The 285,365-nt window shown below is 52.2% G+C and overlaps 3 protein-coding genes, 3 long non-coding RNA genes and 1 pseudogene across 8 annotated transcripts in view; all 7 read left to right on the top strand.

Annotated features, from left to right (window-relative positions):
* The window catches only part of LOC123345028, a 12,962-nt gene extending 2,745 nt beyond the window's left edge, over window positions 1–10,217 (top strand). The window contains exons 2-4 of the long non-coding RNA XR_006572694.1: window positions 7,718–7,834; window positions 10,062–10,094; window positions 10,185–10,217. This is a non-coding gene — a long non-coding RNA (uncharacterized LOC123345028). The remainder of the gene's footprint in view (window positions 1–7,717; window positions 7,835–10,061; window positions 10,095–10,184) is intronic.
* Window positions 10,218–64,975: 54,758 nt separating this feature from the next.
* Window positions 64,976–210,028, top strand: LOC123346494 (E3 ubiquitin-protein ligase TRIM39-like). 3 transcript variants are annotated; one of them, XM_044983928.1, is made up of 6 exons: window positions 64,976–65,432; window positions 67,108–67,203; window positions 67,975–68,205; window positions 68,730–68,752; window positions 68,852–68,955; window positions 209,262–210,028. In XM_044983928.1, the coding sequence occupies exons 1-6, from the start codon at window positions 65,016–65,018 to the stop codon at window positions 209,816–209,818; spliced, it is 1,428 nt and encodes a 475-aa protein (XP_044839863.1). In that variant the 5' UTR covers window positions 64,976–65,015; the 3' UTR covers window positions 209,819–210,028. The 3 variants fall into 3 exon arrangements, with proteins under 3 accessions (XP_044839863.1, XP_044839862.1, XP_044839864.1); XM_044983927.1 differs by lacking the exon at window positions 209,262–210,028 and adding an exon at window positions 75,216–75,843; XM_044983929.1 differs by lacking the exons at window positions 64,976–65,432; window positions 67,108–67,203; window positions 67,975–68,205; window positions 68,730–68,752; window positions 68,852–68,955 and adding exons at window positions 180,417–180,744; window positions 190,980–191,261; window positions 193,190–193,306; window positions 198,512–198,532; window positions 198,634–198,660.
* Window positions 93,322–94,537, top strand: LOC123346506. The gene is made up of 3 exons (XR_006573007.1): window positions 93,322–93,337; window positions 94,078–94,213; window positions 94,441–94,537. It is a non-coding gene; the product is annotated as an uncharacterized LOC123346506 (long non-coding RNA).
* On the top strand, window positions 121,076–132,224 carry LOC123346495 (E3 ubiquitin-protein ligase TRIM39-like). The gene is made up of 6 exons (XM_044983930.1): window positions 121,076–121,547; window positions 123,189–123,284; window positions 124,070–124,300; window positions 124,827–124,849; window positions 124,949–125,052; window positions 131,531–132,224. Exons 1-6 carry the CDS (start codon window positions 121,131–121,133, stop codon window positions 132,088–132,090), a joined length of 1,431 nt encoding a protein of 476 aa, XP_044839865.1. The 5' UTR covers window positions 121,076–121,130; the 3' UTR covers window positions 132,091–132,224.
* Window positions 137,975–138,257, top strand: LOC123346505. The gene is made up of 2 exons (XR_006573006.1): window positions 137,975–138,083; window positions 138,117–138,257. It is a non-coding gene; the product is annotated as an uncharacterized LOC123346505 (long non-coding RNA).
* Window positions 210,029–230,116: 20,088 nt separating the features above from the next.
* LOC123346686 lies at window positions 230,117–246,464 on the top strand (annotated as a pseudogene).
* A 17,520-nt stretch (window positions 246,465–263,984) lies between these two features.
* On the top strand, window positions 263,985–271,167 carry LOC123346497 (E3 ubiquitin-protein ligase TRIM39-like). Its single transcript, XM_044983933.1, has 6 exons — window positions 263,985–264,491; window positions 266,323–266,418; window positions 267,203–267,433; window positions 267,958–267,980; window positions 268,080–268,183; window positions 270,608–271,167. The coding sequence occupies exons 1-6, from the start codon at window positions 264,075–264,077 to the stop codon at window positions 271,165–271,167; spliced, it is 1,431 nt and encodes a 476-aa protein (XP_044839868.1). The 5' UTR covers window positions 263,985–264,074.
* Window positions 271,168–285,365: the final 14,198 nt, after the last annotated feature.

Raw genomic sequence — 285,365 nt, 5'->3', positions numbered from 1 at the left:
AAGATATTGAACAGAACCGGACCCAGAACTGATCTCTGTGGGACCCCACTTGATATGCCCTTCCAGCTTGACCGTGAACCACTAACCATTCTTTGGAAAGGGTTTTCCAACCAGTTATGCACCCCCCTTATAGTAGCTCCATCTAGGTTGTGTTTCCCTAGTTTGTTAATGAGAAGGTCATGCGAGACAGTATCAAAAACCTTACTAAAGTCAAGATATACCACAGCTACCACTTCCCCCCCATCCACAAGGCTTGTTCCCCTGTCAAAAAAGTTATTAGGTTGATTTGACACAATTTGTTCTTGATAAATCCATGCTGACTTTTGCTTATCACCTTATTATTGTCTAGGTGTTTGCAAATTGATTGCTTAATTATTTGCTCCATTATCTTTCTGGGTACTGAAGTTAAGCTGATTGATCTGTAATTCCCCGGGTTGTCCTTATTTCCCTATTTATAGACTGGCACTATATTTGCCCTTTTCCAGTCCCCTAGAATCATTCCCATCTCCCATGACTTTTTGGAGATAATTACTAATGTCTCGGATATCTCCTCAGTCAGCTTCTTGAGTATTCTCGGATGTATTTCATCAGGCCCTGGTGACTTGAAGATATCTAATTTGTCTAAGTAATTTTAACTTTTTCTTTCCCCAGCCTCTGATCCTATCTCATTTTCATTGCCATTCACTATGTTAGATGTCCAATCACTACTAGCCTTTTTGGTGAAAATCCTAAACAAAAAAGTCATTAAACTAAACTAGGTTTGATGGGGACAGGTGAGCAAAGTCCACAGGTAAGTGGAGAACATGGAGACCTGGGAGATGGTTCAGAAATAGGAGAGAGCGTGGGATATAATGGCACAGAGAAAGGAGGGTCAAGGCAAAACTGGGAGGCATGATCAAATCAGTATCTTAGATGCCTATATACAAATGCGAGAAGTATGGGTAACAAGCAGGAAGAACTGGAAGTGCTAATAAATAAATACAACTATGACATTGTTGGCATCACCGAAACTTGGTGGGATAATACACATGATTGGAATGTTGGTGTGGATGGGTACAGCTTGCTCAGGAAGGATAGACAGGGGAAAAAGGGAGGAGGTGTTGCCTTGTATATTAAAAATGTGCACACTTGGACTGAGGTAGAGATGGACATAGGAGACGGAAGTGTTGAGAGTCTCTGGGTAGGCTAAAAGGGGTAAAAAACAAGGGTGATGTCATGCTAGGAGTCTACTACAGGCCACCTAACCAGGTGGAAGAGGTGGATGTGGCTTTTTTTAAACAAGTAACAAAATCATCCAAAGCCCAAGATCTGGTGGTGATGTGGGACTTCAACTATCTAGATATATGTTGGGAAAATAACACAGCGGGGCACAGACTGTCCAGTAAGTTCTTGGACTGCATTGCAGACAACTTTTTATTTCAGAAGGTTGAAAAAGCTACTGGGGGGAAGCTGTTCTAGATTTGATTTTAACAAATAGGGAAGAACTCGTTGAGAATTTGAAAGTGGAAGGTAGCTTGGGTGAAAGTGATCATGAAACCACAGAGTTCACAATCCTAAGGAAGGGTAGAAGGGAGTACAGCAAAATAGAGACAATGGATTTCAGGAAGGCGGATTTTGGTAAGCTCAGAGAGCTGATGGGTAAGGTCCCATGGGAATCAAGACTGAGGGGAAAAACAACTGAGGAGAGTTGGCAGTTTTTCAAAGGGACACTATTAAGGGCCCAAAAGCAAGCTATTCCCCTGGATAGGAAAGCTAGAAAATGTGGCAAAAAACCACCTTGGCTTAACCACGAGAACTTGCATGATCTAAAAAATAAAGGAATCATATAAACAATGGAAGCTAGGACAAATTACAAAGGACGAATATAGGCAAACAACACAGGAATGTAGGGGCAAGATTAGAAAGGCAAAAGCACAAAATGAGCTCAAACTAGCTACGGGAATAAAGGGAAACAAGAAGACTTTTTCAATACATTAGAAGCAAGAGGAAGACCAAGGACAGGGTCGGCCTACTGCTCAGTGAGGAGGGAGAAACAGTAACAGGAAACTTGGAAATGGCAGAGATGCTTAATGACTTCTTTGTTTCAGTCTTCACCGAGAAGTCTGAAGGAATGCCTCACATAGTGAATGCTAATGGGAAGGGGGTAGGTTTAGAAGATAAAATAAAAAAAGAACAAGTTAAAAATCACTTAGAAAAGTTAGATGTCTGCAAGTCACCAGGGCCTGATGAAATGCATCCTAGGGTACGTCTACACTACGGGACTATTCTGAATTTGCATAAACCGGTTTTGTAAAACAGATTTTATAAAATCGAGTGCGCGCGGCCACACTAAACACATTAAATCGGTGGTGTGCGTCCATGGTCCGAGGATAGCATCGATTTCTGGAGCGTTGCACTGTGGGTAGCTATCCCGTAGCTATCCCATAGTTCCCGCAGCCTCCCCCGCCCCTTGGCATTTCCGGGTTGAGATCCCAGTGCCTGATGGGGCAATAATCATTGTCGCGGGTGGTTCTGGGTAAATGTCGTCAGTCACTCCTTCCTCTGGGAAAGCAACGGCAGACAAGCATTTCGCGGCTTTTTTCCCTGGATTGCCCTGGCAGATGCCATAGCATGGCAATCATGGAGCCTGTTTTGCCTTTTGTGACTGTCACCGTATGTGTACTAGATGCCGCTGACAGAGGCGATTCAGCAGCGCTACACAGCAGCATGCTTTTGCTTTTGCATGATAGCAGAGATGGTTATCAGCCATACTGTACCATCTACCATACCATAAATTGGTAATAAGATGGGCATGGCTACCAGTCCTTTTGCACTGTTCCATTTGCTGCTGTCATAAGTGCCCCTGGCTGCTCTTAGCCAGGGGCGCAAAAGCCAAAATTGGGAATGACTCCCTGAGTCAATCCCTCCTTTTTGGTATCTAAAAATAGAATCATTCCTGCCTAGAATATGGGCAAGTGTACTAGAGAACCACTGTATCAGAGAACCAGAGAGCACAGCTGCTCTGTGTCAGATCCTGCAGAAATTATGAGCTGTATGCTATTCACAGGGGGTGCTCCTGCAACAACCCCACCTGTTGATTCCGTTCTTCCCTCAGCCTTCCTGGGCTACCGTAGCATTGTTCCCCCTCTTGTGTGATGAAGTAATAAAGAATGCAGGAATAGACACAGTGACTTGTTAGTGAGATATGAGTGGAAGGCAGCCTCCAGCTGCTATGATAGTCCAGACAGGACAGTAAGGAGTGTGTAGGAGAGGAGCCCAGCATCTCTCTGCTAGTTCAGGGGCACTTGAATCTTTTCTTTACACATGAAGGGTGGGGGCTGATGGAGCTCAGCCCCCTGTTGCTATGACGATGATGGTTATCAGCCATACTGTACCATCTACCAGGAAAAATTAGGGCCAGGCGACCTTGATCGACCGGTCCCAAGCAAGTTGGTATGGTTACCAGTCCTTTTGCACTGCCCCATGTGCTAATAGGCTGATAATGAGGACTGGTACCAGTCGTATTGTACCATCAGCCAGCCATAGCATGGGGGGAGCAAGGATGTTGGTGTTGAGTGCTGCACTATCGCGTCTATCTGCAGCATTCAGTAAAGATAGGGTGACATGTAAAAGAGTCAGAGGATTGTTTTCCCTTTCGCTTCTGGGGGTGTGTGGGGGGGGGTGAGTAGATTGCCAAGCTATGCCCTGACCCACCGCGGACACTGTGTTTGACCCTAGAAGCATTTGGAGCTCAGCCAAGAATGCAAATAATTTTCGGAGGCTGCAGGAACTGTGGGATAGCTTCAGTCCTCCAGTCCATGAGCATCCATTTGATTCTTTGGCTTTCCGTTACGCTTGTCACGCTGCAGTGCGCTGAGTCCCTGCTATGGCGTCTGTCTGGAGATTTTTTAAAAAGGATTCTGAATTTCATCTTCTGTAACGGAGCGCTGATAGAACGGATTTGCCTGCCCTTACAGTGATCACATCCGCATGGTCCATGCGGGAGCTCTTTTTTTATTTTGATTTCGGACTGCATCGCCACCCGTGCTGATCGGAGCTCCACGCTGGGCAAACAGGAAATATTCAAAAGTTCGCGGGGCTTTTCCTGTTTACCTGACCACTGCATCCGAGTTCAGATTGCGGTCCAGAGCGGTCACTGGTGCACTGTGGGATAGCTCCCGGAGGCCAATACCGTCGATCAGCGTCCACACTAACCCTAATCCGATATGTTAATACCGATACTAGCGTTACTCCTCTCGTTAGGGAGGAGTACAGAAACCGGTTTAAAGGGCCCTTTATACCGATATAAAGGGCCTCTTAGTGTGGACAGGTGTGGCGTTAAATCGGTTTTACGGTCCTAAAACCGATTTAAACGCCTAGTGTAGACCAGGCCCTAGAATACTTAAGGAGCGAATAGAGGAGGTATCTGAGACTCTAGCTATTATCTTTGGAAAATCATGGGAGACAGGAGAGAGTCCAGAAGACTGGAAAAGGGCAAATATAGTGCCCATCTACAAAAAAGGAAATAAAAATAACCCAGGAAACAACAGACCAGTTAGTTTAACTTGTGTGCCAGGGCAGATAATGGAGCAAGTAATTAAGGAAATCAAATGCAAACACTTGGAAGATGGTAAGGTGATAGGGAATAGCCAGCATGGATTTGTAAAGAACAAATCATTTCAAACCAATCTGGTAGCTTTCTTTGATAGGATAACGAGTGTTTGTGGATAAGGGAGAAGCAGTGGATGTGGTATACCTAGACTTTAGTAAGGCATTTGATATGGTCTCGCATGATATTCTTATCAATAAACTAGGCAAATATAACTTAGATGGGGCTACTATAAGGTGAGTGCATAACTGGCTGGATAACCGTACTCAGAGTAGTTATTAATGGTTCCCAATCCTGCTGGAAAGGTATAACAAGTAGGGTTCCGCAGGGGTCTGTTTTGGGACCAGTTCTGTTCAATATTTTCATCAACGACTTAGATATTGGCATAGAAAGTACACTTATTAAGTTTGCAGATGATACCAAACTGGGAGGGATTGCAACTGCTTTGGAGGATAGGGTCAAAATTCAAAATGATCTGGACAAATTGGAGAAATGGTCTGAGGTAAACAGGATGATGTGTAATAAAGACAAATGCAAAGTGCTTCACTTAGGAAGGAACAATCAGTTTCACACATACAGAATGGGAAGAGACTGTCTAGGAAGGAGTACGGCAGAAAGGGATCTAGGGGTTATAGTGGACCACAAGCTAAATACGAGTCAACAGTGTGATGCTGTTGCAAAAAAGCAAACATGATTCTGGGATGCATTAACAGGTGTGTTGTGAGCAAGACACGAGAAGTCATTCTTCCACTCTACTCTGTGCTGGTTAGGCCTGAACTGGAGTATTGTGTCCAGTTCTGGGCACCGCATTTCAAGAAAGATGTGGAGAAATTGGAGAGGGTCCAGAGAAGAGCAACAAGAATGATTAAAGGTCTTGAGAACATGACCTATGAAGGAAGGCTGAAAAAACTGGGTTTATTTAGTTTGGAAAAGAGAAAACGGAGAGGGGACATGATACCAGTTTTCAGGTATCTAAAAGGGTGTCATGAACAAGTTTTCTCCCACTTCTTTATTTTAGCCTCTAAGGATAGAACAAGAAGCAATGGGCTTAAACTGCAGCAAGGGAGGTTTAGGTTGGACATTAGGAAAATGTTCCTAACTGTCAGGGTGGTTAAACACTGGAATAAATTGCCTAGGGAGGTTGTGGAATCTCCCTCTCTGGAGATATTTAAGGGTAGGTTAGATAAATGTCTATCCGGGATGGTCTAGACAGTATTTGGTCCTGCCATGAGGGCAGGGGACTAGACTCGATGACCTCTTGAGGTCCCTTCCAGTCCTAGAGTCTAAGAATCTATGAATCTATTTAGCTCTTCTGCCATTTCCACATTTTCTGTTATTGTTTTTCCCCCCTCATTGAGTAACAGGCCTACCCTGTCCTTGGTCTTCCTCTTGCTTCTAATGTATTTGTAGAATGTTTTCTTGTTACCCTTTATGTCTCTAGCTAATTTAATCTCTTTGTGCCTTGGCCTTTCTAATTTTGTCCCTACATACTTGTGTTATTTGTTTATATTCATCCTTTGTCATTTGTAATTACAATTTTTTTTTAATTCAGAGCATACACACCGAGAGTTGAAAACAAAACATAAATACTCTTCTTGAAAGGTTGCAATGTAACGCTGCTTTATTTCTAACACTGTAGAACTCTAACACACCACTGCCAAATACAGAGACAAAGCAGGCTGCTTCCTAAGGCACAGAGGCGGAACTCAACCCACCTATGTGTAGGCTGATTCTTTGCAGATTAACTGCAGAGGCTCCAGATTGTACACTCCTTGAAGGGCCCCTTAGCCTGCAAGCAACACCAGGAATCACCTCAGGATTTAAAGTGACACTTGTAATTTATACACAGTTTTCAATACACCATTAATCATGTAGCAATGACCCTCTATTCAGCCATTGCTCTAGAGCCCAGGCAACAGGAATCTGGAGAAATGTTTACTCTGAATTTCCAGGCTTACATTTTGTTTTTATTAAAGTTCTTCATTAACATATTTTGAGCCAGGTTCTCTCGTGTGGGTGAGCCCCACTGAGCATAGGTGAGTCGGGGGTGTCAGGAAGCTGGCCACAGCTCTCTGGTTCTGATGGTCAGTCATCACTGGCTGCAGCCTGGGGATCAGTTAGAGCAGCCTAGGGACTGCTTGAAGTTATGTCAGTGGGGTTTAGCCTTATCTATAGTTATGGGTTAGTTTAACCAACAACCCACCCCAAGGTGACGGTTTAATCTAATTTAATCTGAGAGAGTTCAGCCTCCAACATCAACTACAGTAGAGAGATTATCAATAGCAGGGGGACCGCATGGTGCACAACAGAGACTACATAGTGCTCTCTCTATACTAATTACTTTGACTAGCTAGCCAAACAATACACACGCTGCAGACTGGCAAAGTAGAGAGAGCCCAATATAGAGTGCACAGTATTTGCACTACTCACACCAGGCCTTGCTGAAAAACCCAAAGTGTTACTCCTCATCTTCACCATCATCCTTCATCACCACCCCCCACCAGTGCCCATCACCCTGGCATCTCCCCCCACCAAGGCGCACAGGCTGGGGTACAGCTTTTGTAATGTGTTATGCTGATGCCCACTGGGGGTCAAACATACTTATGAAGTTTTTGACCCTTATTTCAACTTCCAGACCTCACGCCTGTTGGGATGCTCCATTTCTCATAGGTGAACTCATTAGTTCCCCTTATACTCATTAACATTTACATCACCGTATCAACAATGATATTCTATTGTTTAGCAGTGCTATTAAAATTGCGATAAATTATTTTTAGTTAATTGCATGAGTTAACTGTGATTAATCAACATCCCTAATATTTATATCTCACCTCTATATCCTTAATATATCTGATACATTTCAGCATTGGCTACAGGCGGATAGTTGTAGCATAGCGGAACTCCACCCTATTCCTTCCCTACCCCCGACATGCCGCCTCTCATTAATTAACCTTGTTCCATAACCAGGCTAAAGCTTGGACTTTCATTGGCTTAATAATAAAGCACAGAGGAGCCACATGTGTATTTCCCTGTGAGTCTTTTAACTAGTCACAGTGTCACCACTGTCATGGTGTTCTGCCTTCATTCTGCGCGTGTTTGCTCCCAAGTCAATGGCACTTTCTCTTGCAGAGCTGTTTTTCCCGAAAGTCAGTCCCTGGATGGTGGCTCTGGGTGTGATCCTGTGTCTCCTGGCTGTTCTCATTGGCCTGGCTAGTTACTGCTTCTGGAGGCAACACAGAGCGAAAGGTGAAGTAACAAGAGGGGAATTTGGTGAGAGAGAGAGAGAGAAAAATTGATTGATTGACTGATTGAAAACCAAAACCAAAAGGAGAGATACTAGGGCTGCCAACTCTAACTGAAGCTATTCTGGTAGGGTTTTTTCCCAATATGACGTAATGTCATTTTCTTAAAATAGCCTATTAAACTATCCAGGATTGCTTTCAACAGTCACTGGGAGATGGATGCTGATTCCGGGAGACTCCAGGCCTGGAGGGTCGGAAACCCTAAGGTCTGGTCTACTCTGGAGGGGTGTCTTCAGTGCAGTAAGTCAATGGCTGATGTTTCCCTGTCGACTCCACCTGTGCCTCTCGCCCTGGTGGAGTACCAGAGTCAACGGGAGAGTGCTCAGTGGTCAATTTGACGTGATAAATCGACACCTGCTGGATCGATCACTGCCTGTTAATCCAGCCGGTACTGTAGACAAGCCCTCTTAGATATACAGGGATTCAGTATTTGGAGGAGGTGTCAGGCAGTGGGAACCGGGCTGAGCATGAAGGGGGAGCTGAACAAATTATAACTTTGTCTAAACTGAGAAGTGTCAAGTGGTTTCACTCCTTCAGATCCCACTCAAGGATCTCAATCCAATGTGATTCTGAACTGTTCCATGAAGATCAGCATGGCTCAGACAGAAACACCATGTGGGGCTCAGTGAGCTGGGCTTGGAGCACTGACAAATGTAACTTGGCTGCTTGCAGGAAAAACAGAAAGCAAAGGAGGAAAAAAGGGTGTTTCTTAGGGCCAATTCTGCTCCCCAGTAGGTGCTTGCACCCCCCACCCCAATCCAGGTGAGTAGGAGCTGCAGAAGGGCAAAGCAGTGGCTGTCAAAATGGACAGATTAGCAGTTATCTTAGCTACACTTAGGGCTGGTCTACGCTGGGGGCGGGGAGGTATCGATCTAAGATACGCAACTTCAACTACGTGAATAGCGTAGCTGAAGTTGAAGTATCTTAGATCGATTTACCTCAGGTCCTCACGGCACGGGATCGACATCCGCGGCTCCCCGTGTCGACTCCGCTACCGCCGCTTGCTCCAGTGGAGTTCCGGAGTTGACGGGAGCGCATTCGGGGATTGATATATCGCGTCTAGATGAGACGCGATATATCGATAGATCACTACCCGCCGATACGGCAGGTAGTCTGGACGTACGCTAAGACTTGTTCAGCCTGAGATCCTGCTGACCTGAACATCCAGCTAAACAAAGGCACCTCCACCCCATTCTCCCTCCCTCCGCAATCTACCGAGACCCTAGGAGGAGCTGTTACCACTTATCATTAGGACCAGGGGCAAGTACCACCTACAAGGTCAGGAATTGGCCTAGGATTGAGCCAACCAAATCCTGTCCATTATCCAGGTCAGTGCCCCATTCCCGTCGCTCACTTCCCTCTCCCATCCCCACAGGCAGGAGCTGGGGAGAGCTGCGGCTGTTCAGGGGATGGGCACAGAGGGGAGCAGCCAGATCAGACAGGAGTGTGACAGGGCCCAGGCAGCAGGGATGGCTCCTGGGGGAGACACTTAGAGCAGCCCCTAGAGGTGATGGTCAGTGGGGCCCAGGCAGCAGGGATGGGCAGCCCCTAGAGGTGATGGTCAGTGGGCCCAGGCAGCAGGGATGCTGAGTGCAGGGATGTAGAGACAGATCTGTCTGTGTGTCCTGTCAGTCTGTTTGCCTCACTTTCATAATTACAGCACAATTACATGAATAGCGGGAAATGCGCCATAAACACGATCGGGTGAAATCTCACCTCTCGCCCTTTTCTCTCCCTAGATACCCTACGACCTGATATGGAGAGCAAGAAAGGTCAATGTCTGGGCCCATTACATTATCTGACAGTAGAGTTATCCCATAAGCACGACAGGGTGAAATCTCACCATTATTAATTAACTGTTGCAACAGTTTCCCAAGGGTCATGGTAGATTCTCCAGCACTGGCAGTTTTGAAATCAAGATTGGATGTTTTTCTAAAAGATCCTCTCTAGGAATTGTTGTGGGGAAGCCCATGGGCATGTGTTACACAGGGGTCAGACTAGGTGATCACAATGGTCCCTTCTGGTCTTGGACTCTATGAATTGACGACCTCTCACCCTGTTCTCTCTCTAGAGACCCTGCTGTCTGGGCCAGTTACATTAACTGATATTTAACATTATCCCCACAAACACGACAGGGTGAAATCTCATGTCTCTCTCTTTTCTCCCTCTAGAGCTCCTGCGATCTGAGATGGAGAGACAGAAAGGTCAGTGTGTGGAACAGTTGTATTTATAATGGTAACCCCACAGCTCATGCAACAGGGGGAATCTCATGTCTCTCTCTTTTCTCCCTCTAGAGGCTCTGCGATCTGACATGAAGAGACAGAAAGGTCAGTGTCTGGGACCAATGGGCTGGGTTGAAGATTTCACGTCATGTCAGTCGAGTTAGCTCTCTCAAGCCAACTTAAGTCAATTGAAAGCCACATTTAATGCAGTGGAGTTTCAGTTTAACAATTTTAGATCAATTTTAGCAGGTGGAGTTACAGCCTGTTTTAATAAGTAATGAAGAACATCTCCATATCGGCACCAGAGCCCAAGCAGTGAGTTCAGGGCTGCTTGTGCTGACACAGACGGGCTCTGAAGGGGAAGGGACCACTTTTCCTAATAAACCCCATGGGACTTACAGAAATGGCACCCCAGAGCCATAGCCGTGGCTGGAGCGCACACCCCTCCTGCATCCCAAACTCCTGCTGAATCCCCTCCTGCACCCCAAACCCCTCATCCCTGGTCCCACCCCTGAACCTGCACCCTCAGCTGGAGCCCTCACCCCCCCATCCCCTGCACGTCAACCCCCAGCCCTAGTCCTGAGTCCTCTCCCACACCCTGGATCCCTCATTTCTGGCCCCACCCGGAGCCCACTCCCGAATCCATGCCCCAGCCCAGAGCTCTCTCCCACATCCCAGACAATTTATCCCTAGTCCTAGCCGGAGTCCAACTCCCTGCCCTAGCCAGGTGAAACTGAGTGAGGATGGGGGACAACGAGCGATGGAGTGAGGGAGGATGGAGCGAGCCGGGGACGGGGCCTTGTGGAAGGGGCTGGGCCTGAGGAAAGGGATGTTTTGTTTTGTGCAATTAGAAAGTTGCCAACCCTAGACAGGTTGGGTCCCTGCCTCCATAAGAAGCCAGCTCCTGTGCTGTGCACTGCTTAGCATCTGATGGACAAATCTTGCAAAACGTTCGTATCACCAGTGAGGAAGATGTCGCTGTTAGCTTGACTATTGTGCATTAAGTTTTGAGACTCAACGTTAACTCACAATGTCTTTTACTTTCCAGAGGAGTATGAGGCAGTGAAAGGTATGTGTGTTTTGACTAGTTTTGATTATGCTTTACATTAGAAAACGAACACTCAGAACTATGTGGGCAAAGAAATGTTAGTGTAAAAAAGTAATGTGTTACTGTTATAGGTAATGTACACGACAAGGGGAAATCCAGATAGTATCCAGAAATAATAGGTGGAAAAATTGTGGTATTGAAATATGAACATTAACAGTTTTATTTTTCACAACATTAATCCTTGGAAATACTCTTAAACAAACAAACTTCACTCCCTGACACCACAGACACCCTGTAACAAGAACAATGATTATTTATACCAATAGGGCCCAGCCATGTGAGTTCTCCACAGACATGCTCCCACGCCAGGGCCGGCTCCAGGCACCAGCCTATCAAGCACGTGCTTGGGGCGGCACCTCGGGAGGGGGCGGCGATCGGGGTTTGTTTTTGTTGTTTTTGGTTTGGCCAGGAGGCGCTGGGGGGGGTGGGGACTTGGGCAGCGCGGCGTGACGTTCAGGGGGGCGGGGACTTGGGTGGTGTGACGCGACGATCGGGGGGGCGGGGACTTGTGCGGTGCAATGTGACGCAGCGCTGGGGGGGCGGGGACTTGGGCGGTGCGACGCGGCGCCGGGGGGGGCGGGGACTTGGCGACACGACGCTCAGGGAGGGGTTGGGCGGCGCTCTTTTTTTTTTTTTTTGCTTGGGGCGGCAAAAATGTTAGAGCCAGTCCTGTCCCAAGCCCATTGGTTTGCTTGGAGCAGGATTGGGCCCCCGAGTGGGTCTGATCCCACTGAAGCCAGCAGCAGTTGCAGGCGCTCAGCACCTCTTGGGGTCACCTGCATTATCCACATTATGGAAACACTTATAAAGGAAGAGTTCTTTGAGCTGGAAACCCAGATTTTCTGCTGTGCCAGGATCTGCTCGGGGTGCAGGGTACGGGCAGTGAGGGAGCTGGTTGTGGCTCCCTGATTCTCAGGCTGCCCCAGGGGCTGCTCTAATTTGCTGCAGCTGACTGTGGTCCCTGAGATTGGTGATTGTGCTCTGCTCTGCCCCAGCACACCTCCCCCCAACCCCTCCCACCCTGACAAGCCTCCTACACCAGGTTGGAGGTGGTGGGAGTTAGCACAGGAGCCAGATACGCTGTTTTACCCCAGCTGAGCTCTCACTACACCAGGGGAATTCTCTGATATCCAGGGCCTGGTTCCAGAGGTGTAGCGAGCGCCCTCCGTACCCTCCGACTGGAGGGGGTCCCGCAAGGAAGGGGGCCCCTAAAAGTGGCAAAAAAATGTAAGGTATAACTACATAAGTGACATTTATTGATGCTATTGCACAATCCATGTCGGTTTTACTGACAAAACCGTGAAGTCATTATGATAAATCATAATGCTATTGGCTACATCAGTTGTCTGTCGGTCAGTTTCGAATTTTAGTTGGACCCATTCAAAGAATGTGTATTTGCGTTCATAATGGCGGTCGGCGGATAAATGTTATTAATTTAGTTGTTTAGTTTTTTATCGTTTCCAATGCAGAAGCGTGCTTTGTGATGTCTAAGAGAACGTATAAGAGCGGAGCTAGTAAACGAAAGGCAGCAAAAGATGCAGAGAAGGAACTTGATAAAATTCCAAAGTTGTCAACGTATTTTGCGCTGCAATCCAACGTACAGGTACAGGCACATGAAACGGACAGTGCTAGCAGCGACGAATCGTATCCAGAAGTATCTAGAAGTGCTTCAAGTGAGGTCGAAGGTGAAGCCAGTTGTTCTACCAAACAAACTGTGACAGATATTCCAGCTGCTGCCGGGAAAGAAGTATCTGAATCTGAACCACTGACTGATCCAGGAGATTGGCCGTCTATAATATTGGACAGGCAAATGTGTGACATTGTTGCACGTGGCCCACCGCAGCAGAATGAAAGTTACGAATTTCCATTTAACGAGGAAAGATGGAGGTTCACAAGTACTCATTTCTATTGAACCATGGCAAATGGCGAGAAAATAAGACGTTCATGGTTAATGTACTCAGTTCAGAAAGATGCCATTTTTTGTTTTTGTTGTAAATTATTTGGCACTGGCGACATACCGCTACGTCGTGGAACATCTGCTTGGAAAGCACTGTCAAAAAGACTTCAGCAGCATGAAACAGGCAAAGGTCATCAAGACTATGGTGAAATGGTTTGACCTTCGGTCAGGCATAGTAAACCGTACATCTATTGACCAACTCGAACTGCAGGCTTTTCTGAAAGAAAGATTTCTGGAGAAATGTTGTCAAACGCATGGTTGATGTAGTTATTTTCTTGTCCAAAAGAAACTTGGCATTTCGAGGAAGTAATGAAAAGCTCGGCGATCCTTCGAATGGCAACTTTTTGGGACTGTTTGAATTGCTTGCAAAGTATGATACTGTCCTCAGCGAACTTTTACAGAGGATTAAGAAGGCAGAGACACATGTTCAGTACCTCAGTCCACAGATCCAAAACGAGCTGATTCAACTTGTTGCCAGTAACATTCAAGAGGCCAACATAGCGCAGCTTAACAAAGCAAAATATTATTCAGTTATTTTGGACTGTACTCCCGACGTGTCACATGAAGAACAGATGTCTGTGGTGTTACGCTTTGTTGAATGCAACGGTGAAGATGGTGTCAATATTAGTGAAGCGTTTGTTGGTTTTCTTAATGTTCATGATACACCTGGCGAGGGCTTATTGGAAGCGTTTCTTGAAAAGGCAAAAAACTTAGGAATAGACATTGCTGACATGAGAGGCCAAGCTTATGATAACAGTGCAAATATGAGAGGGAAGAATAAAGGAGTTCAAGCCCGCATGCTAGAAATAAATGACCGTGCCTTGTATGTACCATGTGGAGCTCACACTTGGAATCTTGTGATCTCAGACGCGGCAAAGTCATCGAAATATGCCGTTGACTTTTTCGGTCTGATTAACAGAATATACGTTATCTTTTCTTCGTCACCTTCATGTTGGGATATACTTCAAGAACATATGCCAATATCTGTTAAAGGGTTATCGGACACTCGGGAGTCGAGAATTGATGCTGTGAAGCCATTGCATTATCACCTTGAAGAATTGTGCAATGCTTTGTCATCTTTGCGAGAATATGCGCTCGAAAAGAAAGATGGCAATACAGCAACAGAAGCCGGTGCGCTTTTAGACCATGTTACTACGTGGCCTTTTGTTCTGACTGTGTACACGTGGTACGATATACTATTTCACGTAAATAAAACCAGCAAATTAATTCAGTCACCAGATGTGTCAATTGACGTACTGCAGGCAGAAGTCGGTGCTACAATGAAGTTTTTGGAAGACTATCGAAATACAGGATATAACTCTGTGGTCACAAATGCACGTGAAATAGCAGAGCATATGGGTATTGAGCAGGTGTTTCCAGAAACCAGGGTGCGACGTAAGAAGAGAATGTTTGATTACGAATGTGCTGATGATTCGAGTCGTCTTTCTGCCGAAGAAAAATTCAAATCGCAGTTCTTTCTTGTTCTCACTGATCAGGCCATATCTTCTGTTTCGTCGCGATTTGACCAACTCGTGGAGTGGTATAAGTTGTTTGGATTTCTGTACAACGCTAACAGCCTGAAGCAGTGTCACAGAGAAAATGAACTGGAGAATCACAGCAAAAATTTTGAAAGAAAAATGGGAGACATTGATGCCAACGAACTCATAATGGAATTGAATCGTTTTATTTATGTCATCGAGAAAGAGAGAGGACTTGTCACGACAAACAATTTTTTAACGTACATATACAAGAACAGCCTTCAGGAGATATATCCGAATCTTTGCATTTGCATCAGAATTCTTCTGACCACACCAGTTACTGTCGCCGGTGCTGAAAGGAGCTTCAGCAGAATGAAACTGATCAAGAATATCCTGCGCTCAACCATGACAGATGACAGGCTTTTTGCGCTTGCAGTTATCTCAACGAAAACAAGATTGCCAGATCTCTGGACTATGACGCATTGATTAACCAATTTGCGGAGAGCAAGGCTCGAAAGAAGCGCTTTGCCTAAATACGGAATACATGTACACTGTAGGCCTATGTATACATAATATGAACCCTGTATATTGTATAAAATAAATACCGCATTCCAGTTTCTGCATTGTAAGGGTCCCCGGACATATGTTCGGAGGGGGCCACGTTCTTTGTTGCTACGGCCCTGCCTGGTTCCTGCCTGTCTGCGCCATCCTTGCACACAGTGACAGGAGCAGGGGAGAGAAGTGAACCCTTTATCACTATGGGCCCCATTCTGCCCCCCCGACTCACATAAGTGATCCTCACAGGTGCAGTCCCAGTGATTTCTGCGGGGAGGGTTTGCAGGATCAGGTGCGATAAAGCAGAAGCTCTAACTCCGGGATGGCCAACCTGGGGCTCTTAAGCCGCATGCGGCTTTTCAGAAGGTGTATATGTAAGGAGCCACATATTAACAACTCTGGGGCTGCAGCTACAGGCGCCAACTTCCCAATGTGCTGGGGGTGCTCACTGCTCAACCCCTGGCTCTGCCCCCACTCCACCCCTCCCCCAAGGCCCCCGCTCCTTCCTGCCCCCTTCCCTGAGCCTGCCATGCCTTCACTTCTCCCCCTCCCCCCAGAGTCTCTTGCATGCCGCAGGAGGCATGGGGGAGGAGGGGAAGGTGCTGATCAGCTGGGCTGCTGGCAGGCGGGGGGAGCTGCTGATATATTACTGTGGCTCTTTGGCAATGTACATAGGTAAATTCTGGCTCCTTCTCAGGTGCAGGTTGGCCACCCCTGCCCTAACTACTGATTAGGAGCCTAATGCTGGTGTCCTTACTCAGGCAAAATTCCCTCTGAAGCCAATGTAATTTGGGTTTAGAACTGGGCACTTATGTAATTGAGAATCTCTCCTATTGATTCATTTATGTTCTTTTTTCCCTTTTCTCCCCTCTTGTTCCCACGGACCCTCTGGAAGAATTGGGTAAGCTCCGTTTCTGGTTTGTGGAGTTTGTTTTTCACAGTGTGTGACTTGTCGAATCTGTATTTCGAGTCTAAATTCTCATGTCTGATTATTTCAGGACTCACCAGAGCCCGAAGCTACGCAGGTAACTAACGCTGATACTGCTTCAGTCACTCTCAGTTCCATTCCCCTGGGGTGTTCAGTCCCTCCTCAGTCCTCTTACAGCTCTCACAATAACTAAGGGGTCGGGCAAAATGTCATTGTCCGTGTGAAAGTCTGAGGGTTTGGTTATTCACACTCCCGCTAAGGTACCTGCTGTTGAGGGAGAGCTGGGGCAAACAGACAATTGTTTTCCTGCTCTCCAACCCTGGGTATAGCAGGCCAATGGGTGATGGGTCAGGAACGGGGCTGCAATTGGGGCCAGAAGTTGGGGGCTTCAGCAGGGGGCGAACCATGTTTGGGGCTGGGGCTGCATCTGGGTTCTCAGCCGGGAGAACCAGCCACCGACTCAGCAGGGCCGGGAGTCGGTGGCTGAGGTTGGGGCAGGAGATGCAGCTGGGGCTGAGGGTGGGGCCGGAGTGGAGCTGGGGGCAGAGCAGGGCTGGGTGACATTCCCTTCCTGCCACCCATGGGGGCTGGTCCAGGCCCTGTCAGGCCCCCCCAAATGTTCCTCCACACCCTTGAGGGGGGCACGACCCACAGTTTGGGGAGCACTGCTCTAGGAGCCCCTTCCAGGCTCCTTGCTCTGTGAGCTCTCCTGGGAGCTCCTCTCCTCAGCAGCTTCCTGTCCCTGGGATCCCTTCAGCTGAGCCCTGGTTACCCTTTATCAGCCTCATTAGCTGTTTCGCTGCCGACTAGCCACCTAGGGATTTAATTACTTCCAGGTTGGTCTGGGTTGTCTCATTCTCCCTTACAGGAGCCTGTCACAGGTAGTCTGGTCCCTGACTCCACTAAAAGGGCCAGCCCTCGTGATACATTTCCCCCCACCCCCAGAGCCAACCTGTATTCAAAGGGAGGCTTGACCATGGCTGACACTTGGTTATGTTCTGCTAGAAAAGTTTCAAACTCCAGGGAAGTAAATTGGTAGCCACTTCCAGGAGCTGCACGGACCTAGGGAGGCAGGGAGCCTGCCTTAGCTCCTGGCCCCCCAATGGAAAAACAGATGCCTGGCAACCCTATGGACAGGTGCTAACCCTAGGTCCTGTCCACATGGCCCAGTAACACCCTGCTGAGCTGGGTACAGGCAGCCACATGCCAGCCCAGGCCCCTGGCAGGGACGCCAAGCTGCCAGCTGTGATGGTCACTAACTGTGTTAACTCTGTCACATGCCACTCACCAGGCTTAGAGCCCCCTGGGCCCAGCCCCAAGAACTGCTGTAACCTAGAACCAGAGCAATGCAGGGCTGGAAGGGCCCTCGAGAGGTCACCTAGTCGAGCCCCCCACGCTAGGTCAGGGACTAGACTATCCCTGGCAGGGATTTGTCCAACCTGTTCTTACAAACCTCCAGTGATGGGGATCCCACAACCTCCCTTGGAGCCAGGTCCAGAGCTTCGCTGCCCTGAGAGTTAGAAAGTGTTTCCTCATCTCCAGCCTCAACCTCCCTTGCTGCAGATTGTGCCCATTGATCCTTGGGCAGACCGTCGCCCTGCCCGCTGGGGGCACTGGCTGTCTCCAAGCCTGAGCATCGCTGGTATCGCGCTGGGGGTGCTGGGCTGGCTCAGAGGGGAAGTGAGGGCAGCTGGGGCCTTTCACTCCCCAGTCACCGATCCCAGCCCAGGCTCAGAGTCCAGTTCCCAGCAGACAGGAGCTCACATCGTAACTCACTTTAACGGCCGCCTCACTGGCCACTTCCGCAGGGAGGCCAAGGCCTGAATGGGCCGCAGGGACAATTCCTCCCCAGGGAGAGGCTCCGGCAGATGTCAGGGCTGAGCCATGTTGGCAGGACAGTGGGGGGCTCACACGGCCTCTGTCTCCTTATACCCTCAATACACAGAGCTTCAGCAGCCGGGGTGTAAAACCCAATTCGTACCCCCAGCACTGAACTCACTGACACTGCCCCAAGGGTCCTCTCCTACTGGGGTTGGGGAGTGAGCAAGGGGCACTGGAAGAGGTGGGGCGTGGGGCCATGGCCCCATCACATTTACCAATGGGAGGGCTGTTCCCTCCCACTCTTTACCAGCTGTAAGGGTGAGCGATGGAGGAGGGGGCAGAGAGGAGAGACCAGGGGGTCAGGGTGTGGGGAAGAGGTGGGGTTGAAGGCAGGGGCTCAGGAAGGAGGGGCAGTGTGAGAGCGAGGGTTCAGGGGTATGGGGACAGGAGCTCAGGGAGAAGGGCTGGCACAAGTGTGAGACCCCTCTACTTTTAGGGAGCTTCCATCACTCCTGGGGAGAGCACCATCCCGGATCCTGATCCACGGGCACATCTGTGTATTTGCCGGGTGTACAGAGCTCTCTGTATGGAGACACTTTCACGCTCACCCAGGAACCTGTGCTGGGAGGCCCCACTGCCCAGGAGGCTGAGGGCTCTCACTCCCCTGCCCTGGGGGTGAAGGGAGGGGCCCTGGGGCTGCTGTTCCCCATCCCAGGAAGGGGGTGAAAGGGATGTGGACACAGACATTGTCCCCTCTTGCACTGTGAGGGGCAGACCTGGCTCCACCCTGGGCTTCAGAGCCTGAGCTCCAGCCAGAACCTGAAAATCTATGCGGCTATTTTTAATTCCAAAGAGGGAGCCCCGCCAGCCTGAATCTGTCCACCCCGTTCCAAGACTCTCTGCTGCAGGCTGTGTAGAAGGACCCAAAGTGTCTCCAGAGTCTGGGTGTGAAAGTTCCCAGCGTGTCTGACCGAGGGCTGGTTAATGGGAGCGAGGGGGGTGGCTGGCCCAGTTATTAGATGGAGACACCTGAGCTCCTGGGGCTCTGAGATGGTCTCTGTGATTGTTATTCGCTCTGGGAGATGCCCAGGTGCAGCTGCAGAGGGTCTGTCCCGCTAGCATCGTCCATGGGACAAATGGCTCTGGGCAGAGAGTTCAGGCTGGAGCCGAGTCTCCATTTTCAGCCTGATTTGTGGGGGTGAGATCAGGGGCCCAGGGGGCATTTGTCTGTAAAGGGCAAATTAAACAGCAGCTCTGGAGTGTTTCATAGCTGATGTCCTGAGCCTGGCCTGCCTGTAACTGCGTTTCTGGGGATGTTGACAGTCTCTCATGGCAAGTGACTGGGATTGGGGCTCTTAAGTTGCTCAGACAGGTTTACAGTTGTTGTGGAAAATTTACCACACCGTTGATTTTGGGTCAGACAGCCTGAGGCTCCTTTATTGAAGTACAAGTATGCACACAGGGAGGGTCAGCATGGGCCCACGCAAGGCGTTAACTGCCCTCTTTTGGAAATATTTCACCAAGCTTATAAAGGCTAAAACCGCAAAACGTAGCTTCAAACGTAGCACGCATATCACACTTTATTACCTTATTTGGATTATAAGTTGTATCATAAACAAGCTAATTAATGCCTTTCCCTTTTAGGGTTTTTCCTGTTATTGTTCTAGTTGGTAGTTTGACTGTTCTTTGCACCCCTACTTGCGGTTACAATTTACAAATGCTCTTGCCAAAGCATTACCGTTACCTAGGTTGGCACACAGTGGGGTCTCCTTTGCAATACTCCCCACCTAGTTCCCTTTTCCCCCTCCTTCTTTCCCCAGTGGTCAGCCTGGTTTGATAAACATGCCCATATAAGTATATGGCTTTGTTTCTGATCTTGCTGACCTAGGCCTAAGCCTACACACCTAAACCGCCTAAGCAATAGTTAGGTAAAATCAGCCTGCACAGCCTGAGCAATGGTTAGCTAAAATCCAGACAGCCGAGCATAGTGTGCCTAAGCATAGTGTGCGACCCTAAAATTCCCTATCACAGTGGAGCTGGGTGAAATGTTTTGGACAAATAGTTTTTGCTGCAAAATTATTTTTCTGGTCAACAGAAACTATTTGTGAATCCATGTCGAGTTTGCTGACTAGTTTCAATTAAGAGAAAAAGGTGCCGCCTCTTCCCTTTTAGCCTTTAGCCCAGTGGCTGGGCCCTCAGCTGGGAGCCCCAGGTTCAGTCCCCCCGTGTGATGCCATGAGAGCTCGACCCGCTGGGCTCCAGGTGTCTGATGACGTCCCCCTGTGTGTAAACACTGCCATGGGCCTGGGCCAGAGTGTGGGAGAGAGAATGACTCTGCAGCCCAGTGGGTCGGGCCCCCACCTGGGAGCCCAGAGTCCAGCTCCCCTGCTCCAGTGACCCTGTAATTATTGATCCATAACCCCAGTGAGGGGAGGGGTTATGGCCGCTGGCACAGCAGTGTCTCAGTCATGTCTGCCGGGGTTTCCTTGCACTGACGTAGCTGCACCGGTGCAAACCCCTAGTGCAGACGCGCTGTGCAGGTGTGAACTGGGACTGGTCCCCGGTGCAGCTTCTCCCAGATGGAGGGGGCAGTAAAGGGGAAATGCCCCCTCCCCTCCCCTCCCCACTGCCCTGGCCTCATTAGCAACAGCCCATTAGTCTGCATTTATACCCCTCCCCCCGAATCTTCCACTTTAATGCCCCCCAAGTGAATCCAATCCAGACAACTGCCCCCGTGGGGGTGGGGCATGGCCTGGTGAGGGGAGGGCCTGGCTGTGGGACTTCCCTGGCTGGAAGGTGGGGCCTGTGGGGCCTGCCAGCATGGAGAGTCCCAGCTGCTCCCCCAGTGTGTGTGACGACAGAACCAACCTGCTCTGAGCGAAAAACCACACATGGCCCGAAAGCAACAGAGATTTCCTGGGGCCTGCCTCTCCCTCCCCCCTCTCTGGCTCCTGCCCCTCTCTTACCCTTCCCCCACCCCTGTGAGGGACCCTGGACCCTGCGTCTATTCTGACCCCTCACCAACATCCCTCCCTTTTGTCTCACTCCCTTTCTGCTCCCCTGGGCCCCTGCCCCTCTACTCCCACTTTGTCTCCCTGGCACATGCCCCTGCCCTCCACCCATCTCTGCCCCACTGGAACAGCCCCTCCCTTCTCCCCCTGCCCTCCTGGCATCTGCCCCTCTCCCCCAAACATCCTCTGCACCCTGGAGCCCACCCATCACTTCACACCCCCGCTGTGTCCTGGCATCCACCTCTCCCCTTCCCCTCCTCTGTGCCATGTCTCCCACCCCACCCCTCACCCTCCTCTGCTGTCCTGACTTTCACCCTTCTTATTCCCCTCAGCCCTCCTGACGCCTGCCCCTCTCCCCACCCTCTGTGACCCCTGGCACCCGCCCCATCCCTCGTCCCCCTGTGCCCACCCCTCCTCTAGCCCCACTCTGACCCCCGTCACCTGCCTCTCCCCAATCCCCTCTCCAACACCTCCCTCTGCCCACCTGCCCTGCCTCTCACCCCCCTCTGCCCCCTGGTGCTTCTCCCTCCCCTCCTCTGCCCTCCCTGTGCCTGCCCTTCTGCTCAACCCCCTCAATCCCCTGGCACCTGCCCTTTCCCTTCCCCCTGCACCCTCCTGCTGCCTGCCCCTTCCCTCCTCCTGCCCCCCAACACCTGACCCTCCCCTTGGCCCCTTCCTTCTTGGTGCCCAGCCCCTCACCACCCTCTGCCCCACTGACCCTGCTCTCCTCTCGCCCCTCTGCCACCATCACTCATGCCACCTTCTTATTTCTCACCCCTGCTCCTCCCCTCCCCCTCTGGCTCCGTGACACCTGCACCCCTCACCACCCCTCCAGTCCCCTGGTGCCAGCTCCTCCTCCTGCCCCAAGTCCCAGCTCTACCCTGGCCCCATCTGCCTCCCTGGTGCCTGCTGTTTCCTTTGCCCCCTCTGCCTGCCTGGTGCAAGTCCCTTCCCTCACCCCCTTTTGGGACCCCTGGTCTCAGCCCTTCCCCTCACCTCAGCACTGCCCCACCCCTCCCCTCCCCCTCTCCTAACCTCTGGGCCCCACCCTCCCTTCATCCTCCCTCTGCCCCCCTGGTGCCAATATCTCCGTGCACACCCCTCTGCCCCCCTAGGGCCAGCCTTTCTCCACACCCATCTCTCTGCCCCCCTTCTGCTCACCTGCTCCCTCACCCTCCATTCTGTCCCTCTGTCACCAGTTGCTGCCCATTCGCTCCCCTCACCCCCCATTCTGCCCCTTTTGCACCAGTGCCTCTTCATTCGCTCTCCCCCCCCCATGGTTCCACCTCCCCCACTCCTCATCATCTCACCCCCTGACAGCTCACCTTGCCCTGGATTTCCCCTGCCCCATTGGAGCTCCCCCATTCCCTCACCCCCCTCTGCCCCCCTAGGGCCTGCCCTTCTCCACACCCCTCTCTGCCCCCCTTCTGCTCACCTGCTCCCTCAACCTCCATTCTGTCCCTCTGTCACCAGTTGCTGCCCATTCGCTCCCCCCCATTGGAGCTCCCCCATTCCTTCACACCCCTCTGCCCCCTGGTGCCTGCCCCTTTCCTTGCCCCCCGCAGCCTCCTGGAGTCTGTTCCCTTCTTCTCCCATGGAGCCCCACTCCTCCCCTCACCCCATGCAGCCCCCTGGAACCTGCCCTTCCCTTCACACCCCTGTCCTCCTGGTTCCCCTCCCTTCCCTTATCACCCTGTAGCCCTCGTGCCTGCCCCATCCATGTCCCTCCCTCCTCCCCCTCTGCTCCTGTCATCTCCCCTCCCCTGCCTCCTTTGACACCTTCCCACCCCTCCCCCGCTCCTCCTGCCCTTCCCCCTCATTGTCTCCTCACAGGCCGAGGGCCCCTAACTCCCCTCAGCCAACAACCCCCACCCCGCCCCAGTGATTAACAGGATTGCAGGTTAATTTCCCTTTGATCCCAGTGACCAGCCCCTGCCCCCGGCCCTGACTCTGTGACTCTCTCCCCAGTGGATGTGACTCTGGATCCAGACACGGCAAATCACTGGCTCATCCTGTCTGAGGATCTGAAACGTGTGAGAGACGGAGACAAATGCCAGGATCTGCCCAACAACCCTAAGAGATTTGATCATTGTTACTGTGTCCTGGGTGCTGAGGGGTTTGCGGGCGGGAGGCGTTACTGGGAGGTGGAGGTGGGAGACAAGACAGGCTGGTACCTGGGGGTTTGTAGGGAGTCTGTGAGCAGGAAGGAGTTGGTCACACTCTCACCTGGGAATGGATACTGGGTCGTGTGGCTGAGGGATGGGGGATACAAGGCCCTCACCTCCCCCAGGACCCCCCTCCCTGTGAGAGTCAGGCCCAGCCGGGTGGGGATTTTCCTGGACTATGAGGCGGGCGAGGTCTCGTTTTACAATGTGACTGACAGGTCCCATCTCTTCACTTTCACTGACACCTTCTCTGGGAAGCTCCGCCCTATATAAAATCATGAGTGATGTTGAGAAAGTGGATAAGGAAAAGTTATTTACTTATTCCCATAATACAAGAACTAGGGGTCACCAAATGAAATTAATAGGCAGCAGGTTTAAAACAAATAAAAGGAAGTTCTTCTTCACGCAGCGCACAGTCAACTTGTGGAACTCCTTACCTGAGGAGGTTGTGAAGGCTAGGACTATAACAATGTTTAAAAGGGGACTGGATAAATTCATGGTGGCTAAGTCCATAAATGGCTATTAGCCAGGATGGGTAAGAATGGTGTCCCTAGCCTCTGTTCGTCAGAGGATGGAGATGGATGGCAGGAGAGAGATCACTTGATCATTGCCTGTTAGGTTCACTCCCTCAGGGGCACCTGGCATTGGCCACTGTCGGTAGACAGATACTGGGCTAGATGGACCTTTGGTCTGACCCGGTACGGCCTTTCTTATGTTCTTATGTTATGTTCTTATGTTCTTATTTCCATCCCTATCTCAATGCTGGGGGTACAAACGCGGCTCCCCTGATAATCTGCCCGGTCCCAGCTCAGGCCGGAGGGAATCTCTGTCCCTGACAGTGACCCCGCGGCACAGACTGGCCCCTCCCAGCCCTGCTGCTCTTCCCGCCCCCGTGGTGGGGGCAGTTACTGCAGCAACTGGACTTTCTGTGCTGACCGGACGCTGCCAGTTTCCCTTTTCAACTGGAGGTTCCAGTCGAAAACCAGACACCTGGGAACCCCCACCCCCCACCTTTCCCCATCCCCTGCCCCAGGGGTAGCAGATGGTGGGGGATGGGGTCATTCACTCCGGTCAGAATTTCTACACCTGTGAAATCTCAATGTAAATATGAAAGAAAAAAGATTATTCTAATTTAGAAAATATTATTGTAACAAGGTGTAAATACAAGAATATTTTAATTTACATTTCAACAGTATTTCAAAATCAAGCATCTAAACACATTTTTAGAACTGGAATTATTTACATTTATTTTTTGATTCTTCCTTCAAGTCTATAGTGAAGTTTAACTTCTCTAAATAACGTCATTTGTATTTCAACTGTGGAATTTCAAGAAATCCAAAATATTTATCTTAACAAAATAAACTATTAAATTGTCAGACTGGGTTGTTCAGTTACAATGTACATGTGTCATAAACATCAAAACTACACACGTGCAGCTGCTCTCTCTCTCTGCCCCATCTCTTTATTGTCTTGATTGGTTCTCTCTGGAAGGCAGGGCACATACACCCACCTCCTGCACTACACCTTTGACAATTAATAGTTGAAAAAATGATAGAATTAATTAAGCAATATATTTAAGTTAACTCACACAAGATTATATAATGTTCTTTGAACTTCTGTCACCATTAATGCATGTGTTTTTTAACTTGCTAGCTACATATCATTGGTAATCAAGATATGACCCTTCCTTTCTTTTTCTCAAATCATTTATCAAAGCACGGTCCCCAACCTCAACTGCTCTCTTCCTATAGATAGAAATCTCTTCTACAATCTCCATTTTTTAGTTTATTTCTTTTAGAAATATTATTTGCAGGCAATGTATTGTCAGTGTCCACTGTTGATTGCAATGTACTGCCAGGCTCTTCATGTTCTTGGTTATAAGGACACAACAAAGGTAGTTTGATAAAGAAATAGAGAAGGGGTTGTGTTCCTTTACTGAATCTTCACAAATTAACTTAACTGTACTAAAGACACTGGCACTTAATGATGCATAACATTAAATTTGGTGAAGCTTTCTTGGGAAACCTTTCTTCTCGGCCATAAATCAGTTGAAAGGGTGATATTTTTGTTCTCATGTGAGGTTTAGAGTACAAAGAATAGAAAGTTGCTCCAGGAAATTCATCACAATTCCTCTGAGTTCTGTCCACCACCTTCTCTAATGCTCTGTAAAAATAGTGGCTGATTGAAATTCCTTGAAATTAGTGATTGAACCTAATTTCTTGAAGATCTAGCTGAGCAGAGTCTGAGGGGAGGCACATTACTTGGCATTGCTAGGACTCCTTTTTGTTTTAAACATGATGTGTTATGAACATTTTCAATGTAATAATTCAGTTTTGAAGATTTATTCACAATATGCCATTCATGGCAGTGTGCCCTAAACGTACCTTGATTATTTGAAAATAAATACCCTAAACTTATCTTGTGATGGATTCATTTGTGGCTTTTATCCCATCTGCTGGTGTCTCGGTGGCATGGGCTGCTGAAGCTATGTGTTTTTCCTAGATTTTAACACAGGAAAATATTAATAAAAAATTAGATAATTTTTCCCTAAAGTTTCCTTCAGAAATATCTGCATTCCTTTCCCTATTTCTCACTGACTTATGTGTAATTACTGTGATTTCTTATCCAATCTTATTGTGTTATTACATAGGAAAATATGTTGGCAAATAGGTTAATATACAACATGTTTTTTAGTATCTGACAAGACAAAAAAATGTGTTGTCACTAACAATTTACACCATGAAGTGTCATGAAGTGATTGCAGGCAATGTTCATTTTTAAATTTCTAACTATGAATAGGCTCCCCCATCAGTTCCTGCAACCCCTGGCTGGCAGACCTCTGTGTGAATGAAGCAGCAGGCAGTCTGCCAGGGTACTTCCACCAAGTGTCTTTATGATTTTTTATGGTGCATCACAACATAGCAGCAGTTACGAGGAGTTATTGTGCAGCAACAATAAATACAGATAATGATAAACAATCAGCTTGGCTAATGTTTAAAAACACTTCAGATGCATTTAACATGGGGAAAGATGAAAGATGTTTGATTTAATGGGGAGCTATCCGCTCAGGTCCACTTCATTGCAGGCAGGGCCGGCTCCAGGCACCAGCCTACCAAGCATGTGCTTGGGGCGGCACCTTGGGAGGGGGCGGTGATCAGGGTTTGTTTTTGTTGTTTTTGGTTTGGCCAGGCAGCACTGGGGGGGCGGGGACTTGGCAGCGCGACGCGGCACTGGCAGGGCGGGGACTTGGGCGGCACGACGGGGCGCTGGGGGGCGGAGACTTGGGCGGCGCTCTTTTTTTTTTTTGCTTGGGGTGGCAAAAATGTTAGAGCCAGCCCTGATTACAGGAGTTGTAAAGTTAAGTCCAATTCAAGCAGGACATTTGCCTGGCATGAGATCCTATATGAACTCCTGCAAAGCATATGACAGAGACAGCAGGGTGACCAGAACCTTCTGTAACTCCCTGGGTTCTTTGCTGTCTTTCCAATGAAACCAGAGAACATTACCCAGAGCACTCAAAGGTCTCCTTGGAGATCTAAGAGGGACCCAAACCAAGCAGGGGAAACACAAACTGCCTGATGGAACCAGCACAGGATAATTGAAAGGGCCTCAAATGCCACAGCTCTGGACAGTTTCTTGTCCCTGAAGAAGTCAACCCTATTTTAATCTACAGTCTGTGCACTAAGAATTTCTGACTTCCCCAGCAAGGCAGAAATAGACCCCAGGTCTCCTGATTCTTAGTCCAGTGCCATAATCATTAGACCATTCTGACTCCCGATGGAAGAGGGTTGATAACAGAGATTGGTCGCCCCAGGGTAGAAAGGGCAGGCAGCAGGGCGGCACTGGGCAGGAAGGGAGGGATGGAGGTCAGGACTAACTGGACGCTCAGGTCTTGCAATGGCTCCAGGGGGCCGAACACACTCCCACCGCCAGGCCCTTCTCCACCGCCTCCAGAGTGGCAGCCTCCGATGCTAGGAAGAAGACGACCTTTCTGTACATTTTGGAGGCCACCTCGATGGCAGTGGGCCCCATTACCCTCACCAATGCCTGCACGTAGGTCTCCACTTGGGGCGAGGTGGGCACCAGGAGGCAACGGATGCCATGCGTCCTAGTCAAGGTGGGGCCCCGGCCGCTATAGATGGTAGGAGAGGCGGTGGTCAAAGAAGATGATGTAGTGGCAGGTGGGGGGGGGGGGTCACTGCCACCTGGGTGTATGCCCTGGGGGTTGGGGGAGGGGCATCTACCTAGCTGGTAGAAGGAGCAGCAGGGAGGGACGGCACGGCCCTAGAACACGTGTATAACGCAGGCCCTTGAATGTCACCGAGTGCTTCCTCCAGAAAACCTATGACGTGACTGTTTTTTCTCTCTCCTACTTTGCAAGGTGGGAAACTTAGATACATTTGGGGCCTGTCTACGCTACCGGTCTAGAGTGTCTTTGTAAGCTGATGACCCCCACATGTTGTTCAGAACCTATGGATAACACAAGCTCCTAAGTGTGTTCTGTGCTTAGCCCCTGTGGAACAGCTGGGCTGGGCGGCCTTTTCTCGCTGGGCTGTGCGGAGCAGGTTCTGGGCACTCGGGATATGAAGAGGCTCTCAAGGACTAAGCCTTGAAAATAAATATCAATGAACTGCAACACAATATAAAATCACTGCCGCTAACATTGGTGGGTGATAAAATACTAGCAGAGTGGTAATTAATGCTGAGGACAGGGCAGTGACACAGAGCAATCGGATGCCTTGATAAGCTGGACCCATTCAAAGAAAACAAGTTAGAAAAGAACCAAGTGAAAGGTCCTATACCTAGCAGCAAAGCATGCAGACCGCACCTACAGAATGGGAACGTGTATCCAGGAAAGCACTAACTGTGAAGAGGATTTAGGGGCCATGCTGGGCAAGCCATTCAACATGAGCAACCAGTGTGATGCTGTGGTGACCAGGGCTAATGCCATCTTTAGATGTAGGAAAAGAGCAGTGAGTAGCATAGGGAGGTGACTCACCATCAGTGAGACTGATCCTGGAATACTGCATCCAGTTTTGGCGTCCACCTTCGAAAAAGATTTTGAAATATTGGAGATGGGGCAGCAAAAAGCAATGAAACGTTTTGAGGGCTGGAGAAAAATGCCTGCTAGTGAGCTATTGAAAGAGCTCAGCCTGTTTAGATTATCAAAAAGATCGGGTGATGACGTCCCTGAAGTCTTGAAGTGAATTCATGGAGAGAAAATATCGGGTATTAAAGGGCTCATTAATCTAGCAGAGAAACGCATAACAAGACCCAGTGGCTGGAAACTCAAAAGAGACCAATTCATATTAGAAATAGGGCACAAATATTCAACAGTGAGGATGAATCACCAAAGGAACAAACTAGAAAGGGAAGTGGTGGGAATTGCCCATTTCTTGATGTCGTCTAGTGAAGACAAGATGCCTTTCTGGAACATGTTTAGTTAAAAACTAGCTACTATTCTATACAGAAAGCATGTGATATGCAGGGTGTCAGAGTACATGCTCTAATTGTCTCTTCTGTCCATAAAGTCTGATAATTTATGAACAACTGAGCGTAGCATGGAGAAGAGTGTCTCGTGTTCTACTGTATAGTCGGTGTCTTCCCACAATGAAGAGTCATTGAGTGGGATGATCCAGGGGAAGCAGCTCAAACATCCAGTGTGGCTGAACAGGGGCAGGACATCAGCACTGCAGGGGAGGGGTGGGTGTGGCAGTGACATCACAAGGGCCTTTGGCAGGACCTCAGCCTATTGGAAAAAGGTGGTGGGGAGGCGATGATCCCACAGAGGGATCTTGACATCAGTCAGGCAGTACAGGGGTGCAGGACTGAGGCAACCTTGGAGATCCCTGTGGCTTTGCTTCAGCACGTCTCCTTCTCGAGGTCTCTCCTTGAGGACTGAGAGAGAATTCACTTTCACATATGTGAGCGCAAGGAGGACCCTCTTTGGAGTTTTCTCCTTTTCTTTTCTTCATTTTGCTAGAAAACAGACGTCCCTGTACAGAAGGTAAGAGCCTCCGAGAGGTTTGGAACCTGTTCAGTCTGATCCATCAGGTGCCAGCTGAATTCTAGGAATGGAAAACACTAGATTGTGGGGGCAGCATTTTATTTCCGACCTAGGACTTTGTCCCTTAGAATCACTGGGGACATTGGAGTTTCTCCTTTATGTTTCCCTTTTCCTGTCTCTTCCTCCTTTCTCTTCTTCTCTTGCATCTTTGTCCATTCCCCCTGCTCTCCTTTCACCACCAGGACCTGTCTGTGCATGTGGAGTGGAGGGCAGTGGGGGGCGGGGGGATTTACACTCCAACTCTCATTGCGGGAGGCCCTCCCAAAGACATGTGGCTGGAATAGTGCTCTAACAGTGACTCCCTCTGGTGGTGACCTGGGACATCTGGTGAGAACTCTCAGCTTTCTGATTCTCAGAGTCTCAGTGTTGATTGTGTGAGCATGGGGCTATTGTGAGGGAGGAAACTCAGGTCCTTGTTACTCGCTTTTAAGACCAAGGAAATAAGCCATAACCAAACATGTGTTTGATTGCTCTTGCTGCTTTTCTCCATTCATTGTCTTTGAGTAACTCAACATTCTCTCTCTAATGGGCTAGTTCTTCTAAAATACTTACTAAATAATTGGGTTTAAATAAAGCCATATGCAAACCCATGCTTCCAGTCACAAAGGAGTCAGGTGGCACCCTACAGAATGGGGGACAGTCCGCTGGAAAGCAGTGACCCTGAAAAGGATTTCGGGGCCATAGTGGACGAGCTGCTCAACATAACCTGGCCATGTGAAACTGTGGTAAAAAAGGTTAAAGCCATTCTTGGATGGATAGAGTGGTGAGTATGGAAAGGGAAGTGATCCAGCATTGGTGAGACTGATATTGGAATGTTGAATCCAGTTCTTGTGTCCACATTTTGAATATTATGTTAAAAAAATTGGAGAGGGTACAGAAAAGATTCATAATTGAGTGATGGGGATGATGCCTTGTAATGAGACATTGAAAAAGCTCAATCTGTTTAGTATGTCCAAAAGAAGAATGAGAGGTGAGTTGCTTGACTTCATGGAGAGAAAGTGTTGAGTATAAAAGGGCTTTTATCTAGCAGAGACAGGCATGACAAGACCCCATGGATGGAAGCAGAAATCAGAAAAAGTATAATGACAATAAGACCCAGATTTGTAAGAGGGTGATTCATCACTGGAACAAACTACCAAGAGAAATGATGGCTTCTCCATCTCTTGATATCTTCTGATCAAGACTGGATGCCTTTCTGGAAACTGTTTGAGTAAAAGAAAAACCCAGCTCTTCTGACATACAGGAGGCCTTAGGATACGCAGGGGATCAGATTAAATGCTCTAATGGTTCCTTCTGGTCTACTAACTTATGAAAATCTGATTGCGGCCTGGGGAAGAGCCTCTTGTGTTCTACTGTATAGTCGGTGTCATCCCCACAATGCAGAGTCATTGAGTGGGGTGATCCAGGGGAAGCAGCTCAACCATCCAATGTGGCTGGACAGGGTCAGGACATCAGCACTGCAGGGGAGGGGTGGGTGTGGCAGTACATCACAAGGGCCTTTGGCAGGACCTCAGCCTATTGGACAAAAGTGGTGGGGAGGCGATGATCTCACAGAGGGATCTTGATATCAGTCACGCAGGACGGGGTGCAGGACAGGGGCAACCGTGGAGATCCCTGTGGCTTTGCTTCAGCACATCTCCTTCTCGAGATCTCTCCTTGAGGACTGAGAGAGAATTCACTTTCACTTACGTGAGCGCAAGGAGGACCCTCTTCGGAGTTTTCTCCTTTTCTTTTCTTGATTTTGCAAGACAACAGACATCCCTGTATAGAAGGTAAGAGCCTCCGAGAGGTTTGGAACCTGATCAGTCTGATCCATCAGGTGCCGGCTGAATTCTAGGAATGGAAAACACTAAATTGAGGTGGCAGCATTGTATTCCCAATGTAGGACTTGTCCCTTAGAATCACTGGGGACATTGGGTTTCTCCTTTTTGTTTTCCCTTTTCCTCTGTCTCTCCTACCTTTCTCTTGTTGCTTCCTTTGTCCTTTTCTTCTGCTCTCCTCCCACCACCAGGAGCTCTGTGTGTGCAGCGGGGGCCGGGGTGGGGGGGTTGTGGGAGGCCCTCAGAGAGAGGTGAGACTGGAATAGTGCTCTGAGAGTGATCCCCTCGGTGGTGACCTGCACCATTCTTTGGGCTATTTGATGAGAACCCTTAGCCTCCCACTCCTCAAAGTCTCAACCTTGATTGGCTGAGAAGGGGGCTATTCTGGAAGGAAACTCTGGTCTTTGTGGTTCTTCTTCGAGTGATTGCTCATATGCATTCCAGTTAGGTGTGTGCGTGCCACGTGCACGTTCGTCGGAAGATTTTTACCCTAGCAACACTCGGTGGGTTGGCTGGGTGCCCCCTGGAGTGGCGCTGCTATAGTACCAGATATATACCCCTGCCGACCCAACTGCCCCTCAGTTCCTTCTTACCGCCCGTGTCGGTCATTGGAACAGTGGAGCGTGGCTTAGCTGACCTCCACTTCCCTAGCTACTCATAGTTTCTCTCGTTAATTCTTGTATATATGGTTCAGATTTATATAGTTGTAGTTAACTTTATTCGTTTGTGGTATAGTTAGTGTATATAGTTCACAGGGGTTCAGGGATTATCCCCTTCCCTGCACCGCTGCTGGGTACTATGCCTGGTTCACAGGGTTTCACACCATGCTCGGCCAGCCTCAAGCCGATGCCAACAAGAGATCCTCTCCTAAGTGCCTCGAGGAATCTCACCTAACAGATAAGTGCCGCATTTGTAAGGCCTTTAAGCCGAGAACAAAAGGGGAGCGGGACTTTCATCTCAAGCAGCTCCTGAGGGAGGCAGCTCTTACTCCTCCACTCTCGGCACCGAGCGCTGGTCAGTCTTCAAGAAGCACTCCCTCGGCACCGGATCGCCGGTACCACCAAGGCCTCTCAGCACCGGCCATCGCCGGCACCGACGTCCGCTCGACACGGATCCCTCTCCTGGAGGATGAAGAGGCACAAGACTCCTGCTGCGTCCAAGCCGCCTGCTCCGCAGCCTGAGCACTATACTAAGTCGGACTGCCCGGCACCGACAATATCGGCACCGTCGACTCCGGCCATGCAAGAGCCGTCGAGTCCGGTGCCGGAAAGCTCCCCGGTATGAGCCGTGGTTGAGCTCACTATTAAGCTGCGTCAGAGCCACCTGCTCCGCAGCCCGAGCACTATACTAAGTCGGACCGCCCGGTTCTGATACCTGCCGCGGCACCGACAATATCGGCACTGTCGACTCCGGCCACGCAAGAGCCGTTGAGTCCAATGCCTGAACGCTCCCCGGTGCGAGCCATGGTTGAGCTCACTATTCCCTCCACGCCGGAGACATTTCCATGGCAAGGGAGTTGATTGCAATGACAGCGCCTGCGCTGCCTCAACTCCCGGCACCGTCGGTGCGGGTTATATCGTCGATCGGCAAGCCTGCCTTGATCAGACCACCCTGCGGCGGCACCGTTCACAATCGCGGTCCCACAGATGTTCTCGGTCCCGTCGCCAAGCCAGGTGCCGACGCCGCTCGCAGTCCTGGCACCGTTCTCCATTCGGTACCAGTCGTACCTGCGGCACCGATCAGCATCCCGTTCGCCGACCCGGTACACTCGGTGCCGATCCAGCTCCCGGCACCGCTCCAGGCACTGGACTCCCGTAGCCACTCCCGACATCGAGCCTCGAGCTCTCGGTCAACCTCCCGGCACCGCTCCAGTCGCAAGTCCCGTTCTCGCCCCCGGTACCGGTATGCCTCCCGGTACCGATCCCCGGTGCCGCGTCGAGCGACGTCAGCTAGAGAGGGAGACTCTGCCCAGGGCTTTTTACCTCCTCCATGGCCATCCATTCGGATGTGCACACCAGAGTCTTCCAGGTGCCCCAGGCCCAGGACCCTGACCCCCATCAGTGGTCACCCTGTACATCTTGGGCGTGCCATCAGGCCAAAGGCCTACCTGTGATCCCATCTCGCTGTGTTCCATCAAAGCACTGGGTGCCAGAGGCGACAGTTAGCCGCCCCCCTCCGACCGATACGGAGGAAGCCCCGGTTCAGCCACCGGATTCCCACATCCCACCGGATCAGGAGGTCGTCCAGGAGAGTGAGCCCACACAGGACCCGCTTGTTCCCTGCCTTTCTTCTCCCTCCTCCCCAGATGAGGCGGTGGCAGGAGCATACTCCTCGGGCCCTCCTCTAATCGACTTGGGGCCCATCAGGACCTCCTGAGATGGGTGGCACTCAATATGAATCTCCAAGTGGAGGAAGTCTCGGAGATACGGTATCCGGTCGTAGACATTCTATCGGCTGACGCCCCCACTAGAATGGCCCTACCGTTCATTCCGACGATCAAGGCCAATGCGGATACCATCTGGCAGCCTCAAGCCACTATCCCACCTGTGGGCACGGGAGTCAAATGCATGTACATGGTATCCTCCAGGGGCTGCGGCCACCTATATGTACATCTTCCCCCCTGCCCCCTTGTCGTCCAGTCCGTCAATGAGACAGAACGCCATGGCCAGCAGGCACCAGCCCCTAAATCCAAGGAGGCTAGGCGAATGGACTTACTGGGCCATAAGATGTACTCGGCAGGCGCCCTGCAACTTCGCGTAGCAAACCAGCAAGCCCTGCTTAGCCGCTACTATGGGCGGCGGTGGGCAAATTTATGGAGTCGGTTTCTCAGAACTCCCGTCAAGAGTTTGATGCCCTCCTGGAAAAAGGGACGAAGGTGGTGAGATCTTCCCTCCAGGCCTCGTTGGATGTAGCTGACTCCGCAGCCACTACTCTTACCTCGGGTGTTGCCACGAGGCGCATTTCATGGCTCCAGTTATCGAGCCTTCCCTCACAGCTGTTGCACACTATACAGCAGGGGTCCCCAACCTTTTTAGGTCCAGGGACCGGTTTCGTTTGCCGGACCCTCCGCAGGCGTGCCTGCGGGAGGTCCAGCTGAGCCACGGGACGAGCGCTCCCTCCGCAGTCGTGCCTGCGGGAGGTCCGCTGCTCCCGGGGCTCAGCTGGACCTCCCGCAGGCACGCCTGCGGAGGGTCCGGCAAACGAAACCGGGAGGTCCACCGGCTCCAGTGGAGCTGCGGAAGCTCCAGCTGAGCCCTGGGAGCAGCGGACCTCCCGCAGGCACGACTGCGGAGGGAGCGCTCGTCCCGCGGCTCAACTGGACCTCCCGCAGGCATGCCTGCGGAAGCTCCACTGGGTCGGTTCGCGGCCCGGTTTCTAAGAGGCCGCGGACCGGTACCCGGCCGCGGACCAGGGGTTGGGGACCCCTGCTATACAGGACTTGCCCTTCAATGGCAAAGGCCTGTTCTCCAAAAAAAAATAAAAAAATAACCTGAACCTAGGCTGCAAGGCCTAAAGGACAGCAAGGTCATTATGCGCTCCCTCTCGGCATGCACACGCCAGTGACTCAGTGCCGACCTTTCCACCCCAGCCTCACCACCCTTACCCTGTGTGATGGAGTAGGGACTGTCTGTGTGGTTGATAGGTGAGAGCCAGGTATGCAGCTGTAACATGAGCCTGGCCTGGGGGAGGGGAGGTCGTCACCTCTGGCTGGGGCTAGACAAAGGGAAGGGTGGAGTGAAGTCAGTCTTCGGTTTGGGAGCTGGGTGGTGGGTTTTCAGGGGATCCTAGGCTGGGATCCAAGCACCCTGAACCCCCCAGAAAGGCCAGATTGAGGGGTCCTGGCTCTGAACACAAGCTGGGCTGTATCCTGTGTTCCTGTTGTTCAATAAACCTTCTGTTTTACTGGCTGGCTGAGAGTCACCGTGAGTTCAGGAAGAGGGGTGCAGGGCCAGACTCCCCCACACTCCGTGACAACTGGTGGCAGGGGTGGGATGGACTGCACCCCGTGGACGGCGCTTCCTGCAGTAAGTGACTGGGGAGCAGTAAAACGAAGGGGCGATTAACCCCTGGGAGAGTGTGACCAGCGAGAAGGACTTTGCAGTAACAGGGTCCCCCGGGGGATCACAGCGAGCGATTCCAGGGGCGGAGGAGTCTGCAGCTCGACCCTGGCAAAGAGGTGGTGACCTCAAGGACTGGCACACTAGGGGTCCCCCTGGAACCCGTGGGGAGCGGCGAGCACCCCGGCCTGTGAGCGGCCAGCAGGAAGATGTATGCCAAGCAGCGCAAGTGCGACCTGGTGGAGCAGTGCAAGCAGAGGGGGCTGCACTGTGGGAAGCTCACCAAGGCCCAGCTGATTGCCTGGCTGGAGGAGAGAGATCGCAGGAATGAACCGATCCCTGTCTCTGAGGGAAGCAGCAGGGCAGATGCAGCGCAGGCACCAGTGTCTGTCCCCACTGGGAGTGGTCAGCCGGCCGCTGAGGGCTCCCCGAGACCTCCCACCCCTAGGCCTAGGGGGAGGAGGAGCCCAGCTACCGAGGGCACCGTGAACCCCCCGGCCAGCAGGGGATCGGCCCGGCGAAGCTCCCCCCCCAGCCGGGGTTCGTCCCGGCGACGCTCGGCCTCCGTGGAGCGCAGGCGGCTGGACTTGGAGAGAGAGATACAACTGAAAGGGCTGGAGGAGCGTAAGGAACAGAGGGAATATGAGGAGAGACAGAGGGAACGTGAGGCGAGACAGAGGGAACGTGAGGAGAGACAAAGCCAGCGTGAGCTGGAGGAGAAGCAGAAGCAATGCAAACACGAGGAGAGGGAGAAGGAGAAGCAACGCGAATACGAGGAGAGGGAGAAGGAGAAGCAATGCGAATACGAGGAGAGGGAGAAGGAGCAGCAGCGCAGACATGAGCTGGCCCTGGCCCAGCTGAGCAACAGTAAGGCCCCAGCTGCGGTGAGTGAGGGGGGGCCCAAGCCTACAAAGAGCTTCGATAAGAATTTCCTGGCCCGGCGCAAGGAGGGGGAGGACATAGACACCTTCCTGACGGCCTTTGAGAATGCCTGCAAGCTGCACAAGGTTGACCCTGCAGACAGGATCCAGTTCCTTACCCCCTTACTGGACTCCACCGCCGTGGAGGTGTACAGCCGAATGAAAGGGGCGGAGGCGGGGGACTACAACCTGTTCAAAGAGGCCCTGCTCTGCGAGTTTGGGCTGACCCCGGAGATGTACCGGAAGAGGTTCCGGAGTCAACATAAGACCCGGGAGGTCACATACCTACAACTGGTCAACCGGGCGCAGGGGTATGCCCGCAAGTGGACAGCTGGGGCCCAAACTAGAGAGGACCTGCTTGACCTATTCGTACTGGAGCACCTGTATGAGCAGTGCCCATCTGACCTGAGACGGTGGGTGATGGACCAGAAGCTGGAGAACCTGCAACACGCAGGCCGGCTGGCCGACCAATATGTGGACAGTCGGGCAGGGGATGGCAGGGAGGAGTCTCGAGGGAACAGGCCTGCCAACGCAGAGAGAGAGTCACCATGGGACCTCCCAGCAGGGCCCTATGGAGAACCCCCACAAAAGGGGAACGTCCAGTGTCAGGTCCACCCGACCCACTCGAGGGGACCCACGAGACATGGGCTGCTTTCACTGTGGCCAACAAGGCCACATACGGGCCCAGTGCCCCAAGTTCAGAGACAGACCGAGCAGACCCAACCCGCAGAGGGTTGACTGGGTAAAGACCCAATCGGGGGAGGGGCAACATGCCCAAGAGAGGGGGGCTGGCAGCGTCCCACCTGGGAAGGAGGGAGGAGAGCCCCAGGTCAGCGCCTCTGGGGGGCTGGATGCTCCGGACACAAGGTTCTGCTACAGGGTGGCCACGGGGCTGCCCCTCCGGGAACAGTGCCTGGTTTCCCTGGAGGTGGATGGGAGGAAGGTCACTGGGTACTGGGACACAGGCGCAGAGGTGACGCTGGCCCGGCCCGAGGTGGTGGGCCCAAATCAGATGGTGCCTGATACCTACCTGACCCTGATGGGCGTGAGCGGGACCCCATTCAAGGTGCCCGTGGCGAGGGTGCACCTGAAGTGGGGGGTCAAGGAGGGCCCCAAGGATGTGGGGGTACACCCCCATTTGCCCATAGAGGTGCTAATGGGGGGGGGACCTCGAGGCCTGGCCAGGCAATGCCCGGGGTACCCTGATCGTGACCCGTAGTCAGAGTCGGCGCAGGGCACTGCACCCTGACAACGGGGAATGTACTCTGCCCGAGGCGCAAGACCCTAACCTGGTGGGGAGGGAACGCCCAGAGACACGACCCAGAGAGGCTGCGGCCTCAGACCCAGCCGGTGAGAGAGAGCAGGTCCCCATCCCTGTCCCAGCTGCTGAGTTCCAGGCCGAGGTGCAGAAGGATCCCTCCTTGCAGAAGCCCAGGGACCGGGCTGACCTCAATGCAGCACAGACCATGAGGAGAGGTTGCAAGGAGAGGTTCCTGTGGGAGAAGTGGTTCCTGTACCGAGAATGGGCTCCCCCCGGGGAAGTGGAGTCATGGGGGATTAGGAGGCAGCTGGTGGTGCCCCAGAAGTTTCGCCACAAGCTCCTGTACCTGGCCCATGACATCCCCTTCGCCGGATGTCATGGGCCAGGGGAATCCGGCGAACCAGGCAGAGGCTGCTTCAGAACTTTTACTGGCCTGGGGTCTTTACCCATGTCTGACAGTACTGCCAATCCTGTGACCCCTGCCAGCGGGTGGGGAAGGCCCGGGACAAGGGAAAAGCAGCTCTGAGGCCTTTACCCATCATAGAAGAGCCTTTCCAGAAGGTGGCCATGGACATAGTGGGACCTCTCAGCAAGGCGACCCGGTCAGGAAGAAATACATCTTGGTGGTGGTAGATTTCGCCACTCGATACCCCGAGGCGGTGGCCTTTTCCTCTACCGAAGCAGACACCGTGGCGGATGCGCTGCTGACCATTTTCAGCCGGGTGGGGTTCCCCCAGGAAGTCTTAACGGACCAGGGGTCCAACTTCATGTCGAAGCTGCTCCAGTCCCTGTGGGAGAAATGTGGGGTCCGACCCAGCTGGGCCTCAGCGTACCACCCCCAGACCAACGGGCTGGTGGAGAGGTTCAACGGGACGCTAAAGATGATGCTAAAAACATTCATGCACCAGCACCCACAGGACTGGGACAATTATTTACCTCACCTGCTGTTTGCATACAGGGAGGTACCCCAGGAGTCTACTGGGTTTTCGCCTTTCGAACTGTTATATGGAAGGCGGGTAAGGGGGCCCCTGGACCTGAGGAGAGACAAATGGGAGGGGAAGGCCGCTCCCGATGGAGAGTCGGTGGTGGAGTATGTCCTGACCTTCCGGGAAAGACTTACCGAGCTCATGGGCCTGGCCAGGGAGAATCTGGCCCGAGCCCAGAGGAAGCAGAAGGTCTGGTACGACCGCACGGCGCGGGCCCGCGCCTTCGCCACCGGGGACCAAGTGATGGTTCTCATCCCCGTGAGGAAAAACAAACTCCAGGCTGCCTGGGAAGGGCCCTTCAAGGTTGTCAAGTAACTAAATGAGGTAAACTATGTGGTGGAGCTGTCAAACCGGGCTCATCACTGCCGGGTGTACCATGTGAATATGATGAAGCCATATTATGACCGGGGGAATATGGTGTTGGCCGTGTGTGGGCACTGGGAGGAGCCGGGGGATGACCCTCTAGTGGATCTATTCCCAGGGACAAAGGCTGGTTCCCCCCTGGAGGCGATTCCCCTCTCTGATCAGCTGACCCCGGCCCAGCATGCTGAGATCAGAGGGGTGCTGCAACTGTACCGACAGTTGTTTTCCAACCAGCCTGGGCGCACTAATTTGACTGTCCACCGGGTGGAGACTGGGGCACACACCCCGATACGATGCTCCCCTTTTCGGGTTACCGGGAAGACTGCCCAGGACCTGGAAAGGGAGGTCAGGGACATGCTGGCTTTAGGGGTGATCCAGCCGTCCGCCAGCCCCTGGGCCTCCCCAGTGGTGCTGGTCCCCAAGAAGGACAGGTCGATCCGGTTCTGCGTGGACTATCGAAAGCTCAATGCCATCACCGTATCTGATGCCTACCCCATGCCAAGGCCTGATGAGCTCCTAGACAAGCTGGGAGGCGCTCGGTACCTCACCACCATGGATCTTACAAAGGGCTACTGGCAAGTGCCGCTGGGCACAGATGCCAGGCTGAAATCGGCCTTCATCACCCCCCTGGGGCTCTATGAGTTTCTGACCCTGCCCTTCGGCCTCAAGGGAGCGCCGGCCACCTTCCAGCGCCTGGTGGATCAGCTACTGAGGGGGATGGAGAGTTTTGCTGTGGCGTATATTGACGACATCTGCGTCTTCAGTCAGACCTGGGAGGACCACGTGTTCCAGGTTAGACAAGTGCTGGACCGACTCCGGGAGGCGGGGTTAACCGTAAAGGCTGAGAAGTGCAAGGTGGGGATGGCTGAAGTATCTTACCTGGGCCATCGGGTGGGGAGTGGCTGCCTAAAGCCGGAACCGGCCAAGGTGGAGGTGATCAGAGACTGGCCCGCTCCCCAGACCAAAAAGCAGGTCCAGGCCTTTATTGGGATGGCGGGGTACTATCAGAGGTTCGTGCCCCACTTTAGTGCCATAGCCGCCTCCATCACTGAGCTGTGCAAGAAGGGGAAGCCAGACAAGGTGGTCTGGACCGAGCAGTGCCAGGAGGCTCTCCAGGCACTGAAGGAGGCTCTGCTCAAAGGCCCAGTTCTGGCAAGCCCAAACTTTGACAAGCTCTTTATGGTGTTTACCGACACCTCAGACACGGGCCTGGGGGCGGTGTTGATGCAGGAGGATGAAAAGGGGGAGAGACACCCCATCGTGTACCTGAGCAAGAAGTTGCTACCCCGGGAGCAGAACTACGCGGCCATCGAGAAGGAATGCCTGGCCACGGTGTGGGCCCTGAAGAAACTGGAGCCATATCTCTTTGGGCGCCACTTCACCATGTACACCGACCACTCTCCCCTCACCTGGCTGCACCAGATGAAAGGAGCCAACGCCAAGCTCCTGAGGTGGAGCCTGCTCCTGCAGGACTATGACATGGACGTGGTCCACGTGAAGGGAAGTGCCAACCTGATAGCGGATGCGCTGTCCCGGAGAGGAGGCCCTGAACTTCCCCAGGTCACTGGGCAAAGTGACCCCGCTCAGTTCAGTCTCGGAGGGGGGAGAGGTGTGATGGAATAGGGACTGTCTGTGGGTTGATAGGTGAGAGCCAGGTATGCAGCTGTAACATGAGCCTGGCCCGGGGGAGGAGAGGTCGTCACCTCTGGCTGGGGCTAGACAAAGGGAAGGGTGGAGTGAAGTCAGTCTTCGGTTTGGGAGCGGGGTGGTGGGTTTTCAGGGGGTCCTAGGCTGGGATCCAAGCACCCTGAACCCCGCAGAAAGGCCAGATTGAGGGGTCCTGGCTCTGAACACAAGCTGAGCTGTATCCTGTGTTCCTGTTGTTCAATAAACCTTCTGTTTTACTGGCTGGCTGAGAGTCACCGTGAGTTCAGGAAGAGGGGTGCAGGGCCGGACTCCCCCACACTCCGTGACACCCTGCGCCTAGACAAAGACAGGACTTTGCCAGCAGGTGTCGCTGAGGCAGTCGTAGGCATCGGTCAGGACTCCAAAGGGGCCAAAATCAGGGTCCTCCTAACCACCAATGGGGCAAAAGCCTATCCCTCCTCATCGCTCTTAGGGACCCCTCTCACGAGCTATTCCTCTTGCAAGAGGTGCGGACGCTCCTCACCATCGGAGCTATAGAGGAGGTTCCAAAGGACAAAAGGGGCAAAGGGTTCTACTCCCACTAATTCCTAATCCCCAAGGCGAAGGGAGGTCTCAGACCTATCCTAGACCTGCCGGAGCTCAACAAGTTCATGATACACCTGAAGTTCCGCATGGTATCCATGGGGACCGTCATCCCATCCTTGGATCCCGGAGACTGGTATGCCGCCCTCGATATGAAGGGCGCGTATTTCACGTCGCCATTTATCCTCCACACAGAAGGTTCTTCCGGTTTGTGGCCAACCGTCATCATTTCCAGTTACGGTCCTCCCGGTTGGCCTCTATACAGCCCCAAGTGTATTCATAGAGTATGGCTGCAGTCGCCGCCTTTCTCCGCCACCGTTGGATACACGTTCTCCGTATCTAGACGATTGGCTCATTCGAGGGACCACCGGGGCCCAAGTTACCAGTCATGTGGGCGTCGACAGGGACCTATTCCTGCGTTTAGGCCTGATGATCCATATAGAGAAATCCACCCTGACTCCCACACAGGGAATAGACTTAATTGGGGCCATCCTGGACTCCAGTCTCGCCACAGCCTGCTTACCTCAGCCTCGGTTTCACGCGATGGTAACTATTGTACAAGGTCTACAGACCTTCCCGACAACTTTGGCTCACACTTTCCTAGATTTCCTGGGTCACATGGCTGCCTGCACGTTCGTAACCAAACATGCCAGGCTTCGCCTCCGTACACTTCAATCGTGGCTCACCTCGGTGTACCACCTGGGCAGAGACAGCATGGTCATGGTCACCTCGATCCCCCTGAGTGTCCTAGGCTCCATCGACTGGGGGTCGTCGCCCTCCCGGGTGTGTGCAGGGATGCTGTTCCATCCACCTCACCCCTTGGTGTCCCTCATGACATAAGCCCCATCTCTCAGCTGGGGTGCTCACCTGGGTCAGTTTCACACTCAAGGCCTTCGGTCGGCTCAAGAGCTGGCCTTGCACATCAATGTCCGGGAGCTGAGAGCAATCTGCCTTGTGTACCAGGCGTTTTCAGCAGCACCTGCAAGGCCGTTGTGTCTCCGTGTTCACAGACAACACACGGCCTTGTGTTACATAAACAAGCACAGAGGAGCACGGTCCTCCCCTCTTTGCAGGGAGCTATCCAGCTCCAGGACTTCTGCACAGCCCAATCGATGGACCTGGTAGCGTCCTTTCTCCCAGGGGTCTGGAACACTCTGGCGGATCGCCTCAACAGATCCTTCCTGTCTCTCAAGTGGTCGATTCCTCCAGACGTTATCCATTCCGTTTTCCGGAAGTGGGGCTTTCCCCGCATAGTCCTCTTCGCTCTCGCGAGAACAGACCGAGAGAGAAGTTCTGCTCATTCCAAGGCCTCTCCCCGGGCTCGATCTTGGATTCTTTTCTCATGCCGTGGATGAGCTGTCTGCCGTACGCTTTTCCGCCGTTCCCGCTGGTTCACAGGGTCCTGCTAAAACTCTGCAGGGACAGAGCGCACCTGATCATGATCACTCCAGCGTGACCCAGGCAGCACTGGTACACCATGTTGCTAGACCTGTCGGTAGCCAACCCAATTCCCCTGCCTCTTTGCCCAGACCTCATAACGCAGGATCATGGCAGACTTCACCACCCAGACCTGCAATCCCTGCACCTCACAGCATGCCTGCTGCGGGACTAAACCAATCCGAGTTACGTTGTTCTGCCTCGGCTCTACAGGATTCTCCTGGGTGGTAGGAAACCTTCCACTTGGTTAACGTATCTGGCCAAGTGGAAGCGTTTCTCCTGCTGCAACGTAACGCACAATGTTTCTCCCACCGAGGTTCCGATCCATTCCGTCTTGGACTACCTCTGATCTTTCAAACAGCAGCACCTGGCGCAGTCATCATTAAGGGTACACTTGGCAGCCATCTCTACCTTCCACCCAGGGGAGAGTGGCCGCTCCATATTCTCACACCTTGTGGTTTCTAGGTTCCTCAAGGGCTTGGAGCGTTTATACCCCCAGGTTCACCGCCCCGCCAAAACCTGGGTCTTCAACCTGGTTCTAACCAGACTTATGCCTGCCCCATTCGAGCCACTGACAACAAGCTCGCTCATATACCTGTCCTGAAAGACAGTTTTTTCCTTGTAGCCTTTGCATCGGCCAGACGAGTCTCCAAGCTTCAGGCTCTCACGGTGGACCCACGGTATACTGTGTTTCTCAAGGACAAGGTGCAGTTGTGACCACGTCCGGCCTTCCTCCCTAAGGTGCTGTCGATCTTTCATATCAACCAGGATATCTTCCTTCCGGTCTTCTTTCCGCAGCCACACTCATCGCGAAGGGAGCACATTTGCCCTCCCTAGACGTCCGTAGGGTGCTCGCTTTTTATATCGAGCGGACAAAGCCCCTTCGTACGCCCCAACTCTTCATCGTACTGGCAGACCGAACGAAGGGCCTACCTGTCTCCTCCCAGAGGTTTTCATCTTGGGTGACGTCATGCATTCACACGTCCTGTGACTTGGCCCATGTTCCATCGAGTCACCTTACTGCACATTTCACCAGGGCTCAGGCTTCTTCTGCTGCCTTCCTGGCTCACATACCCTTTCAGGGGATATGTCATGCAACTGCCTGGTCCTCGGTCCACACCTTTGCCTCATTGGTCCAACAGTCCAGAGATGATGTAGCCTTTGGCTCAGCAGTTTGCATTCTGCAACATCTCACTCCGACCCCACCGCCTACGTAAGGCTTGGGAATCACTTAACTGGAATGCATATGAGCAATCACTCGAAGAAGAAAAGACGGTTACTCACTGTTGTAACTGTTGTTCTTCGAGATGTGTTGCTCATATCCATTCCAGACCCGCCCTCCTTCCCCACTGTCGGAGTAGCCGGCAAGAAGGAACTGAGGGGCGGATGGGTCAGCAGGGGTATATATCTGGCGCTATAACGACGCCACTCCAGGGGGCGCCCAGCCGACCCACCGAGTGTTGCTAGGGTAAAAATCTTCCGACGAACGTGCACGCGGTGTGCACACACCTAACTGGAATGGATATGAGCAACACATCTCGAAGAACAACAGTTACAGCAGTGAGTAACCGTCTTTTCTCTTTTATGACCAAGCAAATAAGTCACAACCAGTGATATGTTTGACCAATGTTGATGCTGCTTTCCATTCATTGTCTCAGAGCAGTTCATGATCCTCTCTAACATTCCAATTCTTCTAAAATACTTGCTGAATAATTACTATGAACAGTTGGTCTGTAGTTCATTTGAGAGCAACTCTGCTACTGACTGGCTGCATCAGCTAAGACAAATCACTGCTCCTTTCTCAGCCTTAGTTTCTTCTTCTGTCATGTATGAATAACAATCCTCTCCCACCTACCTCGTGCTGGGTGGATGATGGGGATCCATTGAAGAGTGTCACTAGTAGCAGTGCAGAATAGGAGGTATCCTATCACATTGAGCCATATCCGATGACGACATAATATTCTATTTTATTGGTATTTTATTCTTTTGAAATTAAGAGCAGCAACTACTTAGCTCAGACTGAAGCATCTCATCTAACTTTCTAGATCACAATGTCACCTCTTTGTGTATGACGAGACAGTTTAATGCACATGACAAACAGGAGATCCTCTTGTTTTGCAAACAAATATTTGTTTGCAAAGAATTTTCATCCTACTTGTTATGATTTCAAGAAACAAAGTGGCTTAGTCTGAATGGATTTTCTGACAGAAAAGGGTTTCCAAGAAAATTTTCACCCCTTATTTCCTGGGCTCTATTCCTGCTTCCGTGAGGGTTGTTGTTGTCTGTTAGTTACAACAGGAGTCAGGACTGTCGGCTTCTCTTTCTGGCTCTGTCACCGCTTTGCTGTGTGACGCCTTGGGTAGGTCCAATGGGAATAGGGTCAATTCTCTAACTCCAGGCAGCAGAGAGCCTGGGTGAGAAGGGATGTTCAAAGCTGTCTGCGAAGGAGAAAGGGATGTTTCCAGGTGTTGAACGTCAAGGATTTTAAACTTTGCTAAAATGGCTGGCGTAGGGAAACAAGAAATAGTTGGGGCCAAACTTGAACCATTGTCTTTTTTAAAGCCCATTCAGGGAGTATGTGAGTCCCAGAGAGCCATAGAAAGGGGGAGCAACTTGTCCAGTCCCACAGATCAATAGGCAGCAATGGAAGCAGGAGTGACACTCCATCTCAAAGGCAGGGGGACCGGACATTAGGGCCTGGTTGCAAGTGCCAGCTGTGGGACGGAGTGTGCAGCAGTGGTTAGTGAAGGGGTCCATCCATGGCTCTGACACTCGGTGTGACCCTGAGCCGGTAGCTGAGGCCCGTTTGCCATCAGTAGGTTTGGGGTCCCATCGCTACAGCCCAGGGGGGTTGGGAGGCTCCAGGAAGGTGTGTAAAGTGCTGGGATGTCAGGATCCTGGAGCCGCTGTCACCTCCGCTCTAGGGCAATGTTCTGCACCCTGCTGCTGCTGGCTGACTTTCTCCGTCCCCTGGCAATAAGACAGACTCTTGTTTTCACAGCCAGTCGATCGCCCTAGTGTCATCACGCTGCCTGCTGGCTGGGCAGGGTAACTCCTCAGGTCACCACCCTCTCCAGCCTGCCTTGGGCTTGGGGAGTGAGGAGGAGGGCAAGGGACATCTGCTGACTCTGAACATCCGCCATCCATCATACCATCACCTAGAGCAAGTGAGTGGCATTAGGGTTCCTTGGTGGCTTCCCCTGTCCGTCTGGAGAGAGGCAGAAAGAGGGGGAGAGAACATCTCCAAAGGGGGATTTCATTTGCAAACAGCCTCCAAGAGCCCCTCACTCTCAGACTGAGCAGGGGCTTCTCCAGAGCCGTCTCCAGTGTGTTTGGAAACACACTCCCAGCCTTTCCCTTGTGGGACACTGTTCCCCAGGCTGGGAGTCTCTGAGCTGGGCCAGACCCTGTGAGCTGCTGAGCATGGAAATCAATGGGGAATGAGGAGGGCCCTGGTCTTCCTGTGCCTAGGGTCTTTGTGACTTTGACGTGGGGAATGGTTTCCCAGGAGAGGTGCGGACTCCTGGGTTCTGTTCCTTCTCTAGCCTGGGCGGGGGAGTGTGGCCTGGGATGGCAGGAGGGGGCTGCTTGTCCAGAGTAACCGATGGTCTTTGGGACTGACCCCTTTGCTCTAAAAGGATGAGACTTCCTGGCTATTGCAGCAGCAGCAGGGATTAGGAGGGGGAACATTGGGAGCAGATCATGCAATGAACTCCTGCCAGTGTGTGTAGCTTGCACTCCCTGCACTCCTGTGGGGGGAGAAGGGGCTGCTCTGGTTGGAGCAGGGCTAAGGAGGGACCGAAAAGGCCTATGAGTGAAAGGCTGCCTTGAGCCCAGCCTCACACCTGCTCCCCGCTCAGTTCCAGGATGGCCGGGCTCCTGAGGATGTTCGGGAAGAAGGCTCTGCAGGTGGCCCCAGAGCCTGAGGGAAGCAGCTGCCATCTTCCCAAGGGGCAGAGCCACCTCTCTGTCCCCGCTGGTGGGGAAGCAGCTCCCATCCAGGCCAGAAGGCGGAAGTGCCCAGCCTTCTGGCGAACAAAACCAGCTCCCGGCGCAGGCGCCGAGCTGGGAGAGGCCTTGACCAGGCCCAGATGGAGCTGGCTCAGGATGCGGTTTCGCAGACAGGACCCAGCCCAGGAGGGGCGCCAGGCAGGGAGGCTCTGGGGCTTGTTGTGTGGGCAGCAGAGGCCCCAGGAGCCCAGCCCTCATTCCCAGCAGGAGGCATCGCCCTGCCCAGTCACTGAGGTTCTTCCAGCCCCCGCAGGCCAGGAGGTGGAAGATCCCTGTCCCAGCACTAGCAGCTCAGCACGGGACAGCAGCAGCGCCTGGGACTCTGGCAGCAGCGACACCGATGGACGCTGCTGCTTTGTTCCAGGTGAGGAGCCAGGCTGGGCTCAGGGAGGGGTGAGGACGGGGATGTGAAAACCCTGGGCCCAGACACTCTCCCAGTGATATGGCGGGGGAGGGGTCCCCAGCCCAGGTGTCTGGCCTGAGCCACGTGAACCCCACTGACACCAGCAGCAGTCACACAGCTGCCCCTGCAGCAAGGGGAACTGGGGGTGGGGGCATCAAGAGCAGCTGACACTTTGGTCCTTGATGCTCTGGGGCTGGGGGAGTCGGCACCTCCCATGGAGTCCTGGACAGTGGAGGGGGGGCTCTCTGCTATGGGCTTCTGAAGCTGTTGGGGGCTGAAGGCATCCCTGAGAGGGAGGTGTGGGGCCCGATCTGCCCTGGGTGCCTGAGGTGGGAAGGGGGGTCTTTAATCCTGCTCTCCCCACCATGCCCCTGTCCTTCCCCCAAGTGGCAGCAGGCATCCCCCTGTTCCCTTCTCTCCCTGGTGCAGGGACCCCCAGGGATTCAGAGGAGGAGGAAGGGCTGGACATGTACACAGATGAAGCTGCTCTCAAGGTCATCAGAGAGCAGCTCCAGTGCAGAGAAAAGGTACAAATGTTCCCCACGTGGGCTGGAACCAAGATTGTCCTGTCCCTTCCCAGCATCCCCACCGCTCCCGAGGGGCTTGTCCCTGATGATCCACCACCCCTAATGGGGGCCTTTTACATCCATGATGTGACACCCCCCAGATGGGGGTGTTTGTCCCACAACAGCTGAGGTCTCCTCCCCCCACAGGCACTGTCCCAGTTCCTGATCCTGCTTGTGTAGGAGTCATGGGGGATTTGAACAATAGGCGGGTCCCCACGATGCGCCATTGAGACCCGAGCCCTGGAGCTGGTGTGGGTGGGGAGGAAGGTCCCTAGCTCACAGGTTCTCTCTCGCTATCCCCCACTCCTGGTGGGTACAGGATGAGGGGCAGCAGCTCATGTTCCTGCAGGCCATCTACCCCGCGTGTCTTGCTGCACAGGACAGAGGGCAGGACACGCTGGAGCCGCGCTGCTGCAAGACGGCTGTGGTGGAGAGGATTGTAGTGAGTGAGACATGTCCTACGGAAGCTGGAGGGAGGAGAGAGACATGGGATTGGCCAGGGCATCGCCGGGCTAATGGGTGGGGGCTGGGTGGTGTGGGAGGGGGCAGCAGAGGGCAGGGATTGCTGGGGCTGAACTCTGGGGGGAAGAGAATGGAGAATTGTGAGACTGGGCAGTGGGGGAATTGTGGGGCTGGAGGGCAGCTGAGACCGGGGGACGAGGAATCACATGGTCCCAGCTCGGTAGTCAGGATGGTGCTGAACGGGGGCAGTTTTGAAAAGGAGGAGGGAAGAAGGGGATTGGGACTGAGCTGGGCAGGAATCCTGGAAGAAGACAAGTTTGATGGGCAGGAAGAAATGGGAGGAGCAGGAGGTAGTGGGGGATCCTGCTGGCCATGTGGGGCACTGGCTGTGTAATCTCCTCTTTGGGAGGTGTCAGTAGGGCCCGAATCTCTCACGCTCCTTTGTCTCCTTCGCGTCTCACAGGAGCTTATTGAGGAGCTTCTTAAAGAGTCTCCACCCAGCGCCATCCTCACCAACTTGCTGATTGCAGTGGGCAACCTCAGGTACCGAGACAGCCCCCTCCCCTGGCTCCCCTAACCCCAGTGCTGCTCAGGCCCAAGGCTGGGAGTCACTGTCCCTCCCACTCCCAGGTCACCTCCCAGGAGTGGCTCCTCTGGCAGAGCTGGTGGGGCGGGAAGGTTCACTCTCTCCTGGCTGGGCTGTTCCTTTCACTCCACTAACATTCCAGGGGCCTTGGGGAGGGGCTCACTCCCAGCTCAGATACAGGAGGGGCAGCAGGCTCCAAGGAACAGGCGCTATTCCTGTCCTGCCACTGTCTGTCTGTGACGCCTCGGCCTTGTCATTCCCTAGCTCAGTGCCTCAGTTTCCATTCTCTCCAGCCTGTGCCTATATCCCTGTGGCTTCGTGTCCGTGTTGGTGACAGTCCCACCCCCGTACTGCACAGTCTAATACCAGCTCCTCTCTCTTGCCAGCACCATGAAACCTGCCCTTGAGCCTGTCCTAGAGACCCGCCTCTTGCAAGCTGCCCTTCTCTCCGTCTTCATCCTGGGCACGGAGAAGGACACCATCAACATCCAGGTACATCCTCCTCCTCCATCCTCCTCCTCTTCCAGAGTGGTCCTTGGTCCCTGCTCCCTTGATTTGCTGGAGCTCCAGATTTAGGGGTGGGGTAAGCAGAGATGGAACAAGCTGCAGGGTTGGATCCTTCTCTACAGAGGATTACCCCTCCCTGGGGGATTCTTTCTTTCTTTCTTTCTTTCTTTCTTTCTTTCTTTCTTTCTTTCTTTCTTTCTTTCTTTCATATGCCATGTTTTGCCCAGCAGCCCAGCTTCGATCCATAGCAACTTGGCTGTTTCATCGTCTTCTGCCTACAAGGACCTCTGCAGAGACCTGCTAAGCTCATGGATCAAAGATCCAGGTGTCATCAATCCTTGCTAATTGCCTGCAGTGGGATGTGAATGAGAGAGGCCAGGAGATGTGTTTGGGAGTCTCACCAGTGCTTCCCAGAGACCCCTCTTCCCATCCTGTGGCAGGCGTAGGCCCAGTTTCCCTAACTCTGACCCATGCTTTGCAGGATCTGCACAAAGTCATGCCAGAGCTCCTGGATGCCATGCTGGGGAACCTGCTGGCAGAGTCCCCAGACGCAGACAGGCTCCACTTCATCTTGGAGGTGAGCCCCATAAGGAGGGGTGGGAACCAATTTTACCTTAACTCTTTGGGGGACTGATAAGGAGAGAATGGAAGATCCATTTTCTACTCTGTCCTCCTAGCTGGGTCCCCAGTGGGGCGTCCTTGGTTGGGGAGGTCAGTGCAATGCAGTGTCAGGTCCTGCTTTCTTGAGGGACAGAGGAAGGAGCTGGGACTTCAAGCCAGAGCTCTGCCTGGTTCTGTTGAGCATTAACTACAGGGCCCCTGGCTGTCTTGGGGAATAAGAGTCTGAAACCCGCCCCCACCCTCCAAGACACAGAGCCCATGAGATTCCGGAGCTGGTTCTCAGAGAAGAGGCACATGCTCCTTCCTAGAGAAACAGGAGGTCCCCAGGGAATCAGCCCTTCTCTCTGGTATGCTCTGAAATTCCTGGGGGGATTGTGCTCTCAGTGACTCCCTACATCCCACCAAGGATTTTAGTAGCAGAGAAGGGTGAGGGTTTCAGTCTCCTTTCTGGTGAACTGTTCAGGAATCAGGAGTTCTGGGAGGATGGGACCAGCCCGGACACTGAACCTTGTCCCAATCTAGAGAGACCCTGACAAGTTGTGACCTGCAGGATACAAGCTGCGTCCTGGGGGGAAGAATCCCCTTCTAAAGCTCTGTGATCAATGACTCAGCTATTCCCCCTGCGCATAATGTCTCGGGCCCCTGGGGCTTGGGGTTGGGGGGGTTCATTTGCAAAGCACCACCTGCCCATTGATCCTGATCTGCCTCCTTTCCCCACAGCATGTCAACCTCTGGATCGTGTCCAGGGTGTCCCAGGAGAGAGCCAGGGCCATTAGGAGCAGCACGGCCCTGCTCAGATACGCAGTCACGCTTCCTGAGTTTGACGTAAGTGACCTCTGACCCCAGCTTCCTGACTCCAGGCGTAGGCGGGCTGGCTCCAATGGGCTGTAGGATCTGATGCTGTAGGGGCTGTGGGTTCGGAGTGTTCCTCAGGGGTAGGCAGAATCAGAGCAGGGAATGAGATAGGCTTGAGTCAAGTACTTCTTGTCCTGGTTAAGTGTTGTCCCTGGGCCTTTAAGGGGACCATGCTCCAGCCCCTGCTTGGCATCCCAAAGAAGCTCCTGGCCCCCTTGGCAACAGAGCAAATGAAGGGTCTATCTCAGGCTCCTCTCCCCCAGCATCTCCTGCAGAGGAGCTATGGGGAAGGAGCCTTCTGGCCTAGGGGGGACAGGGAGCTGACAGGAAAATGCTGATGGAGTCCCCTCTCCTCTCCCTTCCATTAGATCTCAGCAGAGTTCCCTAGGATGGGTCACCACGTGGCACAGCTGGCTCTGTTTGTCAGTGACCCAGACAAGGACGTCAGCCGGCAGGCCAGGGAGGGGACTTACCGGCTCTACCAGCTGCTGCTCCAACAGAGGGGTAAGGAACCCGCTGGCAGACGGAATCCAATAGGGCACTGAGAGTGACTCCAGGTTGATAATGGGACGCCAGACAATTTCTCTCAGCCTGACCCCAGCTGGAGGACAAGTCTCTCTCTGCCTCTGTTCTTCTCCACTCCACTGTGCAGCCACCAATGGGATTGGAAGGACACAGAAACTGCAACCAGAATGATCAAAGTGTCTCTCTCTCTCTCTCTTCCAGGGCTGACCATACACGAGGCAGAAGATCTGTGGTGCCACGACTGGCACCAGGACAGCAGGCTCCTGGGCTATAAGAACACAGCCAGGGAGGGGGAGGTAAGGACACTGTGGCAGGGTATGACACAACTCAGGGAGTGGGGCTGCCTGGGGTCCCTGCAGTGGATGCCTCCTGGAGACAGGACAAGATCCCACTCCTTATTTCCAGCTCAGAGTTCCTCATCCAGCACCCAGTGGGACAGGCTGGTGCTAAAGGTCTCACATTGGAACCTCGCTAGTTTCTGTGATTTGAGTGTCTTACATGGAGCCATTGCTACGTGGCATAAGGAGAATCCCCGGGTGGGTGAGTTAATATAGGATTATGGCTCTGGATGTCTCTCTGCTTCTTGTCCCCCTGGCTGATCCCCAAGTGTCTGAGAGGAGAGCACTGGGTCAGTCAGTCACTATTGCTTCATCAGACCCTTGTTCAATTCCCTGCACCCTGTAGAAGCAGAGAAAGGAGTTGGGGGTTTGCCCAATTCCATTGCCAGTCAGGAAGCAGAATGCCCCAACCTGGGAACTGGGTAGGGGACACAGTGAGCTCCAGAGCCAATATGGACCACATGCACCCCCCTCATGTCTCCAGACCCGGCCAAGGAATGGCAGAGTATCTGGACCTCAGCAACTGTTCCAAAGAAGCACATTGTCACGGCCCCAAGTTGCATCTACTTGCTGCACAAGTAGAAAATCAAAGACCCTCCCCACACCCGTCCCCCCATCTCACAACTGTGGTGAGAACATCCAAACCTTGGAACACACCATAACCCAGTGCCCCCAGATTGGAGTCAAAGGTGAAATGGGTGATTTCCACAACATCACAGAGGAGGCCTTGGAATGGCTCCTGGATCTACAAGTGCATCTACAGAATGCTGCTCTATAGCCACTACATGAGAGAGACTGTGTGAGCTTGTCCTGCTTCCCACAGCTGAACTGCTGCAGCAGAAGAAAAGTTTCCTACGAGTGTCTGTGATGGGGACGGGGACATGAGTCTCCTTATCCTGGTCAGGTTGCAGATTGGATTCCTTTTGGAAGAAACCAAGGAGCTGCAGAGGCCATACCCAGCTACTAGAGAAATCAATAATTTGGGGGGAATAGACCTTTGGTCTCTCAGCTCCAAACAACACCCCCCCACACACACACACACTCCTCTAGCCACTGAGGTGCAGGAGATCTCTCTGCTGGAAGCAGTACAGGGTCCCCTATCATCTCTGGGCGCTGCACAGCAGAGTGGGCCCTGCTCACCCACATTAGAGATCCATTTCCAGCCCATCATGGCCCCTGCGATAAATTGCCCTCCAGAAAGAGCCACTGGAGGCTTTGGTCCCTAAGCATCTGCCACCTTTTAAGAAAGGGGCTTCCCTGAGCCATGGGACCCTGAAAGCCTCCTGGGGAATGAACTGCCTTGGCTACAGCAGCTCTCTCACCTCCCTTTGGGGCACCAGACACTGAGGCCATTCTATCTCCAGGGCTTGGAGGCTGGCTCTGGGCAATCTGCTAAAGCCTCATGTCCTGCTGGTTTTAGGTCTTTGGAAAATTCTTCTCTGAGGGGCAGAGAAAATACTTCCTCCAGACAGCAATGCTGGCGATCCACGACCCCCTGCTGCGTGTCAGCCTGGCTGGGCTGCTGCTCACATCCTCCATCCTGGGGGGAGCCCAGCAGCTGCTGGGGGACAAGGTGAGCAGCTGCATTAGACTCAGGAGGTTGGGGCAGGGCCCAGGCCTCATTCCCATCCTATCACCATTGGCTGGACTGGGAGCAAGGAGCCTAGTGGGGACTCCTGGACTTCATGGACTTGCGTTCTTTGGATGTGATGCTCTGCTCTCACTCCTGGGAAGGGCAGGAGAGTTCCCTAAGTGCCCTCTATGAACCTCTCCTGCCCCACAGAGCTGCACCCATTTCCCTATGGCCTAGTGTCCATGTCACCCGAGCCACCACCCAGAGTTGCTCCCATCACTGGCCGCCTGGGAAGCCCAGGACTGATGGGTGATGGCGACTGGCCAGGCAGTTCTGAGGCACATGGGTGGGGGAAGCTTGTCCTGCTGCTGGCAGGGCTGGACCCGCTCCAGAGAGAATGGGAGGATTCAGTCAGCAGGGGCTGCTGACCTGCCCCGTTCACCAGGGCTGCCATCCTCTGGCTTCAGCATTTGTCACTGGGGTGACTTGGGGAAAGGTCTCAGCCTCCCCCCATCCCACTTCACTGCTGCCAGAATCCCTCCTGCCCCCCTCCCTGCCCTACCTGGGTGGGGATGGAGGCAGGGGTAGAGGAGAGGGTTCTATGAACTTGAGCGGTGTCCCCAGGTGGGTTGGAGGTGGAACAGCTGTCAGGGGCACTGAGGGAGAGGTGGCAGGAACTAACCCTACAAGGAGGGTGGTTGGCACTGGAGGTCACTAGAGAGGACAACAAGCCTCCATCCTGGGGATCAGGAGGGTGAATCCACCACTCAGACATGAGCAACTGCTGGGTGGAAATGGTGCTGGTTCCAGGTGCCCTTAATCCTCCCTCATTCCTGGGCAATGTCTCAGTCTCTGACATGTTCTCGTTCCCCTGCAGCTGGAGGATGTCACAGCCAAGGTGATGTGCCAGCTGCGCATCATCCAGCACTTGCACCAGGTGCCTGAGGCGCTGCAAGGGCTGCGCCTCATCTGATGCCCTGAAAGGTTCCCCTCCCATGTTCAGCAACTCCCGCTTCCTGCTGCAGGTACTGCTCTGTCTCACTGTAAATGGGTGGCTAGTGGAAGGGGAAATGGAGGCCCCTGTCACTGACAGAAACTCTCTCCCCTCTCTGTGGACCAGGCTCCTTCCCTCTGACCCCAAACTTCCTTCATCTGGGGCATGAGCTCTTCCCCTCACTCCCATACCCCTCCCCTCTTTCCTTGCTCTGACCCCTATCCCATTCCCCGTGCTCCCAGGCAGAGATCTCCCTGCCCCATATGGCGCAGAAGGACCTTTGTGTCAGGGCTGCAGACTGTCTGCCCAACTGAAGCTCAGGAAGCTCCACATTTGAGGAGGTGAGGATGGGACAGAGGCTCAGGGCCTGCTTCACCTCCTGCCCTTTATTCTTCCTTTGGCCTTTCTATGGGCTCTCAGAGGGTGACATGAATAGGAACCTCCTCCCCACCCATCTTCTAGGCCCTGGGGGGTTTGACAGCCTCCCAGATGGGTGCAGTCAGAAGCTGAGCCACCTCAGGAAGCAGTGGGGACAGGTCACCTTGTCCTATGAAACCAGGCAGGGCTAGTTCCCAAAGAGGCTGAGAGGGAAAACCTCGCTCCCTCATGGAGGTAAGAGCCATTTACTTCTTTGGGGATATGAGTCTCCTGGAGGAGAAATGGGATCCCTGCTGCACAGCCTGGCTGGGAGCTTCCCCCATCCCTGGGACAGAGACATCTCCATCAATGTGCCACTCTTGTTTTTTTCCTAGCAAGAGGGTCCCCGGAGATGTCCTCAAACCTGTTCTCCTGGGAGAGTTTCTGAGAGGAGGCTCCCATCCCTCAGTCTCCAACTCCATCATGCAGTCTCATTCACAAAACATCTCCGCTCTCCAGCTCCACTCCCCGCAGCAGGACAAACGAACCTTAAGCTCCTAGAGACCTGACTCTGACCTTCTGATCAGCAATGGGGTTTCACCGTCCCCTCAACAAACCTGTCAGCCTCTGAACGATGAATGTCAGAGTCACCAGAACCAGCAAAACTCCAACTGCAGCCACTCGAGCCTTTGTGAACTTAGCCCCTCTGGAAACCAGGTCTGAACTCATGGACTCCTAGACTTTAAGGTCAGAAGGGACCATTATGATCCTCTAGTCTGACTTCCTGCACAATACAGGCCACAGAATCTCACCTACCCACTCTTGTAATAAACCCCTAACCTATGTCTGAACTATTGAAGTCCTCAAATAATGCTTTAAAGACTTTAAGGTGCAGAGAAACCTCCAGCAAGTGAACCACACATGCCCTGTACTCCAGAGGAAGGTGAAAACCCCCCCAAGGACTCTACCAATCTGCCCTGGAAGAAAATTTCTTCCTGATCCCAGATATGGCAATCAGCTAAACCCTGAGCATGGGGGCAAGACTCACCTCAACCCCATAAGAGCAGGACTGGGCAGTGCAGGTCTGTAACAGGGTAAGGAGAGTGCTTTCCCCTGGGCTGCAGAGTCTGGGGCTTAGCCAGACTGATTACAGAATGAGTCCTACCTCAGAGGAACCATGTATTGGCCATGAAAGAAGCAGACTTCAGTGGTGATAAAGCCCAGCTGGGCTATGAAGTGGAATGAGAACTAGGTAGGAAGTTGAAAGCAGCAAGGAAAGCCTAGAAGGGAACTTGAGAAAAGAGGTAGGTTGTGCCCAGGGAAACCTACAGCAAAGAGAAAAGAGCAGCCCTAGCTGTTGAGTACAGAGCCCTGGGCTGCTACCAGTGTCAGGGTGGGACCGGGTTCCTCCACTGGCCCCAAAGAAGGGGGCATACACACACCCAGAGAGGGTTACCAAGCCCAGCAAGGGAGCTGCAGGCTGAGCCAGAGCCCCAGCAAGAGCAGAAGAACTTTTTTCTCTGGGAAGACCTCTTTGGACTTTCAGTGTGTGACAAGCTGAGCCCCAAAAGCATGGACTAAAGGTGGTGAGCCGGCTAGAGGGCCGAATTATCAGGCAGAGAGACTGCCATGGTGCTGGAGTGACCATCGATGGAGGACCAGAAGGCACCTAACAATGAGTAGATTCACTGATTATTGGCATAGTCAGCAGGATTGAATTCACCCCGTCATCCATGAGGGCTCATGGAAGTCTTGGTTACTGAGGGAAGGTCCATCCCCCCAAGTGGGATTTCCCATTTGAGTTCCAGGGACTGGTTAAGCAGCCAAAGCAGGGCTCGGGTTTCTCCAGCAGCTCCTAGAAACCCAACAGGAGCAGAAGGAAGTGCAGGCAGAGCTGCAGATGCAGCTCGTAATCTTGAGGGAGCAGCAGCAATACCTGTGAGAGATCCCGCAAAGGGAAATCAACCTGCTACGTCCACGGACAGAAAGAGCAGACTCAGAGAGCATGCTGGGGCTGTGCTGAGAAGGTTGGCCCAGGAGAGCAGGGCATGAGAAAGTGTACAAGCATAGCCTAATGCCAAAATGGGAACAAAAGTTCTTCGGTTTGGGTGCAGAGAAGCAGGCCATATCGAAAGACCCGGCCTGCCTAGGAAATTCCTGAGTGGCAAAAGGAGGTGCCAGGGCCCCAAGAAGATAGAAAGAAAGGAGAAGGTGTCCTCTTGGACAAACACACGAGGCAGGCAAAACTCCTGTTGACCATAATGGAGTCAGGATTACACCCTAAATGTCTGAAAGTTAACAGTAGTGGTATGTTATTGTGACTGATACAGGATTGAACAAGCACCGTATTCAGCTTGGAGCAGCTTTCTGGGGGTGTCTGGTTTCAGTAGCCTCTCTGCTCTCAGTATTTACATCTAATCTCACATTCAAGTACAACTCATGCAGGTAGATGTGAGGTGGCAGGGGTGGCTATGGACCTTGCAGACCCTCCTCCAACACACCTGTTGGGTGCTGCAGGGAGGTGAAAGATGAAATGGTTGGCACAGAGCTGAATCAGGCACAAGAGTTGAGCAGTGGTGTGTGCTCAGACCCTGATGGAAAAGGTTTTGGGGGATGCAGCAGCAGTAAAAAAAAAAGGCTACAGAAGAAGCTAGTGGCTTCCGAACAAGGCTCTGCAAGCAGTTGTAAATGAGAATGAGTGGCTGCAGGAAGAGAAGGATGGCCTCTGAGTTCTGGTGAGTACGAGGCTGTACGAGTGCACAGCCGGTGACAGCGATGAGATGGTGAGGGATGAATACTGGACAAGAGTAGAACTTGCCCCGGGTTGGTCTGGATTTTAAGGAGGAGGGGGTATATAACAGGGTGGCTTGGCCTGCAGCTGCAAAGCCTGGAGATGACTAAGTGAGCCCTACCTGAGAGGAAACAAGGGAAAACAGCAGCAAAAGTACAGAAGCAGCCCTAGCTGTTCAGTATACGGCCTTGGGCCAAAACCTGGAGTCCAGGGTAGGACTGAGTTCTCCCACCGTCCCTAAGGAAGGGGACATAGAAGACCATAGAAACCCAAGAAGGGCAGATCAAGACGAAATCAGGCTGAGGAAGAGCTTTCCACAAGGGTGGAAGGCCTTGTTTCCGTTCAAGACATTTTGGGACTTTGTTTGGAAGGAGCGTGACCCAGGAAGGAGTGGACCAAAGGACAGACACCTGGTTGGAGGGCTGAGTTCCCAAGAGTGACTATCAACAGGGTTGCTAGCCCAGCTAGAAAGCTGTGAGACGAGGCCTGGCCAGGATCTAGCGGTGAGTGAACTCTGGTACAAAGCTGCTTCCATTATGGAAACAGCCTGGTATTGGAGCATGGGTGGGGAGACCAGGGAGATGGGAGGGGTTACTGAGGCTGGGGTGGGGAAGAAGCTGTGGGGCTGGGAGGGGAAGGACATGGCCCAGCTTGTGGGAGGGATCCTGCTGGTTGTGTCTGGAGCACTGTGTAGCCTTTTCTATGGGAAGTTCCCATAGGTCAGTGGGGCCTGAATTTCTCCTGCTCCTTTGTTCTCTTTGGGCTTCACAGGAGATGTCTGGTGAACTGCCCGTGGACTCTGTGCCCAGCACCACTCTGAAATTATTTGCTACCTTTGAAGAAACAGGGCACAGCTCAGCCTGTTAGGTAGGCTGGAGACTCACACTTCACTCAAACACACAACAGTGAGGTGCTTAGGGAAGCATAGTAACAAAGAAGAGATTTAAGTGATACTAAGCAAGAGAAAGAGACAAATGTCAAACAGACAAACAAAGCAAAACACACTTTGTAGTGACTAAAACTGAATCTTAAGAGTCACAATCTTGGCCTTAGCCATTTCCAGACCGACATCTCAGCTTTCCTAACAGACCTTATTTGATGTCCCTGTACTGTACAAAAATTCTCTGTCGAATCTGACGATTTGATTGCTTTGCCTTTCGGTTTCAGACCCTCTGTTCTCCTTCTGGGGTGCCTGGACCCTGATTGTAACATCTCTCTTCCAGTCTCTGTCCCAGCCTTTGACACAGATGAATGCTGCAGCCAGCCCAGCTCAGAGAGCAGTGGGGACAGATGATCTCATCCTGTCAAACCAAGCAACGTGGGTCCCATTGAGGCTTAGATGGAAGATTCCATGCATCTCCTGGAGGTAAGAACCGTTCACTCTTCTGTGCACTTGGGGCTGTTGCAACAAAGAGGGGGCTCCTGTTACATAGCCTAGTTGCAATTGCAACTTTGTTTTTTTATTCTCAGAGGATGTGTCCGGGATCCTGGAGACAGTTTCCTGCAGGAGGTTTGAGCGAGGAGAGATCACTCACTGTCATGACCCCTTGGTCATTAACCCAGGTCTGCAGGGTTCATGGGAGCAGCCACACTCCAGCAGGCCACCTGGAAGCCTCCTAAAAACTACTTACATAGGACTTACGAAGTCCAGAACCAGTTTGAGGCTCCATCCCTAAGGCCTTATTGGCAGAGTCCCAGAGCAGCTAATCGGCCCCCGGGACCTCCTTAAACCAACATCAGGAACAAGAAGCTGTGTGAACACCTGAGCTCCCCCGTCTTCTGGACCATGTGTTAGCTGTTCCTGTTCCCACTGCCCAGGCTTGATTTCCTGACATCCTGACTCGCTGTGACTCATCTGATTTGAGGGTCTGAACACAATTTGGTCTTTTGCTTCTGCTCTTCCAGTATCCTGACCCAGCTAACTCTCAACTCCTGTCTTCTGAGTGTGGACTCTGCCTCTGACCACTAGGTCTGGCTGCCCATGTCCTGGCTATGACACTGACTTTTCTACCATTCCTCCAATGCCCTTTTCTGCTCTCCAGCTCTGCTCTCCCAGCAAGACACACCAATCCCCTGGCTCCCAGAGTCCTGGTTGCTGCTATTCAAGGGCTCGGGTAGTGCTTGTATTGCCCCCTCCCCCACCACAGCTGCTTTTCCTATGGGAATCTCCCCAGCGCAGAGGAGAAATCTGCTCTTCTCTTAGAATCAGTCCTGGCAGCAATTCGGAAAGTCATAGAAGGGACGGTTTGCTAAGCTCCCTCTGCAATGCCACTGTCAGAGACCATTACTGGTGGGTGTCAAGTGACTGCGCAGGCAGCTCCTTGAGAGACTCCTAGGGGCAGGGTAGTCGTGTTTCATGGGGACCTCTGAAAGCCATGCAAAGAGTGCAGCATTGAAGAGACTCTCCTGCTGTAACAAAGGGTTTCTGTTCTCCTACACAGTCAGCCAGTGAGGCCAGTGTGCAGAACGTGGAAGAGCTGTTTGGTGATGAGTTGGATGATTCACCATATAGGTGGCAGCAGCTGCAGATCCTGGAGTCCCTATGGTAGGGTTACCATGCGTCCGGATTTTCCTGGACATGTCTGGCTTTTTGGTTTTTAAATAGCCGTCCGGGAGGAATTTGTAAAAATCTAAAAAGGTCCAGGATTTCCCTCCCAGTGCAGAGTGTGACGCAGCTAACATGGCAGCTGGGCTGGATTGAGCTGCTCGCATCCAGGCCTCCAGCAGTCAGAGCCCCTCCCCTGTTCCCCTCTCCCCTGCAGGATCAGCGCACGGTGCCGGCAGCGCTCGGGGGCGGGGGGGCTGGGCTGCGCGCTCCATGGGGTAGCGCAGACTGTGTCTGGCTCCGCACACCAGACACGCTGCTCTGAGTAGCATGGTGAGGGGGGCTGGGGGGTTGGAGAAGGGGCAGGAGGGCCCAAGGGACAGTCAGGGGACAGGGAGCAGGGGGGGTTGTATGGGTCAGGGCTTCTGGGGGGAGCCTGTCAGGGGCGGGGCTGTGGAGAGGGGTCGGGGCAGTCAAGGGACAGGGAGCAGGTGGGGTTAGATGGGTTGGAGGTTCGGGGGGGGCAGTCAGGGGACAGGGAGTGGTTGGATAGGTGTGGGAGTCCCGGGGGGTCTGTCAGGGGTGGGGGTGTGGATAGGGGTCATTGCAGTCAGGGGATAGGTAGGGGGTGGAGTTCTAGGGGTCAGTTAGGGTGGGGGGGTCTAAGGAGGGGGTAGTCAGGGACAAGGAGAAGGGAGGCTTAGATAGGGGGTGGGGTCCCAAGGGGCGGTTAGGAGCAGGGGTCCCGGAAGAGGGCAATCAGGGGACAAGGAGCTGGGGGTTTGGATGGGTTGGGAGTTCTGTGGGGGGCAGTCAGGGAGCAGGAAGTGGGAGCGTGTGGATAGGGGGCAGAGCTACCACTCCCCCCCATGGAGTGTCCTCTTTTTTGAAAGCTCAAATATGGTAACCCTGCCCTATGGGCCAAGCGTCCACTCCTGACAGCTCAGGCTAACCTCCCCCGTTCTCAGGGAGTCTTTGGCTTTAGCTGCTTGGCCTGCTTGCCGAGACAGAGGACTCGGGTATTTCCATCAGGCTGCTCAGTTGCAAATGCAGCCACCCAAAGAAGTGAAGAATGGAAGTGAAAGAGGAAAGCTGGACCATCCGCTGAGCTGCTGCAATCAAGTGAGCAGAGCCTGGGAGAGAAGAGGGAAAGCTCGAGGTGGCTGGTGGCTGTAGGGAGCCCGGGGAAGAGAAATAAATAGTTAATGATTAATCCTAGGGGCATTGTCTTGTGTGGTGAAGGGGTTTAAATGGGTTTATTTACTATCACATTAAACTTTAAAATAGCTGGTGTGACAGAGCCAGGCCAGTGGGGTACAGGAGTCTGCTGGAGGGCAAATATACTGGTCACTGGATGAGTAGTTTTCTGTTCCCTGAGTGACCAGAGCAGGGGCTGCACTAGAGTAATCAGGAACCTGCTAGACCCAATTAAGGCAGACAGGCTGATTAGAACACCTGCAGCCAATCAAGGCAGGCTAATCAGGGCACCTGGGTTTAAAAAGGAGCTCACTCCAGTCAGGTGGGGAGGAGCCAGAGGAGAGGGAACGTGTGTGAGGAGCTGGGAGCAAGAGGTGCAAGGAGCTGAGAGGGAGAGGGTGTGCTGCTGGAGGACTAAGGAGTACAAGTGTTATCAGACACCAGGAGGAAGGTCCAGTGGTGAGGATAAAGAAGGTGTTTGGAGGAGGCCATGGGGAAGTAGCCCAGGGAGGTGTAGCTGTCATGCAGCTGTTACAGGAGGCACTATAGACAGCTGCAATCCACAGGGCCCTGGGCTGGAACCCGGAGTAGCGGATGGGCCTGGGTTCCCCCCCAAACCTCCCAACTCCTGATCAGACACAGGAGGAGCTGACCCAGACTGTGGGGAAGATCACTGAGGTGAGCAAATCTGCCAATAAGTGCAGGACCCACCAAGGTAGAGGAGGAACTTTGTCACAGCGGGTATGACTGAAGGGCAGCAGGAGCGCTGCCAGCTTTTTTGGTGCCCTAAGTAATGGAAGGTTCCACCCTATAAATGGTGCCCCTGAGAGAGGTGGTGAAAGGTCCCACCCTCAAAATACTGCTGACCACCGGGGCAGCCAAAGATCCAGCTGCTGTGGTCGCCATGCCCCCCAAATGCTAGTGCCCTCGGCTCCGTGTCTGCCCCCACAGTGGAAGAACAAGATCTCGCTGCAGAACCTGTCCATGGTTCTGTGGCAGCTGAGAGTGCAGAGCAGCATGCCCAGAATGTCATGGACAGCCTCCAGCAGGCCAAGCTGGCTGTCCAGATGGACATGTGGGACAGCTACTTGTGGTGTGAGTGACAGCCCCTTTCCCTTCCCTAGGCAACACTCCCGCCCACTTCCTGCCCCAAAGGACTCTGGGACCCCACGTGGTGCCACCTGGGAGGGGCTCAGGCTTCCCAGCATGCTCTGCAACTTCTGGCCCTTCACCTGGGTCTGGGGGGAGGCAGACACGGAGCCAGGGTCAGCACCTCAGCTTGACCTTCTGCCTCCCCACCCAGACCTCTTCTGCCCTCAGTTCAGGCACAGGGTTCCCCGGAAAGGCAGACGTGGAGTTCTGAGTAAGGAAACTGCCGGCTGCTGTTTGTTTGTACCGTGTTCAGGGCACAGGAATGTCTGGACATTGTTTGTAACTAATACACATTGCACCAGAGAAATACCTGACTCCTATAATCAATTTCTCCTGCCAATGGAAGAACCTAGCAAGGCCAGAAACCCTGGCTAACTGCTGAGGTCAAAGGAGCAATGGTACAACCCGAGTCAGAATCTAGACCTGTGGAGGCAAATGCGTTGGTGGGAAACATTTGCGGGGAGCTCCAGCAGCAAAGAGCCTGTGCAGAGGAGCAATTGCTGCTAACTGTGGACTTGAGCACGTCCAGCTTTGTGTGCCGAGCAGTCCCCATTGTCCCTTCTCTCAGGCCTGACACTCCTCTGCTCAGAGTCAGACAAAGCCCAAACTGGCTCGTATTTCCCCCCAGCAGAACTGGTCCACACAGTGATTACAGGGTCAGTATTGGGCCAAGGAGAAAGACCACATCAAAGACTGGTGTCATCACCATTATCACCCAACACTGCACAGACTGGCCTAGTGACTGTGGGGAGGGTCAGTGAGATGATTATCAGACAAGCTCTGTGTCTGGGCATGTCCATCTGTCTCCTTATCCTCTTCTCCCAGGCTCTGGCTGCAGAGGGAAAGGTTTGCCCCATAGTTAAGGTGCTAAGTTAGCCTGCACAGATCCAGGTTTTGCTCCAGGTTTTGCTCCATGTGAAGTCAGGTAAGTCACTTATTCTGTCTGGGCCTGAATTTCCCCTCTTCTAAAATGCGGGAAACAGTCCTTCCCCATCTCACAGCAGAAGCAGCACTGTGGGGGGGGGGGGAGGCACATGGAGTCATGTGTCCCCCAGATTTAATGTTTGGCTTGTAGTGACCATGTTCACACAGACTGAACATGTTTAGTAACATCAGCTGAAGGTGCAGCCCTCACTCTGTGCCCCCCCCCCCCACACCATCGGCAGGTCTGGGTCGTCTCTGCACAGCAGTATGACGAGGCTAAGCCCATTGGCGTTTGTGACATGCTCAGACAGTGCAGGGACGGGGGCCAGATAAGGACCTGCAGTCGCTAGAAGTGCAGCTGTTTCCTGTCACATCAACTCCCAAAAACATCACATTGGGGTTGTCACAAACTTTCCTGATTTCACACTGACCCTTTCACTAGCTGGTGTTTCTCTTAACACCCCAGCTCCTGGAATCCTGTGATTAACTGACAATCTCAGCTCTCACTTTAACAAAGGTCAGTTTCTTGCTCTCATGGCTGAGAAGAAAAAGCTGAGAACATGGCAGCTCAGAAACAAACAAACACTCCAGAATGTAATTTTTTAGAAGAAAACCCTCGTGTTTCCTTCAGCCAAACTCAAGATTTTGGATGACGTGGTGCTGACTGTACTGCTTTGCAATGATCAGTTTGTTTCCAGGCCTCTTGTCTCCAGCAAAGGCTCTAAGGACCTAAACATAAAAATGAACCTTCTAATTTATCTCTTCACTTCGCCCCCAATATAGGGGGCCTGTGCTCATTTGCTGCTTGGGCCCACAGCCCGGCTCCATGTGCATTCCCACACTTTGCCCTCTCTGTCTACTTCCCTTTCTATTAACTCTTCTGTTTTAGATAAATGATGGCACTAAATTAGGGGGGTCTCCAGTGGTAGCAGATAGAGATTTACGGCCTGAGTTCTCAGTGGCACAGGACTACCAACCCCAAACTTTTGAAAATCATGAGTCGAGACCCCCAAAATGATGGAACTGCCTTTTACGAGACATAAAAATGATAAATGTTGAGTTCTTTCGATTTGCCTTCTGGCTTCTCAGCCCTTTCGGCTGCACTGAGATCACCTTTTTATAGTTTTTCTCTGAAACCAAGAAACTTCCTTTGTTTAGGAAACAAAAGCCAAAAGTCTCACCTTGTCACATGCTTCCAGGACCTGGGGCTTTGACAAACACACCAAATATCAGGTAAAACCATGCTCTGAAGTGTCCCTAGCCTCTGTTTGCCAGAAGCTGGGAATGGGCGGCAGGGCATGGATCACTTGATGATTCCCTGTTCCGTTCATTCCCTCTGAAACGCCTGGCATTGGCCACTGTTAGAAGACAGGATACTGGACTATCGGTCTGACCCAGTATAGCCGTTCTTATGTTCATGAGACTCATTATAAAATCCTGAATGGTGGCAACGCTTTTGACATTGCATCTCCTTTACACTGAGACAGAGCTGCCATAGCGTATGTCACAATCAGGCCTTTGAAACACTGATTCCAGTTTAACCAAGTTTTTGGCCTGTGAATTGAATATCCCTAGACTCAGAAGGATTAGATTTTATTGGTAGATGTCAGTAAATGTTGATTTCACTGTATACACACAAACCATGGGAAAATATTTCCATTGATAAGTGAAATTTTCAAACAGGCACAGTAAGAAAAATGCTGCTTGAAAACTTAGTAGAGTTTGATTTAAGGAGATTTACTTAGTATATTTTGACATGTGATGTTGACAATTTGTGTTTTAACAGTTACACTTTTTAACTTTTTGAATCTCCATGTCGACTGTCATAAACTAATTTATTGTCTGACTGAAATATTGTTTGAATGCCCCTACCTCAATTTCCCACAACTGTGAACAATAATATTGATAAAAACTGAAACTCTTAAAGTTTAAATAGATAAATACAAAAAAAGTCTTACAAATAAATATTATTCTTTATCTGTCAAAATTACGTATTAAATCAAATGAATTCTGCCAAGCCTAAATATCACTCCTTAGACATGCAGTTCTGTCAGCTCAGCAGGACAAGGGGAAGCTGATGTCCATGTGAAACCCCAGTGACTCCCCCCACACACACCAGCAGAGGGGGCTGATTGCAGGATCAGAGCCTTGTTGGGGCATTTCTCACCAAATCCCCCAGGGCTGGAATGTTACTGGTGATCTGGCTCCAGCTCAGCAAACAGCCTGAGTCAGTTCCAGGAAGGGAAACACCCAATTGCTGCTGCTGCAGGCGGGGTATATTTCTGAGCTCAGGAAAGGGAAACTAACCCTGTGACACTATCCAGAGGGAGCCATGGCCACAGACAACCCCGTGGAAAGTCTCCAGGAGGAAGCTACATGCCCCATCTGTCTGGAGTATTTTAAGGACCCGGTGATTATAGACTGTGGGCACAATTTCTGCCGAGCCTGCATCGCCCAGTGCTGGGAGGGATCGAATACAGACGTCTCCTGCCCTCAGTGCAGAGAAACTGTGCAGCAGGGAAACCTCAGGCCGAACAGGAAGCTGGCAAATGTTGTAGAAATAGCCAAACGGCTGAGTTTACAGGCAGCAAAGGGAGCAGGAGAGGAGAGGGTGTGTGGGGAACACCAGGAGACTCTGAAACTGTTCTGTGAAGAGGATCAAACTTCTGTCTGTGTGGTTTGCCATCTGTCCCGGGCTCACAGAGATCACAGGGTGATTCCCATAAAGGAGGCTGCCCAGGAGTACGAGGTAGGGAATTGCTGTCACGTTTAATGGGCAATAACTTTGTTTTTTAATTACAGGCAGATTTCACTGAAAGTTGCCTGTCATGGGTGTGATGCATCATTCAAGCTCTGTAAAGCCTTCATTGTACGGGAGATGCTATGACAAAATGAATGATCTGGCAGTGTGGCGACAGAATCAGAATATCAAGTCTTAAAAGATACCTGCTGTGGGGAACTTTTCTCTGAGTTTCTGAATGTTTTTCACACTCAGCTTCCACTGCTGAAATAAGGGGACTTTTTCCACCACAGCCGGTGTTAACAATCAGTGAGGTTTAAATCACAAGAGCTGCAGGCTAATCTAGGTGAGTGTGTTACCTTCAGACTGGAGAACTGATCATTTAAATATCAACACTGTTAATTATTTTATTCCCCTGTGAGAGCGGAGAGGGAGAATTACAGCTTGGAACCATTTATTGCCAGTGACGCCTCCTTCCAGTGCCACAAGCGGGTGATGTTTGGGAGATGCCACCTCTTATTTCCCCCCAGTAAAGGAGGACCAGGCCCAGAGAGCCCAGCGGAGCCCAGGGGTACATTCCAGCCCCATGAGTCGAATCCGGCCCCAGGAGCCCCTTGGAGCCAATCAGCAACTCCATCTCGTTTTGAACAATGCACCATTTGAACAGATCATGTGCCTCCTTTTAGCGACTCACGTGGGCGGAGCTTATTTTGTGGGTGGAGCTTCAAAGAATCCAGCCACCTTTGCCCCTCCCCTGTTCTGATCCCTGCTCATTTATGACGCTGTTTTGCTGGATGCAAAGGCTGCTTTTCCGCCTCCTGTCTCTCACTAGCCCCTGCTGGCTCCCTCCCTCCCTGCTTCCCTGCAGCAGCAGCGCAGGGGTGTCACCGAGCAGCTCCCCAGGAGCTCGCAGCAGCAGCTGCAGCAGCAGCCTGGGCCCTTGGGCAGAGGGCAGGCGAGAACTCGAGGGCTCAGAGAAAAGAGAAAAAGTGAAAAGGGGAGATCTCAGCAGGCGGCTCTGGGGGGCTGCCAGGGGTGTTGCACAGAGCGGGGCTGACAGGGCAGGAGCACGTTGCTGTGCCGGGTGAATGAATCACACGCTGTCAAAGGGGAAAAGAGCCCTGGGTTGTTACAGCTCTGGAGCAGTTATAATTATGGGTGCTGCACATTCCCTCAGACTGAGTGTTCCCTGTTCCTCACTGACCTCCTGCCACATCACAGCTTCACCCTGTGCAGTTAATGGGACTGCGCTGGCTCAGGTGCTCGGCCGCTGCCTGGGGGAGTCCACATGGGAGCCTAGACAGACGAGAGCACAGTGGGGTCTTGTTCCTGGCCTGGGTCTGGGTACAGGGCAGCGAGGTGCTGCCCCAACCTCTTCACTGGCACTGGCAGGAGGGATCGTTCAGTACCTTCCCAGCTGTTTCCCCTCTGGCCTGTGCTCAGTGATGTGAAGCTTTAGCTCAGACACAGGCTCTGAGAAGTCCTGAGTGTCTGCAGGGAGCAGAGCCCCTGCTCTGAGACTGGCGTCTCTGCTCCCATGAGGCCTTTGGGGCCGGCAGAGCCCAGTCTGCTGCTCGCTTCCAGGATATTTACTGCTCATGTGTGAAATGCCAATATGGAGAGTACTGTCCACCCATCGGACAGGCAGACTAATGGCTGTTTATCGCACATGATGTCCCTGCAGGAGAAACTCCAGGGAGCCCTGGGCCCTCTGAGGAAGGAGCTGGAAGAGGCCCTGGCTCTGATGTCTAGGGAGGAGAAGAAAACCACAGAGTGGCAGGTGGGTGTCCGGGTTTATTCCTCCCTGAGCCCTTCCCCCTGCAGCGTTCCCAGGAATGACGGGGCCGTAAAGCTCCAGGATGAGGTTATGAACCTGCTCTGGTTGTTTGCTCCATCGCACAGGCTTGGTACCAGCTGTGGGCCGGAACCTCCCCTGCGCCCGGATCATCGCCCTGCCCACTGCTCCACCCCCATTAGGCCTCCTCTCCCCGAGGCCCCACCCACGCTCCCCTCCTGCTCTGCCCCAGGCCCCACTCCCGCTCAGCCCCAGCCGCAGCCGGCATCCCTCACCCCTTCCACGGCACCGAGACCAAAGCCTCTGCCTCCTTCCTCCGGCGGGGGATTTGGGGAGGGATCCAATGGGGGAAGAAGGGGGTGGAGTCGGGGCAGGGGCGCGAGCCCCCTCCAGGCTCTGCCTGTGGGGGCTAAATAACTGCCTATTCGCATCCTGACCGAACATCGGTCGGGATGCAGCACAATGAAGTAAATATCGGGACAGTACCGATAAAATCGGGACGTCTGGTCACCCTAATCCCATGCCACCTGCAATAACAGACTGCGTCTTTACAAAGCACCCTAGACAACCCCGCTATGGAACTGGCCATATGGACTCTGAACTAAAACAAACCCATTATGGTACATTTCCCAAAGAAGTAAATCTTACAAACCTGATACTGATCTAATCCCCTGCTTCATGGACAGAGGCCCAGTCTGTGTAACTCAGCATCTGGCTCATGTCTTCTCTCTGCCTTTCCTATTCTTCTATTTCAAGGGGAAAGTGAAGAATAGGAGAGAGATGATTGCAGGTGAATTTAACAAACTGCACACACTGCTGAGAGAGGAGGAGCAGCTGCTTCTGCAGAGCCTGGAGGAGGAGGAGAGGGAGACTCTGCAGAGACTAAGGGAAAATGTAACCAAACTCTCCCAGCAAAGCTCCTCTCTGCAGCAGCTGATCGCAGAGCTAAAGGAGAAGTGTCAGCAACCAGTTGTCGAGCTGCTAAAGGTGAGACGGCATCAAAATTTATCTCCACAATCCAGAATTAGAACTCAGATCCCTGGGTCTGGATTCCAACAATTAGAGTAAATGTGTTCTGTGATTTACTGACAAACAGAACATCCAGCTAAGGGCTTCATCAGTTCCAAAATATCCCAGTTCATGTTAGAGGGGAATTCTCCTCATGGAGACCCAGTGAGGCCATGGGAGATTAAATGAATGATACAAGAATGATACTGAGCTGAACCCATCCCTGCTCTGACTCCAGAACATTGGACCCAACACTGTCGATAAACACAGATACTGATGGGTTGGGTCCCTAGAAGGGAGAATCCTTTAGCTAAATTCCTGTCTCACCTACATACATGAAACAAGTGTTAATGCACAATAGTGTACGAGATTTTACAACAAAACAGTGAAGCCTGGGAGGGTTGATCTATTTTCTAGATGAAAGTTTGATGCCCAGAGTGAAACTCACAGTTTTATGCACATTGTGTTAATACAGAACATTGATTCTCTTTTTTTCCTTTCAGGATGTGAAAAGCACATTGAGCAGGTGTGTTTCCTATGTTCATTGCTCTTATATTCTTGGTGGTGGTTCTGGGATGATGTGTGTACAGAGCAGCTGAGTGATGATGGGACGTTTTCTTCATAGGAGTGAGAATGTGAAACTCCAGGAACCAGAAGCTGTTTCTACTGACCTGAAGAACGTGTATAAAATTTCCCTTGACATGAGGGAAGCGCTGCAGAGATTCGGAGGTGAGTGGATTCTACTGGGACATTCAGCTGTGTTGTGCTGGGGAACTGGACTGAGCCTGGAACCCCCAGGACACGCATGGGCCCAGCTGACAGGCTTGGAGCTGTGATAGCTGGAGGCTGATGCAATCAGTGCTGGGGAGTTTGCCTGCTACTTACAGCCACCTGCTGGTACTTGCCCAGGTGTCTGACCAGGCCCCGTCACTCTGACATCCTGACCCCTCCATGGCTGAGTTACCACGTTCAGACATTTCAGGGTGTCTTGGCAAGGTTCCTGCCTCAGTTTATCCTCTTCAGCACTCCTTATATTATGCCTCACAGTCTAAAAGATCCCGTCCTGTGGTCCACTCTGAGTCCCAGTAAAGCCCAAAATAAAATCTTTTCCCTCACTCTGCTCCAGCCTCCAGCTCTCACTCCGGCTCTCACTGTCCTCAAGTCAGGAGCCCTCAGTCCTTCCCGGAGCTGGGCTTGGATTAGTTTCCATCATGGAATCGGACGACTCCAGCCCTCCCTCCTGGAGCTGGGTCATTTCAGACTGTGCCTTTATTCTCTGCATCCACTTTCTCCAGTCGGGGGCAGCTCTCCAGGGTTCTGTCCTGCTCCAGCTGCTGCTGTCATTGTCATCTCTGGCAGCTTCTCCTCCTTAGGGGAGCTCCTCTGTCTAGGACAGTGGTCTCCAAACTATTTTGGTCCTGCCCTTCCTTACCTGGTTTGCGCCCCCACCCTGGGAGCTGCTGTCAGGATCTGGGCCAGGAACGGGGCTCCAGTTGGGGCCAGAAGTTGGGGCCCATGGCTGGGAGTGGACCCGCAGTTGGGGCCAGGAGCTGGGGGCTTCGGCCCGGGGCGGAACCATGTTTGGGGCTGGGGCTGCAGCTGGGTTCTCAGCCTGGAGCAGGGCCAGGAGTGGGTGGCTGAAGTCGGGGCCGGAGATGCAGCTGAGGCTAAGGGTGGGGCCGGAGTGGTGCTGGGGGCAGAGCAGGGCTGGGTGACGTTCCCTTCCCGCCACCATGGGGGCTGGTCCAGGCCCCGTCAGGCCCCCCAAATGTTCCTCCACACCCCCTAGGGGGGCACGACCCACAGTTTGGGGAGCACTGCTCTAGGAGCCCCTTCCAGGCTCCTTGCTCTGGTGAGCTCTCCTGGGAGCTCCTCTCCTCAGCAGCTTCCTGTCCCTGGGATCCCTTCAGCTGGGCCCTGGTTACCCTTTATCAGCCTCATTAGCTGTTTCGCTGCCGACTAGCCACCTAGGGATTTAATTACTTCCAGGTTGGTCTGGGTTGTCTCATTCTCCCTTACAGGAGCCTGTCACAGGTAGTCTGGTCCCTGACTCCCCTAAAAGGACCAGTCCTCTTGATACATTTCCCCTCACCCCCAGAGCCAACCTGTATTCAAAGGGAGGCTTGACCATGCCTGACACTTGGTTATGTTCTGCTAGAAAAGTTTCAAACTCCAGGGAAGTAAATTGGTGGCCACTTCCAGGAGCTGCACAGACCTAGGGAGGCAGGGAGCCTGCCTTAGCCCCGGGCCCCCACTGTGCCACTGACCAGACTTTTAATGTCCCAGTCGGTGGTGCCAACCGGAGGCACCAGGGTCCCTTTTCGACCAGGCGTTCCAATAAAAAAAACAGACGCCTGGAAACCCTATGGACAGGTGCCAACCTAAGTCTGTCCATATGGCCCAGTAACACCCTGCTGAGCCAGGTACAGGCAGCCACATGCCAGCCCAGGCTCCTGGCAGGGACACTGAGCTGCCAGCTGCCATGGTCACTAACAGTGTTAACTCTGTCACGTGCCACTCACCAGGCTTAGAGCCCCCAGGGCCCTGGGCCCAGCCCCAGGAACTGCTGTAACCTAGAACCAGAGCAATGCAGGGCTGGAAGGGACCTCGAGAGGTCACCTAGTCCAGCCCCCCACGCTAGGTCAGGGACTAGACTATCCCTGGCAGGGATTTGTCCAACCTGTTCTTACAAACCTCCAGTGACGGGGATCCCACAACCTCCCCTGGAGCCGGGTCCAGAGCTTCACGGCCCTGAGAATTAGCAAGTGTTTCCTCATCTCCAGCCTCAACCTCCCTTGCTGCAGATTGTGCCATTTGCTCCAGGCCCTCGCCCTGCCCGCTGGGGCACTGGCTGTGTCACCAAGCCTGAGCATCTCTGTTATTGCACTTGAATGGCTGGCGGCGCTGGGCTGGCTCACATCGTAACTCACTTTAACGGCAGCCTCACCAGCCACCTCCGCAGGTGGGCCACAGGAACGATTCCTCCCCAGGGAGAGGCTCCGGCAGATGTCAAGGCTGAGCCACGTTGGCAGGACAGTCGGGGGCTGACACGGCCTCTATCTCATTATACCCTCGATACACAGAGCTCCAGCAGCCGGGGTGTAAAACCCATTCGTATCCCCAGCACCGAACTCACTGACACTGCCCCAAGGGTCCTCTCATACTGGGGTTGGGGGGTGATAAGGGGCACTGGAAGAGGGGAGCCAGGAGGCCATGGCCCCATCACTTTTACCAATGGGAGGGATATTTTCTCCCACTTTTTACCAGCTATAAGGGTGAGCGATGCTGGGGGAGGGGGCCGAGAGGAGCGATTACCGGGTCAAGGTGTTGGGGGGAAGAGGTGGTGTGAAGGCAGGGGCTCAGGAAGGAGGGGCAGTGTGAGAGTGAGGGTTCAGGGGTGCGGGGACAGGAGCTCAGGGAGAAGGGCTGGCACGAGTGGGTGACCCCTCGACTTTTAGGGAGCTTCCATCACTCCTGGGGAGGGCACCATCCCGGATCCTGATCCACGGGCACATCTGTGTATTTGCTGGGTGCACAGAGCTCTCTGTGTGGAGACACTTTCACGCTCACCCAGGAACCTGTGCTGGGAGACCCCACTGCCCAGGAGGCCGAGGGCTCTCACTCCCCTGCCCTGGGGGTGAAGGGAGGGGCCCTGGGGCTGCTGTTCCCCATCCCAGGAAGGGGGTGAAGGGGATGTGGACACAGATAATGTCCCCTCTTGCACTGTGAGGGGCAGACCTGGCTCCACCCTGGACTTCAGAGCCTCAGCTCCAGCCAGAACCTGAAAATCTATGCCGCTATTTTTAATTCCAAAGAGGGAGCCCCGTAAGCCTGAATCTGGCTACCCTGTTCCAAGACTCGCTGCTGCAGGCTGTGTAGAAGGCCCCAAAGTGTCTCCAGAGTCTGGGTGTGAAAGTTTCCAGCGTGTCTGTCCCAGGGCTGGTTAATGGGAGCGAGGAGGGTGGCTGGCACAGTCATTATATGGAGACACCTGAGCTCCCGGGGCTCTGAGATGGTCTCTATGACTGTTATCTACTCTGGGAGATGCCCAGCTGCAGCTGCAGAGGCTCTGTGCCGCTAGCATCATCCATGGTACAAATGGCTCTGGGCAGAGAGTTCAGGCTGTAGCCAAATCTCCATTTTCAGCCTGATTTGTGGGGGTGAGATCAGGGGCCCAGGGGGCATTTGTCTGCAAAGGGAGAATTAAACAGCAGCTCTGGAGTGTTTCATAGCTGATGTCCTGAGCCTGGCCTGCCTGTAACTGCATTTCTGGGGATGTTGACAGTCTCTCATTGCGAGTCACTGGGGTTGGGGCTCCTAAGTTGCTCAGACAGGTTTGCAGTGGAGCTGGGTGAAATGTTTTGGACAAATAGTTTATTTGCAGCAAAATTATATTTTGGGTCAACAGAAACTATTCGTGAATCCATGTCGGGTTTGCTGACTAGTTTCAATGAACAGAAAAAGGTGCCGCCGCTTCCTTTCTAGCCTGTAGCCCAGTGGCTGGGCCCTCAGCTGGGAGCCCCAGGTTCAATCCCCCCGTGTGATGCCATGAGAGCTCAAACCGCTGGGCTCCAGGTTTTTGATGACGTCCCCCTGTGTCCCAACACTGCCATGGGCACTGGGCCAGAGCGTGGGAGAGAGAATGACTCTGCAGCCCAGTGGGTCAGGCCCCCACCTGGGAGCCCAGAGTCCAGCTCCCCTGCTCCAGTGACCCTGTAACTATAGATCCATCACCCCAGTGAGGGGAAGGGTTACGGCCCCTGGCACAGCAGTGTCTCAGCCATGTCTGCCGGGGTTTCCTTGCACTGTTGTAGCTGCACCGGTGCAAACCCCTAGTGCAGACGCGCTGTGCAGGTGTGAACTGGGACTGGTCCCCGGTGCAGCTTCTCCCAGACGGAGGGGGCAGTAAATGAGGAAATGTCCCCTCCCCTCCCCACTGCCATGGCCTCATTAGCAACAGCCCATTAGTGCGCATTTATACCCCCTCCTCCAATCTTCCACTGTAATGCCCCCGAAGTGAGCCCAGTGCAGACAACTGCCCCCGTGGGGGTGGGGCTCGGCCTGGTGAGGGGAGGGCCTGGCTGTGAGGTTTCCCTGGCTGCAAGGTGGGGCCCGTGGGGCCTGCATGGAGAGTCCCAGCTGCTCCCCCTGGGGCAGGGCTGCACCCCCAGTGTGTGTGGGGACAGCACCGACCTGCTCTGAGCGAGAAACCAACCACACATGGCCCCAAAGCAACAGAGATTCCCTGGGGCCTGCCTCTCCCTCACCCCTCTCTGGCTCCTGCCCCTCCCTTCCCCTTCCTGCACCCCTGTGAGGGACCCTGGACCCTTCGTCTATTCTGACCCCTCTCCAACATCCCTCCCTCTCTTCTCACCCCTTTCTGCTCCCCTGGGCCCCTGCCCTTCTACTCCCACTTTGCCTCCCTGGCACATGCCCCTGCCCTCCACCCATCTCTGCCCCACTGGAACAGCCCATCCCTTCTCCCCCTGCCCTCCTGGCATCTGCCCCTCTCCCCCAAACATTCTCTGCACCCTGTAGCCCTCCCATCACTTCACACCCCCACTATGTCCTGGCATCCACCTCTCCCCTTTCCCTCCTCTGTGCCATGTCTCCCACCCCTCCCCTCACCCTCCTCTGCTGTCCTGACTTTCACCCTTCTTACTCCCCTCAGCCCTCCTGACACCTGCCCCTCTCCCCACCCTCTCTGACCCCTGGCACCCGCCCCTTCCCTCACCCCCTGTGCCCACCCCTCCTCTAACCCCACTCTGACCCCCTGGCACCTGCCTCTCCCCAATCCCCTCTCCTAACACCTCCCTCTGCCCACCTGCCCTGCCTCTCACCCCTCTCTGCCCCCTGGTGCTTCTCCCTCCTTCCTCTGGCCTCCCTCTGCCTGCCCTTCTGCTCAGCCCCCTCAATTCCCCTGGCACCTGCTCTTTCCCTCCCCCCCCACCCTTCTGCTGCCTGCCCCTTCCCTCCTCCTGCCCCCCAACACCTGACCCTCCCCTTGTCCCCTTCCTTCCTTGTGCCCATCCCCTCCCCACCCTCTGCCCCACTGACCCTGCTCTCCTCTCGCCCCTCTGCCACCATCGCCCATGCCACCTTCTCTTTATTTCTCACCCCTGCCCCTCCCCTCCCCCTCTGGCTCCGTGACACCTGCACCCCCACCACCTCTCCAGTCCCCTGGTGCCAGCTCCTCCTCTGCCCCAAATCCCAGCTCTACCCTGGCCCCATCTGCCTCCCTGGTGCCTGCTGTTTCCTTTGCCCCCTCTGCCTGCCTGGTGCAAGTCCCTTCCCTCACCCCCCTGGTCTCAGCCCTTCCCCTCACCTCTGCATTGCCCCTCCCCTCCCCTCCCCCTCTCCTAACCTCTGGGCCCCACCCCTCCCTTCATCCTCCCTCTGCCCCCCTGGTGCCCACATCTCCCTGCACACGCCTCTGCCCCATGGGGCCTGCCCTTCTCCACACCCCTCTCTGCCCCCCTTCTGCTCACCTGCTCCCTCACCTCCCATTCTGCCCCTCTGCCCCCTGGTGCCTGCCCCTTTCCTTGTCCCCCGCAGCCTTCTGGGGTCTGTTCCTTTCTTCTCCCAAGGAGCCCACCCCTCCCCTCACTCCGTGCAGCTCCCTGGAACCTGTTCTTCCCTTCACACCTCTGACCTCCTGGTGCCCTTCCCTTCCCTTATCACCCCATAGCCCTTGTGCCTTCCCCACCCCATGTTCCTCCCTCCCCCTCTGCTCCTGTCACCTCCCCCTCCCCTTTCCTCTCCCAGCATCAGTCTTTCACCTCCCCTCCCCCACCTCCCCTACACCCTCTCACCCCTCCCCCGCTCCTCCTGCCCTTTCCCCTCATTGTCTCCTCACAGGCAGAGGGGCCCTGACTCCCCTCAGCCAACAACACCCCCTCCCAGTGATTAACGGGGACTCAGGTTAATTTCCCTTTGATCCCAGTGACCAGCCCCTGCCCCCAGCCCTGACTCTGTGACTCTCTCCCCAGTGGACGTGACTCTGGATCCAGACACGGCAAATCCCTGGCTCGTCCTGTCTGAGGATCGGAAACGTGTGAGAGACGGAGACACACGCCAGGATCTGCCCGACAACCCTGAGAGATTTGATCCTTGTGTCTGTGTCCTGGGCACTGAGGGGTTCACAGGCGGGAGGCGTTACTGGGAGGTGGAGGTTGGAGACAAGACTGACTGGGACCTGGGGGTTTGTAGGGAATCTGTGAGCAGGAAGGGGGACGTCACACTCTCACCTGAGGATGGATACTGGGCCGTGTGGCTCAGGGATGGGGGATATGAGGCCTGCACCTCCCCCCCGACCCCCCTCCCCGTGAGCGTCAGGCCCAGCCGGGTGGGGATTTTCCTGGACTATGAGGCGGGCGAGGTCTCGTTTTACAATTTGACTGACAGGTCCCATCTCTTCACTTTCACTGGCACCTTCTCCGGGAAGCTCCGCCCTTTCTTCTGTCCCTGTAACAACGCTGGGGGTACAAACGCGGCTCCCCTGATAATCTGCCCGGTCCCAGCTCAGGCCGGAGGGAATCTCGGTCCCTGACAGTGACCCCGCGGCACAGACTGGCCCCTCCCAGCCCTGCTGCTCTTCCCACCCTTGTGGTGGGGGCCAGTTACTGCAGCAACTGGACTTTCTGTGCTGACCGGACGCTGCCAGTTTCCCTTTTCAACTGGAGGTTCCAGTCGAAAACCGGACACCTGGGAACCCCCAGACCCCACTTTCCCCATCCCCTGTCCCAGGGGTAGCAGATGGGGGTGGATGGGGTCATTCACTCATGTCAGAATTTTCTACAGTGAGATCTCAATGTAAAATATGAAAGAAAAAAGATTATTTAGAAAATATTATTGTAACAAGGTGTAAATACAAGAATATTTTAATTTACATTTAAACAGTACTTCAAAAACAAGTATGTAAACATTTTTAGAAATGGAATTATTTACGTTACATTTATTTTTTGATTCTTCCCTCTAATCTATATTGAAGTTTAACTTCTCTAAATAACGTCATTTGTATTTCAACTGTGGAATACAAGAAATGCAAAATATTTATCTTAAAATAAAGTATTAAATTGTCAGACTGGGTTGTTCAGTTACAATGTACATGTGTCATAAACATCACAACTCCACACATGTGCAGCTGCTCTCTCTGTTTCCCCCTCACCCCCTTTATTGTCTTGACTGGTTCTCCCTGGAAGGCAGGGCACATACACCCACCTCCTGCAGTACATCTTTGAAAATTAATAGGTTAAAAAATGATAGAATTAAGCAATATATTTAACTTAACTCACACATGATTATATAATAGTCTTTGAACTTCTGTCAGCATTAATTCATGTGACTTAACTTTCTAGCTACATATAATTGTTAATCAAGATGTGACCCTTCCTTTCTTTTTCCTCACATCAATTAACAAAACACAAATGCTCTCTTCCTATAGATAGAAATCTCTTCTACAATCCCCCATCAGTTCCTGCAACCCCTGGCTGGCAGACCTCTCTGTGAATTAAGCAGCAGGCAGTCTGCCAGGGCACCTCCACCAAGCGTCTTTATGATTTTTTATGGTGCATCACAACATAGCAGCAGTTATGAGGAGCCCCCTTCCAGCTCCCTGGTTCAGCCTTTTATACTGCAGCTTTCTTCTCAGCGCTGAGCTAGTGACCACATCAGGCTCCGTACAGGTGCAAGTGATCCCCTCTGCCCTTCCAAACCCAAACTACTCAGTCCCTTCTACTCTAACTGCACCCAGTGGCCAGGGCCGTCCTTGCACATATGCAAACTATTCAGCTGCGTAGGGCACCAAATTGCCCCAAATTTCCTGGTGCCCAACTGTCACGGACTTACAGATCGTGCCCACTCATGGCCCTGTGCGGTCCGTGTGTGTGAGGGGGGGGTGCCCCTTCCAATGAGACAGCCCTTTTCCCGGGGGTCCACTCTCTCTCAGGGATGGCCCCTCCACCTCCTGGAGCTGCACCTCTCTGAACCTTAGCACGTCTGTCTCTGCTGTGGGCCCCCTTGGGGAGTCCACTTGCTCTGTACCCCCAGGGCCTCCACCCCTCGAAGGGTATGCTGCAACCTTGTTCTCTAGACCGGAGTGACTCTCAGCCAGCATAAAACCAGAGGGTTTATTGAGCATTGAACACAGCACAGGAAACTCTCTGACCCTCAGGCCTGACCTCCCTCAGCACAGCACATCCCAGTCTCCCCTGCATCCAGGTGGACTCTGCTTGCTCCCCTTCTCCAGCCCGGAGCCCCTCTGCTTCCCAGCTGGGCATCTGATATCACCAGCCCCATGCCCTGCCTCTGTCCATTGTCTTCTTTCCAGGTAAACAGGGTCGTCTGGCCTCCTCTCCTCTCCGGCTGGTTAGGTCATGGAGTCCTCTCTTCGCAGCCCATTGTCCTCCCACTTGCCAGAACCAGCTGCGGGGCATCAGGTCACCAATCTCTGGGGTGTCCCTCCTCCAGGCCATTGGCTGGGGTCCCAAGTTCCCTCTCCGGTCCTCTGCCACAACAAACTCCCTCTCCCCTCACCTCGTTAAACCAGTAACACCCAGGGGCACTGAGTCCCACTCCCTCTGCATGCAAACCATTGGAAAACCATGAAAATATAAGAAAATCCCTCATTTTCTCACACCTACCTGCGTGCTGCTCCAGAAGCCAGTCTGATCCCCCGGCCGGCTGAGCCAACCAGGAAAGCTGCCCCTACCCCCACTCTGTCCCCACCCCTCCTCTTCCTCAAAGTCCCTGCCCCCACCCTGCCTCTTCCCACCCCTGCTCCACCCCAGCCCCACCTTCACTCCACCCCTTCCCCTGAGCTACATCCGGGGCACTGCAGCAGCGCTCAGGCCTGTTGTGACAATGCGGTTCTGGCGGGACCCAACTGAGTGTGCGAATTCAGGGCCAATTGCTTAAACAGGGCAGTTACAGCCCTAGGCTGGGGTTTTTCCACCTCTAAGGCAAACCAAACCAGCCAGACAAAAAGGACTTCGGTTTCACCCCACTGGCTAACCACAAGTCACACACGCAATTTCCTTAGACACTCCAGTCTCCCAGTATCACCACCAGTGCACTCGTCCTGGGGATGAATGGTTATGAAAACCAACACCCCAGTAAAATAAAACTGGTTCTCTCGATTCCAAAGAATCAAGCCCCAGGCCCAGGTAAATATACACATCAGATCTTACCCACAAACAGGGCCGGCTCCAGGAACCAGCCTACCAAGCACGTGCTTGGGGCGGCACCTTGGGAGGGGGCGGCTATCAGAGTTTTGTTTTGGTTTGGACAGGCAGCACGGGGAGGGCGGAGACGTGGGCGGTGCGACGCTCGGAGGGGCGGGGACTTGGGCGGTGCGACGCGACGCTCGGAGGGGCGGGGCGGTGCTCTTTTTTTTTTGCTTGGGGTGACAGAAATGTTAGAGTCGGCCCTGCCCACAAATCACACTGTTGCCAATCCTTTAGAATCTAACATCTAAAGGTTTATTCATAAAGGGAAAAAGGTAGAGATGAGAGCTAGATTTGGTTAAATGGAATCAATTACACACAGTAATGGCAAATTTCTTAGTTCAGGCTTGTAGAAGTGATGGAGTAAACTGCAGGTTCAAGTCAAGTCTCTGGAGAACATCCCCCACTGGGGGATCAGTCCTTTGTGCAGAGCTTCAGGCTATGACTACACTTAGCGCTGCACAGCGCTGCCGCGCGGGCTTTGAAGCGCGAGTGTGGTCAGAGAGCTCTCCCAGCGCTGTCCGTACTCCACCTCCCTATGGGGATTAACGTACAGTGCTGGGAACTGTGCTCCCAGCACTGGGGCTCTGATCACACTGGCGCTTTGCAGCGCCACAACTTGCAGCGCTGGATGGGGTGTTTTTTCACACCCTGCTGCAGCGCTGCAAATCTGCAAGTGTAGCCATGGCCTAAATTTGTAGCAAAGTTCCTCCAGAGGTAAGAAGCAGGATTGAAGATCAGATGGAGATGAGGCATCAGCCTTTTATAGGCTTTACAGCAAAATGGAGTCTGGAGTCACCAGGGCAAGTCCCTGCACACTTTGCTGAGTTACAAGACGTATCTGCCTTCTCTCCATGGGTCAATTGTGTAGCTGATGGTCCTTAATGGGCCATTAAGCAGGCTAGGCAGAGCTAACACCACCAGAAACACAGCACAGATTTGAAATACAGATAGTACAGAGCTAATACTTATAACTTCAACTACAAAATGATACAGACATATAGACACCATAATCATAACCAGCAACCCATAACCTGGTCTTAGACACCTTACATGACGCCCTGTACATAAGATTTGGTGCCACTACAGTACCTTGGTTGCAACCATGTTCTATATGGTCCCAGATTATATCAATAACATCACACCTGTCCTGCACTCAGGCGGCAGGAAGTGGAGTGACCCAGCCTCAGCCTGCTCTGCTCTGCCAGCTCCCAGCTGCACCGCCAGTGAGTGCTTGGGGGTGGTTCCCCCCAGCACCCCAAGTGCCAAGGCTGGGAATCAGGGGAGCAGAGAGGAGGGGGCGGGGGCCAGGTCAATCCACTTCCTGTCACCCCATGAGTACAGGGTTGGGCCTGTCCTGCAATCACCAGGCAGTGGGAAGTGGAGCGACCCAGCCCCAATCTGCCCCACTCCGCTGGCTCATGCCGGGGGGGCGGTTTCCCCTCTGCCCCCCAAGCTTGCTTCTGCCCCACAGACATTGGGCACCCCCCTGCAGAGGCCTGGGGTCCCCCTCCCAAGGGGGGGGCAGCTGCTTAGGGCATCACAATGTCTAGGGACAGCCCTGCAGGTAGCCTGGGTGTTCTCAGTGACCAGGGTGCCGGCTTCTGAAGGGCTCAGTTTGTAGCTGCTAACAGCCCCTGTCACACGGCCATGAGTGTGTAATTGACCATAGAGTGGAAATAACACCAGATGAAAACTGTTACCTCATTATTCAATTCAGAACCTAGATCTGCCAGTATCTGCTCTGCACAGCCATGTTGGTATATAATAGCAAAGAATCCTGTGGCACCTTATAGACTAACGGACATTTTCTATAAGGTGCCACAGGATTCTTTGCTGCTTTTACAGATCCAGACTAACACGGCTACCCCTCTGATACTTGGTATATAATGTTACATGTCTTCTTATCCCCTTCATGTGCTGTCATAGTTCTAAGTGGAAATTCTTCTACCTCTTTTGAAAAATCATCTGTAGCTGTCAGTACAAACTGGTATCGCTTCTGTGGTACTGGATAGAGCCCAATTAAATCTGCTCCCCGCAATCCCCAGGGTTAACAACCTGTGTGCAAGAACACAGGCTGGAGTTCTCATTTGCATCTTTCCTATGACATTTTTATTATATTCCCATCTATAGTAAGCAAAGTAAAAGTGATAATGTGGTTTCTATAATAGTTGATGTCTCCACACAGTCAGAATCTAACTTTTGGTGTTTTTCAGACATATATAAATACAGGCCAAATTTCTGCAACTCAAAACTTGCATAAATACACTGTCACTGTGCCAGCACAATGGGCAATAGAAGTTGTTGCTGCACTGTGTTAGAGCTGATTAGAGGCTTTATTGTGAAGCAATAATAAATACAGATAATGATAAACAATTAGCTTGGCTAATGTTTAAAAATACTTCAGATATATTTAACATGGGGAAAGATGCAAAGTGTTTGATTTAACGGGGAGCCATCCGCTCAGATCCACTTCATTGCAGGAGTCATAAAGTTAAGTCCAATCCAAGCAGGACATTTGCCTGGCATGATATTTTGTATGAACTCCTGCAAAGCATATGACAGAGGCACCAGGGTGACCAGAACCTTCTGTAACTCCCTGGGTTCTCTGCTGTCTTTCCAATGAAACCAGAGAACGTTACCCAGAGCAGTCAAAGGTCTCCTTGGAGATCTAAGAGAGACTCAAACCAAGCAGTGGAAACACAAACTGCCTGATGGAACCAGCACAGGATAATTGAAAGGGCCTCAAATGCCACAGCTCTGGACAGTTCCTTGTCCCTGAAGAAGTTAAACCTATTTTAATCTACAGTCTGCGCACTAAGAATTTGTGACTTACCCAGCAAGGCAGAAATAGAACCCAGGTCTCCTGATTCTTAGTCCAGAGCCATAATCATGAGACTATTCTGAGTCCCTTGGAACATGGTTTCTTTACACCCTCCGCACTGGGCCAAGGGACAGTCCCTCCGGACGTGTCCCATCTCCCAGCAGAGGTAGTACCGTGCCTCCCCTGTGGAATAATGCACTTGGTAGTGGGCTCCATTGTAGGGGATGAGGCAGAACCCCTCGAGCGCCTCTCCATCACACGCTGTTGGCGGCAGTTGAAGTTGCACCTGCCGGCGGAACGAGAGGACGTGACGGAGGGTGGGGTCTTTGCAGCCCAATGGAAGAGGGCTGATAACAGAGATTGGTCGCCCCAGGGTAGAAAGCACAGGCAGCAGGGCAGCATTGGGCAGGAAGGGAGGGACGGAGGTCAGGACTAACTGGACACCCAGGTCTTCCAACGGCTCCAGGGAGCCGAACACGCCCCCACCGCAAGGCCCTTCTCCACTGCCTCCTGAGCGGCGGCCTCCGATGCTAGGAAGAAGCCGACCTTTCCGTACATTTTGGAGGCTGCCTCGATGGCAGTGGGCCCCACTACCCTCACCAACGCCCGCACGTAGGTCTCCATGTGGGGCGAGGTGGGCACCAGGAGGCAACGGACGCTGTGCTTCCTGGTCAAGGTGGGGAAGGGGCCCCGGCCGCTATAGATAGTAGCGGAGGCGGTGGTCAGAGGAGATGATGTAGTGGCAGGTCTGGGGGTTGCCGCCACCTGGGCGTATGCCCTGGGGGTTGGGGGAGGGGCATCTGCAGAGCTGGTAGAAGGAGCAGCGGGGAGGGATGGCGCGGCCCTAGAACGTGTGTATAACACAGGTCCTAGAACGTCACCGAGTGCTTCCTCCAGAAAACCTATGACGTGACTGAAACAGAGCACATCTTCTGGAAAGACATCTCCATGCATTAGAGCCAGGCGGTAAGAAAAAAATCTTTCTTCTGCAGTGACGTGAAGTTAAAGAACATGGAGAAGAAGCAAACCTCTACTCGGGTTGTTACTGGAGCTGAAGCAGAGAGGCCAGGATAAACACGGCTAGGGCCCAGGACTGACTATCAGCAGATCTGCCATTTTCTATTCCTGGCTTTTTGACCATGAGCGAATCTCTTTGCTTCTGTGTGCCTCAGTTTCCACAACTATAACATGAAGCTAATCAAGGTTCTGGTTTTTCTCTCTCCTATTTTGCAAGGCGGGAAACTTAGATACATTTGGGACCTGTTTACGCTACCGGTCTAGAGTGTCTTTGTAAACTGATGACCCCCACATGTTGTTCAGAACCTATGGATAACACAAGCTCCTAAGTGTGTTCTGTGCTTAGCCCCTAGGGAACAGCTGGGCTGGGCGGCCTTTTCTCGCTGTGCTCTGCGGAGCAGGTTCCGGGCACTAGGGATATGAAGAGTCTATCAAGGACTAATTCTTGAAAATAAATATCAATTGTGGCAGAGCTCTGACCTTGTTCCCGTGGGTTCTGTGCTTCTAGGCGGTTTATGTTAGCCTCAGTGGCTCACTGTGACCCTTCACGTAGCCCTTTTCTCTCTAGGGCCAGGGTTACAGTCTACTGAGCCCTGTTCATCATAGGCCAGCAAGGAGGTTGGTGAGAGAACTCCCACAGTGTCTGTTTAGCCTCCTGTCCAGACAGGGGCCTGACTTCCCCTCCCAGGAGCTGTTCCTGTAGTGGTGGGTTGGGGGGAACCTGGGCCCGCCCTCTATTCCGGGTTCCAGCCCAGGGACCCTAATGGTAGCAGCTGTTGGCAGTCAACCTTTCACTGCCAGAGTTGCTACATTTCCCTGGGCCACTTCCCACAGCTCTCCTGCTTCTCCCTTCTTCACCCTTACCTTAGGGCTCCTTTAACGATGGTTTGAGGGTGTCTTCAGTAACCAGCCCTTCAGCCACACTTCCTCTCCTCTGGCTCCCTGGCTCTCCCCTGCCTGACTGGAGTGAGCCCTTTTTATAGTATCAGCAGGGCCTTAATTAGAGTCAGGTGGTCACATTAACTTAATGGCCTCACCTGACTATTTGCAGGTTAGAGTCAGGTGTTCTCATTAGCCTGGAGCAGCTCCTGCTCTAGAAAATCAGGAAACAGAAAACCGTTAATCCAGTGGCCAGTATATCTGCCTTCTGCTATTCTGCTGTACCCAACTGGCCTGGGACTATCACACTTTGAACTGCAATGCAATATAAAATCACTGCCACTAACATTCGTGGGTGATAAAATACTAGCAGAGTGGTAATTAATGCTGAGGACAGGGCAGTGACACAGAACAATCGGATCCCTTGATAAGCTGGACCCATTCAAAGAAAACAAGTTTGAAAAGAACCAAATGAAAGGTCCTATACCTAGCAGCAAAGCATGCAGGCCACACCTACAGCATGGGAACGTGTATCCAGGAAAGCACTAACTGTGAGGAGGATTTAGGGGCCATGCTGGGCAAGCCATTCAACATGAGCATACAGTGTGATGCTGTGGTGACCAGGGCTAACGCCATCATTAGATGTAGGAAAAGAGCAGTGAGTAGCACAGAGAGGTGACACACCATCAGTAAGACTGATCCTGGAATATTGCATCCAGTTTTGGCATCCACCTTCGAAAAAGATTTTGAAATATTGGAGATGGGGCAGCAAAAAGCAATGAGGGCTGGAGAAAAATGCCTGCTAGTGAGCTATTGAAAGAGCTCAGCCTGTTTAGATTATCAAAAAGATCAGGAGGTGATGTCATTGAAGTGTTGAAGTGACTTCATGGAGAGAAAATATTGGATATTAAAGGGCTCATTAATCTAGCAGAGAAAAGCATAACAAGACCCAGTGGCTGGAAACTCAAAAGAGACCGATTCATATTAGAAATAGGGCACAAATATTCAACAGTGAGGATGAATCACCAAAGGAACAAACTAGAAAGGGAAGTGGTGGGAATTCCTCATTTCTTGATGTCTTCTAATGAAAACTAGATGCCTTTCTGGAACGTGTTTAGTCAAAAACTAGCTACTATGCTATACAGAAAGCATGTGATATGCAGGGTGTCAGATTAAATGCTCTAATTGTTTCTTCTGTCCATAAAGTCTGCTAATTTATGAACAACTGAGGGTAGCATGGGGATGAGCGTCTCGTGTTCTACTGTGTAGTCAGTGTCATCCCCACAATGAAGAGTCATTGAGTGGGGTGATCCAGGGGAAGCAGCTCAAACATCCAATGTGGCTGGACAGGGGCAGGACATCAGCACTGCAAGGGAGGGGTGGGTGTGGCAGTGACATCACAAGGGCCTTTGGCAGGACCTCAGTCTATTGGACAAAGGTGGTGGGGAGATGATGATCTCACAGAGAGATCTTGACATCAGCCAGGCAGGACAGGGGTGCAGGACAGGGGCAACCTTGGAGATCCCTGTGGCTTTGCTTCAGCATGTCTCCTTCTCGAGGTCTCTCCTTTAGGACTGAGAGAGAATTCACTGTCACGTACGTGAGCGCAAGGAGGACCCTCTTTGGAGTTTTCTCCTTTTCTTGTCTTGATTTTGCTAGAAAACAGACGTCCCTGTATAGAAGGTAAGAGCCTCCGAGAGATTTGGAACCTGTTCAGTCTGATCCATCAGATGCCAGCTGAATTCTAGGAATGGAAAACACTAGATTGTGGGGGCAGCATTTTATTTCTGACCTAGGACTTTGTCCTTTAGAATTACAGGGGACATTGGGGTTTCTCCTTTTTGTTTTTAATTTTCCTCTGTCCCTCCTACCTTTCTCTTCTTGCTTCCTTTGTCCTTTTCCTCTGCTCTCCACCCACCACCAGGAGCTCTGTGTTCAGCGGGGACCAGGGGAGTTGTGGGAGGCCCTCACAGAGGTGAGACTGGAATAGTGCTCCGAGAGTGATCCCCTCGGTGGTGACCTGCGCCAGTCTTTGGGCTATTTGATGAGAACCCTTAGCCTCCCACCCCTCAAAGTCTCAACCTTGATGGGCTGAGGAGGGGGCTATTGACAGGGAGGAAACGCTGGTCTTTGTGGTTCTGTTTTATGACCAAGCAAATAAGTCACAACCAGTGATATGTTTGACCCATGTTGATGCTGCTCTCCATTCATTGTCTCAGAGCAGTTCATGATCCTTTCTAACATTCCAGTTCTTCTAAAACACTTGCTGAATAATTACTATGAACAATTGTTGGTCTGTAGCTCATTTGAGAGCAACTCTGCTACTGACTGGCTGCATCAGCTAAGACAAGTTACTGCTCCTTTCTCAGCCTTAGTTTGTCCTTCTGTCAAGTACGAATAACAATCCTCTCCCACCTACTTCGCACTGGGTGGATGATGGGGATACATTGAAGAGTGTCACTACTAGCAGTGCAGAATAGGCGGTGTCCTATCACATTGAGCCATATCAGATTATGACATAATATTCTATTTGATTGGTATTTTATTCTTTTGAAATTGTTAAGAGCAGCAATTACTTAGCTCAGACTGAAACATCTCATCTAATTTTCTAGATCACAGTGTCTCCTCTTTGTGTACGATGAGACAATTTAATGCACTGTGACAAAGAGGAGATGTTCTTGTTTTGCAAACAAATATTTGTTTGCAAAGAATTTTTGTTATGATTTCAACAAACAAAGTGGTTTAGTCTGAGTGGATTTTCTGACAGAAAATGATTTCCATGAAAATTTTCACCCCTTATTTCCTGGGCTCTATCCCTGCCTCCGTGGGGGTTGTTGTCTGTTAGTTAGAACAGGAGTCAGGACTGTCGGCTTCTCTTTCTGGCTCTGTCACCGCTTTGCTGTGTGACACCTTGGGTAGGTCCAATGGGAATAGGGTCAATTCTCTAACTCCAGGCAGCAGAGAGCCTGGGTGAGAAGGATGCTCAAGCTGTCTGCAAAGGAGAAAGGGATGTTCCCAGGTGTTGAACATCAAGAATTCTAAACTTTGCTAAAATGGCTGGTGGAGAGAAACAAGAAATAGTTGGGGCCAAACTTGAACCATTGTCTTTTTTAAAGCCCATTTGTGGATGTGAGTCCCAGAGAGCCATAGAGAGGGGGAGCAACTTGCCCAGTCCCACAGATCAATAGGTGGCAATGGAAGTGTCTGTTACAGCTGTCCCCTTACTCCATTTTGTTTTTGTTCTCCTCCTGTGGCCGCCCCTCCCTGGCTGTTAAGTTGTTTACCAGGGCCACTGCCCTTCTCAAAGGGAGGGCCGCTTAAGTTGTTTAACAAGAGCCATTGCCCTTCTCAAAGGGATGGCCACTTGTGCTGCGTGCTAAGTGGGACCACTGCCCTGTTCAAAGGGTTAGTCCTGTTATCACCTTGTTAAACCTGGGCTTGGTGTAGGGTAGGCAATGTCCAGAGCTGCAAGACCTAAAGGCCAAATAGCTGAGCATATGAGTCATACCTGGGGGCTCAGGACTTGCCCAGACATGTTCTATGGCTACCTGCAGTTTTTTCACTGCCTTCTCTCCTCCCTGTAAGAAGGGGAACCAATCAGAGTTACTGGAGGGAAGCTGCCTGAGTTTGTCTTTATAACCAGACATTTTCTGATCAAACATCAGAAAGGTTCCTGCATTGCTGCCTGGTCTGATCAGCCAGGGGTTCTGGGGATCCTTTCTCCGCTCTCGTTTTATTTTTGAGCGTACCCCCATTTTTAACCCCCACCCGCACGAAGAATGAATTGCTGCCTGAGAGATCTCCTGATTATCTAGACCGTACCGAGCCTTCTGATGTTCTTGCTGCTTCTGCCTCTGCTGCTGCCTTGGGGACTGGTAAGAATCCCTTTGTGAAACTGTCTATACTTTTATTTTATTATTTTAGCTGCTGGCTCTGTCTCCCCAGCACACAGACTCAAGCTAAACCTTGGTCTGTGTCTTAAAACCTCTCTTAAACTCACCCTGTCTTGTCTGCTGGCTTTCTTTCCCCAGCAGGCAGACCCAAGCTAACTCCTTGGTCTGTATCTGTAAAGTGTTTCCAGTTCTGCAGTGCCTTTGCTGCTAGAAATAAGCCTGCTTGCAGCCACCCCACTGCTGCACCCTCCACTAGTTAACCCTCCTCCCTTTTTGGAGTTGTGTCCTGGACACACACCACTCAGCCCTCTGAAACTACCCTTAGCATAAGGTGCACCCATTAGGTTAGGTTTAGCCTTTAGCCTAGATAAATGGTAATTTCATTTTGCATAGCTGTGGTTAAGTTAGGGTTAGCATGGATTGTGTTTTGTTACTTGCTAATTTGTGTAGTCTTGGTTAAATTAGATTATAGATAAGATTTTGCTGTGTTCTGTATAATTGTGGTTCAGTCTGTCTTCCCACTGCCAACCCCCCCCCCCCCCCCGCTAGAGAGTTTAAATCTCTAGCATAAAACCCCATTGGTTACCCTTTTCCTCTCTGATACACCACTGTGACACATTTTTACCTAAAATTGTTTGCTATTTAACATACTTTATCTATAACTGTTAGTTGGTTATATGCTGCTGTAACACACCCTTTACATAGAAATTGTTAGCTACCTGTTACATTTATATTTCTGTGTTAATTGGTTACCCACTGTATTGTATCCTACTGGATTGTACCCCACTATTGAAACCCCCTTACTGTTCACCAAAAGAAACCCCTCCCCAATTGTCTACCTTAACAAACCCCATACCCCTCACTATTGAATTTTCCCTGTTTTTGCATTTTATTAATAAAGTTTATTTTGCACCCCACCAGTGCAGTAATTGTCCCCCAAGATCACCTACCTGCTGGCAGGGACAGGAAGCAGGAGTGACCCTCCCTCTCAAAGGCAGGGGGACCGGACATTAGGGCCTGGTTGCAATTGCCAGCTGTAGTGAAGGGGTCCATCCATGGCTCTGACACTTGGTGGGACCCTGAGCCGGTAGCTGAGGCCCGTTTGCCATCAGTAGGGTTGGGGTCCCATCGCTACAGTCCATGGGGGTTGAGAGGCTCCAGGAAGGTATATAAAGTGCTGGGATATCAGGATCCTGGAGCCGCTATCACCTCCGCACTAGGGCAGTGTTCTGCACCCCACTGCTGCTGGCTGACTTTCTCCATCCCCTGGGAATAAGACAGACTCTTGTTTTCACAGCCAGTCGATTGCCCTAGTGTCATCACCCTGCCTGCTGGCTGGGCAGGGTAATTCCTCAGGTCACCACCCTCTCCAGCCTGCCTTGGGCGTGGAGAGTGAGGAGGAGAGCGAGGGACATCTGCTGACCCTGAACATCCGCCATCCATCATACCATCATCTAGAGCAAGTAAATGGCATTAGGGTTCCTCAGTGGCTTCCCCTGTCTGTCTGGAGAGAGGCAGAAAGAGGGGGAGAGAACATCTCCAAAGGGGGATTTCATTTTCAAACAGCCCCCAAGAGCCCCTCACTCTCAGACTGGGCAGGGGCATCTCCAGAGCCGTCTCCAGTGTGTTTGGAAAGGTCCCAGCAATGGGGCTCCCAGCCCTTCCCTTGTGGGACACTGTTCCCCAGGCTGAGAGTCTCTGAGTTGGGCCAGACCCTGTGAGCTGCTGAGCATGGAAATCAATGGGGAATGGGGAGGGCCCTGGTTTTCCTGTGCCTAGGGTCTTTGTGACTTTGATGTGGGGAATGGTTTCCCAGGAGAACTCCGGACTCCTGGGTTCTGTTCCTTCCATAGCCTGGGTGGGGGAGTGTGGCCTGGGATGGCAGGAGGGGGCTGCTTGTCCAAAGGAACTGATTATCTTTGGGACTGACCCCATTTCTCTAAAAGGATGAGACTGCCTGGCTATTGCAGCAGCAGCAGCAGGGATTAGGAGGGGGAACATTGGGAGCAGCTCATGCAATGAACTCCTGCCAGTGTGTGTAGCTTGCACTCCCTGCACTCCTGTGGGGGGAGAAGGGGCTGCTCTGGTTGGAGCAGGGCTGAGGAGGGACTGAAAAGGCCCATGAGTGAAAGGCTGCCTTGAGCCCAGCCTCACACCTGCTCCCCGCTCGGTTCCAGGCTGGCCAGGCTCCTGAGGATGTTCGGGAAGAAGGCTCTGCAGGTGGCCCCAGAGCCTGAGGGAAGCAGCTGCCATCTTCCCAAGCGGCAAAGCCACCTCTCCGTCCCCACTGGCTGGGAAGCAGCTCCCATCCAGGCCAGAAGGGGAAGTGCCCAGCCTTCTGGTGAACAAACCCAGCTCCCGGCGCAGGCTCCGAGCTGGGAGAGGCCCCGACCAAGCCCAGATGGAGCTGGCTCAGGAAGAGGTTTCGCAGACAGGACCCAGCCCAGGAGGGGCGCCGGGCAGGGAGGTTCTGGGGCTTGTTGTGTGGGCAGCAGCGGCCCCAGGAGCCCAGCCCTCATTCCCAGCAGGGGGCATCGCCCTGTCCGGTCAATGAGGATCTTCCAGCCCCCGCAGGCCAGGAGGTGGAAGATCCCTGTCCCAGCACCAGCAGCTCAGCATGGGACAGCAGCAGCGCCTGGGACTCTGGCAGCAGTGACGCCGATGGACGCTGCTGCTTTGTTCCAGATGAGGAGCCAGGCTGGGCTCAGGGAGGGGTGAGGACGGGGATGTGAACACCCTGGGCCCAGACACTCTCCCAGTGATATGGTGGGGGGGGGGTCCCCAGCCCAGGTGTCTGGCCTGAGCCACGTGAACCCCACTGACACCAGCAGCAGCCACACAGCTGCCCCTGCAGCAAGGGGAAGTGGGGGTGGGGGCATCAAGAGCTGCTGACACTTTGGTCCTTGATGCTCCGGGGCTGGGGGAGTCAGCACCTCCCATGGAGTCCTGGACAGTGGAGTTGGGGGGGGCTCTTGGCTATGGGCTTCTGAAGCTGTTGGGGGCTGAAGGCATCCCTGAGAGGGAGATGTGGGGCCTGATCTGCCCTGGGTGCCTGCGGTGGGAAGGGGGGGTCTTTAATCCTGTTCTCCCCACCACGCCCCTGTCCTTCTCCTAAGTGGCAGCAGGCATCACCCTGTACCCTTCTCTCCCTGGTGCAGGGACCCCCAGGGATTCAGAGGAGGAGAAATGGCTGGACATGTCCACAGAGGAAGCTGCTCTCAAGGTCATCAGAGAGCAGCTCCAGTGCAGAGAAAAGGTACAAATGTTCCCCACCTGGGCTGGAACCAAGATTATCCTGTCCCTTCCCAGCATCCCCACCCCCTGCCGAGGGTCTTGTCCCTGATGATCCACCACCCCTAATGGGGCCCTTTTACATCCATGATGTGGGACCCCCAAGATGGGGGTGTTTGTCCCACAACAGCTGAGGTCTCCTCCCCCCACAGGCACTGTCCCAGTTCCTGATCCTGCTTGTGTAGGAGTCGTGGGGGATTTGGACAAAGGTGGGTCCCCACAATCCCCCATTGAGACCCGAGCCCTGGAGCTGGTGTGGGTGGGGCAGGAAGGTCCCTAGCTCACAGGTTCTCTCTCGCTATCCCCCACTCCTGGTGGGTACAGGATGAGGGGCAGCAGCTCAGGTTCCTGCAGGCCATCTACCCCACGTGTCTTGCTGCACAGGACAGAGGGCAGGACACGCTGGAGCTGCGCTGCTGTAAGGCGGCTGTGGTGGAGAGGATTGTGGTGAGTGAGACACATCATGGGGCAGCTGGAGGGAGGAGAGAGACATGGGATTGGCCGGGGTATCGCTGGGCTAATGGGTGGGCGCCGGGTGGTGTTGGAGGGGGCAACAGAGGGCAGGGATTGCTGGGGCTGAAGGCTGGTGAGAAGAGAAGGGAGAAATTGTGAGATTGGGCAGTGGGGGAATTGTGGGGTTGGAGGGCAGCTGAGACTGGGGGACGAGGAATCACATGGCCCCAGCTCGGTAGTCAGGATGGTGCTGAACGGGGGCAGTTTTGACAGAGAGGAGGGAAGAAGGGGATTGGGACTGAGCTGGGCAGGAATCCTGGAAGAAGACAAGTTTGATGGGCAGGAAGAAATGGGAGGAGCAGGAGGTAGTGGGGGATCCCGCTGGCCATGTGGGGCACTGGCTGTGTAATCTCCTCTTTGGGAGGGGTCAGTAGGGCCTGAATCTCTCATGCTTCTTTGTCTCCTTCACGTCTCACAGGAGCTCGTTGAGGAGCTTCCTAAAGACTCTGCACCCAGCGCCATCCTCGCCAACTGCCTGGCTGCAGTGGGCAACCTCAGGTACCGAGACAACCCCCTCTCCTCCCCCGCCCCCCGCTGGCTCCCCTAACCCCAGTGCTGCTCAGGCCCAAGGCTGGGAGTCACTGTCCCTCCCACTCCCAGGTCACCTCCCAGGAGTGGCTCCTCTGGCAGAGCTGGTGGGGCGGGAAGGTTCACTCTCTCCTGGCTGGGCTGTTCTTTTCACTCCACTAACATTCCAGGGGCCTTGGGGAGGGGCTCACTCCCGGGCTCAGATACAGGAGGGGCAGGAGGCTCCAGGGAACAGGCGCTATTCCTGTCCTGCCACTGTCTGTCTGTGATGCCTTGGCCTTGTCATTCCCTAGCTCAGTGCCTCAGTTTCCATTCTCGCCAGCCTGTGACTATATCCCTGTGGCTTCATGTCCGTGTTGGTGACAGTCCCACCCCCGTTCTGCACAGTCTAATACCAGCTCCTCTCTCTTGCCAGCACCATGAAACCAGCCCTTGATCCTGTCCTAGAGACCCACCTCTTGCAAGCTGCCCTTCTCTCCGTCTTCACCCTGGGCACGGAGAAGGACACCATCAACATCCAGGCACATCCTCCTCCTCCATCCTCCTCCTCTTCCAGAGTGGTCCTTGGTCCCTGCTCCCTTGATTTGCTGCAGTTCCAGATTTAGGGGTGGGGTAGGCAGAGATGGAACAAGCTGCAGGGTTGGATCCTTCTCTCCAGAGGATTACCCCTCCCTGGGGGATTCTTTCTTTCTTTCTCTCATATGCCATGGCATGTTTTACCCAGCAGCCCAGCTTCGATCCATAGCAACTTGGCTGTTTCCTACTCTTCCGCCTACAAGGCCCTCTGCAGAGACCTGCTAAGCTCATGGATCAAAGATCCAGGTGTCATCAATCCTTGCTAATTGCCTGCAGTGGGATGTGAATGTGCGAGGCCAGGATATGTGTTTGGGAGTCTCACCAGTGCTTCCCAGAGACCCCTCTTCCCAACCTGTGGCAAGCGCAGGCCCAGTTTCCCTAACTCTGATCCATGCTTTGCAGGCTCTGCACAAAGTCATACCAGAGCTCCTGGATGCCATGCTGGGGAACCTGCTGGCAGAGTCCCCAGACGCAGACAGGCTCCACTTCATCTTGGAGGTGAGCCCCATAAGGAGGGGTGGGAACCAATTTTACCTTAACTCTTTGTGTGACTGGTAAGGAGAGAATGGAAGATCCATTTTCTACTCTGTCCTCCTAGTTGGGTCCTCCGTGGGGCGTCCTTGGTTGGGGAGGTCAGTGCAATGCAGTGTCAGGTCCTGCTTTCTTGAGGGACAGAGGAAGGAGCTGGGACTTCAAGCCAGAGCTCTGCCTGGTTCTGTTGAGCACTAACTACAGGGTCCCTGGCTGTCTTGGGGAATGAGAGTCTGAAACACCCCCCTCCCCATCAAGACACACACCCCATGAGATTCCGGAGATGGTTCTCAGAGAAGAGGCACATGCTCCTTCCTAGAGAAACAGGAGGACCCCAGGGAATCAGCCCTTCTCTCTGGAATGATCTGAAATTCCAGGGGGGATTGTGCTCTCAGTGACACCCTACATCCCACCAAGGATTTTAGTAGCAGGGAAGGGCGAAGGGTTTCGTTCTCCTTTCTGGTGAACTGTTCAGGAATCAGGAGTTCTGGGAGGATGGGACCAGCCCCGACACCGAATCTTGTCCCAATCTAGAGAGACCCTGACAAGTTGTGACCTGCAGGATACAAGCTGCGTCCTGGGGGAAAGAATCCCCTTCTAAAGCTCTGTGATCAATGACTCAGCTATTCCCCCTGCGCATAATGTCTCAGGCCCCTGGGGCTGGGGGGGAGGGGGCTCATTTGCAAAGCACCACCTGCCCATTGATCTTGACCTGCCTCCTTTCCCCACAGCATGTCAACCTTTTGATCCTGTCCAGGGTGTCCCAGGAGAGAGCCAGGGCTGTTAGGAGCAGCACGGCCCTGCTCAGATATGCAGTCCCCCTCCCTGAGTTTGACGTAAGTGACCTCTGACCCCAGCTTCCTGACTCCAGGCGTAGGCGGGCTGGCTCCGATGGGCTGTAGGATCTGCTTCTGCGGGGGCTGTGGGTTCAGAGTGTTCCTCAGGGGGAGGCAGAGTCAGAGCAGGGAATGAGACAGGCTTGAGTCAAGTTCTTCTTGTCCTGGTTAAGTGCTGTCCCTGGGCCTTTAAGGGGACCATGCTCCAGCCCCTGCTTGGCATCCCAAAGCAGCTCCTGGCTCCCTTGGCAGCAGAGCAAATGAAGGGTCTATCTCAGGCTCCTCTCCCCCAGCATCTCCTGCAGAGGGGCTAAGGGGAACAGGGCCGGCTCCAGAGCCCAGCGGGGCAAGCACCCGCGTGGGGCGGCCCTTTCCCGGGGGGGCGGCAGGCTGGGCCGGCGGACCTGCCGCAGTCATGGCTGCGGAGGGGACGCTCAGCCCGCGGCTCAGCTGGACCTCCCGCAGGCATGCCTGCGGCAGCTCAACCGGAGCCGCCGGACCAGTGAACCGCCCGCAGCTGCGGGAGGTCCAGCCGAGCCGTGCGACCAGCGGACCCTCCGCAGTCATGCCCGTGGGAGGTCCGCTGCTCCCGCAGCTCGGGGGCGCCTCCCGGGCATGACTGCTTGGGGCGGCCAAATTTGTAGAGCCGCCCCTGAGGGGAAGGAGCCTTCGGGCCCAGGGGGGACAGGGAGCTGACAGAAAAATGCTAATGGAGTCCCCTCTCCTCTCCCTTCCATTAGATCTCAGCAGAGTTCCCTAGGATGAGTCACCACGTGGCACAGCTGGCTCTGTTTGTCAGTGACCCAGACAAGGACATCAGCCGGCAGGCCAGGGAGGGGACTTACCGGCTGTACCAGCTGCTGCTCCAACAGAGGGGTAAGGAACTCGCTAGCAGACGGAACCCAATAGGGGACTGAGAGTGACCACAGGTGGATAATGGGACCCCAGACAATTTCTCTCAGCCTGACCCCAGCTGGAGGACAAGTCTCTCTCTGCCCTGTTCTTCTCCACTCCACTGTGCAGCCACCAATGGGATTGGAAGGACACAGAAACTGCAACCAGAATGATCAAAGTGTGTGTGTCTCTCTCTCTCTCTCCTCCAGGGCTGACCATACACGAGGCAGAAGAGCTGTGGTGCCACGACTGACACCAGGACAGCAGGCTCCTGGGCTATAAGAACACAGCCAGGGTGGGAGAGGTAAGGACACTGTGGCCAGGGGTAAAAGTAACTTACAGGACTTACCGGTACTGCCGGAGTCCTGAGGGGATGTGGCCTCATCCGGAAAAGGCGTGGCCTGTAGGGAGCTCTGAGCCCATTAAATCCGTCCCCAGCACAGCCGCCGGAGCTGCGGGCGGGATTCAAAGGGCTCTGGGCTCCTCGCAGCCGTGGGAGCTCTGAGCCCTTTAAATCCTGGCCCCAGCCCGGCTGCCGGAGCCACGGGTGGGATTTAAGGGGCTCTGGGCTGCCCGCTGCGGAAGCCGGTGCAGTCCGGCATGGTATACTGGCTCTTGCTGGTACGCCGTACCAGACCGTACTAGCTTACTTTCACCTCTGACTGTGGCAGGGCATGACACAGCTCAGGGAGTGGGGCTGGCTGGGGTCCCTGCAGCGGATGCCTCCTGGAGACAGGATAAGAGCCCACTCCTTATTTCCAGCTCAGAGTTCCTCATCCAGCACCCAGTGGGACAGGCTGGTGCTAAAGGTCCCACATTGGAACCTCGCTAGTTGCCATGATTTGAGTGTCTTACATGGAGCCGTTGCTACGTGGCATAAGGAGAATCCCCGGGTGGGTGAGTTAATAGAGGATTATGGCTCTGGGTGTCTCTCTGCTCCTTGTCCCCCTGGCTGATCCCCAAGTGTCTGAGAGGAAAGCACTGGGTCAGTCAGTCACTATTGCTTCATCAGACCCTTGTTTAATTCCCTGCACCCTGTAGAAGCAGAGAAAGGAGGTGGGGTTTGCCCATTTTCATTGCCAGTCAGGAAGCAGAATGCCCCAACCTGGGAACTGGGTAGGGGACACAGTGAGCTCCAGAGCCAATATGGACCACATGCACCCCCCTCGTGTCTCCAGACCCTGCCAGGGAATGGCAGAGTATCTGGACCTCAGCCACTGTTCCAAAGAAGCACATTGTCACTGACCCAAGTTGCGGCTACTTGCTGCACAAGTAGAAAATCAAAGAGCCCCCACCCCCATCTCACAACTGTGGTGAGAACATCCAAACCTTGGAACACACCATAACCCAGTGCCCCCAGATTGGAGTCAAAGGTGAAATGGGTGATTTCCACAACATCACAGAGGAGGCCTTGGAATGGCTCCTGGATCTACAAGTGCATCTACAGAATGCTGCCCTATAGCCGCCACGTGAGAGAGACTGTGTGAGATTGTCTTGCCTCCCTTTGGAAGAAACCCAGGAGCTGCAGAGGCCTTACCCAGCTACTAGAGAAATCACTAATTTGGGGGGAATAGACCTTTGGTCTGTCAGCTCCAACCCCCTCCCCCTCCCCCTCCCCCCACGCACACTCCTCTAGCCACTGAGGTGCAGGAGATCTCTCTGATGGAAGCAATACAGGGTCCCCTATCATCTCTGTGCACTGCATGCAAAGTGGGCCCTACTCACCCACATTAGAGATCCATTTCCAGCCTGTAGTGATGCGGCCTGGCTCCCATGCGCACCTGAGAGGGACAAGCCAGACCAGCTGCCTCAGTGGGCGGAGCCACCATCGCCTGTCCCCGCCCCCCGGAAGTCAAGGGACGGGACAGGAAGTACAAAAGCCCGGGCCCAGCGTTCAGTTGGAGCCCGACCACGGGAGGAGACAGACGCTGGTGCCCGAGCTCCTGCCGAACCAAGCTTGCCCCAAGCCCGGTACCCAGAGGACGCCTGGTCGAACCTGCCCCTAGCCCGGTACCCAGAGGACGCCTGGTCAAACCTGCCCCTAGCCCGGTACCCAGAGGACGACTGGCTCAGCCTGCCCCGAACCCGGTACCCAGAGGACGACTGGTCGAGCCTACCCCAAGCTCGGTACCCCGAGGAGGAGTCGAGCCCACCTGTGCACCCATCTCCTGAGGAGCCCATGCTGGTAGACCCCCCCTGCTGAAGCCGCAACGACACAGGTACCTGTGGAGGGGGAGAGTGGAAGTGGCCCGGGGATAGCCGACCCCAGTCTGGCTGCCGCTGACCCTGAGCCTATGTCAGTGTGTTGCGGCCAGGATCCCCACTGACTACAGCGGATCCACGCCGCTGTTAGGGCCCCGGGCTGGGACACAGTGGAGTGGCTGGGCCTGTGTCCCCCCTGCCACCCCAATCACGGGTGGCAGTCTCCCCCTCAACCCCAACGCTCAGGCTTAGGAGCCTGGACTTACCTGAACTGCTGCTCAGCCCTGCCTGAGGGTCTGAGCCCTGCATCTTATTGCTGCCCCACCCTGAGCTAGGGCTTGGGCTTTGTAGACTGAACTGCTACTCAAGCCTCCTGTAGTGAGGCGGCCTGTCTCCCAGGCGCCCGAAGGCGAAGAGCGACCCCCTCACCTGATAAGGGAACCCGCACCCGGACCCTTACACAGCCCATCATGGCCCCTGCGATCAATTGCCCTCCAGAAAGAGCCACTGGAGGCTTTGGTCTCTAAGCATCTGCCACCTTTTAATAAAGGGGTTTCCCTGAGCCATGGGACCCTGAAAGCCTCCTGGGGAATGAACTGCCTTGGCTACAGCAGCTCTCTTACCCTCCCTTTGGGGCACCAGACGCTGAGGCTATTCTATCTCCAGGGCTTGGAAGAAGGCTCTGGGCAATCTGCTAAAGCCTCGTGTCCTGCTGGTTTTAGGTCTTTGGAAAATTCTTCTCTGAGGGGCAGAGAAAATACTTCCTCCAGACAGCAATGCTGGCGATCCAGGACCCCCTGCTGCATGTCAGCCAGGCTGGGCTGCTCCTCACATACTCCATCCTGGGGGAAAGAATCCCCTTCATGGACTTGTGTTCTTTGGATGTGATGCTCTGCTCTCACTCCTGGGAAGGGCAGGAGAGTCCCCTAAGTGCCCTCTGTGAACCTCTCCTGCCCCACAGAGCTGCACCCATTTCCCCATGGCCTAGTGTTCATGCCACCCGAGTCACCACCCAGAGTTGCTCCCATCACTGGCAGCCTGGGAGGTCAAGGACTGATGGGTGATGGCGACTGGCCAGGCAGGTCTGAGGCACATGGGTGGGGGAAGCTTGTCCTGCTGTTGGCAGGGCTGGACCCGCTCTCGAGAGAACGGGAGGATTCAGTCAGCAGGGGCTGCTGACCTGCCCCGTTCACCAGGGCTGCCATCCTCTGGCTTCAGCATTTGTCACTGGGGTGACTTGGGGAAAGGTCTCAGCCTCCCCCCATCCCACTTCACTGCTGCCAGAATCTCTCCTGCCCCCTCCCTGCCCTACCTGGGTGGGGATGGAGGTCGGGGTGCAGGAGAGGGTTCTACGAACTTGAGCGGTGTCCCCAGGTGGGTTGGAGGTGGAACAGCTGTCAGGGGCACTGAGGGGGAGGTGGCAGGAGCTAACCCTACAAGGAGGGGGGTTGGCACTGGAGGTCACTAAAGAGGACAACAAGCCTCCATCCTGGGGATCAGGAGGGTGAATCCACCACTCAGACATGAGCAGCTGCTGGGTGGAAATGGTGCTGGTTCCATGTGCCCTTAATCCTCCCTGATTCCTTGGCAGTGTCTCAGTCTCTGACATGTACTCGTTCCCCTGCAGCTGGAGGATGTCACAGCCAAGGTGATGTGCCAGCTCTGCATCATCCGGCACTTGCACCAGGTGCCCAAGGCACTGCAAAGGCTGCACCTCATCTGATGCCCTTAAAGGTTCCCCTCCCATGTTCAGCAACTCCCGCTCCCTGCTGCAGGTACTGCTCTGTCTCACTGTAAATGGGGGGCTAGTGGAAGGGGAAATGGAGGCCCCTGTCACTGACAGAAACTCTCTCTCCTCTCTGTGGACCAGGCTCCTTCCCTCTGACCCCAAACGTCCTTCACCTGGGGCATGAGCTCTTCCCCTCACTCCCATAGCCCTCCCCTCTTTCCTTGCTCTGACCCCCATCCCATTCCCCATGCTCCCAGGCAGAGATCTCCCTGCCCCATATGGCACAGAAGGACCTTTGTGTCAGGGCTGCAGCCTGTCTGCCCAACTGAAGCTCAGGAAGCGCCACATTTGAGGAGGTGAGGATGGGACAGAGGCTCAGGGCCTGCTTCACCTCCTGCCCTTTATTCTTCCTTTGACCCTTCTATGGGCTCTCCGAGGGTGACATGAATAGGAACCTCCTCCCCACCTGTCTTCTAGGCCCTGGGGGGTGTGACAGCATCCCAGATGGGTGCAGTCAGAAGCTGAGCCACCTCAGGGAGCAGTGGGGACAGGTCACCTTGTCCTATGAAACCAGGCAATGCTAGTTCCCAAAGAGGCTGAGAGGGAAAACCCCGCTCCCTCAGGGAGGTAAGAGCCATTTACTTCTTTGGGCAGATGGGTCTCCTGGGGGAGAAATGGGATCCCTGCTGCATAGCCTGGCTGGGAGCTTCCCCCATCCCTGGGACAGAGACATCTCCATCAATGTGCCACTCTTGGTTTTTTCCTAGCAAGAGGCTCCCCAGAGATGTCCTCAAACCTGTTCTCCTGGGAGAGTTTCTGAGAGGAGACTCCCATCCCTCAGTCTCCAACTCCACCGTGCAGTCTGATTCACATAACATCTCCGCTCTCCAGCTCCACTTCCCACAGCAGGACAAACGAACCTTCAGCTCCTGGAAACCTGACTCTGACCTCCTTCTGATCAGCAATGGGGTTTCACCATCCCCTCAACAAACCTGTCAGCCTCTGAATGATGAATGTCAGAGTCACCAGAACCAGCAAAACTCCAACTGCAGCCAGTCGAGCCTTTGTGAACTTAGCCCCTCTGGAAACCAGGTCTGAACTGGAGAGGTCTGAACTCATGGACTCCTAGGCTTTAAGATCAGAAGGAACCATTATGATCCTCTAGTCTGACCTCCTGCACAATACAGGCCACAGAATCTCACCCACCCACTCTTGTAATAAACCCTTAACCTATGTCTGGACTATTGAAGTTCTCAGATAATGCTTTAAAGACTTTAAGGGGCAGAGAAACCTCCAGCAAGTGAACCACGTGTGCCCTATACTGCAGAGGAAGGTGAACCCCCCCCTGGGACTCTGCCAATCTGCCCTGGAGGAAAAATTCTTCCTGAGCCCAAATATGGCGATCAGCTAAACCCTGACCATGGGGGCAAGACTCACTTCAACCCAATAAAAGCAAGACTGAGCAGCGCAGGTCTGTAACAGGGAAAGGAGAGTGCTTTCCCCTGGGCTGCAAAGACTGGGGCTTAGCCAAACTGATTACAGAATGAGTCCTACCTCAGAGGGACCACATATTGGCCCTGAAAGAACCAGACTTCAGCAGTGATAAAGCCCAGCTGGGCTATGAACTGGAACGAGAACTAGGTAGGAAGTTGAAAGCAGCAAGGAAAGCCTAGAAGGGAACTTGAAAAGAGAGGTAGGATGTGCCCAGGGAAACCTACAGCAAAGAGAAAAGAGCAGCTCTAGTTGTTGAGTACAGAGCCCTGGGCTGCTACCAGTGTCAGGGTGGGACCGGGTTCCTCTACTGGCCCCAAAGAAGGGGACATACACACACCCAGAGAGGGTTACCAAGCCCAGCAAGGGAGCTGCAGGCTGAGCCAGAGCCCCAGCGAAAGCAGAAGAACTTTTTTCTCTGGGAAGACCTCTTTGGACTTTCAGTGTGTGACAAGCTGAGCCCCAAAAGCATGGACTAAAGGTCGTGAGCTGGCCAGAGGGCCGAATTACCAGGCAGAGAAACTGCCATGGTGCTGGAGTGACCAGCGATGGAGGACCAGAGGGCACCTAACAATGAGTAGATTCATTGATTATTGGCATAGTCAGCAAGATTGAATTCCCCCTGTCATCCATGAGGGCTCATGGAAGTCTTGGTTACTGAGGGAAGGTCTGTCCCCCGAAGTGGGATTTCCCATCTGAGTTCCAGGGACTGGTTAAGCAGCCAAAGCAGGGCTCAGGTTTCTCCAGCAGCTCCTAGAAACCCAACAGAAGCAGAAGGAAGTGCAGGTAGAGCTACAGATGCAGTTGGTAATCTTGAGGGAGCAGCAGCAATACCTGTGAGAGATCCTGCAAAGGGAAATCAACCTGCTATGCCCATGGATAAAAAGAGCAGACTCGGAGAGCATGCTGGGGCTGTGCTGAGAAGGTTAGCCCAGGAGAACAGGGCATGAGAAAGTGTACAAGCATAGCCTAATGCCAAGATGGGAACAAAAGTTCTTCGGTTTGGGTGCAGAGAAGCAGGCCATATCGAAAGACCCGCCCTGCATAGGAAATTCCTGAGTGGCAAAAGGAGGGGCCAGGGCCCCAAAAAGGTAGAAAGAAAGGAGGTGGTGTCCTATTGGACAAACACACATGAGGCAGGCTAGGTGGAGAGGGCAGGGATGGCCGTGGACCTTGCAGACCCTCCTCCAACACACCCGTCGGGTGCTGCAGGGAGGTGAAGGATGAAATGGTTGGCACAGAGATGAATCAGGCACAAGAGTTGAGCAGTGGTGTGTGCTCAGATCCTGATGGAAAAGGTTTTGTGGGATGCAGCAGCAGTAAAAAAAGGGCTACAGAAGAAGCTAGTGGCTGTCGAACAAGGCTCTGCAAGCAGTTGTTAATGAGAATGAGTGGCTGCAGGAAGAGAAGGATGGCCTCTGAGTTCTGGTGAGTACGAGGCTTTACGAGTGCACAGCCGGTGACAGCGATGAGATGGTGAGGGATGAATACTGGACAAGAGTAGAACTTGCCCCAGGTTGTTCTGGATTTTAAGGAGGAGGAGGGTATTTCACAGGGTGGCTTGGCCTGCGGCTGCAAAGCCTGAAGATGACTAAGTGAGCCCCACCTGAGAGGAAACAAGGGAAAACAGCAGCAAAAGTACAGAAACAGCCCTAGCTGTTCAGTATACAGCCTTGGGCCAAAAGCTGGAGTCCAGGGTAGGACTAGGTTCTCCCGCCGTCCCTAAGGGGACATAGAAGACCATAGAAACCCAAGAAGGGCAGATCAAGCCGAAATCAGGCTGAGGAAGAGCTCCCCACGAGGGTGGAAGGCCTTGTTTCTGTTCAAGACATTTTTGGAGTTTGTTTGGAAGGAGCATGACCCAGGAAGGAGTGGACTAAAGGACAATCACCTGGTTGGAGGGCTGAGTTCCCAGCCAACAAAATGCAAGAGTGACTATCAACGGGGTTGCTAGCCCAGCTAGAAAGCTGAGAGACGAGGCCTGGCCAGGATCTAGCGGTGAGTGAACTCTGGTACAAAGCTGCTTCCATTACGGAAACAGCCTGGTATTGGAGCGTGGGTGGGGAGACCAGGGAGATGGGAGGGGTTCCTGAGGCTGGGGTAGGGAAGAAGCTGTGGGGCTGGGAGGGGAAGGACATGGCCCAGCTTGTGGGAGGGATCCTGCTGGTTGTGTCTGGAGCACTGTGTAGCCTCTTCTATGGGAAGTTCCCATGGGTCAGTGGGGCCTGAATCTCTCCTGCTCCTTTGTTCTCTTTGGGCTTCACAGGAGATGTCTGGTGAACTGCCCATGGACTCTGTGCCCAGCACCACTCCGAAATTATTTGCTACCTTTGAAGAAACAGGGCACAGCTCAGCCTGTTAGGTAGGCTGGAGACTCACACTTCACTCACACACACACACAACACTGAGGTGCTTTGGGAAGCATAGTAACAAAGAAGAGATTTAAGTGATACTAAGCAAGAGAAAGAGACAAATGTCAAACAGGCAAACAAAGCAAAACACACTTTGTAGTGACTAAAACTGAATCTTAAGAGTCACAATCTTGGCCTTAGCAGTTTGCAGACCGACATCTCAGCTTTCCTAGCAGACCTTATTTGATGTCCCTGTACTGTACAAAAATTCTCTGTCGAATCCGGTGATTTGATTGCTTTGCCTTTCGGTTTCAGACCCTCTGTTCTCCTTCTGGGCTGCCTGGACCCTGATTGTAACATCTTTCTTCCAGTCTCTGTCCCAGCCTCTCTCACAGCTGTATGCTGCAGCCAGCCCAGATCAGAGAGCAGTGGGGACAGATGATCTCATCCCGTCAAACCAAGCAACATGGGTCCCATTGTGGCTTAGATGGAAGATCTCATGCATCTCCTGGAGGTAAGAACCGTTCACTCTTCTGTGCACTTGGGGCTGTTGCAACAAAGAGTGGGCTCCTGTTACATAGCCTAGTTGCAATTGCGACTTTGTTTTTTTTATTCTCAGAGGATGTGTCCGTGATCCTGGAGACAGTTTCCTGCAGGAGGTTTGAGCGAGGAGAGATCACTCACTGTCATGACCCCTGGGTCATTAACCCAGGTCTGCAGGGTTCATGGGAGCAGCCACACTCCAGCAGGCCACTTGGAAGCCTCCTAAAAACTGCTTACCTAGGACTTACGAAGTCCAGAACCAGTTGGAGGCTCCATCCCTGAGGCCTTATTGGCAGAGTCCCAGAGCAGCTAATCGGCCCCCGGGACCTCCTTAAACCAACAGCAAGAACAAGAAGCTGTCTGAACACCCGAGCTCCCCTGTCTTCTGGACCATGTGTTAGCTGTTCCTGTTCCCACTGCCCAGGCTTGATTTCCTGGCATCCTGACTCACTGTGACTCATCTGATTTGAGGGTCTGGACACAATTTGGTCTTTTGCTTCTGCTCTTCCAGTATCCTGACCCAGCTGACTCTCAACTCCTGTCTTCTGAGTGTGGACTCTGCCTCTGACCACTAGGTCTGGCTGCCCATGACCCGGCCATGACACTGACTTTTCTACAATTCCTCCAATGCCCTTTTCTGCACTCCAGCTCTGCTCTCCCAGCAGGACACACCAATCCCCTGGCTCCCAGACAGTGGTTTCCCCAGGAATTGAAATTAGGGGGGGTGTTCAAATTTACAGGGGGGGTGTCAGGACCAATGAGATATATAAAAAAGATATGAATAAAGTAAATGTTTTGTTAGGATTATGCAAATTTAACATAAGAATAATGCAAGTTACACCAAAACACATAACAGGTCTAGATTTCTAAAAAACCATACATTTAAAAAAAAAGTATTTAATTTAAATTGACTTTTGAAAAGTAAGCCATCATAGGGTAAGAGGAAAGTCCTCTCATGGATCAGTAACTGGTTAAAAGATGGGAAACAAAGGGTAGGAATAAATTATCAGTTTTCAGAATGGAGAGAGATAAATAGTGGTATCCCTGAGGGGTCGGTACTGGGACCAGTGCTGTTCAACATATTCATAAATGATCTGGAAAAATGGGTAAACAGTGAGGTGGCAAAATTTGCAGATGATACAAAACTATTCAAGATAGGTAAGTCCCAGGCAGACTGCGAAGAATTACAAAGGGATCTCATGAAACTGGGTGACTGGGCAACAAAAATGGCAGATGAAATTTAATGTTGATAAATGCAAAGTAATGCACATTGGAAAACAATCTCAACTATACATACAAAATGAAGGAGTCTGAATTAGCTGTTAACACTCAAGAAAGATCTTGCAGTCATTGTGGATAGTTTTCTGAAAACATCCACTCAGCGTGCAGCGGCAGTCAGTGATTCCCAACATTCTGTTTGCTTTTTTAAAAAGAACAGGAGCACTTGTGGCACCTTAGAGACTAACAAATTTATTTGAGCATAAGCTTTCGTGGGTTACAGTCCACTTCATCGGATGTAGCCCACGAAAGCTTATGTTCTTTTTGCAGTACAGACTAACATGGCTGCTACTCTGAAACCTTTGCTTTTTAAAGAAAGTGATAGATAATAAGACAGAAAATATCATATTGCCTCTATATAAATCCATGGCACATGTACAGCTTGAATACTGTGTGCAGATCTGGTTACCCCATCCCAAAAAAGACATACTGGAAATGCACAAAGTACAGAGATGGGCAACTAAAATGATTAGGGGTATGAAATAGGAGAAGAAATTAAAATGACTGGGAATATTCAGCTTAGAAAAGAGATGACTAAGGGGGGATATGCTAAAGGTCTATAAAATCTTGACTGATGTGAAGAAAGTGAACAAAGTAAATGTTTTGTTAGGATAATGCAAATTTAACATAAGGAAAATGCAAGTTACACCAAAACACATAACAGATCTAGAGTTCTAAAAAAATATATAATTTTAAAAAAATGTATTTAATTTAAATTGACTTTTGAAAAGTAAGCCATCATGGGGTAAGAGGGAAGATCCTCTCATGGATCAGTAACTGGTTAAAAGATGGGAAACAAAGGGTAGGAATAAATTATCAGTTTTCAGAATGGAGAGAGATAAATAGTGGTATCCTTGAGGGGTCAGTACTGGGACCAGTCCTATTCAACATATTCATCTGGAAAAATGGGTAAACAGTGAGGTGGCAAAATTTGCAGATGATACAAAACTATTCAAGATAATTAAGTCCCAGGCAGACTGCGAAGAGCTACAAAGGGATCTCACACAACTGGGTGACTGGGCAACAAAATGGCAAATTAAATTCAGTGTTGATAAATGCAAAGTAATGCACATTGGAAAGCAATCTCAACTATACATACAAAATGATGGCATCTGAATTAGCTGTTAACACTCAAGGAAGAGATCTTGGAGTCATTGTGGATAGTTCTCTGAAAACATCCACTCCATGTGCAGCAACAGTCACAAAAGCAAACAATGTTGGGAATCATTAAGAAAGGGATAGATAATAAGACAGAAAATATCATATTGCCTCTATATAAATCCATGGTATGTGCACACCTTGAATAGTGTGTGTAGATCTGGTCACTCATCCTAAAAATATATATATTGGAATTGGAAAAGGTACAGAGATGGGCAACTAAAATGATGAGGGGTATGAAACAGGAGGAGAGATTAAAGTGACTGGGAATTTTCAGCTTAGAAAAGAGATGACTAATGGGGATATGATAGAGGCCTACAAAATCTTGACTGGTGCGAAGAAAGTGAATAAGGAAATTTTATTTAATTCTTCACATAACACAAGAACTAGCAGTCACCCAATGAAATTAATAGGCAGCAGATTTTAAAAAAACAAGGGAAAGTATTTCTTCACACAATATAAAGTCAACCCAGGGAACTCTTTCCCAGGGGATGCTGCGAAGACCAAAACTATAACAGGATTTTAAAAAGAACTAGATAAATTCCTGGAGAACAGGTCCATCTGTGGCTATTAGCCAGAATGAGAGGGATGCAATGCCATGCTCTGAGTGTCCCTAGCCTGTTTGCCAGAGGCTGGGAATGGGCAACAGGGGATGGATCACTTGATGATTCCCTGTTCTATTAATTCCCTCTGAAGCACCTGGCCTTGACCACTGTTGTAAGACAGGGTACTGGGCTAGATGGACCATGGGTCTGACCCAGTATGACCATTCTTATGTAAAAATTAATTATAATAAAAATGTTTAGTACAGAAACTCCCCAATATAATGACCTCCCAAGATAGCAACAATGTGAGATAACAACCTTGGCAAATACTGCATTTTAAAAATCTTGGCCTACTGGGAAACATATTTATATAAGTTTCCATTCCCAGTCACAAATCCAGCATTCTGGAGCAAAGTGACTAAAATATAGTCCAACAAACAAATGTTTATTTAACATGCCCCTCACTTTTCCCTCCACCACTCCACTCACTGGTGTTGTCCTTGGTCAGTGGAGACTCAGAGTTCAGAGGTGCTTTCACGTGAGTACACCTTCCAGGTGGGGGACAAAAAGGCACAGTTTGCTCTGGCCACGGCTGTTCGTTGTGCCACCGTTCACTCCACCGCTCTGTTTGCCAATGGCCCTGCACAGTCACCTTCTGCTGTCACCTACCATTGTGACCTCTGTGAGTTGGTCTCTTGAGGTTCCACCAGCTCTCAGTGATTTCAGCTGAGCTCTCAGTGCGGGAACCTCGCTGCTAGTGCAGTCTGGGCTGTCTCTTATACAAAAAACACTGTACCCACAGGAACACTGTCCCCACAACAGGACTAAGCACTTAGACCTGATTGTCAGTGATTTCAACTGCAGTGGTCACTTAACAGAACAAAAGACTATCTATTGGAGCCTAATCAGCTCTGTCTTTAAACAGTGGAGAGGGACAGGTCCCCACCCTCTCTCTTGATGCCTTCAAATCATCACAGGCTAAGCACAGTTCTACTGCCTTTTACTCATACAATAAGAACAACATTTCATCCCTTTTCCCCCCACATTCAAGTGGTTTGTAATCCAACCCCAGCCAAAATCTATCACTTGGACAACACAGCTCTGTTTGCTGGATACCTAGGTAGATTAGGTGTGAATGTAAATATAATCTGGCCCTGAAGCCTTAGCCCCCAGCTCATCACTAGCTGTCAGGGAGAGCTCATTTAGGCCATGGCTACACTTGCAAATTTGCAGCGCTGCAGCAGGGTGTGAAAACACACCCTCTCCAGCGCTGCAAATTGCGGCGCTGCAAAGCGCCAGTGTGGTCAAAGCCCCAGCGCTGGGAGCGCGGCTCCCAGCGCTGTACGTTATTCCCCACAGGGAGGTGGAGTACGGACAGCGCTGGGAGAGCTCTCTCCCAGCGCTGGCGCTTTGACTACACTTAGCGCTTCAAAGCGCTGCTTGAAGTGCAAGTGTAGCCATAGCCTTAGACTTTGCTTACAAATCAGCATTTGAAATTATTAGGTTGGCCAACATCACCGAAATGAATGCACTGACATCATAAAAAACCAGCTGTATAAGGAAGCAAGGAAGCTAGTCTATGTTCATACTTTTCAAATCTATTATACTTTTTCAGATACACATATTTTAGCATACACTATATAAGCTTTTAAAGTGTGTATTAATGTTTCAGTTTAAATTCAAATTTCCAAACAGTCACTAAATTGGTATGTAACTAGCTCACAAAACTAGGGGGGGTGTTGGGAAAATTCAGGGGGGGGTGTACACCCCCCCTGGGGGGGTGTAGGGAAATCACTGCTCCCAGAGTCCTGGTTGCTGCTATTCAAGGACTCAGGGGTAGTGCTTGTATTGCCCCCTCCCCCACCACAGCTGCTTTTCCTATGGGAATCTCCCTAGCACAGAGGAGAAATCTGCTCTTCTCTTAGCATCAGTCCTGGCAGAAATTCAGGAAGTCATAGAAGGGACGGTCTGCTAAGCTCCCTCTGCAATGCCACTGTCAGAGACCATTACTGGTGGGTGCCAAGTGACTGCGCAGGCAGCTCCTTGAGAGATTCCTAGGGGCAGGGTAGTCGTGTTTGACGGTGACCTCTGAAAGCCATGCAAAGAGTGCAGCATTGAAGAGACTCTCCTGCTGTAACAAAGGGTTTCTGTTCTTCTACACAGTCAGCCAGTGAGGCCAGTTTGCAAAAAGTGGAAGAGCTGTTTGGTGATGAGTTGGAGGATTCACCATATAGGTGGCAGCAGCTGCAGATCCTGGAGTCCCTATGGTAGAGTTACCATGCGTCCAGATTTTCCTGGACATGTCCATCTGTTTGGTTTTTAAATAGCCGTCCGGGAGGAATTTGTAAAAATCTAAAAAGGTCCGGGATTTCCCTCCCAGTGCAGAGTGCGACGCAGCTAACCTGGCAGCTGGGCTGGATGGAGCTGCTCGCATCCAGGCCTCCAACAGTCAGAGCCCCTCCCCTGCTCCCCCCCTCCCCTGCAGGATTAGCACACTGCGCCAGCAGCGCTCTGGGGGGGCTGGGCTGCGCGCTCTGCGGGGTAGCGCAGACTGTGTCTGGCTCCGCACACCAGACACGCTGCTCTGAGCAGCATGGTGAGGGGGGCTGGGGGTCTGGAGAAGGGGCATGAGGTCCCAAGGGACAGTCAGGGGACAGGGAGCAGGGGGGGTTGTATGGGTCAGGGGTGCTGGGGGGAGCCTGTCAGGGGGCGGGGCTGTGAGGAGGGGTCAGGGCAGTCAAGGGTCAGGGAGCAGGTGGGGTTAGATGGGTCGGAGGTTCGGGGGGGCAGTCAGGGGGCAGGGAGCGGTTGGATAGGTGTGGGAGTCCCGGGGGTCTGTCAGGGGTGGGGGTGTGGATAGGGGTCATTGCAGTCAGGGGACAGGTAGGGGGTGGAGTTCTAGGGGTCAGTTAGGGTGGGGGGGTCTAAGGAGGGGGTAGTCAGGGACAAGGAGAAGGGAGGCTTAGATGGGGGTGGGGTCCCAAGGGGCGGTTAGGAGCAGGGGTCCCGGGAGAGGGCGATCAGGGGACAAGAAGCTGGGGGTTTGGATGGGCTGGGGGTTCTATGGGGGGCAGTCAGGGAGCAGGAAGTGGGAGCGTGTGGATAGGGGGCAGAGCTACCACTCCCCCCCATGGAGTGTCCTCTTTTTTGAAAGTTCAAATATGGTAACCCTACCCTATGGGCCAAGCCTCCACTCCTGACAGTTCAGGCTAACCTGCCCCGTTCTCAGGGAGTCTTTGCTTTAGCTGCTTGGCCTGCCTGCCGAGACAGAGGTCTCGGGTATTTCCATCAGGCTGCTCAGTTGCAAATGCAGCCACCCAAAGAAGTGAAGAATGGAAGTGAAAGAGCAAAGCTGGACAATCCACTGAGCTGCTGCAATCCAGTGAGCAGAGCCTGGGAGAGAAGAGGGAAAGCTCGAAGGTGGCTGGTGGCTGTAGGGAGCCCGGGGAAGAGAAATAAATAGTTAATGAGGAATCCTAAGGGCATTGTCTTGTGTGGTGAAGGGTTTAAAATGGGTCTATTTACTATAACCTTAAACTTTAAAATAGCTGGTGTGACAGACCCAGGCCAGTGGGGTACAGGAGTCTGGTCCTATTAGTATCCAGGAAGTGGGCGGGCGAAGCCCGTCCACTGCTAAAGGACCTCCCCCCAGCCTAAGGGGAGGATCCACAGGTCTGGGATACTAACTAATTACGGGGGACAACCAATGAAAAAAACAGGATCGGGAGTGAGGTCATAGGGCTAAACGAAGGGAACCTGATGGGGATACTGAGCAGAGAACCCCGGACAACGCCCACTGCTCCGCGAAGGCGTCAAGGGAGCCAGTGGACGCCGCCCAGAGGAACTCTGCCCGGATGCGTGAACGGACAAAGGAGCGGAAATAGGCCCCACAGTCACAGAAAATCCCGTCGGCCAACCTCCTCTCCCTGGTTTTGTAGATGGCTAGTTTGGCCAGGGCCAAGAGGAGGTTAACAAGGAGATCTCGCGACTTTGTGGGGCCACGGATGGGGAGTGCATAGATAAACAGGTGAGGGGAAAAGTGCAACCAAAAACGCAAGAGGAGAGCCAAGAGGAGCCGGAACAGGGGCTGCAACCTGGCGCACTCTAAATAAACATGCGCCAGGGTCTCCTTCACGCCGCAAAAGGGGCAGGTGTTGGGGACAAGGGTAAACCGCGCCAAGTACACGCCCGTGCTCACGGCCCCGTGAAGGAGCCGCCAGCTGACATCCCCGGCGGGCCTCGGGACCAGGGCAGAATACAGGCTGGCCCACCGGGGCTCCTCACCCTCGAGAGGTGGCAGGAGGTCCCGCCATTTTGTATCGGGGCGGGACGCGAGGGTGAGGTAGTGAAGAGTGTGGAGCACGAGCGTGTACAGATGTTTTCTTGGTGCGGTCTGGAACAGAACCGGCTGCAGAGTAGGCAGCCGGCTTGCCGTGAAAGGGCGAGGGGGTCGATTGGGTCCACGGGGCAGGGGCCCGATAAAAAGGTCCACGGGGCCCGGGGTGGAAGGTGGGTGGGGTGTGCCCTCTCGCAAGACCCGGTCGAGGTAGGCCCGAGCAGCGGGCAGCAGAGCGGCCTTCACCTCCTGAAGTACGCGCAGGGGAGTACGAGGGCTGGAGAGCCCCATGCGCTGAGCGAGCATCAGGGGATCCAGCCAGTCTCCCCGATCATAGTCCAGGAGGTCTCCGACCCTGGTGACTCCTGCCAAGACCAGCCTCTGGCGCACCGTGGGGGACTCTGCCACCTGCACACGGAGCTGGGGGTTGTGTAGCAGGGGCTCCGCGAGGAGATCGACCCCCACGGTGGCCGCCACGGACCTGGTCGTTGAAAAGAGCTTCCAGGTCCGGAGGAGGTCTTGGTAGAAGACCGGCAGCCCAGAGAGGTCTCGCGGAAGACCTCTCGGATGGAGATAAAAGAGCTGCCGGTTGTATTGGAGCCCTCGGAAACGGCGGAGGAAGGCGTGCGCCAATACGCTCCACGCCGGACTACCAGCACCATACAGGAGCCTCTGCAGGGCCTGGAGGCGGAAGACGTGGACCTGAGTGCGCAGGCACTGCAGGCCCTGCCCCCCCTCCTCCAGGGGCAGGTGGAGGACCCCTGCAGAGACCCAGTGCGTTCCTGGCCAAAAGAACTCCAGCACCGCCGTCCGGAGGTTGGCCAGGAAATCCGGGGCCGGGACCAGGGTGTTGAGCCGGTACCAGAGCATGGACAGGACTAATTGATTCAGCACCAGTGCCCTCCCTCGAAGAGAGAGGCACCGGAGTAGTCCTGTCCATTTCCAGAGCCGCGCCCTCACCCCGCCCTCTAAACCATGCCAGTTCTCCGGTGGAGACGGATGCGTGGCAGAAAGGTAAACGCCGAGATAGAGCAGCGGACCTGCGCTCCAACGGATGGCCCGAAGCGCGGGTGGGAGGGAGCTCGCCTGCCACCTGTCCCCGACCACCAGGCCAGAGCTCTTGACCCAGTTGACCCGGGCAGAGGAGGCCGCCGAATAAGTGGCCTGGCAAGCCTCCACCCGCACCAAGTCGCCCGGGTCCTGGACCACGAGGAGCACATCGTCGGCGTACGCCTCCGTCAGCCTCCGACGGAGGAGACAGAGGAAGGGCTCGATCACCAGAGCGTACAGCTGACCCGAGAGGGACACCCCTGCCGTACTCCTCGCCCGAAGCTGACCGGCTCGGTCAGGGTCCAGTTGAGCCTGACCAGACTCTCCGCGGAAGCGTACAGCACCTGGAGAAAACCCACAAACTGGGACCCGAAGCCAAACGCTTGCAGAGTGCCCAGGAGATACCCATGGTCCAACCTGTCGAACGCCTTCTCCTGATCCAGGGACAAGAGGGCGAACGACAGACCATCCCTACACCCTAACTCCAGAAGGTCCCGGACCAGATACAAGTTATCAAAGATCGTGCGGCCCGGGACAGTGTAGGTCTGGTCCGCGTGGACCACGTCCGCCAGCACGGACCCTAGCCGAATCGAAATGGCCTTCGCAACGATTTTGTAGTCCGTGCTGAGGAGCGAGATGGGACACCAATTCCGTAAATCGCGGAGGTCCCCCCTCTTCGGCAATAAGGCGAGCACGGCTCGCCTGCACGAAAGAGGGAGGACCCCGCTCCGCAAAGACTCGGCCCAGACGGTGACTAGGTCTGGGCCGAGGACGTCCCAGAACACGCGGTAGAACTCCACGGTCAGCCCGTCCATGCCCGGAGATTTATTGGTGGGCATGCGACAGAGGGCTTCCGAGAACTCGGCCAGAGTGAGAGGCAGCTCTAGCCGGTCCCGGTCGCCCGCGCTGACCGTCGGGAGTCTGTCCCAGAGCACTTTGCAAGCGTTAGGATCGGTCGGATCCGGGGAGAAAAGAGCCGCGTAGAAGGCCCTGGCCCTCCCGCAGATCTCCGCCGGATCCGTGAGGGGGGTGCCGTCCTCCGCCAGGAGGCAGGTGACGTGCTTTTTGGCCCCCCTCCTTTTCTCCAGGGCGTAGAAGAAGCGGGAGCCGTGATCCATCTCCCGAAGGAGGCGGATGCGGGATCGAACAAAGGCACCCCGGGCTCGATGATCCTCGAGGGCCCGGAGCTCCTCCCGCTTCTCCCGGCACGCTCCGCAGAGGGATGGATCCTCGGGGCTGGTGGCCAGATGCCTCTCCAGCTTCAAAACCTCCCGTTCCAACTGCTCTATCGCCGCATCCCTCCGTCGGCTGGCGCCCCTGGTGTAGTCGCGGCAGAAGAGCCGGGCGCGCACCTTCCCCAGGTCCCACCATCGCCGCGCCGAGGGAAAGGCGCGCCTCTGCCCTCGCCAGGCCAGCCAGAACTCCCGGAAGGACGCCACGAAGCCCACGTCCTCCAGCAAACTATTATTAAAATGCCAGTAGGCCGGCCCCGGCCTCTCCGCGCAGAGAGAGGCCGTCACGGTGGCAAGGTGGTGATCAGAAAAGGGGGCCGGCCGAACGCTGGAGGAGTGGGCTCGTGAAAGGTGGAAACGTGACAGATAAATGCGGTCCAGCCGGGAGTGGCGCGACCGATGGGCCTCCACCCGGACGAAGGTGAAAGTCGAGACGTCGTCCGGGTGGTGGTCGCGCCAGACGTCCACCAGGGAGTGGCGTTCGACGATCTCCCGGAGGACGTCCGCTGCGGCCGGGCACTGCTCGGTCCCCGAGCGGTCCCGTTCCTCGAGGGTGGTGTTAAAGTCCCCGCCCAGGACCAGGCACTCACGAGGATCTAGGGAGCCGAGGAAGGCGGACGCCTGCCGATAAAAACGCAACCTCTCCGGGCCCGATGTCGGGGCATAGACGTTGACGAGATTAACCACAAGCCCCTCCATGCGGACCCGGAGGTGCAGCAGGCGGCCCGGCACAGCCTCGGCGACCCCCAGCACCTCGGGCCGTAGGTCGGGGGAGAACAGGGTCGCCACTCCCGCCGAGCGAACCGAGAGGTGGCTAAAGTAGACCCTGTCCCCCCACTCCAGCCGCCAGCTAGCTTCAACGGCCGGATCCGTATGGGTCTCCTGCAGGAAAACCACAGAGTACCCCCCGACCCGAAGGAAGGAGAGCACCTGGCTCCTGCGGAGACCCATCCTACAGCCCCGGGCGTTCAAAGTGGCAAAGATGATCGTCGCCATGAGGAGTGCTGGGGGGGATCCTCGCTGGCAGACATGCCCACGGCCTCCGTCGGGCCGCGCAGCAATCCGTGACCAAACCCGTGGGTGAGGAGAGAGTCACGGAAGAGGCAGACCCGCCGGTAGGTCACGGCGGCCTGCTTCCCGGTCCCCTTACCCTCCCCTATGAGGGCCTTTGCGGCCCGGAGGATTAGATGGAAATTCCCCCACCGCTGGAGCGCGAGTTGGACTTTGTTACGGGAGCCACGGACGTCCTCAAGGAACGCCCGCAGCTCCTCCCTCAGCGCATGGGGGGGCGGGGTAACGGACCGATGACCGTCCCCCAGCGGGGCCCCCGTCACAGCCCCGTGGCCCACCAAGGCGGGCAGGCAGGGGGCAGACCCTCGACGTGGCGTCCGATGGGCCGACGCCACGCGGCCCGCCCCGCTCCCCAGTGCAACAGGGGGCGGCGGAAGGAGAGCAGCAGCCCCTGATGGGTCAGAGCAGGGAAAAACAACTAAGGCCGCACCCTGGGGAGTATCCCGAGGGGCGGCAACGGCATCACGGGAGGTGGAGGGGACAAGAGTAGGGCAAGGGGTCGGTTGGCCCACACCCAAGAGGGACACCCCCTGGGAATCGGGTCCGGGCAGCGGGGCATCGGCCGTCGCCTCGATGGGCTCGGCGGCCATCAGCGGGGTGCCACCCGCAGCCGGGATGATGGAGGATCCCAGGGGACCCTCAGAGGCAGGAGCAGAAGCGGCAGTCAGGGGAGGGGAAACCGGGGACAGGGGGACCGAGGTGAGGTCACTCAGATCGAGGCCCGCTAGTAAAGGGTCGTCCTCCCCCTGCGTAACCGGGGTCAGACCCAGGGCCTCGATCTCCTCGTAGATGGAGGGGAGATCGCCGTCCGCCACCCCGGGGCCCTCCCCGCCAACACCCGAAGCGACGCCCACCTCAGTCCTCGCGGAGGCTGCGGATGGCAAGCGGGCAAGGGGGGCTCCCTCGAGGGCTTCCTCAGGAAGGGACCCTGGAGGAGGGGCAGCGTCACCGTCCGGTGCTGCCACGTCGCGCCCAGCCGGCACCACATAACGGGCGTCGTCGGGGGGCAAGGCGGAAGGCTCATCATCAGAGACCCCCTTCCTGCTCTTCCGGGGGGCCTCCGAATCCGAAAGATGTAATGGGACCGGAGCCTTCCGCTTGCCCCGCTCCCCCTGCACTAAGGACCAGCCCTCCATGGCATCATCCGGGGGCTGGCTAACAGGGGTTAGGTCTGGGGGCAAGGGCAGCGGCTTAGGTACTCGGGGAGGCAACGGAGGGGCAACAGGAACGAGGGAGGAGTCTCCCTGGGGCGGGCCCTCTCCCACGCCCGGCGTTATCTCCGCCGCACCCTCCTCCACAGCGGTGGACTGAGAAGGAGGAGGGGCAGCGTCAGGTGCTGGGCAGCTAGGGGCACTGGCGGTGACGGGGCCGGCGCCATACCGGGGCTCGGGGGTCCCGGACGCTCCTCCGTGCCGGGCCAAGGGGCAGTCCCTCCGGACGTGCCCCATCGCCCGGCAGAGGTAGCACCGGGCCTCCCCCGTTGAATAATGCACCCGGTAGCGGGCTCCCTGGTAGGGGACCACAAAGGACCCCTCGAGCGCCTCTCCGTCACGTGCCGCCGGCGGCAGTTGAAGCTGCACTAGCCGGCGGAAAGAGAGGACGTGACGGAGGGCGGGGTCCTTGCAGCCCAACGGGAGAGGGCTGATGACAGAAATAGGGCGCCCCAGGGCAGAAAGGGCGGGCAGCAGGGCGGCATTGGGCAGGAAGGGAGGGACGGAGGTCAGGACCAAGCGGACCCCCAGGTCTTCCAAGGGCTCCAGGGGCACAAACACGCCCCCCACTGCCAGACCCGTCTCTACCGCTTCCTGGGCGGCGGCCTCCGACGCCAGGAAGAAGACCACCTTCCCGTACATTTTGGAGGCCGCCACAATGGCCGTGGGCCCCACTACCCTCGCCAACGCCCTCACATAGGTTTCGACGTGGGGCGAGGCGGGCACCAGGAGGCAACGGACGCCGTGCTTCCTAGTCAAGGTGGGAAAGGGGCCCCGGCCGCTAGAGATGGTAGTGGAAGCGGCAGGCGGAGGAGTAGCGGCAGGCGGGGGGGCCGCCGCCACCTTGGCATATGCCCTGGGGGCCGGGGGAGGGACACCCGCGGAGCTGGTGGAGGAAGCAGCGGGGAGGGACGCCGCGGCCGGTAGCGGGACCACGGCAGCGGGGGTAGTCCCCGCCATGGAGGGCTTGGTCTTCTTAGCGGGGCCCTTACCCTTCTTCCCACCCCGACCTTTCCCACCGGCTGGGGGGGCTCCCCCCGAATCGGAAGGGGCGAAGGACGTGGCAGCAGCGGACGCTTCCCCGGTACTCGCCGTTGCTGGTGCCCCAGCGGGGGCAGCGGCAGGTAGACCGGCAGCGGCGGTCGAGGTAGAGGCTCGGGGAACGGACATGGGGGTTTCCGGAGGAGGGGCGGTGGGAGCATCGCGAGGGGTCTCCCCCGCCGTGTCCCCCGCCATAACGAGAGCGGGGAGGGGGACAAACAGCGAGGGGAGGGGAGGGGAGGGAAAGGAGGCGACCACCCCTCCCCGCTAGGCTGCAGGCAGGGGAGGAGGGTGCCAGAAAGGGAAGGCTAAAGGACCGAGGGGAGCAAGCAAGGACCCAGGGGCAGGAGGGTGGCAGGCCACCGACCCAGAGGGGAATTCCGGCTCCTCTAGTTGCACTAGGGGATCAGGGGGGCTAACAGCATAGGTGGGGGGTGCAGTGAACAAGGGCAAACTCAAATGGGGGAAGGGCACAAGCGCATGGGAGGGGGCATGGGCGCACGAGAGGAGGGGCCAATTAGGGCTGGGGGATCACAGGGCTGGGGGGGGAAAGTCAAACTAGGAACAGGGCAGAGGGACCACAGGGCTAGCTGCAGGGCTGGGGCAGGACAGTCAGGGCCACAGAGGAAATGGGTGGGGCAAACAAATGTGGCAAAGGAGAGGGGGCCAGGCCAAAGGGGTGGGGGTGGGGGGTGCGCCCACGGGCACTTGTGCAAAAAGGCAGTGGTGGCTGCTGCTGTTGCAGGCCCAAATGGTGGAGGTGGGCATGGCAAGCCAGGTGAGCAGCTCAGTCCCAGAGGCAGGAGGCCGAAGCAGAAGGAAAACAGCCAGCGGGGGTGGTGGAGGGGGCAACGATGGTGGTGGGGGCGAAGGGGGACACGGATGGACCGGGGGCGGGCTCCACGCCACACCCCCGGTGTCCCAACAGACACAGTCCAAACCCCCACCACAAGAGCACAGTCCAAAAAATACTCAGTCCTTTAGTGCCCCCTCCACGGTGGTCTTCAGAGTCTCCACGTGGTCCTCCAGCAGCAGGCAGTCCTCTCCTTCTCCTCCTCCTCCTCAGGGCTCCAGCAGCTCCCCAGTAGCAAACACAGCAGCTCCAGGTGGTGGTCTGGTGGCCAGGCAGGAGGGACCCTGCTCAGAAGATGGTGGTGGTGGCGTCCTCAGCAACAAGGGCTGGAGCTGGGGTCCCTCACTCCCCTCCTCTGGGGAGCAGGCCAGCAGCCCCCTCCCCCAGGGGCTGTAGGTGGAGTAACAGCAGCAACTGGGTGGTGGGGGGGAAATCTACTAGCCAGCCAGCAAGCAGATAGCAGAGAAAGGGGGTGGGTGGGTGGTGGTGTCTAGCCCAGCCAGGGGAGCAGCCGGAGCAGTAGCAGCAGCAGCAATGAGGGCCCAGCAGGAACAGCAACAGCAGCAGCCCTCTCCCTCCTACACTCTACAGCAGAGAAGTCAAAGAGAGGTCTTCTGGCCACTGGAGAAAGAGTTTTCTGTTCCCTGAGTGACCAGAGCAGGGGCTGCACTAGAGTAATCAGGAACCTGCTAGAACCAATTAAGGCAGACAGGCTGATTAGAACACCTGCAGCCAATCAAGGCAGGCTAATCAGGGCACCAGTCAGGCAGTGGGGAGCCAGAGGGGAGGAAGTGCGTGTGAGGAGCTGGGAGCAAGAGGCATGAGGGTGAGGGTGAGGGTGTGGGTGTGCTGCTGGAGGACTAAGGAGTACAAGCATTATCAGACACCAGGAGGAAGGTCCTGTGGTGAGGATAAAGAAGGTGTTTGGAGGAGGCCATGGGGAAGTAGCCCAGGGAGTTGTAGCTGTCATGCAGCTGTTACAGGAGGCACTATAGACAGGGAACCTGGAGTAGAGGGTGGGCCTGGGTTCCCCCCAAACCTCCCAACTTCTGATCAGACACAGGAGGAGTTGACCCAGACTGTGGGGAAGATCACTGAGGTGAGCAAATCTGCCAATAAGTGCAGGACCCACCAAGGTAGAGGAGGAACTTTGTCACAATGGGTATGACTGTAGGGCAGCAGGAGTGCTGCCGCTTTTTTGGTGCCCTAGGTAATGGAAGGTTCCACCCCATAACTGGCGCCCCTGACAGAGGTGGTGAAAGGTCCCACCCTCAAAATACTGCTGACCACTGGGGCAGCCAAAGATCCGGCTGCTGTGGTCGCCATGCTCCCCAAATGTTAGTGCCCTAGGCTCCGTGTCTGCCCCCACAGTGGAAGAACAAGATCTTGCTGCAGAACCTGTCCATGGTTCTGTGGCAACTGAGAGCACAGAGCAGCAGGCCCAGAATGCCATGGACAGCCTCCAGCAGGCCAAGCTAGCTGTCCAGATGGACATGCGGGACAGCTACTTGTGGTGTGAGTGACAGCCCCTTTCCCTTCCCTAGGCAACACTCCCGCCCACTCCCTGCCCCAAGGGACTCTGGGACCCCATGTGGTGCCACCTGGGAGGGGCTCAGGCTTCCCAGCATGTTCTGCAACTTCCTGCCCTTCACCAGACACGGAGCCAGGGTCAGCACCTCTGCCTGACCTTCTGCCTCCCCACCCAGACCTCTTCTGCCCTCAATTCAGGCACAGGGTTCCCTGAAAAGGCAGACGTGGAGTTCTGAGTAAGGAAACTGCCAGCTGCTGTTTGTTTGTACTGTGTTCAGGGCACAGGAATGTCTGGACATTGTTTGTAACTAATACAGATTGCACCAAAGAAATACCTCACTCCTATAACCAATTTCTCCTGCCAATGGAAGAACCTAGCCAGGCCCCAAACACTGGCTAATTGCTGAGGTCAAAGGAGCAATGGTACAACCCGAGTCAGAATCTAGACCTGTGGAGGCAAATGCGTTGGTGGGAAACATTTGCGGGGAGCTCCAGCAGCAAAGAGCCTGTGCAGAGGAGCAATTGCTGCTAACTGTGGTCTTGAGCATGTCCAGCTTTGTGTGCCGAGCAGTCCCCATTGTCCCTTCTCTCAGGCCTGACACTCTTCTGCCCAGAGTCAGACAAAGCCCAAACTGGCTCGTATTTCCCCCCAGCAGAATCGGTCCACACAGTGATTACAGGGTCAGTATTGGGCCAAGGAGATAGACCACATCGAAGACTGGTGACATCACCATTATCACCCAACACTGCACAGACTGGCCTAGTGACTGTGGGGAGGGTCAGTGAGATGATTATCAGACAAACTGTGTCTGTGCGTGTCCATCCGTCTCCTTATCCTCTTCTCCCAGGCTCTGGCTACAGAGGGAAAGGTTTGCCCAATAGTTAAGGTGCTAAGTTAGCCTGCACAGATCCAGGTTTTGCTCCGTGTGAAGTCGGGTAAGTCACTTATTCTGTCTGGGCCTGAATTTCCCCTCTTCTAAAATGCGGGAAACAGCCCTTCCCCATCTCACAGCAGAAGCAGCACTGTGGGGGGCGGGGGAGGCACATGGGGTCATGTGTCCCCCAGATTTAATGTTTGGCTTGTAGTGACCATGTTCACACAGACTGAGCATGTTTAGTAACATCAGCTGAAGCTGCAGCCCTCACTCTGTGCCCCCCCCCCCACACCATCGGCAGGTCTGGGTCGTCTCTGCACAGCAGTATGACTGAGGCTAAGCCCATTGGTGTGTGTGACATGCTCAGACAGTGCAGGGACGGGGGCCAGATAAGAACCTGCAATCGCTAGAAGTGCAGCTGTTTCCTGTCACATCAAGTCCCAAAAACTTCACATTGGGGTTGTCACAAATTTTCCTGATTTCACACTGACTCTTTCACTAGCTGGTGTTTCTCTTAACACCCCAGCTCCTGGAATCCTGTGATTAACTGACAATCTCAGCTCTCACTTTAACAAAGGTCAGTTTCTTGCTTTCATGGCTGAGAAGAAAAAGCTGAGAACATGGCAGCTCAGAAACAAACAAACACTCCAGAATGTAATTTTTTAGAAGAAAACCCTCATGTTTCCTTCAGCCAAACTCAAGATTTTGGATGACGTGGTGCTGACTGTACTGCCTTGGCAGTGATCAGTTTGTTTTCAGGCCTCTTGTCTCCAGCAAAGGCTCTAAGGACCTAAACATAAAAATGAACATTCTAATTTATCTCTTCACTTCACCCCCAATACAGGGGGCCTGTGCTCATTTGCTGCTTGGGCCCACAGCCCGGCTCCATGCGCATTCCCACACTTTGCCCTCTCTGTCTACTTCCCTTTCTATTAATTCTTCTGTTTTAGATAAATGATGGCACTAAATTAGGGGGGTCTCCAGGGGCAGCAGATAGAGATTTACGGCCTGAGTTCTCAGTGGCACAGGATTGCCAACCCCAAACTTTTGAAAATCATGAGTCGAGACCCCCAGAATGACACAACTGCCTGTTATGAGACATAAAAATGATAAATGTTGAGTTCTTTCGATTTGCCTTCTGGCTTCTCAGCCCTTTAGGCTGCACTTAGATCACCTTTTTATAGTTTTTCTCTGTAACCAAGAAACTTCCTTTGTTTAGGAAACACAAGCCAAAAGTCTCACCTCATCACATGCTTCCAGAACCTGGGACTTTAACAAATACACCAAATATCAGGTAAAACCATGCTCTGAAGTGTCCCTAGCCTCTGTTTGCCAGAAGCTGGGAATGGGCGGCAGGGCATGGATCACTTGATGATTCCCTGTTCCGTTCATTCCCTCTGAAACACCTGGCATTGGCCACTGTCAGAAGACAGGATACTGGGCTAGATGGACTATCGGTCTGACCCAGTATGGCCATTCTTATATTCATGAGACTCATTATAAAATCCTGAATGGTGGCAATGCTTTTGACACTACATCTCCTTTACACTGAGGCAGAGCTGCCTTAGCGTATGTCACAATCAGGCCTTTGAAACATTGATTCCAGTTTAACAAAGTTTTTGGCCTGTGAATTGAATATCCCTAGACTCAGAAGGATTAGATTTTATTGGTAGGTGTCAGTAAATGTTGAGTTCACTGTATACACACAAACCATGGAAAAATATTTCCATTGATAAGTGAAATTTTCAAATAGGCACAGTAAGAAAAATGCTTGAGAACTTACTAGAGTTTGATTTAAGGAGATTTACTTAGTATATTTTGACATGTGATGTTGACAATTTGTGTTTTAACAGTTACACTTTTTAACTTTTTGAATCTCCATGTCGACTGTCATAAACTAATTTATTGTCTGACTAAAATATTGTCTGAATGCCCCTATCCCAATTTCCCACAATTGTGAACAATAATATTGATTAAAAACTGAAACTCTGAAAGTTTAAATAGATAAATACAAAAAAAGTCTTTCAAATAAATATTATTCTTTATCTGTCAAAATTACGTATTAAATCAAATGAATTCCGCCAAGCCTAAATATCACTCCTTGGACACACAGTTCTGTCAGCTCAGCAGGACAAGGGGAAGCTGATGTCCATGTGAAGCCCGAATGTCGCCCCCCCCCCCCCCCCCACCAGCAGAGGGGGCTGATTGCAGGATCAGAGCCTTGTTGGGACATTTCTCACCAAAGCCCCCAGGGCTGGAACATTACCGGTGATCTGGCTCCAGAGAGCAAACAGCCTGAGTCAGTTCCAGGAAGGGAAACACCCAATTGCTGCTGCTGCAGGCGGGCATATTTCTGAGCTCAGGAAAGGGAAACTAACCCTGTGACACTATCCAGAGGGAGCCATGGCCACAGACAACCCCGTGGAAAGTCTCCAGGAGGAAGCTACGTGCCCCGTCTGTCTGGAGTATTTTAAGGACCCGGTGATTATAGACTGTGGGCACAATTTCTGCCGAGCCTGCATCGCCCAGTGCTGGGAGATACCAGATACAGACGTCTCCTGCCCTCAGTGCAGAGAAACTGTGCAGCAGGAAAACCTCAGGCTGAACAGGAAGCTGGCAAATGTTGTAGAAATAGCCAAACGGCTGAGTTTACAGGCAGCAAAGGGAGCAGGAGAGGAGAGGGTGTGTGGGGAACACCAGGAGACTCTGAAACTGTTCTGTGAAGAGGATCAAACTTCTGTCTGTGTGGTTTGCCATCTGTCCCGGGCTCACAGAGATCACAGGGTGGTTCCCATAAAGGAGGCTGCCCAGGAGTACAAGGTAGGGAATTGCTGTCAAGTTTAAGGGATAATAACTTTGGATTTTAATTACAGGCTGATTGCACTGAAAGTTGCCTGTCACAGGTGTGATGCATCATTCAGCTCTGTAAAGCCTTCATTGTACGGGAGATGCTATCACAAAATGAATGATCTGGCAGTGTGGCGACAGAATCAGAATAACAAGTCTTAAAAGATACCTGCTGTAGGAAACTTTTCTCTGAGTTTCTGAATGTTTTTCACACTCAGCTTCCACTGCTGAAATAAGGGGACTTTTTCCACCACGGCCGGTGTTAACAATCAGTGAGGTTTAAATCACATGAGCTGCAGGCCAGTCTAGGTGAGTGTGTTACCTTCAGACTGGAGAACTGATCATTTAAATATCAACACTGTTAATTATTTTATTCCCCTCTGAGAGCGAAGAGGGAGAATTACAGCTCGGCACCATTTATTGCCAGTGACGCCTCCTTCCAGTGCCACAAGCGGGTGATGTTTGGGAGATGCCACCTCTTATTTTTCCCCAGTAAAGGCGGACCAGGCCCAGAGAGCCCAGCGGAGCCCAGGGGTACATTATAGCCCCATGAGGGGAGTCCGGCTCCAGGAGCCCCTTGGAGCCAATCAGCAACTCCATCCCGTTTTGAACAATGCACCATTTGAACGGATCATGTGTCTCCTTTTAGTGACTCACATGGGCGGAGCTTCAAAGAATCCAGCCACCTTTGCCCCTCCCCTGTTCTGATCCCTGCTCATTGATGAGGCTGTTTTGCTGGATGCAAAGGCTGCTTTTCCTCCTCCTGTCTCTCACTGGCCCCTGCTGGCTCCCTCCCTCACTGCTTCCCTGCAGCAGCACCGCAGGGGTGTCACTGAGCAGCTCCCCAGGAGCTCTCAGCAGCAGCAGCAGCCTGGGCCCTTGGGAAAAGGGCAGGCGAGAACTCGAGGGTTCAGAGAAAAGAGAAAAAGTGAAACGGGGAGATCTCAGCAGGCGGCTGTGGGGGGCTGCCAGGGGTGTTGCACAGAGCGGGCCTGGCGGGCAGGAGCACGTTGCTGTGTGAAGGAATCACACGCTGTCAAAGGGGAAGAGAGCCCTGGGTTATTACAGCTCTGGGGCAGTTATAATTATGGGTGGCACATTCCCCCAGACCGAATATTCCCTGGTCCTCACTGACCTCCAGCCACATCACAGCTTCACCCTGTGCAGTTAATGGGACTGCGCTGGCTCAGGTGCTCGGCTGCTGCCTGGGGGAGGCCACATGGGAGCCTGGACAGACGAGAGCACGTGGGGTCTTGTTCCTGGCCTGGGTCTGGGTACAGTGCAGCGAGGTGCTGCCCCAACCTCTTCACTGGCACCGGCAGGAGGGATCGTTCAGAACCTTCCCAGCTGTTTCCCCTCTGGCCTGTGCTCAGTGATGTGCAGCTTTAGCTCAGACACAGGCTCTGAGAAGTCCTGAGTGTCTGCAGGGAGCAGAGCCCCTGCTCTGAGACTGGCGTCTCTGCTCCCATGAGGCCTTTGGGGCCGGCAGAGCCGAGTCTACTGCTCACTTCCAGGATATTGACTGCTTATGTGTGAAATACCAATATGGACAGTACTGTCCACCCATCGGACAGGCAGACTAATGGCTGTTTATCGCACATGATGTCCCTGCAGGAGAAACTCCAGGGAGCCCTGGGCCCTCTGAGGAAGGATCTGGAAGAGGCCCTGGCTCTGATGTCTGCAGAGGAGAAGAAAACCACAGAGTGGCAGGTGGGTATCTGGGTTTATTCCTCCCTGAGCCCTTCCCCCTGCAGCGTTCCCAGGAATGACGGGGCCGTAAAGCTCCAGGATGAGGTTATGAACCTGCTCTGGTTGTTTCCTCCATTGCACAGGCTTGGTGCCAGCTATGGGCCGGAACCTCCCCTGCACCCGGATCATCGCCCTGCCCAGTGGTCTACCCCCATTAGGCCTCCTCTCCCCGAGGCACCACCCACACTCCCCTCCTGCTCTGCCCCAGGCCCCACTCCCACTCAGCCCCATCCCCAGCCACAGCTGGCATCCTTCACCCCTTCCCTGGCGCCGAGGCCAAAGGCTCTGCCTCCTTCCCCCGGGGGGGAGTTGGGGTTGGGGAGGGATCCAACAGGGGAAGGAGGGGGCAGAGTCAGGGCAGGGGCGCGAGCCCCCTCCAGGCTCTGCCTGTGGAGGCAAAATAACTGCCTATTCGCATCCTGACCGAACATCGGTCGGGATGCAGGACAATGAAGTAAATATCGGGACAGTACCGATAAAATCGGGACGTCTGGTCACCCTAATCCCCTGCCACCTGCAATAACAGTCTACATCTTTACAAAGCACCCTAGACAACCCCGCTATGGAACTGGCCATATGGACTCTGAACTAAAACAAACTCTTTATGATACGTTTCCCAAAGAAGTAAATCTCCTTAAAAACCTGATACTGATCTAATCCCCTACTTCATGGACAGAGGCCCAGCCTGTGTAACTCAGCATCTGGCTCACGTTTTCTCTGTGCCTTTCCTATTCTTCTATTTCAAGGGGAAAGTGCAGAATAGGAGAGAGATGATTGCAGGTGAATTTAACAAACTGCACACACTGCTGAGAGAGGAGGAGCAGCTGCTTCTGCAGAGCCTGGAGGAGGAGGAGAAGGAGACTCTGCAGAGACTACAGGAAAATGTCACCAAACTCTCCCAGCAAAGCTCCTCTCTGCAGCAGCTGATCACAGAGCTAGAGGAGAAGTGTCAGCAACCAGTTGTGGAGCTGCTAAAGGTGAGACAGCATCAAAATTCATCTCCACAATCCAGAATTAGAACTCAGATCCCTGGGTCTGGATTCCAACAATTAGAGTAAATGTGTTCTGTGGTTTACTGACAAACAGAACATCCGGCTAAGGGCTCCATCATTTCCAAAATATCCCAGTTCATGTTAGAGGGGAATTCTCCTCATGGAGACCCAGTGAGGCCATGGGAGATTAAATGGATGATACAAGGTTGATACTGAGCTGAACCCATCCCTGCTCTAACTCCAGAACATTGGACCCAACACAGTCGATAAACACAGATACTGATGGGTTGGGTCCCTAGAAGGGAGAATCCTTTAGCTAAATTCCTGTCTCACCTACATAAATGAAACAAGTGTTAATTCAAAATGTCATAGGAGTTTTTACCACAAAAGAGTGAAGCCTGGGAGGGTTGATCTATTTTCTAGATGAAAGTTTGATGCCCAGAGTGAAACTCACACAGGTTTATGCACATTGTGTTAATACAGAACATTGATTCTCTTTTTTTCCTTCCAGGATGTGAAAAGCACATTGAGCAGGTGTGTTTCCTATGTTCATTGCTCTTATATTCTTGGTGGTGGTTCTGGGATGATGTGTGTACAGAGCAGCTGAGTGATGATGGGACGTTTTCTTCGTAGGAGTGAGAATGTGAAGCTCCAGGAACCAGAAGCTGTTTCTACTGACCTGAAGAACGTGTATAAAATTTCCCTTGACATGGGGGAAGCGCTGAAGAGATTCGTAGGTGAGTGGATTCTACTGGGACATTCAGCTGTGTTGTGCCTGGGGCTCTGGACAGAGCCTGGGACCCCAGGACACGCTTGCGCCCAGCTGACAGGCTTGGAGCTGTGATAGTTGGAGGCTGATGGGCTGAGTGCTGGGCAGTTTGCCTGCTACTTACAACCACCTGCTGGTACTTGCCCAGGTGTCTGACCAGGCGCCGTCACTCTGACATCCTGACCCCTCCATGGCTGAGTTATCACGTTCAGACATTTCAGGGTGTCTTGGCAAGGTTCCTGCCTCAATTTATCCTCTGCAGCACTCTTTAAATTACACCTCACAGTCTAACAGATCCCGTCCTGTGGTCCACTCTGAGTCCAAGTAAACCCCAAAATAAAATCTTTTCCTTCACTCTGTTCCAGCCTCCAGCTCTCACTCCAGCTCCTCACTGTCCTCAAGTCAGGAGCCCTCAGTCCTTCCCGGAGCTGGGCTTGGATTAGTTTCCATCATGGAATCAGACGACTCCAGTCCCCGCTCCTGGAGCTGGGGTCATTTCAGACGGTGCCTTTATTCTCTGCATCCACTTTCTCCAGCCGGGGGCAGCTCTCCAGGGCTCTGTCCTGCTACAGCTGCTGCTGTCATTGTCGTCTCTGGCAGCTCCTCCCCCTTAGGGGAGCTCCTCTGCCTAGGACAGTGGTCGCCAAACTTTTTTGGTCCTGCCCTCCCTTACCTGGTTTGTGCCACCACCCTGGGAGCTGCTGTCAGGAACTGGGCCAGGAACGGGGCTCCAGTTGGGGCCAGAAGCTGGGGGCCATGGCTGGGAGTGGACCCACAGTTGGGGCCGGGAGCTGGGGGCTTCGTCTGGGGGCGGAACCTTGTTTGGGGCTGGGGCTGCAGCTGGGCTCTCAGCCTGGAGCAGGGCCGGGAGTCGGTGGCTGAAGTCGGGGCCGGAGACGCAGCTGGGGCTGAGGGTGGGGCCGGAGTAGAGCTGGGGTCAAAGCAGGGCTGGGTGACGTTTCCTTCCCGCCACCATGGGGGCTGGTCCAGGCGCTGTCAGGCCCCCCAAATGTTCCTCCACACCTTCTAGGGGGGCATGACCCACAGTTTGGGGAGCACTGCTCTAGGAGCCCCTTCCAGGCTCCTTGCTCAGGTGAGCTCTCCTGGGAGCTCCTCTCCTCAGCACCTTCCTGTCCCTAGGATCCCTTCAGCTGAGCCCTGGTTACCCTTTATCAGCCTCATTAGCTGTTTCGCTGCCGACTAGCCACCCAGGGATTCAATTACTGCCAGGTTGGTCTGGGTTGTCTCATTCTCCCCTATAGGTGCCTGTCACAGGTAGTCTGGCCCCTGACTCCCCTAACAGGACCAGCCCTCTTAATACATTTCCCCCCACCCCCAGAGCCAACCTGTATTCAAAGGGAGGCTTGACCATGGCTGACACTTGGTTCTGTTCTGCTAGAAAAGTTTCAAACTCCAGGGAAGTAAATTGGTGGCCACTTCCAGGAGCTGCACGGACCTAGGGAGGCAGGGAGCCTGCCTTAGCCCCGGGCCCCCAGTGCGCCACTGACCAGACTTTTAATGTCCCAGTCGGTGGTGCCAACCAGAGCCGCCAGGGCCCCTTTTCAACCAGGCGTTCCAATAAAAAAACAGACGCCTGGCACCCTATGGACAGGTTCCAACCCTAGGTCCTGTCCACAAGGCCCAGTAACACCCTGCTGAGTCAGGTACAGGCAGCCACATGCCAGCCCAGACCCCTGGCAGGGATGCTGAGGTGCCAGCTACCATGGTCACTAACAGTGTTAGCTCTGTCACGTGCCACTCACCAGGCCTAGAGCCCACAGGGCCCAGCCCCAGGAACTGCTGTAACCTAGAACCAGAGCAATGCAGGGCTGGAAGGGCCCTCGAGAGGTCACCTAGACCAGCCCCCCACACTAGGTCAGGGACTAGACTATCCCTGGCAGGGATTTGTCCAACCTGTTCTTACAAACCTCCAGTGACGGGGATCCCACAACCTCCCCTGGAGCCAGGTCCAGAGCTTCACGGCCTTGAGAATTAGCAAATGTTTCCTCATCTCCAGCCTCAACCTCCCTTGCTGCAGATTGTGCCCATTGCTCCTTGGACAGGCCCTCGCCCTGCCCGTTGGGGCACTGGCTGTGTCACCAAGCCTGAGCGTTGCTGTTATTGCACTGAATGGCTGGTAGCGCTGGGCTGGCTTGGGGGGCAGTGAGGGCAGCTGGGGCCTTTCACTCCCCAGTCACCGATCTCAGCCCAGGCTCAGAGTCCAGTTCCCAGTGGACAGGAGCTCACATCGTAACTCACTTTAACGGCAGCCTCACCGGCCACCTCCGCAGGGAGGCCAAGGCCTGAAGGGGCCGCAGGGACGATTCCTCCCCAGGGAGAGGCTACAGCAGCTGTCAGGGCTGAGCCACGTTGGCAGGACAGTGAGGGGCTCACACGGCCTCTATCTCCTTATACCCTCCATACACAGAGCTCCAGCAGCTGGGTGTAAAACCCAATTCATACCCCCAGCACCCAACTCACTGACACTGTCCCAAGGGTCCTCTCCTACTGGGGATGGAGGGGTGAGTAAGGGGCACTGGAAGATGGGGGCCATGGGGCCATGGCCCCATCACTTTTACCAATGGGAGGGCTATTCCCTCCCATTTTTTACCAGCTGTAAGGGTGAGCGACACTGGGGCAGGGGGCCGGGAGGAGAGACCAGGGGGTCAGGGTGTGGGGAAGAGGTGGAGTGAAGGCAGGGGCTCAGGAAGAAGGGGCAATGTGAGAGCGAGGGTTTAGGAGTGCGGGGACAGGAGCTCAGGGAGAAGGGCTGGCACGAGTGGGTGACCCCTCTACTTTTAGGGAGCTTCCATCACTCCTGGGCAGAGCACCATCCCGGATCCTGATCCACAGGCACATCTGTGTATTTGCCGGGTGCGCAGAGCTCTCTGTGTGGAGACACTTTCTCGCTCACCCAGGAACCTGTGCTGGGGCACCACTGCCCAGGAGGCTGAGGGCTCTCGCTCCCCTGCCCTGGGGGTGAAGGGAGGGGCCCTGGGGCTGCTGTTCCCCATCCCAGGAAGGAGGTGAAGGGGATGTGGACACAGACAATGTCCCCTCTTGCACAATCTACACGGTTATTTTTAGTGCCAAAGAGGGAGCCCCGTAAGCCTGAATCTGTCCACCCTGTTCCAAGACTCACTTCTGCAGGCTGTGTAGAAGGACCCAAAGTGTCTCCAGGGTCTGGGTGTGAAAGTTCCCAGCGTGTCTGTCCCAGGGATGGTTAATGGGAGCGAGGGGGGTGGCTGGCGCAGTCGTTAGATGGAAACACCTGAGCTCCTGGGGCTCTGAGACGGTCTCTGTGACTGTTATCCGCTCTGGGAGATGCCCAGGTGCAGCTGCAGAGGGTCTGTGACGCTAGCAGCATTCATGGGACAAATGGCTCTGGGCAGAGAGTTCAGGCTGGAGCCAAGTCTCCATTTTCAGCCTAATTTGTGGGGGTGAGATCAAGGTCCCAAGGGGCATTTGTCTGCAAAGGGCAAATTAAACAGCAGCTCTGGAGTGTTTCATAGCTGATGTCCTGAGCCTGGCCTGCCTGTAACTGCGTTTCTGGGGATGTTGACAGTCTCTCATTGCAGGTCACTGGGATTGGGGCTCCTAAGTTGCTCAGACAGGTTTGCAGTGGAGCTGGGTGAAATGTTTTGGACAAATAGTTTAATTGCTGCAAAATTATATTTCGGGTCAAGAGAAACTATTCGCGAATCCATGTCGGGTTTGCTGACTGGTTTCAATTAAGAAAAAAAGGTGCTGCCGCTTCCCTTGTAGCCTTTAGCCCAGTGGCTGGGCCCTCAGCTGGGAGCCCCAGGTTCAGTCCCCCCGTGTGATGCCATGAGAGCTGGAACCGCTGGGCTCCAGGTGTCTGATGACGTCCCCCTGTGTGTAAACACTGCCATGGGCACTGGGCCAGAGCGTGGGAGAGAGAATGACTCTTCAGCACAGTGAGTCAGGCCCCCACCTGGGAGCCCAGAGTCCAGCTCCTCTGCTCCAGTGACCCTGTAATTATTGATCCATAACCCCAGTGAGGGCCGGCTCCAGGCACCAGCATACCAAGCACGTGCTTGGGGCAGCACCTTGGGAAGGGGCGGCGATCGGGGTTTGTTTTTGTTGGTTTTGGTTTGGCCAGGTGATGCTGGGGGTGGGGCGGGGACTTGAGCGGCGCTGGGGGGCGGGGACTTGGGCGGCGTGACGCGGCACTTGCAGATGCGCTGTGCAGGTGTGAACTGGGACTGGTCCCCGGTGCAGCTTCTCCCAGATGGAGGGGGCAGTAAGTGGGGAAATGCCCCCTCCCCTCCCCACTGCCCTGGCCTCATTAGCAACAGCCCATTAGTGCGCATTTATACCCCCCCCCCGAATCTTCCACTGTAATGCCCCCCAAGTGAGCCCAATCCAGACAACTGCCCCCGTGGGGGTGGGGCTCAGCCTGGCAAGGGGAGGGGCTGGCTGTGGGGTTTTCCTGGCTGGAAGGTGGGGCCCGTGGGGCCTGCCAGCATGGAGAGTCCCAGCTGCTCCCCCTGGGGCAGGGCTGCACCCCCAGTGTGTGTGGGGACTGCAACAACCTGCTCTGAGCGAGAAACCAACCACACATGGCCCGAAAGCAGCAGAGATTCCCTGTCGCCTGCCCCTCCCTTACCCTTCCCCCACCCCTGTGAGGGACCCTGGACCCAGCGTCTATTCTGACCCCTCACCAACATCCCTCCCTCTGTTCTCACTCCCTTTCTGCTCCCCTGGGCCCCTGCCCCTCTACTCCCACGTTTCCTCCCTGGCACATGCCCCTGCCCTCCACCCTCTCTGCCCTGCTGGAACAGCCCCTCCCTTCTGCCCCTGCCCTCCTGTCATCTGCCCCTCTCCCCCAAACATCCTCTGCACCCTGGAGCCCTCCCATCACGTCACACCCCCGCTATGTCCTGGCATCCACCTCTCCCCTTTCCCTCCTCTGTGCCATGTCTCCCACCCCTCCCCTCACCCCAATCTGCTGCCTGCCACTGCCCTTACCCCATCCGTCATCCTCCTCTGCTATCCTGCCTCCTGCCCTTCTTACTCCCCTCAGCCTTCCTGGCATCTGCTCCTCTCCTTCTCTGACCCCTGGCACCCGCCCCTTCCCTCACCCCCCTGTGCCCACCCCTCCTCTAGCCCCACTCTGACCCCCTGGCACCTTCCTCTCCCCAATCCCCTCTGCTAACACCTCCCTCTGCCCACCTGCCCTGCCTCTCACCCCTCTCTGCCCCCTGGTGCTTCTCCCTCCCCTCCTCTGCCCTCCCTGTGCCTACCCTTCTGCTCAACCCCCTCAATCCCCTGGCACCTGCCCTTCCCCTCCCCCCCGCACCCTCCTGCTGCCTGCCCCTTCCCTCCTCCTGCCCCCCAACACCTGACACTCCCCTTGTCCCCTTCCTTCCTGGTGCCCATCCCCTCCCCACCCTCTGCCCCACTGACCCTGCTCTCCTCTCGCCTCTCTGCCACCATCTCTTTATTTCTCACCCCTGCCCCTCCCCTCCCCCTCTGACTCCGTGACACCTGCACCCCTCACCGCCCCTCCAGTCCCCTGGTGCCAGCTCCTCCTCTGCCCCAAGTCCCAGCTCTACCCTGGCCCCATCTGCCTCCCTGGTGCCTGCTGTTTCCTTTGCCTGCCTGGTGCAAGTCCCTTCCCTCACCCGCCTTTGGGACCCCTGGTCTCAGCCCTTCCCCTCACCTCAGCACTGCCCCACCCCTCCCCTCCCCCTCTCCTAGCCCCTGGTGCCCACATCTCCCTGCACACGCCTCTGCCCCCCTAGGGCCTGCCCTTCTCCACACCCCTCTCTCTGCCCCCCTTCTGCTCACCTGCTCCCTCACCCCCATTCTGCCCCTTTGGCACCAATGCCTGTTCATTCGCTCCCCCCCACCATGGTTTCACCTCTTCACTCCTCATCATCTCACCCCTGGGAGCTCACCCTGCCCTTGATTTCCCCTGCCCCATTGGCGCTCCCCCCATTCCCTCACATCCCTCTGCCCCCTGGTGCCTGCCCCTTCCCTTGCTCCCTGCTGCCTCCTGGGGCCCATCCCCTTCTTCTGCCCTGGTGCCCACCCCTCCCCTCACCCCCTGCAGCCCCCTGGAACCTGCCCTTCCCTTCACACCCCTGTCTGGTGCCCCTCCTTTCCCTTATCACCCCATAGCCCTTGTACCTGCCCCACCCCATGTCCCTCCCTCCCCCCCCCTCCTGTCACCTCCCCCTCCCTCTCCCAACATCAGTCACCTCCCCTCCCCCGCCTCCCCTGACACCTTCTCACCCCTCCCCCGCTCCTTCTGCCCTTCCTCCTCATTGTCTCCTCACAGGCAGAGGGGCCCTGACTCCCCTCAGGCCACAACCCCCCTGTCTTCCCCCCCAGTGATTAACGGGGACGCAGGTTAGTTTCCCTTTGATCCCAGTGACCAGCCCCTGCCCCCGGCCCTGACTCTGTGACTCTCTCCCCAGTGGACGTGACTCTGGATCCAGACACGGCTCATCCCAACCTCGTCCTGTCTGAGGATCGGAAACGTGTGAGAGATGGAGACAAACGCCAGGATCTGCCCGACAACCCTGAGAGATTTGATAGATATGCCATTGTCCTGGGCGCTGAGGGGTTCGCGGGCGGGAGGCGTTACTGGGAGGTGGAGGTGGGAGACAAGACAGGCTGGGAACTGGGGGTTTGTAGGGAATCTGTGAGCAGGAAAGGGGAGAGCACATTCTCACCTGGGAATGGATACTGGGTTGTGGGGATGGAGGATGGGGGATACGAGGCCTGCACCTCCCCCGCAACCCCCCTCCCCATGAGCGTCAGGCCCAGCCGGGTGGGGATTTTCCTGGACTATGAGGCGGGCGAGGTCTCGTTTTACAATGTGACTGACAGGTCCCATCTCTTCACTTTCACTGACACCTTCGCCGGGAAGCTCCACCCTTATTTCAGTCCCTATGTCAACACTGGGGGTACAAACGCGGCTCCCCTGATAATCTGCCCGGTCCCAGCTCAGGCCGGAGGGAATCTCGGTCCCTGACAGTGACCCCGCGGCACAGACTGGCCCCTCCCAGCCCTGCTGCTCTACCCACCCCCAGTGGTGGGGGCCAGTTACTGCAGCAACTGGACTTTCTGTGCTGACCGGACGCTGCCAGTTTCCATTTTCAGCTGGAGGTTCCAGTCGAAAACCGGACACCTGGGAATCCCGAGCCCCCACCTTTCCTGTCCCCTGCCCCAGGGGTAGCAGATGGGGGTGGATGGGGTCATTCACTCCTGTCAGAATTTTCTACAGTGAGATAGATCTCAATGTAGAATAAGAAAGAAAAAAGGTTATTTAGAAAATATTGTAACAAGGTGTAAATACAAGAATATTTTAATTTACATTTAAACACTATTTTAAAAACAAGTATCTAAATATATTTGTAGAAATTGAATTATTTATATTTTTTATCTTTCCCTCAAATCTATAGTGAAGTTTAACTTCTCTAAATAACGTCATTTGTATTTCAACTGTGGAATTTCAAGAAATCCAAAATATTTATCTTCACAAAATAAACTATTAAATTGTCAGACTGGGTTGTTCAGTTACAAATGTACAAGTGTCATAAACATCACAACTACACACATGTGCAGCTGCTCTCTCTCTCTTTCTCCCCCCCACCCTTATTGTCTTGACTGGTTCTCTCTGGAAGGCAGGGCACATCTGCTTACGTCCTGCACTACATCTTTGAAAATTAATAGTTGAAAAAATGATAGAATTAAAAGCAGCAAAGAGTCCTGTGGCACCTTATAGACTAACAGATGTTTTGGAGCATGAGCTTTTGTGGGTAAATACCCACTTTGTCGAATGCATGTGGTGGAAATTTCCAGAGGCAGGTATAAATATGCCAGCAAGAATCAGGCTAGAGATAATGAGGTTAGTTCAATCAGGGAGGGTGAGGCCCTCTACTAGCAGTTGAGGTGTGAACACCAAGGGAGGAGAAACTGCTTTTGTAGTTGGCAAGCCATTCACAGTCTTTGTTCAATCCTGAGCTGATGGTGTCAAATTTGCAGATGAACTGTAGCTCAGCAGTTTCTCTTTGACGTCTGGTCCTGAAGTTTTTTTTGCTGCAGGATGGCTACCTTTAAATCCTGTATTGTGTGGCCAGGGAGGTTGAAGTGTTCTCCTACAGGTTTTTGTATATTGCCATTCCTAGTATCTGATTTGTGTCCATTTATCCTTCTCCGTAGGGATTGTCCAGTTTGGCCGATGTACATAGCAGAGGGGCATTGCTGGCATCCCTGCCTGTAGTAACGGGAAACAGAGATGGTGCTGCAGAGAGGCGTCCTAGGAAAGTCACGGACCTTTTCTTTTATTCCCTTTCTTACAGACAGGTTACTCATTACTACATGATTGACATCAAACAGGTTACTCATTACTACATGATTGATATACTTGTTTATTTCCTACTAATTGGTTAAGGCTGGCTTTCCTCAATGGGCCATTGTCTTGTGTCTTCCGTGTAACTAAGACTTGCATAACAGAGTGTACCTACTGTACCGTACTATGAGGGGAACAATACCAAGGTTCAATGCAGGGACAGCGTGGTTTGCCAACACTTGTACCCACATCTCCTCCTTTTTGTTTTGTTAAATATGATTAATACTTTCGAGGGGGCCCTGGGTAGGTCCATGGACAGCCCTTGATAAAGAGAGAAACAAAGGAGGGGACACACTGAATGCCGCAGCAAAATAGCACGAGCAAGAGTACAGTGAGTCCTCCAAAGGTGACAAGCTGATGCAACCACCCAATGTTAGGAAGCCATGAGGAAAGCCAATCCCACCATCCCGCGAGGGGGTCTGGATTGTATCTGATTTGATCTGTTAAATTTTTAATAATCTTGAGTTGATTTTCAACTGAATGATGGTGATCAGAAATATTAAAGCAACACATATCATTAACCTTTTCACACCCATAATGATGCAGCATAAGTAAATAATCTATAGCCGCTCGATTTTGCAACACCTTGCGGCAAACACAGAACGGTCACACAAATGTACATAATCCAGCAAAGAGAATTAGCATTTAAGCTGGCTACTAGCGCAAGAAAATAATTTTCTGTAGTCTTATCCGCCTTAGTTTGTTCTAATACACGTTCAGCCTGCCGCGATAAAGCTTTGACCTGTCCCCAAGTTATGGCAGCGTTGGGTGTGCCATGCTTTCGGGCCTTGTCGATCTTGTCCACCCTATCCGTCAGGGTCAGACTGAAATCCGGAATGGGATTCTTTAGCCCCTGATGCCAGGCCATCTTTCCACGGCTTCACAAAGCGAGCGGGAACCCACACAGGGCCGGTTTCAGTTGACACCGCTGCGTAGCCCCGGCCCCAGGTAATGAGCGGCACGGGCAGGCTCCACTCTGGTCCTGGCAGCTTGCGATATATCACCTTCGGCGCTGGAAGGGGCTCGGTCTGTCGATAATGGCGCTGGGCTCTAGATAAAAACTGATTATTAAACAAGGTTAAATTTAAATGATTCAGTGTAAACAAGACACGAGCCAGCCATTCTTCCTTATCTGGCAAGGATAGGGGCACTGCTCCTTTTTGTTTTTGTTTAGTAAGGGCCTCCTTTAGGGTGCGGTTAGCCCTTTCAACAATGGCCTGACCCCGGGAATTATAAGGAATGCCGAATTTGTGGAGAATGCCCCACTGGGCACAAAATGCGGCCATGGCGGAGGAACAGTAAGCAGGGCCATTGTCGGTTTTCAACTCAGCGGGGCTGCCCATTACCGCAAAACTGCGAATCAAGTGATTGCAAACATGTTTGGTAGCCTCCCCTTTTTGGGCTGTTACCCAAGTGTAGCCTGAAAATGTGTCGATGACAACGTGCAGGTATTTCCAAGGGGAGAAGGGGGGAAAAAGGGTAACATCCATCTGCCAAAGTTGATTGGCTCCGAGACCACGGGGATTTACCCCTATGGGAGGACCCTGTGGGTTAAGGGTGCATTGAGGACATTGTTGAACAATACCTCGAGCATCAGAAAGAGGGATCTGAAATTGTTTAGCCAATGCCTTGGCATTTTGATGATGTAGGGCATGACTTTCTATAGGAGTACAAGGGAATGCCCGGAGTTGGGTATCCGCCTGGGCATTGCCTTCCGTCAACATGCCAGGGAAGGGTTGGTGGCTTCGGATATGAGCAATAAAAAACTGATCGGTACGGGAATGAATGAGATGTTGCAATGCTAAAAACAAAGCTAGCAAATTTTTATCTAGTGCCGGTGATACATAACTGCCACTAATATTTGAAACAACATTGGCTACATATAAACTATCAGTAATAATATTAAACGGCTGCATTGAAAAACGATTAAAGGCCAAAATTACTGCAGCCAGCTCAGCACGCTGGGCGGAGCTTTGGGGTAGGGTAAACAAGGAACACCAGCGGGTGGTAAGTGGGTCACGCCAAGAGAGAACCCCACGGTGTGGACTTCCGTCTGTAAATACTGTAAGCACATCTGGCAGTGGGGTATTATATGGGCTAGTAGTAGGTTCAATATGTCCCTCGGTTAACTGTTCCTGAACTAATTCTTTAAGGGCTATTAATTTTTCCTGAGGGAGTGGCCATTGTTCAACCCACACTGGGACGTGGGTTTTCCATTCCAGGGGGAGGGCAGTGTGTGAAGAGCATTGACGTGTCATGGCACAACTAGGGAGGCTCCCAGTTGAGATAATAGGTCTCATCCCCAGAGATTAAGATCAATTGGCAAAATGCACGGACGAATTTTTGCAACCTCTCGCCCTTCCTCACTATCCCATACTGAGAGCCAATTGGTGCTCTGTCGAGAAGATTGCGGGCCTCCCACTCCCCAAACTGAGGGGGAGATTTCAGAAGGCCAGGAAGGGTCCCAATGCTTTTGTGCAATTACTGAAACATCCGCTCCAGTGTCTAGCAACCCATAGAGCTCCTTACCGTTGATGGTATACTTATGGGTCGGCTTGTGGGTTCGAATGTGTTGTAAGACCGCAGCAATCTGTGGATGAAAAAGGGGACCTTGCTCCAGATTAACGCGAGTAGAACCAAATCCGCCGGCACGACTCGCCTGGCTGGGTCCGGCTGGCGCTGTGTAAGGTAAGATTAGCAGTTGAGCCCAAGAATCCCCCGCCTTTAATTTGAGGGGAAGGTGACTCCAAATTTGAACATAGATAATGCCGGTGTAATCAGAATCGATAACTCCGGGCACAATCATAATAGACTGACTACTAGCAGATGAGTGAGGCAAAATCAACCCAAATGTATCCGGGGGAAGCGGACCAGAAAGCTGCGTAGGCATGAGGAGTACGTCACCAGGAAGAGGGGATTGCATATCTACTGCATTGATAAGATCCAAACCAGCACTGCCTTTTGTGGCCGGTTGAGCGGCCATGGCAGGCAGGGCTCCCTCCTTTAAACCGGGGCTGAAGGGGGGCCTGGTTGAAAGTTTCCCGAATTAGCTGAAGTCGAGGAGCGACATTGATTGGCCCAATGATATCCTTTGTTACATTTTGGGCACTTTTTAGTAGGACGGCCCCCGGTTGTGTTAGCTCCGCCCTTATAAGCACCACCTCCTGGGGCTCGGCACTCCTTTTTAAAGTGTCCGGGTCGCTGACAGTTAAAGCAGTTACCCGTAGGTTTGTTACCTTGACGGATTGCTCCCGCCAACAGTGCCATAGCGTGGGTCTGAGTGCCTACTTCGGCACATGCCTGCAACATATCAGCGAGTGTGTAATTAGGGCGGTGAATGATAGTTTGGAGAATTTTCCGACAATCAGCATTGGACTGCTCATATGCTAAGCATAAAAGGAGTTCCACCTGAGCGTCCGGATTGTCAATTTGGCGTTGAACAGCCTCTTTGAGGCGATCAACGAAATGATGATAAGGTTCCGTAGCTTGTTGTTTAACATTTGTGAATGATCGAAGGGGCTTACCGGAGGCCGGAACCCGCCAAAAGGCTCTCTGAATGCACATTGCCGTGCGGTGAAAAGATTCCATGGGCAATATAGATTGTTGTTCTATGGTGGCAAAAGCTCCTGTCCCATATATTTGCTCAGCAGTATTCTGCGCGTTACCGAGTGCTAGGGCTGCCAATTTAAACTCATTATCCCATACCACGTATTGTGCAGGGGAAAGGATCATACGAAATAGATGTTTCCAGTCCTCCGGGATCATAGTATAACTATTGGCGATCCCTTCTATCATACCCTGCACATAAGTGGAACGCAGCCCTGACTCACGTACCGCTTTGTTAAGCTCCCGAAGAATTGAGTGCGGGAGGGTGGAGTGCCGAGCTACCACCTCACCTGCCTCATTGGGAGGGTCATAAGACAGAGGAAACACCAAAGGGACTTCTCCCTCCCATTGTTCCAATAAGGGGTCTTGTCCGCTTGCTTGCGCCGCCGCAAGGGCGGCGCAAACAGTGCCCTGATGAAGAGACTTCTGCCCCAGGGTGTCCACCACTGGTGTAGAAGTTTTTGGTGCTAAGGAAGGGGCCGGTGGGAGCACTCGGGGATATGCTGGAGGTGCCTTCACCGAGAGCAAGGGAGGTGCGGAGGGGGACGCCTCTTTTCGTAATCTCCCCACCGCAGCTGAACAGTGCTGCCATAACAGAATATGTTGGATCTCGGCTCGAGGTTCCCGAAATAATGCCTCCCCGATCTTTATCCAATCGGAGTGGTCTAGGGAGCCTCGGTTCAAGTACCATGGGCACTTGTACTCAATTGCTCGGAGCAATTCCTCTAAGTGTCGTAACGATACTGCAGTACACCCGTCCTGTTTGATAAGTTTCAATAACTCTTTTGCATGATCTTTTTGCTCAATGGATAAGTCCCCCCCCATACTCACAAGGGAGCGCGTTGCGCTGTGGTGCACCAAGGCTAAGCCAGCCAATGAGTCGGGTGTCTTGTGTCTGGATCACGTCGGGGTCACCAGATGTAGTAACGGGAAACAGAGACGGTGCTGCAGAGAGGCGTCCTAGGAAAGTCCCGGACCTTTTCTTTTATTCCCTTTCTTACAGACAGGTTACTCATTACTACATGATTGACATCAAACAGGTTACTCATTACTACATGATTGATATACTTGTTTATTTCCTACTAATTGGTTAAGGCTGGCTTTCCTCAATGGGCCATTGTCTTGTGTCTTCCGTGTAACTAAGACTTGCATAACAGAGTGTACCTACTGTACCGTACTATGAGGGGAACAATACCAAGGTTCAATGCAGGGACAGCGTGGTTTGCCAACACTTGTACCCACACCTGCCTGCGCCCTGTGCAGCAGCACTCTTGGATCAATAAGCCATAAAAGCAAATACTTTCTAAAACTAAAACAAAATGTAGCCCCTTCTATTGCAATGTTCTTCAGGAGGCAGCAAACACTTTTCATCGTTGTCCAGTGGGGGATGGAGCTGCCCCTTGCCCAGCCACTCTATGCTGCGCTACCTCACAACAAAGGGACTGCGCGAGCAGAGGGAGGAGGGGAGGAGACACATGTTATGGCAGCCCCCCCCAGCACCCACCAGGAGTTGACTGACTCTGAGGGGGCTTCCTGGAGTCTGGACCTGAGCAGCTAGGGCTTGGTATTTGCTTTTATGGGTTATTGATCCAAGAGTGCTGCGTTGTTTCCGTATTCAAAACAGTATTAATCAAGTTGATAGTCTTAGTTAAATACATTTTTCTGACAATAGTGATATTGTGCAATAGAGGGAAACTGTTAAGCGCTTACTGTTTCCAGTCCATTTTTACATTATTTTAAAAATATATAGATTGGCTTACAAGGCAGGTGGGGGTGGGAGGGGAGGCGCAGGACATGGGCCCATTCTGGGCACCCCACCAAAAATTATACAAACCTGTTGCCCCTGCCGCTGTGCCAGCACAACGGTGAATAGAAGTCGTTGCTGCACTCTGTCATTGTTGGAGAAAAACTTAGTTCTCACTTTTTGGTTGGGTGCAGCAGAGTCAGATATTTTATTTTCTCTTTACAATTGTATAGAGGGAGGGAGAGCCCTAGGACACAGGGTTTCCCCAGTCCTAGGCAGGTCTCTCCCCAAGTAAACAATTACAGCAGCATTTATACATTTTGTTACATACTATAATGAGCAACAGCTGCATTTTGTTTATACATAGGCCATCTTGATATCTTATTTTTCTCACTTCTATTTAGACGCCAGTCTACATTCATTATTGACACAAGGTCGCAACGACTTCTCCCACAGTTCTTTCCCACTCACCTCACACAATCCTCGCTTCTACAAACCTCGCGTTATTAGGGTTACAGCCAGCCTGACTCTTGCTCACAGAGACTGTCGTGCATTGAAATCCCTGTCCGTTCTTGCTCTACTTCCACATCATCCATTAGTTCTGTCAAAGTTAGACTCAGGACTCACAGTTTGTCAGACCACTCTGTTTTATTAGCACAGCGCTCTGCTAATGACACCCAGATAATGTGAGCACCATGCAAGACACAAACTATCTTATTTATACAGATAAAAGGGTGAGAACTTAACAAGAAAACAAAGAAACTTATCTGATTCTGCTTCAGCTGAGCTAGGCATGCATATCTTATTTCCTTACTAACTATTACCGATCTTCTGTTAACGTTTCGCCATTAGCACTATTGTTTATGCCTAATGTTTCTTTTCCTGGCACCTGTATTTTCAACATTTCTTATTTCTGCTTAAAGGTACATACAACATTTCTTTAATCCCTTCTTATTTTTACAATATAATTCATTCTACTTTCACAATCTCTCCTTTTGGTCAAGCTCATGCCATGGCCAACGTTTTACTGGGTTCCACATATTAACCATTCTTTATCTCTTTGTTGTTCATCAGCAATATTCAAAATCATCATATTAGCACTCTGTTTTGGGGCAGTCACCTGGGTGGCATGCCTTACACAATTTTGGGTACAACAGGAGACTAACTGAAAACATACAAAAATCACTAGGATTCCAAACAGGGTAGTCAGGGCTTCCTGAAACAACCAGTTTCCTATGCCAGAGAAATTGAACAGATTACTTAGCCACTTCCATAAAGAACTCAGCTCTTTATGGGGAAGATATGTGATTTGTTCTAAGTGGCTAGCACGATCTATTACCTCATTGGTGTTGTTTTCCAATGAGAGCACAGGTCCCTCCTTTAGCCGCCAGCACTATGTTAAATGCCTGACGGTTTTGGAGGGCCATCTCTCAGATCACTCCTGTTTCTTTGGCCAGGGCTCTTAAACTTTCTCCAGATTTATTTGCTATTATTTTAACTACTGCTTGTAACCTTAGGAGCCTTTTTGCCTGGTGTATTACTCCCCCAAGTGGGATAAAGGAACTGCCAATAGCCTCTTCCCAGGTGTCATTGCTGTTCCATATTGTGTTAAATGGACGAGGTCCTCCAGTGAGGTCTGGGGAATTGAGTGGGATAGCCAGGACAGGAACATCAGTTTGAGAGTGGGCTGGGATGTGGCTGCAGACCCAGCATTTAGAAATATTAAGGGTCTGAGCTATCCACACTTGCTGCTGGATAAAAGAGTTGTCATTGTGGACTCCCCAGACCTTCAGACACCAACAGCCGAGGAACAAGCACCACCAGAGGCGCATGTTGGAGGCAGGGCCCTTCTGGTTCTGACAACCTCATCTGAGGGAACTGCAGTCACAGTTTTATGTCCACCAGGCAGCAGGCGCTAGGCTCACTACTGCTTCTTCTTGGGCCTTGCTTTAGGTAGTCGTCTGCTTCTGGCAACCCTTACGCGAACGTAGATTGTAAGGTATTGCAGGCTGTTCCTCTAGTCTTCTTCTGGAGTCAAAATTGACTCTGCGTGGTCCTGAGGTGATGATTGGTTCACTGGGGGTGGTGCATTTTTACACTGTGAAGCATGTATCCACTCTGCGATGCCAGACAGTTTAACAGTCGTCTGGCTAGTAAGCAGTGCCTGATGATTCTTTGATGTTCTTTAAGTCTTTTTGCTTCTTTCCTTGACTCTGGCTATAACAATGGCCTTCACACCTTATCTTTTCCTGATGCATACATTCCTCATTCACACAAACAGATTGAGAATACAAACAGTAGTTTTTTATATCCAGCAAAAAGGCATTGCACATTAAACCTTGCTAAGTTTTACAGTTAATAACCAAGACAATTTACATTGAGACCAAGGCCTTCAATGTTTCTCTAATTTACTTAAACAGACACAATAGAGAATCCTGTCTCTTACTACCTAAATCTTAAAACAAAGAGTTAGAGAGGGCCCAATTTGTAATGCATATGGGAAAACAGAATCTTATAGTCCCAGAGCGTCATTTCTTTCTGTTATATCCTTGGGGCAGCCGGTGTAGGAAGCAATCACTAGAGGCCAGAGAGCAGACAGCTAACCAAAACCTCCATTTTATTTACAGATATACAGAGAGCTCACTCAGCCGGTTGAAACCGGCTGAGCTATCCCTTAATAGTCTAACTCAGTTGCCATAGTAACAAAACCCATGACAAACAAATACACAACATATTCCTCCCCCCCTAATAAGAACATCCCCTAAATAAAACACACACTAAACTAGAGAAGGAGGGTAGACTGCCTCCATTCCCGGCTAAACCCTGGGGATTATTTTGCCCCATAACCGTGGGTTCGCCCTAACTAAAGATCCAGCCGATGAGGAGGCCTTCTGTCTCTAGGTGGATTACGGCGAACTTCTGGTGTTGTTGCACCCGAAAGTACTAGGGGCTCAGGGTCCGCAGCATGAATAGGTGAGGAGGTGGTATCAGCTCGTGCTGGGCAAAGGGGTATCTCAGCTGCCGGCAGTAATGGAGGAGAACAGTCAGGAACAGGTGACTCATGATTCGGTGTCTCACCAGGAGGGGTGAAGTCAGACCCCTCAACTGCAGATGGGTCCTGAAGACTGGCATGACCTGGCAACAGCTGATCTACATGTCGCCGCCAGGTAAGATTCTCTGCAGTCCGGACGGTATAGGAAACAGGTCCTGTTTGAGTGATGACTGTGGCCGGGACCCATTTAGCTCTGGAAGTATAATTCCGAGCCAAAACTGGCTGTCCTGGGCTAAAGGTTCGGTCTTTTGCTCTGGGTGCCCGTCTGATGACTTGATATTGCTGCTGATGTTGCACAGTTTGTCTGGGTTCAGAAGGTTTCAGCAGATCAAAGCAAGTGCGCAGCTGTCGTCCCATCATTAGAAAGGCTGGGGAAGCCTGGGTCGTAGCATGAGGTGTGTTTCTATAGGAAAGTAAGAAGGTATCCAGACGCTTTTGAATGGAGTGTTGTCCCTTTGCTGATTTCAAAGCGTTTTTCATTGTCTGCACAAATCTTTCAGCTAATCCGTTGGTGGACGGATGATATGGTGCTGACGTGATGTGGTGTATCCCATTTGCCTTCATAAAATTTTGAAACTCCTGAGAGACGAACTGCGGTCCGTTGTCGCTCACAAGTTGTTCTGGCAGACCAAAACGACTAAAGAGTCCTCGTAGTTTTTGGATAGTACTCTCTGCAGTAGTTGACTGCATTATAGAGACTTCTGGCCATTTAGAATGGGCGTCTACTGCCACCAAGAACATGCTTCCTTCAAGGGGGCCAGCAAAGTCAACGTGAATACGTTGCCACGGGTTTTCAGGCCAGTCCCATGGGTGTAGGGGTGCCCACTGGGGTGCATTTCTTACACCCTGACATGACATACAAGCTTTTGCCTTCTCTTCAATAGCACCGTCCAATCTAGGCCACCAAAAATAGCTTCGTGCAATTTCCTTCATGCGCACTATTCCATAGTGACCGGAATGTAGCTGTTCTAACATCTGTGATCTCAGGGGTGGTGGAATAATGACACGCCTCCCCCACAACAAACAACCAGATTGGACCGATAACTCCGTCCGCCTGGACATGTAGGGAACAAGGTCGGGTGAGACCGGAGAGGTTTGTCGAGATTTTCCATGCATCACCAGGTCCATAACTTGGGATAATACTGGGTCAATGCGGGTTGCCTTCTTTATCTGAGTAGCAGTGATGGGTGTATTCTCTACCTGTTCAAAGTAGAAGATTTCCTTTTGGGCACTATCTTGATGTTTGACCGGTAAAGGCAACCTTGAGAGGCCATCTGCATTGCCATGCAGAGTGGATTTCCGATATTTGATTTCATATGTGTGTGCAGAAAGTATCAATGCCCAACGTTGCATACGACTAGCAGCTAATGGGGGAATGCCTGTGGAGGGTCCAAAAATTGATGTCAGAGGTCGATGGTCTGTAAGAAGAGTAAACTTTCGCCCAAACAGGTATTGATGAAACTTCCTAATTTCAAAAACAATTCCTAATGCCTCACGTTCGATTTGGGCGTAGTTAGTTTCTGCTTTGCTTAGAGTGCGTGAAGCAAAAGCAATAGGTCTTTCTTCTCCCGAAGGCATAATGTGTGACACGACCGCTCCCACTCCATAAGGGGAAGCATCGCAGGCCAATTGCAGGGGTAATGATGGATCAAAGTGCGTTAGAACTTCAGAATTTAACAATGCATCCTTAGCTTTGTTAAATGCAACATCACAGGCTTCAGTCCACTTCCAGGCCTTGTTCTGCCCAAGGAGCTCATGAAGTGGTTTTAGCAGTGTGGCTAACTGTGAGATGAACTTTCCATAATAGTTCAGTAGTCCTAGAAATGAGCGCAGCTGGCTTACATTTCGAGGTGGGGGAGCCTCCACAATAGCTTTAACTTTTGCAGGGGCCTTATGAAGACCTGCAGAATCGATGATGTGTCCCAAATATTCAACAGAGGGCTTGAAGAATTCACACTTGTCTTTGCGAACTTGTAGGCCATACTCTTCCAGTCTTTGTAGGGTAGCCTCTAAATTCTTTAAGTGATCCTCTTCATTTCTTCCAGTGACCAGGATATCATCCAGATAGCACTGAACTCCTGACAAGCCACACAAGATCTGGTCCATAGCCCTCTGGAACAGGGCGGGAGCCAATGTGATTCCAAAGGGTAGGCGACAGTATCGATAAAGCCCCTTATGAGTCACAATAGTCAACAGCTCTTGGGACTTTTCATCGACGTGCATCTGTAAATATGCTTGACTCAGATCAATCTTACTGAACTTTTGTCCCCCAGCCAGGCCTGCGAAGAGGTCATCGATGCGGGGAAGCGGGTATTGCTCTGCACACAACACTGGGTTGACAGTGACTTTAAAATCACCGCAAATCCGGAGAGAGCCATCTTTCTTCACGACTGGAATGATAGGAGTGGCCCATGAGCTATGGGTAACTGGTATTAGGACTCCATTGGTGACCAGGCGCTCCAGGTCTGCTTCAACTTTTGGCCTGATTGCATATGGCACAGTTCAGGCTTTCAGATATTTTGGTGGACTGCCAGGTTTAATGTTCAATGTCACAGTGATTCCCTTCATACTTCCCAAATCATCTCCAAAAACAGCAGCATGTTTCCTTAGTATAGGGGTTAGACTGGTTTCTTCTTTAGTCATCCGGTGCACTTCTGCCCAGTTCAGCTGAATCTTCCCAAGCCAAGACCTACCCATTAAGGCTGGGTAGTCACCTCTCACCACAAACAGTGGCAATTTAGCCGCCTGTCCATTGAGCTTCACCTTAAGATCAATAGTGCCCAACATGGGCACAGCTTCACCTGTATACGTCTTCAGAACAGTTTTTGTTGCCTTAAGCGGAAGATGCTGTAGCTTTTCCTTATACACAGTCTTAGGAACCAGCGAGACAGCTGCACCAGTGTCTAGTTCCATGCGTATAGGTTTGCCCTCCAATAAGGGGGTTACCCAGTATTCATTTTAGCCCGCTGCCAAAGACAAAACATGCAGTGGCACTTCCTCTTGTGAGGAGGTGTCACCTTGATCATCCTGGGTCTGCTCTAGGGTATGCAAGGTTCCTCTTTTTGTCGGCCAGACCACAGGCCTCTTTTTCTTTTGTTTACAGGCATACTCAATGTGTCCCTTTTTTCCACAGTGTCGACACACCAGGTCCTTACCATTCTGCATTCCCAGCATTCTGATGCCTGGTGTCCTGGCTTACCACAGCGGTAACATTCTTGACTCTGCACAGTTTTTTGGGTCGGTTCTTGTGACACTTTTTGCACCCTAGGGGGTGCACCGATGTATTGTGCCTCCCTTGTAGCCAGTTCCATGGAGACAGCAATATCAACAGCCTTCTGTAAGATAAGCTGAGCCTCTGTCAGTAGGCTCTTCTGTATAGCTTCACTGTACAGGCCACACACTAACCTGTCACGCAGGGCATCATTTAACATTTCTTTAAATTCACAGTGTTCTGCTAGCTTTTTTAGAATGGCTACAAATTGTACAACTGTTTCATCTTCCTTTTGGTCTCTTTTGTGGAACCTATATCTTTCAACAATTACCAGTGGTTTTGGGGAAAAATGGGACCCCAGGATTTCCACAATGTCACTGTAAGATTTAGTTGCTGGCTTAACAGGGTGTAGTAAGCTGTGTAGCAGGGAGTAGGTTTTAGCCCCTACAACACTTAAGAATATTGGCACCTTCTTCGCTTCTGTAATGTCATTTGCAATAAAAAAAAGCTCAAAACGCTCAGTATACATATGCCACTGCTCTGTATTCTCATCAAAAGGCTCCAGGGGCCTGGTCAGAGTAGCCATGATTTACTTTCACTTTCACAGTCAGTGCAAACAAGCAGCTTTTTTTCTTTGTTTGGTCTTTACCTTGACTTCTACTTCCTTCTGTTACTGGAGCAGCACCAGGATCCCATCCTCGTCGCCAGTGTTATATCCTTGGGGCAGCCGGTGTAGGAAGCAATCACTAGAGGCCAGAGAGCAGACAGCTAACCAAAACCTCCATTTTATTTACAGATATACAGAGAGCTCACTCAGCCGGTTGAAACCGGCTGAGCTATCCCTTAATAGTCTAACTCAGTTGCCATAGTAACAAAACCCATGACAACCAAATACACAACACTTTCTGCTATTTAAAAAGGGTAGCTAGCAGGATGAAATCAAATTATACTTTAATTCTTATGGGACATTATAAAATCCTGCTCCTACATATCCCCCTTTTGACACTAAGATTATTAATCGCCAGTGTCACTTCTTTAGTCCACGTAATAGAAAATACTGGGAGGTGATGTGGGCCTGTGGCTTTAGCTTTGCATACATTTGTTTTATTCACCAGCACATTTTAAACATTTGAATTAAACACATACAATTTAAAACCAAAAGTTAGGGGTAGTATCATTAGTATGCCAATAGTTGTGAGAGACTATTCAGAAAATATGTTATACCAATGGTAAGCTGTTATGTCTTTCTGCAGTGGCAATTCTTAACATGTCCCTATTTGCGTGTATAATATGAATGGTTTTGTTTCCCACATTGTTTTGTTTGTTTGTTTTTAGGAACTGTGTTACCTTTTTAAACAGATGATTGGTAACTGTTTGCCGTTCAATGCCAAGATTGATAGAGAACTCAGCTAAATCAGTGCTTACAGTAAGCTGAGACTTTTTGGTTGTGGCAAATACTAAATGTGATTATTGGTAAACACAGTACTTGCATTACATGTACATTTGTCTACTGGTGGGTTGCTAACACTTTTATCCTTCTAAAACACTTTTTTCCAAGAATTAACACGCACATTGCCCATTATACAATACTTTGGTCTAATTATTAATTTTATCCCATATATAGGATCCTAGTGAGATGTCTTTACTACAGGGCGTTGGAGCAACAGGCATGGATAAGCATACCCACTTTTGAGGAGTCCACTTGGGACAACCTCTAGTGTCCAATAGTTTCCCTTCCTCCCCAGCCCACTGGCTTGAGGTCTGGGGTAGCCAGAAGAATCCCAGGTGCAATCTGTGGAGTGGGCTAACTTTCCATATCTTTGCTTCCAGAGCCTGTTGGTGTGCAATTTTAACAACAATTTTTTTCACTTAACAAATTTTGTTTTACCGTACTGGAGACATACTGCATCCAGTTATATTGATAGGTATTAAACAATTATCTTTTTTTTTTTTGCTTTAACAGATGTATCAAAACCTTAATATTTTATTACCCAAAACATCTTATGTTCTAAATATCTGCATTTCAGTACATTTCATAGCTATTGCAGTATGTTTTTTTTAACTTTCATTTGTTCAGGTTGTTCTGTAGCTCGTATTAGCTTTTTATGATTTTCTGAAAGACAAAAATAACATTTTTCTACCCCTTTTGGGGTGGCATTGATTATTGCTTAAAGATTCCGTTCTTTTACAAATACCCTTGCTGATTGCAGGCAAAACAGAGGAATTACCCCCCATATTTTCCTGTGTTTTTTGTTCTATAGGCAGGCCAAGTTTTAATGGGTTCTACTTTTTAAGAGTAATGGGGAAAGTATTCCACTGTTTAGTTATTAAATCCATGAGGTGGTGTACCTCAAGTTTTTCCTCTTATATAGCAGACAAAGTTTGTAATGTTTTTCCTGCTGTGTTAAGCTTTAAGTTTATTCACAGGTAATAGCTGAGAAGCATCATTACCATATTACCTTAAAGAATTTTTCCAAAAATCATACACAGTATACGTTGTTACAGGAGTACTTACTAACATTACATTTATTTCAATGGTTTAATATTAACAATAACATTAGCGTCAAATCTATTAAAGATATCTTGTTATACTGTGTCTTTTATTTAGGCAATTTCTTTTGTGCTGGCAGTTCTTACCTTCCTTTATCAGTTAGGTAATTTGCATCAACACAGGCTTGGCTTTTGGATTCAAAGCCATCAGCAGAGCTCAGAGACTCTGTCTTAAAAGGGACACAATCAACTTCCACCAGAGTTTTGATTTCTTTCCACTTTCAACTCCTGCTTGCAAAACACACAGATCTGAAAAAGAAAACAGTCTATTGCAGCTCTTTTTGGAGCCTAATAGGATTTTAATTCAGTAGCATATTTCATTTGCATTTCTTTTACCCCTTTCTACAATATACACTGCATATGTCCTAGGGAAAAAGCGCATTCCTGCTATACTACAACTTTTTTTTTTAACATTCGCCATATCAATTTTTACATAAGGTGTAACTGTTTCTTTTTTCTTACAGAGTTTTCATGTACCCTTATCAAAGTGACAGTCTGATTACACAGAGCCATTTTAAGGCTCAATGTTTTTAACATTGCTTCTTTTTGTTTTGTGCACCTCACCTCTGCTGTTGCTTCAGAGGGGCACTGTTAATTTTTTTTTATTCTTTCACTACAGCTCTTATCTGCTATTGTTACCAAACAAAAAGACTCCAGAATTTCTCCCTATTCTCCTGATTTTGACTGCCCTATTGCAGCCATGACTTGGTCTTTACTTAAAAACATTTTAAATTTTATAAAGAATCAAGTTACCCCTTAAGGGTTAAATGCTAAATCCCAAAGCCAAACAACACTAATTACCTGTGTCTTGCAAAAAGGTTTATCAGTTTTGAAACTTTGAATTAAAGAGTCAAATGAATTTTTAGTGGCATTAAAAACAATAACAAAACAAATTTATCTTACACCTACAAAACAGGAGTTTTACAAACCAGATGTGCTGGTTTAGATTCTTAGAACTTTACATATTTTCACAGACAAATAGATACATACACATTTTTTTTTCCTTAACATTCCTTTACACTGCTTTGTTTTTACATAGCTGTATATATATTTGGATTATTTACAGGCATTCTTCTGGAAAAGGGCCCATTTTTCCTTCAGAATGGCTGCAAAGAAACCAAGAATTCTCTCTCTTTAACATGGTCCTTTTTAACATTTTCACAAAGTTCAACTGCTTAATTATCTCCAGGCTCCGTAGAGTTAACTTTTCACTCTCTTTCCTTAAATCACTTGTTTATTTCCCAAAATAACACCTTTATCACCTCAGATTTCACCATTTTAAGTATTGTACCAGGGGTTCATGCCTGCACTTACTGCTTTTCTTACTCCTGACACGATGCCCTTAGGGCTTCCAACCTGTTTTTCAGTTTCTTTATCTGTTGCTTGCCTGCTTTTCTGGGCCCGATCCTGCTTTTTCCCAATGAACCGTTTGTGATTGATATTATGGTCACTTCACAGTTTTGAAAGAAATGTTTAAGGAAAGGGACCAGGAAGGGTGGGGGCTAGTTGAGGAGCCCACCCTCCTTGCAGAATTGGTAGTGGAACACTAAAGAATCAGTTTTTGAGGCAGACAACAAAGGGGAACAGAACAAGGGGCTTTTTGTCCTTTTTACAATGAGATGGGAGTATTAAGAGGGTTGGATCGATCCTGGGTGGAGGTTTTTTTGAGAATGGGGTAAAGGGGAGCGCTCGGTCTGGTGGTGGGAGAGGAGGCTTTTAATAAAGCTTTTAACTTATTATTTGAATATTTGAGAGAGGTGAGTTTTGATTTTGTCCAGCTACAATCTGCCTCTTCCCACCACTGAATGAAACAATTAACCTCTTCTTTAGCCAATTTAGTTTTAGGTTGGCCGAGTTTGTCCTTTAGGACGTCCACTCGGTCTTTGTTCCAAGATTTTAACAGTGGCCACTGAGTTTTGGGATCCCCCTGAGTTAGCCTAGATCATTTTTCCAGAAATTTACAGGAGTCCGGACCCTTCTTACAGGAGTCTGGACCATCCTAAATATATAAAATAAGCCGGCGTTCGTTTAGGGAACTGTCCCGACTTAGACGTCTGGTTACCCATACAGGAGGACTTCACATACCAATCACACAAGAAGGAAATTTGGGTTCGTCAGAGCGATGCCCGGTGCAACACACAAAAGGAGCCCACAGGCTACTGCCTCAATCGCCCTTGCTTTCACACCCAGGGTTTTACCCAAAGTGCGGTGCGGCTGCGATTGTGCAGATTCCACTCACTGAGACCGCAGGGACAGGAACCCCTTGGTCAGCCGATCCCCGGACGGAGATGGCACCTAGACTCAAACGCTCCACAGGAGGACGGCTAGACACAGAGACAGGACAGTCCTCAGTCCGGACAAAACACAGAAATAATTACCTGACCAGATTCCTGATGTCAGATCCCAGGATCCCAACCAGAACAGAGGGCTTGGCTACACTTGAAAATTGCAGCGCTGGTGGAGGCTTTCCAGCGCTGCAATTAGTAACCGTCCACACCTGCAAGGCACATCCAGCGTTGCAACTCCCTGGCTGCAGCGCTGGCTGAACACCTGGTCTCGTTGGGGTGTAGCGAATGCAGCGCTGGTGATCCAGTGCTGCTCATCAGGTGTGGACACACACCAGCGCTGTAATTGGCCTCCAGGGAATAAGGAGATATCCCAGAAGTCCTGTTCAGCCACTCTGCTCATCAGTTTGCACTCTACTGCTCTGGCCTCAGGTGACCCGCCCTTTAAATGCCCCGGGAATTTTAAAAATCCCCTTCCTGTTTGCTGCAGCCAGGTGTGGAGTGCAATCAGTTAATCTTTCCAGGTAACCATGCCTCCATGCGGCAAACGAGCCCCAGCCTGGAGCAATGGCAAGTTGCTGGACCTCATTATTGTTTGGGGGGAGGAAGCTGTGCAATCCCAGCTGCGCTCCAGCTGTAGGAATTATGATATCTTTGGGCAGGTATCAAGGTCCATGTTGGATAGGGGCCATGAGCGGGACACACTGCATTGCAGGGTTAAAGTAAAGGAGCTGCGGAGTGCCTATTACAAAGCCCGTGAGGGAAATCGCTGCTCCGGTGCTGCCCCCACGACCTGCCGTTTTTACAGGGAGATGGACGCAATACTTGGGGGTGACCCCACTGCCAATCCGAGGACCACGATGGACACATCTGAGCAGGGTGGGGGACAGGAGCAGCAGGAGGAGGAGGCGGGGTGGAGGAAACCACGAATGAAGCTACTGGGATGGGGGAAGACACCCCAGAGTCCCAGGAGGCATGCAGCCAGGAGCTCTTCTCAAGCCAGGAGGAAGGTAGCCAATCGCAGCAGCCAGCACTTGGTGAAGGACAAGCAGAGGAGCGGGTTACCGGTAAGCGGCTTTTATTTTCAGGGTGGAAATGTTTCGGGAGAGGAGGGGGGGTTAGGGCTGCATGCATGCATGCCTAGATGTGGAATAGCGCATTGATGTGGTCTATCACGTCGCGGTAATCGGCTGCAGTAATCTCCTCAAAAGTTTCAGCCAGAGCGTGGGCAATGTGCCTGCGCAGGTTTATAGGGAGAGCCACTGTGGTCCTTTTCCCAGTCAGGCTAACGTGTCCGCGCCACTGTGCCGCGAGGGGTGGGGGGACCATTGCTGCACACAGGCAAGCTGCATATGGGCCAGAGCGGAATCCGCATTGCTGTAGAAGACCTTCCCGCTCTTCCCTGGTGACCCGCAGCAGCGAGATATCTTCCAGGAGTAACTCCTGTGGAGAATGTTGGGAGACTGTTTAGTGCAGATCCCCCCTGTAGCTGTTTGCTGTCCCCAATGCACAGAAAACCCTGCACAGCCCTGAAGCAATCTCAGTACCCCTTACTCACCATTTCGTGGCTCCTGTTGTGTTATGTGTGCTCTTATTTGGTATGGGAAAAGTATGCTAAAGTGAAGACTGTAAACTCCTTCAGTGTGTGTGAATTACTGTCTGGATGAGATAATGAACAATGCTCCCCTGTTAACTGTTGCCATTTTTGCCTTCCAAAAGTGACCTTGATTGCTGGACTGCCAAGCTCCACCACTGCACAGAGACTACAAAATCTGAGGAAAAAGCCGCGAAAAACCAAGGAAGACATGCTGAAAATAGTTATTGATCACTCTGCTAGAGAGAGTAGGACTCTGCAGGACTGGAGAGAAAAGGAAAGCAGGATCCACCAGAGGGAAAGCAGGATCCGCCAGAGAAACGCAGTGGCAAGGAGGAAAAGCACAGAGCAGCTGCTAAGCATCCTGTCGCGCCAAGCGGACTCTATCGAGTCACTCGTAGCCATGCAAGCAGAGCACTACCGTGCTACTCCCCCGCCCCAAAGCTTTTTCCCTTGTGCCCCAATGTCAGCTCAAACCCCCCTTCCCCAGCATCCAGGTTCTTACCACCACCAGCTGCCTCCAACACCTGTACGTTCACCAACCAGCCCTGAGAACTACAACCCTTACCCTCTGCACTCAACCCCCATCACCATGCAGTATATGCACCCTGAAGTGCAGCAGTCATTGCACAGCACTCCAGACAGGACCTATGCAAACTTGTGACTGTACAGTTCACCAACCCACCCCCCTGCCCTCTTATGTTCCTGAAATGTTGTGTGTCTGTCTGTCAAGGAAGTTTTTTTATTTTCAATAAAAGAATTCTTGGCTTTGAAAACAGTCTTTATTATTGCAGATAGTGAAAGATACCTTAGCCCAGTAAAGAAAGAGGCACTGCAAATCATTTTAGGGATAATAGAATAACAGTGTAACCACTGCACTTCACTCCCATGCAAGGCAGCAAACATTACTGTTGGCTTTCAGCCTCAAGTTCTTCCCTCAAGGCATCCCTAATCCTTGTAGCCCTGTGCTGGGCCTCTCTAGTAGCCCTGCTCTCTGGCTGTGCATATTCAGCCTCCAGGACTTGAACCTCGGTAGTCCATGCCTGACTGAATGTTTCACCCTTCCCTTCACAAATATTATGGAGGGTACAGCAAGCGGATATAACCGCGGGGATGCTGCTTTCCCCCAAGTCTAGCTTCCCATACAGGGACCTCCAGCGCGCTTTTAAATGGCCAAAAGCACACTCCACAGTCATTCGGCACCGGCTCAGCCTGTAGTTGAACCGGTCCTTGCTCCTGTCAAGTTTCCCTGTATAGGGTTTCATGAGCCAAGGCAGTAACGGGTAAGCAGGGTCTCCAAGGATCACAATGGGCATTTCGACGTCCCCTACTGTGATCTTCCTGTCTGGGAAAAAAGTCCCTGCCTGCATCTTCCTGAACAGGCCACTGTTCCGAAAGATGCGTGCATCATGCACCTTTCCAGGCCAGCCTGTGTAAATGTCAATGAAACGCCCACGGTGATCCACAAGCACCTGAAGAACCATAGAGAAATACCCCTTCCGATTAACGTACTTTGATGCTAGGTGGGGGGGGTGGAATATTCCCATAGATGGGAATATGCGTCCCATCTATCGCCCCTCCACAGTTAGGGAAACCCATTTGTGCAAAGCCATCCACAATGTCCTGCACGTTCCCCACAGTCACGGTTCTTCTTAGCAGGATGCGATTAATGGCCCTGCAAACTTGCATCAACACGATTCCAACGGTCGACTTTCCCACTCCAAACTGGTTCCCGACCGACCGGTAGCTGTCTGGAGTTGCCAGCTTCCAGATTGCAATAGCCACCCGCTTTTCCACTGTCAGGGCAGCTCTCAATCTCGTGTCCTTGCGCCGCAGGTTGGGGGCGAGCTCAGCACACAGTCCCATGAAAGTGGCTTTTCTCATACGAAAGTTCTGCAGCCACTGCTCGTCATCCCAGACTTCCATGACGATGTGATCCCACCACTCAGTGCTTGTTTCCTGAGCCCAAAAGCGACGTTCCATGGTGTTGAGCATTTCCGTGAATGCCACAAGCAATGTAGTGTCACACGCGGCAGGCGACTCAATATCATCGTCGGACTCCTCACTGTCACTTTGGAGCTGAAGGAAGAGCTCAACTGCCAAATGTGTTGTGCTGGCGACAGTCATCAGCACAGTCCTCAGCAGCTCGGGCTCCATTTCCCACAGAAATCACGATTCCCAGAGAGAGTAAAACACAGCAAGCGACTCACAATGGCGCCAAACGTGGCCGGAAAAACTGATTGCTGGGATGTGAAGCGATGCACCACGGGGCTTTGGGACAGGAAGCGGAATGACCCGCACCCTTCCGTCCCCTTCCCACAACCCCCGGCGCCAAAATGGGACAAGGTGCTCTGTGGGATCTGTCCACAATGCACCTCTCAATACAGCACTGGAAATGCTGTCAGTGTGGCCACACACCAGCGCTGTCCCTACACGGCTGCACGACCAGCGCTGTAACTCCCAGCGCTGCAATTTTCAAGTGTAGCCAAGCCCAGAGTGGGAACCAACAGGTTCAATGGCGTAGACTTCACTGTGGTTGTGCCCATTTCCATTCTGGTGGAGGACCGCTCGGGCCAAATGCCCAGGTGCCGGCTGCCACGGTCGTCCTACAAAAACGGTCAGGAATCACACAGCCCCAGTCAAGACAGTTGCCATCTCGGTGAGACCTCCACATTGTCAAAGTTAGACTCAGGACTCACAGTTTGTCAGACCACTCTGTTTTATTAGCACAGTGCTCTGCAAATGACACCCAGATAATGTGAGCACCATACAAGACACAAACTTATTTATACAGAGAAAAGGGTGAGAACTTAACAAGATAACAAAGGAAGCAGAATCAGATAAGTTTACCTGGGCTAGGCATGGATATCTTATTTCCTTAGTAACTGTTACCATCTTCTGTTAACGTTTCGCCATTAGCACCATTGTTTATGCCTAATGTTTCTTTTCCTGGCACCTGTATTTCAACATTTCTTATTTCTGCTTAAAGGTACATACAACATTTCTTTAATCAATTCTTATTTTTACAATATAATTCATTCTACTTTCACAGTTCACATGTGCACTTGTTAGAGCTGATTAGAGGCTTTATTGTGCAGCAATAATACAGAGAATGATAAACAATTCGCTTGGCCAATGTTTAAAAACACTTCAGATGTATTTAACATGGGGAGAGATGCAAAGTGATTTAACAGGGAGCCATCCGCTCAGGTCCACTTCATTGCAGGGGTTGTAAAGTTAAGTCCAATCCAAACAGGACTTTTCCCTGGCATGAGATCCTGTATGAACCCCCTCCTGGGATCTTCTCATTTCTGTCCCCACCTACTGCATCTGAGGAGCGGAAGAGGCCAATGCTAATATGGCTGCATCCTCCAGACTTTCCAGAGTCCCACATCCTAGCTGTGAGGGGAGGGGACTGCAGGAGGGGATTTGCCCATCCCAGCTGTGGAGAGACCCATCCAGACATGCAGGACTGTGGGCAGAGATATGACTGAGAACAGGAGGTCTCATGGGCAATGTGAGATGTGTATTGAGAATTGATCCTAGAGTCAGTATTTTCTGTGCCCAACAACTGGGGGGTTCTATTGTTTCTGGTTCTGTTTTTGAACATAAAGTATTTAGGGGCAAAAAGAGCAGGGGGGATGGAGAGAAATTAACAAAGGGGAAAGTGAGGCTGAATCTCGGGAAACTTCCTGGCAGTGAGATCTGTGGGGCTGGGGAACCATCCCCCCAGGCCAGCGTTGGGCTCCCCATTATTCCATGTTGCCTCTGGGAACCCTGCATCACCAACCCCCCTGAGACCTTACAGTGCGTATGAGCTGAAACAGCCCCACAGCCACCTCTGGGCCCTGCTCTGGGCATCCTCCCTATGCTGCCTGCAGGCTAAGTGGGACACAGGCATTGGTAGCAGCCTGGTGTATTGCAGCCTCCAGGATTCCCCAGTGGCAGCAGTCGGTGCTGCCAGCCAGAGTATGTCAGCTGCACTGCACAGCAGTTACATTCCTGCTGGGACTTCACTCCCTCCTCCCCCCAAGGAGGAGCTCCCCCTGCTGGTGACAGGTCTCTGCAGGGCCAGGGCCCCTAAGCAAGAGCCCCTGGTGAGTCGCACGGGAACGCACAGTGCAACCGGGGAGAGTCTGAGGAGAGATCCTGGGGGAAGCAGAATCAATTGTGCACAGGCCCTAAAGTGCCAGGGATCAGGGCTTTGGGCTGTTCTGCCTGCAGCTAGTTCCATGAGGTGAGGCCCATGGTTGTGAAATGAATGAATGAGACTGAGGTCAAAGCCCCAGCGCTGGGAGCCGTGCTCCCAGCGCTGTACGTTATTCCCCACAGGGAGGTGGAGTACGGACAGCGCTGGGAGAGCTCTCTCCCAGCGCTGGCGCTTTGACTACACTTAGCGCTTCAAAGTGCTGCCGTGGCAGCGCTTTGAAGTGCAAGTGTAGCCATAGCCAGGGGTGAGCTGCAGACGGTTCGCAACGGTTCGCGCGAACCGTTTGCTAAAATTAGACGCCGGACAGAGAACCGGATGCTAAAGTTCTCTGTCCGGCGTTTATTTTTAGCAAACGGTTCGCGCGAACCGTTGCGAATTCTGCCTCCACCTCCTGCCATGAAGCTCCTCCTTGCTTCTCTTCCCCCATGGCTTCCCGCGAATCAGCTGTTCGCGTGGGAAGCCTGGGAGGGCTGAGAAGCAAGCAGGCTTCCCTGGCCCAGGAAGACGACGCTGAGGTAGGAAGGGAGGGGAGGGGAGGGGAGGGGAGGGGGCGTGTGCCCCGGCCTGTCCCTGGCCGCGTGCCCCGGCCAGTCCCTGGCCGCAGCCCGTCCCCGCCGCCCCGGCCGCGACCCTGCCCGGCCACCCGGCCGCCCCCATCCCCGGGTCCCCGCCCAACCCTCCCGGGCCGCGTCCCCCCCCCCCCCCCCCGCGTTCCCGGCCACGACCCTGCCCGGCCCCCCCTGTCCCCGGGTCCCCGCCCGACCCTCACCGGCTGCGGCACGGCCCCGTGTCCCACCCCGGCCCCGGCCCCGGCCCCGCGTCCCCGCCTCCCCCTGAACCCCTCCCCGGCCGCCCGGCTCCGGCCGCACCCTCCCCGGGTCCCCGCCCGACCCTCCCTGGCCGCGCCCCCCCCCTGCGTTCCCGGCCGCAACCCTGCCCTCCCCCCCCCGGTCCCCGGGTCCCCGCCCAACCCTCACCGGCTGCGGCACGGCCCCGCGTCCCCGACCCCCCCCGAACCCCTCCCCGGCCGCCCGGCTCCGGCCGCACCCTCCCCGGGTCCCCACCCGACCCTCCCTGGCCACGCCCCCCTCCTGCGTTCCCGGCCGCGACCCTGCCCGCCCCTCCCCCCGTCCCCGGGTCCCCGCCTGACCCTCACCGGCTGCGGCACGGCCCCGCGTCCCCAACCGCCCCCGAACCCCTCCCCGGCCGCCCGGCTCCGGCCGCAACCCCCCCCGGCCCTGCCGTGCCCCCACCTACCGGGATGCCCGGCTCTGGACATGGCCCCCCACCTCCAGCCCGGCCTGGCCCCGTGGCTCCAGCCACCCCTGCTGTTTTGCCAGGGGGCCGGGCTCCGGCAGCGCGGGTCTGGGCGTGGCGGCGGCCCCGGCTGCCCAGCTCCAGCTCTGGCCGCAGCCCTCCCTGGCTCCACCCGGCCAGCCACCTGGCTCCGGCCGCTGGGCTCCCGCCGCATCCTCCGGCTCCAGCCGCGCAACTCCTGTCCCGGCCCAGCCACGTCCAGGCAGCGCGGTAAGGGGGCAGGGAGGGGGTGTTGGAGAGAGGGTAAGGGAGTTTGGGGGTGGGGGGTCAGAGGGCAGGGAACAGGAGGATTGAATGGGGGCAAGGGTCCCGGGGAGCAGTCAGGAAAGAGCAGGGTTGGATGAGGTGGTGGGGGCACTCAGGGACAGAGAGAAGGAGTAGTTGTATGGGGTAGGGGTTCTGGGGGGCCATTGAGAATGAGAGGAGGGGTTGGGTGGGGCGGCAAGGGGCAGTCAGGGGACAGGGAAGGGGGGGATGGGTCAGGGGTCTCGGAGTGTGTGTGTCAAGGAACATGAGGGGTTGGATGGGGCACGACCCCCCCCCCGGAGGTGGGGGGGAAGGAGGGAACCTGTTGTTAAAATTTTGGAGGGAGGAGGGAACCTGTTGTTAAAAATTTGGCAGCTCATCACTGGCCATAGCCTGTATTTCCCCTCCTTGTTCCTCTCCCAGGTACCCTGGCTGCTGCAGCCCCCCACCCCCGCTCTGTCTCTAGGGGGCAGAATTTCTGCTGAGTCTGCATCACTCGCAGCTGGGAGGAGTTAGAAGGAGACTTTCACAGACAGGTGTAAACACTGTCCACCGTCCCGGCAGTGTGTGTGGAGGCCTCCTGCAAAATCCCTGCCCTGTTCACCAGAACCAAACTGGCTGGGGCAGGAGCTTCCCCACGAGGAATTATTGTCCCTCCCACTGCTGTAGGTGGCTTCTCAATATACCACAGAGGGGATTAAAGGTGCCGTTACCCCCAACTCTGTCATCAAGGTCCCCCATTTGCCCACCCCACCCAGTGCCAGGGGCCCCAAGTGTCTCCCATTTCCTGCTTCCAGATTTCTGACACAATCAGTGCAGTTCTGCCTGCTGATGCCTAGAACATTCGCTGAAGTGTTGGAATTGATCAGATGCAGCAATGAACCATTATTGTGTTACAGACAGAGAGGTGAAATGCATTGAGTTGAATGTAAGACAAAAAATACACGTGTGCCTGCTGGCTGGGATGAAGCGGGGCATTGGGGGCAGAGAAGTAGGCGGTTTGGGGGAGAGGGGGTTAGTTCTGCATTGAGGGATGGGGGATTATACAGATGGGAATAAATGGGAATGGGTGACGTGGGGGGGGGGGGAAGAGGTTGAGGGCTCACCTGAGAGGATGAAGTGGGTGTGATGGGTCCTCACAGCACAACCTAGACTGTGGGACCACTGAGCCCTCCAAACCCACCAACTGAGGCTGCCTTTTGCCCTGTGATCCTGGTGTCAACCTACAAGCCTTGACAGGGACTGCACATACACCGCCACTCACAGGCAGGGACACACCCAGCTGTGTTACATGAATGATCTCCCAGCCACTCATGGACCATCAATAGGGAGGCTCCAGCCAATTCCCCACAGCTCCCCTGCCTTACACCCCAGAATTATACTGCCTTGCACTGCTCAGGAGCCTGGCCCATGTAAATTCATTACTTACTTCGCCACTTCTTCATAGGAAGGTGGACATACACCAGCCTTTGTAACCTGAGCTGAGATTCCCCCAAGCACTTCAACCAAACACACACTGGTGTAGGTAAAATATAAAACAGATTGATTAACTACAGAAAGGTTGGTTTTAAGTGCTAAGTATCAGCCACAGAGATCAAAGCTGGTTACCTAAGAAATACAGATAGAAATGCAGTCCATCGGGTATGGCTACACTGGCGAGTTGCAGCGCTGGTAGTTTGCAGCGCTGGTCGTCCAGCTGTGCAGGGCCAGCGCTGCAGTGTGGCCACACTGACAGCTACCAGCGCTGCAGTGTGGCCACATTTGCAGAATTTGCAGCGCTGTACTGAGAGGTGCATTGTGGGCAGCTATCCCACAGAGCACCTTGTCCCGTTTTGGCGCCGTTTTGGCGCTGAGTATTGTGGGAAGGTGAAGGAAGTGTGTGGGTCATTCCGCTTCCTGTTCCAACGCCCCGTGGTGCATCGCTTCACTTCCTAGCAGTCACAGTTTCCCCGTCCACGTTTTTTACCATTGTGAGTGCAGCACGCTTTCTGTGTGAAATGGAGCCTGAGCTGCTGAGGACTGTGCTGATGAGTGTCGCCAGCACATCACGTTTGGCAGTTGAGCTATTCCTTCAGATCCAAAGTGACAGTGAGGAGTCCGACAATGATCAGGATTTGCCTAATGCGGGTGACATGAAATTGCTTGTGACGGTAACGGAAATGCTCAGCACCGTGGAACGCCACTTTTGGGCTCAGGAAACAAGCACTGAGTGGTGGGATCACATCGTCATGGAAGTCTGGGATGACGAGCAGTGGCTGCAGAACTTTCGTATGAGAAAAGCCACTTTCATGGGACTGTGTGCTGAGCTCGCCCCCACTCTGCGGCGCAAGGACACAAGATTGAGAGCTGCCCTGACAGTGGAAAAGCGGGTGGCTATTGCAATCTGGAAGCTGGCAACTCCAGACAGCTACCAGTCGGTCGGGAACCAGTCTGGAGAGGGAAAGTCGACCGTTGGAATCGTGTTGATGCAAGTTTGCAGGGCAATTAATTGCATCCTGCTAAGGAGAACCGTGACTGTGGGGAACGTGCAGGACATTGTGGATGGCTTTGCACAAATGGGTTTCCCTAACTGTGGAGGGGCAATAGATAAGACGCATATTCCTATTCTGGCACCACCCCACCTAGCCTACGAGTACATTAATCGCAAGGGGTATTGCTCTATGGTTCTCCAGGAGCTTGTGGATCACCATGGGCGTTTCATTGACATTTACACAGGCTGGCCTGGAAAGGTGCATGATGCACTCATCTTTCGGAACAGTGGCCTGTTCAGGAAGATGCAGGAAGGGACATTTTTCCCAGACCGAAAGATCACGGTAGGGGACGTTGAAATGCCCATTGTGATCCTTGGGGACCCCGCTTACCCATTAATGCCTTGGCTCATGAAACCCTATACAGGGAAGCTGGACAGGAGCCAGGACCGTTTCAACTACAGGCTGAGCCGGTGCCAAATGACTATGGAGTGTGCTTTCGGGCGTTTAAAAGGACGCTGGCGGGCACTTTATGGGAAGCTAGACTTGGGGGAAAGCAGCATCCCCGCGGTTATATCCGCGTGCTGTACCCTCCATAATATTTGTGAAGGGAAGGGTGAAACATTCAGCCAGGCATGGACCAACGAGGTGCAAGTCCTGGAGGCTGAATTTTCACAGCCAGACAGCAGGGCTACTAGAGACGCCCACCCCGTGATGAGCTGCCAAAATATTAACAACCGGTTCCCTCCTCCCCCCCCCCGGGGGGGGTCGTGCCCCATCCAACCCCTCATGTTCCTTGACACACACCCCAGGGACCTCTGACCCATCCCCCCCTTCCCTGTCCCCTGACTGCCCCTTGCCGCGACACCCAACCCATCCTCTCATTCTCGATGGCCCCCCAGGACCCCTACTCCATCCAACCACCCCTTCTCTCTGTCCCTGAGTGCCCCCACCACCTCATCCAACCCTGCTCTTTCCTGACTGCTCCCCGGGACTCTTGCCCCAATTCATTCACCTGTTCCCTGCCCTCTGACCGCCCTGACCCCTATCCACCCCCCCACAACCCACTCCCTCCCTGCCCCCTTACCACACTGCCTGGGGCCGGGACCGGGTCCACTCTGCCAGGACCATGACCGGTGGCATGGGGCCCAACTCCTTGAGCCCGTCCGGACCAGAGCAGGCACCGCTCGGCCGGAACCATGGGGCCCGACTCCCGGGGCCGGCACCGGGGCCGAGCCGCTCGGCCAGAACCACAGGGCCCGACTCCCCGGGCCGGCACCGGGCGGGCTGGAGCCGGAGCCGCTCGGCCGGCACCGGGGCCCGATCCCCCCCCGGGCCGGGCCGGGCCGCGCTGGAGCCGCTCGGCCGGCACCGGGGCCCGACCCCCGCCCCGGGCCGGGCCGGGCCGTGCTGGAGCCGCTCGGCCGGCACCGGGGCCGGAGCTGCGGGTCCCGACTCCCCAGGCCGGGCCAGAGCTGCGGGTCCCGAGCTGGGCCGGAGCTGCAACCGCGGGGGCCGGGACCAGCACCGGCTCCGCGGGGGCCGGGCTGGAGCTCTGGAGCCGAAGCTGGGGGCACTTGGCGGGGGCCGGGACCAGGCTGGAGGGAGCCGCGCTCTGGGACCGGGAACTGCTGAGCCACCCGCACCTCCCCTCCCACCTGGGCCCCAGCTTACCTGCCTGCCTGCTGCTTGTTCAGGCTTCCCCCGAAAATCTGATTCGCGGGAAGCAGGGGAGGGGGAGGAGAAGGGGACGGAGCAGGAGAGGAGGGGGAAGTGAGCTTGGGCTGGAGCTTTTGTTAAATAAAGCCCTAATAGAACTGGTTGTCCTGGAACAACCGGTTCTAAAAGGGGCTGCTAAATTTAACAGCCGGATCGCGCGAACCGGTGAGAACCGGCTCAAGCTCACCACTGTGCCCACCACAGGGCAACAAGGTTTAGGGATGCCTTGAGGGAGGAATTTGAGTCTGAAAGCCAACAGTAGTGTTTTTTGCCTTGACCAGGAGTGACGTGCACTGGTTACAGTGCTTTTAAGTGCCTGTGTTTTCCTTGCTGTTTGTTATCTTTCACTTTATGCAATAATAAAAACTGTTTCATAAATCAAAGAAATCATTTATTTTAAAAAAAGGAAGTAAACAGGCAGGGGGGTTGGTTGTTGAACTGTACATTCATAGGTTTGCATATGTACTGCCAGGAGTGCTGTGCACCTCAGGATTGTACTGTTGCATGGTGATGGGGGTTGAGTGCAGAGGGTAAGGGTCGTAGTTCTCTGGGCTCATAGGTGACCGTACAGGTGTTGGGGGCAGCTGGTGATGGTGTAGGTAAGAACCTGGATGCTGGGGAATGGGACTTGGAGCAGACATTGGTGCACAGGGGAAAGAGGTTTGGGAGGGTGGGGGTTTGGCACGGTAGTGCTCTGCTTGCATGGCTACCAGTGACTGCATATAGTCTGTTTGGCGCGCCATGAGGTTTATAAAGCTGCCTCATGGTTTTCTTCAGCGACAACTCCTTTCTCCTGCTTTCTGTTTCCTTCCAGTGCTGGATTTTTTCCTCTCCATTCCTGCGCTGTTTTGTTCTCTGTTGCACACTGGTTCATAACTACTTTCACCAAATCTTCCTTGCTCTTGTTAGGCTTCCTTCTAAGGTTCTGAAGTTTTCTTTCAGTCACTGATAAGGCCGGCCCAGGACTAGTCAAGGACACTATAAAAATACAGCAAATGATACATTTTAAGGGAGCCTGCATTGTGTATAATCTGAAGTTAGTTTCAAGTCTCACACTGTAGCATTCCTCAGACATTTCAAACACAGCTAGAGAATTCACAGCCTCCCAGAAATGGTAAGTGAGGGTAAGGCAGAAGAGTAGAAATCAATAAATCCTGGGAGGGGGCTTCTTGCTTCATGGGTGCACTGCTGTTTGTGGGCTTTGGAAAACGCAGGAAGCTGCTGCTTGGACCTGCATTGAAACACTGTGCCTCCCTCCATGTCACACAGGAGTTAATACTTGAAGATATCTCCCTGCTGCGGGTTACCTGGGAAGCAAGGGAGGGTCTCCTACAACAATGTGGATTCCGCCCTGGCCCCTTGCAGCTTGCCTGTGTGCAGCCATGGTCCCCTCACACCTCCTGGAACAGTGGCGTGGACACGTTAGCCTGACTGGGACAGGGACCACAATGGCTCTACCTTTAAACTTGCTCAAGCAAATTGCCTATGCTCTTGTAGAAACTTTTGAAGAGATTACAGAGTCAGATTACCGCGACGTGATAGACCACATCAATGGGATATTCCAGATCTAGGCATGCAAGCATGCAGCCATACCACCCCCTCCTCTCCCAAAACATTTGCATTGCAATAAAAGCTGCTTACCTGGGACCTGGACCTGCTCCTGCTCCTGTGATTCTTCTGCACCAAGTTCCAGGTGCTGCGACTGGCTTGCTTCCTCCTGGCTTGAGAAGAGCTCCTGACTGCATGCCTCCTGGGACTCCAGGGTGTCTCCCCCCACCACAGTAGCCTCACTGTCTGTTTGGATCTCCCCCTCCACCTCCCTCTCCTCTACTGGCTCTGAACTGTCCATTGTGGTCCTTGGATTTACAGAGGGGTCACCCCCATAAATCGCGTCCAGCTCCTTGTAAAACCGGCAGGTCGTGGGGGCAGCACCGGAGCGGCGGTTTCCCTTGCGTGCTTTGCAATAGGCACTCCGCAGCTCTTTTACTTTAACCCTGCACTGCAGCGCATCACGCTCTTGGCCCCTTTCCAGCATGACTCTTGATACCTGGGCAAAGGTATCATAATTCTTACGGCTAAAGTGCAGCTGTGCCTGCACAGATTCCTCCCCCCAAACACTAATGAGATCCATCAGCTCGCCATTGCTCCATGCTGGGGCTCGTTTGCCACGTGGAGGCACGGTCACCTGTAAAGATTCACTGATTGCACTCCACACCTTGCTGAGCAAACAGGAAGGGGATTTTTAAAATTCCCGGGGCATTTAAAGAGCCGGTCACCTGAGGCCAGGGCAGTAGAGTCTGACCTGATGAGCAGAGTGGCTGAACAGGCATTCTGGGATACATCCTTATACCCTGGAGGCCAATAACAGCGCTGGTGTGTGGCCACACTTGATGACCAGCGCTGCAATCCTTATTCCCCATGCCGAGCAAGGTGTACGGCCAGCGCTGCAGCCAGGGAGTTGCAGCACTGGAAGTGCCCTGCAGGTGTGGCCACTTACTAATTGCAGCGCTGGAAAGCCTCCACCAGCGCTGCAACTTGCCAGTGTAGCCATACCCTCTAAATTCTGACTTTAATAGACTAAGCAAGCTTGAATCAAGCAATGTCTTACCCTAACAGATGGTACAGGCTGGTAAGTTCGTTAAAACACAGACAGGACTCCAGGCCAGCCTGGAACCAAACTTTCCCTGTCCCCAACTGCCCCCTCCTGAGACCCACCCCCCAATTTCCCCCCTAGGGCCCCACCCCCTACTTGTCCCCTGACAAACCCCTGGGACTCTCATGCCTATCCAACCACTGCCTGTCCCAACTGCCCCCCCAAACCCCAGATCCATCTAACCCCCCTCCTCCCTGCCGCTGACTGCCCCCGCGAACCTCCACCCCATCCAACCCCCCCGCTCCCTGTCCCTTGACTGCCCCCCCCCCCCGAACCTGCTACCCCTTCTCCAACCCCCCAGCCCCCTTACCGTGCCACTCAGACCAGTGTGTCTGGCTCCGTGCAGCTCCAGACACGCTGCTGCATACATGCTGCCGTGCTCCCCCACAAAGCCACAGCTCCCCCCGCCCCCGCCAGCACCTGCCTTCCAGATTTAACCACCTCAAAATCCAGGAGTGCTCAAGCTCAGTTTGGGCAGCTGTTACTTCATTTCTCCCAAATCAAATATACTGATCCACTGCAACTTGCTGTACAAAAAGTAGGATAAAATTGAGCAAGAAATGCTTCCCAGTGGTTATTAGGACTGGAATTGCTATTTTCAACAGCCACTGCCTTTTTGCATGTTTGTTTGTTTAAAAGGAAGACAGTGATATTGCATTGGCACATTCCCCATAGAAAGAAAGAGTGGAACAAAAGAATAATAAAGGCACCTCAACTTTTCCTCATTTATGGAGGACAGTCTTATAATATGCATCCAGATCTCCTCCAATCACACAAGCTGAAAATTGTTCCACTTTACTGCAGCTCTGTAACCATATGGGAACCAGTCCTGTCTGTGTTCTGTGCACATCCAAAATTCCTGCTGAATGACCTGCCCAGGGCTGCGGCGGATGGAGGGTGCAGGTGGAGTGGGGGAGAGCCCAGGGCTGGGGCAGCAGGAGGTGTGTGGGGGTGGGGGGGAAGGATGGAGCCCAGAGCTGGGTTGGCACGGGGTGTGGGGGGGGGGGCCCAGGGCTGGTGCAGCAGGAGGGGGTGTGTGTGGGGGGGCAATGGTGGGGGGAAGGGTGGAGCCCAGAGCTGGGGCAGCAGGGGGTGTGTGAGGGGGAGGGAGAGCCCAGGGCTGGGGCAGCAGGGGGTGTGGGGGGGGGAGAGCCCAGGGCTGGGGTGGGGGGCAGCCAAAATTTTTTTTGCTTGGGGTGGCAAAAAACCTAGAGCTGGCCCTGCAAGTGATGATGTCACTCTTCCTCTTTTATACTTTCTTCCAGCTGCTAGAAAGATCCTTGGGAGGGGTGTTAGGCCTTGTCTACACTAGTGTTTTGTCGATGCAAGTTACACTGACAATCAAAAACCAGTATAATTACATCGCTTGTGCATGTTCACACTATGCTCCTGTCAGCAGAGCGCAGCCACACTTAGTGCTCTAGCATCGACAGTGAGAGCAGTCGGGAAGGCTGGATCCCACACTCCTCTCTACTGGGGCAATCACTGTTATGAACTAGGTTTGTTGATTAATCACAGTTAACTCATTCAATTAACTAAAAAAATTAAATTATCAAAAACAATTTTAAATTAATCATGATTAATCACAGTTTTAATCGCACTGTTAAACAGCAGAATACCAACTGAAATATATTAAATATTTTTGGATGTTTTTCTACATTTTAAAATATTTATTTCAATTACAACACAGAACACGTTGGGGGGAGCTGGGTTGGGCTTGGGGAGGCAGCAGCTGGGGCTGGGCAGTCACCATGGGGGACAAGGTTCTTCTCACTGTAGAGGATTTTACATCATACATTAATAACCAGAGGAAAAGGGGCGATATCAGTGGGGACTTTATTTCCAAATGGAAGAATTAGAGAGAAAACAGCAACATCTGCAGCTAGAGACAAGAGTCTAGTATTTGAAAAATGGCCTTTCCTTAAAGGTGACCTGAAGAGGAGAAAATAACTGGGAGCTGCTTCCTTTTGTGATTCTCTAGGTCACAGAGGGGAGGCCTGACAGCTTCCTGGAAGGATTTTTTCCACCTGAAAAAATGAATTGCTCTTGAGTTTTCTCCCCAAAATACCTTCACTCCCCTGTTGTTGCTGTGGCTGGTTGGGAAACTACCATGTGTATTTGGAGCTTTCTTAGGGCCAGTCTACACTTAAAACACTGCAGTGGCACAGCTGTGCTGCTGTAGCACGTCAGTGAAGATGCTCCCTGCACCAACTTCCCTGCGAGCTGGTAGCTGTGTTGGAAGAAGCCCTCCCCTGTTGACAGGTTTACACAGGGGTTAGATCAGTTTAACTGTGTCAATCAAGGGTGGATTTTTCACACCCTGAGGGGTGTAGTTCTACCCACTTAATTTCCTACTCGAAACCTGGCCTCAGATTCTCAGCACAGATGAAGGTGCTGAATTATTGAACTAACAGATCTTTTGTGCCAAGTGTTCTTAAGACCAGAATTTTTAATTAGTAAAAGAATAAAAAAGTTTGAAGGCCTTTTTCACCTCTATTGATCCCAAGGAAACAATGATCAGAAAACTCATTATTTGATCTTTTCTTGGTCACCTTTAAAAATTGTGGCTGCATCACCTCAATTCAGGATTAGGTGGAAGGGAGCTTGATGTTGGTAAAGGTCTGTGCCCCAGAAATGTCTAATCACACCTTTCTGCCATTAGTTAATTACACTAATAAATAAAATGCTGATGAGGAAGGTAAAGCCCTGACACTAGGAAGTGTAATTTCAGAGTCATAAAATATGAAGTGTAGCCTTTTCTATTTAGAGTAAATGTAGTGATGTTGTCTTACATCACTCTGGGTTTGGCTCTGGTTGCTACAGTTTCCAGCTCAACAGATTGAAAGTCACCTCTGCTACGCATTTCAGATGTAGGGTCTCTAGGAACTCATGAAGACCAAGGATAGTGACCACACATACATCCGCCACATCTAATCTGCATTACGAGTTTTATTAGAGTCACAAGCAAAATTATAATTACCAAAGAATTTATAAATCTTGTGAATACCCATGCACACGTTATTAATATAGTCATACACATATCCTCAAAGATATCCTTAGGGTCTGATGGATTCCTCAGCAATTGACCATCCATAGAGGGATGGTTCCTGCTGGGAATTTTCCCTTGGGCACTCCCAATTTTAATCAACCTGGGAACCTGCCTTCTCTCTAAGGTGCAGGGCATCAAGTGCTGCACACCTAATTAGTGGAGCCATGCAGGTGTGGCTCCACTAATTAGGCACCTGAACCCCAGAGAGGATGCACATGTAAGACGGTGAGGGAGTTTGGGATGTGTAGGGCTGCTGAGGTGAAGGAGCAATGCCTCTCCCCTAACCCCTGCTGAGCTGCCTTGCCCCCGGGAAGAGAGAGGTGTCTCTCTCCCAGCTCTAGCTCTGAGGCTCAGGTAACAGGTTGGAATGCAGAGGCTGCCAAGCCAGAGCCGGCCTTTGGGAATCCAGCTGATCTCTGCAGACAGGTTTGTATTTTCCTGTTACACTGGAGAGGGGGAACCTTACCTTCCAGAGGGAACTTTAATTCCTGCAGAGGGGACTGGCCTGATCCTTTGTGAGCTCCTGCTTTCTGCTAGCCTCTCAGGTAGGGTGACCAGACAGCAAATGTGAAAAATTGGGATGGGGGTGGGGGGTAATAGGAGCCTATATAAGAAAAAGACCCAAAAATCAGGACTGTCCCTATAAAATCGGGACATCTAGTCACCCTACTCTCAGGCAGCCCAGCTCCAGGACTGCTGCGGCCCAGGAGAGAGAGATGCTTCTCCCTCAGCCTCTGCTGAGCTGCACTGGCTGGACAGATAAGTGCTTTGCTGAATCAACCTTCCTGAATATTCCTCACTGCAGAGCTTTCTGCTTCAGTGACATAAATCCTTAGAAATGCTGGTTCCTGCTCCTGACATTCCCAGCCATGTATTTGCCTTCCTGCCTCCTTCCTCTCTGGCTACGTCTACACTACCCGCCGTATCGGCGGGTAGCGATCGATTTTTCAGGGATCGATATATCGCGTCTCATCTAGACGCGATATATCGATCCCCGAACGCGCTTCTATCGATTCCGGAACTCCACCGCCCCGAACGGCGGTGGCGGCGTCGATATGGAGAGCCCCGGACATCGATCCTGCGCCGTGAGGACGGGTAAGTTATCGATATAAGATACTTCGACTTCAGCGACGTTATTTACGTAGCTGAAGTTGCGTATCTTATATCGATTTTTCCCCTTAGTGTAGACCAGCCCTCTGTCTCCAATCCATGTCTTTGTTTTCCTCTCAGAGCAGAGTTCAGTGGATTTCCTGTACTCTTTCTCAGGCTCTTATCCTTAAAGTGGCAGAGCCGAAGCAGTCAGGACCTCCCTCCAAATGAGGAAAGCAGTAGGGATAGCAAGAGCAATTACAGGCAGGCGGGGGCTTCTCTCAAAAATCCCTGTTAGGGCTCTGACAGGGAAGGCTGCAGCATTTCCACTGATAATAACTTAAATTTACAAATAGGCACAATAAGAAAAATGCAGCATGAGAACTTATTCGAGTTTGATTGAAGGATGTTTACTTGGTATATTTTGAAAAGTGATGCTGACAATGTGTGTTTTAATGGTTACAAAGTTTTAACTTTCTGAATCTCAGTATCTATTGTCATTAAATAATTATCATGTGACCAAAACATTGTCTGACCCTCCCCCATAAATTCCTACAACTGTGAACATTTAAATTGATAAAAAACTGTGCAACTGTGAATGTTTAAATAGATAAATATAAAAAATACTTAAAATTAATTTATTTTATCTGTCAAAATTCCATATTAAATAAAATGAATTCTGGCCAAGCCTAAATATCAGTCCTTAGACACACAGGTCTGCAAGCTCATCAGGACATGTGGATGGATTCTGATGTCCATGGGAAGCCCCAGTGACCCTCCCCACGAGCACAGGGGGCTGATTGCAGGACCCAGGGCCGGCTTTAGGCACCAGCTAAGGAAGCAGGTGCCTGGGGTGGCAAATCTGATAAAGGTCCCAGGCCCAGCAGGGAGATGAGGTTTCTCGCTGGAATTCTGAATTCCTGTGTTGCTCCATGAGGGGTTAAACTCTGATGCCAGCCTGCACTAGAGGAGATCACTGTGCTAAACACTGGGTGGACCCCCAAACCCTTGAATCCACCCACAAAAGGGCTCCAGACAGCGCAGGACTGTGCCAAATACCCAGGGCCGGCTCTAGGTTTTTTGCTGCCCCAAGCAAAAAAATTTTTGGCTGCCAGCCCTGGGCTCTCCCCCTGCCACCCATACCACCTGCCGCCCCAGTGCTGGGCTTCCACCTTTTCCCCCCCCCCACACCAGTGCCCCTCCCCTGGGCTCTCCCCCACACACACCTGAACCCTCCTTCCACTGCAGCCCTGGGTCACTGGTAACTCGCTCCCAGGGCAGGTCATTCAGCAGGAATTTTGGATGTGCACAGAACAGAGACAGGATTGGTTCCCATATGGTTACAGAGCTGCAGTAAGATGGAACAATTTTCAGCTTGTGTGATTGGAGGATATCTGGATGCATATTATAAGACTGTCCTCCATAAATGAGGAAAAGTTGAGGTGCCTTTATTATTCTTTTGTTCCACTCTTTCTTTCTATGGGGAATTTGCCCATGCAATATCACTGTCTTCCTTTTAAACAAAAAGGCAGTGGCTGTTGAAAATAGCAATTCCAGTCCTAATAACCACTGGGAAGCATTTCTTGCTCAATTTTATCCTACTTTTTCTACAGCAAATTACTGTGGATCAGTATATTTGATTTGGGAGAAATGAAGTAACAGCTGCCCAAACTGAGCTTGAGCACTCCTGAATTTTGAGGTGTTCAAATCTGGAAGGCAGGTGCTGGGTGTGTGGGGGGGGGAGGGGGCTGTGGGCTCCATGGGGGAGCACAGCAGCATGTATGCAGCAGCGTGTCTGGAGCTGCGCGGAGCCAGACACGCTGGTCTGAGTGGCACGGTAAGGGGGCTGGGGGGTTGGAGAAGGGGTAGGGGATTCCAGGGGGGCAGAGTCAAGGGACAGGGAGCAGGGGGGAGTTGGATGGGGTGGAGGTTCGGGGGGGGGCAGTCAGGGGACAGGCAGTGGTTGGATAGGCATGGGAGTCCCAGGGGTTTGTCAGGGGACAGGTAGGGTGTGGGGTCCTGGGGGGAGGTTGGGGGGGTCTCAGGAGGGGGCAGTTGGGGACAAGGACCAGCGGTGCTTAGATAGGGGGTGGGGTCCTGCGAGGAAGTTAGGGGCTGGGGTCCCGGGAGGGGATGATCAGGGGACAGAGAGTGGGGGGGAGGGAGTTGGATGGGTTGGGATTTCTGTGCAGGGCAGTTGGAGGGAGTGGATGGTGGCAAGGTGGGGCTTCCCTCCCCCTGGAGTGTCCTGTTTTTTGAATGTTAAAATATGGTCTCCCTACCATTCACAGCATGCTGCCGCATGAGGTCCCCCTCCTTCCTTTCCAGTTGGTGGTGGCCAAGGGAATGCTGGGAAATGTAGTTCTTTCCCTGCTCCAGGGCTGCCTCTATGGGCAGGGAGCTAACCAAGGAACTACAGCTCCCAGAGCCCCCTGTTGGTTCTCAGCTCCCATGCCGCCCCTGCAAATGGGCTGCCCCAAGCAGGTGCTTGCTTTGCTGGTGCCTAGAGCCACCCCTAAGTGAGAGCAGCAGAATAAGGAAAATGGACTTTAACAAACTCAGAGACCTGGCAGTTAAGGTCCCATGGGAAGAAAATCTACAGGAAAAAAGTTCAGGGGAGCTGGCAGTTTGTCAAAGAGACACTACTAAAGGTGCAACAGCAAGCTGTCCTGATGCCAAGGAAAGAGGAAGAACAGGAAGAGGCCAATATGGCTCCATCAGGAGCTTTTTAAGGATCTGAAAACCAAAAGGGAATCCTAGAAAAAGTGGAAACATGGACAAGCTGCTAAAAATGAGCACAGGAGACCAGCACAAGCACATAGGGCCAAAATGAGAGAGGCTAAGTCAGAAAATTAGCTACACCTAACTAGGGACAAAAAAGGCAATAAGAAGAGAATCTATAAATATGTGTCGAAGAAAAACGTAGTTCTCGCTTTTTGTTTGGGTGCAGCAAAATCAAATACTTTATTATTTCTCCAGTAATTACCATGGAGGGAGAGAGTGCCATAGGACACAGGGTCCTGGACAGGTCTCTCAACTGGTAAACAATTACATCAAGCCTTTATACCTTTGTTTCAGACAATTTCTAGCAATCATGGAGACAGTAAAAAGCAACAAATACATTTTGTTTATACATAGCAGAAAGGAGTGAGACAATAAGATAAGCCTAAGAAAAGCAAGCCTGCATTTTGGTTAGTGATTGCAAGGTTGTAATAACTTTGTACACAATTCTTGTCCTGTCGCCTCGCACTATCTTTGCTCCTACAAGTCTCACGTCATTAGGGTTACAGTATGGCCTGACTCTTGCTAACTAACATTCATTAAGATCTCTTCAAATCCTTGTTAATTATTTACTGGCTTCCACATATGTTAGGAGCAAGAGAAAGATGAAGGAAAGTGCAGGCCCCCTACTTAGCAAAGAAGGAAGCTAATAACTGATAACCTCAAGAAGGCTGAGTGTCAGGAATCAGGACCTGCAGCAGAGCCAGTCTCTGGGCAACCTAATAAGTGCTGCTTGAATGGCTACAGCACCGGTTTAGTTGCACAATTCAGCAGACCAGCTCTTAAGCCAAGCAGCATTTCAGAAGCTGCTCAAAGTATTGCCCAGGATTGTGACAGCTCCTGCCTTGTTCTAGCTCAACGCCTATCTTGACACCAGCCATGCCTGTTTTGCTTTGTTCTCACTAACCCAGTTCTGACCCCTTGACTCAGATTCATGACATCTGACTTCAGCTCTGATTCCTGCCTCTGGCATCAAGCCCCTGACTCATGTTTTGACCCTGGGCTCTGACTCCTGGATACTGACTCCTGCTCTGACCACTAGACATGACTGCTCATGTCCCAGTCACTGACACTGAGGTGTTTAATGCCTATTTTGCTTCAATCTTCACTAAAAAGGTTCATTGTGACCAGATGCTCAACACAATTAGTATTAACAGCAATGGGTTTTGCCAGCCAAAATAGGGAAAGAACAGTTTAAAGAATATTTAGATAAATTAGGTGTATTCAAGTTGGTGGTACCTGATGAAATTCACCTGAGGGCACTGAAGGAACTGGCTGATGCACTCTCAGAACTCATAGAGGATGGATGAGGACTCAGGACTGGAGAAGGGCACATTGTACCTGTCTTTAAAAACGGGAGTAAAGAGGACCCAGGGATTATAGACCACACAGCCTAACTTCAGTTACTGGAACATATATCTTGAGCACTCTCCTATGAAGTGTGGAGACCCCAGTTCAGGCCCTTTCTCTCCCTCAGAGGGAGGGGAAGTGAACCTGGGTCCCATCCTACTGCAGGGGAGTGCACTAAACACTGTGACTGGGCTGAAAGTGATGAGACAGGTAGGTCCTCCTCTGGCCAGATACTGAATGGGACCAGATCTGCTGGTCTGCTTCTGAGCAGATCTCCTGACCTGGGCTCTGAAGGGAAGATAAAAGTGGAGGAGCACCTGTGGTCCCCAGGTTCATGAGTGTTAGAGATTGGACAGGACACAGGTGTGGGTGCCTAGTGTGAGGCAACAGGGCACATGTCTATAGGCAGAAACACAGGCAGTTAGGGGGCTGCTACTGCAAAAAATTAGGCTCCAAATCAAGTGAGTTTAGGTTTTTGCTGCTAGTAGCAAATTCCGATGGGAAGCAGTTCCTGGCACAGTGACCAGCTTCAGCTGCCTGGAGCTCAGCCCCTTCCCCACCTGAGCTGGAATATGCCCCTTCCCACAGACCCCATTCCGGGATCCCTCCTCCTGCTGTATGGAATATGCAGCAACAATATACGAGTAAGCCAACAAGGGCCTGATCCTGCAAACCCTCCCGTTTCACACATCATGTTGGAGAGTCTCTACTGCTGTGACTAAGGGCTGCTGGGGAGATGGCCGGGGGGGTTGCAGGGGGTGTCGGTGGCTGGGAGCATCTGGGCTGAGCAGCAGGGACACGGCAGCAGAACTGGACGATGCTCCCCCTCCTACTCCTGTTTGGAAGGAGCAGGGCGGGGTGAACTCGTTGTTTATAAGAATCCAGCCCGTTGGCTCAACGCCCGGGGAATCCCACGGACTCCTCTCCGGGCTGCTGGTTACAGCACAACAGTGAGGAGAGGCCCCCCCCTCCCCCTCCGGCGCCTTCTCCCAGCCGTCGCCTTCAGCACCAGCTCTGAGTCCCCTTCCCCGATATTTCAGTGACACTCAGACTTGGCCATAAAAACTCCCTCCAAGGAGGGGCCAGCTCCAACCGGGCAGCGCCTGGGTCACATTCAGTCCGTTCTGACACGACACCCCATTGATCAGCTGTTGCCTCCCACCCCGTTCACACTCAGTCACTCCGGATTTCAGCTCCTCCCCCCCCCCCTTCTGCCTCCACCCAGGGCGGGGGTGCGAACTGGCTGGTGCTTTTTGCTGTTGCCGCGTTATGTCCCCACCCGGGCAGGGCTGTGGCGGGCGGTGCTGGGCGGGGGAATTACTGAGAACCCAGCGATCGGGGGGGCACTGAGACCCCTGCATTGGCTCCCCCAGCTCCGTGCACTGGAGGGGCTGGTACTTTCACGGGAATTTGCTCCGCCCCAATCAGCCCGGGACACGGACCGTTACTTTCACTTCCAGCTACTTTGGTACTTTCAGTTTGAAGCGAGTGTCAGGCCCGGGGGGTTCGGCCCCCTCAATTCAGCTACAAATGTAACAAACATCAGGGTGAATCTCTCAAACCCTCCAGCGTCGTGACTCCCTGTGCGGAGCGGCTGCAGCGGCCTCGGTGAGTGACCTGGGGATTTATGGTGCAAACTCCCCCCGGGAATGGCCGGGTTCTCCCCCCGCCCTTGTTATTTCCAGAGTCAGTGAATCCCTCCCAGCCCCACCCCAGTCTGCAGGGCCATTGCCCGGGGCAGGGCAGGTGCTGTTACTACAGGTGCCTGCCAGGGCAGGGGGCGCTTCGCCTGCCCCCAGAGCTCTGTCACTGGGGGAGGCCACGAGTCTGAGCCCTGGTCAGGCCCCTTCCTGGCCACCGCTGGCCGCTCTGTGGGTAACACAGGCCCTGGCGGCTGTAGGGGAAGTTCCAGGCACCTTCTGGTTCCTGGGAGGATTTTACAGCACGATTCCTCCCACAGGCAGATAGCGTGGGTGGGGGCTCGAACTAGCCACCCAAGTGGGGTCTAGGCGGGTTTGTTCTCGGCATTGCTGGCTCCAGGCACCAGCCTACCAAGCACGTGCTTGGGGCGGCACCTTGGGAGGGGGCGGCACTCGGGGATTGTTTTTGTTTTTGTTTGGCCAGGCGGCGCTGGGGGGAGGCGGGGCTTAGGAGGCGTGGTGCTGTGTTGGGGGGGCGGGGACTTGGGCTGTGCTTGGCTGGGGCGGGGACTTGGGCGGCATGACGCAACACTTGGGGGGGCGGGGACTTGGGTGACGTGACGCTCGGGAGGGCGGGGACTTGGGTGACGTGACACTCAGGGGGTGGAGACTTGGGCGGGGCAATGCTCAGGGTGGGAACTGGGCGGGGTGACGCTCGGGGGCGGGGCCTTGGGTGGTGTGACACTCAGGGGGCGGGGACTTGGGCGGGGCAATGCTCAGGGTGGGAACTGGGCGGGGTGACGCTCAGGGGCGGGGCCTTGGGCAGTGTGATGCTCGGAGGGGGGCGGCGCTCCTTGTTTTTGCTTGGGGCGCCAAAAATGTTAGAGGCGGCCCTGGTTCTCGGGCACGTAACCTGAGCTGCTGCCTTTGTTGCCCCAGCTAGTGCTACATGCTAGGTGAGGTGTGCTAGCTCCAGCAGAGCTATCACATGTCTATCTACCCCACGACGAAGCTCGCTCCCAGCTGCAGTGGAGACGTACCCTGAGAGAGGTTTAAATGTTGCAGATCCCAGGGGGCACAGAGCTGGGGTGACCCTGTTCAGAATTCATCCCTCACATTTGTACCAATGCTGGAGGCTATGAGAGTGGGTCACTGTTATGTAAAATCACCCGGGGCCAGTGACTGATCTGTAAGATCCCCAGAGAGCCCTCACCTGGGACAGGTGTGGTCAGGTGATGGAGCCATTTTAGCCCAGCAATCAGTGGCCATTCGTACCACACTGGCTTGTTTTCCTTAAGATGTTCCGTTCACAGTAGTGTCTGAATGCCCCAACTAAGATTTGGAGGGGAAAAAAATCATAGGCAGGAGTTGTAGACCAAGCTGGATGAGCAAGCATCTCAGAGAGGTGATTAAGAAAATGCAGAACACCTACAAGGAATGGAAGATGGGTGGGATTAGCAAGGAAGCTACCTGATTGAGGTCAGAACATGTAGGGATAAAGTGAGAAGGACCTTGCAAAGGGAATTAAAACTAATAGTAAAAGGTTCTATAGCCATATAAATAAGAAGAGAACAAAGAAAGAAGTGGGACCACTAAACACTGAGAATGGAATGGAGGTTAAGGATAATCTAGGCATGGCCCAATATCGAAACAAATACTTTGCCTCAGTCTTTAATAAGGCTAATGAGGCGCTTAGGGATAATGCAAGGATGACAAATGGGAATGAGGATATGGAGGTAGATATTATCACATCCGAGGTAGAAGCCAAACTCAAACAGCTTAATGGGACAAAATTGGAGGGCCCAGATAATCTTCATCTAAGAATATTAAAGGAACTGGCACAGGAAATTGCAAGCCCATTAACAAGAATTTTTAATGAATCGGTAAACTCAGGGGTTGTACCGTACAACTGGAGAATTGCTAACATAATTCCTATTTTTAAGAAAGTGAAAAAAACGTGATCCGAGTAACTATAGGCCTGTTAGTTTGACATCTGTAGTATGTAAGGGTCTTGGAAAATTTTTTGAAGGAGAAAATAATTAAGGACATTGAGGTCAATGGTAATTGGGACAAAATACAATATGGTTTTACAAAAGGTAGATCGTGCCAAACCAACCTGATCTCCTTCTTTGAGAAGGTAACAGATCTTTTAGACAAAGGAAACGCAGTGGATCTAATTTACCTCGATTTCAGTAAGGCATTTGACACGGTTCCACATGGGGAATTATTAATTAAATTGGAAAAGATGGGGATCAATATGAAAATTGAAAGGTGGATAAGGAACTGGTTAAAGGGGAGACTACAAGGGGTCGTACTGAAGGGTGAACTGTCAGGCTGGAAGGAGGTTACTAGTGGAGTTCCTCAGGGATCAGTTTTGGGACCAATCTTATTTAACCTTTTTATTACTGACCTTGGCACAAAAAGTGGGAATGTGCTAATAAAGTTTGCGGATGACACAAAGCTGGGAGGTATTGCTAACACCGAGAAGGACCAGGATATTATACAGGAAGATCGGGATGACCTTGTAAATTGGAGTAATAGTAATAGGATGAAATTTAATAGTGAAAAGTGCAAGGTCATGCATTTAGGGATTAATAACAAGAATTTTAGTTATAAATTGGGGACACATCAGTTGGAAGTAACAGAGGAGGAGAAGGACCTTGGAGTATTGGTTGATCACAGGGTGACTATGAACTGCCAATGTGATATGGCCTTTAAAAAAGCAAATGCAGTTTTAGGATGCAGTAGGCAGGGCCGGGTCCAGGCACCAGCCTACCAAGCACGTGCTTGGGGCGGCACCTTGGGAGGGGGTGGCACTCGGGGTTTGTTTTTTTTCTTTTGTTTTTGTTTGGCCAGGCAGCGCTGGGGGGAGGTGAGGCTTAGGAGGCGTGGTGCTGTGTTGGTGGGGCGGGGACTTGGGCGGCATGACGCGATGCTCGGGGGGGCGGGGACTTGGGCGACGCTCGGGAGGGTGGGGACTGGACGGGGCGCCGCTCTGGGGGCGGGGCCTTGGGTGGTGTGACACTCAGGGGGCGGGGACTTGGGCGGGGCAATGCTCAGGGTGGGGACTGGGCGGTGTGATGGTCAGGGGCGAGGCCTTGGGCGGTGTGATGCTCGGAGGGGGGTGGCGCTCCTTGTTTTTGCTTGGGGCGCCAAAAATGTTAGAGCCGGCCCTCGCAGCAGGTGAGGTATTTCCAGCAAAGATAATGAGTATCTGCAGAGACACCAGGCAGCCTTTTCCACACCAACTAACAATGTGTTAGTCACCTGGCCTATTGAGTCTGATAGTCCTTAGGTCAGCGCAGAGAAGGAAAATTTAAGAGCGGGTTCAGCCTGGCCACTGGCCAGAGCTGGGGCTCTGCCGAGCCGTGCTGCTGGAGGGCCCAGCTTGGTTCACTCTCTCCCTGTCCCTTTTTTGTCGCTCAGTCTCAAGTGAGTTCCTGTGTCTCTGTCAGCCCAGTCCCTTAACACAGACACCTGACACCTCTCCCTTTGTGCTCCAGCTCTGGGCTATTGCTCCTCTTCCCTGCAGAGAGGAGGAGGGAAGAAACTTGGTGTAGGAGTTGATGCTTAATCATTGAGGCTTCCCATTGTCTTTTCAAAATCCTCCATTGATATGGGTTGATTCCAGCCCAGACAGTCCGAGTGGCTCTACATCTCAGACACCTAGCCTGTTCAGCCACGTCCCAGCGAGAGAAGCAATGCTTTCCCCCAGAGCAGCAGCGATGCCAAGGGGATCGGTACAGAGTCCTACCGATAATTCATAAAAATATTTCAGTAAAATTCCCCACCTGTCACACCTTCATGGAGAAAACACAGGGTACTAAAGGGCTCTTTAATACAGTGGAGAAAGGCATAACAAGAACCAATGGCTGCAGGTTAAAACTGGACAAATTCTAGTTAGAATTAAGGCACAGAATTGTAACCATGAGGGTGATTAATCACTGAAACAAACTACCCAGGGAAGTGGTGAATTCTCCATCTCTTGCTCTCTTCAGACAAAGACTTGCTGACTTTCTGGAAGATGCTTCAGTCAAACACAAATTTGGGCTCAGTACAGGGGTAAATGGGTGAGAGTCTTTGGCCTGTGGCACATATAGACTAGATGATCTAATGGTCTCCTCTGAACTTAGTCTATGAATATTGGGAAGTGGGCTAATGTAAACATAACTGACCAATGGACCAGGGCTATGAAAGTCAGACAACCTGGCACTGTCACTGCATCCCACGCACTTGCTGTCTGGTTTGTTATTTCTGCTGTTCCCCAGACCCAGCTACGATGACGGGGAAGGTCCCCTTGTTCTCCCCCGGCTCCACCGTGAGCTCCGTTCTGCCCGGCTACGTCGCTGTCTGCCTCGCTCTACAGGTTCACAGGCTGGTGTCAGGTAGGAGCTCCGGCCTCCTCACTGGGTTTGCTGCTGTTGCTATTGCTGGTCATCACCGTCCACCTCGCATCAATGCCTTGTCTTGTAAACCACGTCTGCTCAACCTGCCCACAACCAACAACATGGAGAAATCACAGGGTACACCTGGGTCCCCAGGAACATGGTTACTATCTATACACCATCATGTCAGGCCTAGACAATACATCCATCCTATTGCTCTGGCTGATTTCTGGCAGTTTCTAAAACACAGAACATAGTGAGCACCACTACAGGGCTCACAAACTATTTAAAAGGACACTACCCAATTCTATACACTGCACTGACAGACCGTATATGTCACAAGTCAGACTCTTCAGCCATGAAGGAGTCCTGAATCCTAGACTTGCCAGTTTAGAAGTAACAACCCACAAGTCATTCATGCTGCACTAGGCACATCTGACTAGGGCTCAGAGCTAGACCTCATCTCACAGTGAGGATGTGAGGATATTTGCTGGCCTCTTCCTTCTGTGCCTTAAGTGAACCCCTTATATTGTCCCACCCACCCCTGGGGCTGGCTCCACAGCTACTTGGGCATTTTGGTTCCCTCCTGTTGTGGTTTCCATCCTGTTAATTTAACCAGCTCTCTCGGTCTCTCCTGATGCTGAGTCTCTGCACGGAGACCCCCACATCCTGTGCAGTTCCACAGTGACCGGTTCTGTTTCTTGCACTTTTCTATCTGCCTCCTCCTCTCTCTCCACTCTCTGACCTTTAAAGCCATTGCCTGCATAGCGATGGTCTGTTTTCATATCTTTACACCTTGTCAGCCTTTACACCACCCCTACTGCAGATGAGGAGGCCCCTGTGCTGGAGCAGCACGACAAGGCCTTGGTGTATCAGAGACCCAGGCCCCAGGGTGCCTATGAGAAGTTAGAGCTTTATTCAGAGATAATAGGGTCAGTGTATGACACTCACATGCAGGGCCGGCTCTAACATTTTTGGCGCCCCAAGCAAAAACAAGGAGCGCCGCCCCCTTCCGAGCGTCACCCCGCCCAAGGCCCCGCCCCAGAGTGTCACCCCGCCCAGTCCCCACCCTGAGCATTGCCCCGCCCAAGTCCCCGCCCCCTGAGTGTCACGCCGCCCAAGGCCCCGCCCCCCAAGTATTGCGTCATGCTGCCCAAGTCCCCGCCCCCCCAACACAGCACCACGCCTCCTAAGCCCCGCCTCCCCCCAGCGCAGCCTGGCCAAACAAAAAACAAAACAAAAACAAACCCCGAGTGTCGCCCCCTCCCAAGGTGCCGCCCCAAGCACGTGCTTGGTAGGCTGGTGCCTGGAGCCGGCCCTGCTCACATGTGAACTCTGTGTGACTGATATTGCAGCCACATGCGGCATTTTGGGGACTATCAAATTCACTTTATGCACGTCCTGTTTATTTGTGTCCCCTTTATCAATGGTATCTATACATGTTATATGTATCTTTGTGGGCTCGGGATTGTAATCTGCTCCATGGGAGAGGGTTACCCCATCTCCTTCAGAATTCGCAAACCATGGGAGTTAATTACTTGAGGGACAGGTAACAGCTCCAGAGAAGTACCACCCCTCGGGAGAATTGCATAAACTGGGTTAGACCAGGTCCCAGAAGCCCAAGAGAACAAAGATTTTTGGTATAAAAGCTGGATTTGAACTGACCAGAGGCCCGAGATCTTGGGCTGCAAAGTGACAGGACTGTTAACCAAGAGGGCAAACCCTTAGAGAAAGGTTGGAAAGACTTTGGAACCTACCAAAGAGTCTCATGTGCCAGATGAGAATTCTTTGGGATAAGTGTAACGTGTATTCAGACCTTTTATTGATTTATGGTAAATTTTTCTCTGTCAGGCTTTTGTCTTTAAATGGTCTCACTTCTAATGCAGAGCGCTCTCTTACTGTGTGCCTTACTGCTGAATTAATGTTACCCCAGCCCCTCACCAATTAAATTTCCTTTTTTCATTGTACATTTCACAGCACAATTCACAGTGACTGGACCTGACCACCCAGTCACTGCCTCCGTAGGCGGGGAAGCTGTCCTGCCCTGCCACCTGTCCCCCAGGATGAGCGCTGAGAACATGGAGGTGAGATGGTTCCGATCCCATTTCTCTCCAGCTGTGCACCTGTACCGTGATGGGCAGGATCAGTACGTAGAGCAGATGCCGGAATATCAAGAAAGAACTGAGCTCTTGAAAGACAACATCACCAATGGGAGAGTTTCCCTGAGAATACGCGATATCCGACCCTCCGATAATGGGTCATATGTGTGTTTTTTTCAGTCCGGTGTCTCTTATGAAAATGCTATATTGGAACTGCAGGTGGAAGGTCAGTAACTTCTGATGATTTAATGTCTTCAATGGGGTAATAAGTGGAGTCACAGGGTTAATTGTGAGATGACACAATTTTTCTCATTATAGTGAGGCAGTAACTGTGCTCTGGATAAGGTTGATTCTAGTTTGCTGTTTAAGATCCATTTTTTCTAAAAGCAGCAGAGAGTCCTGTGGCACCTTATAGACTCAGACGTATTGAAACATAAGCTTTCGTCAGTGAATACCCACTTCGTTGAATCCAACGAAGTGGGTATTTACCCACGAAAGCTCATGCTCCAATACGTCTGTTGGTCTGGATATGTAAAAGCAGCAAAGAGTCCTGTGGCACCTTATAGACTAACACGGCTACCCCTCTGATACTTGACATTTTTTCTAAGTTCTCTATAATTCACACGCAGACTCAAATTGTTTTGAAAACTGCTGTGACTCATTGAAGTCTGGAGTCTGGTTAGTGGCCCATATTTGAGGTCTTTAGAACAAGGAATTGATGAGACACACAAACACCCCTAAACAGTCAGGTGGCATTAACATGTTGTGGTTATTACAACTATTTTGTGCACACCTGGGGCTGAACAATGACTCTGATCCTCCCCAAACTGATGCCACCAGCTGGGATTGATCTCGGCTCATGTACCCTTCAGGGTAACAGTGATTGATACACAGGGACCTGTAGCCCAGACCCTGGTCTAAGAGTAGGCGAACTGAGGAATTCCACGCCTCCAGGACAGGTAGAGGCAGGAGACCTGACAGGAGACCTGACCCCTGAAGGTGCTGTCAGAGAGACCAGCAAGGGGACAGAGATGCAGCTAGTTCTGTAACCATGGCATGAGGTTTAGGTCAGATGTAGCGAACTCCTGGTCTCCATTCAAACACTGAGCCTGCTGCACACAAACCACCCTGACTTGCAAAATGTTATCGCCTTGTCTCCCTTCCCCTGAGGATTCCTTGTGGGACGTTGCCTTCACTTACCTCTCACCAAGCCCTAGAGATCCCTGACATATCTGACACCAGACTGCTGACAATACCCATGGCAAGGAGTCTGTGCCCTGCTACTGACACAACCTGCACAACTCAGCACTGAAATGAGGCATGATCGATCCCTCAAGGTACACTTGCATCTCTCTGCATATCACAGTGACAGCTCTGCCAATAGACTCCAAATAATCCCCTCCACTAGTCATTACAGCTACACCGAGCACAGTGCATGCAGCTTTAGTGCATGCAGCCAATTCCCAGTGGTTATTACAACCTCCAAAGGGGCAGAGTTAAGATTGTTTAGGTTTTTACCTTCACTGTGGATTTCCTGGCTTTAGAGGTCTGAGTTTTGCTGAATGCAGCATTCTGGAAGGGTAGGAGATAATACAGAATTAAGGTTGCCTGGAGGCAATTAAGTTTTTTGTCAGTGAATAGACATGAGGAAGGATTACAGGAAGGTGCCATTGTTTGTGTTGTGTTCCACAGATTTGAATTGCAGCATGTATCTGCCTGCAGTGCAGCTGCATTCCCTGTGTTCAGTGTAGCTGTACTGACCAGTGGAGAGAGTAGTGGGGACAGGGTCTCAGAGCTGTCACTGTGCTATGGAAGGGCAGGAGATAATATCATCAGGCAGCCTGAACTCTGTGCTAACCAAGGTTTTGTCAGTGAATTTTCTGGATTTTTTTTTTTTAACAGAAGGGGAAACGTTTGTTGTAGGAGCTAGTGGCCATTTAGGTGATTGTAGTTCTCACCTAGGTTTGCAGTTGCTACACGACTGTGCCTAGGTAATAACCAAAAGTATAGTATGGTGCTTTTCCATTAGTAGACCTGAAAGAGCGTCACAACATTATCCCCGTTTTACAGATGGGAAACTGAGGAACAAAGCAGAGAAGTGAGTTGCCCAAGGTCACCCAGCAGGTCAGTGGCAGAGCGAGGAATAGTCCCAGTCCTGGGAAGTCTGTTAGGCCACTCAGTTGCTCCGTGGTTGCTCACTGCCCCTCCCCCCTGTACCTTCTGTGATAGTGCAGTGGGGATAACGGTCGTGCTTTGCAATGTTTGCAGTGGGTAGCTGGTAGCAGGGCTGGTGAGAGAAATCTCATCCCAGGTCCCTGCCCCAACACCTGGACAGTTTTATTACACAGCGGCTACTTTAAGCATTTGAGAGGAGACTGTTGTGTGTCTGTCTCCTTCTCCACCATCCCCCACAACGTGTAGCTCCCCTCTGCCCTGCGTTTCTGGGTGCCCACATCACCGGCAGCAGCTTACTGATGGGCCAAACACTCCCTCGGTTATGTAGCCTGAGCTGCACACTGAGCTGGGCTCCTCACCCCAACTACCAGGCCAAGCTGGGCCCCCTGCCCCTGGTTCAGCCAGACTTCCCCAGGACCCCAGCCATGTTGCAGGCCCACCCAATCCAACTCCCTCCCACACACTCTGGCAACCCCACACAGGGGCGATGTGTATTTTAACTATTCATGTCCTGCATTTAAGATGTTTACATTTTCATCACATTCAGCCCCCACCCCACTCCCCCTTGATCACAGATCATACGAGGGGGTTAGACACCCCAAGAGTGAGAGGGTCTCCCAGATCCCAGGACATACAGTGGGAAGAAAAAGGAATTCAAATCCCTGCAAAAGTGTAGGGCTCCCCCAGATCCCAGAATGGGAAAAGGGAGAATATGGGGCTGACAGGACTCCCTGCCCCTAAACCCCCAACTTCTACTGCCAACACTCAACATATCAAATACCTCCCACCCCACTCCTTCCCCTTACCTGAGGAGGCCCCAACCCTTTTTTCCTCCCCTACCACCCATTCCCATTTATCCCCCACCCCATAATACCATAATACCCACATGCCTTGCTGCAGACCCAACCCCTGTTCCCATCTCCTCTTCCATCCCCATCACCCCCTCCCAGCGAGTGTTTGCAGGTGTAATTTATTTTCTTTTCAAATATAGTTTCAGCACCTTCTGAATTATCTCCTGAATACAGATTACAGCTCAAAAAAAGAAAATCAAAATCAAAACAAAAAATCCACCCACCTCGAAATAGGCCTTGTCTACACTGCCAACTTTTGTTGACAAAAGTTATGCTGACAATCAAAAAGCACCATTATAATGTAGCCCTTCTGCCAGTTGGAGTGGGCAGCAAGAAGGGCTGGGTTCAATATCCAGGGGGCTCCTTTTCGACAATATAAACAAAACTGGCTTGAGCCCCCACCCAGTAACATGGGAAAAGTTCACTCTACCCTCTGGGCACTTCCAAGAGGCAATTCTTCCCCTCTCGCAAGCACAGAGTCTGAGACAGAAATAGTTCTTCTTCGAGTGATTGCTCCTATGCATTCCAGTTAGGTGTGCGCGCCGCGCGTGCACGGCTCTTCGGAACATTTTTACCCTAGCAACTCCGGTGGGCCGGCTGGGCACCCCCTGGAGTGGCGCCGCTATAGCGCTGAATATATACCCCAGCCGGCCCGTCCGCTCCTCAGTTCCTTCTTACCGCCCGTGGCGGCCAGTTGGAACAGTGGAGTGCTCCCTTACCTCCACAGCCCTAGCGTTTCTCCATTGCTTCTTGTATATAGTGCATTAAGTTAGTTAAGGTAATTAAGTTAGTTAGATAGCTAGTATAGCCATAGTGTAGTCAAGGAATTAGAGGGGTTCGCCCCTCTTCTTCCACAACTGGTGCGGGCTCATGCCCAAGGCACCGGGGTTCAAGCCCTGTTTGGCCTGCCAGTGGCACATGCCGGTAGGGGACCCACACGACTCCTGCCTGCGCTGCCTCGGAGAGTCCCATCGGCCAGATAAGTGCCCAATCTGTTCGGCCTTTAAGCCTCAGACTCGAAAGGAGCGGGACTCTCGCCTTAAGCAGCTCCTGATGGAGTCGGCGCTTCGCCCACCCGCGCCGTCCCCAGCGGCGCCGACGCCGTCCTCAACGCGTAGCGCACCGGCGGCCCCGAGCCGCTCTGGTACCAAGACTGCTCGAGCTCCGCAGCCGGCACCGACGTCCTGGCACCGTTCCCTCTCGCCAGCGAGGAAACGGAAAACGGCAAAGACGACCTCTAAGACACCGGCACCACCGACATCGGCCGTGGTAGTGCACAAGCCGTGCACGGTCCCGTCAACTCCGGCACCGCAAGCGCCGTCGAGTCCGGTACCTCCCTGCTCCCCGGTGCCATCCGCGGTCGAGCTGCATCTCCCGTCCACGCCCGAGACCTTCTCGACGGCGAGAGAGCTCATCGAGCTCACAGAGGCACCGAGCCTCCGGCCCCCGGCACCGCCGGTGCAGGCTGTGCAGTCAGGGCTGACCCCCAAGGTCAGGACCCCGGACCGCAGCAGTGGGGTTTTTGGGTCCCCTACGCCTACCACGAGGCTCAAGGGCTCCCCTTCCCCCCGCGATCCGCGGGTGCCGAACGCAGGGTGCCGGAGGCCATGGTGAGCAGGCCTCCCCCATCACCACCGACTGAGGCCCCGCCGCCACCTGTTCCCACAGAGTGTCCAGGGTCCGAGGCGGCTTCCCACCCCATGGAAGAACCATCTCCAGAGGCCGGGGTCCAGGATCTATCCTCATCGTCCTCGCCGGATGAGGCAGTGGCAGGGGCTTCTACGGCAGACCCCCCTCCTATTGACTTGTGGGCCCACCAGGACCTTCTTCGCCGGGTGGCGAAGGCTATTGACCTCCCCGTGGCGGAGGTCCGAGAGGATGACGACCCGGTGACCAGGGTGATTGGAGCTGAGGCCCCGCTGCGGGTGGCTCTACCATTCATCCGCACCATACAACGGAATGCCACTACCATCTGGCAGTCACCGGCATCCGTCCCTCCCACCGCGCGCGGCGTGGAGCGCAAGTACTCGGTTCCGCCCACAGGATACGAGTACCTGTATACGCACCCGACTCCGGACTCCCTCGTGGTGCAGTCAGTAAATGACAGGGAGAGACATGGACAACCCGCTCCGGCGCCGAAATCCAAAGACGCACGGCGCATGGATCTGTTGGGCCGGAAGGTCTCTTCGGCGGGTGGTCTCCAGCTCCGGATTGCCAACCAGATGGCTCTCCTCGCTCGATACACCTTTGACATTTTGGTGTCCCTGGCGAAATTTTCAGAGCTGATCCCAACAGCCTCACGTCAGGAGTTTTCCGCCCTCCTGGAAGTACACCCTACAGGACCTCCCCTTCGACACTCAGGGTCTCTTCTCGGAGAAAACGGACTCCAGGATTCAGACCCTCAAAGATGGGTGACTCGCTATTTGCACCCTGGGTATGCACACACCGGCTACCCAGCGGAGGTCATTCCGGCAGCAACCCTACCGGCCCTTTACTCAGGCCAGGTCGCGGCCGCATAACAGTCGGCGGCCCAGCGTGAACTGCCGTAGACAGTCGGGTAACAGGCGCAATCAGGCCCAGGCACCCTCCAAGGCCCCTCCAGGGCCCAAGCAGGCGTTTTGATGGGACGCCCGAGGACGGCCCATCAGACTCTTCACCGGATCCTTCCCATTTATTTTGCAACCGCCTTTCCCACTTCCTCCTGGCGTGGTCCCAAATAACAGCGAACAACTGGGTGCTTCGTACAATCCAGTATGGTTACCGCCTTCAGTTTGCTTCGCCCCCTCCCTCCCACCCACCTTCCCTGTCCCTCTTCAGGGACCCCTCTCACGAGCAATTCCTCTTGCAAGAGGTCGAGACTCTGTTGAGCGTGGGTGCCATAGAGGAGGTGCCGCACAACATGCGGGGCAGGGGATTCTATTCCCGATATTTTCTCATCCCCAAGGCGAAAGGAGGTCTGCGCCCTATACTAGACCTCCGGGAGCTCAACAGGTATCTGCTCAAGCTCAAATTTCGCATGGTAACCCTGGGGACCATTATTCCCTCCCTGGATCCGGGAGACTGGTTCGCCGCCCTCGATATGAAGGACGCGTACTTCCATATCGTGATTTACCCTCCCCACCGACGCTACCTGTGGTTCGTGGTCAACAACGCGCACTACCAGTTTGCGGTGCTACCCTTCGGCCTGTCCACCACGCCGCGGGTCTTTACCAAGTGCATGGCAGTGGTAGCCGCTGCCCTCCGCCGTCGTCTCATACATGTCTACCCGTATCTCGACGACTGGCTGGTTCGCGGGCCATCCCGACAACTGGTAGCGGATCTCATGGCCGAGACGCTGTCCCTGTTTCGGTTCCTGGGCCTTCTCATCAATGCCGAGAAGTCCACTTTAACTCCATCACAACGAGTGGAGTTCATCGGAGCAATCCTGGACTCCTCTTTGGCCAGAGCCTGCCTCCCTCGACCACGGCACCAGGCGATGGTGTCCATCATCCGGGACCTGCACACCTTTCCCACGACAATGGTTCGCTCCTGCCTGCGGCTCCTGGGCCACATGGCGTCCTGTACGTTCGTAACCACGTACGCGAGGCTGCGCCTTCGCCCCTTTCAGTCTTGGCTGGCGTCGGTATACCGCCTGCACCGCGACCCCATAGACATGGTAGTCACGGTCATGAAACCGACCCTGGACTCGCTCACCTGGTGGCTGAACCCAGAGGTCGTGTGTGCAGGAGTCCCGTTCCACCCTCCTCGCCCATCCGTCACCCTGACCACGGATGCCTCGGCGTTGGGATGGGGGGCTCACCTGGGCGACCTTCACACCCAGGGTCTCTGGTCGCCCCAAGAGCTCTCCCTCCACATCAACGTCCGGGAGCTGCGAGCGATCCGATTGGCGTGTCACACCTTCCGCGCCCGTCTGCAGGGCCGCTGCGTGGCAGTGTTCACGGACAACACGACGGCGATGTTTTATGTGAACAAGCAGGGCGGAGCCCGCTCCTCCCTGCTCTGCACGGAAGCGATGCTCCTGTGGGACTTCTGCGTGACCCACTCGATTCACCTGGAAGCGTTCTTTCTTCCAGGAGTGCAGAACACGCTGGCCGACCATCTCAGCAGGTCGTTCCTCTCCCACGAGTGGTCCCTTCGCCCAGATGTGGTGCACACGATTTTCCGAAGGTGGGGGTTTCCCCAGGTAGACCTGTTTGCCTCCAAGGAGAACAGGAAGTGCCACCGGTTTTGTTCCTACCAGGGTCGCTCCCCGGGCTCTCTGTCGGATGCATTCCTCTACTCATGGATGGATCGTCTCCTCTATGCCTTCCCTCCGTTCCTGCTCATACACCGTGTGCTGCTCAAGCTTCGGAGGGACAGGGCCGTCCTAATACTCATCACGCCGGCCTGGCCGCGGCAGCACTGGTACACCCTGCTGCTCGAGCTCTCTGTTCGGGATCCCATTCCCTTTCCCTTGTGGCCGGACATCATCACTCAGGACTTCGGCAGACTCCGCCACCCAGACCTACAGTCCCTCCATCTTACAGCTTGGTACCTGCGTGGTTGACCCACGCGGAGAAGGACTGTTCGGCAGCAGTGCAGCAAGTCCTGCTTGAAAGCAGAAAGCCTTCCACTCGCTCCACCTACCTCGCGAAATGGAAGTGTTTCGCGCTCTGGTGCGACCAGCGCGGCCTTAATCCCTTCCTAGTCCCTGTCCCTAGGATCCTGGACTACCTCTGGTACCTTAAGGAGCAAGGTCTCGCGGTCTCCTCCTTGAAGGTGCACCTGGCAGCCGTGTCCGCCTTTCGTCCATCCTTAGGAGGTCGGTCCATCTTCTCAAACCGGATGGTTTCCCGCTTCCTTAAGGGCCTTGACAGATTGTACCCGCCGATGCGACATCCTACCCCAGCCTGGGATTTAAACCTGGTTCTGGCCCGGTTTATGGGACCACCCTTCGAGCCTCTGGTCACGTGCTCCCTGCTTTATCTCTCGTGGAAAACGGCCTTCCTCGTCGCTATAACGTCCGCAAGACGAGTGTCTGAGCTCCGTGCCTTAACGGTTGGTCCACCGTATACCGTCTTCCACGCAGACAAGGTGCAGCTTCGACCACATCTGGCCTTCCTCCCTAAGGTGGTCTCAGCCTTCCACCTTAACCAGGACATTTTCCTTCTGGTCTTCTTCCTGAAGCCGCATGCCTCACCTCATGAGCAACAGCTTCACACCCTGGACGTTCGCAGGGCCCTTGCTTTCTACATTGAGCGGACAAAGCCCTTCCGGCGTTCGCCCCAGCTGTTCGTAGCAGTTGCTGATTGCATGAAGGGCGACCCAGTCTCCTCTCAAAGGATTTCCTCCTGGGTGACTGCATGTATTAGGACATGCTACGAGCTTGCTCGCATGCCAGCTAGCCGCCTCACCGCTCACTCTATGAGAGCACAAGCCTCGTCTGCCGCCTTCCTGGCCCATGTCCCTATCCAGGACATCTGTAGAGCGGCCACCTGGTCTTCTGTCCACACCTTCGCTTCCCACTACGCGTTGGTGCAACAATCTTGAGACGATGCAGCCTTCGGCTCAGCAGTCTTACACTCTGCCACGTCTCACTCCGACCCCACCGCCTAGGTAAGGCTTGGGAATCACCTAACTGGAATGCATAGGAGCAATCACTCGAAGAAGAAAAGACGGTTACTCACCGTAGTAACTGTTGTTCTTCGAGATGTGTTGCTCCTATCCATTCCAGACCCGCCCTCCTTCCCCACTGTCGGAGTAGCCGGCAAGAAGGAACTGAGGAGCGGACGGGCCGGCTGGGGTATATATTCAGCGCTATAGCGGCGCCACTGCAGGGGGCACCCAGCCGGCCCACCGGAGTTGCTAGGGTAAAAATGTTCCGAAGAGCCGTGCACGCGCGGCGCGCACACCTACATGGAATGGATAGGAGCAACACATCTCGAAGAACAACAGTTACTACGGTGAGTAACCGACTTTTTCTTTAATAAAAGTAACCTAGCATTAATCTGAGAGAACAGCACAAGCGATATTCATGAACTCAAAAGCATGAGCAAGATGGGTCGCTGCTCCCACCAGACGGATTAAGATCATTCAGATTAAGTTCATTTTATTTCAGTTTAGCTCATCAGTAAAAGTGTGGCCTGGTACAGAAGGCATTCCCATAACTCTGCATTTTTTGTTATCTAATGTCTGTATTTTGTGGCTGTGAGTGTGGGTGTGTTTCCTGTCTCTCAGTGAAGTCCAGTTTTCTGCTGCCAACTTCAGTGCTCTGAAAGGGTACAAGGCACAGCCGAGGCAACCTGGACTCCCCAGTAACAAAGTTTTTAATGTTTGTCTATACTGGGGCGGGCAAACTTTTTGGCCTGAGGACTGCATAGGGTTTCAAAAATTGAATGGAGGGCTGGTTAGGGGAAGCTGTTCCCCCGCCACCATTCTGACCCCTCCCTGCTTCTCGTCCCCTGACTGCCTCCCCAGGACTCCTGCCCCATCCAAATCCCCCTGTTCCCTGACGGCCCCGCTGGAACCCCTGCCCTATCCACACACCCTGATCTCTGTCCCTTGACTGCCCCTAGACCTCCTGCCCCTAATTGCCCCCCGCCACTCAATCCAACCCCCCCTCTCCTTCCTGACTGCCCCCCCTGGGATCACTGCCCCATCCAACCCCTCTGTTCCCTGCCCTCTGACTGCCCCAGCCTCAGAGCATCCCCCAAACTCTCCTGCCCTCTATCCAACCCTCCTCCCTCACTCCCTGCCCCCTTACCGCGCTGCCTAGAGCACTGATGGCTGGCGATGCAGCTGCACCAGGACAGGCAGCTGCTTCACCCAGCTGGAGCCAGCCATGCACCGCGCAGCACAGAGCACCGGGTCAGGCCAGGCTCTGCAGCTGTGCTGCCCCAGGAGCTCGCAGCGCCACCGCCCAGAGCATTGCACCGGTGGTGCAGTGAGCTGAGGCTGTGGGGGAGGGAGAATAGTGGGGGAGGGGCTGGTGGCGAGCCTGCCGGGCAGGAGGGTCCCAGGGTGCCCACCTCTGGTCTATACATACACGTGAACTGGTTACAATGAAGTAGTGCAAAACCCTATATCGACACTCTTAAATGGATTGGAAATGGCTTATATTAATGTAGCTTTAGTTGATCCCTTCTTGATTTAAGAGTGTCCACACAGGGTGTCCACACAGGGGTTTGCACTGGCATTGTCTACACTGCCAAGTTTAAAAAAAAACAAAAAAAACACTTTAACGAAACTGGAGCAAGTTTGTGCATTGAACAGCCCTGACATTAAGATTAATTCTATCAAATTGGAATCTGACCAGATTAACTGACCAGCTGCACTTGTGGACTCACATTCAGTTCTCAGTTTAACAGGAAATGGCTTTTGATAACAGTGTAATAAAATGTTTGGCTCATTACTGGGCACTGTAGAATTATCACAAATTCATTTATTTCTTCTGTAGGTTTGGGCTCTGCTCCTGTCATCTCTGTGGAGGGACATCAGGATGGAGGGATCCGGGTGGTGTGTCGATCAGCTGGATGGTACCCACAGCCTGAGGCTCAGTGGAGAGATCTCCAAGGGCAGCTCTTACCATCAGCCTCTGAAAAAATATCCCCAGAGTCCAATGGCCTGTTTCAAACAGAGATTGCCACTGTTCTAACTGAAGAGTCCAACCAGAAAGTGTCCTGCTCTGTCAGAACCCCCCGACTCAGCCTGGAGAGACAGTCAGCGATTTCCATAGCAGGTCAGTGCCCGTCTGTGCCGCACATGGATAGACTGAGAAGCTGCAGACATGGGCAGAGAGTCTTTATCTTTGTGTCTCCTGTATATTGGCCTGAACCTTCAATGTGCTGAGCACGTCTTGGAAAGTCCTGAATAACCTCAATTCTCTTTGGATATGTCTACACTGCAGTTCAAAACCCGCTGGTGACCCAGGCCAGCTGGCTCAGGATAAGGGCCTCAGGCTAGGGGCCTGTTAAATTGTGGTATAGATGTCTGAGCTTGGGCTGGACTCTGCTACATGCACTAACATTTCTATGCTGTGCATTGATCTACCCCACTTTAAAACGGGAACAGATCAAAGTGCGTCAGGGAACTTTTAGTGCAGTGCAGCAGGGTGCACACAGCCAGTTAGTGCGCAGCAGGCCAGTGCACAGTGGATTTACACCCCAGCCTGCCGCACACTAACTGTGCCTATAGACGAGCCACTGTAGAGCAAGGTGAGTGAGTTGTGCCTGCTGCCTTAGGGAGACGCCTCCCTCTCTGTTCTGGGGTTCTTGTGTATTCAGATTCTGGATTCTAAGAAATAAAGTCATGATACACTGCAGCCTTCCAGCAGGAGTATTTATGCTTGTAACTAACTTTGTGTGTGTGTGTGTGTGCGCGCACGCATGTGCACATATGCGCACACGCTGTGAACATCACAATTCTCGGTGAGGGTGGGAGAGGGAATTCTCCTTTGTTCTCTGTGAGAGTGTGGGTGCTAAATATTTATGAAAATCTGGGTAATAAAGTCACTTTTCCGGACTAGCACAAGAGAGCCCTGAATATGGCCTGAGCGTTGCTACTTAGATTACATCTGAAAATACCAGCAATAAAAGTTCAGGCCCAAAATATGCAGAAACAAAATCTTACCTAAGAGCACCTTAATGTTCAGAAAAAAAGGTTGTGATTTTATGTATTATTATCTACCAAATAACTTGGTTACTATCAAATGAATATTTCATCACTATAAGAGTAAGAATGTTGTATTTGTAAAGCATTATTTGTCTGCGGTCTCATAGTGCTGCACTGCTGGTTAGTCTATGCTATGCCCAGTATTACCTGATTGTTCACAGCACACACGGAGAGTTAGAAACAAAACATAAATTCTGTTCCTGAAAGGCTGCAATGTCACACTGCTTTATTTCTAAGAATCCAGAACTCTAACATGCCATAGCCAAATACAGAGAGAGACAAAGCAGGCTGCTCCCTAAGGCAGAGAGGCAGAACCAAACCCACCCTGCTCTAGGCTGGCTCTTTGCAGACTAACTGCAGAGGACCCAGATGCACGCTCCCTACAGAGCCCCCTAGCCTGCAAGTAGGACCAGAAATCCCCTCGGGATTTCAAGTGTCAGCTTGTAATTTTTACATGGTTTTCAATACATCGCACTAATCACTTAGCAAGGACCCTCTACTCAGCCATTGCTCCAAGCCCAGGGAAGAGGAATCTGGAGGAATTATGACATTGAATCTCCAAGCTCAACTTTTGTTTTTATTAAAATCCTGCATTAACATATTTTGGGCCCGATTATTTCATGTGGCTGAGGAGAGTCCGGGGTGTCAGGAAGCTGGTCACAACTCTCTGATTCTAAGGGCTACTCTGCACTGGCTGCAGCTTGGGGATCACTTAGATCAATGTAGGGAATGCCTGAACGTATGTCAGTGGGGATAGGGGCAGCATAATGGAGCTGCACCCGACCCCTCAACATGCCCCCTCCCATTAATTAACCATGTTCAGTAACCTGGCTAACTTGGGCTCTCACTGGTTTAATACTAAAGCACAAAGCAGCCACATCTCCCTGTGTATTTCCCTGTGAGATTCTTTTAACTAGTCACAGTGTCACCTTTGTCAATGTCCTGCCTTCATTCTGCATGTGTTTGCTCCTAAGTCAATGGCACTTTCTCTTGCAGAGCTGTTTTTCCCTCGAGTCAGTCCCTGGATGGTGGCTCTTGGGGTGATCCTGGCTCTCCTGGCTGTTCTCATTCCCCTGGCCAGTTACTGCTTCTGGAGGCAACACAGAGCAAAAGGTTAAGTAACAAGAGGCGGGAACTTGGTGAGAGAGAGAGAGAGAGCGAGCGAGAGAGGAGTCCTTGTGGCACCTTAGAGACTAACAAATTTTATTTGGGCATAAGTTTCCGTGGGCTAAAACCCAATTCATCGGATGCATGGCGTGAAAATACAGGAGCAGGTATAAATACACAGCACATGAAAAGATGGGAGTTATCTTACCAAGTGTGAGGTCAGTCTAACGAGACAATTCAATTAACAGCAGGATACCAAGGCAGGAAAAAACACTTGTATAGGGGTAATGAGATTGGCCCATTGCAAACAATTGACAAGAAGGTGTGAGTAACAGCAGGGGGAAATTAGGTTTTATGATGACCCATCCACTCTCAGTCTTTATTCAGGCCTAATCTGATGGTCTCCAGTTTGCAAATTAATTCCAGTTCTGCAGTTTCTCATTGGAGTCTGATTTTTTGAAGTTTTTTTGGTGTAGAATTGCCACTTTGAGGTCTGTTATTGAGTGACCAGAGAGATTGAAGTGTTCTCTACTGGTTTTTGAAGGTTATAATTCCTGATGTCAGATTTGTGTCCATTGATAAATAAATGAACAAAGAGCCCCCTGCTACACCAAAACTCCATCCTGGAACCTTCACCCCGAACCTCCTCCTACACCCCAACCCCCTGTCCTATCTGTGGCCCCACCCCAGGGCCCATACCCCAGCTGGAACCCACACCCCAACTCCCTGCCCAGCCCTGAGGCACCTCCTGCACTCCAAACCCCTTTGCCCCAGCCTAGAGCCCTCTCCTGCACCCAAAACCCCTCATCCCAAGCCCACAGTTCCAGACAGAGCCCTCACCTCCTCCCACCCCTCAACCCCGTTCCCCAACCCAGAGCCCCATCCCACACTCTGAACCCCTCATTTCTGGCACCACTTCAGAGCCTAGGGGAAACCCTGAGCCCCCACACCCCGCCCCCTGCCCGTGGGGCTGTGTGTGGCCCCCGACTATTTTTTTCTGTGGGTCAGTGGCCCCTGATAGAAAAAGGTTGCCCACCCCTGCTTTAACAGATACATTATGTGGGTTGAGTCCATGTTTAGGTGCTAACTCATTTTGAGTTGTATGTAAAAGTCATGTATATGCCCAGAGAGAGCTATGCTGGGCTCATTTCCAACCACTAAACAATCAGAACCATTAAATGTCACTGTCTTGTTCCCTGCCCTGGTGAGCTGTGGCTAGGATGCTGTAATAACACAAACATACTCAGGATTTGCACGGCTGGTCTGACACGCTGCTCACACTGGGCACAAGATGCTCTTGCTCAGGCTGTGCTCAGCGGTGATAGTGACCTGAGCATCCAGCTTTGGAAGGGCACGTCCACCCCATCCTTTGCTGGGACACCCACTATCTACCAAGCCCCTAGGGGGAGCTCTTCCCTGTTATCCCTAGGACCAAGGGGCAGACACCATCCACAAGGTCAGGATCTGGCCTAGGATGGAGCCAGCAAGACCCTGTTCCTTATCCAGCCCAGGTCAAAGTCCCATTCCCATCGCTCTCTTCCCTCCCCCATCCCCACAGTCGGGAGCTGGGGCCATTCAAGGGATGGGCACAGAGGGCACCAGACAGGGAACTCGATAAACAGAGACCTTCCCTCCCACAACAGCCATATCTGATGTGAGTGGGTCTAGGACTCAAGCAGCAGGGTCGGCTGCTCTGACCCATAGAGGCCACAGCCTGTGGGGACAGGTTGAAGCACCCATCGCTGCAGTTCAGCCCCAGGCAGCAGGGACGCAGAGGGCAGAGGCCTCCACAGACAGACCTATCTGTGTGACTGATTTGTCCGGCTCTTTGTTCCTCTGTCTCATAACTACAGCGGAGCTGCATTAAACAGTAATAGGAACTTCACCCTACACGTGATGGAATGAAATCCAACCTCTCGCCCTTTTCTCTCTCTTTGTCGCACTGACACGGATTGGCTGTGAAGGGGAAGGGGACTGAGCAACTCTGTCTAGCAGCCCACATGGGCCAGGCTCATTGCTGGAGACTATAAGCCTTGCCCAGTATTTAACAGGATCTCTCACTTGGGATCCCCCCTTCCACAGCCATGTAAAGAGGGAAGGGGCAGGATTTCACTCTCAGTGACCTGCTATGTGCTGTGTGTGTGTTTGCTCTCCTATCCAGGAGGCATTTTGTATTGGGGGAGGGGAGGGAAAGGGAAATGTATCTCCTCTCTCCCTTCCTGGCTTAGCATAAAAGTGGTCACTCTGTATTTGGATGGAGGGAATTGAATTCACTGTTCCTCACCCCAGTAACTTTTGATGACAGGTAGCTGCCTTCTGCCCCAGTATCTGCCATTGCCCCACTACCCCCCCCCCCCGCCGTATCAGTCCTTGCATCTGGCTGTGAGGGAGAAGCACAGAAGTTGGATGTTTCTGTTAAAATGATCAGCAGTGAGATAATTGCAAATGGTGACAATTAAATTGTCATCGATCAGGCTTTAATGTCACCATCCCAACCCCACTGTGCTGAGTGTGAGCAGCAAACAGCGCTTCCTGCAGACTCAGGCAGATCTCACTGGCCTGGAGCACTGCTTACACCCAGGTCACTTGCTCAATGCTACCTTCATACCCAGAAAGGCTGGACACCTTTTAATAAATGGAGGGTGAGATTTTCACCCAGCCTTCAACCCCTTTATGGTCAGTAAAAGGACCAAAACAGTGCAACTGGGCTCCAGAAGGCCTGGATCCAGCTGAGGGAGGATTCCCAGTGCAGGCAGTGCAGAGAACAGCTTCAGGCTGCCCTCTGAGGACCCACTCACAAGCCCTATTGTAGGGGTGTAGGGAAGATGGGGCTGGGAACAAGAGTGGGGTGTCGGGGGAGGGCCACAGTGCACAGTGCTGCAGAGATCCTGGGACGTGCTGCTGCCCATATGCACCCAGGGACAGGCTGCTGTATCTAAAGGCACAAGCTAAGCCAGAAAAACTCACTCTTATTATGGAATAAGTGTATCATATGGAGCATTACGCTGGTATAACATGAGTGGTTTAAATGCCCAACTTATTTTACACTGGTGTTACTTTGCCCTGCAGACAAGCCCTGAGTTACAGCGGGGGCTGCTTTGGCATCCAGAGCACCCAGGTCAGGAGGATACAGGGCAGCGCTTAAAGCTGCCTGAGCCCTCAAGTGCCCCTGGGCTGCAGGTTCTGAGCACAGAATCTCACCCTGAGAGTTTAGATCACATTGAGCAGAGGTGTCCACAGGGCTGCCCAGGTCTTTTTCCTGAGTATTTTAAAGCCAATAACCTGCATGCGCAGGTCTGATTATCCTTGTAACGTGCGTTACCTCACATTGATCAACACTGAATTTCATCAGCCATCAGGTTATCCAAGCTTGGTGCCTCTGAAATAACTCAGACTTCTTTGGTAACCGAAATCATTGTGTGTTAGCTGCACATTTTGTCACTTTAGGGCTTAGCCTTTGTTCTGTGTCGCTGATAAATAGACCAGGGGCTCTCACACTTCATTGCACCGCGACCCCCTTCTGACAACAAAAATTACTACACGACCCCAGGACGGGAGACCAAAGCCTGAGGGAGCCAGGGCCAAAGCTGAAGCTCAAGGGCTTCCGTCCCAGACAGGTCTGTAATCTGAGGCCCAGTGCCCAGGGCTGAAGCGCTCAGACTCCAGCTTCAGCCCCAGGTGGTGGGACTCGGGCTTCAGGCCCAGGCCCCAGCAAGTCTAAGCCACCCCCGGCAACCCCATTAAAACAGGGTCACAACCCACTTTGGGGTCTTGACCCATAGTTTGAGAACCACAGAAATAGACTAAACACCCATCCTAATACCTGACTGTGAGGCTGCCCACTGCTAACCTTTTTCCAGATGAAAATTGACCATTTATTCCTGCTCTTTGTTTTCTGTCATTTAGCTGGTTTCTGATCCAGGACAACACTTTACCCCTCACCCCATGATGACTTAGGCCATGTTTGCACTGCAGAGCTTCTAATGCCACAGCTGAACCGATGCAGTCAGGCCACTGTAAGATCTCTAGTGTAGCTGCTCTGTGCCGACGGGAGAGAGTTCTCTCACTGGCATAATGATTCACGTCCAGCGGGTGGTGGTAACTATGTGGGTAGGAGAGTTTCTCCCACCAACATTGTGCTGTGCACACTAATGCTTGTCAGTGTAACTTATGTTGCTCAGGTGGTGGAATATTCACACCTCTGAGTGACATACGTGGTATGTCACTTTTGGAGCCATCAGTGGTAGTGGTAGACAGCCTTAATTTCCTTAAACTTTTTGTGAGGAACTTTTTCAAAAACTTTTTGAAAGTCCACATCAGTTATGCCATTGGGTTCTCCTTTGTGCCATACTGTACTGACAAACTCACTGACATTTAATCGATTAGTGAGACACAAACCTAGTCTACTCTAGGAATTTATACTGGTGTAGCTACGTTTTTCTGGAGTGTGAATCCACACCCCTGAGAAAGATAGTTTATATACAAAGCTAACCCCTGGTGTAGACAGTGCTAGGTCGACGGAAGAATCAACCTAGCTACTGACTTTGGGGGAGGTGGGTTACCTACGACAATGGGAGAATCTAGTGTCTATGCCGAAGCCCCCCAGCAGTGGTGCAGCTGTACTGCAGTAGAGGTTTAAGTGTAGACATCCCCTCAGTTTTCTTTTCCAGCCGTGCTAGTTGGACTTTCCCCCATCAAAAACAGAAATAATTCCCTGGTATTTGTTTTATATCTCTGGACGTTCACTCTGCTAATTCCATTTTAGCCTCTCAGTTCCCATCATGCACTTCACCCGATGTACTGTATGATCCTTTCTGCAGGCTTCACAGGGTTAATATTTTCCATTTGCTGAGGGATCCCTGTTTGGCTCTAACAACCTCCTGCACCTGGCCGGGTGGGGTTACTGTGTTTCTCCCCGTGCTAATTCCTTTGCTGCTCAGGAAGTGCCAGGCTCTGGTTGCTGATGTAGCCTCCAGGCTGAGTCTAAGGATTTTAACTTCCTTCCTTTAAAGTCTTTTTGACTGACTTCTCTTCTGCAAGATAATGTGATATTAGGGTGACCAGACAGCAAATGTGAAAAAGCGGGGTAGGGGATGGGGGGTAATAGGCACCTGTATAAGACAAAGCCTCAAATATCAGGACTGTCCCTATAAAATCGGGACATCTGGTCACTTTGTGATATTGACTCATTTCTCTTTGTTTTATTTTTAGACAAACTCCAGGCTGAGCTCAGTAAGTTCCATTCCCCTCTATATCACCCTGTGACATTGTCTCCTGCTCAGCGTGTCAGTGTTCAGGGGAGTTCTCACCCCTCTGTTTGTGTTTGGTTGCAGGGTGGAGATGCGCCCAGATCTACGCAGGTACTGTACATACCACTGATGTTTTATCCATGGTGACACCCACCTCCCCCTGGGAGCTCTCTGCTCCTTTCCCTGTACAGAGCATTTTCCTATGACATTCAATAGGCTGGACACTGCAATGTCACTGGGGTGGATGGAAAGGGGCAGGTGACACCCCAGGTTTATTGCAGAGCAGGGACTTGCCCCTTTTGGGAAAGGGCTGATTGGTGAGGGAATGCTGCCCCCTGGTGTCACCTTTCCAGGGCGGTACCTGGGCTCTGCAGGATGGACATTTTTATCCGCCCCATCATTTGCACTGAACTGCTCAGCTCTCTCCTCCCAGCAGCAGGGTTTCTATGCTCAGACTGGGCTTTAGCCCACAATTTCCTTCTAGCATAACAGGACCAGAGAGGAGCTGTTCAGTGTCCCCTGGATTTGGGGTGAGGAAGGCCCTGTCCCCACTGCAAGGGCAGACAGGTTTTTATAACCAGCTTGTGATGCTGCCCTGACCCAGTTGCAACAAATTGTGCCCACGCGGCAGCTTTTCTGCCTCACAGCCGTGGCTGAGCTGTGTGTGTGTGTTTGCTCCCAGCCTGCAGCCTGACCATGTGTGCGCCCTGGTGCATGCTGGGAGAGTCTGAGCAGCTCCAGCAGGGATCAGAGAGCCCAGGGGCCATGCGCACACACTGCAGCACCACTGGCCCAGGGGTCCATGCACTCCGGGGTATCCTACTGCACAGAGCTGGGAGGGAGGGGGGCACCCAGGGCAGTTACACAAACACCACTGGGGGTCCCGTTAGGCTCACCACCTCTGAGGTGCAACAAAACAGGAAATCTGCCTGCTTCATGTACATCACCTGTCCCCTCACCCAGGCACTGTCTCCCCCTCCGAATCCCGGGAGAGGGCACCAGCCCCCAGAGGCTCCTGCTCCTGGACTGCCCCAAGTACCAACCTCACCCAGTGGGACATGGCACCAGATCTACCCCGCTGCCCCCAGTGGTGACCCCCACAGCTAGTACTTGCACGGTGGTGACTGGGTGCTCCCAATCTTACTCACTATTTCGAGCTGCCCCGTCTCTGCAGCTCCCAGGCACTATGGACCCAGAGGTCCCTTTGCATAGGCACCACCACTCCGCAGCTCCCCCGCTACAGCCACTGACACACCTGGGACTTGTAATGTCCTGGGCAGACTCACAGATTTCCTAGGAGAGTGACATGAACAAAGGGACAATCCTGGGAAAACCTGGACAGGTCAGGTTACCAACTTTCTAATCTCCCAAAACCAAACTTTGGTTCCTTAACATCCCACCACTTGTCTGTCAAAGCCTTATATTTTGCTTGATTCCGTTCAACTGTTTTTTCTCACATCATCCTTGGTAGGGGCCTCAGGTCATGCCTTTAACAATCCAGCAATGTTCAGTTTAGTATTCATCTGTTTCCCATGTAGTAACTCTGCGGGTGATCTTTGCATTGTGGCATGTCGGGTAGCCCGGAATGCTTGCAAGAAATTGGTAGTGAAGGGTATCCACAATCGCCCTTCCAGTTCAGCTGTTGGCAAAGTCTCTTCCAAACATCTGTTAAACCGTTCGATTGCCCCATTGACTTGAAGGTAATATAGGGGTGACCTTCTGTGTAAAATGTTCCTCTCTGTTAGAAAAGTTTCAAACTCCAGGGAAGTAAATCAGCGGCCGCTTCCAGGAGCTGCACGGACCTAGGGAGCCTGCCTTATCCCCGGGCCCCCGTTGCGCCACTGACCAGACTTTTAATGTCCCAGTCGGTGCAGCCAACTGGAGCTGCCAGGACGGGGGGGCTTGAACGGCTGCTGTGATGTCCTAGTACCCTCAATACACAGAGCTCCAGCAGCCGGGGTGTAAACCCCACTCGTATCCCCTGCACTGAACTCACTGACACTACCCCAGGGCTCCTCTCCTCCCAGGGCTGGGGGGTGAGTAAGGGGCACTGGAAGAGGAGGGCCAGAGGCCATGGCCAGTCACTTTTACCAATGGGAGAGCTATTCCCTCCCAGTTTTTACCAGTTGTAAGAGTGAGCGAGGATGGGGGAGGGGGCCGAGAGGAGACACCAGGGGGTCAGTGTGTTGGGGAAGAGGTGGTGTGAAGGCAGGGGATCAGGAAGAAGGGGCAGTGTGAGAGCGAGGGTTCAGGGGTGTGGGGACAGGAGCTCAGGGAGAAGGGCTGGCACAAGTGGGTGACCCCCTTTACTTTTAGGGAGCATCACTCCTGGGGAGAGCACCATCCCAGATCCTGATCCACGGGCACATCTGTGTATTTGCCGGGTGAACAGAGCTCTCTGTGTGGAGACACTTTCACGCTCACCCAGGAACCTGTGCTGGGAGGCCCCACTGCCCAGGAGGCCGAGGGCTCTCACTCCCCTGCCCTGGGGGTGAAGGGACGGGCTCTGGGGCTGCTGTTCCCCATCCCAGGAAGGGGGTGAAGGCAGTGATGAGCTGCCAAAATCATAACAACTGGTTCCCTCCTCACCCCAGGAGGAATCATGCCCCCCCCCGCGGACTCCTGCCCCAACCAACCCCCCACGTTCCTTGATGCCCCCCCAGGGACCCTTGCCCCATCCACCCCCCTTCCCTGTACCCTGAGTACCCTCCACCGCCCCATCCAACCCCTCCTCTCATTCCTGATGGACCCCCAGGACCCCTGCCCCATCCAACCACCCCTTCTCTCTGTCCCCTGACTGCCCCTGGAACCCTTGCCCCTGACTGCCTCCCACCGCCCCATCCAACCCCTGATCCTTTCTGACTGCCCCCCCCAGGACCCTGGCCCCCGTTCAATCCCCCTGTTCCCTGCCCTCTGACCCCCCACCCCCAAACTCCCCTACCCTCTCTCCCCAACACCCCCTCCCTGTCCCCTTACCGCGCTGCCTGGACCTGGCTGGGCCGGGACAGGAGTCGCGCGGCCGGAGCCGGAGGATGCGGCGGGAGCCCGGCGGCCGGAGCCAGGTGGCTGGCCGGGTGGAGCCAGGGAGGGCTGCAGCCAGAGCTGGAGCCGGGCAGCCGGGGCCGCTGCCACGCCCAGACCCGCGCTGCCAGAGCCCGGCCCCCTGGCAAAACAGCAGGGGCGGCTGGAGCCATGGGGCCAGGCCAGGCCGGAGGTGGGGGGCCGTGTCCAGAGCCGGGCATCCCGGGCACGGCAGGGCCGGGGGGGGTGCGGCCGGAGCCGGGCGGCCGTTCGGGGGGGGTCGGGGAGGGTCGCAGCCGGGGACGGGGGGGGGGACGCGGGGCCTTGCCGCAGCCGGTGAGGGTCGGGCGGGGACCCGGGGACTGGGGTGGGGGGGCCGCGGCCGGGGAGGGTCGCGGCCGGGAACGCGGGGCCGGGAACGCGGGGGGGGGGGCGGGGCCGGGGAGGGTCATTGCTGGGCCAGGGAGGGTCGGGGCTGGGCAAGGACCCGGGGACAGGGGTGGGAGCGGGGCCGGGTGGCTGGGCAGGGTCGCGGCCGGGAACGCGGGGCGGGGGGGGGAGACGCGGCTGAGGCCGGGGAGGGTCGTTGCGGGGCCGGGCGGGGACCCGGGGATGGGGCCGGGTGGCCGGGCAGGGTCGCGGCCGGGAACGCGGGACGGGTCCGTTGCGGGGCCGGGGCCGGGGAGGGTCGGGGCCAGGCGGGGGGTCGGGGCCGGGGGTGGGGCTGGGTGGCCGGGCAGGGTCACGGCCGGGAACGCGGGGCGGGAATGCGGGGGGGCCGGGGAGGGTCGGGCGGGGATGCGGGGAGGGGGGGGCGCGGCCGGGGTGGTCGGGGACGCGGAGCTGGAGCCGCGTGGCCAGGGAGGGTCGCGGCCGCGGAGGCAGGGACGGGACGGGGACCGGCCGGGGCACGGGGACCCCCCTAGGTTCCTACCTCAGCGTCGTCTTCCTGGGCCGGGGAGGCCTGCTTGCTTCTCAGCCCTCCCAGGCTTCCCGCGCGAACAGCTGATTTGCGGGAAGCCGTGGGGGAGGAGAAGCAAGGAGGAGCGTTCATGGCAGGAGGTGGAGGCAGAGCTGAGGTGAGCTGGGGCGGCAGCAGGGAGGGAGCGCTTGTTAAATTTAAATGCCCTTTTAGAACCAGTTTGTCCCACGGGGAACAACTGGTTCTAAAGGGGGCTTCTAAATTTAACAACCGGTTCGCGCGATCCGGTGCGAACCGGCTGCAGCTCACCACTGGGTGAAGGGGATGTGGACACAGACAATGTCCCCTCTTGCACTGTGAGGGGCAAACCTGGCTCCACCCTGGGCTTCAGCGCCTGAGCTCCAGCCAGAGCCTGAAAATCTATGCGGCTATTTTTAATTCCAAAGAGGGAGCCCTGTAAGCCTGAATCTGTCCACCCTGTTCCGAGACTCGCTGCTGCAGGCTGTGTAGAAGGACCCAAAGTGTCTCCAGAGTCTGGGTGTGAAAGTTCCCAGCATGTCTGACCCAGGGCTGGTTAATGGGAGCGAGGGGGGTGGCTGGCACAGTCGTTAGATGGAGACATCTGAGCTCCTGGGGCTCTGAGACGGTCTCTGTGACTGTTATCCGCTCTGGGAGATGCCCAGGTGCAGCTGCAGAGGGTCTGTGCCGCTAGCATCATCCATGGGACAAATGGCTCTGGGCAGAGAGTTCAGGCTGGAGCCAAGTCTCCATTTTCAGCCTGATTTGTGGGGGTGAGATCAGGGGCCCAGGGGGCATTTCTCTGCAAAGGGCAAATTAAACAGCAGCTCTGGAGTGTTTCATAGCTGATGTCCTGAGCCTGGCCTGCCTGTAACTGCGTTTCTGGGGATGTTGACAGTCTCTCCTTGCAAGTCACTGGGATTGGGGCTCCTAAGCTGCTCAGACAGGTTTGCAGTGGAGCTGGGTGAAATGTTTTGGACAAATAATTTATTTTCTGCAAAATTATATTTTGGGTCAACAGAAACTATTCGTGAATCCATGTCGGGTTTGCTGACTGGTTTCAATTAAGAGAAAAAGGTGCCGCCTCTTCCCTTGTAGCCTTTAGCCCAGTGGCTGGGCCCTCAGCTGGGAGCCCCAGGTTCAATCCCCCCGTGTGATGCCATGAGAGCTCGAACCGCTGGGCTCCAGGTGTCTGAAGACCAGGGCTGGCTCTAACATTTTTGGCGCCCCAAGCAAAAACAAGGAGCGCCGCTCCCCTCCGAGCATCATACCGCCCAAGGCCCCACCCCTGAGCGTCACCCCACCCAGTTCCCACCCTGAGCATTGCCCCGCCCAAGTCCCCGCCCCCTGAGTGTCACGCCACCCAAGGCCCCGCCCCCTGAGCATCACCCAAGGCCCGCCCCCAGAGCGGCGCCCCATCCCGTCCCCAACCTGAGCATTGCCCTGCCCAAGTCCCCGCCCCCTGAGTGTCACACCGCCCAAGGCCACGCCTCTGAGCATCGCATCGCCCAAGTCCCCACCCCCCGAGCGTCAGGTCGCCCAAGTCCCCGCCCCCACAAGTGTTGCGTCAGGCCGCCCAAGTCCCCGCCCCAGCCAAGCACCGCCCAAGTCCCCGCCCCCCCAACACAGCACCACACCTCCTAAGCCCCGCCTCCCCCCAGCGCCGTCTGCCCAAACAAAAAACAAAACAAAACCCCAAGTGCCGCTCCCTCCCAAGGTGCCGCCCCAAGCACGTGCTTGGTAGGCTGGTGCCTGGACCCGGCCCTGCCTACTGCATCCTAAAACTGCATTTGCTTTTTTAAAGGCCATATCACATTGGCAGCTCATAGTCACCCTGTGATCAACCAATACTCCAAGGTCCTTCTCCTCCTCCGTTACTTCCAACTGATGTGTCCCCAATTTACAACTAAAATTCTTGTTATTAATCCCTAAATGCATGACCTTGCACTTTTCACTATTAAATTTCATCCTATTACTATTACTCCAGTTTACAAGGTCATCCCGATCTTCCTGTATAATATCCCGGTCCTTCTCGGTGTTAGCAATACCTCCCAGCTTTGTGTCATCCGCAAACTTTATTAGCACATTCTCACTTTTTGTGCCAAGGTCAGTAATAAAAAGGTTAAATAAGTTTGGTCCCAAAACTGATCCCTGAGGAACTCCACTAGTAACCTCCTTCCAGCCTGACAGTTCACCCTTCAGTACGACCCCTTGTAGTCTCCCCTTTAACCAGTTCCTTATCCACCTTTCAATTTTCATATTGATCCCCATCTTTTCCAATTTAACTAATAATTCCCCATGCGGAACCGTGTCAAATGCCTTACTGAAATTGAGGTAAATTAGATCCACTGCATTTCCTTTGTCTAAAAGATCTGTTACCTTCTCAAAGAAGGAGATCAGGTTGGTTTGGCACGATCTACCTTTTGTAAAACCATATTGTATTTTGTCCCAATTACCATTGACCTCAATGTCCTTAATTACTTTCTCCTTCAAAAAATTTTCCAAGACCCTTACATACTACAGATGTCAAACTAACAGGCCTATAGTTACTCGGATCACGTTTTTTTCACTTTCTTAAAAATAGGAACTATGTTAGCAATTCTCCAGTTGTACGGTACAACCCCTGAGTTTACCGATTCATTAAAAATTTTTGTTAATGGGCTTGCAATTTCCTGTGCCAGTTCCTTTAATATTCTTAGATGAAGATTAACTGGGCCCTCCAATTTTGTCCCATTAAGCTGTTTGAGTTTGGCTTCTACCTCGGATGTGATAATATCTACCTCCATATCCTCATTCCCATTTGTCATCCTTGCATTATCCCTAAGCGCCTCATTAGCCTTATTAAAGACTGAGGCAAAGTATTTGTTTCGATATTGGGCCATGCCTAGATTATCCTTAACCTCCATTCCATTCTCAGTGTTTAGTGGTCCCACTTCTTTCTTTGTTCTCTTCTTGTTTATATGGCTATAGAACCTTTTACTATTGGTTTTAATTCCCTTTGCAAGGTCCTTCTCACTTTATCCCTACATGTTCTGACCTCAATCAGGTAGCTTCCTTGCTAATCCCACCCATCTTCCATTCCTTGTAGGCGTTCTGCTTTTTCTTAATCACCTTTCTGAGATGCTTGCTCATCCAGCTTGGTCTACAACTCCTGCCTATGATTTTTTTCCCCTCCAAATCTTAGTTGGGGCATTCAGACACTACTGTGAACGGAACATCTTAAGGAAAACAAGCCAGTGTGGTATGAATGGCCACTGATTGCTGGGGTAAAGTGGCTCCATCACCTGACCACACCTGTCCCAGGTGAGGGCTCTCTGGGGATCTTCCAGATCAGTCACTGGCCCCGGGTGATTTTAAATATCAGTGACCCACTCTCATAGCCTCCAGTCTTGGTACAAATGTGAGGGATGAATTCTGAACAGGGTCACCCCAGCTCTGTGCCCCCTCGGATCTGCAACATTTAAACCTCTCTCAGGGTACGTCTCCACTGCAGCTGGGAGCGAGCTTCCTCGTGGGGTAGATAGACATGTGATAGCTCTGCTGGAGCTAGCACACCTCACCTAGCATGTAGCACTAGCTGGGGCAACAAAGGCAGCAGCTCAGGTTACGTGCCCGAGAACCAGGGCCGGCTCTAACATTTTTGGCGCCCCAAGCAAAAACAAGGAGCGCCGCCCCCCTCCGAGCATCACACTGCCAAGACCCCGCCCCTGAGCGTCAACCCGCCCAGTCCCCAACCTGAGCATTGCCCTGCCCAAGTCCCCGCCCCCTGAGTGTCACGCCACGCAAGGCTCTGCCCCCTAGCGTCACCCAAGCCCCGCCCCCAGAGCGGCGCCCCATCCAGTCCCCACCCTGAGCATTGCCCCGCCCAAGTCCCCACCTCCTCAGTGTCACACCGCCCAAGGCCACGCCTCCGAGCGTCACGTTGCCCAAGTCCCTGCCCCCCCGAGCGTCGCGTCGCCCAAGTCCCCGCCCCCCAATCGTCAGGTCGCCCAAGTCCCCGCCCCCCCAAGTGTTGCGTCAGGCCGTCCAAGTCCCCGCCCCAGCCAAGCACTGGCCAAGTCCCCGCCCCCCCAACACAGCACCACGCCTCCTAAGCCCCGCCTCCCCCCAGCGCCGCCTTGCCAAACAAAAACAAAAACAAAAACAAACCCCGAGTGCCGCCCCCTCCCAAGGTGCCGCCCCAAGCACGTGCTTGGTAGGCTGGTGCCTGGAGCCGGCCCTGCTGATGACGTCCCCCTGTGTCTGAACACTGCCATGGACACTGGGCCAGAGCATGGGGGTGAGAATGACTCTGCAGCCCAGTGGGTTGAGCCTCCACCTGGGAGCCCAGAGTCCAGGTCCTCTGCTCCAGTGACCCTGTAATTATTGATCCATAGCCCCAGTGAGGGGAGGGGTTACGGTCCCTGGCACAGCAGTGTCTCAGCCATGTCTGCCGGGGTTTCCTTGCACCGATGTAGCTGCACCGGTTCAAACCCCTAGTGCAGACGTGCTGTGCAGGTGTGAACTGGGACTGGCCCCCGGTGCAGTTTCTCTCAGATGGAGGGGGCAGTAAGTGGGGAAATGCCCCCTCCCCTCCCCACTGCTCTGGCCTCATTAGCAACAGCCCATTAGTGCGCATTTATACCCCCTCTTGCAATCGTCCACTGTAATGCCCCCTAAATGAGCCCAATCCAGGCAACTGCCCCTGTGGGGGTGGGGCTGGGCCGGGCGAGGGGAGGGGCTGGCTGTGGGGTTTTCCTGGCTGGAAGGTGGGGCCTGTGGGGCCCACCAGCAAGGAGAATCCCAGCTGCTCCCCCTGGGGCAGGGCTGCACCCCCAGTGTGTGTGGGGACAGCACCGACCTGATCTGAGTGAGAAACCAACCACACATGGCCCGAAAGCAACAGAGATTCCCTGGGGCCTGCCTCTCCCTCCCCCCTCTCTGGCTCCTGCCCCTCCCTTACCCTTCCCTCACCCCTGTGAGGGACCCTGGACCCTGCATCTATTCTGACCCCTCACTAACATCCCTCCCTCTCTTCTCACTCCCTTTCTGCTCCCCTGGGCCTCTGCCCCTCTACTCCCACTTTGCCTCCCTGGCACATGCCCCTGCCCTCCACCCATCTCTGCCCCACTGCAACAGCCCCTCCCTTCTCCCCCTGCCCTCCTGGCATCTGCCCCTCTCCCCAAACATCCTCTGCACCCTGGAGCCCTGCCATCACTTCACACCCCCGCTATGTCCTGGCATCCACCTCTCCCCTTTCCCTCCTCTGTGCCATGTCTCCCACCCCTCCCCTCACCCTCCTCTGCTGTCCTGACTTTTGCCCTTCTTACTCCCCTCAGCCCTCCTGATGCCTGCCCCTCTCCCCACCCTCTCTGACCCCTGGCACCCGCCCCTTCCCTCGTCCCCCTGTGCCCACCCCTCCTCTAGTCCCACTCTGACCCCCCTGGCACCTGCCTCTCCTCAATCCCCTCCCCTGACACCTCCCTCTGCCCACCTGCCCTGCCTCTCACCCCTCTCTGCCCCCTGGTGCTTCTCCCTCCCCTCCACTGCCCTCCCTGTGCCTGCCCTTCTGCTCAACCCCCTCAATCCCCTGGCACCTGCCCTTTCCCTTCCCCCTGCACCCTCCTGCTGCCTCCCCCTTCCCTCCTCCTGCCCCCCAACACCTGACCCTCCCCTTGTCCCCTTCCTTCCTGGTGCCCAGCCCCTCACCACCCTCTGCCCCACTGACCCTGCTCTCCTCTCACCCCTCTGCCACCATCGCCCATGCCACCTTCTCCTTATTTCTCACCCCTGCCCCTCCCCTCCCCCTCTGGCTCCGTGGCACCTGCACCCCTCACCACCCCTCCAGTCCCCTGGTGCCAGCTCCTCCTCTGCCCCAAGTCCCAGCTCTGCCCTGGCCCCATCTGCCTGCCTGGTGCAAGTCCCTTCCCTCACCCCCCTTTGGGACCTCTGGTCTCAGCCCTTCCCCTCACCTCAGCACTGCCCCACCCCTCCCCTCCCCCTCTCCTAACCTCTGGGCCCCACCCCACCCTTCATCCTCCCTCTGCCCCCCTGGTGCCCACATCTCCCTGCACACGCCTCTGCCCCCCTAGGGCCTGCCCTTCTCCACACTCCTCTCTGCCCCCCTTCTGCTCACCTGCTCCCTCACCCCCCATTCCGCCCCTTTGGCACCGATGCCTGTTCATTCACTTCCCCCCCATGGTTCCACCTCCCCACGCCTCATCATCTCACCCCCTGGCAGCTCACCCGCCCCTTGATTTCCCCTGCCCCATTGGAGCTCCCCCATTCCCTCACACCCCTCTGCCCACTGGTGCCTGCCCCTTCCCTTGCTCCACTGTGCCTCCTGGGGTCTATCCCCTTCTTCTGCCATGGTGCCCACCCCTCGTCTCCACCCCTGCAGCCCCCTGGAACCTGCCCTTCCCTTCACACCCCTGTCATCCTGGTGCCCCTCCCTTCCCTTATCACCCCATTGCCCTTGTGCCTTCCCCACCCCTATGTCCCTCCCTCCTCCCCCTTTGCTCCTGTCACCTCCCCTCCCCTTTCCTCTCCCAGCATCAGCCTGTCCCTTCCCCTCCCCCCCCGACACCTTCCCACCCCCTCCCCTTTCCCCTCCTGCCCTTTCCCCTCATTGTCTCCTCACAGGCAGAGGGGCCCTGACTCCCCTCAGACAACACCCCCCCCCCCAGCGATTAACAGGGACACAGGTTAATTTCCCTTTGATACAAGTGACCAGCCCCTGCCCCCGGCCCTGACTCTGTGACTCTCTCCCCAGTGGACGTGACTCTGGATCCAGACACGGCTCATCCCAAACTCGTCCTGTCTGAGGATCGGAAATGTGTGAGACTCGGAGACACACGCCAGGATCTGCCCGACAACCCTGAGAGATTTGATACTTATGTCTTTGTCCTGGGTGCTGAGGGGTTCGTGGGCGGGAGGCGTTACTGGGAGGTTGAGGTGGGAGACAAGACTGAGTGGATTCTGGGGGTTTGTAGGGAATCTGTGATCAGGAAGGGGCAGGTCACACTCTCACCTGTGAATGGATTCTGGGTCATGTGGCTGAGGGATGGGGGATACGAGGCCCTCACCTCCGCAACCCCCCTCCCCGTGAGCGTCAGGCCCAGCCGGGTGGGGATTTTCCTGGACTATGAGGCGGGCGAGGTCTCGTTTTACAATGTGACTGACAGGTCCCATCTCTTCACTTTCACTGACACCTTCTCCGGGAAGCTCCACCCTTATTTCAGTCCTGGTCTCAACGCTGGGGGTACAAACGCGGCTCCCCTGATAATCTGCCCGGTCCCAGCTCAGGCCGGAGGGAATCTCGGTCCCTGACAGTGACCCCGCGGCACAGACTGGCCCCTCCCAGCCCTGCTGCTCTTCCCACCCCCTGTGTTGGGGGCCAGTTACTGCAGCTACTGGACTTCCTGTGCTGACCAGACGCTGCCAGTTTCCCTTCTCAACTGGAGGTTCCAGTCGAAAACCGGACACCTGGGAACCCCTAGCCCCCACCTTTCCCATCCCCTGCCCCAGGGGTAGCAGATGGGGGTGGATGGGATCATTGGTCAGAATTTTCTACCCCTGTGAAATCTCAGTGTAAAATATGAAAGAAAAAAGATTATTTTAATTTAGAAAATATTTTTGTAACAAGGTGTAAATACAAAAATATTTTAATTCACATTTCAACAGTATTTCAAAAACAAGCAGATAAATATATTTGTAGAAATGGACTTATTTACATTTGTTTTAATCTTTCCCTCAAATCTATAGTGAAGTTTAACTTTTCTAAATGACATCATTTGTATTTCAATTGTGGAATTTCAAGAAATCCAGAATATTTATCTTAACAAAATAAACTATTAAATTGTCAGACTGGGTTGTTCAGTTACAATGTACATGTGTTATAAACATCACAACTACACACATGTGCAGCTGCTCTCTCTGTTCCCCCCGCCCCCTTTATTATCTTGACTGCTTCTCTCTGGAAGGCAGGGCACATGCACTCACCTCCTGCTCTTCATCTTTGAAAATTAATAGTTAAAAAATGATAGAATTAATTAAGCAATATATTTAAATGAACTCAAACAAGATTATAAAATAATCTTTGAACTTCTGTCAGCATTAATTCATGTGATTTTTAACTTTCTAGCTACATAAAATGGGTAATCAAGATATGACCCTTCCTTTCTTTTTCTCACATCAATTAACAAAACACGGTCCCCAACCTCAAATGCTCTCTTCCTATCGATAGAAATCTCTTATGCAACCTCCAGTTTTTAGTTTATTTTTCTTTAGACATGTTATTTGCAGGCAATGTACTGTCACTGTGCACTATTGATTTCAGTGTACTGCCAGGCTCTTCATGTACTTCGTTCTAAGGACACAACAAATGTATTCCTTTACTCGATCATCACAAATTAACTTAAAGGTATTAAAGACGCCAGCACTTGATGACACATAACATGAAATTTGGTGAAACTTTTTGGCAAACCTTTCTTTTTTACCATAAATCAGTTGAAAGGGTGATATTTTTGTTGTCATGTGAGGTTTAGAGTACAAAGAAAATAAAGTTTCTCCAGGAAATTCATCACAATTCCTCTGGGTTCTTTCCACCACCTTCTCCAATGCTCTGTAAAAATAGTGACTGATTGATCTAATTCCTTGAAATTAGCTGTTGAACCTAATTTCTTGAAGATCTAGCTGAGCAGAGTCTGAGAGGAGGCACATCACATGGCATTGCTAGGACTCCTTTTTGTTTTAAACTTGATGCGTCATGAAGATTTTCAATGTAATAATTCAGTTTTGAAGATTTATTCACAATATGCCATTCATGGCAGAGTGCCCTAAACTTACCTTGATTATTTGACGATAAATACCCTAAAATTATCTTTTAATAGATTCATTTGTGCTTTTTATCCAGTCTACTGGTGTCTAGGTGGCATGGCCTCCTGAAGATTTGTGTTTTTCCTAATTTTAACACAGGGAAATATTAATCTAAAAATAGATAATTTTTCCTTAAAATTTCCTTCAGAAATATCTGCATTCCTTTCTCTATTTCTCACTGACTTATGTGTAATTACTGTGGTTTCTTATCCAATCTTATTGTGTTATTACATTGGGAAATATGTTGGCAAATAGGTTAATATACAACATGGTTTTTACTGTCTGACAAGACACAAAAATGTGTTGTCACTCACAATTTACAGCATGAAGCCTCATGAAGCAATTGCAGGCAATGTTCATTTTAAAATTTCTAACTGTGAATGGGCTCCCCTATCAGTTCCTGCAACCCCTGGCTGGCAGACCTCTGTGTGAATGAAGCAGCAGGCAGTCTGCCGGGGAACTTCCACCAAGCGTCTTTATGACTTTTTATGGTGCATCACAACATAGCAGCAGTTACGTGGAGCCCCTTCCTGCTCCAATTGAGAATTTTATACTGCTGCTTTCTTCTCAGCACTGAGCTAGTGACCTCATCAGGCTCCCTACAGCTGCAAGTGATCCCCTCTGCCCTTCCAAACCCAAACTACTCAGTCCCTCCTACTGTAACTGCACCCGGTGCCCTGGGTGCTCTCAGTGACCAGGGTGCTGGCTTCCGAATGGCTCAGTTTGTAGCTGCTAACAGCCCCGTCACACGGCCATGATTGTGTAATTGACCATATCTTGAAAATGTAAACTTTTACCTCATGATTCAATTCACAACCTAGATCTGCCAGTACCTGCTCTGCACAGCCATGTCGATATATAATTTTACATGTCGTCTTCTCCCCTCATGTGCTCTCATAGTTCTAAGTGGAAATTTTTCTACCTATTTTGAAAAATCATCTGTAGCTGTCAGTAAATACTGGTATCGCTTCTGTCATACTGGATATAGTCCGATTAAATCTGCTCCCCGCAATTCCCAGGGTTTAACAACCTATGTGCAAGAACACAGCTTGCCCCGATCCTGCGGCGCAAGGACACGAGATTGAGAGCTGCCCTGACGGTGGAGAAGCGGGTGGCTATTGCAATCTGGAAGCATGCATGACGATTTGATCCCACCACTCAGTGCTTCTTTCCTGAGCCCAAAAGTGGCGTCCCACAGTGCTGAGCATGTCCGTGAATGCCACAAGCAATCTCGTATTGTATGTGTTACTCGAGTTGATATCATCAGAGTCCTTATTGTCAGTTTGGATCTTAGGAATAACTCGACTGCCAAACGTGAAGTGCTGGCAAGACTCGTCAGCATTTTCCTCAGCAGTTCGGGCTCCATTCCCGCAGACCAAAAGGGAAGACAGAGCGTGCAGTACAAAAAACATTTAAAGATGGCGCTGAATATGGATGGAAGCACAGGGATTGCTGGGATGCTAACTGATGCATCATGGGGCATTGGGACAGGACCCAGAATGCCCTGCACCCCCACCCCCTTCCCACAAGCCGCAGCGCCAGAATGGGAAGAGGTGTTCTGTGGGATAGCTGCCCATATGCACTGCTCCCAATGCCGCTGCAAGTGCCACAAATGTGGCCACACCAGTGTGCTTGCAGCTGTCAGTGTGGACAGACTGCAGCACTTTCCCTACTGCGGTCTCCGAAGGCTGGTTAAACTCAAAGCACTCTACATTTGCAAGTGTAGTCATGCCCTTAGGAACACCTGTACCCACCCCGTCTCCTTTTTACAGGGATTTGCCATCTCTACATAGCAAGTGAGGTTCAGTTGAGGGTGACTCACCTCAGTCAGGGCAGGCTAAGCACAGCTCTGCTGCCCTTTGCTAATGAAATAAGGCTAGTGACATTCCATTACCCCGCATTCAACACTGGAGTATCGTGTACCCCCGCACCAGTCAAAAGTGATCATTTTGGCAGAGCAGTTCCCTCTGCTGTGCACCTAGGCATAGTGGGCATATATAAAACACGGTCTGTCCCTAAAGTCTTTCCCCCAGCTCAGCACAAGATGTCAGGGAGAGCTCATTCGAACCCTGCATATGAATTTTCTAGTGTTGATCAGGCCTCAGCAGTGTGATCTTGGTGCACGCTCCCAGCATGTCTGTTCTTAGCTCCCAGGGATTCTCCAGCTGCTGGCTCCCTTGGGGGCAGAGAGAGGGGCTCTGATCTCTGTAAAGGGACAAGACTCCTCACATCCCAGCTCACATGAGGGGACTGGAGAGAGGCTCAGACACCCCAGGAAGGGTTGGCCCCACCAGCTCTTGACTTGAGGTGTAGCAGGGAGAGGGGATTGGATTGATAACACCTAGAAGGGCAGGGCCCCCCACATCTCGGTAAATATATGGGAGGCAGAGACAAGGCCTTCTGGACAACAGGGGGTTTGTGTTAGCCAAAAGGGCTCGTTTTCCCCCTGGAGCTTACCTAATTACACCAAGGAGGCACGGAGACAGGAAGACGAGTACCACACCCTTTATTGATCGGTCAGCTGAGCGGGTGTTCCTCTCGGCTAGTGCCAGAGAAAGAGACACACCTTACATGGCCAGATGGGCCTACCTTTATACCCCGAAACAAACAACTTAGCCTACGTTTGTCTACGTCATTTGGTTGACCTGTAGAACCTGTACATGCATCTATTAGGGGATAATTGGATACGCAGGATACATATATCATTTTGTGGGGGCTACAAGAGACATACAGCTGTTGAGGATACATTTGTCATTCTGAAGGGGACACAAGATACATCCGTTGACCCTTTGTACTAGATACTTTGGATGCATACATGTGAACGCAGCTGCATACACTTGGGGAGCCAACATATACTTGGGGAGCCAAACAAAACTGATAAGCGAAATAGCTGACTTAGGTAGATACACGGCCTTCAGTCTAATGAGTTCTGTAAGCTTTCCAACACAGTTTGGACAAGCATAACATAACTTTGGTTTACTCAGGCCTAATACGGAAAGGCTTCATTAGCACTATGATTTTCCAACAACTCCCCCCTTTGAGAATACTCACCAAACCTTTTGGCTGAGTTTTCTCACACTTTGAGGCCAAAAAGCAATGAAGCTCTGCAGAAATATTTACAACTGCTCTTTTAAGCTTAGTCCCCCCAACCCAGGAATGAATGCATGGACAAAAGAGTGGAACCTTGTTCATTTAACAACTAAGGGATCGGGGCACTGACTATAACTCAGGTAGGTATACTTAATGGTTTAATTTCCCAGATGTCTCGGTGAATAATTTAGTCCCATATGCATCCTCCCCATGGACCCGGCAGGATTCGGTATGTGGGAGCCACACCCTAACCGGTCCATATGCTCGGAAGGAGCACTGTAAATGTTCACACTTCCATCCAGAAAGTGTCCAAATATGTTTCCATGACCACAGATCAGATGGTTCCTGATGTGTCTGTAAGGGCAGTGGGCCAAGTCTGGTACTCAAGATTACTCCAAATGGCCATCAGCTGGTCATTCAGGAAATCCTGGATTTCTAAACATACTAGATCCCACTGCAATGCCTTCCCAGTCTTAGTGATATTTAACACCATTTCTGTCAGTAACTTCTGGGTCATAGAACTAAGGGTGGAAATGACATGTAACTCACCAGCTCCAGCCTGTACTTAAGATAGCTGAGCTTAAAAAAATAAGGCTAGTGGCCCTTTCTAGTCGGCCCAATTTCTTATTATGTTCTTGGCCTTTAAGAATATTCCAAATGGCTGTTACAGTGTTAGCCCCAGCCCACAGGGATCTGCCCAATTTCTTCTTTTTCCAGAGGAAATAACCCAGGCTCTTTGTTGTGCTAATCTAATGGCAGCCCCTTGTGAGCAATCTGGGTATGTAAAAGTGATCTGAAAACTGGATAAAGGCAATGTCATTTAAAATCCAATTAGGGAGGGCAATACATACTAAAGGATTTATCCAAAACACAGGGCGCAGCCTGTAGAATAAACCCCAAAATTCAATTAATACCACATTTCCAAACAGGATCCCACAAGTTTCTTCCCGCCAGTGTAGAATTTTTGTTTCTTTACCAGGGTCAGTTCTCAATGTCCTTTTTAGTCAGGAATTCCTGGACTTTGGCAATGTCAGTGAAGTGAGCGTTCCTTCTCCTTTCCCAAAACAATTGTAGTTTAGCATTCTACAGGGGAGAGATTATCAGCACATCACCCTGTAATGGTTTTTTATTCTTCTAGAAAAGTTCAAAGGCACAGTAGGTCTGTCAGCGGACAAGGGAGAGGTTAGCTAGCACGTCACCTTGTCCTTTTTCCCTGCTGTCCAGAAGGCACAGTGGAGCTAGAAGAAGGAATAGGCTAATCATATAGGAGAGTTCTCCTTATGTGGACGGGTCTTTTTGCAGTGAGAATCATGGGTCCAAGCAGTCAGTCTTTGGCACTTCACAGCGGTGTTGGTAATCCGCAGGACTCAATAAGGGCCTTTCCAGCGTGGAGCCAAAGCAGTCTTTTGTTGGTGGACCTGTACATTGATCCGGTCTCCAGGCTCCATGGAGTGGCAGGGCTGCTAGGGTCTTCGGGTAGTGCGTCTTTACCTGTGTAAAAAGGAAACCTAACACATTGCATTAGTGTCTTTGCAGATTGTACAGCCCCCCTTTTCTGGTTGTTAGCCAAGTGTCCTTGAACGAAGTCAGTGTATTTTTTTTTTTTTTTTGGACTGAGCTTGCTAGTTAAAGTTTTTCTCATTTAACTCGTTCTTTTTCCTTTTCCCCTTTTTGGCTTCCTTTTTTAACCTACAAAGGAAACTTTTACTTTTTACTTATACACCTTTTGTTAACAATGAACACATACACATTGCTGTTATACAGTACATTAGTCTTATTATTTAATGTATGCCACATGTATCCTTCTACTAAAATAACCTTATTACAGAGCTTTGAAACAACAAGCCAGGACAAGCACACCCACTTTGATGAGTTCATTTAATACAAGCTCTAGTTCAATAGCTTCCCACCCTCCCCAGCCCTCTGGCTAGAAATCTGAGGTAGCCAGAAGGATCCCATGTACAATATGGGGAGTGGGTTAACTTTTTATGTCCTTGCTTCCAAAGACTGTTAGTATGCAATTTGGCCAATGCAGTTTTTTTCTTTTACTTAAGAAAATACATAAGACTTTAGTATATCACATTTTTCTGATGTATCCAAACACTTTGTATTTTAAGTTGAACAAAACAAATATCTGCATTTCAATTCAAGCCTTCTGCTTTATTTCAAACCAGACCATCCCATGAAAATATTAAACACAACAATTCTGGCCACTTGAGACAGACACCACAAGACAGAACATAGAACACAAAACATAATTTTTACTCTGCCAGTAAATCATGGTATGTTGTATGCTGTTTAGCTGGCATTAGTTTTCTTTGATTATCTGAAAGACAAAAACAAAGGTCTACCCCTTCTGGGCAGTCAATTATTGCTTAAAATATACAAATACCCTTGTTGATTTTAGGCAAAACAGGGGAATTACCCCATATTTTCTTGTATATGTTTTATAGGCAGCCCAGGTTTCAGTGGCTTTTACCTTATCAGTTAGATAATTTGCATTAATACAGATGCTTTCTGGCTTGCTTTTTACTTTTAACTCCTGCTTTTAAACACTGAAAGAAAACATCACCACTGATAGTGCCTTAGAGCCTAATAAATTTTCATTTACACAGCACTATATACATTCTTTAGCTAATTCAACAAAATTGTTCATAGCCAAATGATTGCAATCTAATAATTTCTTTGCCTGAATTTATTTACAAACATTTAAAAAAAAAACACCAAGAACTTTTCTCTTTAGCATTTTTACAAAGTTCAACTACTACTCCCTCCAGCAACTACAGAGTTAACTCTTCACTCTCCTTCAAATCACTTGCTCTTTCCTTATATCACTTGCTTTGTCTTTCAACAGCCACTTACCAATTCAAATCGCCATTCCAAATATCCTCCTGAGTATTTGAAATCCCCATGCTTATACTCACTTACTTCTTCCTTCCACGAGACCCTCAAAAGTTTCCAACCTGTTCTCCAAGCTCTCTGTCTGTTGCCCGCCCGCCTGGGCCCGATCCTTTTTTTTTTTTTTTTTTTTTTTTTGCGCTGAACCGTTTCTTTCATGGGCTTCTGCCCCCACCCTTCTGGTTTTTTTCCCAAAACATTTTATTCACAAGACGACCCGAGTCCTCCCTCGTGAGGCTTGCCACCTGGGCAAAACGCATGGCCCACTGGCGTTAACTATTTAATTGCCTCTTGTAGCAAACACACTGCTGTTACGGCATATGCTGAGCACGAATGGTTACATTTTAACAAGTCCCTGAAGGACTGGTACTTGCTTAGCCAGGGCTTCCTTTTCTCCAACTACTCTATTGCCCAGTCCTGCTACGACTGGGGGTAGATCCTTTCACCTGCCACCCTTCCTGGTCAACCAGGGTGGAGAGAGGAATGCTAAACCCTTCTCCAGTTCTCAGACTTACTGCAGCTGAGAATGGGCACATCTTTAATTATGCAATCCTCAACATATAACACCAACAGAACCAAATAAAACAAACATAAAACAACAAGGGTAAAACAAATAGATGGTGTAAATTCTACAGGGTTCCCCCATTCTCTATTGCTCACCAAACTGTGACAAATTTCTGTTACCAATTTATGCCTCATGTCAGGTGATCAAACTGACACTGCAGGACGTTGCAGGAGGATAGAGAAAATACACCATGTAACCAAATTTTAAAGCTTCATTAAAATGATAAAACAACAATGGAGAGTGTTGGGAATGCTCCCACATCACTCAAGAAAGATATAAATTCCCCATACTTACACATATCCAGACTGGCCACGTCTGTATATAACATTCAGAAAAGGGGAATAGGTGGACGGGAGATTATCCTGTATACAGCTTGTTCAGAATTTCCAACATGCTTCCGCTCTTGGGAAGGCTGTTCTTTTACACCCTGGAATCTCCTGCGGTGTCTCTTTCAGAGATTCTAGTCCAGGTCAGCTACCTGTGGCTTCTCCAGTGTCACCAAGCCACACCAACACCGGCATCCGTCACAAAGTCAGACTGTTGGATCTCACCAAACAGTTAAGCTTTGCAAATGTAATCTCAGTTCTGTAACTTGTACTGCCTTTGGTTTGCTTGACCTTGAGCATAAAACAACTTTCTCTTTTTATCTCTGGGCGAAGCTGAGTTTTAAATTAACCCGTTTCTAGACAAATTGCTCACACTGTGTCAGAGGCTTTTCTTTGGTGATTAAAAGCTCCTCTGAGATATATGATCCTATCTAGATTAAAGGTACCTTTTAATGGGCATTGTTTAGATGGATCTTCACGCGTATAAAGATTCCAATTCTCTAAATACCTGCAGGTTTTAGAACCATAATGTACGTACATATAATATGCTGGGGTACCCTTAGGGGGTGAGGTGGAATGTTTAGACTGTCCCTTACCCACATGGAAAAGAAGGGGGGGGGAAGAGAAGATGGGTTCACACGCTCCTAGACCCGATTACAGTTTTGGCTTCCAGCATACCAATAGAACAAGAAACAAAAGTACCCCTACCAAAAAGAAAAGCCAGCCCTGGGGCTGCTCTAAGTCCCAGTAATTGTTCAGCACGGCCCACGGACTCGTGGAGTTAATGGAATTATTCATTAGCCGTGTCTGAACCTAGGTACCTTAACCAGAAAGCTTTTACCCACACACCTTCCTATTTGTGGGTTCCTTTACCGTTAGGGGCCCAAGGTCCCAACCCGCACTTCGGGGGCGTTAATCCTCAAACCCAGGAGGTAACGCACTTACCACGCCCGGAGTGGCCACGTCTGGCAGGTGGACTCCCCTCTTCTGGTACTGTCTTGCCTCCGTGTCGTTTGGAGTTCTCTATGGAGGGGGCGTAGCCGTCCCGGCCGATTGCGGCGACCCGGAGCTCGAGCAAACCAATAGCTCAAGGTGGCCACTCTCCTGAGCCGTCCTCGGCCGCTGGTCAGCGCCCCCAACAGGGAGAGAAGTCCCGGCGGAGTCGCCATTTGTTAGCCAAAAGGGCTCGTTTTCCCCCTGGAGCTTACCTAATTACACCAAGGAGGCACGGAGACAGGAAGACGAGTACCACACCCTTTATTGATCGGTCAGCTGAGCGGGTGTTCCTCTCGGCTAGTGCCAGAGAAAGAGACACACCTTACATGGCCAGATGGGCCTACCTTTATACCCCGAAACAAACAACTTAGCCTACGTTTGTCTACGTCATTTGGTTGACCTGTAGAACCTGTACATGCATCTATTAGGGGATAATTGGATACGCAGGATACATATATCATTTTGTGGGGGCTACAAGAGACATACAGCTGTTGAGGATACATTTGTCATTCTGAAGGGGACACAAGATACATCCGTTGACCCTTTGTACTAGATACTTTGGATGCATACATGTGAACGCAGCTGCATACACTTGGGGAGCCAACATATACTTGGGGAGCCAAACAAAACTGATAAGCGAAATAGCTGACTTAGGTAGATACACGGCCTTCAGTCTAATGAGTTCTGTAAGCTTTCCAACACAGTTTGGACAAGCATAACATAACTTTGGTTTACTCAGGCCTAATACGGAAAGGCTTCATTAGCACTATGATTTTCCAACATTTGGGCTCCCCAGATGCTAACACATGCATAAGAAGCACTGAGAGGGACTCCGACAACCCCAGAGGTTCAGGGCCCCGTGTGTCCTGGCATAAGTACAGGGGGCAGGAAAAGGGGGCTCAGATTCCTCCAGAAGTACAACCCCTGCCCCCCGCCACCAAAATGTTCATTAATAGAGATAAGTAGAAAATTCCACATTTAGGAACAAGCGACATGGACCATACCAACAGAATGGTGGGGGGGGGGGCTGTATCCTGGAAAGCAATGACTCTGGAAAGGATTTAGGGGTTGCAGTGACTCTAATGGGTTATTCCTGATTTACACCAGGGTCCAGTGTGTTTTCCTGTCCCTGCCCCATGGTGTGTGACTCTAACTCTCCATTAGTTGTGTGTGGTTTGGAGTTTGCTGTTGCTGCTGCTGGTCTCCCAGGCTCGGGGCAGATCCCTGGCTCCTGCCTGACTTCCCTGAGCTAGAGCCCCCTGGTGGCCCTTGAGGCTGCACCAGGCCTGAGACCTTTACTTAGAGCACTTGCTCCAGGGAGATACTGACCTTTCCTGTGGAGCCAGGGGTTGTGTTACAAACTGCTCCCTGCCACAAGTTCCAGCTGGTAGCAGTTACTGACACCCAGCTGGGTTTTTCCCTGCACTATTGCAATTTGCTACATCCACAGTTCCCCATGGGCCAAAGGGTCGAAGCTCTGCCAGATGGAAGCATTCCCAGCACAATGAGCTACAACAGTGAAATCGGTTTTAAATCTGGGCACAAAACACATTCTAATGTAATATAATTTTTTAAATTAGAAAAATCTTGTTTTCATTTGTGTCCAAATTTAAACTAGACATTTCACAGGTGTAGCAAATTGTGACAGGAGGGGCTGCCATCCACCCATTTCAAATAGCTATCCATGGAACAGGTGCGGGTGGCAAGGTGTGACGGGGACCCGCTTCTGTCACAAATTACTTCCCCTGGACCACAAGATGGGCAACCCGGGAAATCAATCAGCATTGAAATCACAGGATCACAAGGAATAAACTTGTGCTATTACAAAAAAACAAAACTTCAATATTAAAGATACTAAATGACAGAAGAAATGTTATAAGAGCAACAAAAATAACACATTTAAAAGTAAATAATTAATTTGAATGAAACTATGTTCATAGTGTGTGACATGAACAGATTTAGGCAACCAGAACAGCAGATAAGACAAACATATGAACAGCTCTGAGGACATATGTAGACATGTCCCCTGTATGGAAACTGACAAGAAATTTTGTAAATCCCAAAAACAAAATTCTGACTTTTTTTTAAGGTGGAGTGTGTGTGTGCATGCATGTGCATGTGTGCATGCACATAGGTGTGTGTATTTGTGCATGAGTGTTGGGGGGAGCTCCCATGGGAATCATGTTATTGGTCTGTGGGGGAGGGCTCTTGCAATGACTAACAGCTGCTGGGCAGAGGGGGCAGTAGCAGGTTGTGCTGGGGGAAGGGGCAGGGGATGCTGTGCAGAGGAGGCAGGGGTCACTGGGCAGAAGGGGCAGGGACACGGCGATGGATGGAGGGGCCAGGGTGCTGGGCAGAGGGGGATGTTGCAGGGGGTCTCTGGTTGGGACTGTCTGTCTGCACTAAACAGCAGGGGCATGGCCCTATCCAGAGCTGGCTCTAGGCACCAGCACTCCAAACATGTGCTTGGGGTGGCATTTTCCAAGGGGCGGAATTCCAGCCCCCTCCCCCGTTTTTTTTTTTTTTTTTTTTGCTTGGGGCACAAAGAGCCAGGAGCCGGCCCTGAACCAAGATGTTCCCTGTCAGCTGAGGCTTTCAGGCTGAGCTGGAACTGACACTGCAGTTCTGCCTTCAGTAGCTAGATGGCGCTCATGGCAGCCTGAGTTGCACAAGCTGGACTGCAGTTCAGGCTGCCCTGCCGCTACAGAGCCCGAGCAGCATCCCCTGGAGCTGAGCCCGGGCTGCGGCGGCGAGAGGGGCTCAGCTCCGGGGGATGATGCTCTGGCTCCCCAGCGGCAGGGCAGCCTGAACTGCAGCCCAGCCTGGGTGTGAGGAGCTGGGGAGGGAGGGAAGCAGGACCCGGGATGCAAGAAGCGGGGAGAGGTCCTGCTGCCCCTGCTGCTCTGCTCTGACTAGTCTCCCCAGGTCTGCGCGGTGTTTCCCCACCCAAGTGGGCTGTGCAGGGCGCTGCCAGGCTGGGGAAGGGGCGCGGATCCCGGCTCGCGCTGACAGGGCGAGTGGCTGGGCAGCCCGAGCTGCCAGGGGGCTGCCCCCTCCTGCCCCTGGACCCAGCCCGCTGCGAACCTCCCCCCCTCAGCCCTGCGCTGCCTGCCCTAGATGGGGAGAGGCAGAGCCCAGCTCTGAGCGGGGCAGCAGATACTGCCCCTCCAGGGGACCCCCACAGCTCAGGCACCTGGGGGTCAGTGTCCGTCCTCTCGGCTCTGCCTGCACGGGGCTGAGGAAGCAGCTGTCAGCGCCTGCCCCTCTCAGCTCTGGCACCCCCCATCCTGCTCGCAGCCTCTTCACTTGTACCTCCCCCATCGCTCCTTCCCCTTGTACTCTCCCTTCACCCGCATCTCTCCCCTTGTACCCAGGGCCGGTGCAAGGATGTTTCTTTCTCTAGGCAAAACTTCCACCTTGCGTCCTCCCCCCTCCCTGAGCCCCCTCCCTGAGGTGCCCCCCACCACATCAGCTCCCCCCCTCCACCCTGAGGTGCCCCCCCTGCGGCTGCTCCCCATCCCCCACCCTCCGCCATGAGGTCCCCTCCCGCCCCAGCTCACCCCTGTTCCGCGCATGAGCACCCCGAGCACGCCGTCACTGCTTCACTTCTCCCGCCTCCCAGACATGCGGCGCCTAAGCTAATTGGCGCCGCAAGCCTCACGGCTGGCTCTAACATTTTTGCCACCCCAAGCAAAGAAAAAAGAGCACTGCCCAACTCTCCGCCCCCCAACGCCGCGCCGCGTTGCACCGCCCAAGTCCCCACCCCCCACCACACCGCCGTGCCGCCCAAGTCCCCACCCCTCCCAGTGCCGCCTGGCCAAACCAAAAACAACAAAACCAAACCCTGATTGCCGCCCCCTCCCAAGTTGCCGCCCCAAGCACGTGCTTGGTAGGCTGGTGCCTGGAGCCGGCCCTGCTTATCTGCTGCTGAGATTCTCTGAATTCCCTGAATTTTTAAATTTATTTTTTTCTTCTCATTTTTAGAGCAGATGTTTATTCTGTTGGATCATCTGACTTTCACTCTGACTGAATTTCTGGCCTAGTATTAAAACTTTGTTTTGAGTCAATTCACCAATGAGGTGAATTGCATTTTTGAAATTGTTATTTTGTCTCTCTGTCCAGCCCTTAGTGTTTTTCCGCATGCCATTGCTTGTGTGTACAACTTGATTCTCAAATATTCAGTAAAGGCAGTTACTGTCTCCTATAGCATCTTTCTCCCTGGAAAAAAAATCTTTTGTAATTTTTGCAGAAAATTAGAACTGCCATCATGGGTCAGACCAATAGTCTGCCTAATCTAGTATCCTGTCTTGTGACAGTGGCCAATGCCAGGTGCTTCTAAGGGAATGATCAGACCAGGCAATGACTCAGTGAACCATCTCATTGTCCACTCCCAGCATCTGGCAGTCAAAGGACGGCTTACGGACATGCAGAGCCTGGGCCTGCATCCCTGATTATCTTGGCTAATAGCCAATGTACTTATCCTGAGGGACTGATCTAATCTTTGTTCAACGAATTCATAGTTTTGCCTTTCAAAATATAATGAACACACATCTACAATCCCAAGATACCTTTACAACCACAAGAATTTTAAAATCATGAGTTACACACTCAAGTCATGAAATGTTAATAAATAAATAAATAAATACATTTGTTTTATGTGCCTCTTTGTTCCTGCGCCTGTAGGGTGCAATAAGGCCAGTTCCAATGCCTTGAGCCTAAACACAGGAATGAATCGTAGTCTTCCCTCATACTGTTCCTATTACTTCTCCCAAACATTTCATAGACATAAAGCCATATCTACACTTTAAGTGTGGGTAAACTCAAGTTATGTCAGCATAAAGTCACTATGGTTACTGTATCGCTTGTGTGCAGGCCTCCTGGACTCCTTGTCTCAGCAGTCAGGGTACTCACCAGAAGTACTTGTATAGATTCAGAGTGAGGTGCACCATGAGTGGATATCCCACTGTCCACCCACTGTATTTTGGGAAGCTTTGGTCTGGCAGTGTATGCTGGGTACCAAACATGTCAGATAGGGGTGGTTGTGAGCAGAGGATCCAACTTCCTATAATGCGTTGTTAACCATCCACTAATTGTAAATGTATCCCATACATAAACATATACATAATGTTTACACCTTTTTTTTCTAAACCCACAAACTTGCCTGGCCCTCCTCACTGTCTGCCATCTCACACTGTCATAAACAGATAGTTAAGGGTTAAAGTCTCTTTTACCTGTAAAGGGTTAACAAGCTCAGTAACCTGACGAACACCTGACCAGAGGACCAATCAAGGGACAAGATAGTTTCAAATCTCTGTGGAGGGAGGGCTTTTGTCTGTGTTCTTTGTTTGAGGAGTGTGCTCTCTTTGGATCTAAAAGAGGCCAGACATATCTCCAAGTTCTCCTGGAGTAATTCCTACTATCCAGTTTAGTGAGTATTAGTTAAAAAGGCGGATTAGTCTTTTGAGTTGCTTTCTATATTTGCAATTGTGTGTTTGCTGAAGGAAATTCTTTATTTCTGTTTGCTGTTACTTTGATTATTCTGAGGAGGAGGCAGGGGGAAGTCTCTCCAGTTTTTATAAGTTAGACCCTGTATTTTTGCATCCTGGTAATACAGAGAGAGTGTACTTTTTTTCTTTCTTTAATAAAATCTTTTCTTTTTAGAACTTGATTGATTTCTTCCCTTGTTTGGATTTCAGGGGAGGGGGGGGGAAGTGAATCCCTCTTTGTTTGATTCAAGGAGTTTGAATCAAGGTATTTTTCCCAAGGACTAAGGGAAAGGGAGGGGGGGATAGGGAATCCCTCTTTGTTTGATTCAAGGAGTTTGAATCAGGTATCTCGCCTAAGCACTAGGAGAGGGGAGGAGGGAAATGGTTTGTTTCCCTTTGTGTTGAGATTCAGGTTTGAATCTGTGTTCCCCAGGGAAAGTTTTGGGGGAACAGGGAGTGTGTCAGACACTTAAAACTCACTGGTGGCAGCAAGAACCAGATCTAAACTAGAATTTTAGTTTAGAGGAGTCCATGCAGGTCCCCATCTTGGAACCCAACAGCTCCAAGTGGGGAATAAACCTATGACACACACAATCATGGAGCTTGCATGGCTCTGCACTATTGTCATGAGCGTTTGCACCCAAAGGTGCATGCTCCTTTACTATTTGCAGATCAGCAAACATACATGTGGGGTGTGACATTATACTCTACATTCTTTATGAAAATATGCTTGATATGGATATGACATAGCTAATATATACTTTATGCAAGATGGCTGATGTGGGGTATCATTGCAAAACTTAAGACCTATTGACTGTGTTTATCCAGCCTGTATGCATGTAACATTTGTATCTGAGGCTAGAAATATTGACCATGTCTCTGTATTTCAAATGTGCTCTGTTAGATGAGGCCAGGCAATGTTAGTGGCTTCTTGAAGGAATGCACAAACATATACCCGAGGAATGTGTATACATTAGATTCCAGGGCCTTGTACCATCCAGAAACATATGGAAGGAAAAGGTTATTCATGTTTTGTCAGCAGAAGAGTTAAGCCTGTCATATCTTTATCTCATACCCAATCCATCTCCCTTTCCGTTAGCATAATAGCTAATAATTGTTGTTCAGAACACCACAAGGCTAACAGGTATGGCCCTTCACAGCTCTCAGGAACTGCTACTGGTAAGAATTCACTATCTCTCTGCTACAGACAGCACATCCCTACAGAGTGCAGTTTCTTACACATACGTGTGTGTGAAAATGCACGGCTGTAAAACATGACACTACGCCATTCAGACTGGGCAAAGCTGGAGGCTTTCCACACAAAATGCCAATGTCGTATACTGGGCATAAAGTGGAATGACTTCATGTATAATGCACGTTTTTATGGTCACTCTGGTCTACAGACTACTGGGGTCATTGTCTCCAGATGGTGCCTAACACTTTTCAGACATGTCACAAGAATGCCACAAGACCTTCCAGGAAACGCCATTATCCAGGTGGCTTGTAACATCTGGGATAAAATTCCACCAACTGAGGGGTGGAGGCAGCCCAAAGGCAGCCGCCCATTACATGGGTTCATCAAGTCTGTTCCGATGCTGGATTCTCAGGCCATAATGCCCTTGCGGCTGCACATGAATGGACCAAACGGTGAATGATCGCTAGGGCCGACTGTTTGGCTAAGCATTGAAGAAGAAGAAGAAGAAACCGGAGGACTGGTGGCCTGGAAGGGTAGTTACTTCTAAGGGAGCCATCTGTTCAGGGACCAATCCTGACAAAAGGAGTGACCCATCTGTGGACTCGACTAACTCGGGGAGTTGTTGCACTGGGAGGGGATCTTGTGTGGTTTAGACAAACTCCAGATCCATGAAATTGCCTGAGGCACCCGAGTCAACCAGCACCTCTAAGCTGATGGTGGACATCACAGGGTGCTGGAACTGAAGAGGGAGTTGGAGATGTGTTGGACACTGATTTCCCTCAACAGAGAACTGGCCGACAAGTATTGGTGGGGGCTGCTGGGGAGAGGGGAAGGGTGCCAGGAGGCTGTGCAAGGGGAGGGGCATGTACGAGGAGGGCAGAGGAGGGGGTGAGGAGACAGGCAGGCACTAGCTTTGTCTTGCATTGTCTGTGCTGGGGTTGCTGAGGCCATGGCAGCCGGACTCTGCATTTCTGTTCTCTTCCCTTTGCTCTGCTCTTTGTGGGCAGTGGGAGGTGTCTGCTGCAGGTATCAGCTGTTCTCACTCACAGCAATGAAGGATGAGGGGGGGCCAGGCGTGGGAGGAGGAGAAACAAGAAGGAAAGAGAGAGAGGGAAATGAATGGGAGATCGTCAAGGAGGAGGAGGGGAAAAGCAGAGAAGGAACAGAGGAGAGGGGCTGGGAGCGCAAACAGACTGAGTGAGCAGCCTCTGAGGATCCTCATTTGTTATGCTCTGTCGAGTTTGTCAGAGGCTCCCTGAGTAAAGTCACCCAGCGTTCCCCTGCACTGGACACTGTTCCCCTGCACACCCCATAGTCCCGCTGGGACACAGACAGAACGGAGGCACGTCCTCCTCCTCAATACATTTTGGCCTAGTGGACCATAATTTCTAGACTCATCTCTCCTGCTGGCAGAGTAACCTGTCACCTGGGGAAGGAGGGAGACTTTAAAAGTGTGTGACTGCCTCACTCCAGGGTGTGGATCAGCTGGATTCACTCACTGATACAGTGGGGGAGGGGAGCCCTGGCTACTAGTAATGCTGAAGAAAACCTGCTGGAAATGGGAGTCTGGGGCCTGTAAAATACAAGCTCCTGGCTAGATCCCTGCATGGGACTAGTGTAGAGCCCTGCAGAGGGACTGGGATCCCTTGGGCCCTGCAGGACCTGCTGCTATAAGAGTGGGAGTGGGATTAAATAAATCCCATGCAGGAATCTACTCCTGGCTCCCACTCTTCTAACCCAGCAAGGAGGAGAAACAGCTGCATGGAGCTGTGGTGCTCAAGGGCTGAGGAGAAGCGAAGGAGACGCCACACCTTGAAAGGAAGATGATGGATTTGAGCCCACAGGCCGGGACTTCTCTCCCTCCAGAGATACTGGACTTCCCAGAAAGGCAAAAGACCTGAGCCCCTGGACTACCGTTTGGTTGCTCAGCCCCTGCCTGAGGGTCTGGGCCCAGCACTGCTGTGTTGTTACCCTGCCCTGACCTAGGGCTAGGGCTTTACTGACTTGGTTTGCTCAGGCCCTGCCTGAGGGTCTGGGCCCAGCACTGCTGTGTTGTTGCCCCGCCCTGACTGAGGGCTTGGGCTTAAATTACTGTTTGTTGCCCTGCCCTGCCCTAGGGCTTGGGCCTTGGAGGCTGAACAGCTTCCTGGTTTCGCGTAGTGAGGCGGCCTGGCTCCCAGCCGCACCTGAGAGGGACAAGCCCCCACACCAGACTCTTACAGGGAGTCATTCCCATTTTTGTCTTTTGCACCCCCGGCCAACCTCAGCCCGGAGCACCCATGACAGCAGCAGACAGTACAGTACAGAAGGACTGGTAACTGTCATCTCATTGCCAATTTACAATGGAAGCAGATGGTACAGAACAGGTGATAACTGTCTCTGCTGTCACGCAAAAGCAAATGAATGCTGCTGTGTAGCACTGGTGAATCACCTCTGTCAGCGGCATCTAGTACACATACGGTGACAAAAGGCAAAACAGGCTCTACGGTTGCCATGCTATGGCATCTGCCAGGGCAATCCAGGGAAAAAGGGCGCGAAATGCTTGTCTGCCGTTGCTTTCCCAGACGAAGGAGTGACTGATGACATTTACCCAGAACCACCCGCGACAATGATTTTTGCCCCATCAGGCACTGGGATCTCAACCCAGAATTCCAAGGGGCGGGGGAGGCTGCGGGAACTATGGGATAGCTAGGGAATAGCTACCCACAGTGCAACGCTCCAGAAATCAACGCTAGCCTCAGACCGTGGACGCACACCACCGAATTAATGTGCTTAGTGTGGCCGTGTGCACTTGATTTTATACAATCTGTTTTACTAAACCAGTTTATGTAAAATCGGAATAATCTCGTAGTGTAAACGTACCCATATTTATAGAACCTCTTCTGATGGCCGTTTTGTCCCTAGCTAGGTGTAGCTAGTTCCCGCAGGAACAGCGAACCGCAGCCTCTGGGAGCTGTGAGTAGCCAGACCTACAGACGCTCAGGTAAACAAAGCGCCTCACAGCCTGCCGGGAGCTTACCCAAAACAAGCTGTGGCCCAGGGCTGAGAACCCCTGCTGTAAGTGATTGCTTAAATACTACAGGCTGAACCTCCCTGGTCTGGTACCCTCGGAATCTGACTGGCCCCAAACCAGGTAATTTGCTGGATCAGGGGAGGTCAATGTGAGCCTCACCGCCAGGGGCAGCTCTACCTTTTTGACCGCCCCAAACAGTCATGCGCGGGAGGCGCCCCGGAGCCGCAGGAGCAGCGGACCTCCTGCGGGCATGACTGCGGCGGGTCCGCTGGTCGCGCGGCTCGGCTGGACCTCCCCGGACGGTTCGCAGGTCCGGCGGCTCCGCTTGAGCTGCCGCAGGCATGCCTGCGGGAGGTCCAGCCGAGCCGCGGGACCAGCGAACCGTCCGCAGTCATGCCTGCGGGAGCTCGAGTGGAGCCGCGGGACAAGCACCCCCTCCGCAGTCATGCCTGCGGCAGGTCCGGTCGTCCCGGGGCTCCGGTGGACCTCCCGCAGGCATGACTGCGGCAGGTCCGCCGGCCCAGCTCGCCACCCCCCGGGAAAGGGCTGCCCCACGCGCGTGCTTGCCGCGCTGGGGTCTGGAGCCAGCCCTGCTCACCGCTCCCGGCCGTTGTCCCTGGGACATCGGCCCCTCCGCTCTCCCAGGACTCTGGGGCGCCACTGCTGGCCCCCAGCCCACCAGGGCTCTGCTCCCCAGGGGCTCAGCTCCCAGCCGCTGGCCCCCTGCTCCCCCGGCCACTGCCAGCTCCACTCTTCCCTGGTCCCACAACACTCCTGGCCCCAGCCCGTCAGTTTTCCCCCCTTGAGTGTTCCAGCCCCGAGCACCCACTGGGTCACCGACTATGCCAGACAAGGGGTGTTGCTGGACTAGGGAAATCTGGATTAGGGAGGTTCAACCTGTGGCATCAATTATTATTTTCTGTGATTATTTATTTTTAAAACCATACATTGAGCAGCGCAATGACATCCATGCGCACAGTGTTAACCAAGGCGCACTGAGGAAAACAGGACTAACCAAAACACTGCTTTTAAAAGGAATTAAAAATAAATAACTAAAATAGAGTGAAGCTGCATTTACAGTGGCTTCTAGGAAACAGAGTAACTGTCAGGCCCTGGGAACAGCAGGACAGAGCCACATCAAGTGACGATGAATTATTTATGTAACAAAGACATATGGGGCAATGGGCTTTAACACCACAGCCCTGGGGGAGAGGTGCTGAGATGGGCCAGCAAGGAACACCAGCCTCTCTGCCACATGGCCTATTTTGGCAACCACTGCAGATGGCTCACCCCACTGTGGTAACTTTTACCCACTCTGCTCCCAGTAAGTCTATTTAGGCTTTTTTTTTTTTTTGGGTGGAATATCCTGCCGGAGCACGTGATTGGCTCCCAGTTGCACAGTCTGCTAAAAGAAGCTTTAAAAGGCTGCTTGCCCTTGATTTTTTCCCTTTTGCTTTCAGGTTGCCTGCGGGTGTGGTTGGTTGGGCTGCTGGCTGCCTGCAAAGGGCAGAGAGAACAGACACCCACCCAGCTGCGATGGCTTCTGCAGCTACAGCAGGGGACATAGAAGATGAAGCTATTTGCTCCATCTGCCTGGGGTATCTGACAGAGCCGGTGACTATAGCGTGTGGGCAACTTCTGCCGAGCCTGCCTCAGCCAGTATTGTGCAGAAAAGGGAACAGAGACATCCTTGACCTGTCCCCAGTGCAGAGCCCAGTTCCAGAAAGGGGAGTTCAAACCCAACACCCAGCTGAGCAACATTGTACAAAAGCTCAAACAACTGGGGTCAAAACCAGGAAAAGGGCAAAAGGAGGATCTGTGTGAGAGACACGAGGAACGTCTCAAACTCTTCTGTGAGGAGGATGGAGAAACCATTTGCTGGGTGTGTGAGAAATCCCAGGCTCACCGCGCTCACACGGTGGTTCCCACTGAAGAGGCTGCCCAGGAGTACAAGGTATGAAATGGTGTTAACTTTGCTTAATTAAACCCCTTAAGGACCCCAGGTTTATCCCCCATCAATCCAAGGACAATCTTTCACACCTGGCTGCCTAAGGTTAGGCACCTAAACGAAAGGGGCCTGGTTTTCAGGGGGGTGAGCACTGGGGGTTATAGGTAATGGGAAAAGATCCAGACATTTTTGCCCCAACACTGCAAGTTTCAATGCCCGATAGAGAGAACAGGGCTGATGGCTCTTTGTGCACCTGCAACCCGTCTGCCAGATGGAGCGGGCAGCAAGAAGGGCTGGGTTCCTTTTCAGCATGACAACACAGAACCAGCTCAAGCCCCCACCCAGTGACCTGGGCAAATCACCCCCCCTTCCCCCTGCGCGCCTCTGAGGGCAGGTCTACACTAAGGGCGGGGGTCGAACTAGGGTACGCAAGTTCAGCTACGTGAATAGCGTAGCTGAATTCGAAGTACCCTAGTTCGAACTACTCACCCGTCCAGACGCCGCGGAACCGAAGTCCGCGGCTCCAAGGTCGACTCCGCCACTGCCTTTTGCAGTGGTGGAGTACCGGAGTCGACCTCGGCGCTTCCGGAGTTCGAACTATCGCGTCCAGATTAGACCCGATAGTTCGAACTCCGAGAAGTCGAACTCACCGCATCGACCCGGCTGGTAAGTGTAGACTAGCCCTGAGAGGCAAAACTTCCTCTCTCTAAAGCACAGAGCCTGAGTGTGTATAACACAGGTGCTGGCTTCCTCGTTTCCCCAGGGGTGCTCAAGCCCTGCTCTGCACAGGCCCCGCCCCCAATCCATCCCTTCCCCCAAGACCACACTCCCACCCCACCTCTTCCTGCCCTGTTCTGCCCCCTCACCCGAGCGTGCCCTGCCCTCGCTCTGCCCTCTCTCCCAATGCCTCCAGCTCTATACGTTCAGTCTCTTGAGGTTCTACCCTGCTCTTAGTGATTGTCAGCTCTTTGGCTTTGTCTACACTACAAAGTTTTGCTGGCAAAAGTGATGCCACTTTAATTAAAGCCGCTGTTGCATGTGCACCCTAGCTCCTTGTGCAGGCAGAGCACATTCACACTAGCAGCTCTTACATCCACACAGAGAGCAGCACGGTTAGTAGCGATCCCGCTCTGAAAACTGGCCACCAGGGTGCTTTGCAGAGGTGAAAGTGGGCCGGTGAGGGTCGGAGCAGTGCTCTGGCAAGAGCCGGCCGCCAGTCCGGCCCGCACACAGCCGACATTTGCTCCCCCGTCAGCTGCCCTGCCGGTAGGTCCCAGCAGCACGGACGCAGAAGCGAGGCTAAAGTGCTGGCTTGGCAGTGCTGCCGGACCCTACCAGCAAGGCCATTTCAGGGGGAAGCAAAAGGGGCTGCTGCCCTGGGCCCCAGCTTTGGGGGGCCCTGTGGGGCCCAGGGTGGCCTGAGGGACTAGCAGGGGCCCTGGTGCCGGCCGGCAGCAGGGGTTGGATGCACACCCGCACTCACTGCAGCCAGCGGGAAGCGGAGCGACCCGGCCCCAGCCATGTTGCTTGGGAGAGGGGGAGGAATGGAACCATTCCCCTCCCTGCACTCACCAGTGGTGGGAAGCGGAGCCCCCTTGGCCCTTCTGCCCCAAGTCCCCCCCTTCCAGGGGGCCAGAGCCACCCGCCCTGTTAAGGACGCCAGGCCTGGTGCAGGAAGCACTGGTACGTCCCGGCGTCTACTTTCACTGACAGGGCTCAGAAACAGCCAGGAAGTACTGGCACTTTTCTGTGACTGCCTTGTTCTCCAGGATCTCAGCTTTCACTTTGTGTTAAACTGACTCTCCAGCTGTTCTGGTTGTGAAGAAAACCTCAAAACTGACCCACATGTAGGGATGCAGAGAGCTGGGCACAGCAGCTCGGAGAGGTGTGAACAGCTCCAGTCCCTGAGTGGGGGGTGGGCTCAGGTGCCTGGGGATGATCCTTTAAATATCAGCATTATTAACAATTTCATTCACCTTGTGAGAGCGGAGAGGGAGAGTTACAGCCCAGCACCATGTACTGCCAGTGACACCTCCTTCCGGTGCCACAGGCGGGTAATATTTGGAAGATGCCACCTCTTATTTTCCCCCCAGTAAAGAAGGTCCAGGCCCAGAGAGCCCACGGGTATATTCTAGCCCCATGAGGGGAGACCGGCCACAGGAGCCATTTGGAGCCAATCAGCAACTCCATCCCGTTTTGAACATCGCACCATCTCCTGTGAACAGACCATGCTGTCTCCTTTTGGTGACTCACATGGGCTGAGCTTATTTTGTGGGTGGATCTTCAGAGAATCCAGCCACCTTTGTCCCTCTGTCCTCTCCCCCAGTCCAATCCCTGCTCATTTATGAAGCTGTTTTGATGGATGCAAAGGCTGCTTTTCCGACTCCTGTCTCTCACTAGTTCCTGCTGGCTCCCTCCCTCCCTCACTGCTTACCTGCAGCAGCACCGCAGGGGTGTCACCGAACAGCTCCCCAGGAGCTCTCAGCAGCAGCTGCAGCAGCAGCCTGGACCTTGGGCAGAGAGGAGGAGACATCTTGAGGGCCCAGAGAAAAGAGAAGGAGTGAAATGGGGAGATTCTGCAAGGAGCTCAGGAGGGGACTCGTGGGTGCTCCCCTGGGTGCTGTAGAGTCAGGCTGACAGGGCAGGAGCATGTTGCTGTGCTGTGTGAAGGAATCACACAATGTCAAAGGGCAAGAGAGCCCTGGGTTATTACAGCTCTGAAGCAGTTATAATTATGGGTGACACATTCCCCCAGACCGAGTGTGTCCCTGTTCCTCACTGACCTCCAGCCACATCACAGCTTCACTCTGTGCAGTTAATGGGACTGCGCTGGCTCAGGTGCTCGGCCGCTGCCTGGGGGAGGCCACATGGGAGCCTGGCAGACAGATGAAAGCACCGTGTGGATCTTGTTCCTGGCCTGGGCCTGGGGCACAGTGCAGTGATGCATCGTCCTAAGCTCCTCGCTCTCACCGGCAGGAGGGATCATTCAGAACCTTCCCAGCTATTTCCCCTCTGGCCTGTGCTCAGTGATGTGAAACTTTAGCTAAAAACACAGGCCTTGAGAAGTCCTGAGTGACTGCATGATGCAGAGCGTCCCCGCTCTGAGACTGGCGTCTCTGCTCCCACGCTGCCTTTGGGGCCCTCAGAGCTGAGTCTGCTGCCTCCTTCCAGGGTATTTTATTGCTTGTGTATGAAAGGACGATATCTATGGTACACAGGCACCAATGATGCTGCCAGGAATGACCTTGAGCGGATCACTGCAGACTACGTGGCTCTGGGAAGAAGGATAACGGACTTTGAGGTGCAAGTGTTGTTCTCGTCCATCCTCCCTGTGCAAGGAAAAGGCCTGGGTAGACACCGTCGAATAGTGAAAGTCAATGAATGGCTACGCAGGTGGTGTCGGAGAGAAGGCTTTGGATTCTTTGACCATGGGATGGTGTTCCAAGAAGAAGGATTGTTAGGCAGAGACAGGCTCCACCTAATGAAGAGAGGGAAGAGCATCTTTGCAAGCAGGCTGGCTAACCTAGTGAGCAGGGCTTTAAACTAGGTTCATCGGGGGAAGGAGACCAAAGACCTGAGGTAAGTGGGGAAGTTGGATACCAGGAGGAAGTATGAGCAGGAGAGCGCAAGAGGGGAAGAATCCTGTCTCATACTGAGAAAGCAGGACTATCAGTGAGTTGTCCGCCAGAGCAGCGGGACTGGCAACCGGCAGAGCGCCCCCCGCGGCATGACGCCGTGCTTGGGGCAGTGAAATGTCTAGAGCCGCCCTTGTGTAGAAAGAATAGTAAATATGGCAGGCGACCAGCTTGGCTTAACAGTGAAATCCTTGCTGATCTTAAACACAAAAAAGAAGCTTACAAGAAGTGGAAGTTTGGACAAATGACTAGGGAGGAGTATTAAAAATATTACTCAGGCAAGCAGGAGTGAAATCAGGAAGGCCAAATCACACTTGCAGTTGCAGCTATCAAGGGATGTTAAGAGTAACAAGAAGGGTTTCTACAGGTATGTTAGCAACAAGAAGGTGGTCAGAGAAAGTGTGGGCCCCTTACTGAATGGGAGAGGCAACCTAGTGACAGAGATGTGGAAAAAGCTAATGTACTCAATGCTTTTTTTGCCTCTGTCTTCATGAATGAGGTCAGCTCCCAGACTACTGCACTGGGCAGCACAGTATGGGGAGAAGGTGACCAGCCTTCTGTGGAGAAAGAAGTGGTTCAGAACTATTTAGAAAAGCTGGATGAGCACAAGGCCATGGAGCCAGATACACTGCATCTGAGGGTGCTAAAGGAGTTGGCTGATGTGATTGCAGAGCCATTGGCCATTATCGTTGAAAACTCATAGCGATCGAGGAGGTCCTGGATGGCTGGAAAAAGGCAAATGTAGTGCCCATCTTTAAAAAAGGGAAGAAGGAGGATCCGGGGAACTACAGGCCAGTCAACCTCACCTCTATCCCTGGAAAAATCATGGAGCAGGTCCTCAAGGAATCAATTCTGAAGCACTTAGAAGAGAGGAAAATGATCAGGAACAGTCAGCACGGATTCACCAAGGGCAAGTCATGCCTGACTAACTTAATTGCCTTCTATGAGGAGATAACTGGGTCTGTGGATGAGGGGAAAGCAGTGGATGTCTTATTCCTTGACTTTAGCAAAGCTTTTGATACGGTCTCCCACAGTATTCTTGCCAGCAAGTTAAAGAAGTATGGGCTGGATGACTGGACTGTAAGGTTGATAGAAAGCTGGCTAGATTGTCAGGCTCAATGGGTAGTGATCAATGGCTCCATGTCTAGTTCACAGCTGGTATCAAGCGGAGTGCACCAAGGGTCAGTCCTGGGGCTGGTTTTGTTCAGTATCTTCATTAATGATCTAGAGGATGGCGTAGACTGCACCCTCCGCATGTTTGCTGATAACACTAAACTGGGAGGAGTGGCAGATATGCTGGACGGTAGGGATAGGATACAGAGGGAACTAGACAAATTAGATGACTGGGCCAAAAGAAACTTGATGAGGTTCAACAAGGTCTACTGCAAAGTCCTGCATTTAGGACGGAAGAATCCCGTGCACTGCTACAGACTAGGGACCGAATGGCTAGGAAGCAGTTCTGCAGAAAAGGACCTAGGGGTTACGGTGGATGAGAAGCTGGATATGAGTCAACAGTGTGCCCTTGTTGCCAAGAAGGCTAATGACATTTTGGGCTGTATAAGTAAGAGCATTGCCAGCAGATCGAGGGATGTGATCATTCCCCTCTATTCGACATTGGTGAGGCCTCATCTGGAGTACTGTGTCCAGTTTTGGGCCCCACACTACAAGAAGGATGTGGATAAATTGGAGAGAGTCCAGCGGAGGGCAACAAAAATGATTAGAGGGCTGGAGCAAATGACTTATGAGGAGAGGCTGAGGGAACTGGGTTTGTTTAGTCTGCAGAAGAGAAGAATGAGGGGGGATTTGATAGCTGCTTTCAGTTACCTGAAAGGGGGTTCCAAAGAGGATGGATCTAGACTGTTCTCAGTGGTACCAGATGACAGAACAAGGAGTCATGGTCTCAGGTTGCACTGGGGGAGGTTTAGGTTGGATATTAGGGAAAAAAAATTCACTAGGAGGGGGATAAAGCACTGGAATGGGTTACCTAGGAAGGCGGTGGAATCTCCTTCCTTAGAGGTTTTCAAGGTCAGGCTTGACAAAGCCCTGGCTGGGATGATTTAGTTGGGGATTGGTCCTGCTTTGAGCAGGGGTTGGACTAGATGACCTCCTGAGGTCCCTTCCAACTCTATGATTCTATGATACTCTCCACCCATCAGACAGGCAGATTAATGGGTGTTTATTGGACGCAATGTCCTGCAGGAGAAACTTCAGGGATCTCTGGGCCCTCTGAGGAAGGAGCTGGAGGAAGCCCTGGTGCTGATGTCTAAAGAGAAGAAGAAAACCACGGAGTGGCAGGTGGGTGTCCAGGTTTATCTCTCCCTGAGCCCTTCCCCCTGCAACAATGAAGGAGCTGTGAAACTCCAGGATGAGGGTATGAACCTGCTCTGGTTGCTTGCCCCATAACGGAGGCTTGGTGCCAGCAGGATCAGGCTGTGTCTCTGGTGGGGGTCTCAGCGCAGCAGCTCCTGTACGTGGCAGAGGAGGGGCAGTTCCTGGGCATAACTCACCCCAGTTCGTGGTGCAAACTCACCCCAGTGCTCTCTGATAGGGGCAAATTCTCAATAGCGGGTGCAGTGTTTTCACTATCGCACGGACCCTGTTTCCCTCCTGCAGGTGGGGGTGGTGTAGAGGCTGCTGCAGCCAGTGGGATTCAGGGGCCTCCATGAAATAGCTCCACAGTGTGTCTGCAGCCTGGAGGACACAGGGATTGTTCCTTCTCCATCCTCCCCCATCTCCTCCCCCACAGTCCCTGCAGAGCATCTGCCCAGTGCCTGGGCTGGACACTAGAGCTGGGAGCTGGGGGGAGGATTTACCCCATGGGTGAAGTTCAAAATCACTCAGCTGGCTGGGCTGGGGCTGGGCTGGGGCCAGGCTGGGAGCTGAGCTCTTCTGAACATCGAACCCAGTTGTGGGTGCTGAGCTCGTTGCAAAGTCTGCCCCAAGGGTGCGTCTAAATGACCCCAACAAGTAGCTGTGGGCTAGTCACTGAGTCATTACCCAGGGGGCTGGGTGGGCTTGTACAGCCCCTGCTGCTGTGGCTTCACTGCTACCAGCACCCGAGCAAGCTGGAGTGTGTCGTCACCTGCTGCCTTCACTCCTCCATTGCAGTGTGGACACCCCCTGAGTCAGCAGAGCCAGGGGCAGGTCAGTGTAAAGCCAGGCAGAGCTCAGACACTTCACAGCCTCTGCTGCCATCATGTGGTCACCTCATCCCAGTCACCTGCTACTGTTACTGTGACCTCACCTGAGCTTGTCTGTAGCCAGGTGATGAACCCGGGGGACACAATGTCTGTGCCAGTTCACCTACCTTTCACAGTGAAATCCCTGAAGAGAATTTGGGGTGTGTGAGGAAGAGACTGGCTGGTCACTGGACACATGGGCATGGGGTGCTCAGGCAGGCTGGGTGAGGCTAAAGCCAGCTCTGACAATACCCTGGGTTCCAACACTCATGTGTGCCCCACTCCCTTGTGTCCATCCCATGCCACCTGCAAGAACATACTGCAGCTTTACAAAGCACTCTAGAAAACCCTGCTACCAAACTGGCCTTATTAATTTTGAACTAAAACAAACCCTTTGTGGTACGTTTCAGAGTAGCAGCCGTGTTAGTCTGTATCCGCAAAAAAAAACCAGGAGTACTTGTGGCACCTTAAAGACTAACAAATTTATTTTAACATGAGCTTTCGTGAGCTAACATTCCCTGCTTCATGGACAGAGGCCCAGTCTGTGTAACTCAACATCTGGCTCACGTTTTCTCTGTGCCTTTCCTATTCTTATGTCTCCAGAGGAAAGTGAAGAATAAGAGAGAGATGATTGCAGGTGAATTTAACAAACTGCACACACTGCTGAGAGAGGAGGAACAGCTGCATCTGCAGAGCCTGGAGGAGGAGGAGAGGGAGACTCTGCAGAGACTACAGGAAAATGTCTCCAAACTCTCCCAGCAAAGCTCCTCTCTGCAGCAGTTGATTACAGAGATTGAGCAGAAGTGTCAGCAACCAGTTGTGGAGCTGCTAAAGGTGAGACAACATCAAAATTCATCTCCACAATCCAGAATTATAGCTCAGATCCCTGGGTCTGGATCCCACCAATTAGAGTAAATGTGTTCTGTGGTTTACTGACAAACAGAACATCTGGCTAAGGGCTCCTTCAGTTCCAAAATATCCCAGTTCATGTTAGAGGGGAATTCTCCTCATGGAGACCCAGTGAGGCCATGGGAGATTAAATGGATGATACAAAAATGATACTGAGCTGAACCCATCCCTGTGCTGACCCCAGAACATTGGACCCAACACAGGCGATAAACACAGATACTGATGGCTTGGGTCCCTAGAAGGGAGAATCCTTTAGCTAAATTCCTGTCTCACCTACATAAATGAAACAAGTGTTAATGCAAAATAGTGTACGAGATTTTACCACAAAACAGTGAAGCCTGGGAGGGTTGATCTATTTTCTAGATGAAAGTTTGATGCACATTGTGTTAATACAAAACATTTTTTCTCTTTTTCCTTTCAGGATGTGAAAAGCACGTTGAGCAGGTGTGTTTCCTATTGTCATTGCTTGGATATTCTTGGTGGTGGTTCTGGGATGATGTGTGTACAGAGCAGCTGAGTGATGATGGGACGTTTTCTTCATAGAAGTGAGAATGTGAAACTCCAGGAACCAGAAGCTGTTTCTACTGACCTGAAGAACTTGTATAAAATTTCCTTTGACATGGGGGAAGCTCTGAAGAGATTCGTAGGTGAGTGGATTCTACTGGGACATTCAGCTGTGTTGTGCCTGGGACCCCAGGACACGCTTGCACCCAGTTGACAGGCCTGGAGCTGTGATAGCTGGAGTCTGATGCGCTGAGTGCTGGGCAGTTTGCCTGCTACTTACAGCCACCTGCTGGTACTTGCCCAGGTGTCTGACCAGACCCCGTCACTCTGACATCCTGACCCCTCCATGGCTGAGTTACTGGGTGTCACTGAGCCAGGTGCTGTGAGGCCTGGACTGGGCCCATCATGCTGGGAGCTGCACAGACGGGTAACAGATGACGTGTCTGTGCCTCTCTCCTGGGACACGTGAGGGCTGCATTGTGTGGCCACCGCTCAGCACTGCCCCAGCCCCCATTAGCCAAGGCTGGCCCAGCTTTCTGAGCTGGAGGAGGGGCCGGTCTGGCTGCTGTGGTCTGACCTGGGCCACGTGTTAATGGGTAACAAGCTGAATCCTACGGGCCCCTCGTCTGCTCTGAGCAGAGCCCAGTGCGAGGTTGGGTCAGTGGTTTGCTGCTCAGTGAGTGAGACTCACTCACAAGAGTGTGACTCTGTCACAACGGCTGAGCGTGAGCTGCCCCCATCCAAACCCCTCCCCACAACCCCAGCGCGGAGACTGGGGGCAAAGGCAGAAACCTGACAGCGAGGAGGGACAGAGAAGAAGCTAAGGCAGAGGAGAGGAGGGTGGGAAGGTTCAGTGAGCTCGGTCTGTGGTTGTTGAACTGGCCCATTCCTCCTACCCCCCCACCCCCCCCCGCTCCTCTCCTCCCACCCACCCACAGCAGGGATCAGTTCAAGGGGCCAAGCTGGGTGTGTCTGTCCCGGCCGATAGAGGCTGCGCAGTCGGTGCCGGCTGCAGGGCCAGGATCACAGGGCTCTGGGGAGCAGGAACCCCAGGCTGTGGGGGAAGCAGCTTCCTCGCTGTGACGGGCTGGAGCCAGCACATCCCTGCTCCCCTCCCCATTCACTGCCCCCAGCCCAACACAGTCTGTGCCCACTGGACCCTGAACCCGGCTGGGCTCTGGGCCATTCCACACCCCTGGCCCCTGAGCCTGTCGGGATCCTGAGCCAGTCAGCTCAGTGCCTCATTCTAGGGGATCACCAGCCCCTGGGGAGCCTCCTGTCAGCCCCCCAGAAGCCCCTTCCTGGGCAGGGTCCCAGGCCCTGAGTCACTCGCTGGCTGCTCCAGGCTGGCCAGGCCCAGGGTCTCCAGCAGGGCTGTTGGTGCTGGCACCGCGCTCGCTGCCGGAGCTCCCAGCCCCTGACCCAGCCCGGCCTGTTGTCCCAGCGCTGACCCCTCCCCTGCGGGTGGGGACGCTGCTGCTCTCAATGGCTGAGCCCCTCTCTCTGCCGCTGCCTCTGCTGCTGCGCTCGCAGGCTCAGCCTGTGCCAGGGCCAATGCGGGGCTGCTGGGGCTGCTCCTTCCCTCTGCACCTGGGTTCTCTGTGTCTGGGGCACATGGCGGGTGAGTGGGCAGGGACCTGCTCAGAGACACACGCCCTGAGCTGCACCCAGAGGGCAGAGATCAGCCAGGGCTGGGCAGCAAAGTGCCACCGTGCTGAGATTAACCCTTTCCTTCCCCCCACCCCAGCAGCCCCGGCCGGTCAGTGCCACTCGACTGCCTGTGCTCTGACCCCAGGGACCCGGGTCCGGCAGCTCAGGGGAGTCTCTGGGTAAATGTGTGGGGCAGAGTAACCAGGGCTCCCTTCCAGGCTCCTTGCTCTGGTGAGCTCTCCTGGGAGCTCCTCTCTATCAGCAGCTTCCTGTCCCTAGGATCCCTTCAGCTGAGCCCTGGTTACCCTTTATCAGCCTCATTAGCTGTTTCTCTGCCAACTAGCCACCTAGGGATTTAATTACTTCCAGGTTGGTCTGGGTTGTCTCATTCTCCCTTACAGGAGCCTGTCACAGGTAGTCTGGTCCCTGACTCCCCTAACAGGACCAGCCCTCTTGATACATTTCCCCCCACCCCCAGAGCCAACCTGTATTCAAAGGGAGGCTTGACCATGGCTGACACTTGGTTATGTTCTGCTAGAAAAGTTTCAAACTCCAGGGAAGTAAATTGGTGGCCACTTCCAGGAGCTGCCCGGACCTAGGGAGGCAGGGAGCCTGCCTTAGCCCCGGGCCCCCGCTGCGCCACTGACCAGACTTTTAATGTCCCAGTCGGTGGTGCCAACCGGAGCTGCCAGGGTCCCTTTTGGACCAGGCTTTCCAATAAAAAGCCAGAGGCCTGGCAACCCTATGGACAGGTGCCAACCCTAGGTCCTGTCCACATGGCCCAGTAACACCCTGCTGAGCCGGGTACAGGCAGCCACATGCCAGCCCAAGCCCCTGGCAGGGACGCTGAGCTGCCAGCTGCCATGGTCACTAACAGTGTTAACTCTGTCACCTGCCACTCACTAGGCTTAGAGCCCCCTGGGCCCAGCCCCAGGAACTGCTGTAACCTAGAACCAGAGCAATGCAGGGCTGGAAGGGCCCTCGAGAGGTCACCTAGTCCAGCCCCCCACGCTAGGTCAGGGACTAGACTATCCCTGGCAGGGATTTGTCCAACCTGTTCTTACAAACCTCCAGTGACAAATCCCACAACCTCCCTTGGAGCCGGGTCCAGAGCTTCATGGGCCTGAGAATTAGCAAGTGTTTCCTCATCTGCAGCCTCAACCTCCCTTGCTGCAGATTGTGCCCATTGCTCCTTGGACAGGCCCTTGCCCTGCCCGCTGGGGCACTGGCTGTGTCCCCAAGCCTGAGCATCGCTGTTATTGCACTGAATGGCTGGCGGCGCTGGGCTGGCTCAGGGGGGCAGTGAGGGCAGCTGGGGCCTTTCACTCCCCAGTCACTGATCTCAGCCCAGGCTCAGAGTCCAGTTCCCAGCGGACAGGAGCTCACATCGTAACTCACTTTAACGGCAGCCTCACCAGCCACCTCCACAGGGAGGGCAAGGCCTGAACGGGCCGCAGGGACGATTCCTCCCCAGGGAGAGGCTCTGGCAGATGTCAGGGCTGAGCCATGTTGGCAGGACAGTGAGGGGCTGACAGGGCCTCTGTCTCCTTATACCCTCAATACACAGAGCTCCAGCAGCCGGAGTGTAAAACCCAATTCATACCCCCAGCACTGAACTCACTGACACTTGCCAAAGCCCCTCTCTTCCTGGGGATGGGGGGTGTGAATAAGGGGCACTGGAAGAGGGGGGCCGTGGGGCCATCACTTTTACCAATGGGAGGGCTGTTCCCTCCCACTTTTTACCAGCTGTAAGGGTGAGCGACACTGGGGCAGGGGGCCGGGAGGAGAGACCAGGGGGTCAGGGTGTGGGGAAGAGGTGGTGTGAAGGCAGGGGCTCAGGAAGAAGGGGCAGTGTGAGAGCGAGGGTTCAGAGGTGCGGGGACAGGAGCTCAGGGAGAAGGGTTGGCATGAGTGGGTGACCCCTCTACTTTTAGGGAGCTTCCATCACTCTGGGGGAGAGCACCATCCCGGATCCTGATCCATGGGCACATCTGTGTGTTTGCTGGGTGTACAGAGCTCTCTGTGTGGAGACACTTTCGCGCTCACCCAGGAATTGGTGCTGGGAGGCCCCACTGCCCAGGAGGCTGAGGGCTCTCACTCCCCTGCCCTGGGGGTGAAGGGAGGGGCCCTGGGGCTGCTGTTCCCCATCCCAGGAAGGGGGTGAAGGGGATGTGGACACAGACAATGTCCCCTCTTGCACTGTGAGGGGCAGACCTGGCTCCACCCTGGGCTTCAGAGCCTGAGCTCCAGCCAGACCCTGAAAATCTATGCGGCTATTTTTAATTCCAAAGAGGGAGCCCCGTAAGCCTGAATCTGTCCACCCTCTTCCAAGACTCGCTGCTGCAGGCTGTGTAGAAGGACCCAAAGTGTCTCCAGAGTCTGGGTGTGAAAGTTCCCAGCGTGTCTGACCCAGGGCTGGTTCATGGGAGCGAGGGGGGTGGCTGGCGCAGTCATTAGATGGAGACACCTGAGCTCCTGGGGCCCTGAGATGGTCTCTGTGACTGTTATCCACTCTGGGAGATGCCCAGGTGCAGCTGCAGAGGGTCTGTGTCGCTAGCAGCGTCCATGGGACAAATGCCTCTGGGCAGAGAGTTCAGGCTGGAGCCGAGTCTCCATTTTCAGCCTGATTTGTGGGGGTGAGATCAGGGGCCCAGGGGGCATTTGTCTGCAAAGGGCAAATTAAACAGCAGCTCTGGAGTGTTTCATAGCTGCTGTCCTGTGCCTGGCCTGCCTGTACCTGCGTTTCTGGGGATGTTGACAGTCTCTCATTGCAAGTCACTGGGATTGGGGCTCCTAAGTTGCTCAGACAGGTTTGCAGTGGAGCTGGGTGAAATGTTTTGGACAAATAGTTTATTTGCTGCAAAATTATATTTCGGGTCAACAAACTATTCGTGACTCCATGTCGGGTTTGCTGACTGGTTTCAATTAAGAGAAAAAGGTGCCGCCACTTCCCTTGTAGCCTTTAGCCCAGTGGCTGGGCCCTCAGCTGGGAGCCCCAGGTTCAATCCCCCGTGTGATGCCATGAGGGCTTGAACCACTGGGCTCCAGGTGTCTGATGACGTCCCCCTGTGTCTAAACACTGCCATGGGCACTGGGCCAGAGCATGGGGGTGAGAATGACTCTGCAGCCCAGTGGGTTGGGCCCCCACCTGGGAGCCCAGAGTCCAGCTCCCCTGCTCCAGTGACCTTGTAATTATTGATCCATAACCCCAGTGAGGGGAGGGGTTACAGCCCCTGGCACAGCAGTGTCTCAGCCATGTCTGCCGGGGTTTCCTTGCACTGATGTAGCTGCACCGGTGCCAACCCCTAGTGCAGACGCGCTGTGCAGGTGTGAACTGGGACTGGCACATGGTGCAGATTCTCCCAGGTGGAGGGGGCAGTAAGTGAGGAAATGCCCCCTCCCCTCCCCACTGCCCTGGCCTCATTAGCAACAGCCTATTAGTGCGCATTTATACCCCCCCCCCCCAAATCTTCCACTGTAATGCCCCCCAAGTGAGCCCAGTGCAGACCACTTTCCCCCTAGGGAAGGGGCTGGGCTGGGCAAGGGGAGGGGCTGGCTGTGAGGTTTCCCTGGCTGGAAGGTGGGGCCCGTGGGGCCTGCCCGCATGGAGAGTCCCAGCTGCTGCCCCTGGGGCAGGGCTGCACCCCCAGTGTGTGTGGGGACAGCACCGACCTGCTATGAGCGAGAAACCAACCACACGTGACCCAAAAGCAACAGAGATTCCCTGGGGCCTGCCTTTCCCTCCCCTCTCTCTGGCTCCTGCCCCTCCCTTACCCTTCCCCCACCCCTGTGAGGGACCCTGGACCCTGCGTCTATTCCGACCCCTCACCACCATCCCTCCCGCTCTTCTCACTCCCTTTCTGCTCCCCTGGGCCCCTGCCCCTCTACTCCCACTTTGCCTCCCTGGCACATGCCCCTGCCCTCCACCCATCTCTGCCCCACTGGAACAGCCCATCCCTTCTCCCCCTGCCATCCTGGCATCTGCCCCCTCCCCCAAACATCCTCTGCACCCTGGAGCCCTCCCATCACTTCACACCCCCACTATGTCCTGGCATCCACCTCTCCCCTTCCCCTACTCTGTGCCATGTCTCCCACACCTTCCCTCACCACTCTCTGCCCCACTGACCCTGCTCTCCTCTCGCCCCTCTGCCACCATCACCCATGCCACCTTCTCTTTATTTGTCACCCCTGCCCCTCCCTTTGCCCTCTGGCTCCGTGACACCCCCACCCCTCAGCACCCCTCCAGTCCCCTGGTGCCAGCTCCTCCTCTGCCCCAACTCCCAGCTCTACCCTGGCCCCATCTGCCTCCCTGGTGCCTGCTGTTTCCTTTGCCCCCTCTGCCTGCCTGGTGCAAGTCCCTTCCCTCGCCCCCCTTTGGGACCCCTGGTCTCAGCCCTTCCCCTCACCTCAGCACTGCCCCACCCCTCCCCTCACCCTCTCCTAACCTCTGGGCCCCACCCCTCCCTTCATCCTCCCTCTGCCCCCCTGGTGCCCACATCTCCCTGCACACACCTCTGCCCCCCTAGGGCCTGCCCTTCTCCACACCCCTCTCTCTGCCCCCCTTCTGCTCACCTGATCCCTCACCCCCCATTCTGCCCCTTTGGCACCAATGCCTGTTCATTCGCTTCCCCCCATGGCTCCACCTCCCCACTCCTCATCATCTCACCCCCTGGCAGCTCACACACCCCTTGATTTCCCCTGCAACATTGGAGCTCCCCCATTCCCTCACACCCCTCTGCCCCCTGGTGCCCACCCCTCCCCCCCTGCAGCCCCCTGGAACCTGCCCTTCCCTTCACACCCCTGTCCTCCTGGTGCCCGTCCCTTCCCTTATCACCCCTTAGCCCTTGTGCCTATCCCACCTCATGTCCCTCTCTCCCCCCCTCTGCTCCTGTCATCTCCCCCTCCCCTTTCTTCTCCCAGCATCAGCCTGTCACCTCCCCTCCCCTGCCTCCCCTGACACCTTCCCACCCCTCCCCCGCTCCTCCTGCCCTTCCCCTCATTGTCTTCTCACCCGCAGAGGGGCCCTGATTCCCCTCAGGCAACAACCCCTCACCCCAATGATTAACAGGGATGCAGGTTAGTTTCCCTTTGATCCCAGTGACCAGCCCCTGCCCCCGGCCCTGACGCTGTGACTCTCTCCCCAGTGGACGTGACTCTGGATCCACACACGGCTCATCCCAACCTCGTCCTGTCTGAGGACCGGAAACGTGTGAGACACGGAGACAAACGCAAGGATCTGCCCAACAACCCTGAGAGATTTGATCCTTGTGTCTCTGTCCTGGGTGCTGAGGGGTTCGCGGGCGGGAGGAGTTACTGGGAGGTGGAGGTGGGAGACAAGACTGGCTGGGTTCTGGGGGTTTGTAGGGAATCTGTGAGCAGGAAGGGGCAGGTCAGACTCACACCTAAGGATGGATACTGGGTCATGCGGCTGAGGGATGGGGAATACAAGGCCAGCACCTCCTCCGTGACCTCCCTCCCCGTGAGCGTCAGGCCCAGCCGGGTGGGGATTTTCCTGGACTATGAGGCGGGCGAGGTCTCATTTTACAATGTGACTGACAGGTCCCATCTCTTCACTTTCACTGACACCTTCTCTGGGATGCTCCGTCCTTATTTCTGTCCCTGTAACAACGCTGGGGGTACAAACGCGGCTCCCCTGATAATCTACCCGGTCCCAGCTCAGGCTGGAGGGAATCTCGGTCCCTGACAGTGACCCCGCGGCACAGACTGGCCCCTCCCAGCCCCACTGCTCTTCCCACCCACAGTAGTGGGGGCCAGTTACTGCAGCAACTGGACTTTCTGTGCTGACCGGACGCTGCCAGTTTCCCTTTTCAACTGGAGGTTCCAGTCAAAAACCGGACACCTGGGAACCCCCAGCCCTCACCTTCCCCATCCCCTGCCCCAGGGGTAGCAGACAGTGGTGGATGAGAGACATTTACTCCTGTCAGAATTTTCTATAGTGAGATCTCAATGTAAAATATGAAAGAAAAAAGATTATTTAGAAAGTATTGTAACAAGGTGTAAATGCAAGAATATTTTAATTTACATTTAAACAGTACTTCAAAAACAAGCATGTAAACATTTTTAGAAATGGAATTATTTACATTATTCATTTTTTGATTCTTCCCTCTAATCTATATTGAAGTTTAACTTCTCTAAATAACGTCATTTGTATTTCAACTGTGGAATACACGAAATGCAAAATATTTATCTTAAAATAAAGTATTAAATTGTCAGACTGGGTTGTTCAGTTACAATGTACATGTGTTATAAACATCACAGCTACACGCATGTGCAGCTGCTCTCTCTGTTTCCCTCTCACCGCCTTTATTGTCTTGACTGGTTCTCCCTGGAAGGCAGAGCACATACACCCACCTCCTGCAGTATATCTTTGAAAATTAATAGGTTAAAAAATGATAGAATTAAGCAATATATTTAACTTAACTCACACATGATTATATAATAGTCTTTGAACTTCTGTCAGTATTAGTTCATGTGACTTAACTTTCTAGCTACATATAATTGTTAATCAAGATGTGACCCTTCCTTTCTTTTTCCCACATCAATTAAGAAAACACAAATGCTCTCTTCCTATAGATAGAAATCCCTTCTACAATCCCCCATCAGTTCCTGCAACCCCTGGCTGGCAGACCTCTGTGTGAATTAAGCAGCATGCAGTCTGCCAGGGCACCTCCACCAAGCGTCTTTATGATTTTTTATGGTGCATCACAACATAGCAGCAGTTACGAGGAGCCCCCTTCCAGCTCCCTGGTTCAGCCTTTTATACTGCTGCTTTCTGCTCAGCGCTGAGCTAGTGACCGCATCAGGCTCTGTACAGGTGCAAGTGATCCCCTCTGCCCTTCCAAACCCAAACTACTCAGTCCCTTCTACTCTAACTGCACCCAGTGGCCAGGCCGTCCTTACCCATATGCAAACTATTCAGCTGCATAGGGCACCAAATTGCTCCAAATTTCCTGGTGCCCAGCTGTCACGGACCTACAGATCGTGCCCACTCATGGCCCTGTGCAGTCCGTGTGTAGGCGGGGGGCGGAGGGATGCCCCTTCCAATGAGACAGCCCTTTTCCCGGGAGTCCACTCTCTCTCAGGGTTGGCCCCTCCACCTCCTGGAGCTGCACCTCTCTGAGCCTTAGCACGTCTGTCTCTGCTGTGGGCCCCCTTGGGGAGTCCACTTGCTCTGCACCCCCCAGGGCCTCCGCCCCCCAAAGGCTATGCTGCAACCCTGTTCTCTAGACCGGAGTGACTCTCAGCCAACATAAAACTAGAGGGTTTATTGAGCATTGAACACAGCACAGGAAACTCTCTGACCCTCAGGCCTGGCCTCCCACAGCACATCCCATCCCAGTCTCCCCTGCATCCAGGTGGACTCTGCCTGCTCCCCCTCTCCGGCCCCGAGCCCCTCTGCTTCCCAGCTGGGCATCTGATATCACCAGCCCCAGGCCCTGCCTCTATCCATTGTCTTCTTTCCAGATAAACAGGGTGGTCTGGACTCCTCTCCTCTCCACCCTCCTCTGGCTGGAACCGGCTGGTTAGGTCATGGAGTCCTCTCTTCGCAGCCCATTGTCCTCCCACTGGCCAGAACCAGCTGCGTCGTCAGGTCACCAGTCTCTGGCGTGTCCCTCCTCCAGATCATTGGCTGGGGTCTCAAGTTCCCTCTCCGGTCCTCTGCCACGACAAACTCCCTCTCCCCTCACCTCGTTAACCAGTAACACCCAGGGGCACTGAGTCCCACTCCCTCTGCATGCAAACCATTGGAAAACCATGAAAATATAAGAAAATCCCCCATTTTGTCACACCTACGCAGCTGCGTGCTGCTCCAGAAGCCAGCCTGATCCCTTGGCCAGCTGAGCCAACCAGGAAAGCTGCCCCTACCCCCACTCCGTCCCCACCCCACCTTTTCCCCAAAGCCCCTGCCCCCACCCTGCCTTTTCCCACCCCCGCTCCACCCCAGCCCCGCCTTCACTCCACCCCTTCCCCTGAGCTACATCCGGGGCACTGCAGCAGCGGTCAGGCCTGTTGTGACAATGTGGTTCTGGCGGGACCCAACTGAGTGTGCCAATTCAGGACCAATTGTTTAAACAGGGCAGCCACAGCCCTAGGCTGGGGTTTTTCCACCTCTAAGGCAAACCAAACCAGCCAGACAAAAAGGACTTCGGTTTCACCCCACTGGCTAACCACAAGTCACACACGCAAGTTCCTTAGACACTCCAGTCTCCCAGTATCACCACCAGTCCCACTCGTCCTGGGGATGAATGGTTATGAAAACCAACACCCCAGTAGAAGAAAACTGGTTCTTTCGATTCCAAAGAATCAAGCCCCAGACCTAGGTCAATATACACATCAGATCTTACCCACAAATCACGCTGTTGCCAATCCTTTAGAATCTAAAATCTAACGGTTTATTCATAAAGGGAAAAAGGTAGAGATGAGAGCTAGAATAGGTTAAATGGAATCAATTACACACAGTAATGGCAAAGTTCTTAGTTCAGGCTTGTAGCAGTGATGGAGTAAACTGCAGGTTTAAATCAAGTCTCTGGGGGATCAGTCCTTTGTGCAGAGCTTCATTTTTTAGCAAAGTTCCTCCAGAGATAAGAAGCAGGATTGAAGACCAGATGGAGATGAGGCATCAGCCTTTTATAGGCTTTACAGCAAAATGGAGTCTGGAGTCACCTGGGCAAGTTCCTGCATACTTTGCTGAGTTACAAGGTGTATCTGCTGTAGTAAGAGGAGGCCCTAAGATATAAACCTTGGTATCAGAGGCCTGGTATGAGGCCTGAGGCCTAAACTAAATTAATGGTCAAGACTTTGCTAACATAAAGCAAAGTTAAGCTGTGAGCCAGAGGCAGGCCCTGCTCACAGAAGCTGGCAAGGAAAGGGCTGATGCTGCAAGAAGATATGTACCTAAAAGGTACTGAACACTAGATATCAGAACATTCTCATACTTGCACATTCCACACAAATAACAAGGAACAGGCTGGCCCATCCCAATGACAGGGCCAAAAGGGTAATATGATGGATAAAGTTGTTTTGTTCGAATCAACATGTACAAGGTGAGAGGCGGCACCTTGCTGCATAGAGGGGTTGCACCTCATACGTCAGGAGTGATGTGTAACTTGTTTGTACCTGTGTATAAGAATGCATCCCTGGGGTGGTGTCTTTGTCCGGCCGAGGGGGCAGTGGAAAGTCCCGCCACTGACTGAGCCGAGTCCATTGACCGTGGTTACATATTCGTAGTATGCTCGGTAGACTAAGTAATCTTCGGAGAACTACTACTGTATCCAATACGGCAATAAACCTGGCCAACGTGCCTTCGTACCTTACTAGACTCTGTGGTCATTGGGGGTTCTCTCCGGGTCTGCTGTGTCAGCTATCTGCAGAGCTGGGGAAGCACACAGAGGGAACACACGCACGCAGCCAAGTTATATCAACAAGGAGAAAGCAGAGCACCACACTGGTAGCACTCTGACAACACTGGTGACCCCGACTGCTGATCTGGTGAGTAAGCGAGCTGTCCGCTGTAAGAATCGCAATCTAACATGGCAGAAAAATCTCGAGTTAGGGAACCCCCTGATCCCCTCCCTTATAATCCCCACGGAGTTTGATAATTCGTGGACCCGCTGGATTGCCAGTAAAGGGGGTCCATATGAATTTTAAAAAGAGAGTGGGGAAACATAGACTGGCATATGTAGAGCAATGGTAGAAACCGAGGCTCTGAGAAATAGTAATAAAAGTAAAAAAGCAAGAATTTTGCAACTCATGTCTATGGCACTGAGATGGCTTAAACAGCATGCTGGCATGCTGGCCAAACAAGCAACAGTAACAAAGAAAGAGTTAAAGGAATCAAAAGAAGCTACACAGCCCTGGAATGCTCCCACCCTCCTTGCCCGGTGGCAAGCAGCCCAGAGACAACCAGTACAGGAACAAAGTGAAACACTGAAAACAGCTGCAAGGAACCTACAAAAATTACATGTGCTGTTCCCTGTTATAAATATTAGTGGTAAACAGCAGGCTTCAGGTAGCTACCCTGTGCCTGAAGAATGGGGACAGAAGTGGAAAAAGGTGGCCTTAGTAAAATTAAAAGATGAAACAGGGTCCACTGCATTGCAACCATCACCTTATGATAAAAGCCAGGTTCCAGTTAAACTTAAACTGAGACCTAGACTGGTGCCTGTCAGAATGGGACAAGCAAGTGCACAGAAGGAAAGAGTAGCAAACAATACTCTCACTGAATTGGTAAATCTGTAGAGAAATCTCTGTATTAACTATCTCTATAAATCTTTATGACATTGCATTGTGTTATTTTGTATTAAGTATCTTTCTGTATTAAGTATCTTTATGACATTGCATCTTGCATGATGTTATTTTGTATTTCATATGACTTGGCATTGTGCCTCTCTATTTTCATACAACTTTGTATTAGATCCCTATATAGAAAATTGGTAGAAAACTTTGTATCAAATGTTATAGCCCCTAAGGATAGTATAGTTAAAGTAAAAGAAACGTGCCTTTTTGCTAGAAGTAGAATAAGATCTTTCCCCCACTCTGTAATCAATTGCCCTATTGACTGAATGAGGTGTGAATGAGTGAGGCTTGGAAGACACCCACCTCCAGACAGCTACAACAGTTGGAGAGGGAATGGGAGCCAGAGCAAAGGACAATACAACTTGTCAAGTGGGCCCAATAAAGAAGAGCAGACATATTGACGGCCTCAGGGATTAGAAGCAAGCACCTTCTTTAGAAAACACACTCTTTGAGCAGCATTGGGACAACACCCAGAGAAAAGCAGCACAAAGACCAACAGACACAGACCAATGGACGCAGACCCAGATTTTGAATCTGGTCTAGATTTGCATAAGAGGGAAGCTGCTATAAATGTGAGGTGTCTTGCAGAAGGACCCTGGGTCTCGTCTTGTCACCATCGGAGCATCGATCTGGATCGGCAGAAGCCCTGCTCCACCCCTCCCCCATCTAACTCACCTGGCCAGTGCAGTTAAGGGGAGCAACTAGTTAGTAACAACAGCAAGACAAGTGTGTTTGTGTCTGTGTGTGTGTGAATGCATGACTGTGATATATATCTCATATGCATATCATAGAGTATTAATTGATACCTGTATTACTAATAAATGTGGCGTTTTGCCTTAATCCCCCTGAAAAGATCCTGTATAGTACTTTGAGTACACCAAATCAAATGAAGGAAAAAATGGAACAGTTCACAGAGCACATTAGGAGACAGGAGCTGCGACTCCATCGCAGGGGAGTGAATAAAAAGAATTTCAAAGTAAAAAACTGAAATTAAGCGGGTTAACACCTAAAATTGATGCATTAACACATGGAGCTGCCCAGAAACAGTTAACTGCAGCAAAAAAGGGCACTCCCACTATCCATTTGGCATACACACAAAAGCAACAGACACTGGGGGAACAAATTCAGGTTTTACAAGAGCAGGTAACTACCCTCAATCTCCTCTCACAGCCAGGATAAAAACCAGGGGCGCAATTCCCAACTGCGCAGGTTCCCAATTGCTTTGACCCATGGAACCACACTCCCCACTCATATCTAAAAATAGAACCCTCTTTCTCAAATATTTTTACATACCGGTTAAGTTTTGTCTTTTATATGTTTTCTCAGTTTGCTAAATTTGCTGCTGCTGCCTGTACTTTCAAATAGCTTGATGGAGTTAATCTCTCTTGGCTCAGGTCTCGCTACCTTCCTAGGTTGCTTTTCCCCTCCTCCTTCCCCCCCTCCTCCTCCTCTCCTCACTTCGGCTCTCTCTTTTTGTTTTAAAAGTTAAAAGCTGTAGTTTTTACAGAAATCTCCAAAAAATAAAGCAATTAAAACAGAACAAAACAAGAAACAAAAAGAAAACAAGGTAAAAACTTTACTTTAAACAAATCCAGTAAATTAATTATTTTAACCCTTCAGGAATGCAATAGCTGGAATTATTCCTAACTTTCTTGAAGATATGGTTGCCAAGCAACAGAAGTGCACTCTCTGCTTCTAATCTTAACCACTAACTAATATTTGAAACATGGACTTTTCTTATTTCCATATAGCAGAGTTTTAAAATAATGTTAAATATAAAGTAATGCAAAATTCCTGGTTACCAAATTAATATAATACATTTGGCAAATATTAATATATTTTTATCAAATTTATGCTACAAGTTTTAAATAAGGTAATAACTTATTTATTCAAATGTTTAACCCTTTTTACTTTTTATATTTGGTTGTGCTATTTTTTATAGTTATGAATAGAATTTTGGCGCCATTTGTTTTTAATTGTAAGTTTGTCCTGTATGTCATGTGTGTGTCTTGTGTCTATGTTGTGTGTGTCATGTGACTATTTTTTTTATTATTTTTATTTTGTTGCAACAAAAGTCAATTTTATACCCTTTTAAAAATATATATAAGATGTGGTACCACACTATTTTAAGATCATGGTTGGGGTATAATCATATTATTAACACCAATTTTTTGTGCAAAGTTCAAAAAGGTTTCAGTTACAAATATATGTATATAATTTCTGCCTCAACAAATAATGCAATTGCAAACAAAAAGAATTCTCTTTTATCAATCACAGTTTTGTTTTTTAAGGTTTTTTTAAATTTGTTATTCAAAGAAAAAATGTAAGGGGAAACCTTAAAATTAAGGCAAAGATAATATTAACAAAATCTCAGTTTCTTGTTTGGGCTTTTTATAAACTTGTTTGCACTTTTAAATATAGTTATAAGAATATTATAACCAAGATGTTTTAAAATAACAATTTATGCATAAAGTTAACCAAACATTTTCAAAGGTTTCCAACTTTGGCTCCCAAACATAACAGAGCATCATGAAAGTATATCCTCAAATACCCTCAAAGTATTTGCATGTATCTGTATTTAAAAATTATTTTGGTTTAATTTTATAGTTGGTTTAGTTTTATATGCTTTTCTTTTGTTATGTTATGTTAATGGAAAGCAATGGTTGTTAAAGTTTGTGCTTCTAAACAGTTAACAAGAGTAAAATTGGTATCACAAGCAAAATAACTCTAAAAAGCTTGTTAAAATTATGTTACTAACTCTTTTGCTGTAACAAAGTGTTCAGCAAGGGAAAGCAATACACCTTCTCATGGAAGATTATGAACATTTATTTTAGCCATTAAGCATTACATTTAGTATGAAATATTAGTAATGCACCCCAAATGAAAATGAATGTCTATACAACAATTGCAAAAGTATAGCCTGTGTTATAAAAGGCTTGGTCCCTATTACATTGTAAAGAAACTAAGTTAAAACTGTGTATTAAGTTTGGGTTACTGAAAACAAACAAAAAAACGTTACTATGTTAACTAACAAAAGTTGTTTAAGTTGCATCCCACAGAGCAAAGATGCCAGAAAATATCACACCCTAAAGACACCAGATAATATCAGTATACAGTGAAGCATCCAAGCATCAAGAAAAGAAAAATGAAGTGCTTTATAAATAAGAGACTGGTCAAATACACCTGGACAATTAAGTTAACAATCAGCTAAAAACCACTAGCTGAACCAGGAAAACTGTCATTTAATTTCAACTTGGTTACTGTGTAAAAACAACTGTATTTTTGCTGTACTACTGTATTATCATTGTTCTGCTATATTATTGCTGTATTGTATGATTGCTGTACAATGTGTATAACCTTGCTAAATTGTTTAACCAACACACAGGTAAAAATCAACAAACAAATGGCAGCAAACAACATGAAGGCAAGAAAAAACAAACAAACAAACAAAAAACAAATTGGTAAAGAAACTAATTTACTTACAATTTACATAGTAACTATAAATTGGGTAAACAAGTTGCCTGTTAGTACCAGTCATAATTTGGGTCAGTAACACTGCATCCTAACTGAGGCACATGTTATTCAAAACAATCTTGTTCAGTGTCTGGGTACCAATATTAAATCCTGACATAGCAATATTTGATAAATTGGTTACTGTCCATTCAGTAGGTTATATGGAAGACAGCATCCATAAAAAACAACTGGATCTACATCAACCAATGGAACAGAGAAGCTACCCACTTCTGTTTCCTGTCCAGTAAAGCTGACTAGAGGGTGACAACCAGCCTTAAGGATAACCTATAACATGAATTGACAGTACATGTAGTAACTAATTACAATATATTTATATACAAAGGCCTCAGTGGTAGTGTCACTACTCCAAATTTCTGTTTTACTTCTCATATACACTGTGGGACACACTATCACAATCCCTATCCCAGTATTTTAAAACACTCAGCCTACTATTAATGATGAGACAGATGATAACTGGAATTGCCCTAATAGGCGTGTGTTTCTATCTGTGTCACCAAAGTAAAAGGGCCAGAGTACACCAGCAGACTGGAAAAACATGGTTACGCTTGGATATAAGGTGGTGTCATAGGTACACATACATACTATACATGCCCATACACACTACAAATATATGTGCCATATCCATATAATTCATATATATTAATTATTTGGGAGTGCCTCTAAGGCTCAATCATAATACTACATTCCTCAGTCATGGTCCCGGGCCTAACATTCCCAGGCCCATCATAAGGGACTAAAAAATAATTGTACAATAAAATCTGTCTATCAGTCGTACGAGGGAATGTGCAGACTAAACAGACAGATGGGGCATGAGTGTATAGATGGTAAAATAAGGTAACCACATAACAGTGTTTAGCCCACTGAGTTATCTTCAGTCCATGCATTATGCTTTTCCGGGACGATGGGTAAACATCCTCCCCATAAAAAGACAAAAAGTGGGGGAATGTAGTAAGAGGAGGCCCTAAGATATAAACCTTGGTATCAGAGGCCTGGTATGAGGCCTGAGGCCTGCTCCGCTCCGCCAGCTCCCAGCTGCACCACCAGTGAGTGCTTGGGGGTGGTTTCCCCCCAACCCCCCCCCCCCCCCCCCAAGTCCCAAGGCTGGGAGTCAGGGGAGCAGAGAGGAGGGGTCAGGGGCCAGGTCAATCCACTTCCTGCCGCCCCATGAGTGCAGGCTTGGGCCTGTCCTGCAATCACCAGGCAGTGGGAAGTGGAGTGACCCAGCCCCAATCTGCTCCACTCCGCTGGCTCATGCCGGGGGGGCGGTTTCCCCTCTGCCCCCCAAGCTTGCTTCTGCCCCACAGACATTGGGCACATCCCCCCCCCCCGCTGAGGCCTGGGGACACCTCCTGCATGGAGGCCTGGGGTCCCCCTCCCACTGGTGGGGGTGCAGCTGCTTAGGGCACCACAACGTCTAGGGACGGCCCTGCAGGTAGCCTGGGTGCTCTCAGTGACCAGGGTACCGGCTTCCAAAGGGCTCAGTTTGTAGCTGCTAACAGCCCCTGTCACACGGCCATGAGTGTGTAATTGACCATAGAGTGGAAATAACACCCAGTGTAAACTGTTACCTCATTGTTCAATTCAGAACCTAGATCTGCCAGTATCTGCTCTGCACAGCCATGTTGGCAACCCACTAAACTCCCCTGCCCTCTTCAAACACCCCCTCCCTGCTCCCTGTCCCCTTACCACACTGCCTGGGGCCGGGGCCGCTCGACCGGGACTGAGACCAGCACCCTGGGGCCCGACTCCTTGGGCTGGGCCGGGCTGGAGCCGCTTGGTGCTGTGGGGCCCGAGCTGGGCCGGGTCGGAGCCGCTCGGCTAGGACCAGCTTGAGCCAGGGGTGCTTGGCTGGGACCGAGCCGGGGTGCTCAGACGGGGCCAGGCCAGGGCCAGAGGGAGCCGCTCAGCCGAAGCCGGACTGGGCCCCACTATGCCTCCCTGGAGCCCTCCTCACGCCCCCCACCCGCCCGCCCGCCCCAGCTTACCTGCCTGCTGCTTGTTTCAGGCTTCCCGTGAACATTTGATCTGCGGGAAGCAGGAGAGGGGGTGGAGAAGGAGGGCAGAGCGTTCAGGGGAGGAGAGGGACGTGAACTGGGGCCAGGGGCGAGGTGAACAGCTGCCAGAGCTTTTGTTAAATTTAAAAGCTTTTTTAGAACTTGTTGTCCTGGAACAACCGGTTCTAAAAAGGCTTCTAAATTTAACTAGTTCCTGGGAACCGGTGCGAACCGGCTCCAGCTCACCCCTGGCTGGACAGGGGCAGGACATCAGCACTGCAGGGGAGGGGTGGGTGTGGCAGTGACATCACAAGGGCCTTTGGCAGGACCTCAGCCTATTGGACAAAGGTGGTGGGGAGGCGATGATCTCACAGAGAGATCTTGACATCAGCCAGGCAGGATAGGGGTGCAGGACAGGGGCAACCTTGGAGATCCCTGTGGCTTTGCTTCAGCACGTCTCCTTCTCGAGGTCTCTCCTTGAGGACTGAGAGAGAATTCACTTTCACGTACGTGAGCGCAAGGAGGAGCCTCTTTGGAGTTTTCTCCTTTTCTTTTCTTGATTTTGCGAGGAAACAGACGTCCCTGTATAGAAGGTAAGAGCCTCCGAGAGGTTTGGAACCTGTTCAGTCTGATCCATCAGGTGCCGGCTGAATTCTAGGAAAGGAAAACACTAAATTGTGGGGGCAACATTTTATTTCTATCCTAGGACTTTGTCCCTTAGAATCACTGGGGACATTGGGGTTTCTCCTTTTTGTTTCCCTTTTCCTGTCTCTTCCTCCTTTCTCTTCTTCTCTTGCATCTTTGTCCTTTCCCCCTGCTCTCCTTTCACCACCAGGACCTGTCTGTGCATGTGGAGTGGAGGGCAGTGGGGGGGTGGTTCCACTCCAACTCTCATTGCGGGAGGCCCTCCCAAAGACATGTGGCTGGAATAGTGCTCTAAGAGTGACTCCCTCTGGTGGTGACCTGGGACATCTGGTGAGAACTCTCAGCTTTCTGATTCTCAGAGTCTCAGTGCTGATTGGGCGAGCATGGGGCTATTGTGAGGGAGGAGACTCAGGTCCTTGTTACTCGCTTTTCAGACCAAGGAAATAAGCCATAACCAAATATGTGTTCGATTGCTCTTGCTGCTTTTCTCCATTCATTGTCTTTGAGCAATTCATGATTCTCTCTCTATGGGGCTAGCTCTTCTAAAATACTTACTGAATAATTAGGTTTTAATAAAGCCATAGGCAAACCCATACTTCCAGTCACAAAGGAGTCAGGCGGCACCCTACAGAATGGGGGACAGTCCGCTGGAAAGCAGTGATCCTAAAAAGGATTTTGGGGCCATAGTGGATGAGCTGCTCAACATAACCTGTCCATGTGAAACTGTGGTAAAAAAGGTTAAAGCCATTCTTGGATGGATAGAGTAGTGAGTATGGAAAGTTAAGCTTTGCAAATATAATTCCAATTCTGTAACTTGTACTGCCTTTGGTTTGCCTCCGTCTCTATTTTCCACAAGCAGCTGGGGCTGAAAGCAGTTTTTCTTTGCACTTAGCATAGTCCGCGCTGATTCTTGACCTTGAACACAAAACAACTTCTCCTTTATCTCTGGGCTAAGCTGAATTTCAAATTAACCCGTTCCTAGACAAATTGCTCACACTGTGTCAGAGGCTTTTCTTTGGTGATTAAAGGCTCCTCTGAGATATATGATCTTATCTAGATTGAAGGTACCTTCTAATGGGCATTGTTTAGATGGATTTTCACGCGTGTGAAGATTCCAATTCTCTAAATACCAGCAGGTTTTAGGACCATAATGTACGTACATGTAATATGCTGGGGTACCCTTAGGGGGTAAGGTGGAATATTTAGACTGTCCCTTACCCATTTCCCACGTACATACACAGAGAGGGTGCCGTGTCCGCGCTAGCAGCTCAGAAACTAAGGATCTTTCCTTACAGGGCACTCACACAGGAGAGACTCACAAGGAAGACTACGACTCTCCTACACCTCCCTTCAGCAAAGAGCGTTGGCTAGTCTCTGGGAGACGGCGCCGCTTACTCTGATTGCATCCAGTGAGATGATCAGACTGTCAGTAGCCCACACGGAAAGGAAGGGGAGGGAAGATGGGTTCACACACGCCTAGACCCAGGCAGTTTCCTCGCCGGACTATGCCAGGCCGAGTCAGCCCACCGTGGGTCGGATCTCCTAAAGATCCACTAGTTACCGGGCTTGTGTTAGAGCAGTCCTGATCATGAGCTTCCACTTCACAGGGTACTCTGGGTGTCTTCCGATAACGATCACTCACACTGGTGTATACACACACACACACACACACACCAAGGCCTCTTTTTTTCCTTTTTAACCCTTTTTTAACCTTTTTATCTCTTTTTAGATTTGTTTTTTTTTTTAACCTCGATGCATCTTTACCTGGTCCGGACCAATACCATGAGGCGGTATGACAACCCCTCTTGAGGCGGTAAAAACCCCTCAGCACCGGTGCATTCTAATGCATTTACCTTATGCATTACCTTATGCATTACCTTGTTGGCCAACTCAGCAGTTCCCAATACTGCTATAAACTAACCTTATTGGGGCCTCTCCCCAATACCACTCTGCATTTGATCCTGCTGCACAGTCAATAAGTTCAGATGGCGTGAGCCCAACAGAGACAGACGTCCTCACGGACAGTCCTCCTCCGATACCCCAATAGAGATTTCAAAAGGTCTCATACCTCTCATGTGGCGCCATGGGGTTCGAAGGGGAATGATCCGTAGTAGCCGTCTGTGGATCCGTGGGCGTTGCTATCCCGGACGAGCCCCCAAATTGTCGGAGAAAAACTTAGTTCTCGCTTTTTGTTTGGGTGCAGCAAAATTAAATACTTTATTATTTCTCCAGTAATTACAATGGAGGGAGAAAGTGCCATAGGACACAGGTCGCCCCAGTCCTGGACAGGTCTCTCAACTGGTAAACAATTACAGCAAGCTTTATACCTTTGTTACAGACAATTTCTAGCAATAATACAGACGGTAAAAAGCAACAAATACATTTTGTTTATACATAAGCCTTTCTGCTATCTTATTTGTCTCACTCCTAAGAAAAGCAAGCCTGCATATTTGGTTAGACTGTTGCAAGGTCGTAATAACTTTGTACACAGTTCTTGTCCTCTCGCCTGGCACTATCCTTGCTTCTACAAGTCTCACGTCATTAGGGTTACGGTATGGCCTGACTCTTGCTAACTGACTGACATGCATTAAAATCCCCTTCAAATCCTTATTAATTATTTCCCTGCTTCCACAGAGGTAAGTTGCTTGACTTCATGGAGAGAAAATGTTGAATATAAAAAGGGCTTTTATCTAGCAGAGACAGGCATGACAAGACCCTGTGGATGGAAGCCGAAATCAGAAAAAGTATAATGACAATAAGACCCAGATTTGTAAGAGGGTGATTCATCATTGGAACAAACTACCAAGAGAAATGATGGCTTCCACATCTCATGAGATCTTCTAATAAAGACTAGATGCCTTTCTAGAAACTGTTTGAGTAAAAGAAAAACCCAGCTCTTCTGACATACAGGAGGCCTTAGGATATGCAGGGGATCAGATTAAATGCTCTAATGGTTCCTTCTGGCCATAAAGTCTACTAACTTATGAAAAGCTGATTGCGGCCTGGGGTAGAGCCTCTCGTGTTCTACTGTGTAGTCGGTGTCATCCCCACAATGAAGAGTCATTGAATTTGGTGATCCAGGGGAAGCAGCTCAACCATCCAATGTGGCTGGACAGGGGCAGGACATCAGCACTGCAGGGGACGGGTGGGTGTGGCAGTGACATCACAAGTGCCTTTGGCAGGACCTCAGCCTATTGGACAAAGGTGGTGGGGAGGCGATGATCTCACAGAGAGATCTTGACATCTGCCAGGCAGGACAGGGGTGCAGGACAGGGGTAACCTTGGAGATCCCCGTGACTTTGCTTCAGCACGTCTCCTTCTCGAAGTCTCTCCTTGAGGACTGAGAGAGAATTCACTTTCATGGTCGTGAGCACAAGGAGGAACCTCTTCGGAGTTTTCTCCTTTTCTTTTCTTGATTTTGCTAGAAAACAGACGTCCCTGTATAGAAGGGTAAAACCCCTGGCTCAGGCTGCCTCTAGAGACTCAGCCCAAAGGCATTGACTTCTAGGTCTGATTAGATGCCAGGGGCCAACCAAAGGAAGCCAATCAGGGGGTAGCAGAGCCCCCTGAAAGCCCACATCAGGGACTGGTGATCTCACCATTATCACCTGGCTCGGCACAGACTGGCCTAGTGCCTGTGGGGAGGGTCAGTGAGATGATTATCAGACAAACTCTGTGTCTGGGCATGTCCATCCATCTCCTTATCCTCTTCTCCCAGGTTCAGGCTGCAGAGGGAAAGGTTTGCCCCACAGTTAAGGTGCAACGTTAACCTGCACAGATCCAGGTTTTGCTCTGTGTGAAGTCAGATAAGTCATTTATTTTGTCTGGGACTGACTTACCCCTCTTCTAAATGGGGGTAACAACCTTCCACATCACACAGCAGCAGAGACATTGTGTGAGGAGGAGAAAGGGACAAATGAACCCATGTGCCTTCCCCCCCCCCAGATTTGCTGCTTGCCTTGTAGTGAGCATGCTCAGACAGACTGAGCATGCTCAGTAACCTCAGATGAAGGCACTGCCCTGACTCTGCCCCCACACTACTGGCAGGTACAGGTGTCTCTGCACAGCAGTATGGTGAGTCTAAGCACATGGAAATTTGTGAGTTGCTCAGACAGTGCAGGGATGGGGGCCAGGTAAGGACCTGCAATAGCTAGGAGTGCAGCTCTTTCCTGTCCACATTAAATCACAAAAACGTCACATTGGGGTTGTCGCAAGATTTCCTAATTTCACACTGACTCCTTCACTAGCTGGTGTTTCTCTTAATGCCAGAGCTCTTGGAATCCTGTGATTACGTGACAATCTCAGCTCTCACTTTAACAAAAGTAAGTTTCTTGCTCTCAGGGCTGAGTAGAAAAGGTTGAGTACGTGACCAGAGCGAATCCTGCCTGCTTGCTCACAAACAAACAGTCCAGAATATAACTTTTTTAAAAGAAAAACCCTCATGTTTTCTTCAGCAGCCTCTTGATTTTTGCTTACATGGTGCTGGCAATATTGCCTTGGCAGTGATCAGTTCAGGTTTTGCATGGGAGTGAAGTGCAGTGGTTACACTGTTAGTAGGATTCTATTTTCCCTAAAATGATTTGCAGTGCCTGTTTCTTTACTGGGCTAAGGTAGCTTTCACTTTCTGCAACAATAAAGACTGTTTTCAAAGCCAAGAATTCTTTTATTGAAAAGAAAATAACTTCCTTGACATACACACAACATTTTGGGAACCTAAAAGGGCAGGGGGTTGGGTTGGTGAACTGTACAGTCACAGGTTTGCATATGTCCTGTCTGGAGTGCTGTGCAATGACTGCTTCACTTCAGGGTGCATATACTGCATGGTGATGGGGGTTGAGTGCAGAGGGTAAGGGTCGTAGTTCTCAGGGCTGGTTGGTGAACGTACAGGTGTTGGAGGCAGCTGGTGGAGGTAAGAACCTGGATGCTGGGGAAGGGGGTTTGGAGCTGACATTGGGGCACAAGGGAAAAAGCTTTGGGATGGGGGGGGCGGGGGGCAGCACGGTAGTGCTCTGCTTGCATGGCTACGAGTGACTGGATAGAGTCCGCTTGGCGCGCTAGGATGCTTAACAGCTGCTTTGTGCTTTTCCTCCTGGCCACTGCATTTCTCTGGCGGATCCTGCTTTCCCTTTCCCTCCAGTCCTGCAGGTTTTTACTCTCTCTAGCAGAGTGATCCATAACTTCTTTTAGCATGTCTTCCTTGGTTTTTCGCGGCTTCTACCTGAGGTTTTGTAGTGTCTGTGCAGTCGAGGAGACGGGCAGTCCAGCAGTCACGGTTGCTTTTGGAAAGGCAAAAATGGCAACAGTTAACAGGGGTAGCATTGTTCATAATCTCATCCAGACAGTTATTCCCACACACTGAAGGAGTTTACAGTCTTCACTTTAGCATACTTTTCCCATACCAAACAGAGCACACATAACCCAACAGGAGCCACAAAATGCTGAGTAAGGGGGACTGATTGCTTCAGGGCTGTGCAGGGGTTTCTGTGCGTTGGGGACAGGAAACAGCTACAGGGGGCATCTGCACTGAACACTCTCCCAACATTTTCCACAGGAGTTAATCCTGGAAGATATCTCGCTGCTGCGGGTCACCAGGGAAGAGCAGGAAGGTCTTCTACAGCAATGCGGATTCCGCCCTGGCCCCTATGCAGCTTGTCTGTGTGCAGCAATGGTCCCCCCACCCCTCGCGGCACAGTGGCACGGACACGTTAGCCTGACTGGGACAAGGACCACAGGGGCTCTCCCTATAAACTTGTGCAGGTGCAATGCCCACGCTCTGGCTGAAACTTTTGAGGAGATTACCGCAGCCGATTACCGCGACGTGATAGACCACATCAATGGGCTATTCCACGTCTAGGCATGCATGCATGCAGCCCTAACCCCCCGTCCTCTCCCGAAACATTTCCACCCTGAAAATAAAAGCCGCTTACCGGTAACCCGCTCCTCTGCTTGTCCTTCAACAAGTGCTGGCTGCTGCAATTGGCTACCTTCCTCCTGGCTTGAGAAGAGCTCCTGGCTGCATGCCTCCTGGGACTCTGGGGTGTCTTCCCCCATCCCAGTAGCTTCACTCGCTGTTTCCTCCACCACCCCCTCCTCCTCCTGCTTCTCCTGTTCCCCACCCTGTTCAGAAGTGTCCATCGTGGTCATCGGATTGGCAGTGGGGTCACCCCCAAGTATTGCATCCATCTCCCTGTAAAAACGGCAGGTCGTGGGGGCAGCGCCGGAGCGGCGGTTTCCCTCGCGGGCTTTGTAATAGGCACTCTGCAGCTCCTTTACTTTAACCCTGCATTGCAGCGCGTCCCGATCATGGCCCCTTTCCAGCATGGCCTTTGATACCTGGCCAAAGGTATCATAATTCCTATGGCTGGAGCGCAGGTGGGACTGCACAGCTTCCTCTCTCCAAACACTAATGAGGTCCAGCAACTCGCCATTGCTCCATGCTGGGGCTTGTTTGGCGTGTGGAGTCATGGTCACCTGGAAAGATTCACTGATTGCACTCCACACCTGGCTGAGGAAACAGGAAGGGGATTTTAAAAATTCCCGGGGCATTTAAAGGGCGGGTCACCTGAGGCCAGGGCAGTAGAGAGCAAACTGATGAGCAGAGTGGCTGAACAGGAAATCTGGGATATCTCCTAATACCCTGGAGGCCAATAACAGCGCTGGTGTGTGCCCACACTTGACGAGCAGCGCTGCATCACCAGCGCTGCACTTGTTATACCTCAGTCAGTTCCAGGAAGGGAAACACCCAATTGCTGCTGCTGCAGGCGGGGCATATTTCTGAGTTCAGGAAAGTGAAACTAACCCTGTGACACTGTCCAGAGGGAGCCATGGCCACAGACAACCCCGTGGAAAGTCTCCAGGAGGAAGCTACATGCCCCATCTGTCTGGAGTATTTTAAGGACCCAGTGACTATAGACTGTGGGCACAATTTCTGCAGAGCCTGCATCGCCCAGTGCTGGGAGGGATCAAATACAGACATCTCCTGCCCTCAGTGCAGAGAAACTGTGCAACAGGGAAACCTCAGGCCCAACAGGAAGCTGGCAAATGTTGTGGAAATAGCCAAACGGCTGAGTTTACAGGCAGCAAAGGGAGCAGGAGAGGAGAGGGTGTGTGGGGAACACCAGGAGACTCTGAAACTGTTCTGTGAAGAGGATCAAACTTCTGTCTGTGTGGTTTGCCATCTGTCCCGGGCTCACAGAGATCACAGGGTGGTTCCCATAAAGGAGGCTGCCCAGGAGTACAAGGTAGGGAATTGCTGTCAAGTTTAATAGGTAATAACTTTGGATTTTAATTACAGGCTGATTTCACTGAATGTTACCTGTCATGGGTGTGATGCATCATTCAGCTCTGTAAAGCCTTTATTGTATGGGAGATGCTATCACAAAATGAATGATCTGGCAGTGCGGCGACAGAATCAGAATATCAAGTCTTCAAAGATACCTGATGTGGGAAACTTTTCTCTGAGATTCTGAATGTTTTTCACACTCAGCTTCCACTGCTGAAATAAGGGGACTTTTTACACCACGGCCGGTGTTAACAATCAGTGAGGTTTAAATCACAAGAGCTGCAGGCCAGTCTTGGTGAGTGTGTTACCTTCAGACTGGAGAACTGATCATTTAAATATCAACACTGTTAATTATTTTATTCCCCTGTGAGAGCGGAGAGGGAGAATTACAGCTCGGAACCATTTATTGCCAGTGCCGCCTCCTTCCAGTGCCACAAGCGGGTGATGTTTGGGAGATGCCACCTCTTATTTCCCCCCCAGTAAAGGAGGACCAGGCCCAGAAAGCCCAGCAGAGACCAGTGGTACATTCTCGCCCCAGGAGCCCCTTGGAGCCAATCAGCAACTCCATCCTGTTTTGAACAATGCACCATTTGAACAGATCATGTGTCTCCTTTTAGTGACTCCCATGGGCAGAGCTTATTTTGCGGGTGGAGCTTCAAAGAATCCAGCCACCTTTGCCCCTCCCCCATTCTAATCCTGGCTCATCCATGAAGCTGTTTTGCTGGATACAGAGGCTGCTTTTCCGCCTCCTGTCTCTCACTAGCCCCTGCTGGCTCCCTTCCTGCTTCCCTGCAGCAGCACCGCAGGGGTGTCACCGAACAGCTCCCCAGGAGCTCTCAGCAGCAGCCTGGGCCCTTGGGCAGAGAAGGGAAGAGAACTCGAGGGCTCAGAGAAAAGAGAAAAAGTGAAACGGGGAGATCTCAGGAGGCGGCTCTGGGGGGCTGCCAGGGGTGCTGCACAGAGCGGGGCTGACGAGGCAGGAGCATGTTGCTGTGCTTTGTGAATGAATCACACACTGTCAAAGGGGAAGAGAGCCCTGGGTTATTACAGCTCTGGAGCAGTTATAATTATGGGTGGCACATTCCCCCAGACCGAGTGTTCCCTGGTCCTCACTGACCTCCAGCCACATCACAGCTTCACCCTGTGCAGTTAATGGGACTGCGCTGGCTCAGGGCTCGGCCGCTGCCTGAGGGAGGCCACATGGGAGGCTGGACAGACGAGAGCACAGTGGGGTCTTGTTCCTGGCCTGGGTCTGGGTACAGTGCAGCGAGGTGCTGCCCGAACCTCTTCACTGGCACTGGCAGGAGGGATCGTTCAGAACCTTCCCAGCTGTTTCCCATCTGGCCTGTGCTCAGTGATGTGAAGCTTTATCTCAAACACAGGCTCTGAGAAGTCCTGAGTGTCTGCAGGGAGCAGAGCCCCTGCTCTGAGACTGGCGTCTCTGCTCCCAGGGCCAGCTCCAGACCCCAGCGTGCCAAGCGCGTGCTTGGGGCAGCATTCCGCGGGAGGGCGGCAGGCGGCTCCGGTGGACCTCCCGCGGGAGGTCCACCGGAGCCGCAGGACCAGCGACCGTCAGAGTGCCCCCCGTGGCGTGCCGCCCTGCTTGGGGCGGTGCAATTCCTAGAGCCGCCCCTGTCTGCTCCCATGAGGCCTTTGGGGCTGGCAGAGCCAGTCTGCTGCTCGCTTCCAGGATATTTACTGCTCATGTGTGAAATACCAATATGGAGAGTACTGTCCACCCATCGGACCGGCAGACTAATGGCTGTTTATCGCACATGATGCCCCTGCAGGTGAAACTCCAGGGAGCCCTGGGCCCTCTGAGGAAGGAGCTGGAAGTGGCCCTGGCTCTGATGTCTGCAGAGGAGAAGAAAACCACAGAGTGGCAGGTGGGTATCTGGGTTTATTCCTCCATGAGCTCTTCCCCCTGCAGCGTTCCCAGGAATGACGGGGCCGTAAAGCTCCAGGATGAGGTTATGAACCTGCTCTGGTTGTTTGCTCCATTGCACAGGATTGGTGCCAGCTATGGGCCGGAACCTCCCCTGCGCCCGGATCATCGCCCTGCCCACTGCTCCACCCCTATTAGGCCTCCTCTCCCCGAGGCACCACCCACACTCCCCTCCTGCTCTGCCCCATGCCCCACTCCCACTCAGCCCCATCCCCAGCCGCAGCTGGCATCCTTCACCCCTTCCCCGGCGCCGAGGCCAAAGCCTCTGCCACCTTCCCCCGGGGGGGCGGGATTTGGGGAAGGATTCAACGGGGGAAGGAGAGGGTGGAGTCAGGGTGGAGGCGCGAGCCCCCTCTGGGCTCTGCCTGTGGAGGCAAAATAACTGGCCAATTCGCATCCTGACCAAACATCGGTCGGGATGCAGCACAATGAAGTAAATATCGGGACAGTCCCGATAAAATCGGAACGTCTGGTCACCCTAATCCCATGCCACCTGCAATAACAGACTACGTCTTTACAAAGCACCCTAGACAACCCCGCTATGGAACTGGCCATATGGACTCTGAACTAAAACAAACCCTTTATGATACGTTTCCCAAAGAAGTAAATCTCCTTACAAACCTGATACTGATCTAATCCCCTGCTTCATGGACAGAGGCCCAGTCTGTGTAACTCAGCATCTGGGTCACGTTTTTTCTGTGCCTTTCCTATTCTTCTATTTCAAGGGGAAAGTGAAGAATAGGAGAGAGATGATTGCAGGTGAATTTAACAAACTGCACACACTGCTGAGAGAGGAGGAGCAGCTGCTCCTGCAGAGCCTGGAGGAGGAGGAGAAGGAGACTCTGCAGAGACTACAGGAAAATGTCACCAAACTCTCCCAGCAAAGCTCCTCTTTGCAGCAGCTGATCACAGAGATAGAGGAGAAGTGTCAGCAACCCGTTGTGGAGCTGCTAAAGGTGAGACGGCATCAAAATTCATCTCCACAATCCAGAATTAGAACTCAGATCCCTGCGTCTGGATTCCAACAATTAGAGTAAATGTGTTCTGTGGTTTACTGACAAACAGAACATCCGGCTAAGGGCTCCATCAGTTCCAAAATATCCCAGTTCATGTTAGAGGGGAATTCTCCTCATGGAGACCCAGTGAGGCCGTGGGAGATTAAATGGATGATACAAGGTTGATACTGAGCTGAACCCATCCCTGCTCTAACTCCAGAACATTGGACCCAACACAGGGGATAAACACAGATACTGATGGGTTGGGTCCCTAGAAGGGAGGATCCTTTAGCTAAATTCCTGTCTCACCTACATAAATGAAAGAAGTGTTAATGCAAAACAGTGTATGAGATTTTACCACAAAACAGTGAAGCCTGGGAGGGTTGATCTATTTTCTAGATGAAAGTTTGATGCCCAGAGTGAAACTCACAGTTTTATGCACATTGTGTTAATACAGAACATTGATTCTCTTTTTTTCCTTCCAGGATGTGAAAAGCACATTGAGCAGGTGTGTTTCCTATGTTCATTGCTCTTATATTCGTGGTGGTGGTTCTGGGATGATATGTGTACAGAGCAGCTGAGTGATGATGGGACGTTTTCTTCATAGGAGTGAGAATGTGAAGCTCCAGGAACCAGAAGCTGTTTCTACTGACCTGAAGAACATGTATAAAATTTCCCTTTACATGAGGGAAGCGCTGCAGAGATTCGTAGGTGAGTGGATTCTAATGGGACATTCAGCTGTGTTGTGCTGGGGAACTGGATAGAGCCTGGGACCCCAGGACACGCATGGGACCAGCTGACAGGCTTGGAGCTGTGATAGCTGGAGGCTGATGTGCTCAGTGCTGGGCAGTTTGCCTGCTACTTATAGCCACTTGCTGGTACTTGCCCAGGTGTCTGACCAGGCCCCGTCACTCTGACATCCTGACCCCTCTATGGCTGAGTTACCACGTTCAGTCATTTCAGGGTGTCCTGGCAAGGTTCCTGCCTCAGTTTATCCTCTTCAGCACTCCTTATATTATGACTCACAGTCTAAAAGATCCCGTCCTGTGGTCCACTCTGAGTCCAAATAAACCCCAAAATAAAATGTTTTCCTTCACTCTGCTCCAGCCTCCAGCTCTCACTCCAGCTCCTCATTGTCCTCAAGTCAAGAGCCCTCAGTCCTTCCCGGAGCTGGGCTTGGATTAGTTTCCATCATGGAAACAGATGACTCCAGCCCTCCCTCCTGGAGCTGGGTCATTTCAGACTGTGCCTTTATTCTCTGCATCCACTTTCTCCAGCCAGGGGCAGCTCTCCAGGGTTCTGTCCTGCTCCAGCTGCTGCTGTCATTGTCATCTCTGGCAGCTCCTCCCCCTTAGGGGAGCTCCTCTGTCTAGGACAGTGGTCCCCAAACTGTTTTGGTCATGCCTTCCATTACCTGGTTTGCGCCCTCACCCTGGGAGCTGCTGTCAGGAACTGGGCCAGGAACGGGGCTCCAGTTGGGGCCAGAAGCTGGGGGCCATGGCTGGGAGTGGACCTGCAGTTGGGGCCGGGAGCTGGGGGCTTCATCTGGGGGTGGAACCATGTTTGGGACTGGAGCTGCAGCTGGGTTCTCAGCCTGGAGCAGGGCCGGGAGTGGATGGCTGAAGTCGGGGCCGGAGATGCAAGCTGGGGCTGAGGGTGGGGCCAGAGTGGAGCTGGGGGCAAAGCAGGGCTGGGTGGGGTTCCCTTCCCACCACCACCCATGCGGGCTGGTCCAAGCCCTGTCAGGCCCCCAAAATGTTCCTCCACACCCTCTAGGGGGGCACAATCCACAGTTTGAGGACCACTGCTCTAGGAGCCCCTTCCAGGCTCCTTGCTTTGGTGAGCTCTCTTGGGAGCTCCTCTCTTTAGCAGCTTCCTGTCCCTAGGATCTCTTCACCTGAGCCCTGGTAACTCTTTATCGGGCTCATTAGCTGTTTCGCTGCCGACTAGCCACCTAGGGATTTAATTACTTCCAGGTTGGTCTGGGTTGTCTCATTCTCCCTTACAGGAGCCTGTCACAGGTAGTCTGGCCCCTGACTCCCTTAAAAGGACCTGCCCTCTTGATACATTTCCCCCCACCCCCAGAGCCAACCTGTATTCAAAGGGAGGCTTGACCATGACTGACACTTGGTTATGTTGTGCTAGAAAAATTTCAAACTCCAGGGAAGTAAATTGGTTGCCACTTCCAGAAGCTGCACCTCACCACCCCTCCAGTCCCCTGGTGCCAGCTCCTCCTCTGCCCCAAGTCCCAGCTCTACCCTGGCCCTATCTGCCTCCCTGATGCCTGCTGTTTCCTTTGCCTCCTCTGCCTGCCTGGTGCAAGTCCCTTCCCTCACCCCCCTGGTCTCAGCCCTTCCCCTCACCTCAGCACTGCCCCACCCCTCCCCTCCCCCTCTCCTAGCCCCTGGGCCCCTGGTGCCCACATCTCCCTGCACACGCCTCTGCCCCCCTAGGGCCTGCCCTTCTCCACACCCCTCTCTCTGCCCCGCTTCTGCTCACCTCCTCCCTCACCCCCCATTCTGCCCCTTTGGCACCAGTGCCTGTTCATTCGCTCCCCCCCCCCCCATGGCTCCACCTCCCCACTCCTCATCGTCTCACCCCCTGGCAGCTCACCCTGCCCTAGATTTCCCCTGCCCCATTGGAGCTCCCCCATTCCCTCACACCCCTCTACCCCCTGGTGCCTGCCCCTTCCCTTGCTTCCTTGTGCCCCCTGGGGGCCATCCCCTTCTTTTCCCATGGAGCCCACCCCTCCCCACTGCCCTGCAGCCCCCTGGAACCTGCCCTTCCCTTCACACCCCTGTCCTCCTGGTGCCCCTCCCTTCCCTTATCACCCCATAGCCCTTGTGCCTGCCCCTCCCCTATGTCCCTCCCTCCCCCGTCTGCTCCTGTCACCTCCCCCTCCCTCTCCCAACATCAGTCTGTCACCTCCCCTTCCCCACCTCCTCTGACACCTTCCACCCCTCCCCCGCTTCTCCTGCCCTTACCCCTCATTGTCTCCTCCCAGGCAAAAAGGCCCTGACTCCCCTCAGGCCACAACCCCCCCCCACAGTGATTAACAGGGACACAGGTTAATTTCCCTTTGATCCCAGTGACCAGCCCCTGCCCCCGGCCCTGACTCTGTGACTCTCTCCCCAGTGGACGTGACTCTGGATCCAGACACGGCAAATCCCAGACTCGTCCTGTCTGAGGATCAGAAACATGTGAGAGACGGAGACAAACGCCAGGATCTGCCCAACAACCCTGAGAGATTTGATCCTTGTATCTCTGTCCTGGGCGCTGAGGTTTTCACGGGTGGGAGGCGTTACTGGGAGGTGGAGGTGGGAGACAAGACATGCTGGACTCTGGGGGTTTGTAGGGAATCTGTGAGCAGGAAGGGACAGGTCAGACTCTCACCTGAGGATGGACACTGGGCCGTGTGGCTGAGGGATGGAGGATACAAGGCCCGCACCTCCCCCCCGACACCCCTCCCCGTGAGCGTCAGGCCCAGCCGGGTGGGGATTTTCCTGGACTATGAGGCCGGCGAGGTCTCGTTTTACAATGTGACTGACAGGTCCCATCTCTTCACTTTCACTGGCACCTTCTCCGGGACGCTCCGCCCTTATTTCAATCCTGGTGTCAATGCTGGGGGTACAAACGCGGCTTCCCTGATAATCTGCCCGGTCCCAGCTCAGGCCGGAAGGAATCTCGGTCCCTGACAGTGACCCCGCTGCATAGAGTGGCCCCTCCCAGCCCTGCTGCTCTTCCCGTCTCCAATGGTGGGGGCCAGTTACTGCAGCAACTGGACGTTTTGTGCTGACCGGACGCTGCCAGTTTCCCTTTTCAACTGGAGGTTCCAGTCAAAAACCGGACACCTGGGAACCCCCAGCTCCCACCTTTCCCGTCCCCTGCCCCAGGGGTAGCAGATGGTGGGGGATGGGGTCATTCACTCCGGTCAGAATTTTCTACCCCTGTGAAATCTCAGTGTAAAATATGAAAGAAAAAAGATGATTCTAATTTAGAAAATATTATTGTAACAAGGTGTAAATACAAGAATATTTTAATTTACATTTCAATAGTATCTCAAAAATAAGCATCTAAACATATTTGTAGAAATGGAATTATTTACTTTTTTTTATTTTCCCCTCAAATCTATAGTGAAGTTTAACTTCTCTAAATAATGTCATTTGTATTTCAACTGTGGAATTTCGAGAAATCCAAAATACTTATCTTAACTAAATAAACTATTAAATTGTCAGACTGGGTTGTTCAGTTTACAATGTACATGTGCCATAAACATCACAACTACAGACATGTGCAGCTGCTCTCTCTCTCCCTCTCCCCCTCTCTTTGTTGTCTTGACTGGTTCTCTCTGGCAGGCAGGGCACATACACCCACCTCCTGCACTACACCTTTGAAAATTAATAGTTGAAAAAATGATAGGATTAATTAAGCAATATATTTCAGTTAACTCACATAAGATTATAAAATAATCTTTTAACTTCTCTCAGCATTAATTCATGTTATTTTTAACTTTCTATGTACATATAATTGGTAATCAAGATATGACCCTTCCTTTCTTGCTCTTACATCAATTAACAAAACACGGTCCCCAACTTCAAATGCTCTCTTCCGATCGATAGAAATCTCTTCTACAATCTCCAGTTTTTAGTTTATTTTTCTTTAGACATATTATTTGCAGGCAATTTACTGTCACTGTGCACTGTTGATTTCAATGTACTGCTGGGCTCTTCATGTTCTTGGTTATAAGGACACAACAAATGTCGTTTGATAAAGAAATAGAGAAGGGATTGTGTTCCTTTACTCAATCATCACAAATTAGAGTAATTGTATTAAAGATGCTGGCACTTAGTGACACATAACATGAAATTTAGTGAAGCTTTTTGGTAAACCTTTCTTTTTGATCATAAATCAGTCGAAAGGGTGATATTTTTGATGTCATGTGAAGTTTAGGGTACAAAGAAAAGAAAGTTGCTCCAGGAAATTCATCACAATTCCTCTGGGTTCTGTCCACCACCTTCTGGAATTCTCTGTAAAAATAGTGACCAATTGATCTAATTCCTTGAAATTAGTGATTTGAGACTAATTTCTTGAAGAGCTAGCTGAGCAGAGTCTGAGGGGAGGCACATCACATGGCATTGCTATGACTCCTTTCTGTTTTAAACCTGATGCGTTATGAACATTTTCAATGTCATAATTCAGTTTTAAAGATTTATTCACAATATGCAATCCATGGCAGAGTGCCCTAAACGTACCTTGATTATTTGAAAATAAATACCTAAAATTATATTTTGATGGATTCATTTGTGTTTTTATCCAGTTTGCTGGTGTCTAGGTGGCATGGGCTGCTGAAGCTAGGTGTTTGTCCTAGTTTTTAACACAGGGACATTTTAATCTAAATGTAGATAATTTCCCCTCAAATTTCCTTCAGAAATCTCTTTCCCTATTTCTCACTGAATTATGTGTAATTACTGTGGTTTCTTATCCAATCTTATTGTGTTATCACATGGGAAAATATATTGGCAAATAGGTTACTATACAACATGGTTTTTACTATGTGACAAGTCATAAAATGTGTTGTCACTCACAATTTGCAGCATGAAGTGTCATGAAGAGATTGCAGGTAATGTTCATTTTTAAATTTCTAACTCTGAAAGGGCTCCCCCATCAGTTCCTGAAACCCCTGGCTGGCAGACCTCTCTGTGAATTAAGCAGTAGGCAGTCTGCCAGGAAACCTCCACCAAGTGTCTTTATGACTTTTTATGGTGCATCACAACATAGCAGCAGTTACGAGGATCCCCCTTCCTGCTCCCTGGTTCAGACTTTTATGCTGCTGTTTTCTTCTGAGCGCTGAGCTAGTGATCTCACCAGAGCTCCCCACAGGGAGCTGAGAGACTCCAGGCAACGGTCCGGCTGGCAGCATGGAGCAGGGTAGGCTCAGCCCAGCTCAGAGCAGGAAACCTGGGCAGGAGCTGGGCTGGGAGCAGGGTGAGCCAAGGGGCATCCAGGCATGGAGGGCACAGCCAGGCTAGGACAGGGGAGCCTCAAGGCAGCTGGGCCCTAGCTGCCCCCAGAACAGCCTGGCTTTCTAGTCATTGGAGCCATGAACTGACAAGTATGACAGCCAGCAGCTGATGTGAGACAATGTCTACACACACACTGCATGGCCCTAACCACACCCACATAAGCCCTGTGCCTCTCGTGGAGGTGGAGTTATTATATCAGTGTAGTAGGGCAATTATATCAATGGGAGCAAGGCTGTAGTGTTACACTGACATAATTAGGTTGATGTAAACTGCCTTACATCAATCTAACTCTGCAGTATAGGACCAAGCCCCTATTCCCTACCCTGTGCTCTGGGGCAGCCTCCTCCATGGGACCCACCCTGTGAGAGCAGTGAGCCTGGGATTGAATCCAGTCACATATTCACTGGGATTGTCCAGCATTCCAGGGAACCAAAGCGTCCAGCTCTTGCCAGGCATGTTCTAGACAGAGGCAGAATCAGAAAGTCCCAGTTGTTGAGCTGAGGCTCAGGAGCTCCCTCCTCTGGTCCAGACCACGGGAGGCTGGTCGTCTGCCATTTCCAGTGCACAAGCAAAGTGGCATGAATCCCTGTGCAGGAGGCGTGCGTTGGGGAAGGTGGCCTGTGACTCTGGGTGGAATGTCGGGAGCGGATTTCTGGGTGTGATTTCCGGTGTTGGGTTGGGTTTGGTTTGGTTTGTATAATTTCTTCTCTAGGTAAGGAGGGAGGGATGTAAGGACAGATTTTCAGAGGTATTTAGTGCCTAGCACAACAGGATCTTCACTGGTCCATGACTGGTGAGCTCCTTGGTGCTACAAGAATAAATAGTAATAAGAAAGGGATAGAGGGGAATCAGTCGGTGACTCTCCTATTCAGTGGCTGCTCCAGCCTTCCTGACCTTTGCATGTGGCCTGGACTTTTAATGTGCAGAGACAGCACAGTCCCAAATCTTCCATAGACCCAGAGTTCACTGCATCAAAGTAATTCCCAGGCTCTTATCATAGTGACTGTGTCTGTCTGGGCCCTGGTGGTGGTTAGGTCTCAGCTCTGGTGCGGAAACAAATCCCAGAACAAAACCCTGATCCTGCCCCCCAGATAACTGCTGTTTCAGAAAACACAAAGCCAAACAGTTAATCCTCATATCTGAACAGACAGGTGGGGTCACGGATCTGCACCATTCATTAAGTGCTGCTTCATTTTTGTGCCACAAGAGGGCTGCATTTGGAAGTTGCCAATACTTATTTCCCCCATTAGTCAAGAAGGAGCTGATCCCACAGAGCCTAGCAGAACCTTTGGGTGTATCCAAGCCCCACTGAGCAGCTGCCCCACTCAAGGGGCCCAGGGGATCTCAGAGGTACAGGATATTTCAAACATCTGCCCCAGTTACTGTGAGCAGCATCTCAGTTTGGCGACTCACATGGGTGGCGCTTATTTTATGGGAGGATCTTAGAATACTTTCTCCAACATCCTTCCCCTTCTCCCCACCGCTCCCCTAACCTGTGCCCTGATCTGTATATTCCTGTCACTCAGCCTACACTGCCACAGCCCTGCTGGATTTAACATCCTCCTCAGAACAAACAGATCCCTGTTGTTGCTTGGAAACAAGCTGGAGGTAAAATTCTGGGTTCTCACATTCAGGTGAGAAACATCAAACATCAAACCCCAGCGCAGCAGCAAACACCAACACAAGTCACTGGTCTGCTGTCCTCAGCTCTGATGAGGGTTCTTAAAAAAAAGTTATTGATTGTAAAAGACATCAATGTTGTCATTCACCAGAAGATCTGAGATCATGTCCGCCCCAAGGCAACACGTCCCTTTGGTGAGCCCGTCTTTCAGCAGCTCTGTCCCTGCACAACACCCTGGCTTCTGAGCCTCAGCCGGACCCTTTCCATGGAGAGTGAGGTGCAGGACTGAGGAGAAGGCTGAGAGGTGCCAGCTCCCCTCCATGTGCTCAGCACTCATCCTGGGGGACAGGGCCCAGGTAACACAATATCCTCACCTGTGATGGCAGTGACAGGGTAACCAGGGCCAGTCGCTGTGAGCTGGGCAGGGAATGTCCCAGGGCAGAAGGAAAATAGACACAAACTCCCCTGGTGCTGTCATCATGTTGCAGACGCTTTCCCCTAACGGATGCTGCTGCTCCAGCTCCCTCTGTGCTTCTAACTTGTAACAACTCCCATCATCTCAGCACCATGGAAACATCAGCCAACTGCTGGGGGATGGTGACAGTCAGTGGGAGTCAGGCACCTGCCTGCCAGATTGGTGGCTCCGTAAGGCTGCCCCTGCATCCTCCCAGCCCCCTTGTGGGGCAGGTGAGTGTCACTCAGCCCTTTTCGAGGGGCAGGAGTGGAGGTTAAATCCAATAGGACAGAAAGCGAAAGTCTCACTAGGGATCTCAAGTCACTGGGGTCCGTGTAGGGGCAGTACATGGAGAGTGGGAAGGTAAAACCCACCCACATCCCAGGCCCAAGTCATTGGCATCCAGCCCAGCCCCCTCAACTCCCACAGTCACTGCGCCCCCAGCCCCTGGGTGGGAGTCCTGGTTGCAGCCCCTCTGCAGCACTTGGGTCAGTGGAGAACCCTGCCACGGTGCTCAGAGCAGCGGCAGCCCAGCCTGGTCACTCTATACAGGCCTCCCCACAGTCCCCAGGGGTTCATTATTTGGGGATGGGGGTTTCTGTGGCTCTCCAGGCCATGGGGGATTTTCACCTACAGAGCAGCAGAATCAGAGCAGGAATCAGCTCTCGGCGACCCCAGCTCCTTAGCCCTGTGCACAGGGCCATAAAACGCTACCTCCTGAATGTGACACAACAAACACGAACAGCGAAATAGCAATTACTCCTGAAACTCAAGTAATAGATAGGGGTGATTTTGTGGTTGCAGGTGATCATTTTATTTTCAGATATTTCAATGCTTTCTTTAATCGAGACCATAGCTAAACCATTATAATCTGTAGCATCTGGTCTGGCATGCAGCAAACTGTAGGTGTTCCACATTACAAACATTTGTCACACATTTTGATTGCTGGTGTCCTACCAGCATCGATAACTGTCACCTGCCCCTGTTCACAGTTCAGACAAACCTGTATCCTGCTGGGGACCTGGGGCAGGGGGTGGGGTCAGAGGGAAGATGAAAACCTGGAACTGACCCCCACACCGCCCCACAGCTTATCTAAAGCTAGAGAGGCTGATTTCAGGGTCCAGAGTGGGATATTCCTCACTACAGTAACCAGATGTCCCGATTTTATAGGGACAGTCCCAATATTTGGGGCTTTTTCTTATATAGGGTCCTATTACCCCCACCTCCTGTCCTGATTTTTCACACTTGTGTAACCCTTCTGCCCCTGAGTTGGCAGCAACAAGGGCCGGGTTCAGTATCCAGGGGTTCCGTTTCAATAACACAATGCAAAACCGGCTCGAGCCCCCACCCAGTGACCTGGGACAATTACACACCACCCCCCGGGCGCCTCTAGGAGGCAATACTTCCCGTCTCGCAAGCACAGAGTCTGAGTGTAGCAAAATTCTTTTAATAAAGGAGGGAAACAATGTGGCATCATATTGGGGAAACACCACAAACAGGATTCATAACGTAAACCATGAGCAAAAGACCCACCAAGTAAGTTTTGGCAATGTCCTTTTCCCCTTAGGGTTTTATGTCCAATCACCCCAAAGTCCAACAACCCCAAAGTCTCTGTCCCTGGTCAGCGCCACCCCAGAGTTCAAAAGTTTATCTGCAGAGTTTTCCCCCGCCCCCACCTGGGTGGAAATGAGGGGGGGCACACAGGGTGTTAAGGGGCACCTTACATGGGCCAGGGCCAACTGCTCCCCCTCTCCATGGAGTTCTGCTGCAGCCTTCACAACGACTGGCTCCAGTCCACCAGCTGTGCTGCTCCTCCAGCAGACCCATGAGCTTCTCCAGCTGTCCCTGAAAACCACTCTGCTCCACCATGAGTTGCTCCAACATGCCACAAACTGCTCTGCCAGCCACTTAGCCATAGATCTTCAGGCTTCCTCACAGCACTCAGTAATCTCAGCTCAGTAAGCTTAGCTCTTTTAGTGATTTCAACTTGTAGTAGGGGAGCCCCAGTGCTGGTGCACCATTGGCCCAAAGTGAACTCAGCAGCCTCTAGATGGACTCTTAATAGAATCAAAATTAGCTCTGCTCTTCAACCGTGGAAAGAGAAGGCGGTGCAATTGGTGTTCCAGGCCCTTAGACATAGCCAGATACACACACCCATCATCCCCTCCCCAGCCCCTTTCAATTCACTGGGCTTTGGCACCCATGTCCCTTGTCTAGCAAGTGCTACTTAATTGATGGCGAGACTCTCTGTCATAAAGCAGTCTCATACTTCCTTATTCACATAATTAGGGTGACAACACTTTATTCCTCCTGCCCCAATGACAAAGAAATTGGGGATCCCAGAGCTATCAAAATAACCATCCCAGGCTGCCTTGGGCTATGCTAGGCAAGGTGGGTGTGCAAATGCAAATATCTGAAATTCCTTTCCACACCCCCTATAATTCACCACCGGATGTCAGGGTAGAGCTCATCCTGACTCTGCTTACACTTGCTATCTGGTCACCCTATTTCCCACCCTCCATGTCTCAGGGACATACTCTGAGCCACACCCAGAGCCAGGGGCAGATTCTTTGACATTCTATGACCCAGGATCCCCAGAGTCCTCTTGGATCACAGAGCACAGTGGCAAATAGGCTGCACAATTCCTGGAGCCATGAGATTGGCTTCTCTACCTCGCTCACTGAATGCTCTCTATGGTTTGACAGTATAGAAGCTGCACAGAGTTGAGACCTGATGCAGCCTACAGGGTCAAAGAGACAGAATGATAGAAATTCCACAGGAGGAGGTCATAGAGACTGCGCTGTCTGACTGTGGTGGGATATTCCCCCACCCGTGTCTCAGGAACACAGTCTGAGCTGGGGTCCCAGCACCTAGATCCAAGGGCCTCATCACCAGCATCGATAAATGTCACCTGCCCCGTCACAGTCCAAACAAACCTGGATCCTGCTGGGGGCCGGGCTTGGGGCAAGGAGTCACAGGGGAGGGGAGATCCTAGAACTGACCCCTGCACCGCTCCACAGTCCAGATCCCCCTCTTAGTGTTAAGGCTGATCCATCCCTTCCTCCCCACAGACTCTCTGGCCACCCCCACAGCCCAGTATCGCCCATCCCCTGACCTCAACCTCCCAGCAATGTCTCCCCGAGGTGAATCCCTCACAGCCCAACACACAGAGCTCAGTGTCAAATCTCTCAGGGTTGTTGGGCATTTGCTGCCATGTGTCTCCCCATCTCACACTTTTCTAATCCTCAGACAGGACAAGGTCGGGATGAGCTGTGTCTGGATCCAGAGTCACATTCACTGGGGAGAGAGAGAATCAGAGTGTTATAGACAAAGCTCACCCCTGGGGAACGCTGGGGCCCTTTCTCACACTCCCTTGGCCGGGTCAGTCCTGGATCCCAGGGAGCTGCCTCTGTCCTGGGCACCTGACACTGATCAGAACTGTCACTGCAGTTCCTCAGTCTGTTTAATGAGACCCACCTCATTGGTTTCTCATTTCCTTCCAAAGGCTTCATCTCCCACCTCTCCCTGCTGGGGCTGCTTCATTCCCAGTGGCAGAGACACAGCCAGGAAGGTTTTAGTGGGGAGGAGGTTTCCCTCAGGGGTTTAAAGCCTCTTCAGCTTCCTTCTCACTAAAACCTTCCTGGCTGTATCTCTACTGCTGGGAATGGAGCATCTTCTCTGTTCCCTCGCCTGGGAGTGGAGGAAAAGGCAGCACTGGGGAAGAGCCAATTAAGACCAGTGAGTAGGAGGCAGCATGGGGTGCGATAACCCAAACCCCAGACCAGATAGCAGAGAAGGGGGCGGTGTCAGCGGGAGAGCATCTCCCCAATCTATGAAAGAGTGAGAAGCTCCAATGGGAGAGCCCAGCCACTACACTACCAAAGTAAAGGTAGTATAACAGCAATAGTATTCATCACCATGTATTTTTGACAGGTTTCCATGCCCCGTTTAGGGCTTATGTCCCACCCTCCCTTCCTGTTTCCATTGGTGTCAAGGTTTGGCACCATCAGCCATTTTGGAAAAAAATTATATTATTTTTTTATATCTGAATAGGGAGTATGTTGCATGCTTGTGCTGTCATACATTTGGTTGATTATTTAGAGAAAAAAGTTGAAAGAATAGAGTGAGGGAGCTTAAAGATTAAAAAAAGAAAGCTTTGGTTAGGTTTAGAGGAAAAAAGGAAAGAAAGATTATTAAAAAGATGAAAGATTTTTTGTTAGGTTTACTAAGGAGAGGTGATTCTAAAGGACTAGTTTGGCATATTATTAAAGAATAAAAAAATACTTGAAATAAATTTAAAACATTCATTAAATATAAAGTTAGGTTAAAAAGAACACATGGCAGAGAAAAGGGAATTTTATAGGGCAGAGAATGTTTAGGAAGCACATGGTAAAGATATAAAGGTTGGTTAATAAAGAAGCATTTAAAATATTAAATATAATGGTAGGTTAAGAAAAGAACATTTAAAAAAAGAGTTAAATAAAAGAGAAACATATAAAGATAGGTTAAAAGAGAGAACAGGGCAAGAAAAGGGAAAAGAAAGCCCCTTTGCAAAGGGCAAAGATAGCCAGCACATGGTTGAATCAGAGAGAGAGAGAGATCTTACCTTGTGGCTCCTTCTGGAGAAAGAGGCAGCTTCCAAAGCACACAACCCTTCAGGATAGTTATCACTGCCTTTGGATTGGCCCAATCAGATGTTGTTCTACAGCGGTACCATAGAATACATTTTCCTGAACCAATCCTTCTGGATACAGCCAAATATGCCGTTGGCTTTCTTGGCAACAAGGGCACACTGCTGACTCATATCCAGCTTCTTGTCCACTGTAATCCCCAGGTCCTTTTCTGCAGAACTGCTGCTTAGCCAGTTGTTCTGCAGCCTGTAGCAGTGCATGGGATTCTTCCTTCCTAAGTGCAGGACTCTGCACTTGTCCTTATTGAACCTCATCAGATTTCTTTTGGTCCAATCCTCCAATTTGTCTAGGTCACTCTGGACCCTATCCCTACCCTCCAGCGTATCTACCACTCCCCCCATCTTAGTGACATCTGAAAACTTGCTGAGGGTGCATTTAATCCCATCATCCAGATCACTGATAAAGATGTTGAACAAAACCGACCCCAGGACCGACCCCTGGGGCACTCCCCTTCTTGATACCAGCTGCCAACTAGACATTGAGACGTTGATCACTACTCATTGAGCCTGACAATCTAGCCAGCTTTCTATCCACCTTATAGTCCATTCATCCGATCCATACTTTTTTTTTAAAACTTGCTGGCAGGAATACTGTGGGAGTACGTAACAAAAGCTTTGCTAAAGTCAAGATATATCACGTCCACCACTTTCCCCATATCCACAGAGCCAATCAGGTTGGTCAGGCATGACTTGCCCTTGGTGAATTCACGTTGACTGTTCCTGATCACCTTCCTCTCCTCCAAGTGCTTCAAAATGGATTCCTTCAGAACCTGCTCCACGATTTTGCCAGGCACTGAAGCGAGGCTATAGTTCCCCGGGTTCTCTTTCTTCCCTTTTTTAAATATGGGCACTATATTTGCCTTTATCCAATCGTCCAGGACCTCCCCCGATCACCATGAATTTTCAAAGATAATGGCCAGTGGCTCTGCAAATACATCAGCCAGCAACTCAGCACCCTTGGATGCATTAGATCTGGACCCATGGACTTGTGCATGTCCAGCTTTTCTAAATAGTCCTTAACCTGTTCTTTCACCACTGAGGGATGCTCACCTCCTCCGCATACTGTGTTGCCCAGTGCAGCAGTCTGGGAGTTGACCTTGTCTGTGAAGACCAAGGGAAAAAAAGCATTGAGTACTTCAGCTTTTTCCACATCATCTGTCACTAGGTTGACTCCCCCATTCAGTAAGGGGCCCACACTTTCCCTGACCACCTTCTTGTTGCTAACATACCAGTAGAAACCCTTCTTGTTACCCTTTACATCTCTTGCTAGCTGCAACTCCAACTGTGCTTTGGCCTTCCTGATTGCACCCCTGCATGCTCTAGCAATATTTTTATACTCTTCCCTAGTCATCTGTCCAAATTTCCACTGCTTGTAAACTTCCTTTTTTAGTTTAAGCTCACTGAAGATTTCACTGTTAAGCCAAGCTGGTTGCTGGCCATAATTGCTAACTTTTACATAGGTGCTTTAATAAAGGTTAAAACCATAAGGCCTTAGTAGCGAACACTTTTTAAAAGTGTTCCCCTATGTTTTAGACTAACATTGGTTATTTTTTAGAGACGACAATTTGAAGCTGCAGCAAAGCCCCTGTTAGCAAAACCACTGTGAGTCAGTGGATCAGAGATAAGAAGGCTGCTTCTTCCCCCACTTTTTAAGAAATGCAAGTAAAAGTTATATTAAGTTTTGTAAAAGAATAAAGCTCTGTTTTATAATCACTTGAAAAGACAAGTTGTCAGGGTTGGTTCCCCACTCTGAACTTTAGGGTACAGATTGTGGGGACCTGCATGGACCCTTCTAAGCTTAACTACTAGCTTAGATCTGGTACGCTACCACCAGACAAAATTGAGTGTTTGGCACACTTCTATTTCCCCAAAACTTTCCCCTCCCTGGGCAGCCTTGAGAGACTTCACCAATTTCCTGGTGAACAAAGATCCAAACTCCTTGGATCTTAGAAACAAGGAGAAATTAACCCTTCCCCCTCTTTTCCCCCCACCAGTCCCTGGTGAGTTCAGACCCAATCCCCTTGGGTCTTAAAACAAGTAAAAATCAATCAGGCTCTTAAAAAGAAAGCTTTTAATTAAAGAAAGAAAAAAGTAAAAATTATCTCTGTAAAATCAGGATGGAAACATGCTTTACAGGGTATTCAGATTCCTATAGACTAGAGAGACCCCCCCATCCCCAGCCTTAGATTCAAAGTTACAGCAAACAGAGGTAAAATTCCTTCCAGTAAAAAAGAAAAACATTCACAAGTTGAAAAAACAAACAAACATACTTACAATTTTGAAACATGAAAGACTGCTTCAGAAAGATTTGGAGAGCCTGGAAGAACACAAACAAAGGCTTCCCTCCACCGAGATTTGAAAGTATCTTGTTCCCCTATTGGTCCTTTGGTCAGGTGTCAGGCACGTTTACTGAGCTTCTTAATCCTTTACAGGTAAAAGAGACATTAACCCTTAACTATCTGTTTATGACACAAGCCTATATGAAGAAATAGCCCTTTATTTAGCACTTTTCCATGTGTTTTAATAAAAAATGAGCATGCAGAACAACCCCAGGGTTAAACCCACAAACCCTTACTAACAAAATGTTTTTAAAAGCTTTTCCCTATGATTTTAGTGAGGACAATTTGACGCTGCAGCAAAACCAGCATTTGTGAGCCAGTGGATCAGAGATAAGAAGATTGCGTCTTCCTCCACTTTTCAACAAATAGAGGTGAAAGTTATAGTAAGACTTGTACAGGGATAAACACTTTAAAAGACAAGCCCATATGAAGACACATCCTTTCATTTAGCACTTTTGCATATGTTTCAGTAAAAGGTGAGCCTGCAGAAGCACCCCAGGATTAAAAACACAGAGAACCTGTTTATAAAAATAAATTATAGCGATAAAGTTTCCCCTGTTTTAGACTAACATTGCTCATTTTTAAATAAGGACACTTTGAAGCAGCGTGCTTTTTCAGCAAAGCCACTGTCAGCAAAAATAGCATCTGTGAGTCTGTGGATCAGAGATAAGGAGACTGCTTCTTCCCCCACTTTTCAACAAATACAAGTGAAAGTTATATTAAGCCTTGTACAGGGATAAACATTTTAAAAGACAAACCTATATGAAGACACATCCCTTTGTTTAACATTTTTGCAGGTGTGTTTCAATAAAATAGAGCATGCAGAAACATCCCCGAGTGAAAACCACAGAATCTTAATAGCAGCTAGTTTATATTCCCCTTATTCTGTAATCCACTGGATCAGAGTTTATTTTCTTCCCCACTTTTAACAAATCCATGTGAAAGTTATATTAAGCTTTCATTTTCTTAGGACTTTTAGATTTAAGTATGAATTTTTCTGTTGCATTATCAGAATGTCTTTGTTTTTAAATGTTTGCAACCCATGTGCTGAGACACAAGTACAACTTTCTTTTAAAGTTTAACATGAAAAAGCAGTATTTCCTGAGCTGTAACAAAACAAGGACACTCTTAGGGATGTTTTGTAGAAATTTAGTGAACTGAAAAGGCTTAAGATACTAGCATATCCTTCTAAAAATAGTGATTTTAAAGTACCAAAACAGCAACTGGGTAAGAATATGAAAACTGGCAAATGAGGGGAGTTTATATGTGTTTTAATAAAAAAACCCAAAATTAACAAAAAATACACAAGATTGCTTTTTAAAGTTTGGATTTATACAAAAAACAAGAAAAAAATAGTGTCTGTAAAAAGAATTAGCTGTTTTTTTACCAGAGGTAAAGAGTCTCCCCATCCCACCCCCCCTTACTTAGGGAGGGAGAGCAACGCCAGCTAAAGTAAGGAGGAGCTTCTACTTAAATGGGTCAAGTGGTGGCACCGAGAGGGCCCTGCCCAACACCCAGCGCCATCCTTAGGATTTATGGGGTCTTATGCAGTATTATTAAGCTGGTGCCTCTATGCCTGACAGCAGCCCGGGCTCACAGCCTGGCATGGGGAGGAATGAGGCAGAGAAAGGAGGGATGAGACGCCTGGCCCATCTCACAGCAGTGGAGAGTCACAGTTCCCTGCAGAGACCCCCGGACCCTCTCCCTCATGCAGAATATGCGGTGCTGGTGGATTCAGCTCTGTGAATACGGCCCCTACCTAAGGAGACTGCAGTGCGCGCTGGGTGTGGGGGAGCCAACCCGCTCTTACCTGCTGTCATGGGTGGCGTGTGAAGCTGCAGTTTGGGGAGGCCAGCTCCCCCAACTACCTCTTCTGCCTGTGGCCCCGCTCATACTCCATCCCTGCTCTGCCCCAGATCCTGCCCTCTCCCCACTGTCTCCCTCCTCCCTTCCCTCCCCAACCCTCCTCACCCCATTCCACCCAAACCCCTGAAAGCAAATGGCATTGGAAGAAAAAAAACACTCTTCTGCAATTTCTCTCTAAAGAAAACGGAGTATGTTTTCCACTGCATGCCAGAAGGTGAAGACTGGATATGCAGAAGGCACCTAATTAATAGCACTAAACTTGGGAATAAAAAAAATCTCAGTCACAGGTTTTTTGATATAACCTGAAGTTTGTCAGAAATTTATTTGCAAAAACTTTCTAGTAAGGGCAAGTCAGCTGTCTTGCTGAATACAACATTAAATATTATGGAATACATGATGCAGCTCTTCTCTGTTTTACATTTTCTTAATCAGTATTTCTAAGCTGATTTTATATTTCAAATGCACTTTTAAGCCTTCATAAAGTAATCATTCCAGATTACTACATATTTAACTCACTGAAACAAAGACATTATTTTAAATTAATCAGTCACAGAGGTTTAGCGTTCATAACAATGTTCATTGCTTTTAGAAAAAGGGAACACAAAGTCCTTGGCTACACTGGCGCTTTACAGCGCTGCAACTTTCTCACTCAGAGGTGTGAAAAAACACCCCCCTGAGCATAGCAAGTAACAACATTGTAAAGCACCAGTGTAAACACTGCCCCAGCACTGGGAGCGCGGCTCCCAGCGCTGCAAGTTAATCCCCTCGGGGAGGTGGAGTACCTGCAGCGCTGGGAGAGCTCTTTCCCAGCGCTGGTGCTCCGACCACATTCGCACTTCAAAGAGCTGCCGCGGGAACGCTCCCGTGGCAGCACTGTACGGCTACAAGTGGGGCCATACC

This window comes from Mauremys mutica, chromosome 12, assembly GCF_020497125.1.
Source record: "Mauremys mutica isolate MM-2020 ecotype Southern chromosome 12, ASM2049712v1, whole genome shotgun sequence".
In the NCBI taxonomy this organism is placed as follows: domain Eukaryota; kingdom Metazoa; phylum Chordata; order Testudines; family Geoemydidae; genus Mauremys; species Mauremys mutica.
This window is presented reverse-complemented; position numbering and strand designations above follow the sequence as displayed.

Coding starts and splice junctions, on each gene's coding strand:
- LOC123346494 (XM_044983927.1), top strand. CDS start 65,016: ATGGCCACAGACAACCCCGTGGAAAGTCTCCAGGAGGAAGCTACATGC. Junction 68,206..68,729: donor CAGTTGTCGAGCTGCTAAAG/GTGAGACGGCAT, acceptor TTTTCCTTTCAG/GATGTGAAAAGCACATTGAG. Junction 68,753..68,851: donor GTGAAAAGCACATTGAGCAG/GTGTGTTTCCTA, acceptor TTTTCTTCATAG/GAGTGAGAATGTGAAACTCC.
- LOC123346495 (XM_044983930.1), top strand. CDS start 121,131: ATGGCCACAGACAACCCCGTGGAAAGTCTCCAGGAGGAAGCTACGTGC. Junction 124,850..124,948: donor GTGAAAAGCACATTGAGCAG/GTGTGTTTCCTA, acceptor TTTTCTTCGTAG/GAGTGAGAATGTGAAGCTCC. Junction 125,053..131,530: donor AGCGCTGAAGAGATTCGTAG/GTGAGTGGATTC, acceptor CTCTCTCCCCAG/TGGACGTGACTCTGGATCCA.
- LOC123346497 (XM_044983933.1), top strand. CDS start 264,075: ATGGCCACAGACAACCCCGTGGAAAGTCTCCAGGAGGAAGCTACATGC. Junction 264,492..266,322: donor AGGCTGCCCAGGAGTACAAG/GTAGGGAATTGC, acceptor ATGCCCCTGCAG/GTGAAACTCCAGGGAGCCCT. Junction 267,434..267,957: donor CCGTTGTGGAGCTGCTAAAG/GTGAGACGGCAT, acceptor TTTTCCTTCCAG/GATGTGAAAAGCACATTGAG.